At 42.7% G+C, this 269,652-nt stretch overlaps 3 protein-coding genes and 2 pseudogenes across 6 annotated transcripts; 1 reads left to right on the top strand and 4 right to left on the bottom strand.

Moving 5' to 3' along the window:
- Positions 1 to 11,986: 11,986 nt before the first annotated feature.
- CLEC18C (C-type lectin domain family 18 member C) lies at positions 11,987 to 26,253 on the bottom strand (the record flags this gene model as incomplete). Its single annotated transcript, XM_082863223.1, has 12 exons — positions 11,987 to 12,024; positions 12,493 to 12,584; positions 13,492 to 13,588; positions 13,956 to 14,085; positions 14,676 to 14,782; positions 15,170 to 15,262; positions 15,736 to 15,843; positions 16,019 to 16,140; positions 16,557 to 16,654; positions 22,913 to 23,152; positions 25,390 to 25,481; positions 26,115 to 26,253. The coding sequence occupies 12 exons, from the start codon at positions 26,251 to 26,253 to the stop codon at positions 11,987 to 11,989; spliced, it is 1,356 nt and encodes a 451-aa protein (XP_082719349.1).
- A 24,923-nt stretch (positions 26,254 to 51,176) lies between these two features.
- On the bottom strand, positions 51,177 to 89,593 carry PDPR (pyruvate dehydrogenase phosphatase regulatory subunit). The gene is made up of 18 exons (XM_082862881.1): positions 89,499 to 89,593; positions 81,329 to 81,616; positions 80,020 to 80,153; positions 76,056 to 76,137; positions 75,797 to 75,960; positions 74,872 to 74,993; positions 73,936 to 74,053; positions 73,035 to 73,184; positions 70,688 to 70,880; positions 69,028 to 69,152; positions 67,015 to 67,170; positions 66,677 to 66,810; positions 66,157 to 66,305; positions 65,574 to 65,686; positions 64,115 to 64,209; positions 62,607 to 62,696; positions 57,046 to 57,228; positions 51,177 to 55,989 (listed from the first exon to the last, which is right to left on the bottom strand). The coding sequence occupies exons 2-18, from the start codon at positions 81,550 to 81,552 to the stop codon at positions 55,585 to 55,587; spliced, it is 2,637 nt and encodes an 878-aa protein (XP_082719007.1). The 5' UTR covers positions 81,553 to 81,616; positions 89,499 to 89,593; the 3' UTR covers positions 51,177 to 55,584.
- A 17,922-nt stretch (positions 89,594 to 107,515) lies between these two features.
- On the bottom strand, positions 107,516 to 257,423 carry GLG1 (golgi glycoprotein 1; the record flags this gene model as incomplete). Of its 2 annotated transcripts, XM_082863214.1 has the most annotated exons (27): positions 107,516 to 111,387; positions 112,392 to 112,555; positions 113,679 to 113,785; positions 114,417 to 114,537; positions 116,288 to 116,395; positions 117,323 to 117,424; positions 117,616 to 117,758; positions 118,601 to 118,724; positions 120,330 to 120,467; positions 126,842 to 126,934; positions 128,122 to 128,239; positions 129,203 to 129,291; positions 130,129 to 130,242; positions 131,011 to 131,073; positions 133,800 to 133,886; positions 136,090 to 136,227; positions 138,017 to 138,170; positions 140,141 to 140,242; positions 141,742 to 141,863; positions 145,646 to 145,860; positions 148,175 to 148,358; positions 149,307 to 149,378; positions 150,279 to 150,482; positions 155,723 to 155,938; positions 159,813 to 159,899; positions 173,130 to 173,162; positions 256,983 to 257,423. In XM_082863214.1, the coding sequence occupies 27 exons, from the start codon at positions 257,421 to 257,423 to the stop codon at positions 111,312 to 111,314; spliced, it is 3,615 nt and encodes a 1,204-aa protein (XP_082719340.1). In that variant the 3' UTR covers positions 107,516 to 111,311. The 2 variants fall into 2 exon arrangements, with proteins under 2 accessions (XP_082719340.1, XP_082719339.1); XM_082863213.1 differs by having other exon boundaries at positions 107,516 to 112,555.
- Positions 189,175 to 190,049, bottom strand: LOC309976411 (STING ER exit protein-like; annotated as a pseudogene). The gene has a single exon. The product of its transcript is annotated as an STING ER exit protein-like (transcript).
- LOC309977183 (large ribosomal subunit protein eL36-like) lies at positions 222,070 to 223,947 on the top strand (annotated as a pseudogene). The gene has a single exon. The product of its transcript is annotated as a large ribosomal subunit protein eL36-like (transcript).
- Positions 257,424 to 269,652: the final 12,229 nt, after the last annotated feature.

The following is a 269,652-nucleotide window of genomic DNA, read 5'->3' as shown; positions in this document are numbered from 1 at the left end:
GTATACCCAGAAAAAGCGCCCGAGCACCCCACAGGTGAGGCTCCCCTTGGAGGACTCACACCCCTGGGTCCAGGCAAGAGGAGAGGGCATCACCAGCAGGAGGGTGGCTGGGTTGTGTCAGCTAGAAGGGGCCTTGGAATGAGCTGGGTTGACCCCCCTCCACACACACCCCCCCCACACACAGTTTACAGACAAAACCTGTGGCCAAGGGAGACCGGACCTCCTCTGGTACCACAGAGAGTAAGACGAGCAGCCTGGCCGGCTGGGCAGGCAGCACACTGAGCAAGCCTCCTGGGGTTCTCATTGTGTCTCAGGGGAGCCCAGAGTCCCAAACAAGCTGGTGATCAGACTCCCTCCCCGGTAGGCAACCCCAGGCAGACTCACCAGGAGATGGCTCTGCCCCATGGCCTCTTCTGGCCTGGCCGGGAAGGGCCGGGCTTGGGCTCCCGAGCCATGTCTCAATCTGAAAAGAGAGCCAAAGAGTGGGACAGAGCAGGAGAGAGAGAGGGAGGGGTGCAGGAAAATGGGGCCAAGTGCACATAGGCCCTGCTTGCCTCCTGGCTGGCCCTTCCCTGCTCCTCTGCTCTGAGGCGGTGGGCAGTGCCCCCTGAGAGGCAGTGCAGTGGAGCGCCCATCCCCAGTCAGTGGGCAGCCCGACCTGGCCTCCAGACCCTGGGCCCACCTATTCAGAGCTGGGCTCCAGCTCCAGAGGGCTCATCTCCATCCTCAGGGGACCATGGTTCTGAGACAAACAGTCCCTTTGGCTAACTTCAAAACGAAAAACCCCCGAGGATGGGGAGGCTGCTCTACTGTTTCCCCCAAATTACCACAGGAATCAACCCCATCGCCCAGGCCTTGGAAGTTGGGGATGGTACCGTCAAAGGGCAGGAGAGGGGATGTCTGTGATCCTCTGAGGAGACACCCGTCCCTGGTTGGGTTAATTCTTGAATGTTCTCCTGCTGCCTGTCTGCCCGCCCACAGGCCTGCCTGCTGCCAGGCCCACGCCCCACAGCTGCCTCTGGTCTAAGCTCCTGGGCTGGCTGCGTCTGAAACAGCCAGGGTGGCTCTGAGAAACAAAGCAAGCAGCCTGCCTGGTCTGGGGTGGGGACACCCCGCTGCCCTCTCTCTTGGTGGCAGGGGAGTCAAGAGTCAGCTGAACCCGATTTAGAGGAGGACTGAGAAGCAAGGCAGCCGTCTGTGCACCAGTCACGGGCAGACTGTCTCCTTTCTGGGCTCCTTCAGTGTTCACCACTTGAGCACGTAGCTCTATGCTCGTGGGAGACAGAGGAGAATCTGCTTCTTGCCATATTCCCGCAGCTCACTTGGGGCCTGGCCACTTAGTAGGTGCTCAGTTGCTATCTGCTGAATAAATGAATGGAACTCCATTAAATAAATTCCAGCTTTTGCCTCTGGGTTTGGATCAGACCCCAGAGTTTCACCTGTGACCTTGAGGCCCCTCCCTGAGCCCCCCGCCCCGCTTTCTTCCTGAATCTATGATCATCATCCGTGGCCCACTTTTAACTGCCAAGACAGCAACAAATGCGAGCCTTCTCCTTTTCCTGTTCACAAGACTTCCTGCAACACAATCACCAAGAGCAGTTATCCAGCATCTGCTTGCTCATGGTGAGGAACAAGGAGACCAGCAACGATGTCCCTGAGGCATTGACAATCCAGATCAAGTGTTCATTTGGGAGGAAGCTGGCAATTCTGTACCCGCACCCTCAGCCCTTCTCTTCCATTCATGATCCTGCCTTATCCAATTATGCACTCAAGAACACATTAAACAGATATCCATGCACAAAGAAAACAGCTGTAGTTCCATGTTGTCTGGCTTTCTATGTCTGTTTCTTTGACTTTTGTATTTGCAGTGTCCGGAGAGGACAGAAAAACACACCCATGTCCACTGTGTAGGGCAACAGTGCATGAGCACTATGAAAATATATAAAGAAAATCTCATTTATAACGGACTTGGGAAGCTCTGAAGAGGGAACTCGCACACATGTACCATTCATTGCAGTCTGTATAACCAGCAGGAAGAGGGAAGATAAGAATTATTTTGACGGAGGAGGACATTAATCACATGGGGATTTTATCTTCTGCCTTTTTTTATTTTTAATATTTATTTAGGACTTCCCTGGTGGCGCAGTGGTTAAGAATCCGCCTGCCAATGCAGGGGACACAGGCTTGAGCCCTGGTCCAGGAAGATCCCACATGCCGCAGAGCAACTAAGCCCGTGCACCACAACTACTGAGCCTGCACTCTAGAGCATGCGAGACACAACCACTGAGCCTGCATGCCACAACTACTCAAGCCCGTGTGCCTAGAACCCGTGCTCTGCAACAAGAGAAGCCACCACGATGAGAAGCCCACACACCAACCAAGAGTAGCCCCTGCTCGCCGCAACTAGAAAAAGCCTGTGTGCAGCAACAAAGACCCAAAGCAGCCAAAAATAAAATAAAAAATAAATAACTTTAAATATATATATTTATTTGGCTGCACCGGGTCTTAGTTGTGGCACACAGGATCTTCATTGCCTCATGCGGCATGCAGGATCTAGTTCCCTGACCAGGGATCGAACCCGGGCCCCCTGCATTGGGAGCATGGAGTCTTAACCACCAGGGAAGTCCGGCTTGTGGGATCTTAGGGATTAAACCCAGGCCCTCAGCAGTGAAAGCATGGAGTCCTAACCAGTGCCAGCGAATTCCCTCTCCTGCTTTAAAAAAAAAAAAGAAGGAAATTTCCTCCCTGCCCCAGCAACAGCTCTCTTACCACCACTTGCAGCCAATGAGAAACTGCCACAGCCTTGAATGCTTGTTCTTTTCCAATGAGGTTTTGTTCAAAACAGCTCTCCCCAATTTCCCCCTAAAACTTAATAAAAGCAAGTGCCTCTCCTTTGTTCTCCAGGCTTGCCTATGATACATCATAACATGCTTGTCCCAAATTGCAATTCTCTGTTATTTCTGAGTAAACCTATTTTGCCAGTAAAATAACTGGATGTTTTATTTTAAAGGTTGACATTACATGGTGTCAGAAGTGGGATCCAGAGATGCCCTCTAATGACCTGGAGGCTGGTGAGCAAGCAGGTGTTGGTACCCATGAAGTTCACTGAGCTCACTGCTTTCTTGTCAACCCTGGAGTTTGAAGCTAAGTTTTTTCCTGAATCCAAGCTCTGCTCTCTTTGCATTTTGAACTCTCCAGCTTTACTGGAATCTGTTTTCATGAAGCTTTCTGGTAAGTCACCCTTCCTGTTCAAAGTGGGGAAAACATGTGATTCCTAGTATTTTTTGTTTGTTTTTTAAAAAATCTATTTTATTTATTTATTGGCTGCATTGGGTCTTCGTTGCTGTGCATGGGCTTTCTCTAGTTGCAGCAAGCGGGTGCTACTCTTCGTTGTGGTTCACGGGCTTCTCATTGAGATGGCTTCTCTTGTTGCGGAGCACGGGCTCTAGGTGCGCGGGCTTCAGTAGTTCCAGCATGCGGGCTCAGTAGTTGTGGCTCGCGGGCTTAGTTGCTCTGCGGCATGTGGGATCTTCCTGGACCAGGGCTTGATCCAGTGTCCCCTGCATTGGCAGGTGGATTCTTAACCACTGTGCCACCAGGGAAGCCCCAGTGCTTATTGTAACTTCTTGTTTTTCAAATTGTGATCACAGACCATTGGTGAATTTGATTAACGTTTAATTAAATAGAACATATATTGTCTGTATTTACATAGATAAATTAATAATATATATCTTCAATTTTATCTATATAGATAAATTTATTGTAGATTTGTTTATTATCTATATATAAATAGAAGAGAATAGTTTCATAACATGCAAAATAGAGTGCATGCATGACATACACTGAAAATAGGAAATACAGTTTATTTAACTTTTATTTCAGTTACTTATATGTTTTTATATACGTAAGTATATGCTGGGCCATAATATTTCTTACTGTGGAATGATCCAACACATTTGAAAGCAACTGCTCTTATAGCACAGTAAATGGAGCAACAAAAGGGTCTTACAGCCAGCTGAAAAGGCCAATACAAGAACAACCACCCTTTCTGCCCTGGACACACTCAGTGATAACTTCTCAGTGCCAGGCTATAATCACTTGTTGATAGGCTCATACTTTGTTGCCTTGTCTTTTCAAATTTACAGCCAAGTAGCAATCCTTATTTAAAAGAACATACCCCATTTCTCTTTTTCTATTCTATTTTTTAATTGAAGTATAGTTGATATACACATCCCCCATTTCTTTTTTTTACTTCAAGTATAGTTGATTTACAATATTGTGTTAGTTTCAGGTGTACAGCAAAGTGGTTCTTTTTTTATATATATACGTATTCTTTTTTGTTTTTTTCCATTATATGTTATTACAAGATATTGAATATAGTTTCTTGTGCTATACAGTAAATCCTTGTTGTTTCTCTATTTCATATATGGTAGTGTGTATCTGCTAATTCCATACTCCTAACTTATCCCTTCCCCCTTCCCCTTTGGTAAACGTAAGTTTGTTTTCTATGTTTGTGAGTCTGTTTCTCTTTCGTAAATAAGTTCATTTGTGTCATATTTTATTTTATTTTATTTTATTTTATTTTTTGCGGTACGCGGGCCTCTCACTGTTGTGGCCTCTCCCGTTGCGGAGCATAGGCTCCAGACGCGCAGGCTCAGCAGCCATGGCTCATGGGCCCAGTGGCTCCGCAGCACGCGGGATCCTCCCAGACCGGGGCACGAACTCGTGTCCCCTGCATCGGCAGGCGGACTCTCAACCACTGCACCACCAGGGAAGCCCCAGCAAAGTAATCTTAAAAAGGGCTTATAGGAGGGAATTCCCTGGCAGTCCAGTGGTTAGGACTCTGTGCTTTCACTGCCAGTGGCCCAGGTTCAATCCCTGCTTGGGGAACTAAGATCCCTCAAGCTGCATGGCCAAAAAAAAAAAAAAGCACTATTCTTGCTGTATTTTTGTAAATAATCAAGCCAAATTTACTACAAACAAATTAGTTTTACTATGATTATCTTTGATAAAAAGGGTAATAATTATTGAGAGAGAAATTGTGTTTGCAACTTTGTAGATATTAGATTCTTGTCCTGTTAATGATAAAGTTTCAAGGTTTTTTTATACAGCTGTAAGCTGAACTGGATTCTAAACTCTTCTAGTTTCCTCAAATATCTGACTATAAATCTCCAAACTGTTTCCAATTTTCTCCCACCCTTCTGATTTGAAATCAGTAAGAACAAAGACTGCCCTTAAATGTCCTTGGAAGGGACTATACCAGGTCCTCCTCATTACCCAGATGGCAGCCAAACTTGAGACTCAAGCCTTGGGTGTACATCTCACAGTTAAAGAAGGCTCCAACTGACATCCAGTCCGATATAATCAAGCGCTGGAGACCTCTGGATCAAATTTCACCAGGAATTGAAGCAGACAGCAACTGAAGGAGACAGCTTTCCCAAGATGACCAGAACAGGACTGTATACTCTTTCCTGCTGTTACTTCTTCCCTTATCCTCTCCCTCTTCTTCTTGGAAAGACCAAATGCTCTTGTCCGCATCACTCAATCTATTACAAAAGGAGGAAACTTATCAGTCCACTGATTCAAATGTTAATCTCATCCAAAAACACCCTCACAGACTCACCCAGTATAATATTTGGCCAAGTGTCTGGGTACCCCATGGCCCAATTAAGTTGACACATAAAATTAACCATCATAGGGACCAAGAATCAGGAAATGGGGTGGAGGTCTTTGCTCCATCTTCACCTCTCACAAAGATTCCCAGACAGATTTCCTAAGGGACACCCTCCTGTATTCCCCCAGGTTGTGAGTGCTTGACTGCACAGAACATGGGTAGGACAGTTAATGAATGGGAGTCATAATGAGTGACAGCAAATGATGCAAGGATGGGGAGGTTGGCAGTCCGGTGGGAAGACAGAAGAAGGCTGAAACAGAGAGGCCAAGCTGACGGAAGGACAAGAATAAGGAAAGAGGAGAGGAGCAGAAGGGGGTGGACATATTGAACAACTGGTCCCCAGAGTTCCCTGAGTTGACTCCCAGACACATCCACCCTGAATTCATGAGATGGATACAAAATAGTTCACTTATTTGCAAAGAGCTCCCAGAAAGAAAGAAAAGGGTAATTGTATCATCCCCAGTATTAAAATTGCAGTCGGCAGCTAACAGTGATTGAATTCCAGCTATTTGCCAGGCATTGTGCTACAAACTTACATCCATCGTGTCATTTAATCCTCACAACAACCTTGCAGGGTAGCTGCTCCCCATCTTATAGAAAGGCTACCGAATGTGCCCAGGGTCACATGGAGAGCCACTTGAGAGGAGTGATGAGATCTCAGTCGCCTGCCTGGCAATCACTACGTGTTCCAAGAAGTTAGAGGACTTACTGAAAGACACTTACTGGTAGGCTCGGCTACAAGCATAGCCTGATTCTGTCAGGACCTCCAGGCCACACTGCCTTTGTACGGGATGTTCCATTACCCACCTTACCCTGCACAGACTCCAAAGGCTGGCGAGGCCCCTGGTTAGAGCGTGGGACGACAGGGCCAGTGCTGCAGGCCAGGGGCCCAGGTGTACCCAGTGGCTTCTTGCAGTGGACCTGAGTCATTCTCTTGGCCGTCCCACATCGGAGTCCCATTCCTGTGTTAGAGGTATCCCCCAGCTTGAAGACAGAGGCTCCCTCCCTGAAAGAAGCTGAAAATGCCCCTTTCTGCCTCCTTTTTCCAACCTCCCTTGAAGCAAGGTCCTGGGCACGTGACGTGGCTCCTCCAATTAGAGCTGCGTGCCCAACTTCAAGGTAAAGCTGCCGGTGGGAGAAGCTCATCTCAGCAATTGATGGCGGCAGTGGCAGCAGCTATATCCGGCTTTCAAAGGTGATGGCACCTCCATCCCTCGTTGGTGATGCCCGTTGTGGCATCTGTGCCCAGCAGAGGCAGTAGTGTCTCTTCCAGATCTGATCCTCCGACCTTCCAGAACTCCTGGGAGCTAACCAGTAACTTGGACAAGTTCCTTTACTGCTTAGAGTCACCAGACTCTGTTGCTTACAGTTAAGAACCTTGATGGATACAAAAACAGGACTAGAGGTGGATGGAACAAGAAGCCCTGTGGGAAATGGGGGTGATGGAAGCCTGGCAAGTGGCCAGAGGACAGTGAAAGTCCAGCTAGTATTAAGGGACAGGATACCAGTAGCCCACAGCATGCCATGGCGAGACAGTTAATCCTGTGGTCCTCAGAACAAAGCGCCCATCAAGGGCAAGGCTTTCGGGACCTGGTGGCTCTTGCCATAGAAGAATATAAAGATTACCCTGAAGTCAAGGGCTGTTAGGCAGGCTGTGTGCTAACAGCACCAACAGCATAAAGGAAAGACAAGATCAAAGTCCAAATATGCGGCTCAAGACATGGTTAGAAAATCAGGGAATTTTTATATCTTGTGGCTGCAAGGCTGAGAGAGTTACAACCCAAACTTAAGGCTTAATCAGTGGTTATAAAATGACACCATGAGGTGGCTTCACACCCTCTCTGGGTCTCTAGTTGGGAAAGAGTGGAGAGTGGGAAGCAGAGAGAGTGGAGGGCTTTGCGGGAAGCTGTGGAAGACTCAGGACCCCCACTGCTACAGAGGTTCCCTTGCCAGCCAAAGGGACTCTTCTTAGTCATTCTGAAGGTACTGGTAGCAGAAATTCACTAGCTCTTTGCCAAACCCAGATCCCTTTCCTCCTGGGTGCACATCTAGGTGGAGTTGCCCACCCTCCCTCGCAGTTAGTGTGCTGCATGGCTGAGGTGTGGCCAGTGGCAATGGGAGGGCGGGATGTGCACCGCTTTCATGCCTGACCCATAGCATCCTCCAAGTGGCCATCAGCCCTCCTGCTTCCCAAGTTGGCCACCTGAATGCCAGTGCCCTGGGTGAGCTGGGAAGCCATGTGCTGTTGGTGGAAGGGCCTTGCTCAGCCTGGGTTCCCCCGCTCCATGGCACATGTGCAACCAGGCCAGCAGATAGCATTTCCTTAAAAAATATACTCTGTAATGACCTTGCCCTGAAGGAGACCCCTTGTGTGTCCTACCCCATCACCCCTCATTTTCTCCAGACTTAAATAACAAGTCATATCGCAGCAGACCCCAGGGGGCTGATGACTTCAAATCTGGGAGGAAGATATTGAAACACCAGAAGAACCATGAGATTTTGCTAATTTATATTGACAAAACCTGCACAATGATTCTGGGAATGGATTCTGAGGGTGGAAAGTGGGGAAGGAAGAAAATGTTAAATGGGGTTGAATGTTTTTTTTTTTTTTAATTTGGCTGTGCCGGTTCTTAGTTGTGGCACGTGGGATCTTTAGCTGTGGCATGTGGGCTCTAGTTCCCTGACCAGGAATTGAGCCCAGGCCCCCTGCACTGGGAGCACGGAGTCTAAACCACTGGATCACCAGGGAAGTCTGGTTGAACATACCGATATTTAGGATTCTATGGGGCTACCGTGAGTGGCTGGGATGGTTCCAATTGTTTGCTCTGATGTTTGCTTAAACCCTGGACTCAATTGTGGCCGAATAATATTAGCTAAAAGCTAATAGATAATAATAATAATACGAATAAGAACTGGGCTTCCCTGGTGGCGCAGTGGTTGAGAGTCCGCCTGCCGATGCAGGGGACACGGGTTCGTGCCCCGGTCCGGGAAGATCCCACATGCCGCGGAGCGGCTGGGCCCGTGAGCCATGGCCGCTGAGCCTGCGCGTCCGGAGCCTGTGCTCCGCAACGGGAAAGGCCACAACAGTGAGAGGCCCGCGTACCGCCAAAAAAAAAAAAAAAAAAAAAGTATAGCTAAAACTTACTGAGCATTTACTATCCTGCCAGGGACAGTTTTAAGCACTTCATTTATTTAACAAATTTACTGAGTTAACGAATTAAGTTTAGATAGTCTAATGTTGATGGAGGAATTGAGAAATGAGGGCACTGGCTCAGCCCAGCTGATATTCATCAGTGTTTACTCTCCCCAGGCTTTGTTTCAAACACTTTAATGTATTAACTCATTTTATTATCTTCATTTTACAGAAGAGGATCATGATACAGAGAGATGTTTTAGGGTGACCAGCTGTCCTGGTGTGTCTAGGATGGAGAGGTTTCCCAGCATGTGGGACTTTGAGTGCTAAAACCAGGACAGTTCCAGGCAAACTGGAACAGTGGGTCCACCTAGGTGTTAATAACTTGACCAAAGTCACACAGTTAGTAAGTGGCAGAGCCTGTCCTCCAATTCAGGTAGCCTGACTTTAGACCCGAACTCTGCTTCTGCCAGCGGTTCACACACCTGAGCCTGCATCTGAAGTGGCTGGAGATCTTGTTAAAACTCAGATTAGGTTTGGGGCAGCTGAAAATCTGCTCGTCTAACAAGTTCCCAGGTGATGCCGATGCTGCTGGCCCGTGGACCAACATGGAGAACTGCGGCGTTCGGCTACCTCGCCTCCAGATGAGAATGTTGGAATGGACTTTTCAGGTAGGACCTGCTCACTGACACCCCAACCTAGAAACCCTGGGACGGCCCCAGGCGCGTCCTTTGCCGAGGCACTGAGAAATATATTGGTGAGGGAAGCACTGTAGCGCCAGGAGTGCTGATGGGAGAGGCTGCAGCTGAATGGGAATCTGGCGTCTGGGGTGTTAGAGGCTCAGAAGGGCATTGGATTGCCAACCTTAGTTGCCATAAAGGTGGCTCCTGTGTCACTGCTGTCAGAGCAGGCTCTGCATTTCCTGTGCCTGGCAGCAGTGGCATGGGAGTCTACCCAGATGGGCTTTGCAGCAGAATTTGGAGCACTATTTCTGGGCTACAGAGGCCCCAGCATGTCTCTCTCACTCTCCCTAGGATCCTGTGACCAGCCATTATACTTAAAAAAAAAAAAAAAGTGAAATTTACGTAACGCAAAATTAACCAATTCAGTGGCATTTAATATATTTACAGTGTTGTACAACCACCACCTCTATCTAAATTCCAAAACATTTTTATCATTTCAAAATAAAACCCATACCCTCATTTTCCTGTTTCCCTTGGCAACCACCCGTCTCTGCATCTATGGATTTACCTTTTCTGAGTAGTTCAGATAAGTGGAATCATGCAATATGTGACCTTTTGTGACTAGCTTCTTTCACTTAAAATGTTTTCAAGGTTCGTCCACCTGGTAGCATGTATCAGTACTTCATCCCTTTTAATGGTTGATTTAATATTGCATTGCATGTATACACCACGATTTGTTAGCTACTCATCTATTGATGGACTTTTGGGTTGTTTCTACCTCTTGGCTATTGGCTATTGTGAATAATGCTGCTATGAACTTTGTGTTTTAAGGATTTATTTGAGCACTTGTTTTCGTTTCTCTTGGGTACATACCTAGGAGTGGAATTGTTGGGTCATATGGTAGTTGTGTTTAATTTTTTAAAATTAATTAAGTTATTTATTTTTGGCTGCGTTGGGTCCTCGTTGCTGCGTGCAGGCTTTCTCTAGTTGTGGTGAGCAGGGGTTACTCTTTGTTGCGGTGCGTGGGCTTCTCATTGCGGTGGCTTCTCTTGTTGTGGAGCACAGGCTCTAGGTGCGCGGGCTTCAGTAGTTGTGGCATGCAGCCCCTAGAGCGCAAGCTCAGTAGTTGTGGTGCACAGGCTTAGTTGCTCCGCGGCATGTGGGATCTTCCCGGACAAGGGATCGAACCTGCATCCCCTGCATCGGCAGGTGGATTCTTAACCACTGTGCCACCAGGGAAGTCCTGTTTAACTTTTTGAACAATCGCCGAACTATTTTTCACCATGGCTGCACCGTTTTACATTCCCCAGCAATGTATGAGGGTTCCAATGGGTCCCCACCCTCATCAACACTTGTTATTGTCTGTTTCGTTGCTAACAGCCATCCTAATGGGTGTGAAGTGGTGTCTCACTGTGGTTTCTATTTGGATTTCCTAATGACTAGTGATGTTGAACATCTTTTCATGTGCTTATTGGCCATTTGTATATCTTCTTTGGAGAACTGTCTATTCAAGTCCTTTGCCCATTTAAAAATCATTGCCCTTTTGATAAATTCCTTTTCTGCCATGACTAGCCAGGGCTGTTTCTATGTTTCTATTGGCTGCAACCAAGAACCGTGACTGATCTGCTTCTCCCGGTTCCATGGGCCCAGGCCACACTTGTACTGATACTTCCAACCAGCAAAGCAACTCGATGTTCGCACATAACAGTGTGCATTCTGGACGCTAATGGTAGTACCTCCCAGTCTTGCACCTGCCTGGACTCACCCTCTCACCACTATAGGGAGAGGGAGGAGATGGGGCCATAACAGACCCCAGTTCAGATTATCACAAAGAAAGAAGAGACAAGTAGAAGCAAGCATAATTAATAAAGGAGGAGGTGTGAACAGAAACACAAAGCTGATAGAGGCGGTGGTGAGAGGAGCTGGAAATTAGGGATGCAGACAAACAAGGCTTCTAAATCTGTGCATTATTCAGGACTAAGAGTCTGAAAACCTCCAGAGGGTGGCCTGGGTCATGTGGGCGAGCAGGGATGGGACTGAGGTGGCTGGGAGGAAACCAGTCTTCCTGGGATCATTCTGGGTTGTCTGAATTCCCCTTCACAATGAGCGTTCACAAGTCCATCTGATCCATAACTTAGTTTAATCCTTTGTGGGGTGCATCCTGGGCAGCAAGGAACCTCTGTCTGCCCCAGAGGGTCCAGCCCAGATGGAGGACAGTGGTCTCTTCTGACCACTGCCCCGAACTCCTGTTTCAGTGCCTAATTAAGACCCATCTTCCCACTCAAAAGCAGGCTGGGGGACCCCAGGCTCCCCTCCTCCTATACCGGGCTCTCCATCGGCCTCACTTGTACCCCCTGCCCCACTTCCTGCAAGGTCTGAGGCCCCTTTGGCTGTTGGGCCTGCAGTCCTAGCCCGACCCTTGTTCTAAACAGGTGGGCAGAAGGGCAGGTAGGGCTGTGCATCCAGGTGCTGGCAGGGGAGAGGCATGGGTGAGCCTCAGGGCCCTGGGTCCCACCGGGAAATGTGCTCCTGAGCTGGAAAGGAAGAGAACAGAACAAGGGTCAGTGACAGCCCAGGCGGTCCTGGGATGGGGACCCTGATACACTAGGTCCAGAAATAGCCATGATCCCACTTGCAGCTCTAGATCCTTCTAGCAGGTGCTGCTGGGGGCTGATTCTGGGCTAGGTCTCACCTCTGTCCCCACCATAGTTCACTGTGCTCTAGGGAATCAGGGAACGCTGAAGAACCCGATGGGTCCCCATGTGGCAGCTTTAGTGACAGGAGGAAAGGGACCTTGGTGAAATTCCCAGCCAGGCTGTAGTTCTGGTCTTGCCCCTGCGTGGCTGAGCCCAGGCCAATCTCTCTCTCTGTGCTTCAGGGGCCTACAGGTCCAGCGAGGCCCTGAGCAGGATGGCCCTGTGTGCTCAGACACTCTAGACTGTTCATCTGGATATCCCCAGGGGACAGGGACCAGAGGAGCGGAGCCGTGGGAAGGCCCTCACCAAACTGGCAGATGTAACGGTTTCGGGTTTTACAGCGCTGGTCGTTCCAATTGAAGGCGGCCGATGCCTGCAGTTCCACACAGTTGCCAAACCTGCCAAGATTGTCGAGTGCTCAGGGTGGAGGAATGAAATTATGAGTCCTTAAATCCTCCCCCACAGTGGGCCACCTGCACCTAGGGAGGTGCCTCTTGGGTGCCCCCTCCCACATATGGGGCTTCTGGGAGCCAGCCCCAAGCCCATGCCTTCACTTCAGAGCACTGCAGCTCCTCTCTTCTCGGGGTGCAGTGGGGACAGCTCCACCCACCGCTGCAGCCCTCAGCCATGCCGGCCACTGCAGGTGGGGGCAGTGGGGTTGGAACAGACAGGCCCACATCTTTCCTCCCAGCAGGAGAAGGTATGCCTGGGGGCCCACCAAGCCGGCTTCCTCTAGGGATGGGCCAGTGGCCTGGGCATGGCTGCCATCAAGGAGGTCAAAGGAGAACTGGGAGGGGTATCTGGAGCCTTGGTGGCCACACAGCCTGACCACCTCCCCCCTGCCTTGGGCATTCCTGGGCTTTGAAGACCAGGGCTGGGCCTCAGTGCAGGCGGGCCAGTGGGCAGATGTGTGCAGGAGTGGACGCAGGTGGGTGGCCAGCTAAGGAGGGCAGAGTCAGTGTATTGATACAGGCAGAGGAGGCACGGTGGGGGGAAGGGATGGATAGATAATAGAGACGGAGAGACAGCTGGAGGGATGATGGGGACTGTGGATGGATGAAGCCTTCTTGGGTTCCCTCTCTTTTATTTGAGCCCCTGGAGGTCAGGGATGTACCTCATCTCAGCACTGGGCCCACACCCAGCTGTGCCCAGACTTCCTGGCACCTGGGCACCAGGTAAGGCCCAGACCCTCAGGGCGCTCAGCCAAGCAGCAGGCAGGGTGGAGGTGGTTCAGCGGTGTCTGAAGGCCCAGCAAGCAGGCCCAGGTGAGAAGTGGGCACGGGAGGGGGAGCACCCCAGACTCACCCCTGGTTGTCAGGCTGCCCAAAGGCGAAACTGGTGAAGGACTGGTGCTCCCCGGTGGTCCAGCGGAAGGAGTCCTTAGCGGTCTTGTAGGTGAGCCCTGAGCCACAGCAGCCAAGGCTGGCCTCACACCCGAGATCCCTGGGCCCCGCTGGCAGCCCAGGCTCCCTGCGATGAGGGCCTGAGCCCAGAGCCTGCTGCCCAATGCCTGTCGACCCCCAGCCCTTAAGCCCCCTTCCCAGCACTTCCAGCCCCTCTGGTGGCTCTCCCTCCCTTCGGCTCTCTCTGAAAGGAGTCACCAGCTTGACTACTGGCCCCATTCTGGGCCCCAAGCCCTCACCACACCCTTACTGCCCACTGGTAGGTGCTCTGGGTTTCCACGGCCCAGATTCCTGGAGCAGTGTGAGGCATCCCAGCCCCACACTCACTGCATCCCTTCCCGCTCCACCAGTCAGCCAGGCACTCACCGATCCAGAAGTTCCTGGTCTCAAAGTCATTGTTGGTCACCTCGTTGGTGGTCTCCAGGCGGCCCAGGTAGAAGGCGAGGATGTCCTGCACTTTCTGGCTCTCAATCTGGGCTAGCACCCCGCCCTTTCCCTGTAACCCCCACTCCGGGTCATTCTGGCCCCAGAGCTCAGGCCAGCCCTTCCTTTCCATCCTGCCACCCATCGTGGCCATGGATGTCCAATCTGTGTGCTGGCCGGGCTGTCGTCAGCCCCCCAAAGCCTCCTGCCTCTTAGAGCAGAGTCCGCCTTCTCTTCTCTGCCCACGGCTCCTCTGTCAGGGTCCCACACTTGGAAGGGTTTTGTTTCACCTGCTCAGTGTCTTTAATACATTTGGATTGGTTGCCAACATTAATAAATTGAGAGCTCAGTGAAAATCTGCATTTCTGGTTCTCTTGAGAAATTCCAGGTCCTGGCCTCCCTGAACTTGCATTCCTGCCCGGCAGCCAGCAGCTCGAGCTGAGTCAAGATGGCCCCTTAGATGGGGGTTGAGTGGGGCCTTGTCCCTGGGTCCCTCAGCTCATTAAGTGACCTCCTGGCTTCCATGGGCCTCTGAGTTGTAACCCCTGCTTTATACTAAAGATGAGAGTCAGGAGAAGTCAAAGGAATTCATCTCTTAGCCCAGGGTCCCTCTGTTAAGAACCTGGGGGGACGGTCCCTGGGAAGGCAGGGGCCAACCATTACCTGGCATTTCATCTTGGCTCCGTAATAGGTGTCTGCCTCTGAAGACACCATGAAGCAGTCTCCATCGATCCTCAGGTCACAGGTGTGGAAGGGAAAGTGCACCTTGGCTGGGAGGAGGGAAGCCTGATTTTGTGTGTGGGCACCTCAGAATCATTACCCTTCCGGTCCTGCCAGGATGTTAAGCTCAAGGTACCCCTTCCTCTGGCCACCAAGCAGGAGAAGGGGTTGGGGTCAGTGGTGTGCTGGTAAATGTGTAACAACCAGCTCTCCCTCAAAAAAAAAAAGTCTATGATTTTAGCATTGCCATTTCTGTGGTGGTATAAAGACCCCCACCATGGCCAGGTTCAAGCTACCACTGTGACGTCACTGATCGGGGAATGGGGGAGAGGTGCATACGATGGGCTCCTGTGAGCTGGTCCGAGCCAGACCCAGCACCAGCTGAGGGCGTCCTGGGAGGGGCTCGTCTTGTCAGGGGGCTTTGCGGCAGGACTCACTGGCACACTGGGCTCCCCCATAGCCAACATCACAGACGCAGGAGCACTCCTCTTCCCGGAACCGGCCATGCACGCACTGCACGCTGCACCGCACTGCCAGGATGGGGCAGGGGAGGGGACGGCACTCAGCTGGCAGCCACTGGGCCGCAGGCTGCCCCTCACAGGCCACGGATGTGCGCAGAATGGCCAACCACAGCAAGAACAACCCCTGCGCCCCAGAGATGGAAACCATCTGGGCTCCCAACCGCTGCCACATTTGGCATCTTTGGTTTGATCTTGTAGAGAGAAGCAAATCGGGGTTTGGGAGTGGACCTGCTCATGGTCACAGAGCTGGGGGGTGGGGGACAGTGGGAAAGGAATCCACTTCTGGATCCTAATACTGTCCTCCTCCCACCATCCCAGGGCCTGAGGGGCCGATCTGATTTCACTTTGAATTCCCTGCACAGCGCAGGGTCTGGCAGACCGTCGGTGCTCAGTGAATGCTTATTGGATGGGGATAGGCTGTGCGAGGATCACTCCCTGGGTCCCCCGGGTGGTCACAGTCCAGAACTCCAGGTGCCCCTCACCTTGGCAGTATCTGCCTGTGTAACCCGGGGGACAGTGGCAGTGGCAGGTGCTGAGGTTGAGATGTCCGTGGTTCCGGCAGCTCATGCGACATGGGTTCCTGGGGACCTCTGGTCGGATGAGAAGGAAACGCTGTGAGGGCGCCTCTCCCCGGCAGGCCAGGCAGGTGCCTCCCCGAGTGCTGAGGGCCAGGGCTTCTGGGACAGTCCCTCAGGATGCTGCCTGCCTCCTCCAGGCACCAGATCAAGCCGCCCCAGCCAGAGGCAGGCAGGGTGGGGCACTTACCACACAGCCCCCCTGCGTGGTCCCAGGCTTTGAAGCAGCCCGAGACGCTGGCTGTGCAGAGCGAACACCAGGCGCCCTTCTTGTAGGGGACGATGGTCTTCCCGTTGACCTCCCAGTTGCCTCTGTGAGAGCAAGCAGCAGAGGCTAGAAGGACCTGGCCTTGGGCCTTGCTGCCTGCCCCACCAGCCCCTTCAGCTCTTTCCGGCCCAGCCAGGAAGGCAGGGAGCTGGGAGAGACAGGGAGATTTCCTAGGAAAGAAGAGATGACCTCCAAACTAATACTGGGCAGATGCCCTGAACGCTGGGTGTTGCCTCCGGCAAGGGGCGTCTGAGAAGAAGCCACATTCTGCGTGGCCAGAATCTTGGGTGCTGCCCACTTCTGCACCCTCCCCCTTTCCTCCTTCTTCCCTCTCCCAGCAGGGGTGCAGACCAAGGGGTAAAGGCCTGTGGGTGGGTGAGTGTCTCACCCTGGGTGACAGCATCCCCTACCCCGCAGCCCAGCAGGGGATGGCAGGGCAGCTGCCATGGAGGAGGCTTACCCGGGAGAGTAGGCACAGACAAAGGCTTCCATCTCAGCCTGGGCCCCAGAGCAGGGATGCCGCCCACAACCCAGCTGGCTCGAGGTGGCCCACACGAGCTGCAGGAGACACAGTGGCTCAGAAACCCTCTCATGGGCCCCCTCCACTCCTAGTCTGGGGACCAACAGCCTAGATGATGCTCCCCTGGGAAGGGTGGACACAGCTCTTGCCCCAGGCCAAGCAGATAAACAGTTTTGTCACCTCCCTGGGGACCCCAGGAGCAGTAGCTGTGCTGGGCAGGGATATAAGGATAGGTGGGAATAGTCTAGAAAGGCCTTCTGGGTCAGGAGGTGAGGGTCAGCAGATACCTGAAGGGAAGGGAGATTGTGGATAGTGGAGGAGAGTGGGAAAAGAGACTTGGACATCAAAGGCCTTGTGATGACTGAAAAAATGGCCACAACGCTTCACTTCTCCCTACAGCCCCCTCTTTATATAAAATGTGGCTTTGCAGTTCTTTGCATCAACAGGAGGAATCTCTTTCCCACACCTTGACTCTGGCTGGCCCTGTGGCTTCTGTTGGCCAACAGGATGTAGGAGAAATGATATTGAACCATTTTAAACCTAGGCCTCAGGAGACCCTACAATTTCCACTCATTCTCATAGAACTCTCATGCTCAGCCACCACGTGAACAAGGCTGCTGGAGGTTGAAGAACCTTATAGGGCAGAGATGAACCAGTTGAGGCCACTCTAGACAGCCAGCTCCCAGCCAACGCAGCAGCTGACTGCAGTTGCAGGAGTGGGCCCAGCGAAGACCAGAAGAAACTGTCAGCTGAGCCCAACCCAAACTGCCAAGCTGCAGAATCGTAAGATGCTATATTTGGGAGTAGTGCGTCATGCAGCAACAGATACAGGTCTTTAATAGTATTCAAAACTAAGATTTAGAGTTTTAGAATCAGTGACAACTTGGAAATAGCACAAATGGTCAATACACAGGAATAGCCAAGCAAACTCTGGTAGCCACTAAAAATGACCAGCATGAGGCAGGGAGAAATGCACATGTAGTCATACCTATGTATCCAACAATTAGAGAATATGCATTCTTTTTAGGAGTGCGTGGAACTTTTGCAGACACTGACCCCTCAGTAAGCCACAAAGCAAGATTCAATAAACACTCAATAACCAACATCCTACAGGACACATTCTATGAATTCAATGCAGTAGAATGTAAAGGAAATAATTTACTATTATTATTAATTAAATTAAATAATTTAAAAATTTAATTATTCTTAATAATTAAATTAAAAAAAATTTTTTTTGGCTGCGTGGCTTATGGGATCTTAGTTCCCTGACCACGGACTGAACCCAGGCCCTGGCAGTGAAGGCGTGAAGTCCTAACCACTGGACCACCAGGGAATTCCCAAGGAAATAATTTAGAAGTAAGTAAAGGAGAAAACATAGTTTGGAAATTTAAATATACACTTCAAAATCAAAGACAGCATCATAATGGAAAATAGGAAACTCATAGACCTAAGTGACAATGAAATCACTAAATTCCAAAACTTATGGGATGTAGCTAACAGAGTTTAGAGGGAAATTGATAGCTTTAAAAGGCATATACCAGAAAAGAAAAAGGAGTTAAAATTAATGAGTTAAGAAAGTAGATGAAAGAAAATAATAAAAACAAGGGCAGAAGGACTTCCCTGGTGGCGCAGTGATTAAAAATCCGCCTGTCAATGCAGGGGACATGGGTTTGATCCCTGCTACGGGAAGATCCCACATGCTGCGGAGCAGCTAAGCCCATGTGCCACAACTACTGAGTCTGTGCCCTAGAGCCTGCGAGCCACAACTACTGAGCCCGCGTGCCACAACTACGGAAGCCCGTGCGCCACAACTACGGAAGCCCGTGCACCTAGAGCCTGTGCTCCGCAACAAGAGAAGCCACTGCAATGAGAAGCCCGCACACTGCAACGAAGAGTAGCCCCCATTCTCCTCAACTAGAGAAAGCCCGCGCACAGCAACGAGGACCCAATGCAGCCAAAAATAAATAAATAAATAATAAATAAATTTATTTTTTTAAAAAAGAGCAGAAATTAATAAAAAGAAGAATAAGGTTGTGGATGGGTGGAAAAAAGAGAGAAGGAAAACAAACAAAAAGCTGATTCGTTAGAATAGGCAAACCTATGGGAAGACTGGTAAAGAACAAAAGAGAGAAGGCACAAATAAATACAATCGAGAATTTTAAAAGGACATAGCTGCAGACACAGGAAACATTAAAAAAATCTGTTTAATTCTAGTTTAAAATCTCTGTTAAATGACAGCACCAACAAACTGGAAAATATAAAATGGATAGTTTCCTAGAAAACAGAACTTGGCAAAACTGTCTCAAGAAGAAATAGAAAATCTGAAATGATCTACGACCATTTCTAAAAGTTGAATCAGTAATTAAAAATCCATGGATACATACACATGCACACAAAACAAACAATCAAAAAATAGAACAAGGCCCAAATAGTTTTACAGAACAGTTACAGCAAATATTATAGAACCTATTCCAGGAAACAGAAAATGAGGCAAAACCTCCAACTCATTTTATGAGGTTAATATAAACCAGGTGACGGCAGAACGAGAAAAGAAAATCAGAGGTCGATTTCACTATCAAATAGTATTTAGGAAACCAAATATAGCAATTAATTAAAAACAACAATAACACACACACACACACACACCCTACATCGCTTTATTTCGCATCACATCATATACACAATGGAATACTACTCAGCCATAAAAGAATGAAATTTTGCCATTTGCAGCAACAAGGATGGACTTGGAGGGTATTATGCTAAGTGAAATAAGTCAGACAGAGAAAGACAAATACTGTATGATCTCACTTATATGTGAAATCTAAAAAATACAACAAACTAGTGAATATAACAAAAAAAAGAAGCAGGCTCACAGATATAGAGAACAAACTAGTGATTACCAGTGGGGAGAGGGAAGGGGGGAGGGCAGTATAAGGGTAGGGGAGTAAGAGCTACAAACTATTAGGTATAAAATAAACTACAAGGATACATTGTACAACATGGGGAATATGGCCGGTATTTTTTTTTTTTTTTTTTTTTTGGCTGTATGCGGGCCTCTCACTGTTGTGGCCTCTCCCGTTGTGGAGCACAGGCTCTGGACGCGCAGGCTCAGCGGCCATGGCTCACGGGCCCAGCCGCTCCATGGCATGTGGGATCTTCCCGGACTGGGGCATGAACCCGTGTGCCCTGCATCGGCAGGCAGACTCTCAACCACTGCGCCACCAGGGAAGCCCAAGGCCAGTATTTTATAATAACTATAAATGGAGTATATAACCTTTAAAATTTGTGAATCACTATATTGTGTACCTGTAGCTTATACAGTACTGTACAACAACTGTACTTCAATATAGATAAATAAATAAATATGAGTCATGAAACCGTGAGCTGATAATTGTTGAAGCTGGATGATAGGTAGATGGGGTTCATTATATCACTTTGACTGCTTTGTATATATTTGAAATTTTCTATAATAAAATGTTTAAAATATGTGACCAGGAAGATGTAGTGTCATGTAACAGCTTTGTACACACACAAAAAAATTATTCATGTATTTCATCACTGTAAATAGTTAAGGAAAAACCTTATAATTATTTCAATAGATGCACAAAAGGCATTTGATAAAACACAAAACCTTTTCATGACTTTAAAAATCCTTAACAAACTTAGATTAGAAAGAAATGTCTGGGGCTTCCCTGGTGGCACAGTGGTTGAGAGTCCGCCTGCCGATGCAGGGGACACGGGTTCGTGCTCCGGTCCAGGTAGATCCCACGTGCCGCGGAGCGGCTAGGCCTGTCTATAACCTGATAAAGGCTACTTATTAAATTCATATGAAAGAATCAGGAGAAAGAATCAAGAATAGCCAAGAAATTTTTGAATGATAATAATAACATGGGGGATTTTCCTGTCAAAACTTTTTATAAAGCCATAATAATTAAAGCACATATATGCAGGAGTAAACAAAAAAAGCAACAAAATAGAAGAGAGAACTCAGCAACAGACCCATGTGGATATGTGAGCTTGGTATATGGCTGAGGTGGCATTAGAGTCTGTGGGGGAAAGATTCAGTGCTTAATACAAGAAGTAAAAATAAAAGATAAAATTGGGCTTCCCTGGTGGCACAGTGGTTGAGAATCTGCCTGCTAATGCAGGGGACACGGTTTCGAGCCCTGGTCTGGGAGGATCCCACATGCCGCGGAGCAACTAGCCCCGTGAGCCACAGTTACTGAGCCTGCGCATCTGGAGCCTGTGCTCTGCAACAAGAGAGGCCGCGATAGTGAGAGGCCCGCGCACCGCGTTGAGGAGTGGCCCCCACTTGCACGCAACTGGAGAAAGCCCTCGCACAGAAACGAAGAGCCAACACAGCCATAAATAAATAAATAAAATTAAATTTAAAAAAAGGCAAAATTCCTTTAAAATAAAAAGATAAAATTAACTCCAATATCACTAGATGGCTTAATGACTTCAATATGAAAAAAAGGAAAACATTTGAACTTTGGAAGAAAATACAGGAAGAATATCTAGCTGATGTCAGAGTTGAAAAGGATTTATTTCTTAAACATGATACAACAAATGGATGAACTATAATGAAAAACAAGAGAAAATTGATTACATTAATATTAAAATCTTCTGAAAGATTTATCTTATAAAAGATAACATAAACAAAGAGAAAATACAAGCCATATATTAGAAAAAAAGTATCTGCAACCAATATGACCAACAAAAAGTACAAAGCATATGGCAAAGATGCTTACAAATTAATAAGGGAAAGATGAAATTAAAAGGCAATGAAAAGAACAGAAAAGAGGCTCAGTCCCACATGTAATCAGGGAAATGCAAATTAAAAACAGAATGAGGTAGCATTTCACAGCCTTGAGTTGGCGAAAATGAAGGAGCTGACAATACTTAATGAATAGAGTAAGAATGGGGAGTGAGAACTGGTTTGTGGGCAGGAGTAGAGTTGGCGACATCACTTTGGCAATAGCTACTAAGGTTGTAGGTGCGTGCTCCCTCTGACCCAGCCATTCCCCTTCCAAGTGTGTCCTAGAAAAAATGTGGACACATATGTACAAGAGGACCGGAACTAGGATTTATGCATTTCGGTATGACTTGGGATAGTAAAAAAAAAAAAAACGTGGAAGTAACCCAGATGCCTGTAAATTGCAGTTTATTCATAGTGAATCACACATGCATGCTCAGATCAACGGAAACAAATCTTACAAATGTGGTCTGAAGTGATAAACACAAATTGCAAAAGGAGACGTACAGAGAGAGCACTTAGGTAGGATTTAATAACACACAACCCACTTGCACAAGTAGAAAAGGTATCAAAACCCTTCCACGTGTAGTAAAGGTATTAAAACATGCTTGGGGAAATTCCCTGAGGGACCAGTGGTTAGGACTTGGTGCTTTTACTGCTGGGGCCCTGGTTCCATACATGGTCGGGGAACTACCCTCGGCCCCCCCCCCCAAAAAAAAGAAAAGAAAAACAAGGAATTCCCTGGTGGTGCAGTGGTTAAGAATCTGCCTACCAATGCAGGGGACATGGGTTTGATCCCTAGTCCGGGAGGATCCCACATGCCGCGGAGCAAATAAGCCCATGCACCGCAACTACTGAAGCCCACGCTCCTAGAGCCCGTGCTCCGTAACAACACAAGCCACCGCAATGAGAAGCCCACGCAACTCAACGAAGAGCAGCCCTCACTCGCCGCAGCTAGAGAAAGCCGGCACGCAGCAACGAGGACCCAACGCAGCCAAAAATAAATAAATTAATTAATTAATATAAAAAATGTTAGTGTCATGCAAAACAACAACAATAACAACCCTCTACCCTGCAAGTTGACACATAAAAGTAACCATAAAAAAAAAAAAGAGAAAAGCATGCTTGGGATTTTGCCTGTGTTTTCCAGTGCTGGATCCTAGTACATAAACGATGCCAGTTACAGAGAAGACATTCAACAAATTTTGTTGAGGGGGAAGAAAAGGAAACATGGGGTGTTTCACCTGGACTTCAGCAAGGTTACCTCTGGGGAGGGACAGAGGAAAGGGCAGAAGGAGGGCTTACGCTTAGTTTTGTTTTTTTAAGAGATGAGAAACAAATATAGTTAACATTTTCTAATGCTAGGTAGTGGATAAGGAGTCCATTATTTGATTTAGCTTTGAAATATTTCATATTTAAAGCTGAAAAAAGTAAAACTAAACAAATGGGAGGAAGAGCAACCACCAATTTTAGGACAAACTGCAGACCTCTGAACTAGCCCAGCAGGGCAGGGGCCTCAGAGCCGGTACCCGGGCCTCACCTGAGTGTAGTGGGTGCAGGTGGCATTGGGGGCACACTCGGCCGCTGCCTGGCTGTACTGCTGCCCCTCTGAGAACCACAGGCCCACCACGTGGATGAAGGACGCCGAGCTCACGGGCAGCAGCTGCACATTCCAGCCCACTTGCGGGGTAGCCCGGGGGACAGAGGCTGGGCTTGGGGCTGGGGCGCCACAGAGGGCTGCCCTGGTCTGGGCCTGTTGGGCCAGGCTCTCGCTCCAGTCCTGGGGGAAAGGAGCGCAAACAGCAACATCAGCAGGGGACCCTGGGCCAGGCCTTAGTGATCCAGTCCCCCCACCGGCACATCCAGAGGTGCTGGTCCTACAGGGAAGAGACCCCAGCCCAAACAGGGGTCCTGCTTGGCGGCTTGAGTGCTCTGAGCTGCTTTCACCGCCTTCACTGGGGCCAGGGAAGGTCAGACAGGACCTGCAAGGGGCGCTCCAAGGTGGTGTTGGAAAAGCACCTGCCCTGTCTGGACCCCCCACCCAGAGCCCGGCTCCACCCAGGACTGACGGCTTCCGTCCTTCTGACTCCAGCGGCGTGTACCCTCAGGCCCCGCCCACTAAGGGGGATGGGTGTTCCTGGGCGCCAGGTGCCAGCCCACGTGATAGGCTGGGCCTCGCCGTAATTTTTCCCGTCTGGTAATGGGAGCCCTGGATAGTGCCCAAGCCTTTCAAACTGGTTCCGTGTTAGGTAAAACTGACCCTGGCCATTGTCAGAAAGGCTCCCTCTTGGCTTCCCTTCTGTGATGCAAAAAGTCGCAGCAGCCATACCGCTGTGTCTTATTCCCTAGATCTGGTTTTGGAGTACACGGGGGCACCAGCTGGGAGTCAGGACCAGAGAGGGTGTAAAAGGTCTCCAGGGCCTCAGCGCTTTGGTCTCAGCAAGCAGAGTTCTCTGGAGTGGGCCTAATCTGCTTTTCCCACCACGTACCAGCTGCCCTTTTCCCTACCCCCATCCAACAGCTCCCCGTCCTCTGAAACGGGGGGCTTAGCAACCAGGATGACATGTGTCACCCGATCGTCATGACCTGGTCCAGCCCAGCCACCTCATTCCAGCTCTGTGACCTCCAGCAGTCTCCTAATCTCCATGAGACTCAACATACGCTTCTGTAAAATGGAATAATAGCTTCTGTAAAATGAAATAAGGTGGGTGTTCCCTGGTGACCTAGTGGTTAGGATTCTGGGCTTTCATTGCCATGGCCCAGGTTCAGTCCCTGGCCAGGGAACTGAGATCCTGCAAGCCCTGCCGTGTGGCCAAAAAACAAAACAAAACAAACAGATAATAAGGTACCCATAGGGTAAGATTGTGTGAAGATTAAATGGATGCAGAGAGAAAAGTGCTGCACTTAGGGCCTGACCTGCAGCAGCCCGGGCAGATGGTGGTTGTGATTTTACTGCTGACGGGAACTGGAGCTGGGAGCAGCGGGGACTGCGTGGGGCGCCTCAGCAGCCCGGACCACCCCCAAGGGCCTCGGCCTCCACTGGGGTGCCCAGGGCCAAAGCTGTGGGTGTGACAGAGGCTGAGTGGTGGGGCTCCAGTTGCATTTTTTATGAAATGCTGTTTTCTAAGACTTTGGCAACAGGGCCATGGGAAGTGTAGAAGCTGACCGGAGCAGCCTCACACCGGGCACTAGGGCTGGGAGTGTGGGGATGAGAGCCAGGCCCTGGGCCTGAGGAGGGGCAGAGCCGCCGCGAGCAGGGAAAGGGGGAGAGGCGACCCCCCTCCTGCCCACCCCACCCCCACCTCCTGGGAACCTGACCCTGGAGCTCTCAAGGTCGCCACTGCTGCGCCAGCCTCAGAGGAGTTTATGGGAAGCAGTCATGGGGAACCCTGCCTGCCCCACACTGCCCCTCCCTCGCTCCCTTGACTGTTACCATGGGAGGGCGCAGCTGGGGTCCCATACTACGGGGCAGTGTTTCTGGGCCCCAGGATGACACCTTCAACCCTGAAGCCCCGAGGGAGTGGTGGGAAACCCTATACCCCGCTCCCTGGCCCCCAGTGAATGGGCTGGGAATTGGGGAGGGGGCCCCTCCTAGTTGCCTAGACAAACTGCTGAAGAAGCAGTGGGTCTGGTCACACACAAGCCTCACCCCTCCCACCCCCAGCAGGATGCTTCTCCCTCCCTGACTAGCCTCCAGTCCTGCTGGGACTCTTTTGTGATGCTCCTGTTTCTTGGAGGAGGGGACCTCAGCTCTTTCCATGTCTTCTGGTCTCCGGGGCAACGGGAAGGGATGCAAGGAAAAGCCCAAGGGCTGCCTTTCTGGGGGAGGGGAAAGCAACGCCCCCCCCCCCCCCCCCGCCCCGGGCAACCAGGCATGGTCCCAGAGCGGGAAGTTGGCTGGCCGCTGCCCCACTCTGCCAGGTGAAAGGGCACCTGGCACTGGCATGGCCTCCTCAGTCCTCTTCAGGGTTGCCCTTCCAGGTGCCCCCTTGGCCAGCCCGGGTTGGGGGTACTCACCATTCTCTGCATGTTGGCTGCAGGGGGGTGGACCCGGCTGCGCAGGCGGTTGTGCAGGGAGAGGAGCAGGAAGCTCTCCTTCTTGCTCAGGGCTGGGGCGGGAGACACGGTCAGGCCACCTGAGCGGTGGGACCTGGGCCCGGCCCCTGGCGATGGGGCGGGCGTCACCACGGCAAGACGAGAATGCAACCCTGCACTTATGGAACAAGTGATGGGACAGGACGATGGTGGGTGTGTATGGGAGGACCCGGGGCAGAGGCATGGGGGCATAGGGAGATGTGGAGAATGCAGTGGGGCTGAGACAGAGAGACAGGTGTAGGCGTAAAGGAGCCTTAGGCTGAGAGCTGGGGGTGGGGTGATAGAAGGGAATGGGGGCTTGGGGGCTAGGTGTGAAGAGGGGTCCAGCCCTTGGCTCGCAGCGGGCCCTCTGGCTGGGGCTCCTCTCAGCCACTGAGTCTCTTCTGGGGTCCCTGCTGCGGGGTCCCTGCTGCAGGGTCCCAGTGTTCTTCCTTCACCCCCAAGCCTGGGCCCACTCTCCTTCATCCTTCTGCCCCAGTCCCAGCCTCCTCCATCCATCTCCGGCCCCTGGACTGTTCGAGGGTGGCTCTTTAAATCACACCAGCCTGCCCAGGGCTCAGGCCTGGGAACTGGCTTCCAGAAGCCCCCTGGGACCCTCTGCAGAGCTCATAGCCCCTCCACTTTTTCCTCACCCCGCGGCCCCTTACCTCCAGGCACTGGAACCTGCTTCTCCTGTAGCTGGAGTGGGCGCACCTCTGCCCAGGTCATGCCAAGGAGAGCCAGGAGTACGGGCAGGAGGCCAGGCCGGTGGCCCCCCAGCCCAGGGGAAGGCTCCAGCCTCAACATGGGCCTGCTGGGTTCTCTGGGCTCTGCCCGGCTCAGCTGTCCAGCTCGCTTCCCAGACTGGATGGAGCTATTCACAATCTCTAAGAGTCAGGCTGGGCTGGCAGACAAAAGGGGGAGGCTGGTGAGTAATCGGTGAGTCCAAACAGCCTCCCTTCCTTGGCGCTGGCATGAAAGGAGACAGACAGCTCCAGTCCCGGGACTCCCTCCCTCCCTCCCTCCTCCGGCTGCTGGCCTGGTCAGCCCACCCGCCCGCCCGCGGACAGCCAACCGACCAACCCACCGAGTGGTTCGCAGCGACCCCGTGGCCCCTGCTAATCATTGCAGGATTATCAGAGCCCTCGGGGAGCCCTCGGAGACCCTGCTGATTGGCCCGCAGACATTCCAGGGCTGCAGATTAACGAATAATGGCTGTGCCCACGCTGGAACAGTGTCCTCCAGGCCCATTGGCAGCTTCTCCTCCCAGCCCCAGGCCCAGGGAGGCTGCGGCCATGTGCCCTGCGGGTGGGCAAGAACTGGGCAAGACCCCAGGGGAGTTCTTTCCTTTCTTGGGAAGCCCCGTCCCAACCCCCAGCCATGAATTAAACATAGGCGGATGGTAACCGCACACCAGTCAAGCGCCACCGGTGGGTGGGGGCACTGGGGCAGTGGGTTTGTAGGGGAGTGGGCAGGGGCTGCCCCAGGGGGAGGAAATGGGTGCCTTAGGACAGTCTGTCTGGGTCGCGTGCGGGGCTGGGTCCCAGCCCTGCTGCCCCCCCAGGCCCACCCACGTGACTGCAGGCCAGGAGAGGGCAAAAGTGAGAAGAGAGCACGTGATGCCCTTGGCTGACTTGAGTCCTGCTGGGAACAAGTCGGCCTCCAGGCAAACAGGCAGGAGGGCAGCCAGTTGCCATGATGCTCCAGGGCCTGGCTGCAGCCAGCGCAGTCCCACTGGAATAAGCTGAAGAAGATCTGCACCATGGCCCACATTTCCTAAAAAATAAAATTTGTCCCACAGGCCACAGCCAAATGCCCACATTCCCCTCAGGGCAGATCAGAGGTTATTCAGCCATCCCAAATGACAGCCCTGAAAGCCAGGTACTTCTTCCTTCTGGAGTTTGAGTGACCCCTGACCCCTGGGCCAGCACTCTCTCAGAACCAGGTGTCAGTTCCCTGGAAGCTCTGCTGAGAGGCAAGTGGGCTTGGCTTTTGAGGGGGAAACACGGATGGAACGTGGATACCTTTGTGGATGTTGGGGAGTGGAGACAGGGCCAGGCACAAGGACCCCTAAGCCAGTCTGGGGTTGGGGATCCCCCTGTAATACCCAGGGCCTGAGGAGTTTCTTCTCCCTCAAACGGATGACCAGACAGCCTCAAATTCACCCTGTCTGGGTCCCAGCAGTGCTTAATAAAACGGAGTTTACAAAGCAGCTTCGAATATGTGAATTCAGTTAATTGTTGCAACAACCCCGGGCAATAGAAGATGAGGAGCCCTTGTTTTAGATGCGGAAGCTGGGCTCAGCGTGCCTGAGGGACTTGCCCCAGGTCACCCGGCAGGCACATGGTGCATCCCAGCTAATCCGGGGGCTCTGTCTTCACATTCATTCCCAGACCCTGGTGCAGATCTGCTTTAGTTCACATCACGGCCCTTTGAATTCAATTCCCACAGCCCTGCTCTGCACCAGGTAACAAAAGACCCAATTCCTGCTCCTGGGCTTTGAAGATAAATGTGGCTAGTTTTCCTGTAGTACAATGCTGGGCACATGACACAGGTGGGAGGAAAATATATTTTGGGGCCTGGGGTGGAACAACTTTTGAGCGGCCCTGGCTCACCGTAAGAGGAGGCCGGGGCGAGCCCGGCTTTCAGGAGCCAGAAGAGGAGAAGCTGAGCAGAGAAAATACCAGACCAGACATCTGAGGGCCTAGCTTCTATCTGAGGTGCTGTCTGTGACCCTGGAATTGTCACTTCCACCCTGGGTCTCAGTGTCCAATTGTGTAAAGCAGGGGTGACAATCTCGCTGGACTCCCTAACTAGGGCATTGCACTTTGGTGTATGTAATATTTCCTCCTGGGTCCAAACTTTTTACAGGAACCTGCTGAGTGGTTGTAGTGGGGTTTGAGAATGGGCATCCAATTTCTTGCAAGACAAATTTCCCCAATAAGCAACTTCTATTCTGATTTCTATCACCATAGGTTAGTTTTATTTGTTCTGAATTTCATATAAACAGACTCATAGAATATACACGCTTTGAGGCCTGGTCTCCTTTGCTCCATGAAATGTCTGTGAGATTCATCCATGTTGTTGTTTAGTATTAGTAGGTTGTTTTTGCTTTTGTCATTGTTGTTGCTGTAATTGATGGTAGTGTTTCATTGTATTTTCATTCTCCTACAGATGGTTATTTGGCTTGTTTTAAGCTTTTGTTTATTATGAATAAAGTTGCTATAAACATGATTGAACAATTTTAAATTTTCGTTTAATAAACATGTATAAAAGAAAGAGAAGACAAAATTACCCAAATCCTGAAGGAAAGAGGGAACATCATCACAACTGATCCTACAGAAATCAGAAGGGTTGTAAGGGAATATTAAGAGCAACTTTATGTCAACAAAATAGACAACATAAGAACAATGGACAAATTCCTAGAAAGACAAATTATCAAAAGTGACTCAAGAAGAAATAGAAAATCTAAAAAAAAAAAGAAGAAGAAATAGAAAATCTAAGTAGATCTATCACAACAAAAGAAACTGAATGAAAAAGACTTCCCACAAAGAAAAGCTTAAGTGCAAATGGCTTCACTGGTGAATTCTGTCAATATTTAAGGGAGAAGTAATACCAAACATACATAAACATTTTCAGAAAGCAGAAGAGGAGGAGGATTTTCCAACTCATCTTACAAGATCAGTATTATCCTGCTACCAAAGCCAGACAAATATAGCTCAAGAAAAGAAAACTATAGATCAATATCACTCATGAATACAGACACAAAAATCCTCAGTGAGGGACTTCCCTGGTGGTTCAGTGGTTAAGAATCCACCTTCCAATGCAAGGGACGTGGGTTCGATCCCTGGTCAGGGAGCTAAGATCCCACGTGCCGCAGGGCAACTAAGCCTGCATGCCACAACTACTGAGCCCGCATGCCACAACTACTGAGCCCGCATGCCACAACTAGAGAGAAGCCTGTGCACCACTACAAAAGATCACGTGTGCTGCAACTAAGACCCGATGCAGCCAAAAATAAATATTTAAACAAATAAGCAAAAAATAAATTTAAAGAAATCCTCAATGAAATATTATAAAAACGAATCTAGCACCATAAAAAATGATTAACACCATGACCAGGTAGGATTTATTCTAGGAATGCAAGGTTGGTTTAGCATGTAAAAGTCAATGTAATGCACTGTATTAATAGAACAAAGGACAAAACCCATATGATCCTCTCAAAGACACAGAAAGAGCATTTGATAAAATCCCAAACCTATTCCATATGATGATTCTCAACAAACAGAAACAAATAGAAAGGAAATTCCTCATCCTGTTAAAGGGTCCCTGTTATGGACTAATACAATCTGCATCCCCCCAAATTCGTATGTTGAAATACTAATCCCAGTACCTCAGAATGTAACTACATTTGGATATAGTTTCTTTGGTTTTTTTTTTTTTTTTTCTGTTTTTTTTTTTGCTGCATTGGGTCTTTGTTGCTGAGCACGGGCTTTCTCTAGTTGGGGTGAATGGGGGCTTCTCTTGTTGCAGAGCACGGGCTCTAGGTGTGTGAGCTTCAGTAGTTGTGGCACGTGGGCTTCAGTAGTTGTGGCACGCAGGCTTAGTTGCTCTGCGGCATGTGGGATCTTCCTGGACCAAGAATCGAACCCATGACCCCTGCGTTGGCAGGCGGATTCTTAACCACTGCTCCACCAGGGAAGTCCTGGACATAGACCCGTGCTCTTATAAAAAGAGGAGGTTAGGATACACATACACACAGAGGGAAGACCATGTAAAGACACAGAAGATGGCCATCTGTAAGTCTAGGAGAGACCCTCAAAATAAACCAACCCTCTTGACACCTTGATCTTGGCTTTCTAGCCTCCAGAATGTGAGTAAATAAATTTCTGTCGTTTAAGCCACTCAGTCTGTGGTACCTTGTTATGGCAACCTAGCAAACACATACAGCCCCTATGGAAACCCTACAGCTAACATTGTACTTAGTGGTGAAAGACTAAATGCTTTCCCCACTAAGATCGGAAACAAGGCAAGGATGTCTACTCTCACCACTTCCATTCAACACTGTACTGCTGAATGTGCAATTAGTGCAATAAGGCAAGAAAAACAAATTAAAGTCATCTAGATTGGAAAGGAAGAAGTAAAACAGTCTTTATTTGCAAATGATATGATCCTGTATTTAGAAAATCCTAAGCAATGTTTAAAAAAAAAAACCTACTAGAACAAAGGTCTCAGGATACAAAATAAATATACAAAAATCAAGTGTATTTGTGTAAACTAGCAATAAACAATCCAAAAATGAAATTGAGAAATATTTCCTTTCACAATGGCATAAAAAAGCACAAGACCTAAGTGCATAAGACTATAAAACATTGCTGAGAGAAATGGAAAAATATCTAAATAGATGGAGAGACATTTCATATTTATGGATTAGAAGACTCAATATTGTTAAGATGCCAGTTATTCCCAGATTCATCTACTGATTCAATGCAATTCCTATCAAAATCCCACAACCTTTTTTTTAAAAAAAATATTTATTTATTTTTGGCTGCGTTGGGTCTTCATTGCTGCACGTGGGCTTTATCTAATTGTGGTGAGCGGGGGCTACTCTTTGTTGCAGTGCGTGGGCTTCTCATTGCGGTGGCTTCTCTTGTTGTGGAGCATGGGCTCTAGGCGCGCGGGCTTCAGTAGTTGTGGCTCGCGGGCTTAGTTGCTCCGCAGCATGTGGGATTTTCCCGGACCAGGGCTCAAACCCATCCTGCATTGGCAGGCGGATTCTTAACCACTGCACCACCAGGGAAGCCCGCCTTTTTTTTTTTTTTTTTTTTTTAAAGAAAGTGAGAACTGGATCCTAAAATGTATGTGGAAAGGCAAAGGAATTGGAATAACCAAAACAAATCTGAAAAAGGATAAGATGGGAGAACTTATACTACCTGATTTCAAAACTTGCTATGAAACTATAATAAACACAACTATGTGGTATGGATAAAAGATAGATATATAGATAAAGGGAAGAGAATGGACACTCCAGAAATAGTTAAATTTATGGTTAATTGGTTTTTTAAAACTTTTGTTGGAGTATAGTTGATTTATAATATTGTGTTCAATTTCAGATGTACAGCAAAGTTATTTGGTTACACATATACATATATCCATTCTTTTTCATATTCTTTTCTCATATAGGTTATCACAGAATATTGAATAGAGTTCCCTGTGCTATACTATAGGTCCTTGTTGGTTATCTGTCTTATATATAGTAGTGTGTGCATGTTAATCCCAAGCTCCTGATTTATGCATCCCCCAACATTTCATCTTTGGTAACCATAAGTTTGTTTCGATATCGTAAGTCTGTTTCTGTTTTGTAAATAAGTTCATTTGTATCATTTTTTAAAAATTAGATCCCATATATGAGTGATATCATATGATATTTGTCTCTGTCTGACTTACTTCACTTAGTACGGTATCTCTAGGTCCATCCATGTTGCTGCAAATGGCATTATTTTGTTATCTTTTGTTCTTTATATATATATATATACACACACACACACACACACACAATGGAATATATATACCATGAAATATATGCCAATGGATGCCAGTGGAATATATATACATCTTCTTTATCCATTCATCTGTCGATGGACACTTAGGTTGCTTCCATGTCTTGGCTACTGTAAATAGTGCTGCAATGACCATTGTGGTACATGGCTCTTTTTGAATTATGGTTTTCTCTGGATATGTGCCCAGGAGTAGGATTGCTGGATCATATGGTAGTTCTATTTTTAGTTTTTTAAGAAACCTCCAGACTGTTCTCCATAGTGGCTGTATCAATTTACTTTCCCACCAACAGTGTAGGAGGGTTCCCTTTTCTCCACACCTTCTCCAGCATTTATTGTTTGTAGATTTTTTGATGATGGCCATTCTGACCGGTGTGAGGTGATACCTCATTGTAGTTTTGATTTGCATTTCTCTGATAATTAGCGATGCTGAGCATCTCTTCATGTGCTTTTTGGCCATCTGTATGTCTTCTTTGGAGAAATATCTATTTAGATCTTCTGCCCATTTTTTGATTGGGTTGTTTGTTTTTTTGACATAGAGCTGCATGTTTGTATATTTTGTATATATGCATTTGTATATATTTGGAGATTAATTCCTTGTTGGTTGCTTCATTTGCAAATATACATTTTCTCCTATGGTTAATTGATTTTTGACAAAGATGCCAAGACAATTCAGTGGGGGAAAGGATGATCTTTTTAACAAGTGGTGCTGGGACAGTTGGATATGCTAAATCATGAGATTACACAGCTACTTCACATCATACACAAAATGAATTTCAAGTGGGTCATAGACCTGAGTATAAGAGCTAGAACTATAAAACATCTAGAGAAAAAATTGGAGAAAATCTTTGTGACCTTGGGTTAGGCAAAGAATTCTTAGTTATAATACCCAAAACACAACTCATAAAATGAAAAATTGTTGAAATGGATTTCATAAAAATTTAAAACTTTTGGCTTTGAGAAGTCACCATTATGAAAATGAAAAGACAAGCCACATAGAATATTTACAAATCATATGTCTGATAAAGGATTTATATGCAGTACACAAAGAACTCTCACAGTTAAACAAAGAGAAGACAAACAACCAATTAAAAATTGGGCAAAGATTTTAATAGACGTTTCACAAAAAAGATATATGAATGGAGACCAAGCACATGAAAAGATGCTAAACATCATTAGTCACTAAGGAAATGAAAATTAAAACCACAGTGAGGTACCACCACATATCCAGTAGATTGACTACAGTCCAAAAGACTGATGATACCAAGTTTTAATGAGATGTGGTCGAATTGGAACCTGCATGTATTGCTAGTGTAAATTTTACAGCCACTTTGGAAAACAGTTTGGCAGTTTCTTAAAAAGTTAAATATATACTTATCCCCAAACCCAGAAATTCCACTTCTAGTTATCTGCCCAAGAGAAATAGACACACATGTCCACACAAAGACTTATACACAAATGATCATAGCATCATTCGTAATAGCTCAAAGCTGGAAAAACCCAGATTTCCATCAAAAAGGTGAGCTGATAAACTGTGGTATATCTATATAATAGAATATCATTCATCAATAAAAGGGAACAAACTTTCCCCCCAGCTTTATTGACATATAATTATCATATAAAGGAACAAATTTTGACACATGTCACAACATGGAGGAACTTCAAATGCCTTTAGCTAAGTGAATGAAGTCAGACACAAAAGATGATATATTGTATGAGTCCATTTATAGGAAATTTCTAGAAAGGGACATCTCTAGAGGAGAAAGGTCAGTGATTGGGGATGAAGATGGGAGTAGGGACTGACTATAAATATTTATGAGAGAACTTTTGGGGATGATAAAAGTATTCTAAACCTGGATTGTGGTGAAGGTTGTACAGATGTATAAATTGACAAAAAGTCATTCAAATGTACATATACAGTGGGTGAATTTCACAGAAGATAAATTATATCCTAATAAAGCTGTTTAAAAAGCAAACAAACAGTAGGAAACACTTACCAAATCGTTTTATGAGTCCAGCCTTACACTGATACGAAAACCAGACAAAGATATTACAAGAAAAGTATGTAGGGTGAAGTGGACTAATGTCCACAATTTACTTTGAAATGCACCAAAACCAGGTTAAATTAGTGAATTGATATCGGGATGAATAGATGAATAAAGATCTGATAAAGGATGTTTAGAAAAATGGTAGAATCTAGCATTAAGTATTTTTATATTCATTGTAAAATGCTTTTAACTTTACAGTACATTTGAAATCTTTAAAAATAAAATGCAAAAAAGGAAATGAATTCATATGGCTCAGCTGAGAATAATTTTTATAAAGACAAAAAATGTAAATAATATGGATTTAATCCAAAAGGAAAATAAAAACAAAGCTTATAAAATTGGTGGCAAGTGGAAGGAACGAGTGTGTGTATACAACGTGGGAGCTAAATCATCTTCCAAGTCAGCAGAGAATATCTGAAAACTGGAAAACCAATAAAATAGCAGGATAAGCATGAATTAAGAAAAAAAGAGTTAATCACCAGAAGAAAGACCTGTAAGAGTCAGACGATTACCCCTGGGGATTGAGAATCACTTGTAGTATTACTTGACTTAAAATTTGTGTTGGTATTACTTTGATGAAAGTCAAAATTAAACTTAAAAATCAGTCATAAAAAGCTGATACTTAAGTCATAAGGAAAGTAATAAGCAGGTCCTATGTGAGTCAGCAGCCCAAGACCTTTGCCTGGTTGGGTTGCATGGTTGAGCTGGAGACCAGAGTCACCCAAGGCTGGTTCCCTGAGGTCAGGACTGCTCCTTCGTGGAGGGTTCCTGGCTGCTGAGGGTGCTGGACTGGCCCCGAGCCCTCTCGAGTCTCCAGAACCTGCCCCTGCCTCAGGTGGTGCAGTGGGGTTAGAGGTTGCAGGAGCCTGGAGGTGGCATCCCCACCTGCCTCTCTTGTTCTCTGTTCTTAGCTCCTGACTGGCTGGGCATCTGCAGGTGGAGATGTTGGAGGGCTGCCTGGAGGAGGAAAGCATGGCCTGGCTAGGCAAAGAGAATTTTACATGTGGGATGGGGTGTGTCACCAGGTCATATGGAGAGAGTCTGTGCCTAACCTTTAATGAGAAGGGTATGTGGACCAGACATTTAGAAAGCATTTGGAGGAGGAAAGGTGGAGCCCAGAACAAGCAAGCGTGTTGTAGGCCCAGAGCTCTGGCACTGAGCGCGAGTGGAGAGGAGAGTGGGATCCTGCTTTTTCAGGCCCAAGTCCTCCGTGCTTGTTGCCACTGGTGTGTCTTCCTCCCGTGATTCTGCTGAGCTTCGGTTTAAAAAGCTGCCAGGATAAGGGGAATGAGTCACAAGTGGGGGCCCTCTGCTTGGGTGAGACTCTGGCCAGGCTCCCCTGAATCCACACTCTCCTCTGTGGCCAAGGGTCCTGGCTGCCTTTGCTCCTCAAGGAGCAAGGCCAGCAGGGGCTTGTGGCAAGGGGCTGAGAGACAGGACACAAGTTTCCTGGGAGGCTGCTGTGATGTTCCAACCTAGAGCCTGTGGGAACAGAGGTTGGGTGTCCAAACTGGTCACCCAGGGGAGGAGGTGTAGCCAGCAGAGGGGGGCCAGCTGGTCCAAGTGGGAATGAAGCACAAACGTCTAGCGCTACTCAGACCCCCGGAAAAGGTGGAAAGCACAGAGGCTAAGTCAGCCAAGATCACCGGAGGCCAGAGTAGAGCTGCTCACAGGTCATCCACACACATGCATCCCTGGGCCTGGAAAGAGCTCACTCAGCTCAGACAAGCCCACTGGATTCCCAGGCTGCCTCCTGAGTGAGTGAGTCTCCACCAAGCCCAAGTAGCTCGTAAATAAGTCATAATGAGCGCAAAGCATCAGCCCCAGGGGCACCTGGGGACTCCCGCCCAGCTCCCGCCACAAGCGTCAGGCTCACAGGCCTGGGCACAGGTCTCTGCTCTTCAGCTGCGTGTCACCAGCCTCCGTGGTCATTCAGTTTGGCTCATCACCCACACCTCCCACAGTCTGGAGTCTCAGGTGCCAGGCCGTGCAGCTCACTTTGCAAGAATAATAATAAAAGTAGCTGTTGTGTAAAATTTTCCACAAATTTTGGGCCAAGTATTTTATACGCATTATTTGAGTCTGCAAAAACAAAAACCAAAACGTATAATTGCCCGTTTTACAAGCAAGTAATCGGAGGCTGTGATGATTAATTTTATGTATCAACCTGGCTAGGATATGGCGACCAGTTGTTTGGTCAAACACCAGTCTAGATATTGTTGTAAAGGTATTTTCTGGATGTGAATAACAGTAAAATCAGTAGGCTTTCAGGAAAGCAGATTACCCTCCATAATGTGGCGGGGCCTCATCCGTTCAGTTGAAGGTCTTAAGAGAAAAGACAGAGATCCTGTGGAGGAAGAAGGAATTGGGCCTCCACACTGCCTACAAACTCAAGACCCCCAACATCAGCTGTTCCCTGGGTCTCCAGCCTGCCCGCCTGCCCTGTGCATTTCAGACCTGACAGCCCCACAATCCCATGAGTCACTTCGGGATAAATCTCTCCTTCTACATATATACACATCTTACTGGTTCTCTCTGTCTCTCTTTTTGCCTATTAAAAAAAATTTTTTTTTTAATTATTTATTTTATATTTGGCTGTGTTGGTCTTCGTTGCTGTGTGCAGGCTTCTCACTGTGGTGGCTTCTCTTGTTGCGGAGCATGGGCTCTAGGCACCCGGGCTTCAGTAATTGTGGCACGTGGGCTCAGTAGTTGTGGCTTGTGGGCTCTAGAGCGCTGGCTCAGTAGTTGGGGCGCACGGGCTTAGCTGCCCCGCGGCATGTGGAATCTTCCCAGACCAGGGCTCGAACCCGTGAACCCTGCATTGGCAGGAGGATTCTTAACCACTGTGCCACCAGGGAAGCCCTTTTTGACTATTTTTGAAATTTCAGGTAAATAAACATATATCAGCATGTATTCTTTGGGGTTTTGTTAGACATAACAATATTATGTCCACGAGACTTACCCATGTAGTTAGGTTTGGCAGTAGTTCTTTTCCATTGCCGTGAATATACCACAACTTATGCATCCATTCTACTTAAGTGAAAGACCTGTTAATTAACAAGACATGTCTTCTGCCCTGTTCTGCCTTTCCTCCTCTGCCATCCAGCAAACAGGACAGGATCACCACAGTCAACATTCCCATTGGGAAAAGGAGAAGATGGGACGCACACAGCACTCTTTGTTTCAGAGTAATTTTGAAATCTTGGGGTGCAAATGTTACAAGAGCCCTCTATTCTCCAGGTGGAAAATATTCTATGGTTAGATTTTCATTCTGGCTTTGGGGAGCAGGCCCCTAGCACATTGTTTTCTGTAGCTCCTTACTCTGTCCTCTGGGCTCTTCATTCTACCCCCTTCCTTTTCCTCCTTGGCCACATCTGAATAGGCCACATCTCTGAGGGCTAAGCAGTTTTCTCATCCTGCTTTGATCCCAGAGAAGATTGGGGGCCCAAGTTGGTTTCAAGCTCAAACAGTCACTGCCAATGTTTGTCCAAGGTGATATTCCTTGGCAGTAAAACTTTTTCAAATACATAGCGTTTTTTTTTTAATAAGTTTATTTATTTTATGTTATTTTTTAATTTTTGGCTGCGTTGAGTCTTCATTGCTGCATGCAGGCTTTCTCTAGTTGCGGTGAGCGGGGGCTACTCTTTGTTGTGGTGCATGGGCTTCTCATTGCAGTGGCTTCTCGTCACAGAGCATGGGCTCTAGGCATGCAGGCTTCAGTAGTTGTGGCATGCGGGCTCAGTAGTTGTGGCTAGCGGGCTCTAGAGCGCAGGCTCAGTAGTTGTGGTGCACGGGCTTAGTTGCTCCGCGGCATGTGGGATCTTCCCGGACAAGGGCTCAAACCCATGTCCCCTGCATTGTCAGGCGGATTCTTAACCACTGCGCCACGAGGGAAGTCCCAGTTTTTTGTTTTTCTTTTCCATTATGGTTTATTACAGGATATTGAATATAGTTCCCTGTGTTATACAGTAGGACCTTGTTGTTTATCCATTCTACATATAATAGTTTGCATCTGCTAATACCAAACTTCCAATCCTTCCCTCCCCCACCCCACCTCCCCCTTGGCAACACAAGTCTGTTCTCTATGTTTGTGAGTCTGTTTCTGTTTCATAAATAAGTTCATTTGTGTCATATTTTAGATTCCACATGTAAGTGATATCATATGGTATTTGTCTTTCTCTTTCTGACTTACTTCACTTAGTATGATAATCTCTAGGTCCATCCATGTTGCTGCAAATGGCATTATTTCATTCTTTTTTATGGCTGAGTAGTATTCCATTGTATATACATACACCACATCTTTATCCATTCATCTGTCAATGGACATTTAGGTTACTTCCATGTCTTAGCTATTGTAAATAGTGCTGCTACGAATGTTGGGGTGCATTTATCTTTTAGAATTCGAGTTTTGTCTCGATATATGCCCAGGAATGGGATTGTGGGATCATATGGCGACTCTGTTTTTCTGAGGAACCACCATACTGTTTTCCATAGTGGCTGCACCAATTTACATTTCCACCAACAGTGTAGGAAGGTCCCTTTTCTCCACACCCTTTTCAACATTTATCATTTGTAGACTTTTTGATGATGGCCATTCTGACTGGTGTGAGATGATACCTCACTGTAGTTTTGATTTGCTTTTCTCTAATAATTAGCAATGTTGAGCATCTTTTCTTGTGCCTATTGGCTATCTGGATGTCTTCTTTGAAGAAATGTCTATTTAGGTCTTCTGCCCATTTTTTTGTTTGTCTTTTTGTTATTGAGTTGTATGAGCTGTTTGTATATTTTGGAAATTAAGCTCTGTGGGTTGCATTGTTTGCAAATGTTTTCTCACAGTCTGTAGGTTGTCTTTTCATTTTGTTTATGGTTTCCTTTGCTGTGCAAAAGTTTATAAGTTTGATTAGGTCCCATTTGTTTAGTTTTGCTTTTATTTCTGTTGCCTTGCGATACGGACCTAAAAAACATTGCTACGATTATGTCAGAGAATATCTTGCCTATGTGGTCTTCTAGGAGTTTTACAGTGCCATGTCTTATGTTTAAGTCTTTAAGCCATTTTGAGTTTATTTTTGTGTATGGTGTGAGGGAGTGTTCTAACTTCATTGATTTACATGTGGTTGTCCAGCTTTCCTAGCACCACTTGCTGAAGAGACTGTCTATTCTCCATTGTATATTCTTGCCTCCTTTGTCAAAGATTAATTGACTGTAGGTGTGTGGATTTATTTCTGGGCTCTCTTTTCTGTTCCATTGATCCATATGTCTGTTTTTGTGCCAATACTATGCTGTTTTAATTGCTATAGCTTTGTAGTATTGTCTGAAGTCTGGGAGGGTTATGCCTCCTCCTTTGTTCTTTTTCCTCAGAATTGCTTTGGCAATTCTGGGTCTTTTATGTTTCCATGTAAATTTTAGGATTATTTATTCTAGTTCTGTGAAAAATGTCATGGGTAATTTAATAGGGATTGCATTAAATCTGTAGATTGCTTTGGGTAGTATGCCATTTTAATAATATTAATTCTTCCCATCCAAGAGGATGGGCTATCTTTCCATTTCTTTAAATCATCTTCAGTTTCATCAATTTTTTTTTTTTTTTGCGGTACGCGGGCCTCTCACTGTTGTGGCCTCTCCCGTTGTGGAGCACAGGCTCCGGACGTGCAGGCTCAGAGACCATGGCTCACGGGTCCAGCCGCTCCATGGCATGTGGGATCTTCCCGGACCGGGGCACGAACCCGTGTCCCCTGCATTGGCAGGAGGACTGTCAACCACTGTGCCACCAGGGAAGCCCCTATCAATATTTTTATAGTTTTCAGCACATAAGTCTTTCACTTCCTCGTTCAGGTTTATTCCTAAGTATTTTTATTTTTCTGATGCAATTTTATTTATTTTTAAATTTATTTTATTTTATCTTTATCTGTGCTGCATTGCTTGTGAGATCCTAGTTCCCCTACCAAGGATCGAACCTGGGCCCTCAGCAGTGAAAGTGCAGAGTCCTAACCACTGGATTGCCAGGGAATTCCCTTGATGCAATTTTAAAAGGGATTTTCCTTTTTTACTTTCCTTTTCTCATATTTCATTATTAATGTAAAGAAATGCGACAGGTTTCTGTATTTTAATCTTGTATCCTTTTACCTTGCTGAGCTCGTTTATCAGTTCTAGTAGTTTTTGTTTGGAGTCTTTAGGGTTTTCTATGTATAGCATCATGTCATCTGCATATCATGACAGTTTTACCTCTTCCAACTTGGATACCTTTTATTTCTTTTACTTGTCTGATTGCTATGGCTAGGACTTCCAATACTGTATTTAATAGAAGTAGTGAGAGTTTTTATCATGAATGGATATTGAATTTTATCAAATGCTTTTTTGCATCCATTGAGATGATCATGTGGCTTTTGTGCTTTCTTTTGTTGATGTGGTGTATCACATTGATTGATTTGTGTATGTTGAACCATCCTTGTGAGACATTTTGCCCAAGTGAAAGTATTAACTGGTTACTATCATAATCAATTTTTAAAAATTAATTTTATTTATTTATTTTTGGCTGCATTAGGTCTTCGCTGCTGTGCGTGGGCTTTCTCTAGTTGCGGCAAGCAGGGGCTACTCTTCATTGTGGCTCGTGGGCTTCTCATTGCGGTGGCTTCACTTGTTGCAGAGCACGGGCCCTAGGCACGCGGGCTAAGTAGTTATGGCTCATGGGCTCTAGAGCGCAGGCTCAGTAGTTGTGGCGCACGGGCTTAGTTGCTTCGCAGCATGTGGCATCTTCCTGGACCAGCGTTCGAACCCGTGTCCCCTGCATTGGCAGGTGGATTCCTACCACTGCACCACCAGGGAAGCCCTATCATAATCAATTTGAAAATTGATTTAAATCAATTTAAAAATTGCTCTTTCTCTTTAGATTTAGTCTTTGTTGGTGACTGCTACAGAGGTCCCAGAAAGGTAACCACCTCCCTGGGTGGCTACCTGGGTCATACACTAAGGAAGAGGCAGTGCTGGCCAGCTCTAAAGTTGTACTCTTAACCAACCACCACAACAACCCTTTCAGCTTGGACTCTGAGAGGCTCCAGTCAAATGATGCCGCAGATCCAAGTGTCTGAGGGTCCCTAACTCTACAGAGCCTCTCATGTGAAAGACAGCAGAGGGATGGGCACACCCCTCTTTGGGAGGCTACACCAAAGGAGCCTCATTCGCTCCTGTGTCACAGGGACCATGCTGGGTTATCAGTTATCATCTCTCCGGGGAGATATTAGTCTGACTTGGGTTTCTAACTAATCGCCACAGTGTGTCCTCCATATGAGGGGCTTTCTGAACCCAGGAAACCCCATTTCATAGGCCACAGCGCCACCTAATGCTGGTTTATATGAACAAAGAGAGTGACTGAATCATGCTGATCTGAGACCACTCCAGCATTAGCCCCATTTTACAGTTTGGCAAACAGAGGTTCTTTAAGAACCAGCTCAAGTCCTGCCTCATCCACAAAGCTTTACACAACTACTGTTTCTCCTCCATACTCTTCAAGAGTTGGCACCCAGTGGATTCCGGATACAAGGGGAGTTCCTGGAAAGCTATTTAGAAGAACAGATGTGTCTCTCAGCCTTGCTGATTCCAGTTCCTGTGGAGGATATGGGTTTAGATTCCCCAGGTGATTCTAATGCACCACCACTGTCTCTACCACATGTCTTAGCACTGACTTGAATAGTTCACTACTTCATAGAGACTTAGATGTAGGCCTGGTTTTTATTATCTGCAACTTGAGAACGTGCTTCTCTAGGCCTCACTTTCCTCACAGGTCAAGCAGGGATACTCTGCTCTAATTCACACAGTTGTGGTGAAGTTTCAACAAGGCAAGGCAGTTAGGGCACAGGAGCCATTTATAAAATTACTCTGTCTTATAGGGACTCTGAAATAGCACCCTGCACCCTGCACAGCACTGAGTCCATAGCAGGTGTTTTACTGCAAAACTGCACCATGATTTGTGGGTGCAGGTTGGTGTGGTGAGCGCACTGGCTGCTTCTCTCAGACAGTGAGCATTTTCCCCACAGGTGTGAAAAAGAGTGTAGGCACAGCCCTGGTTTCCACACAGACATGGGCTCACAGGTACGTGGGGGATACGCCCTGTGCCAGGTTCTTACCATGAAGTCAGTGTAAGGCTGGATGTCAAGTCCAGCGACAGCGATAGTAACTTCAGGGGGAGGAATGGGGTTTCTCCCCCAGCCATGCTGCCACTGCATGGAGAGTAATACTTGTAAACGTTTGTGTCGTCGCTATGTCAGTTCTCAAATTCTCTTTTACAGTTCGGTAACAGAACCATGGTTTTATGTGCAATGTTTATCCCATCACCCAGCAGGATGCCCCGCCACAAGAGGCCATCCATTGAACGAAATCGGCTTGTATGGTGAGATGGGCTTGAATCCAAAGAATGGGAACTAGCGAGTTGGCCCAACACGCAGGGGAGGCTGTACCATTAGATCGCTATCCACTCAAAGAATATGTACTTTGTGCCATGCTCTAAGTGCTGAGAACATGGCCCTGCACGAGATTTAGGTTCTGTCATCACAGGGCAGAGCTTGCAACTAGTGGGAAAGGCAGTCAACAAACACTGATCTACTTCAGTGCCAAGTTCTATAAAGGAAAGAAAACAGGGCGATGTGATAGTAAGCAAGGTGATGGGGAGCTTCTCTGAAGACGGAGTGAATGATTCCTCTTCCTCTGGTCCAGACACGCGGAGAAGGCTCAAAGAGTAAGGTCCGGCCCGGAGCTCAGGTCTTCTTATCCTGCCTCCGAGGTCTGCCCGGGCCAACAGACAGGATTTCCCATCTGCTCTGCTAGCGATTCGCCCAAGAAGACCCGGGCGACTTCCAAAAAACAAAGCGGCTGTCAGTCCAAGAATCTTCTTTACGCCCTGACTAGTGTGTTTGGGCGGTGGACCTCGTGGGACCAGGCCTGGGGACTCGCATAGAAGGAAGAGAGAACCCCCGCCCTCCCCACACTGCAGCGGGGCTGCCGCCATCATGGCGATCCCGGCTGCACCTGGACAATTTAACAGGGCCCGAGGCTAGAGTCCTAAAGCGGCCCTGAAACACCAGGCCTGCAGCTCACCGCCATCTTGGCAGAGGCGCTTCCCCGCTACACACACCCAGGGGCGGGGCCTCGCGAGACCCAAACAGGCCCCACGTGTCAGGGGCGGAGCCCTACCGTGACGTCACGGCGCGCGTCGGATGGAGGGAGGACTAGAGCTGGCAAACCCTAGCTGGCTTCTCGCGTTACGGGAACGTTTTCCTCCCTCCTGTCCCGACCCCTTCCCTGTCCTTGTCCCACCTTCCGGCCCCCGGGAACCCTGGCAACGGTTGTGGCTGCTGCCCCGCTTCAGGCGGGGTGTTGCTGAGCGCGGAGCCCGAGGGCGCCCGTGAGGTAAGGAGAAGCTGCGGAGCCGCTCTGGCGTCCCCGTCCACGCGGACCTTGGCGGCCCGGGACCCTCAGCGCCCCCCCTTTCCTCTGTGGTCTCGGTCTGGGGGCTTCGGCGTCCCTCGTTTCCCGTCGGTTCTGCCTGGCCCTCGGAAGGCGCTTCCCGGCGCCGGGACGTCGCCCGCTCTCCCTCAGCCTCTCTGCGGCGGTGGCGTCTCGCGGACCCGTGCCCGGCTGCCCGGGGCCAGCGCACCGGCTCTGGCAGGCGCCTGCAGCCCAGCCCGGATGCCCAGGGCGGCCGGGGTAACCTCGCTCCTGAGGCCCGCCTCGGGCAGGCAGCCCCCACCCCCACCTCCCAGCGTGGGTCGGGCTTGCCCAGCTGGGTCGTCTCTGCAGGCGTAATTGTTTTCCCGCGTGGCAACGTGCGGTCCGCTTGTGGTTAACTAACTAGTAAAAGTACTGCAGAGTCAGCGGTGAGGTTAGGTGGAAACGTCCATGCCGGGGCGGTGAGCTCTCTTCCCAACGTTTGACCCTTTGGGCCTGATGTGTATGACACCGAGATTTGATTCAGGCATCTTCACGTCCGTTTCGCCCGTGCTGGGGGGCGGCGAGGTAGCCGGGCTGAAGGGGACACGTTCCTAGGGCTAGAGATTTGTGTTAAGTTCTCAAACTTGGCTGATCACCTGGTGCACTTGTTGAAAAATATAGCACCCTGGACCGCAGGATCAGAATCTCCAGAGAGGGAGCCTGTGTGTGTTTTAAAATGTGTCCCAGGTGGCTCTCATTTGGAGGCAGATGTGGGAAATGTTGTGTTAATCCGTCTCTTCTCACCCAGTCTCCCTTGTGACCAGCAGCCAATTTGTACAAGGTGTTGTGACCATGCAGAGGAACAGCTCAGAAGGAGTTGGAGCTGTTCTCTTGCTCTTGTTGGTGTAAGCAGATCTGAGCATAACCAGCGTCAGTATTGAGATTGTTTAGCAGGAATTCTTCTCCTTAGCAGAAATTAAACACGTAATTTACTTTCAACCAGGTGTGTGTTTTACTTTGTTGTCTTTGACATCTTCCGTTTCTTCTCTACTGGCTTTATCTCCTCTGATCTCACTCCTTTGCTATCGCTGCCAAACCTACTGGAATAGACTCTGATGCCATTGTTTCCTATACTGTTTTTTGTTTGTTTGTTTGTTTTTTGGTGTTCTTTTTTGGATGCGTCCTCGGCATGTGGGATCTTAGTTCCCTGACCAGGGATCGAACCTGCGCCCCCTGTAGTGGAAGCGTGGAGTCTTATCCACTGCGCCACCAGGGAGGTCCCTAGAATCTTCATTTCAGAGATGTGCTCAGGCCTCTGTGTGAAGGCTGTGGGGCGTGGGGAGAATGGTGTGCAGATTAGAGGCGGAAAGCCCAGTTGGGAACCTTTTGCAGTAAACAGAGAGGATGGCGGGCTGTGCTCAGTTCAGGGCAGTGGAGATGGAGAGTAGATCCACTGGAGGGAGATTTACGATGTAGGGTTGTTGGTTAGGTCTTGATGATTGACTGGAGAGAGGAGATGAGAGAAAGGGAGGAATGTGGGATGACACCCAGGATTCTAGTGTATGGTGTTCCTGGGGGACACAGGAAGTGGAGCAGAGTTGGAGATTGGGGAAGATGGCTTTACCTTTTGGATGTGCTCAGTTTGACCTGTGGGAGTCCAAGTGGAGGTGGCCCTTCTTCCACTAGACGTGCGGGTCTAAGGCTCAGGAGTGCCATGGGTTAGGCCATCAGTCATGGCAGGAAAGGGAATCACCCTGAACAGTGGTGGATGGGGAAGCGAAGCTGGCCTCAGGGAGCCCTGGGGGACGTCAACACAGAGGGAAGGGCAGAGGAGAGAGGCCAGTGATCGGGGCAGAAGGTGCCACAGAAAACAAGGAAAGAGTGTGTGGATAGGAGGGAGAGCCCAGAAAGTGCCCTTGAAAAGGAGCAACATTTGCGTTCCTGGTAAGAGGAGTGCAGTGGCCTGGTGGGGCAGAAGCCTGACCACTTTTGGTTCAGAAGAGAGTAGGACGGGAAATAAAAAAGACAAGTTGTGAAATACATGTGAGGAAACTTTTGCTTAAAAAGTCCACAGGCCAACTATGCCACCACCAAGGTAATAAAAGAAGGACTTAAGGGCTTCCCTGGTGGTGCAGTGGTTGAGAGTCCGCCTTCTGTACTACTTCAGTCATAACAAATGTTGGTCCTTTGAATATGTATTTGAGCTTAGAAATAGCCAAGTGTGGTGAGTGAAGTAGAAGATCATGCTGATCACACAGGTTTTTATTTTCAAATTTGGTACTTATAAAAATTAAGCGAGGGGGCTTCCCTGGTGGCACAGTGGTTGAGAGTCCGCCTGCAGATGCAGGGGACACGGGTTCGTGCCCCTGTCCGGGAAGATCCCACATGCCACGGAGCGGCTGGGCCCGTGAGCCATGGCCGCTGAGCCTGCGCGTCCAGAGCCTGTTCTCCGCAACGGGAGAGGCCACAACAGTGAGAGGCCCGCGTACCGCAAAAAAAAAAAAAAAAAAAAAAGAAGGACTTAAGACAAAGGTGGTGGCAAACATGAGGGCAGCTCATTGCTGCAATAATAACATTCTGGGAAAATATAATTGATACTGGTATTGGTGACCTTTGAGTGGAGGGAAATCTTCCTTCTGTTTTTGATGTTTCGCAAAGACCATCATTTTATAATTTAGAATTTTAAAAATTAAAAATTGCTAATTGAGTGTTTTGGAGCTTTGTTTTATTTCTGAAATCGCCTGGGCGGGGGGAGGGGGTACTTGAGCACATCTAAATGCCGAGGAGAAGGAGGTAAATGTGAGGGTATGTGAAAGAGGGAGGACAGCTGATGGAGCTCGGTTCAGGGGAAGGGGGCAGGAAGGGGGATGCAGGCCCTTGTAAGGGACTAATTTCTGACCCTGTGAAGGAAGGCAGGGATGGTTTGCTGATGCAGGGAGGTATACAGGTGGCGTTTTGGGGAACAAGATGAGACAGGTTATCTGCTTCGATGAAGGAAGAGAGGAGGTGGTGTTAAAGGTTGGGAGAAGAGCCATGTTATGGGTTCAGAACCCGGATGTAGAGAGAGCTGTGCCTGTGGCTTAATAGGAAGTAGCCCGGAGCCAAGTAGGGGTGCCTGCTAACTTAAGGCACAAAGGAACAGGGTCTTTCCCAAGTGTGACTGAGTGGTAATGGTTCCGAAGCAAGGAGGATGCCAACAGTGCCTCTTGATGGTGAGGTCAGTGCAACAGGGCTGGCTGTGTGACAGCGACAGTTCCCTCAGGAGAGCTGCATTTCCATTAAGACAGAGGGTGGAGAGAACATTCGTGAAGTGTTACCAACCAGGGATCGTGGCCTCCTTAATCAATAGAAATTGATAAGAGGCCAGACAGAGAATTCAGGCAGGGCTTTATTGGGCTCCTGCTGCAGCAGGCGGGAGTGAAAACAAGTAACAGTTTCCCTTGATTGCTCCGAGGCCGGCAGCGAGCTGGTTCCTTATGTGGGGTGAGGGCAGGGGCGGGTCCAGGAGTCAGGCCAGAGGGGTGGCTTGGGTGGTCTGCCCCCCGCTCTGGTGGTGGTGAGTGCAGGGGGCATGCACAGGACCCTGCTTCTGCTCCTGACCCCTGCTTTTGCTACCAGCTCTTCAGAAGTGGCAGTTGGCTTTGTTTTTGGTCTTTTTGTATCTTGTCTATAATTTCCCCCAGCTGTGCATGCATGCATATAGTTATTTTTAGTCCCTTATAGTTTCTTTGTATTTTGTTTGTATTTCATTTGTTCAGGTGTAAGCACTGCAGCAAAGGGTCCCAGGTCCTAGTCTGTCCCATTATCCCCTGAGGGATTCTACACCTTTTATTCTTAAGGGGTAAAGGGCCAAGGGTCTCATCTTCTGGAACTTCTTCCTGCCAGACAGGGGCTGCAGACCCTAGCTTACCCTAGAGGTGTAGAAGTGCCTCTCTGACTGTTCCAAGGACCTGTAGGGACCTGGGCCACCCTCTGCTGGAATGGGTTGAATTCCTTGAGCCATCATGAGTCTTACTTGAAACTCTTAGAGCCTAGAAGACACAAACTTGCCCAGAAGGCTAAACAAACAAGGGCCAAAAAGAAGAACACCAGTAGCCACTAAAGGGCCTAGAAAGGGAAGGAACCAGCGTAACTTTAGGAGGGCTTCCTTAACTGTTGACCAGGCAGTGGAGGCGATATTGCCGCTTCTAAAATTATGAAGCCAGTCTGCCTGGGCATATATTTCCTTAATGTTAACTTCCACCTGTCCTATCACACTAATTCAGGTGCAGTAGGAAGTATTATCGCACAGACTCCACCTTGTTCTTCCAGAAGGTTATCAAGAGCTAGACGACTGTCAAGAACTAAATTCGCCAAAGAAACGAGAGGTCTTAAGTCCCATTAAGGCTTGTCTTGTCTGTTCCATCATATAACCAAGCTGTCTGATCTCAGTGTTGCTTCATGATAGGTAAAGCCTCCCCATGGAGCTGCCAGTCCTGTGGCCAGCTCTGCCCTTGCTAAGATCATTCCTAGGGGACTTCCCTGGTGGTCCAGTGGTTAAGACTCTGTGCTTCCAATGCAGGGGGCCTGGGTTCGATCCCTGGTCAGGGAACTAGATCCCACACGCGTGCCGCAACTAAAAGATCCTGCGTTTCGCAACTAAAGATCCTGTGTGCCGCAAATAAGACTCCGCGTAGCCAAACAAACAAACATATATAGAGAAAAAAGATCATTCCTAGTGCTTTCTGGGTTTGGTGGTGAGCCTGACTGGTTCTGTTACAGATAAAAATCCCTCTTAACCCTGTAGTGCTTATAGCACACTGTCCTATGAAGTGAACATTGTCAGTGCATTTATACGCTATGGCTTGGTTGGAAAAGACAGGGTCTGTCGATAATTGCGTAACATATGATGGTTTGGGTGTCCGCAGAGGAAAACAAACCCTTCCGGGGGTGCAGACCTGAATGTCTGTCTCACAGCTGTTAAGACCGGATAGCCCTTGAAGGACATAACTGTTGTTAGTACTTAAACAGTTAGGGGACAGCAGACTATTATGTTGATGATTAAGCATATAAAGCTCTACAGCATTTCTAACAAGATGTTCACGTATGATCCGCTGAGTACAATAGCAAGAATGGCAAACAGGAGTCCAACCCACTACATCATTTTACTTATCTGTCGATGGTGCCTGTCTTTTGAATAGGTATCTCAGACCTTCCACTGGCTTACAGGTGTATTGCTCTTCTGTTGTAACCTGCGGGGTTTCTGGAGGTAAAAGCTTTAGTCTGGAAAAATGTACCCAACTAGATATCCCTTGCACTTTGACAGCAGTGGGAGTGGTTGAGATTACTTTATAGGGGCCCTTCCATTTTGGCAATAGTTGGTCTTCGGGGGACCCCTTTCCAGGTTTTAAGAAGAACTTGGTCCCTGGGATTTGTGAAGGAGCAGCTCCTTCCTCTGTATTTTTAGTGGGAGCTTGCAGTGCCTTGTGGGTATAGTTCAGGATTGTCTTTTGAACTTGTCCTAGATTAATAATGTATCTCAGGGCCTGGTTCACTTCTTCATCCAGTAGAATGTCAGTAGTAAGAAAAGGTCTCCCATAGGTCCTTTTATTGTTTTACTTGTTTATTTTTTAGGGAGTTTTTTCTTGTTAATTTATTTTTGGCTGCATTGGGTCTTCGTTGCTGCGCACGGGCTTTCTCTAAGTTGCGGCAAGCGGGGGCTAGCTACTCTGTTGTGGTGCGCGGGCTTCTCATTGCAATGGCTTCTCTTGTTGCGGAGCACGGGCTCTTAGGTGCACAGGCTTCAGCAGTTGTGGCAGGCGGGCTCAGTAGTTGTGGTGCACGGGCTTAGTTGCTCTGCGGCATATGGATCTTCCCAGACCAGTGCTCAAACCCGTGTCCCCTGCATTGGTAGGCAGATTCTTAACCACTGCGCCACCAGGGAAGTCCTGAAGACATTTTTTAGAAAGCAGAATTGTGTTAATACAGTCTTTTATTCAATTTTAACATAATTTTATTTATTGAATAGTTAAGACAGTCACATTCCAAATTCAAAATATATGAAAGGGTCTATAATGAAGAGTTTTCCTCTTTCTACTTGGACTTAATTTCTGGGAAATTTCAATCTTTTAAAAGTGGAGAGAATGTATAAAGAACCCATGTACCCACCAGCCAGCTTCAGTCTGGCTTCATCTATTGCCACTGTTCCACTGGATTATTCCCTGGTGTTGGCCTTATTTTAAAACAAGCTGAGACTCTGTCTTATGCAGTAAAAGGCAAGGATTTCCTAAGTTGAAATTGCTGCAAATCTCCTTGGGGGCCATTTAAGAGCTCTTTTACTACCACTGATCACTTTAAGATTTTATTTTGGGGCCACATATAGTATTTGCTTTTCCAGAGCTCCTTTCCTTTCTAAAGAGTATCTTTTTTCTCCATCTTTATGCCAAGAACTCCGTAGGAATGCCCCATACTTCCCCAAGGCTTCTGCTTCTGATAGATGGCCCAGTTGGCTCATCTTAGAAAACCTCCACAAGACGTTTTCCGAAAGGAGAGGGAATAGAAAAGTGTAAGGGGTAGGGAGTTTTGAATCCCCTAAAGCTGACGACTGTGTTTGGGTCTGTTTTTGTTGCTCAGAGCCCCTGTTGAGTTCCCTGCTGCGTAGGATGCCAGAACTGGAGACTGTGGAGATCATGAAGTTGGTGAATTGCCCCGAGACCTTCACGCCGGACATGAGGTGCATCATGGGCGAGTCCCCTTCAGTGCGGGGCTACTTCGTCCTGGCGGGAATGAACTCTGCTGGCCTTTCGTTTGGTGGAGGAGCTGGAAGGTAAGTCTTTCGCACTCAGGTTCGGCTTGCGAGGCTTCTTCCTTTCTGGAATTACTTCTGGTTCATAGGGTTTGTGATATACCTAATCCAGTATGTTCATAATAAGAGGAAGACACATGTCATGAGAGAGTTGTCCCCTTCAAAGTACTTGCCATGGAGGCACTCCCCGTGTTCCAGACACGTCATTGTACAGAATGTTTTTGGAACTCCTCTTTTGGAGTTAGCCTTGGAGCCAGTGGGATGTTTTTTTGGAACTACTTCAGTCATAACAAATGTTGCTCATTCATGAAACTGGAAATAGAAAGAGCAGGTTTGGACGATAAGATGATGAAATTTTTGTTAGACATGTTAGCCTACCTATGGATTCCCAGATGTGGTGAGTCACAGAACAGTTGGGTAAAGAGAATAGAAGTCCAGTGACTAAATTTCTGGATGGAAGCTAAGTATAGTAAAGGATCACTGGCTGCTTCTGTTTTTCTCTTCTACTGCTGTAAGCAAGAATACACTCACAGCTCGTTTTCTACACAGACACGGGCTCATGTTACGTAACATCCTACAGAAAGACCCGAATGAACTTTTTGGCCAACCCAATACTTGAGTGATGAGTCAAGTACCAGGTTCTTACTACTAAGTCAAGTGTAAGGCAGGATGTCAAGTCCAGTGACAGTGATAGAGACTTCAGGAGGAGGAATGGGGCTTTTCCCCCACAGCCATGCTGCCCATTGCATGGAGGGAAGGGATCTTATTTACCTGTTTTCAAGTTCTCTTGTACACTTTGGGAACAGGTACAAATGGTTTTATGTACAACGTTTATTCTTAGTGATGGCAAAAACATATCTGGTTACCACAGATGCAGGACATTTCTCAGGCAGACACAGCAAGAGTAGTGAAAATGTCCATTTATTCATTTACAAACTTAGTAACATAAAATTGAAATCTGACTTGATAGAAATACAGTGCACAACGTTAATACCACATTCGCAGAGGGCAGAAATGCTCTGTCACCCTGTGTGCCTGTCATCACCAGGGCTCGTGAGAAACATCCCATTTACTAAAGTGCCTCGCACGTCTTCAGGACCACATGCTGATGCTACACATGGGATAGAAAAGGGCTGAGTTGAACTGCACGTTTACAAATGCAAAGAACGAGTTGTAGCCTTTACAGTAATTACAATGGCATTTTCTTATATCCCAAGAGTTGACCAGAGAGTAAAGTGTTAGCTGTGCTGCTGGAAGACCCTTCACTGAAATGAGCTGCAGAAGCTTTCAACCCTACACCCATCTGTTGAAGGTACTTTTTTCCGTCTCCACCCACCATGTGACACTCTGGAGTGTAAGGCACTAGAACCTGGCTTGGAGGAGGAAAGAGGTGCCCCAAGCTCCAGTTCTTGGTGTGCAAAGGAAATCCTGGCATAGATCCATAGAAACAGATGCTAAAAGTATCCTCTCCACTTCTTAAAATTTCTGTCCTTGAGAGACAGAAAAATGAGAAGGTAGAAAGTCTGCAAAGGATGAAAATAGGTGTATCTAAATATCATGAGAAAAATGGCCCATGAAGAAACGTGTAATTCCCCAAGGGTTCTGCTCAGAGAAGTCACGAATCATACACAAGGAACTCTGGTGTTTAATGGATAAAGAGAAGGCAAAGACATACAAAAATACTCAGTCCTTTTGAAAAATAGTGTATTTGTCATGGTAAGGGACTGCATATGCCAGCCCCGTGATGACAGTGAAGGAGCCTTACAACTAACGGAGCACCTTAATGTGGAGGGCGGTGGCGGTGGGTGTGGGGAGCAGCTCTGATACGTGGCTCCCTAGCTCCCTCACGACTCACTGCAGGACGCGGCTACTGCCTGTTATTTCATCTGCCGTCTCTTCCACTCAACTGTGCTGCTCCTGAGTCCATGTGCCTGCACATGACATGTGCCAGATGAAAATTCCTTACTCGTGAGAAACTTTTCTCTACCTCCTGTTGATAAAATGCTGCTTATATCAAAGTTTGTGAGGGATGGGGGGGGGTGTGTACAGAAAGAAAATGAACACAGTAGGTTATACTTCAGGATTGAGCACTGTTGACCAAATCTCTATCTTAGATACTAAAGATACTTAGATCCTTGCTGCCTACACTGGCCAAGAGGCAACAAAGATATAAAAAGGAACTTGTAATGCCTGAAAGCCAGCCAATGCAGTTGTTTTACAGAGGCAGAAATCAAGGCGGAGGGGTCATCCCTCCAGTGAAGCAAAATCACTTTAGGAAGCTCCTATCATTCCTGCCACATACATGGTGGCAGTGGGGAGGGGTTAATGTCGCAAATGCATGCAAAGGCAGGATAAAGGAGAAAGCTGAAGAGTTAGTTTCACGTTGAGTTACTTTCTTGGAAACAACAGCCTAGGAAAGAAGAGATACAGCTAAAACTCTGTACAAGGACGTAGAATCCAGGGACAGCACACCTCCTGATGAGAATCAAACAAGTGACTTGGTGCAGAAATGGGAACTTTGGGGCCAAAGTTGAGACTGGGGTTAATCACTGGGCTAAATGGCATCTCTTGCATTTGGGGGTACAGGGACTTCTCAGAAAAGCACTAGAATGGAGTGGGAACTGTTCAGTTTTCTCTCCTGGAGCTTGTCCTGTCCATGCAGTGCTACGTGACCAAAACACAAGTTAAAGGACATCACATTGTGCTATCCAAGCAGGTAGGTCTTGTCTGTCCCTTTTTGCTCTAAAAACTTTCTGAATTAGAGCTTTTATCACAGACAAGAAATCTTCAATGTCAGTCACATGACCATGGGATTTACATGTGGCACAAGTAGCTAGGGGCTTATCTCAAGAGAGGAGAAGGCTCACAGGAGACTTGCAACCTTGATTCTCCATCTGTTTGAAGCCAACACACTTTGTGTTTCTAGGTGCAAAATGATTCTTCAATTGCATATGCTGAGAAGATTGTGGAGCCCCTCTCCCAAGACAGCACAAGTGGTGATAACATCATTTCAGAGAGAAGAAAAAAGTACCAACCACCTAAAACGAGTCCAGCTACTCCTTGAACAATCCCTGCAACCTCCAGGGAGAGGTGAGTTGTCACAGAAAGCAAACACATGCGGTCCCAGTGCCCATCGGGGATGACACAGAAATGAAGATGTTTTGATTGTCAGCTATGCTTGAGGCAGGAAAGAGTCACCCCATTCCCTTTAGGACCAAATAGAGAAACCTACCAGATTCATATTGCCTATATTTGAATGAACCAAAGGAGACTTGAAAGATGAATTGTAAAGTGCTGGAAGATAAATATGTAAGTTTCAGGGTACTCAATAAACAAGTGATTTCCCCCCAGAATCTTAACATCTTGTCAGTCTTAGAAGTGTGACCCCTATTTATGGACAAGATGTGATTTATGCATAAATCTAGATTTTCTTTTGGATTCAGTCCCAAATAACTTTCCATTTATAAAGACTTTGCAGTGGTGTGCATGGGATACCTTTAGTTCTACATCTGTTTCCATCTTCTTGGGTCAGTCGGCTCCCTGCTGGTAACACCTGCATTGTCCGGTGCCAGTTTCCTGCTCTCCCAAGTTGTTCACTGCTCTCCAGCTGGGCAGCACCTCTCTTCTTTGCCTAGAAGCAGTATCTCTCAGCTAGTTAAATTCACATTTGCACCAAAATACCAAGGCCCCCCGACAGAATTCTAATCACATACTCCCTCATTAAATCAATGAAGACCTCGTAAGAAGGTGGACAGTAAAGTCAGTGATCAAGTGGGTAAACAGAAATCCCAGAGAAATGCCAGAGCAGGCAGACACCTGAGAAGTGTAAGCTGCTCTAATAAAATGAAAGGATTGTCTGTAATATACTTACAGACCTATCAGAACTAATGCATGCAAGATACCAAGATAACAAAGGCTATGGTTAATTAAAATCTCTAGCAGCCATTTGTTTGCAAGGGGAAATTAAGTGTGGGGATGGATACCACAGTCTGTGCGATCCAAGTTCCACCCTTAGAAAATAGAGACACTGCTTAAAAGTGCGCAGGGCGCTCTTACCCCAAGTTACCTTCTATTCCAGAAAATGTGGAGAGATGTCTGGAAAAAGAAGACGGAAAGCAGACCTTGGGCTCAGGTAACATACGCTCTCCACACTGGGAACTCTCAAGGGACCCAAGTGGGTCATCTCTGTGTGGATCTGTGTCTGTTGTGCGGGGGAAGCAACCCTGGGGTCCCAGTAGCTCTCTTCAACTCAGTGTGCCCACAAGGTTTAGTTACTCAGCCAGGATGCTTGTCCTGTCTCCCCCGTCCTAAGGGAGAGAGCGTGCACTGAGCCAGTGGGCCTCCTGTGGAAGGGACACATGAGGCTGAACTGAAAGTCACATGTGCTCGGAGAAGAGGAACATCAAGGTGGGGTGACTGAACTGTGAGTAGCTGAAAGAAAAGCAGCACTGTTTCATAGAAAACTCAGCATCGCTGGAGCTTAGTTTGAGGTTAGACCCTTTCAGCTAGGAAAAGCAACACTAAAGGCAACATGGTCTTTCCCTTTCAAACACTGTGGCTTATTTGTTTAGTCGGTTAAATAAACCACAACCCCCCTCATAATAGAGATTAGCAAGAGATGAAGAAAATTATAGGCAGGTGGCCCTAGCCCAACAGTCTGATAACTGGGTCACAGTCTGATAACTGGGTCAGTAGGGAGGCCCAGGATGAACTAATCTGTGCTAAACCCCAGGTAACGCCCACATGATGCCTCTCATCAGCGAGGTAGATGGTCATCCTCCTGCTAGAGGTATCAGGGTGCCGACCCACAGCACAAAGGGATGGGAGAAGGACCTGCCTGGCTAAAAGGCATAAGCTATTCCACACGGCTGTATCACACAGACAGCAGCTAGCCAGAATTCACAGGTTACTCGAGAAAATTTAGCCCCACAGAGAGGGACTCTTACCCTGAGGCCTGCACACCACAAGCCTCCCTTGCTTCAAGACCCAGCATTAAGTGAGGCTGTCACTGTAACCCACTTCCACAAGTGGAGTCTGCCTCTGTCCTGCCTTCCTGTCCCCACAGGAACCTGAGATGGGGGGAGGGATGACCAGCCCAGAGTGAGTATCAGGAGATGGGAAACTGCAGAAGGAGGAAGGAGAAGATGGAGGGACAAGAGAGGGTGCAAAGGAAAAGTTTTAAACGCTTAGAATTATATCAAGGGAAAAAAAAATTATGTCAAGGAGATAAGAGGTGGGAGGCAAAGGTTAAATCAAGAAGAGAGATGGGATCAGGAAGAGGAGCTCGTAAGATGACTAGAAGGTGGGAAGGTGGCGGGACTGCCTGGCATTACTTCCCGTGCAAGTCACTGAGCTCCACGTCATCCTTTCGGCGCTTATGGGTGAAGAGGGAGGTGACCGGGTAGAGCTTGGCCTTGGCCTGGAACCGGTGTCCTGCGATGTCAATCTCATATTCTCCCCGGTTGATGAAATCTGCTGTCACCACCTGCTCTTCTCCGGTGTCCTCGGAAAAATTGTGCACGAAGCCCAGGCACACGTGGCGCTCCAGGGTGTAACCATATGCGCTGCTGGTGGTCTTGCCCACGTACTGCCCGTTTCGGTAAATGGGCTCCCCCCACCAAGGCCAGAGGTCCAGGTCTGTGTCGTGGTCGTCCAGGATGAACATAGTGAAGCGTTTGTACACCCCGTTCTGCTTCTGCTGCAGCAGGGCATCTCGCCCAATGAAATCCATCCCCTAGGAAAGAGCACAGAGACAGCATCACTGCTTGGGACCCAGTGTCACTGCAGTGGGCTGCCCACTCCCCACCACACCCCTGCAAGCTCTGGAGAACGTGTGCTTCCCCCATGCGGAAAACTGCATTCACAGTACGAAAGACACCTGCAGAGAATTCTTGTAACAACACAGGTAAGCATCACTCTCTTTTCTATTTTATAAACACATTTCAATCACAAGACCACACAGAACAAAAATGGGAAGAAAAATCAACACTTGAAAATGCTTGCTAGAATTATTGTAGAAAAACAATGTTTTTATATAATCTCAACCAGCAGTCCATGCATATATATCCGTATTCTATGCATAAATATTTACATATGCATATGTCCAAAAAAGAGCAGGATAAAATAAACTCTTAATGCGTGTCGCTGAAAAAATAGTCTTTATGTTTTTCCCTATTTTCCAAATCGAGTATTCTTTACTTTTATATCAGAGAAAAATACTTACCTAATTGCTCAAAAAGAACATCAGAGATCTACTATACTGATATGGAACGACTGTTAAGATATTTTAAGTGAAAAAGGCAAGGTGCAATATACCAAGTATACAGTATCCAACCACCAAGGTTAAGAACGTGGTGAGGGGAAATTACTCATCTGTTTGCACTGCATGGAAGCTCTCTACAAGGAGAGGCAGGACACTGCTGCTTCTGGCAGTGGGACTGGGTGGGCTCAGAGGTGGGAAAGAGCCTTTTCATCCTCTTGAATGGTGATTACGAATAAATTAGGCAGTTGAATGTAAAGTGACTCATTTGTACATGTGGCATATTAATGAATTACCACAATCAACTCAGAAAAACTGCCCAGAAAGCACTCAGTCTAAAAGAGAACAAAGTGCCCCAAACAAGTGTTGTCTATTTATGATGTTTCCATATTAAGTGTTTTATCCCATAGATACATTTGGAGGTCTCAACACCTATACACTTTTTTGCTCCCACCTCAGCTCTTCCTGTTCTCATGCAGGCTCCCTGCTCAGGAAGCTGAGGGCAGAGTGGAGTGTGCACAGGTACAATACCTTGTCTAGCTTCACCCGAGACTCTCGTCCGCATTCCAGGGGTGTGGTGAGGGTGTTTAAATCCTGACCCCAGAAGGCAAAAAACTTTTCAATTCGGAGACTACGAAGAGCATAATACCCAGCATTCCGGATTCCATATTTCTGTCCAACACTCATCACTTCGTTGTATACGTGCAGGGCGTACTAGAGGGAGAGACAAAAGGTCAGTAACCAGCAGACCTTCAGAATTAAACACGGAATCTGTCTGGCAGTGCCTGACAGCTGACACTGTTACCTGGACAAGGGAGAAGGTTGTCTACAATCCTCAGGAACCAAAGTGCTGCAGCCCAGGCTTAAGCTCCACGAAAGCAGCACCTTTATCTTTTTACTTCTCTAAAATGTCTAGGATCTCAGTATATAGCACTTATTAAATAATAACTCACAGAAGCTCTCTTACCACTCAGTAAACGACCAGTCTCGTAACTGCCTCTCCAACAGCCATGCATCCTCCACTGGCTTTGGCTTTGTTTTTTTGCGCCAGTTCCCTGAACTTGGTCCTTCCCTTATGCAATGGCCTATGCTGTGAAACTAGAGTTACACGTAACTCTAGACATGCACGCACAACTCTGATTTGTCACACTGATTATGGCGTATCTTAAGAGACCTAGAGTGAGTCACAGAGGACCCCAAAAATCAGAGCTCTCCTACCCGTGTCCCACAATATCCAGTCTCTCATGTTGTTTTGTTCTTGGTTCCAGACACGTTTAAGTATCACATAACTTAAATGAACAGAAGTTTTCCAAATTGAAAGCAAATACTCAAATACTCTGTTAAGTCGAAAGCCCAACAACAAACTACACTGTTTACTTTAAAAACTGTAAAAGTAAAACAGAAAACAAGACAGAGGAATGAGGAAGACAGATACTGTATAACCTCACTTATATGTGGAATCTTAAAAAAAAAAACAACTATTAAACAACAATAAACCAAAATAGCAACTAAACTCATAGACCAAGAGATCAATTTGTGGTTACAGTTGGGGATTGGAGGAAGATGGTCAAAAGGTACAAACTTCCAGTTATAAGGTAAGTACTAGGGATATAATGCACAACATGATGACTAGGTGACACTGCTGTGTGATAACATGAAAATTAAGAGTAAATCCTGAGAGTTCTTCTCATCACAAGGAAAAAAAAATTTTTTTCTTTTTATTGTGTCTATATGAGATGATGGATGCTAGTGACTTAACACTGTGGTAATCATTTCACAGTCTATGTAAGTCAATCCATTATCCTGTCCACCTTAATCTTATACAATGATGTATGTAAATTACATCTCAATAAAACGGGGGAAAAGTCAAAAACAAAAATCTGCTTCATTGGTATCGCAATTCTTTATCCTGGCAATGTATGTTGCTCTATAAACTGCACTACTGCAGCCGAACAGGCACTGACTAAGAAGACTGCTGTGATCAAGGCAACTTTAGATGTGGAAAAGGGAGTCTGAGCTATTGGGTACAACACAGCCTGTGGTATGTGTGTAAGTGAAACACTGCAAATAGCAAAGGTGGGTGGAGGAGACCATTGGAGACTGGCTGGGAAACGAGAGTAAGAATGAGCTGTATCTCGGGCGGGTTCAGTGTCTCAAGCTGAATGCTCCGTACTTGAATTAAGAAGACAAAGGTTTAAAGCAGGTGAGTAGTCTTGGGCTAGAGAAGAGCAAAGCGAAAAGTGGGTCCCCACTACTTACTCATTTTCTCACCAGATGCCAGGGATTGAGTGTGAACAAACCAATCTGCTATCTGCCACCATGCTTTGGAAGGCAGCTCCTCAGAGACAAGTATAAGCTTCTTGACAAAAGCCAGCTTGAAAAGAACCCAAGCAGTGCACAGATTACCTCTTGGACTCACAGAAAACCATAAAAATGGGACCAGCCCACGAAAATTGGGTAGAAAACAGGGCTTCTCCCTCCTGATGGGCTTGGCTGATTAATGACCCAGGAGCAAGTGGTAACACCTGAATGACCATATGGCACTTCAGTACAGGCAAAACATATCAGCTACATGCATACTAACTCTTCTCAAACCATGAATAATCCCTTCACCTTAATATTGTTATAATACTCTTGAGTGTGGAAAAGCAGATAAAATTTCATGGGCTGGTAAATCCGTGCTTCATTTAATAATTAAAAGGAAACCTAACACCATGAGTAGTATGACTATGTCAAGAACATGACGAGGTTGAAGATTACTGCTACTTGTCACAACTGGACAAGGGAAAGAAAATGCAGGAATAAAAATTGTTAAGAAACAAAAACTATTATTGTTTGTGTATGGAAACCCTGGAAATTCCAGAAATCAACTAAAAAACAGCTATAAACAGTAAGATAGTTTAGGAGGGAAACAGGTTAAAGCATTAATATACAGGGAAAAAACCTTTCATAAATCAGAAGACACCAGAATAAAGACACCCTTCCCATTCACAATAGCAACACCACCAAAATATTCATATAAATTTAAGAAATGTATACCATCTACATGAAGAAAACTTCAAAATGCCTCTGAAGGTCACCAAAAAAAAAAAACCCCGCATAAAGAAAGGTATATTTTGATTGTAAGATTCAACACATATAAAAATGTCAATTCTTCCTAATTTACAAACGTAACAATCCAACAACTCAGGGTGTTTTTGTTTTAACTAGATGATTATAGAAGTTTATAAGGAGATCAGCTCGGTGCTTTGTGACCACCTAGACGGTTGGGACAGGGAGGGTGGGAGGGAGGAAGACGCAAGAGGGAGGAGATACGGGAACATATGTATATGTATAACTGATTCACTTTGTTATAAAGCAGAAACTAACACACCATTGTAAAGCAATTATACTCCAATGAAGATGTTAAAAAAAAAAGTTTATAAGGGAAAATAAGGAAACAGGAATTCGTCTTTTCCAGAGTTTTCCAAGCTATGAGGGAGGATAAGCATTACCAAGTATTAAAATATACAATAAAGACTCAGTAATTAAAACAATGTGATACTGGATACACAAATAGAATAAAAGTCCAGAAATAAATCTAAATATATATAGAAACTTAGTATGTGATAAAGGTAGAATCTCATATCAACTGGTCATCCATGTTAGAAAAAACAGTTTGATCCATAGCTCATAAAGTACCAAGAGACAGTGCAAAAGGTTGGAGCATTTAAATATGAAAAAACAAAACACACAAACCCATAAATAGCAACAACACAAACTATAAAAGCACCAGAAGTGGAAAAATTTTTTATCTCTGGAGTGGGGAAGCCCCTTCTATTTATTAAACTCTAGAAGCCACAAAAGATTCATCAATTCACCTACAAAAAAAATTTTTTGCAACATATGAAACATTTCCATAATAAAAAGTAAAATTTAGAAAACCCTTCTGGGACTTCCCTGCTGGCAGAGTGGTTAAGAATTCACCTGCCAGGGGACATGGGTTCCATCCCTGGTCCTGGAAGATCCCACATGCCACAGAGCAACTAAGACCGTGTGCCACAACTACTGAGCCTATGCTCTAGAGCCCGCGAGCCACAACTACTGAGCCCACATGCCACAATTACTGAAGCCTACGTGCCTAGAGCCCGTGCTCCACAACAAGAGAAGCCACCACAATGAGAAGCCCACGCACTGCAATGAAGAGTAGCCCCCGCTCACCACAAATAGAGAAAGCCTGCGCCCAGCAACAAAGACCCAACACAGCCAAAAAATACATATATAACAACCCCCCCCCCCAAAAAAACCCTTCTATGTGGCAAAAAAAAACAAATCAAGACAAATGATAAACTGGAAAAAATTTTACAACTTAATAGTAAGGACTGGCTGGCTGATTCAGAGAATGCCTAGAAATTGGGGGAAAAGACCAATAATTCAATACAAAAATGGACAAAAGATACTGCCAGGACATTCATTCATGCAACATTTATTAAGCGTTTACTATGTGCCAAGTATTTCTCTAACTGCTGGGGATACAGAAGTTAAACAAATATCCCTGCCTTTAGCAAACCTACATTTAAATGGGTAATGTGATGAACGAGATAAAGAAAATATACATTCTATGAGACAGTGGTAAGCACTCTTGAGAAAAATAAAACAGGGAAGGAGGCTAGGGAGGAGGGGGCCAGAGACTGCAACTTTAAATGGTCTCTTCAAGAAGGTGAGGTGGGACTTCCCTGGTGGCGCAGTGGTTAAGAATCCGCCTGCCAATGCAGGGGACATGGGTTCGAGCCCTGGTCCAGGAAGATCCCACATGCTGTGGAGCAACTGTGGAGCCCGTGCACCACAACTACTAAGCCTGCACTCTAGAGCCTGTCACTCTAGAACCCGTGAGCCACAACTACTGAAGCCTGCACGCCTAGAGCCCGTGCTCTGCAACAAGAGAAGCCACCATAATGAGAAGCCCGCTCACCACAATGAAGAGTAGCCCCTGCTCGCCGAAACCAGAGAAAGCCCGCGGGCAGCAATGAAGACCCAACGCAACCAAAAATAATAAACTAAAAAAATAAAAAATAAAAAGGGGGAGGTGTGGGGACCTCCCTGGTGGTCCAGTGGTTAAGACTCCGTGCTTCCACTGCAGGGGGCGTGGGTTCAATCCCTGGTTGGGGAACTAGGATCCCACAGGCCATGCAGCGTGGCCAAAATGTTTTTTTTTTTTTTTAATTAAATAGAAAAAAAGGTGAGGTGTGAATAAGACCTGAAGCATGTGTAGCTGTGAGCTTGGGAGGCTCTACAGGGGGGAGGGATATGCCAAAGAAAGGGGAAGGGCAAGTGGAAAGGCCCTGAGGCAGAAACATGTCCAGCAAGGAGAGGCAAGAAGACAGGGTGAGATGAGGAGCAGCAGTGTGGAGGAAGGTCAGCAGAGCTGTGTGCGCCCTGCAGATGGGCTTTTACTCGGAGTGAGATGGGTTTTGACAAGTAGCTTGATCTCTTGCATGGAACTGCACCCATCAGCCCAAAGTCTGACAACTCTGTGTGCTGGTACAAGCAATAAAGAAAAAGACACTCTTGTACACTGCAGAAGTTTTTATAACAGCAAAGGACTAGAAACCCTATAAATGGCTATTAGTACCAGACTGGTTAAATAAATTACGATTCAACTATATAATGGCATACTATATCGTTTTCATTAAAAAATAAAGAAAAAAGAAAAAGGAAGCTCTTTCTCTTTAGGTACTGGTAGGGAAAAATCTCTAAATTGCTAAGTAAAAAAAATCAAGATGAAGAACAGCAGTAAGCCTCCATTTGTGTTTCTAAAAAAGAGGGTTATGTATACGTCTTTGAACTTGCTTCCATATGCACAAAAATCTCTGACGTGATATAAACTAACAATTACATCACTGGTGGTGGCTGGTGGGAACTGGTCGGGTGGCACTGAATACTTTTTAGAGGTTTTTAGTTTTAGACCATGTAAATATATTACCTACACAAAAAAAGTACATAACTTAGCTAAAAACGTTAAAATCTCTTTAACGCAGCCTACCTCAGTGACCAAGGCCCGGTCAGACATGGCGCTCTAACCCTGCCAGCACCCACCCTCTAGTGGTTCTCACCTCTATAGGAATGTAAAGCATGAATCCTGGCTCTCCCGTGTGAGTCATGCTCATCACCCGGATCCCATTTGCGTAGCCCACACTCATCTCCTGTGGAAACAAAGGGAGAAGGTCATCGTGGAAACTCGTTAGGGGAAGTGGGCCCCTCCATGTTTGTTAGAGGAATGAATGCCTGAGGCAACCCCTCTCATTAGCTCTGTACCCTGTGTTGGACCCTAATGGAGATACATGTGAATGAAAATTTCTTCCTCAAGACAGTCTGTTTCCAGGCATTGGGGTCATTAGGAACAGAGCACAGCCTTTCCAATGCTCTTCTCATGAACAGCCCCAGTTCAGGAGTGCCAGCCAAGCCAGTGGAGGGAAGTGGAGGCAAAGTCTTTGAAAAGCATGAAATACTTCTTTTTACAAAGTCATGCTAAAGATTTGTTTTAGTCAGAGACGCCGGGAATGAAGACCAGGCAAATGTGTTCTCTGGCGGACCTGGCAGACAAGTCCTGGGTACCTGCCCCACAGAAGATGATGCCGGATGACCAAAGAACACCGTTCACCTGCTACCCTGGGGGAAGAGACTGGGCTTCTCATGTTCAAAACGTGTTTCCAGCAGCTCAGTTACCCAAAAGGGGCCCCTGACTCAATCACCGTTCCTGCAGTGGGAAGTGGTAAGCCCCAGACGGCCCTAAAGCAGACTGTTTCCATGAGGAGCAGGCATTGCAGCACAGTACGCTGTAGGCGCACGCATGTGGGTTACTTCCTCAAGGAGCAAAGAATGTACTGTGACAGGGTCTGCTGCCAGCTAACAGAGTTTCCTGTTGCTTTAACTGTGCCATGGAGAAAAAGGAGAGCTGTAAAATCACTTAAGAGGTGGATCCTAACTTCGGTTTGAACTTCAAAGAGCATCCCATCAGTAACGGTCCCGAAGCTGCTTGTTACAGGCTGCCAAAACATGTCTGTCTGGACCTCTCTAATCAACCACTTCCCAGAGGGTATGTTCAGTTATCATTCCTTTTATTCAGTTACAATTTGTTTCACTCAGCTCTAGTTGCCAAGTATAAGAAAGAAAATTTATAAGAAAGAAAGAAAATTAAGTAAGTTGTTTAGGGATTCACCTAAACCATTTCTTACCTGAAGGTGCCACATACACAGAAGTTACTTTGTGTATGGAAAAGAGGAAGCACTGCATGGAGAGAAGGGACCTGACCTTGACTGGCATTTTTTGGCATCCGCATCATAATACTATAACTTAAAAATTTAATCCACCTCTACAGAAATCAATAAATATATAGAACTGATATTCAGAGAAATTAGGTCTTCAAAGATATCAATGTTTATTAAACAAGAAGAACATGAAGACTGAAAAATAAATGGATTTACTCAGTCATTCTGTTTGCTTAATAAAAGTCAGAACATGCTTTGTGGGTATTAACACCATAGTGAGAACATGTAATTGCCATCTCTATAAAAGAAATATTCCCTGCTTATTTAAAAACTACAACTCTACTAGTACCCACCTTGCAAAACAGACTTGGGAAATGGTCTGGAGTCATAGGGGCATAGGACAACTCAGACAGCACATCCACAGCTCGAGGACCAATCAGATTGAGGGCTAAACGGAAAAGAACAAGAGATGTCTGGCCGCTCCAGGTGAATAGGTGAACCAATGGGAAAGGTCTGCTCTGACTTGCTCACCTATGGCCAGGTGTGGGTGGCAAGACCATGAAAATGTCCATTTGCTTAGGCAATCCTAGGGTGGACCTTGATTCTGGCAAATACACTTCTCCTGACAGGGCTGCTTAGTGCTGCTACTGACTCCTGGCATCTGACAGCCTGGCTAGTGTGTTGCCTCTTCCTGAACAAAGGAAGACAAAACTCCACAGCCTCCTTTGCAACTAGACTGGGATCATGAGGCTAGGGGATAGGAGCCCACTCCCAGGGCTGGCCAAACCACCCCCTGCACAATTCCTGTTCCCTGGGACTTCCCTGATAGTCCAGTGGCTAAGACTCCATGCTCCCAATGCAGGGGGCCCAGGTTCGATCCCTGGTCAGAGAACTAGACCCCAGATGCCGCAACCAAGAAGTCCACATGCCGCAACTAAAGATCCCATGTGCCGCAATGAAAATCCTGCATGCCTCAACTAAGACCCGGCACAGCCAAATAAAAAATATTTTAAAACAAGACAAAACAAAAACAATTCCCATTCCCCTCCTCTTCCCAGTGTGGCTACATGATGGAAAAAGCCCCAAACCCAAATCAGTACCAGGAGAGCCCTGAGGAGAGCTGCCCACCCAGCCTGGATTCTGTCACATTTACGACAGCACCTAAGCTAATTACACATCAAATACCCTTAAATGGACTAGAAAATAAGCTTGCTTCAATAAGCTGCTATAGTTTTCTAATCTGGTAGCGAGAAAGTAATCATATTTGCTACCATGATGAACTGAGGATGAGGGCCTGGTGGAGGCGAGGGGCAGGGGTCCATTGAGGGTAGGGAGGGGTTAAAGCTGGAATCAGGTGGCAGAAGAGGAGGGGTTGCTCCCTAAGAAGACTGCTGAGGAAGAGATAATAAGGAAATTAAGTTATCTACCTTAAAAAGTATTTACTCATTAAAGAAAAAATAAAAACTAAGGGGAAATTTTGAAGAAAATAATATTTAGGTAATAAATATAAAAATACTTTAATAATGAGTCACTCATTCAACAAATATTTGCACTCTGATATGCTGGCTGTAGGGGACACAGCAGTAAATAAAACACAAAGAAACTGAAGCACTAACTCATTCACACTTCACTTATAAAAACACGGGGAAGCATTAGAGATCAATTTTCTATGACCAGGAGCCTCTTCCAAGATTCTAATTCTGACACTCATTTTTGAATATCAGATATAGAGAAGGCAAATGAAGACAGATCTGGATCAACTTCGATCAGCTGGCTTTTCCTTGCTCAGCTGACTGCAGAGGGCCCCCTTACCAGTGTATTTCCAGGTGACATCCTCCAGAATCAGGTTGCTGTCTTCTGGCATGTATTTCTTAAGCCAGGCCCAACAGTGGACCTGTTGGTCGGTTGGAGAAATCATGAAGAAACTGAAAGTGAGACCCAAAAGTAATCAAAACCGGGCAGGAGAATGATCAGGAAGCAGTAAGTTCTCAGCTAGTTTCCAAGCAACGAACAGAACACTGGTGAATGATCTCTTAGCTTTTAGGGAAGGCCAACTGCACATACTTCTAGGATATACCACATAATGACAAAACAGAAGATTCTGGCTTTCTGCTAGTGCCAAGAAATTATACAGACCTACTAACATAAGATAAGGCATTTTTCCTCAATAGAGTAATTTTTCCACACCAAGTTTTACATAATCTGGTGGGTTTCTTTTTTTTTTTTTTCCTCCTGGTGCTTTTTGTGTGTGTGTGTGCTGGGCTGCTAATGAACTGGCCATGACTTTGAAATGTTTTATTGTCCTCAGTGTTATTACAGTTTCCTGGAGAGGTGAGCTGAGTGCTCAGCTCCGCCACAGCCATTAGGCGGAGGGAGCAGAGTGGCAGCCGCTCACCTGCGCTTGCTCAGCCGTGCTATGCTGCAGTCATTTTCGTACCCTCCGCCCTCGTTGAGCATGCCGGTATGCACGATGTGGCCCACGGGCACGTCAAGGTCATTGGAGAAGAGGTGTTGGAGAATTTCTAATGCCTGATCCCCGGTGGACTGTAGGGTTAGGGAACGAAGCAGAGAGAACAAACATGAAAACCTCTGGCCGGTAACGCAGCCTGACAAACAAAGTCACTTGCGGAGAAAATTCAATTAGCCGGTACTCGTGCAACAGTATTTGCAGATTTGCTCCACTGCAACGAGCTCCAGAGAAAGCTAGCTATTGATTCTAGTGTCAAATGAGCCTCTGCAAGCAGATAAAGAACCAGAAACAAAGCGCTAAAAATTCCAGAAAATGTTATAATACAGGTGAAACGCTAAAATATATCAGAGTTCTTAGTCTGCTTTGAAGTGACAGATGAAAAACAAGAGGCATTCAATAAATACGCAAGTTTCCAAATCTGTTCTTTTGGTTCCCAAATACTTACTGTTATTTCAAACTTTGTGAAAGAGGACATGTCAATGACACACACGGCCTCCTTACAGCACTTGACTTCGGACTCCACAATCTCAAACCAGTCTGGCTTGTAAAAAGTCTTGCTCTGCTCCAAGGCCAACAGGTCTACAGGACAGAGAAAACCAAAGGAAGACAGAAAAGGAGGGGACTTGTACTGGTGAGTCTCCTTGATAGATCAGTAGAGTACAGTAGGTTTTTATTATTTATTCTCCTAGGAAGACAAACTAGCTATGCACATTTAAAAACAAGGTTTACTATTCTTAAGACAAAAAAACCCCAAAAAACAAAAATGAGAACGTGCCTTCTTACCCTTGTCTGGTGGCACAAAGTACTTTGGCCTCTCAAATCCATGTTTCTCCATCCACCTGGCTCCTTGTGCATCCAGCCGGTCATACAGAGGAGATGTGCGTAACTGCCTTCCTGTCTGGAAGTCCCAGCGGGGAACCTTCAGATCGTACAGCAGAGCTAGGAGAGAGAAGAGCAGTCTATGAAAGCCCAAGGCACAGAGCTGAGCACCAATATCCATGGGCCTCTGGAGCTGCTCCTATTCAAAAAAGCATGCTTTCAGGCTGCTGTAGCCTAATTTGCCAAACAGTACCCAGTGTGACACGAATGTTCCAGAAGAAAGGATCACATTGCAAGAGCTGGTAACACCCCTCCACAGACTTATATAGCTGTGAGTCACATAACAACTCTAGATCTTTGTTTATAATTACTGTTCCAAATTAGTAGGTAGAAACAATGGCAGAAAAGTCAGAGTTCTAAACCTTGTTAAGCTCCCAGCAGAGATGAAGGTTATGTCTACACGGGACACAGGTGGTTACAAAGTGTGAAAAACTGGCACCTGATTCTTTCCAGTGCCTGTGTTGTTGGAGTCTCAGACCTGTTACACACTTTTCCTAATATTTAGCCATTTCTGAAGCAAAAGGGCACACAGCATACCTTGATTTGGTGGTTCTGAAATCTGACAGGTTGCAAAGTATTGTCCCAGTGACATTATTTACATAACAAAGGGAGGGTCAGAATTCATTTCTCCTAATGTCCAATCTGCAACAGTGAATAAGTAAAATACCCAGAAAGAGTGTGGTCTCTAGTCTCTTGCAGAGAGAAGACCGGACTTCACACCAGGCCAAACAAGAGGTACGTCAGCGTGGGGGGAGACTGGGAGATCACAGAGAAGGAAACCAAGCTGGCGTCCTTATACTGTGACAGTCTCCTCTGGGCTTTAGGTTCTACTTTCCCTTTCCCCGTTTTCTATCATGCCTGCAACTTCCAGCTCATGAGAATCAGAGGCGGCCACCAAAAGGACTGCATCATCAAGAAGCTCCAGCTCATTTACAGTTTGCACAGCTTCCAAAGTAACGATGGATGTAGAAACCTAGACTCTTAACAGTTCAACACTGTAACCAAAATAGTCACTAAATAACCTTAGCAGTTACACATACTGCTTCCAGGTCCTTTAACTCCCATGGATGTGAATTCTCTGCCCCAGACCAAAAGTGAGCACACAGGTGTGACAGGTCATCCAAAGGCCTCATTGCTAATGGAACCTCCAGCTACTAAACCAGCAGTCCGTCCTTAAACAAGAATGCTGGTCACAGCCAGTGCAGAATCTTAGTCCTGAGGATAACTATTCCCCAAACAGATATATTTGGTCAAGTCTGAAAACAGTTCCTCAGTATACAAAAATGAAATTACAATCTGATTTGGTTCAATTCCTGATTCAAAAGCTATCTCTAAAGGGCACACTGGAAAATAAAGCCAAGACAAAGTAGTAACAAGTTAAAAGCGTCCTTCAAAGTCAGAGAAGCAAAAACAAGGAGAAAGAGCAGGAATGTATGTTTGGTATTTACATGAGAAATGGTTTCCTATCTTGCTAGCATAGGATGGGTTAATGACGAGAGTCACTCAAAGGAGCCTGAAGCTTTGAGACTAACTTGGCAAATTCTCTGCCTTGGAAAGCAAACCATGATCTCAAAGACCAAGTGGGGAGTGAGAGCATTCATTCTGACACAGCAAAGTGGAAAGGAGGCAATGCTGGGAATGTTCAAGAAGCTGCTGCCAGGAGTCTGACAGGAATCACCACCTGTACGTCCTAGTCCACTTTCCTGGTCCCCGAGGTAACTAAGATACAATACACTAAAGAAAATGTTCCATAAATGTCATGTGGGCATAATGCCCCCAACACAGGCCTGAAACAGCCAAACTCAGACGCCCAACTTGAAGCAATTACTAAAGAACCAAGGAAGAATCTGCCCCTCTGGATGACAGAACCAGTCAGATGCCTGCAACGATGGGCAACGGGGATAAAGCTTCACTTACGCATGACTTCCATGACACGGTGGCGCAGGAAGGTTCGGCTGCTCTGGAGGGCTCCAAAACGCTTCAGGTCCAGTTCCCAGACACTTTCTGAGGGATAGCCATGCACCATCCACTCAGCGAGGTACCTGCGTAGATGGGGGAAGTTGCTGGGCCTCTCAGCACCGTGATACTCTCAGCGCTGTACTAGGAATCAAGCACCAACAGAATCGAAAGACTCTATCTTGTCAAGAGTGGTTGAGCAATTCTGGGCAATTTCCTTAACTTCTGGAAGAAACAAATTATATCCATCTACTGCTCTCACAAGACCACTATGAGGATATGAGCTCTAATGATAAGATTCCCTAGAAAGTATAGAGATAAGCCACATTCCATACAAATGTACTCCATATATCCAATGGGTTTTTTGTTTGTTTGTTTTTTCCTGTAAAAAGTCACCTCAGGAGGTTATACAGTTATCTGGCCATATAGCCTTTGCTCCAAACATTTTTGGTAACTTCTACTCCATAACTGTCTTCAGAGCCATTCTACAATTCACTCAAAAACACTGGTCAATTAAAAAATGTTTTTAAATTGTGGTAAAAAACACACAACGTAAAATTTACCATCTTAACCATTTACAAGTGTATACTTCAGTGGTATTAAGCACTTTCACATTATCTGTAACTATCACCACCATCCACCTCCAGAATTCTTTTCATCAAACAAACTCTATATCCACTAAGCAGCCCCTCCCTACTCCCTCCTTACCCTAGCCCCTGGCAAGCACCATTCTACATCTGTCTCTATGAATTAGACTACTGTAAGTATTCACATGGGTGGAATTATACAGTATTTGTCCTTTCAACACCGGCTTAATTTTTAATTTATTTATTTTTGGCTGTGTTGGGTCTTCCTTGCTGCGTGCAGGCTTTTCTCTAGTTGCAGTGAGTGGGGGCTACTCTTTGTTGTGGTGCACATGCTTCTCATTGCAGTGGCTTCTTGTTGCGGAGCACAGGCTCTAGGCATGCGGGCTTCAGTAGTTGTGGCACGTGGGCTCAGTAGTTGTGGCACGTGGGCTCTAGAGTGCAGGCTCAGTAGTTGTGGCGCATGGGCTTAGTTGCTCCGCGGCATGTGGCATCTTCCCGGACTAGACGCGCAGGCTCGGCGGCCATGCCTCACGGGCCTAGCCGCTCCGTGGCATGTGGGATATTCCCAGACAGGGGCACAAACCCGTGTCCCCTGCATCTGCAGGCGGACTCTCAACCACTGTGCCACCAGGGAAGCCCCCTCGCTTAATTTTTATAAGTACCAAATTTGAAAATAAAAACCTGTGTGATCAGCATGATCTTCTACTTCACTCACCACACTTGGCTATTTCCAAACTCAAATACATATTCAAAGGACCAACATTTGTTATGACTGAAGTAGTACAGAAGAACATCCCACGGGCTCCAAGGCTAACTCCAAAAGAGGAGTTCCAAAAACATTCTGTACAATGACATGTCTGGAACACGGGAAGTGCCTCCCATGGCAAATACTTTGAAGGGGACAACTCTCTCATGACATGTGTCTTCCTCTTATTTGAACATACTGGATTAGGTATTTCACAAACCCTATGAACCAGAAGTAATTCCAGAAAGGAAGAAGCCTCGCAAGCCGAACCTGAGTGCAAAAGACTTACCTTCCAGCTCCTCCACCAAACGAAAGGCCAGCAGAGTTCATTCCCGCCAGGACGAAGTAGCCCCGCACTGAAGGGGACTCGCCCATGATGCACCTCATGTCCGGGGTGAAGGTCTCGGGGCAATTCACCAACTTCATGATCTCCATAGTCTCCAGTTCTGGCATCCTACGCAGCAGGGAACTCAACAGGGGCTCTGAGCAACAAAAACAGACCCAAACACAGTCGTCAGCTTTAGGGGATTCAAAACTCCCTACCCCTTACACTCTTCTATTCCCTCTCCTTTCGGAAAATGTCTTGTGGAGGTTTTCTGAGATGAGCCAACTGGGCCATCTATCAGAAGCAGAAGCCTTGGGGAAGTATGGGGCATTCCTACAGAGTTCTTGGCATAAAGACGGAGAAATAAAGATACTCTTTAGAGGGAAAGGAGCTATGGAAGAGTAAATACTACATCTGGCTACAGAATCTCAAAGGAATCAGGACTCACGGAAAAGCTCTTAAATGACCCCCAAAGAGATGTGCAATAAAAGGCAATGTTTTCCTAAGTTGGAACAGCTGCAAAAGACAGATCCTCAACCTGTTTTAAGGTAAGTCCATCGTCAGGGAATGATCCAGGGGGACAGTGGTAAAGATGAAGCCAGACTGAAGCTGGCTGGTAGGTACATGGGATTTCTTTATATTATTCTCTTCATTTTTAAAAGTTTGAAATTTCCTAAATTTAAAGAAAAGAAATTTTAAGTCCAAGTGGAAGGAAGGACACTCTTCACTACAGACCCTTTCATATCTTTTGAATTTGGAACCATGTGACTGTATTACCTATTCGATAAATTAAAATTATTTAAAAATTGAGTAAAAGAACATATTAATGAAACTGTTTTGCTTCTTAAAATTCTCTTCAATTTTAAATGAAGTCCTATCAAAAGAAGGTTTCCTCCCAGCCTAAAATTTCAGCAATGATTTTAGGCGAATAAGTGATAAGCCAAAAGTCCCTTAAACCAAGATTTTAATTTTAGGTCCCTGAATCTGCTCACCAATAACTGTATCCTTAGATCAGACAAATTCTGTGGACTACCCTCTGTAACCACCAAAAGGGGTTGTTACAAAGATCAAATAAGGAACTACGGGTATATCTCGGTTCAGTTCTAGACCACCGCAATAAAGTGAGTATCGCAATGTAGTGAGTCACGTGAACTTTTTGGTTTCTCAGTACATATAAAAATTTTGTTCACACTATACTATAGTGTACTGTATGTACAATAGCATTATGTCTAAAAAACAATGTACATAACCAAAAACAATGTAAATTAAAAACTACTTGGCTAGATATGCAAGCAACCTAAGTGTTCATCAACAGATGGCTAAAGAAGATGTGTGTGTGTGTGTGTATATATATACACACACAATGGAATACTACTCAGCTCTTAAAAAAACTTTTACCATTTGCAATAACATGGATGGACTTGAAGGGTATTATGCTTAGTGAAATGAGTCAGAGAAAGACAAACACTGTATGTTATTACTTCTATGTGGACTCTAAAAAAGAAAAACTAGTGAATGTAAACAAAAAAGAAACAGACTCACAGATAGAGAACAAACTAGTGGTTATTGTTGGGGAGAAGGAAAAGGGGAGGGACAAGATAGGGGCAGGGAGTCAAGAAGTACAAACTACTATGTATAAAAAAAATAAGCTACAAGGATGTACTGTACAACACAGAACGTAGTCAATATTTTATAATAACTATTAGTGGAACATAACCTTTAAAAATTGTGAATCGCTATATTGTTTGTACGCGTGAAACTTGTATACTGTACATCAATTGGACCTCAAAAAAAGATCATTTAAAAAAATTTTCTACTTAGACTTCAGTGTATTATTAAAAACTTCTAAAAAAAGTAAAAAACAAAAACAAACCAAAAAAAACCTTTACTGCTAAAACATGCTAATCATCATCAGCCTTCAGCAAATCATATCTTTTGCAACAGTAACAACAAAAAGCACTGATCACAGATCCCCATAACAACCATAACAATTAAAAAGCTTGAAATATTGTTAGAATTACCAAAATGTGCCAGAGACACAAAGTGAGAAAATGCTGTTGGAAAATAGTCCCAACAGACTTGTTCAACACAAACTTCAATCTATAAAAAACTCAGTATCATACAGCAGAATTTGACATGACACTAAATCAACTATACTTCAAAAAAAAAAAAAACTGAAAAACGAAACCAAGAAAAAACTCAGCATGTGCGAAGCACGATAAAATGAGGTATGCCTGTGTTCCTGAAAAGGCTTTAAAGTGTAACATCTTAGACAATATAAGGCAATCTTGTTAGAATCTAGTTCACACACCAAAGTGATCCCAGTCTTCCTGCAGATTCTGAATCTCCAGCTGGTTCTTGCCCTCAGTGAAAATTGGCTTTGGGTTCTTCTCAAAGCCCCCAGACAGGATGCCACCCTGCCAGTTCCGAATATAAATTCTTCCATCGGCATCCACAATAGCTGAGGAAGAGAAATGACAAGGGGGTGGGGGGTAGAGGAGAAGACAGGGTTGAGCAACAAGCCAGCTGTCTAAATGGACAGAAAAAGCAGCAAAACAAAAACACCCAAAATTGGACTTATTAACCAAACAGCATTCAGTGAACACAGGCGTTCATTAGCTTTAAAATACTGTTCCCGGTCATGGAGGAGGATCCTCCCTCTCAGATTTACAGTGGAGACTGTTTCTCAGATTATCCCTAACCAGATCACTTACCTAGAAGCTTTGACTAGTTCTCAGAATCAAACTGCTTAACTGCCACTGTGCCACGTGAAAGCCAGAGAGAAGGGGGGACTGTGGAGCCCACTCCAGGGATGAAGGCCTCCAAGTGGCATCAACCCCTCCCTACAGCGCTGGGAGTCTCTGAACAGCCCGAGTTTATAGCTCACCTGTGACATCTCCACAACGTGTAGCATTAAGTCAAGAACTCTAGGTTACATTCCAAACACTCTCAGTTTAGACCTGTTTGAGACTACCCGTTAGCTTGCAAACAAACAAAACTGCTTAAGTGCAATGCCCACTTTGGCCATCCTTTCATAAAGAGTTATTAAAGTCAAGTTACAATGGGGTCCACCTCCCTGTACCATGCTCCAGAAAAGAAACAAAAAGAAAAGACTCTTCCGGGCGCAGTCTGTCCTTAGCAGAAAGCCTTCCTTTGCAGAGGACAGAACAGGGGCAAGGAAACAAGATTAAAAACAAAGTGCAAGTCCTCACTTGGTGTGTTGCTCTGCAGAGGGGTCTCCCAGGGGCGAGTCAGAAGGTAGAAGTGTTCGCAGGCATGTAACGGGATACTAACCGGCTCCTCGTTGGACAGACCCAGCTCGTATGCCCACTACAAACGGACAGATTGATTTGTGGGTGGAAGAGGAACAGAAAGACAAATGAGCAAGTGCAGCCTCTTGAAAAGAGTTTAATTTCAAGTGGCTTCTGTGCGCTCTTGCCTCCACGTCAGCTGTGGGAAGCCAAGTTCCAGCCTGCTTTAGTTCAGTTATTGGACGGGGAGCAACACTACGCCCTTTAAACCACAAAGTCTGCTTTTCTAGCAGAGGAAGACAGATTTACCAGCTCGTGAAAGGAGCTCGTGGGGAGCAAGTGAGGCCCTTCTAACAAAACGCCTGGCCTCAACCACAAACCCCAAATACCAATCATAAAGAACTGCACATGGCAGCAAGTACTCCTAGGTCCCCTTAAGACTGTGGAGTGGGAGGCAAGGGACCAATCTGCCTTCAAAGCAGCAGCAGTTTAGTGTCCTGGAAACTGAATCCACACTCCTGACACAATAAAACAGCCTAATACTCATCTGCTGGGTGGTAGGATGAAACGAAACACCACAGACAGACCCGACGCCAAGGACTGATTGCTGTCAATGCCCAACTCTCCTGGCCTTCCTGACCAGGACAGCGCCAATTAGCCAGGGGGGAGGAAGGAAAAGGTCACCCAGGCTTCTATTTGAGGAAAAAGAACAGGCTTCCGATTTGGAGTGAGAGATTCTGAGTTTTCCTGTCCAAACAAGAAACAGTGTGGTCCCTGACATCTGCTTAGTCCACCACAATATTAACTGTACATCTGTACCGCCCCGCCACCCCAAAAAAATCCTGGAGACAAAAGTTAAATAAGAAAAGCAGTGACCCAGTACTGTCGCTAACCTACCTGACCCGCACAGTTGACAAAATAGTGGCACTGGATCTGTCCTTTATCAGTCTCCACACCAGTGACTTGACCTTTCCTCACCATAACATGAAGAATACTTGTCCGGTCATAGATCTGAACACCTGTTCCAATGTAAACAAAGAGTTGGGGCATCATCATCTGATGTTTCAGAATTAGGCATGTGCAGCAGACTCACAACAAACACGGAAGAGGCCAGGTCGATGCTGGCCTTTAATTTTAAAAACCAAAAAACTCCTGGAACCGCATCCTGAGACTGTGTAAATGGACCTTTCCCAAGACTGAAAATACCAGGCCAACTGAAAAAACTGACTTTAGTATGTAATCAAATTCCAGGAATCATGGGAATTCCCTGGCGGTCCAGTGTTTAGGGCTCTGCGCTTCCACTGCAGGGGGCACAGGTTCGATCCCTGGTCAGGGACATAAGGTCCCACATGCCACGCAGCATGGCCAAAAAAATTCCAGGGATCATAAAAGGGGTAGGAGAGAAAAAGTGCCATTGGGCATCCTTAAATCCTAATCTACGTACATCATGAATCAGTTCATCCAAAGTATATAACACCATAGACGCTGATTAGTCTTCCCCCCATTCATTCCAAGATCAGGATATGATCCAAGCTGTGGATTAAATCCCCAAGGTGTGTTTCAACCTTAGAGCTTCTCAAGTCCTGTGGGGGAGAAAATGCCCTTACATCTGAAGTGCTTTAAGCAGGACTAAAAGCAGTTCCTTGGACCTTAATAAGAAAAATGTGGCCCTGAAGAAAAATATTAACAGATACTATATTAAGACAAAAATTCTAGGAGCCAGAAGCCAGTGTCCCAATATGGAAGTTGGTTGGTATTCCTGCCCTACTGAGAGATGCTTTCTTAGACGACCTCTTCCTTCCTAACCCCAAAACGTGCTTACCATTTTGGGAGGCAGCACTTGCCAGGGCAAGAGCCACATCAGCAGAGGACACCACTGCATCCTCGGGGACATGCATGGCCCCCACCAGGTCGTGCACATTGAGGAGAGGGTGAAGTTCGGCCACTTTCTTGGGGGAGATGATCTCGGAGGGGATGCCTATAACACTGCCACAGAACACAGGGGGACAATGACATTCACTGCCCTCCGGCAGAGGTCAGGTGACAGTAAAGTCAGGACAGGCTTCTAGCCTCATACGTACTTCAGCCTTGAATTGATGCGCTTCAGGGAGATCAGCCGGTCCTGAGTTTGGGCCAGAAAGATCGAGCCTGTCCTTATGTAACCTGGAAGAAAAAACAGCCCAAACTGAGACAGAGCAGGCCAAATGCAGGGGGGCGGAGGAGCAAGCCCACTAGACTGTAAAGTGGAAGACCTGTGATGAGTCCTGGGCTGCCACCTCCCAATCATTCTCAGCTCACAGTTTTGTGAGGATCAAATGAGTCTAACGTACATAAAATCACTCTTACACTAGAAATGAAGGACACCAATGCTGAACAAACCTTTGGTTTTTTTTTGGGGGGGGGGGCCGAGAAGTAACTGTGACCCATCAATTCTTCACTCCTTTATGCAATTATAATTAGACCCTTTCTCCTCCTATTGTTGGTGGGAGAGTAACCCTTGGTGAAGGCCACTCAGCACATCTTCCGCCTCAGTACAGTCAGCAGGCCTGTGACCTAAGCTCAGCCAATCTGATCCTCCTGGAATACTGAGTCTTGAGCAAGGAGGGGAATGGCTGGACGTCCCTCATCTCGGGAGCAGCAGCGTCCTGGCCACATGATTCCTGTTCCAGCTGAGGGACTGGCTGCTGTTGGGTCCCTACAACCTGGCCTCCACCCTGCCTCCAGCTGGCAGCCTCCTGTCAACTCTACAGGCCCCAGTGGCCTTCCAACAAACTCCTTTTGCCCAAGTTAGCCATGGTCAATTCCTGTTGTTTGCAATCAATGTACTGGATATGACCACTATTACACAATGACAATCCTCCCAGAATGCAATGAGTCTTAGCTTTTATGAAGAAACACTCGCATCAATCAAGTGTCTTTTTAAAAAGGAAATACAGTCACGATATTTAAGTATTTTATTGTTCCTTCTGAAATCATCAGATAAATATGCCCTTCGCAGACATGACAAGATTGCCAAGTTCGGAAAACTGAAATTTCATAGCCTGATTTTATAAGTGGTAAATTTATCCTCAATATATTTACTCCTTTGCTCAATCCTGGGGTACACAGAAAGCAGAACTGTCCATACCACTGTGAAACATAAACTTGCTAATTATGGCTCAATGTTTGTTCACATTTCCTTTTGTCTTGACTGAAGGTGGAGTCTAAATACTGTGATCAGAAGTCCCTGGGTTTGTTCTTTTTCCCCCTATAGTAAAGCTGTTATTCACATGAAATGCAACTAGATTATTTCGGATAGTGTTCCACTGAACGTTCCCCCCTTTTCCTGATGGTTTTATTCTATATTTGAATATGCAAAATGTTTACATTGTTCTAAAAGTCAAAACTATACAAAGTCAGGCCAGAAATACCACTACCCCCCAGGCCCCCACCCTGCACCCTGTTTCCCACCTACCCTGGGAGGTAACCAACCTCAGTACTTTCCGGTTTATCCTTCCTATGTTTCTTTCTTTGCAAAATTAAGTATATATTTGCATATTTTCTTATTTCTTCTTACACAAAAGCAGCACATTTTATATACTTTTTAACACCTTGTTTTTCTCATTTAACAATTATCACAGAGATCACTCCATAGCAATTCACAGACATCTTCCTCCTTCTTTTTACATCTACCTAATAATCCTTTGTGGGGATGTTCCATTTTATTTTACCAATCTCATGCACGTATATTTTTGTACAAGATGTTCTTAAGTGGAAAAAACAAAGTACATAATATGCTTAATACAATCTCATTTGGGTTAAAAAAAGAAGTAGACCTGTATATACATACAAACTAACCACAGACTAGTAACCTTCTGGTGGGTATTCAGTGGGGAGGATCACTTTTTATTTTCAGATTTCTGTATTGTTCACATTTATTATAATGAGTATATAACTTATTACATATGTTTAAAACTTTTTAAAAGTTCCTTCTAACCCACAAAGTAATTTTTTAAAATTGATTTGGCACCGACTTAGTAAATTAATGGTTTAATCTATCTGCATCTAGGTTTTTCATCTGTAAAAGAATGATCTGAACTTCCCTGGTGGTGCAGTGGTTAAGAATCCGCCTGCCAATGCAGGGGACATGGGTTCAAGCCCTGGTCTGGGAAGATCCCACATGCCACGGAGCAACTAAGCCCGTGTGCCACAACTACCGAGCCTGTGCTCTAGAGCCTGTGAGCCACAACTACTGAGCCCCCATGCCACAACTACTGAAGCCCGCGCACCTAGAGCCCGTGCTCTGCAACAAGAGAAGCCACCATAATGAGAAGCCCGTGCACTGCGACGAAGAGTAGCCCCTGCTTGCTGCAATAGAGAAAGCCCACGCGCAGCAACGAAGACCCAATGAAGCCAAAAATAAATAAGTAAAATAAATTAAAAAAAAAAGAATGATCCTTCCTTATTATAAGATCAAATAATATGTGGAATACTTTCAAAGATTATTAAAACTTTTAGATTATCATGTTCAATCACTTGACAAAAATTACATCATGTGCAAAAGAAGCACTGCAGAAAACTAGTAACTGCATAATGAGGACCCTTGGAGTGACCCAGTAATTCAGAATAGAAAGCAGTTAACATACACCTCACATGAATGAACTATTTTCAGAGGATTAGCTTATTGTATGTTATCATCAAATCTATGTTGTACACATGTCACCTATTTAATATCTCAAAGCAGTCCACTGAATGACAGCAGTCATTGGAATGCACACCTGTATATTCTGCTGGACAACAGAATTCTCCAGCAGGGAAGTCCCTACATCATCTTTCACTGCATCACTGGTGAACTACAATGGGGGTGACAGATTGAGGGGGATGCCCTTACTCTCTGTTGCCTGACTTCCTCACTGCCCCACAAACATCAAAGAGAGATCAGGCCCAATAAAGGATTCCAGCCAGTGACCTCAAACAAAAGCTAGACTAACTTACCTTACAGAAGCCTGCAGCCCTGATTCCTCTGGAATCTAACTAGCTGAGCCATGCAAGGCTCAACAAAGCACGAGTAACTGGACTCAGCAGTTCCATTTCTGGGCTCATTATGTGGACCCTCTTCTGACTCAAATACTGGTTAGTATCTGATTCAAGTACCTTGTTGTCATTAAATTAAATCCAACCAAAAAGGACTGAAATACAGTTAGGTCCATGTCTATCATATTCAAGTTATTAGAAAATCAGTCTTAAGTTACAATTTACAAGTAAGGTTACACTTCGGTTGGCAAAAAGAAAAGCTACCATTTTTTGTCCGTATTAATCTTGAAGTATCTGTGATCTGAATTATGCAAGGTCTGCCTCATACAGGCATTGTCCTGAATTTCATCACGGGGCCTCACTACCCGCTCATGATTATACTGTGGTCACCAAACTGCTTAATCAGCCACGAGACTGGGTTTGACTCTGGGCTTCTAGCTAATCCATCACCTTATAACAAAGCGCTGGACTTTCTTTCTACCTTGTTACCACATGGGACCATAGCGTGGCTTTGTCTCCCTCTTCTTGGGACAGTTCCTACTTACTCCAGTATTATTTAACTTACAATTCTGTGTCCTTACCCCCTTGATTACACAGGTAAGGAGAAATACATGTTTATGCTTTCTAGGTAGAAATATCCTTAATATCAATTTTTGAAGTGCAGTGGGTCAAACTATGATTTAACTACCAAGGACCTAAAGTTGAGTTGTTTCTCCTCCTCTTCATTCAGGAGCCAAGTGTTGCCACTTACTAGACTTCAATGAGTGAAATATATAGGAAACGGCCCAGGAAAACTTCCACTCTATAAGAATTATAGAATCTGAAAAGGAGCTAGGATACTGACTGAAGGCCCTCGATTTACAGATAAGGAAAGTGAAGACAGCTCAACAAACTAAGTGACTTGCCCAAGGTCATACCCTGACAAGTGGCAAAACCTGTATTAAAACTCAAGTCTGAATTACCAAATCACAAGCTGACTTGGTATAGGACCAAATACAGTACTGAGTAAAAGAGTCTAGATTACCTGCTTACCTGTATGGATCCCTGTTTCTTGCTCTAACTGATGGTAGAGTTTGTTTGAGTAGTCTGCCATCTTTTGCTCAATGGTCAAGTGCCTGGCGGTGCTTAGGATGCCAGCACAGAACCTCGTAGAGCCAGCAGCCAGCCTGCAGGATAGATGCAAATGCTATTAGGTAGACGCATATATCGGTGAATACAAGAAGTTCAAGGTTCCTCATTATACCACTGTTGTAACATCCAAAGATGGAAACAACCGCAATGTCCATCAACAGGAGAATGATTTAAAATTTTGGAGTTCACCTATACAACAGAATACTTTACGGCCGTAAAAAATAAATGAACACTTTTATGCACCAATCCTAATGGAACAACCCTAATGAAAAAAGCCAGGTGAGGAACACTGTTTAAGGTACGCTACTACTTGTATGAAAAAGGGAAAAGAAATAAATGAATATGTATATACCCACATACATACCTACCAATACATATCTGATTATACATGGAGAAGAGTATCTGAAATGGTACCTAAGGAACTTAACTGGCTTCCAGTGAGGGAAACTTGTAGCTAGAGGTCAGCGAGCAGAAGGAGACTTTCCCCCGTACACTCTTTTACACATTTTCAAGTTTGAACTATGTAAATGTATCACCTATTCAGAAATAACCACACTTTAAATTTTTAAAATGTTGTCCAATTTGCGGTAGGCAACAGAACATAAACAGCATGGAACAGAAAAAGGACACTAGGTGAAAAGTGAATAAATTCGAATAAAGCAGCAATGTTAGTTTAAAATAATGTATCACAATTGTGTCATTAATTGAAACATTAATCCTAATATAAGATGTTAATAGTAGGTAAACCTGGATGCAAGGTATATGGTAACTCTGCACTATTGTTCCAATTGTTCTATAAATCTAAACTGTTCTAAAGTAAGTTAATCAACTGAAAAGGAACAGAAATAGGAAATAATGTAGCCAATTTCATTTTGGCTCAAAGAGGAAGCACCTGAGTCACAGGATTTATTGCTGTATTATTACAACAAAGAGAGCAAGATGATAAGATGTGCTTTGAACCGGAAATAAACACATCTTTTAGCTACTTGTTATGTCCCAATCTGCCATCTCCATGAAAACCAGAAAACAGGAGTATTAGGCATCGCAAAGCAAAGTACCAAAGATTTCACTTTTCTGTAATTCTACTTATGCTACTTAGTGACACTTACATTAGCTATTGCTGAGTCAGTATTACTGAAATGAGAGGGATGAGGGAAGCCCATATAATCAGTGCAGCACAGCCCCAAGCCATGTCCAGCTTGATCCCTACCTGCCCTGCTCCAAAAGGACGATATCCTTCCACCCCATCTTGGAGAGATGATAGGCCACAGATGTGCCCATGATTCCACCACCACAGATGACCACCTGTGCCTGGGCAGGCAGGGCCACAGAATGCGCTTTGGCAGCTGACGCACCGCTTCTGGCTGAGGACCACTTCTGCCATCCTCGGCTGCTTCTTGGTCTTCGGACCACCGATAGCAACTGGTAAAGCATCACGTCTGTCAGCAACTGGGAGACGTGCTCTCACTCAGCAAGAAGCGGATCCCAAGAATTCAAACTAGACAGAGAAAACCAAGAGCATAAGATTAACGAGAAAGTGTTGAAACACAGAACAATAATTGTACATTCAGCAAATGTCTGAGGACTTACTGAGTTCCAGACACATTGCTAGGTATAGATACAGCAATGAAGACAAATGAGGAGGTCCCTGCCTTTACACAACTTACATTTGAGACAGAGAGACAAGCAGCCAATATACAAATAAAACAAGTAACAAAGCTAGTACGACGGAGTCACTAGGGGCACACCAAAATATCATGGTCAGAAAGAAGGTGACATTTGAAAAGACCTGATGGATGAAAAAGAACCCGCTATGTGAGAGTGTTCGGACAGAAGAACCAGCATGTGCAAAGGCCCTGAAGTGAGAGAGCTTGAGGAGTCCAAGCACAGAGAACAGGCCAGTGTGTCCACAGCACGTGAGGGAGAGGAGGTGACCTGAGATCGAGCTGGAGGTGGCAGAGACCAATCGTACACAGCTCTTGGATGCCACCACGAGGAGTGGGATTTATTCTACATGCAAAGGAAAACACTAAAGCAGGGGAATGACATAATCTGGCCTGTTTTTCCAAGATCAGGCTGGCTCCATGGAAGGCTCCCAGAAGGACAGGGAAAGCAGGGGTGAGTCAGGAAGCTATGGCAGTTCTCCAGGGGGGACACCATGGTGGCTCAGACGAGGATGGTGGCAGCAGAGTCAGAGAAATGACTGGATTGTTTGGGAAGTAGAAAACACAGAACTTACTTGCCAACAAACTGGATGTTAAAACAGGAAAAACGGAGAAATAAGGATGATGGCTAAGTTTGTGGGGTAAGCAACTGGGGCCACGGACTATGTGAGATGGATCAGACATAGGGAGGGAGGCTGTGAGGGTGTGCATGCGTGTGAACAGTGAAAAGTTCCAGTCTTAGATGTCAACAGCCAGAGACCCAGCAGGCAGTAGGTGAAAACAGGGAGCAGCAGCTGGGTTCCCAAGCCTGAAACCTGGGGGTGTGGTCCGGGAGTCATTAGCGTATGTACAATATTTGAAGCCCTAGCATCTGGAGGAACAAGACTCCCAAGGCTCCCGGCATTTACACACAAGGAAGAGAAGGAAAGGACTACAAACAGGACTGAACGCTGTAGATGCACAGAGCGTCCTGAAAAAGAAAAGTGGCTGAAGAGATAGAGACGGAGTGGCCAGTGAGGTAGAAAGAAAACCAGGCAGAGGGCACAGAAGCCAACAGAGGAACGTGTGTGAAGAAGTGGTAACTACAGAGGGTGCTGAGGGGGGAGCAGGACGGCCACGTGTCCACCAGATGTGACAGCACAGAGCCCCAGGTGTCCTCAAAAAGAACATTCTCAGGGGAATGGCAGGGATAGAACAGAGACTAGAGCAAACTAAAGAGTAAGCGAGATGAGGGAGTGAGGCAACCGCTACCCCGTGCTCTGAGGGGAGCAGAGGAACTCGGAGCCGAGCAAGGCGGTCTGTGTTTAGGGCCGGGAGCTATTAAGCATGTTTCACTGCTTGGGGGATGAGCCAGTAAAAAGGAAAGAGACGGCAGAGAAAGGAGAGGCAAGAACAAAGGATGAGGCCCAGGAGAAGGAGAGAGAGAGACGGGATTCAAAGCTGCAGGGAAGGACAGCTGGCCTCATGCTTCCACGGCGATGGGGGGAGTTGAAGGTACCAGGTGTGCGCTCCTGAGAGCAGAGGATGATGAGTCCCGTCAGGCTGATCACTTACACACCAGTCACAGGCTGTAACCAAGACATTTCTACAAGACAATAAATATCCTACGTTAGACAAGGAAAAGCGTGGAGGCCAGGTCCACGGGGATGAGGATCGAGTACAGAGTAAGACCTAAGCTGAGCCTGGGAGGGGCGAAATCGGGACAGAGACGGGAAGCACACACCATCAAGCTGCAGAACAAGCCTGACCCTAACTGCTTGTGAGACAGGCTGGGACCTGGGACCCTTTGTTGCAGTGCCTGCACCAAGACAAACATCTCCTGGAGCAACAAAACACAGAGAAACAGTAAGGGACTAAAAATAACTGCATGCAGGGCAATGGGGGCAAAGAGAACAAAGATACAAAAAGGCCAAAACCCACCTGCCATTTCTGAGGTGCCAGAAGCAAAAGCAGGCTCCTGGCATGATCCCCGCGCACAGCACCACCATGGGGGTGGGCAGACCACCCAAGCCACCCCCTGGCCCCACCCACCGATCTGCCCCCACCCCAGGGGAGTGAGCAAGGGAACCTGCCGCTTGCTTTTGCTCCCTCGAGTCCCGATAAAGCCTTGCCTCAATTTCTACTGATTAAAGAGTCCAAGAACCCACTGGTGGATGACAGCAAAGGACGTGGCTCAGAGGCCGCAGCTTCTATGAACGCTGGGTAATAGCAGAAACTGAAGTACGGTGAAGCCAGACCATGGAAGCCTCTGATACTTGGTCCAGTACCACAGGCTGAATATGACAAAGGCAGGCTTTTAACAAAATTAATCTAACAGCAAAACAGGGGACTGTTCAAGTTTCAAGAAACTGAAGAAAAACCTGTTCGCAGACTATGCGGTCACAGACGTACAGGAAGACGAGGCCTGAAGACCAGAGTGGGGGTGACAAGCAGACATGAGGGTGGCTAGCAAGTCACCAACAGCACGTCCACCAGCAGCCTCAGGACCCAGCACGCTCCTCCATCAGCCTGAATCACCTAAGGCCACGTATCAACACCCATCTGTCAGAGGACTCTCAGATCTGTGACGAGGGCAGGCACAGACTGCATCCCAAGAGAAATCCCAACCAACTAGGGACTAACTTTTCTGGCCACCTTGAGGTCCCACCACGCCTCATGTCCCTGTCAAACTCTGTCTCAAGATGGAAGCTTCTCCACACAGCTAGTCTTGCTGTAAGCTCATCTCCACATGACCAATTTCTCTCCCCAGTTCCAAACCATCTGTTTTCCTCCCCTAAAACCTCTATGGGAGCTCTAGAACACCCTTACCAAAGTGACGCACCCACCCCTTCACGAATGTTATCTCCACCCTCTGTCTTAATGGAAATGCAGCTCTCCTGAGGGAACTGTCGCTGTCACACAGCCAGCCCTGTTCCACTGACCTCACCATCAAGAGGCACAGTCGGCATCCTCCTTGCTTCGGAACCATTACCACTCAGTCACACTTGGAAAAGACCCTGTTCCTTTGTGCCTTAAGTTAGCAGGCACCCCTACTTAGCTCCGGGCTACTTCCTATTAAGCCACAGGCACAGCTCTCTCTACATCCGGGTTCTGAACCCATAACATGGCTCTTCTCCCAACCTTTAACACCACCTCCTCTCTTCCTTCATCGAAGCAGATAACCTGTCTCATCTTGTTCCCCAAAACCCCACCTGTAAACCTCCCTGCATCAGCAAACCATCTCTGCCTTCCTTCACAGGGTTAGAAGTTAATCCGTTACAGTGGCCTGGATCCCCCTTCCTGCCCCCTTCCCCTGAACCGAGCTCCATCAGCTATCCTCCCTCTTTCACATACCTTCACATTTACCTCCTTCTCCTCAGCATTTACATGTGCTTAAGTACCCCCTCCCCCTGCCCAGGGGATTTAAGAAATAAAACAAAGCTCCAAAACACTCTTCAATTAGCAATTTTAAAAACTCTAAGTTATAAAATGATGGTCTGCAAAAAATCAAAAACAGAGGTAAAGGGCTTCCCTGGTGGTGCAGTGGTTAAGAATCTGCCTGCCAATGCAGGGGACACGGGTTCGAGCCCTGGTCCGGGAAGATCCCACATGCAGCAGAGCAACTAAGCCCGTGCACCACAACTACTGAACCTGCGCTCTAGAGGCCACAAGCCACAACTACTGAGCCCACGTGCTGCAACTACTAAAGCCCATGTGCCTAGAGCCCATGCTCCGCAACGAGAAGCCACTGCAATGAGAAGCCCGCGCACTGCAACAAAGAGGAGCTCCTACTTGCCTCAACTAGAGAAAGCCCGCGCACAGCAACAAAGACCCAATGTAGCCAAAAATAAAAATAAATAAATAAAATTTATCTAAAAAAAAAGAAAAACATGAGGAAGTTAAGATTTCCCTCCACTCAAAGGTCACCAGTACCAGTGTCAATTGTATTTTCCCAGAATGTTATTTTTGCAGCAATGAGCTGCCCTGACGTCCACTTGTTTGCCACCACCTTTGCCTTAAGTCCTTCTTTTATTACCTTGGTGATGGCACAGTCAGCCAGGGGACTTTTTAAGCAAAAATTTCTTAACATGTATTTCACAACCTGTCTTTTTTATTTCCCGTCCTACTCTCTTCTGAACCAAAAGTGGTCGGGCTTCTGCCCCACCAGGCCACTGCACTCCTCTCACCAGGAACACAAATGTTGCTCCTTTCCAAGGGCACTTTCTGGGCTCCCCCTCCTATCCACACTTTTTCCTTGTTTTCTGTGGCACCTTCTGCCCCGATCACTGGCCTCTCTCCTCTGCCCTTCCCTCTGTGTTGACGTCCCCCAGGGCTCCCTGAGGCCAGCTTCGCTTCCCCATCCACCACTGTTCAGGGTGATTCCCTTTCCTGCCATGACCGATGGCCTAACCCATAGCACGCCTGAGCCTTAGACCCGCACGTCTAGTGGAAGAAGGGCCACCTCCACTTGGACTCCCACAGGTCAAACTGAGCACATCCAAAAGGTAAAGCCATCTTCCCCAATCTCCAACTCTGCTCCACTTCCTGTGTCCCCCAGGAACACCATACACTAGAATCCTGGGTGTCATCCCACATTCCTCCCTTTCTCTCATCTCCTCTCTCCAGTCAATCATCAAGACCTAACCAACAACCCTGCATCGTAAATCTCCCTCCAGTGGATCTACTCTCCATCTCCACTGCCCTGAACTGAGCACAGCCCGCCATCCTCTCTGTTTACTGCAGAAGGTTCCCAACTGGGCTTCCCGCCTCTAATCTGCACACCATTCTCCCCACGCCCCACAGCCTTCACACAGAGGCCTGAGCACATCTCTGAAATGAAGATTCTATTTCGTGCCCCTGCTCAAACCCTTCAATGACTATCTGGCGCCCTCAGAAAAAGTCAAATTCCTTAATAGGAAGTGCAAGACCCTGCTCACTTCTTATCCCTGATCTAATTTCTCTTCTCTCTCTCCTCTCACACTCGCATCAAACCTAAACTACTCTAATTCCTCACATGTGTCAGGCATGAACTTTCTCTTTCACCTCTGGGATTTGTGCAGACTGTTCCTTCTCAGTGGCATAGTTCCTGCCACCCCTCCCCCCAAATAAAGATAATCCCCGCAGCTCTCAGCCTGTCTGACATCTTATTTGTTCCCACTCTCCCCCCAACACTCAGGTAACTGTTCTGTATTTCCCCAAACACCCTGCACAAGCCCCAGCTCAGAGCCAACCACACTCTGTAACGGTCTGTCTGCCAATCAGGGAAGCAAAACAGCAAGCTGCGTGAGGAGGAAGCAGACTTCAGAAGCAGACAGATCTGGGTCTGATAATCTCCCCTACCACTCATTAGCTGTATGACTTTGAGCAAGTTGTTCAATCTCTGTGGTTCAGGCTGCTCGTCTGTTACATGGGCTAGGAATACCTACCTCACGTGGCTGCTGCAAGACTAAAGCAGAAATGCAGGAAGAACATGGCAAGTGGCGCCTCAGAAGCACTTGGAAAGTGGTAGCCTTTAGCCCCCTGGGATAATGGAGCTCTCTGAGAGCAGGGACCACTTATAACTTGATCAGGGTTGTCACAGTAGGCACCTTGGAAATACAACCTGACAATTAAATGAGAACAGAGAACAAAGGAGATGGGGAAAAAATTCAGTGATGACTCAGATCTCAAGGCTAGGCCCCCAGATGTGAGGAGATCTCTAAATAACCTGATATAATTTTTTTAAAAAAGGTTATATTCTTATAGGTAGTTATGATGTGCCGGGCACTGCTTTATGTATACAACTAATTTAACCCTCACAAATCTAGAAGATGTTACAATTTTTATTCTACACTTGAGGTAAAGGAGGCACAGAGACGTGAAGTGACTGATCCAAGATCCTACGATACTGGTGAGTGGCAGAGCCTCAATTCAAAGCCCGCCAGTTCAGCATTAGAGTCTGCCATTGAATCATTACTTCTTGCTACCTGTAAGTTAGGATTAGATGATTAAAAAAGGGTAGCTGAGAGGCCAGAACCACAAGGCACTTCCCCGAATAGAAAAAAGGAATTGCAAAGGTAGCATTAAAAACATAACAACAGGGACTTCTCTGGTGGCGCAGTGGTTAAGAATCCGCCTGCCAATGCAGGGGACACAGGTTCGAGCCCTGGTCCGGGAAGCTCCCACATGCCACAGAGCAGCTAAGCCCGTATGCCACAACTACTGAGCCTGTGCTCTAGGGCCTGTGAGCCAGAACTACAGAAGTCCACGCACCGCAACGAAGACTAGACCCCACTCACCACAACTAGAGAAAGCCTGCGCGCAGCAATGAAGACCCAACACAGCCAAAAATAAATAATAAAAAAACCCCAAAAACATAACAACAGATGAGTTTCAAGATGGAAGAAATAATACTAAAAGGCCAGGGTGATAAGAACCAAGAAAAGGATTTTTGACCTTGTGCTCACCATGACCTTCAAGAGTCAGTGAAGTGGTGAGGACAAAAAAAGAAGGACTTACAGTGGATGCAAACAGTGAAGGTACAGAAGGCATCACAGTCTATTCAGGTAGGTTTGGCAGCTAAAGCAAAATAAAACTTGAGAGCAAAGGAGATAAAGCCAGTAGAGAAGAAACGGAAGATGTCAAAGACAACAAAGTAAAACACACACCTGGTTGAAAGTAAATTACGTGTTTAATTTCTGCTAAGGAGAAGAATTCCTGCTAAACAATCTCAATACTGACGCTGGTTATGCTCAGATCTGCTTACACCAACAAGAGCAAGAGGACAGCTCCAACTCCTTCTGAGCTGTTCCGCTGCATGGTCACAACACCTTGTACAAATTGGCTGCTGGTCACAAGGGAGACTGGGTGAGAAGAGACGGATTAACACATTTCCCACACCTGCCTCCAAATGAGAGACACCTGGGACACGTTTTAAAACACACACACACACACACACACACTCACACTCACTCACACTCACACACTCACAGGCTCCCTCTCTGGAGATTCTGATCCTGCGGTCCAGGGTGCTATATTTTTCAACAAGTGCACCAGGTGATCAGCCAAGTTTGAGAACTTAACACAAATCTCTAGCCCTAGGAACGTGTCCCCTTCAGCCCGGCTACCTCGCCGCCCCCCAGCACGGGCGAAACGGACGTGAAGATGCCTGAATCAAATCTCGGTGTCATACACATCAGGCCCAAAGGGTCAAACGTTGGGAAGAGAGCTCACCGCCCCGGCATGGACGTTTCCACCTAACCTCACCGCTGACTCTGCAGCACTTTTACTAGTTAGTTAAGCACAAGCGGACCGCACGTTGCCACGCGGGAAAACAATTACGCCTGCAGAGACGACCCAGCTGGGCAAGCCCGACCCACGCTGGGAGGTGGGGGTGGGGGCTGCCTGCCCGAGGCGGGCCTCAGGAGCGAGGTTACCCCGGCCGCCCTGGGCATCCGGGCTGGGCTGCAGGCGCCTGCCAGAGCCGGTGCGCTGGCCCCGGGCAGCCGGGCACGGGTCCGCGAGACGCCACCGCCGCAGAGAGGCTGAGGGAGAGCGGGGGACGCGCTGTCGGCCCCGGCGGGCGGAGTCCCGGCGCCGGGACGCGCCTTTCGAGGGCCAGGTAGAACCGACGGGAAACGAGGGACGCCGGAAGCCCCCTGACCAAGACCACAGCGGAAAGGGGAGGCGCTGGGGGTCCCGGGCCGCCACGGTCCGCGCGGACGGGGACGCCAGAGCGGCTCCGCAGCTTCTCCTTACCTCACGGGCGCCCTCGGGCTCCGCGCTCAGCAACACTCCGGCTGAAGCGGGGCAGCAGCCACAACCCTTGCCGGGGTTCCCGGGGGCCGGAAGGTGGTACACGGATTGGGAAGGGGGCGGGACAGGAGGGAGGAAAAAGTTCCGGCGAAGCTTGATACGGCGACCTTCCGCGCTTTACGGTGCCTACCAAGGGTACGCCGGCACGTGACCTCACTCGCGCACGCGCACCGTGACGTTAGGTGGTAGGGCTCCGCCCCTGACACGTGGGGCTTGTTTGGGTCTCTGGAGGCCCGTCCCCTAAATGGGGGCCGCCTCCGCCAAGATGGCGGCGGGTTGTGGGTCTGCTCTTTGAGGCTCGCTTTAGGACTCTAGCCTCGGAGCCTGCTATTTCTGCAGGTGCAGTCCTGCCGGCCGAGTTGGTGGCAACCCCGCTGCCGTGTGGGGAGAGAGCGGGGGTTCTTTCTTCCCTTGAGGCGAGTTCCCCAGGTCTTGTCCCACGTCGTCCGCTGCCCAAAAACACTCTAGTCCAGGGCGTAAAGAAGATTCTTGGACAGCCGCTTCGTTTTTTGTAAGTCGCCCGGGTCTTCTTGGGCGAATCGCTATCAGAGCAGATGGGAAATCCTGTCTGCTGGCCCGGCCAGACCTCGGAGGCAGGATAAGAAGACCTGAGCTCTGGGCCGGATCTTACTCTTTGCGCCTTCTCTGCTTGTCTGGACCAGAGGAAGAGGAATCATTCACTACATCCTCTGAGAAGCTCCCCATCACCTGGCTTACTATCACATCGCCCTGTTTTCTTTCCTTTATAGAACTTGTCATTGAAGTAGATCAGTGTTTGTTGATTGCCTTTCCCACTAGTTGCAAGCTCTAACCTCTGACGACAGAACCTAAATCTCGTGCAGGGCTATGTTCTCATTTGTGCTTGGCACAAAGTCCAGTACATATTCTTTGAATGGACAGTGATCTAATGGTATAGCCTCCCCAGCGTGTTGGGCCACCTCTCTAGTTCCCATTCTTTGGATTCAAGCCCGTCTCACCACACAAGCCAATTTTGTTTAATGGATGGCCTCTTGTGGCTGGGCGTCCTGCTGGGTGACGGGTTTCAGCAGTGCACAAGAAAGAAAGGGCTTCTGCTATTAAGCAGTGGCAGTAAAGCTCCAGGGACCTCTGTGTTACCACGCTAGCCCACAGCCTTATATGTTCTCACTTGCCAGTTAACTCACACAAGACAGCCCACATGAGGTCTGGTTTCCTGAGAACAGACACTGCCTTTTGCTACTCTTACATGAAAGTTCAAGGCATTCTGGGCCTCCATGCTAGCTACATACGTTAATATTTTAGCTCTGGGCTTAAAGCTTAGGGTCACCAGCTGCCCCCCAAAAGAAGAGGGAATAGACTAACAGATATGAGGTATATTCTTGGGGAAGTCTTTCTGATACCTGGATGTGGCAATTTCGAGGGAAAATAGTCACAATTTTTTAAAAAATATTTTTTAAAATTTATTTATTTAGGCTGCATTGGGTCTTCGTTGCTGTACGTGGGCTTTTCTGTAGTTGCGACCAGCGGGGGCTACTCTTCATTGCAGTGCACGGGCTTCTCATCGCAGTGGCTTCTCTTGTTACGGAGCACAGGCTCTAGGTGCACGGGTTTCAGTAGTTGTGGCACGCGGGCTCTAGACCTCAGGCTCAGTAGTTGTGGCACATGGGCTTAGTTGCTCCACAGCATGTGGGATCTTCCCACACCAGGGCTCGAACCCGTGTCCCCTGTATTGGCAGGCAGGTTCTCAACCACTGTGCCACCAGGGAAGCCCCTAGGTGCATCTGTTTTATCCTTTGCAAACCTTCTGCCTTCCCATTTTTCATTCTCTCAAGGACAGGAATTACAAGAGGTGGGGAGGATACTTTTAGCGCCTGTTTCAAAAGATCAATGCCAGGATTTACTTTGCACACCAAGAACTGAAGCTTGGGGGACCTCTTTCTTCCAAGCTATATTCTAATGCCTCATACTGTAGAGTGTCACATGGTGGGTGGAGACGTGAAGGAGGAAGAAAAAGTACCTTAATTTCTGTCTGAGCGTAACCATTCACTCTACACAGCTTCTCTTTTCCCAGAACAAGAGGGTGTGGGGTCAAAACCGCAGCTCATTTCAGTGAAGGGTTTTCTAACAGCACAGCTAACGCTCTACTCTCTGGTCAGCTCTTGGGATGTATGATAAACGCCACTATAATTATTGTAAAGGCTACAACTTATTCTTTGCATTTGTAAATGTCCAGCTCAGCTCAGCCTTTTCTGTCCCTGTGTTGCATCAGCATGTGGTCCTGAGGGTGTTTGAGGCACTTTATTATTATTATAATTTTTTTTTTTGTCCGTGCCTCGTGTTTTGCAGGACCTTAGTTCCCCACCAGGGATTGAACCCAGGCCCTCGTTAGTGGAAGCCGGAGTCCTAACCTCTGGACCGCCAGGGAATTCCCTGAGGCACTTCAGTAAATGGGATGTTTCTCATGAGCCCTGGCGATGACAGGCACACAGGGTGACCGAGCATTTCTGCCCTCTGCAAATGTGGTATTAACATTGTGCACAGTTTCTATCAAGCCGGATTTCAATGAAGATTTTCTTTTCATGTCACTAGGTTTGTAAATGAATGAACAGACGTTTCACTACTCTTGCCATGTCTGCTTGAGAAATGTTCTATATCTGTAGCTACCAGGCATATGTATTTACCATCACTAAGGATAAACATTGCACATAAAATGGTTATCCTGTTACGTTACCAAAGTGCAGATCTGAAATCCAGTCTTCTGGCCTGGCCCAACCTCAGAGGCAGGATAAGAAGACCTGAGCTCTGGGCTGGATCTTACTCTTTGCACCTTCCCTGCTAGTCTGAACCAGAGGAAGAGGAATCATTCACTCCATCCTCTCAGAAGCTCCCCATCCACTCCATCACCCCGCTTACTATCACATCACCCTGTTTTCTTTCCTTTATAGAACTTGTCACTAAATTAGATCAGTGTTGACTGCCTTTCCCACTAGTTGCAAGCTTTGCCCTCTGACAACAGAACCTAAATCTCATGCACGACTATGTTCTCAGCACTTGGAACTGTGTTTGGCACATTGTCCAGTAAATATGTCTTTGAATGGATAATAATCAAATGGGCACAGCTTATGCTCCATTTGGGGCCACACTCACCAGTTCCCATTCTTTGGATTCAAGCCCATCTCACCACACAAGCCAATCTTGTTTAATGGATGGCCTCTTGTGGCCGGGCATTGTGTTAGACGATGGAATAAACATTGCAGAAAAACCCATTGTCCTGGGCTTCCCTGGAGGCGCAGTGGTTGAGAATCTGCCTGCTAATGCAGGGGACACGGTTCGAGCCCTGGTCTGGAAGGATCCCACATGCCGCGGAGCAACTGGGCCCGTGAGCCACAACTGCTGAGCCTGCGCGTCTGGAGCCTGTGCTCCGCAACAAGAGAGGCCGTGATAGTGAGAGGCCCGTGCACCGCGATGAAGAGTGGCCCCCGCTTGCCACAACTGAAGGCCCTCGCACAGAAACAAAGACCCAATACAGCAAAAATAAATAAATAAATGAATAAACTCCTATCCCCAACATATTAAAAAAAAACAAAACCCAAAAAAACCATTGTCCTGTTACCGAAGTGTAAAAGAGAATTTGAGAACTGACATAATGAAGACACAAACATTTACAAATGTTACTCTCCATGCAGTAGGGGCATGGCTGGGGGAGAAACCCCATTCCTCCCCCTGAAGTTACTATCGCTGTCACTGGACTTGACATCCAGCCTTACACGGACTCCACGGTAAGCACCTGGCACAGGGCGTATCCTCCATGTACCTGTGAGCCCATATCTGTGTGGAAACCAGGGCTGTGCCCATTCCTGTTCACACCTGTGGGAAGACAAGCTCATTGTCTAAGAGAAGCAGCCAGTGTGCTCACCACACCAACCCGCACCCACAAATCATGGAGCAGTTTTGCAGTAAAACACCTGCTATGGACTCAGTGCTGTGCAGGGTGCAGGACGCTATTTCACAGAGTCCCTGTAAGACAGAGTAATTTTATAAGTGGCTCCTGTGCCCTAACTGCCTTGCCTTGTTGAAACTTCACCACAACTGTGTGAATTAGAGCAGAGTATCCCTGCTTGACCTGTGAGGAAAGTGAGGCCTAGAGAAGCACGTTCTCAAGTTGCAGATAATAAAAACCAGGCCTCACATCTAAGTATTTATGAAGTAGTGAACTATTCAAGTCAGTGCTAAGATATGTGGTAGAGACAGTGGTGGTGCATTTTGTGGTGGTGCACCTGGGGAATCTAAACCCATATCCTCCACAGGAACTGGAATCAGCAAGGCTGAGAGACATGTCCGTCCTTCTAAAGAGCTCTCCGAACTCCTCTTGTATCTGGAATCCCCTGGGTGCCAACTCTTGAAAAGTCTGGAGGAGAAATGGTAGTTGTGTAAAGCTTTGTGGATGAGGCAGGACTTGAGCTGGTTCTTAAAGAACCTCTGTTTGCCAAACTGTAAAATGGGGCTAATGCTGGAGTGGTCTCAGATCAGCGTGGTTCAGTCACTCTCTTTGTTCATATAAACCAGCAGTAGGTGGTGCTGCGGCCTATGAAATGCTGTGTTCTTCGTTCACACAGCCCCTCATCTGGAGCGCACCACGTGGAGATTAGTTAGAAACCCAAGTCAGACTAATAAAATCTCCCCCGAGGGGTGATAACCCAGCGTGGTCCCTGTGACACAGGAGCCACTGAGGAGCAGCTCCTTTGGTGCAGCCTCCCAAAGAGAGGTGTGTGCCCATCCCTTAGCTGTCCTTCCCATGAGATGTTCTGTAGAGTTAGGGACCCTCAGACACTTGGATCTGGGGCATCAGCTGACTGGAGCCTCTCATAGTCCAGGCTGAAAGGGTTGTTGTGCATTTGGTTAAGAGTACAACTTTGGAGCTGGCCAGCACTGCCTCTTCCTTAGTGTATGACCCTGGGAGGTGGTTACCTTTCCTGGGCCTCTGTAGTAATCACCAATAGAGACTATATATAAAGAGAAAGAACCAATAGGATGTATATATAGAGAGAGGGAGAGATTTATCTCGAAGTGACTCATGGGATTGTGGGGCTGGCAGGTCTGAAATGCACAGGGCAGGCGGGCAGGCTGGAGACCCAGGGAACAGCTGATGTTGGGGGTCTTGAGTTCGTAGTAGTGTGGAGGCCCAATTCCTTCTTCCTCCACACGATCTCTGTCTTTTCTCTTAAGACCTTCAACTGAACGGATGAGGCCCCGCCACATTATGGAGGGTAATCTGCTTTCCTGAAAGCCTACTGATTTTACTGTTATTCACATCCAGAAAATACCTTTACAACAATATCTAGACTGGTGTTTGACCAAACATCTGGTCGCCATATCCTAGCCAGGTTGATACATAAAATTAATCATCACAGCCTCCGATTACTTGCTTGTAAAACGGGCAATTATACGTTTTGGTTTTTGTTTTTGCAGACTCAAATAATGCGTATAAAATACTTGGCCCAAAATTTGTGAAAATTTTTGCACAACAGCTACTTTCATTATTATTCTTGCAAAGTGAGCTGCACGGCCTGGCACCTGAGACTCCAGACTGTGGGAGGTGTGGGTGATGAGCCAAACTGAATGACCACGGAGGCTGGTGACACGCAGCTGAAGAGCAGAGACCTGTGCCCAGGCCTGTGAGCCTGACGCTTGTGGCGGGAGCTGGGCGGGAGTCCCCAGGTGCCCCTGGGGCTGATGCTTTGCGCTCATTATGACTGGTTTACGAGCTGCTTGGGCTTGGTGGAGACTCACTCACTCAGGAGGCAGCCTGGGAATCCAGTGGGCTTGTCTGAGCTGAGTGAGCTCTTTCCAGGCCCAGGGATGCATGTGTGTGGATGACCTGTGAGCAGCTCTACCCTGGCCTCCGGTGATCTTGGCTGACTTGGCCTCTGTGCTTTCCAGCTTTTTCGGGGGCCTGTGTGGTGCTTGTTGTTCACACCTAATGTTGGTCACTTCTCAGAATCTTTTCCCTTCAAAAGTGTAACTGAACCATTTCAGGGCTGTTCTGTGAACCCACTGGGACACTTGCAGAGTTATGTTAATGGTGTTTAACTGAGCAAAACTTGTTTTGCCTCCACTTTGAAGACACCTGCCTTCACCAGATAACTGGGTGCCCCACCCTGATAAGCTCCTACATCACAATTAGAGGGGGATTCTTTCCTTAGCTGTTTCCCGCGTCTCTTACCAGGAATGGCTGAATGACAATACCCAACCTTTTGAGGAAGAATCAAACACCCCCAGAACTCTCTCCCTCCCTCACTCCACCTGCTCACCAATGCCCAGCAGATTCTCGAGTTGCCTCTTCATCCTATGAACCCCAGGACATCTGCCCGCTGGCCGATTTCTGCTCAGTGATTTGTTCTTCTGTCAGGAGACTTGACATGTGTTTTCTTTCCTCAAGTTGCAACTAGAGTTGAGTGAAACACACTGAATTAAAAAAAGGATAGCTGAATACTCTCTAGGAAGCAGCTAATAAGAGAGGCCCAACCATTTCGACACCTTGACTGTGCAACTAGGAGACAATTATTGATGGAGACTCTTTGAAGTTCAAACCAACATTGGGATCCACCTACAAACTATTTTTAGTTTTCCTTTTTCTCCATGGCAGAGTGAGAGCTATAGAAAATTCGCCACTGTTAGCCCTCAGCTGCCCCCTTCCCAGCACTCTCTTTGCTGCTTAGAGGAGCACCTAGAGGGGCCCCTCACGTCAGGCTGCTTCTGAATGGGATTTACCACTTTCCCTTAAAGGAACAGCAACTGAGGCAGTGGTTCCTATTAGATAACTGAGCTGCTGTAAATAGGTTTTGAAAATTCGGTGCCAAAAACTTGCACATGAATGTTCATAGCGGCATTATTCAGAATAGTCAAAAAGTGGAAACAACCTAGATGCCCATCCACAGACGAGTGGATAAATAAAATAGAGTATATCCGTACAATGGAATATTATCCAACAATAAAAAGGAATGAAGTGTGGGTACAGCTGCAACATGGATGAACTTTGAAAACATTAAGCTAAGTGACAGAAGCCAGACAGAAAGGCCACATATTATATGATTCCATTTATAGACAGTGGCCAGAATAGGCAAATCTATAAAGACAGAAAGTAGATTTCTGGCTGCAACAGGCTGGGATGCGAAGCTGGGGAGAAATAGGGGTGACTGCTGACAGGTATGGGGTTTCTTTTTGGGGTGATGTAAATGTTCTAAAATTTATTGTGGCGATAGTTACACAACACTGTGAATGTACTAAATACCATTGACTTCTACACCTAAAATGGGTTAATTGAATGGTATGTGAGTTAAATCTCAAAAAAGCTGTTTCAAAAGCACATTGGATGCCAGTCTCTGCCCCCAGGGGAGCCGGTGAATTGTGTTCTGTGGATATCAGGTGTGGTCTTTTGCAGGGCAGGTGCCTAGGATACGTCTGCAGAGCCTGTGACCATGGGACTCTGTGAGAGATGCAGGACTTTGTTACCGGATGGCCTTTGGTTCCCTGATTGTTTTGACATGAATCCAGGGCTCCGCCCCTCAATCTATCTTCTCCTGTCCAGCAGGGACATTCAGAAGTGCTCAAAGGCAATGATTTTGTTTTGTTTGTTGTTGGTCCTCTAACTCCCTGCAAAGGGCCGGTGCTCAGGAAGATCTTTAGGGAGAAGGGCATCGGTGGGCACTCAGAAGGCCTGGAGAGCCCGTGCCACGGCTGACTCGACATGTGTCAGTGCCCCACTCCCCACCCACGTTCCTCAAGTGCAAAATGGTGGGGCCAGGCCCCGTGACACCGGCCCTCCCCTGCCCCACAGCTGTGTACTTTTCTAGACTTTTGTTGCTCCCTGTAACATTTGGGCTGAATTTCTACTGGGCCAGAAGGAGGAAGCCTGTGGCACAGCCACAGTCAGGAAGCAGTCTGAGAGCAGCCACTGGTCACGTATGGAATGTCTGCATAATAATTAATGAGGGGCATCGAGAAGTGGGGATTTAAGGACTTGCCTTGAAACTGTTTCATTATTTTGGCAGAAGGAGTTGATGGGAATTATGGAGGTGCCAAAGCCCTCCCAAACTGCCCCCCACCCCATGGGAATGGGACCGCTCCCCACGAGAGACCATGAGTTAGCGGAACTGGGAGTGAGGGGTCTGCACCTCCGAAGGAACCTGCTCAGTCCTAGACACAGCTGCCATCCGAGATGTGGGGACCTGCCCGCTGGAGCAAATGTGGGAGGGTCAGGAGGCCCCGACACCCAGCCGGAAGATTTCCGGAGGAGACTAAGGAGGCATGGGGATGGACCAGCTTCTCACTGGGAAGCTGATTTCAGGAAGCTACTCCCATCCATTAGGCCGCCTGACCACCCCATGGTGCTTACCCAGAAACCAGAGAGCAAGCGCAGGGAAAGGCCCCGGGCCCTGGAGTCAGGCAGACCTGGGTTCTAATCCCAGCTCAGGCTCTGGCTGGCTGCTTGATCCTGGGCAAGTTATTCCACTCTGAGACTCAGTTTCTCCATCTATAAAATAGGGCAAAAATAGTTATCTGGAACATAGTATATTGTAAATTTTATTTGTTCATAATCTGAATTTATCAATTTTATTCATTTCTTAAAATTTATATTTAATTTTAAAACAACATAGATAATATAAATATTTTAAAGCTCCAAACAATATACATTGAAAAAGCTTCCCCCATCCTTGTTCTCTTTCCTCAGTAACTATTACCTGCTGCATCACAGAGTGAATGTTATTCGTGTTAAAAGCTACCATTCATCAGGGGCTCACTTTGTGTCAGGACAGTGCATTGTAATGTCACTGCATTCACCCCTGTTTGGCAGACAGCATTACCCCTGTTCTGGGTGCAGGAAGTAGGCTCAGAAGGAGGGAATATTTTGCCTGGAAATATAAGACCTGTAAGAGAGAAGCCAGGATTTAAAAATGCAAGTGAGGGACTTCCCTCGTGGTTCAGTGGTTAAGAATCCGCCTGCCAATGCAGGGGAAATGGGCTCGAGCCCTGGTCCAGGAAGATCCCACATGCTGAGAAGCAACTAAGCCCGTGCACCACAACTACTGAGCCTGAGTTCTAGAGCCTGTGAGCCACAACTACTGAGCCCGCATGCCACAACTACTGAAGCCCACACACTGCAACAGAGTAGCCCCCGCTTGCCACAACTAAAGAAAGCCTGCACGCAGCAACGAAGACCCAATACAGCCAAAAATAAATAAATAAATTTATAAAAAAGAAAAAAGAATGCAAGTTATTTCATGTTTGTAAATCTCCTAGGACAACAGATGTTAGCTCTTCCCACCCAGACACCTTTCCATCAGGAGCTGGGCAGACGAGCTCCCTGAGAGAGAATGAGAGAGGGTGTTTTTATATCCATACAGGCATCAGACAACACCATAGTGAAAGTAACAGTAGTGGCGCCAGCCCAAGTCTAAGTTCTTTACATGCATCATCTCACTGAAGCCTCATCACCACCCTCTGCGGTAGGTGCTACTGTTTTCGTTTTATAGAAGGTAAAATTGAAGCTCGGAGAGGTTAAAGAATTTGGTCAATTTCTTACAGCTTAGAAAAGAAGGAGCAGAGACAGGATTCAAATCCAGGCAGTCCAACAGGAGAGCCTAAGCTCTTCAACACTCTACTCTGTCCCCTGGGGAGGTGGCTAAGAGAAGGCAAAGGGTCAGAGGGAGCTGATGTAACAGACGAGAGAATGTGGTAGGACTGGAGGAGGGAGTCGCAGGGAGAAGGGGGCAGGACAGTCAGGAGCAAGGTTCTGGGGCTGGCATTCCAGAAATGAAAGAAACGATGTCTGTCTGCTAGGAACTGAGGGTTTATTGAGAAGACAAATATAAACCACATGTGGAGGAAAAGAACTAGGTCAGTAGTAATAACACGTCACAGCTATCAGACTCACTGTTTCAGTTAGCCACCGCTGCACACGCCACCCCAAACAGAGAGGCTTATGACACCCATCATCTACTTTGCCCACGAATCTGCAGCTGGGGCAGGGCTTAGTGGGGTCAGCTTGTTTCTGCCCCATGTGGCACCAGCAGGGGTGGCTGGAAGGCTGGAAGCTGGGATCATCTGAGGGTTTGCTCGCTTGCAAGCTGAGGCTGGTCGTCAGCAGCACACCTACATGTGGGCTTCTCCCTGCCGACGCTCGGCTTCTTCCCAGCTTGGTGACCCCAGGTAACATCATTAGTCACTGGGGAATGCAAATTAAAACCACAATGAGATACCACTACACACCTAGTAGAATGTTTGAATAAAAATGACCTGCCACGCCCAGGTCTGTCAAGGATGCTCTCATACAACTGCTTTGGAAAATCCTTGGCAGTTTCTTGGGAAGTTAAACATACACTTACCATATGACCCAGCCACGCAATTCCAAGCTATTTACCTGAGAGCAATGAAAGCAGATGTCCGTACAAAGATTTACACATGAATGTTCATAGCAGCTTTATCTGAAGTAAACAAAAATGAGAAACAACCCAAATGTCCATCAATAGGTGAATGGATAAGTAAATTATGGTATAGCTATACAGAGAAATACAATTCAGCAGTAAAAATGAATTCACTGTCGGGCTTCCCTGGTGGCGTGGTGGTTAAGAATCCACCTGCCAGTGCAGGGGACACGGGTTCGAGCCCTGGTCCAGGAAGATCCCACATGCCACAGAGCAACTAAGCCCGTGTGCCACAACTACTGAAGCCCGTGTGCCTAGAGTCGCAACAAGAGAAGCCACCACGGTGAGAAGCCCGCTCACTGCAAGGAAGGGTAGCCCCCACTCGCTGCAACCACAGAAAGCCCGAGCACAGCAATGAAGACTCAATGCAGCCAAAAAATGAAAAAAAAATTTTAATTAAAAAAATTTTTGAATTAAAAAAATGAATTCACTGTTGATCCATGCAACAACATGGATGGCTCTCAAAATTATTATGCTGAGTGGAAGAAGCCAGACAAAAAAAGTGTATGCACAGTATTATTCAATTCATATAAAAGTCTAGAAAACGCAAATGCAATTAACCTGTAGTGACAAGAAAGCACACCAGTGGTTACATGGAGATGCTAGGGGTGGGGTAGAGGGAGGGATGATAAAGGGGCATGAGAAAACTTAGGGTTGATGGATATGCTCAGTACCCTGATAGTGGTGACGGCTTCACAGGTGTATACATGTTAGATTGTCCCAAATTGTACACTTTAGATATGTGCAGTTTACCGTGGGCCAATTTTAAAAATAAAAAATATTAGGTTGGAAAAAGAAAGAAGGGCATGTGCAGCTCAATATCAAAAAACAAACAACCCAATCAAAAAATGGGTGGAAGATCTAAATAGACATTTCTCCAAAGAAGACACACAGATGGCCGAAAAGCACATGAAGAGATGCTCAGCATCACTAACTATTAGAGAAATGCAAATCAGAACTATGATGAGGTATCACCTCACACTGGTCAGAATGGCCATCGTCAAAAAATCTACAAACAATAAATGCTGGAGAGGGTGTGGAGAAAAGGGAACCCTCCTATACTGCTGGTGGGAATGTAAATTGGTACAGTCACTATGGAGAACAGTATGGAGGTTCCTAAAAAAACTAAAAATAGAGCTACGATATGACCCAGCAATCCCACTCCTAGGCATATACCCAGAAAAAACTATAATTTGAAAAGATAAATGCCCTCAATGTTCATTGCAGCACTATTTACAATAGCCAAGACATGGAAACAACCTAAATGTCCAACAACAGAGGAATGAATAAAGAAGCTGTGGTACGTATATACAATGGCATATTACTCAGCCACAAAAAAAGAACAAAATAATGCCATTTGCTGCAACATGGATAGACCTAGAGATTTTCATACTGAGTGAAGTAAGTCAGACACAGAAAGACAAATATCATGTGATATTGCTTATGTGTGGAATCTAAAAAAAAGGGTGCAAATGAACTTATTTTCAAAACAGAAATAGAGTCACAGATGTAGAAAACAAACTTATGGCTACCAGGGGTTAAGGGGGGAGGGATAAATTGGGAGATTGGGATTGACATACACATACTACTATATATAAAATAGATAACTAATAAGGACCTACTGTATAGCACAGGGAACTCTATTCAATACTCTGTAATGGCCTATATGGGAAAAGAATCTAAAAAAAGAGTGGACCGGGGGAAACTGATTCACTTTGCTGTACACCTGAAACTAATACAACATTGTAAATCAAGCATACTCCAATAAAAATTAAAAGAAAAGAAAAAAAAAAAGAAAGAAGGCACATGGGAGGTGATAGGCTGTGGTGGCCATCTTGGAAAACACAAAACTACCTCGTTCACCAAGTATTTCCAACAGGCAAGGCACTGTCCTTGAGTCCTCCCAACAACCCAACCCAAGGGGGAGATGAGGTGGCCAGTTATCTTCTGTGATGATGATGATGATGATGTTCTGTCATCATAGAACCATGAGGTCTTGGTCCCTGGGAGGAAAGGGTGTCTCAGGTCTCTGATGACCGAACCTTGGGGCTTTTTACCACTGAGCTGTAAGAGAAACTGCTGCCCACTTCTTCGGACCCATCAGGAAGCAGAGGCGCCCTTTAGAGAGCGACACGGAGAGGCAGGAGGAGGCGGCTCTGTGGGCAGAGGCTGGGGCACAGCTGCTGAACTGAGAGGCACCTGTGTCTGTCCCCTACCCTCCCTACCTAGGGAGGAAGAAGATACCACGTCCCCGAAAAGGAGGGCTCAGTTCGAGAAGCGCTGCGCCTTCTGTCCCGGGGCAGATATGGAGATGGCAACCCAAGGAAAGCTTCTGAGAGGAGCCACGGTCTCCCAGCTTGGCTGGACCCTGGGGCTTCGGCTGCTCTTCTCTGCCTCTGGCGAGGTCCTTGTTTCCCAGCCCCCCACCCCCAGATCCTTAGCCTCTTTCTCCTTTTTAATGGGGGGGGGGTAGGTGGGGGGGTTGCCCAAGAGACAAATCCTGGTTTAGGAGCCAATAAAGAAGGGGCCTCCTAGGTTGGGGAGGGTATCAGAGGCCATGGGCTGGAGGGCAGAATCCTGGTGCACAACCCTGTGGGCCCTTCACTGCCACCCCCCATGAAGAACACAGGCCTGAGGGATGGGAGCGCAGCAGGCAGGGGAGAGGTCACCAGGGCTGGACCTGGATGGACGGGCTGGGGGAGGCCTGGAAGGGCAGTTGAAGGGTGGAGGAACAGCAGCAGGCACAGAGAGGCAGTACTCCGGGGGGGCAGTGGGGGACACCTTGTTGCAATGCTGTCCACTGAAGCTTAAAAGAAATGGCAGAAGTGGGCCACACTGATTAGACAGCCACCTCGCACTAGACGTTCTCTCCTTTAACCTTTCTGACAAGTCTGTGATGTAGGTTCTACACCCCCCACTGCATAGGTGAGACGGGGTTATCCACAGTCACACAGCTAGCAGGTTGGGGAGCCGACCTGGGGAGGGGCGGCGGCCAGCAGGCACAGGAGCCACTGCAGGTCTGGGCGGGTGGGCCTGGCGCACGTGGTGGAGTTCTGGTGGAGGATGGGCTGGAGCAGGGGTGGGGGCAGCGGGAGCAGCAGGGAGGCTGGGCGCCACCCAGGCGGCATGCAAAGCAGACCTGGGCTCCGCAGGCTTCGGTGGAGGGAGGCTGGGTGGGAGAAGAACCTGCAGGACCGGAGACAGAGGGCGCGTGCCGGTAGAGCCCGGCTACGAAGGGGCAGGGGGCGGGGTCTGTTCCTCGTTCTCCTTCGGGAACTGAGACCGGGGGAAACTGAGCCGCCCTCAGCAAAGACGGACCCTGACCCTGATGGGAGAGAGGGTGAGGGAGAGAGAGGCCAAGGACTAAGACGGAGGGCCCTGGAGGGGTGACGGAGTGGGTAGGGAGAGGAGGGTGGGGAGGATTGGCGAGGTTCTGAGCCGGCGGCATCAGGGATGAGCGTGGCTGGAAGGCCGGGAGAGATGAAGGTGAGACGTCCTTAGGTCCCGGGCCTTGGTGTTTGTGTGTGGTGCGGAAGGGGTTTGTTCTTTTCAAAATGTGAAACTTGAACATTTTTGTCTGATTAAAGCATGAAAAATACAATTAAAACAGGAGGAGAAATATTAAAAGTTAAAAGACCTCCCATAATCGTAAACCCACACTCTGCTACTATTAATGGTTTCAAGTATTTCCTTCTGATTTTGGAATATGAACAAAAACAGATAAAATACCTTTGTACGAGGATTCCAGTGGTTTCACATCTCTGCCAAAACGAAACATTCTGTCTTTTCATTTTAACCATTCAGGTGTGTGTGCAGCTGATCTCACTGTAGTCTGCATTTCAGTTTCCATGATATATATGATTCTTTTCCATTATAGGTTATTTCAAGATATTGAGTATACTTCCATGTGCTATACAATAGGTTCGCTGGTTATCTATTCTATATAGTGTGGATATTTTAACCCCAAACTCCTAATTTACACCCCCACCACACCAAAGCATTTGACTTAATAGTCTAATACATTACTTTGATCACTTGTCCAGTAAGGCTAGAACTTTAGAGCACTTCAACTTCACTTGCCTCCTACCAACGTTTGTGGGCTTTTTTTTTTTTTTTTTTTGCGGTACGCGGGCCTCTCACTGTTGGGGCCTCTCCCGTTGCGGAGCACAGGCTCCGGACGCACAGGCTCAGCGGCCATGGCTCACGGGCCCAGCCGCTCTGCGGCATATGGGATCTTCCCAGACCGGGGCACGAACCCGTGTCCCCTGCATCGGCAGGCGGACTCTCAACCACTGCACCACCAGGGAACCCCTGTGTGTTTTTTTTAAGACATTTTAAGTCAACATATATGTTAAAGACATTTCTATTGCTTTGTACAATATTTATATATTTTTTAATTTAAAAAATTTAGGCCTTTCTCGCCTTCTGAGATGGCCTACACTCTGTCTGTGGAGTGTGTTTCTCTCTAAATAAATCCACTTCTTACATATCAAAAAAAAATAAAATTTATTTTTAATCTTAAATTTATTTCACTAAAATTCATATATATTTTAATTTCACTTTTTGCTAATATTTAAGCACATATTTACCTTTTCTAGTGCTCCTCCTTCATGCATTTCCGTGTTTCCATCTAGGATCATTCTCTTCTGCTTGAAGATTTTCCTTTCGGATTCCTTTTGTGCAAGTCTCACAGTGACAAATTCTCTAAGCTTTTATCTGAGAACACCTTTATTTTAAGGGTTATGTTCATTAGGTAAAAAAAATTCTACATTGGCATTTTTTATCACCCCAGGACTTTAAATATGTCTTTTCACTGTCTTCTGACTTCCATCATCTCTGATTCGAAGTCAGCCATCAGTCTTAGTGTAACACAATACAATGGTCAAAAAAAGTGTTTTTTTTTCATGTTCAAGGCTTCTTTATTGGTTGCATCAAATTATTACAAAGTAAGAACTGCTGTTGGCCCCCTGGTCTCCGTAGTGGAGAGGCAGCCTTAAAAACCTAGTGACCCAATTCTCCAAAAAGGTTACCTCAGATGTGTGTTAGGTAACAAAACTTTTTTTTTCTGGTCCAGATCACACACTGAATTTAGTTATTATGTCCTTCTTCAGCCACCTTTAATCTGGAACAATTCCTTAGTCGTTATCTCTCATGATTGATAAGTGTTGAGTGCAGGGCAGTTATTTTGTACAATGTTGCTCAGTTTGGGTTTGTCCGATGTTTCCTTATGATTGGATTCAGGCTCTGCTCTATTGACAGGGAGAGGAAAGGATGTTGTGTCCTCAGTACATTGTATCAGGAGGCATGTGATGTCTGTTCATTCTGCTCCTCTTGATGTTAACGTGGATCACGTGGTTTAGCTGTGTTTTCTCCACTGTAAATCACTATTTTCTCTCTGTAGATAACAAGTAATTTGAGAAGACACTGCTGTGCTGAGGGTTATTGTTTTGAGCAGGGGAGGTGGGAACCCAGGACCAAGGTCAAGAGCTGCCAAGGGAGGCCTGTCCAGGGTCTGCAGGCTCTGGGGTCAGGTCAGCAGCCTCTGCCCAGAGCTGGATGAGGGCTGGAGTTTCAGTTTGGTCACACAGGTCCCAAAGCCAATCTGGTTAGTCAGAGAAAAAGCATATGGCAAGGGCAAACACTCTCATTCTGCAGCTAATCAGCTGTATGTGAAAACAAGTCCCTCCCCGCCTCCGCACCTCACTTTTTCTTTTTTTTTTTTTTTTTCAGTACGCGGGCCTCTTACTGTCGTGGCCTCTCCCATTGCGGAGCACAGGCTCCGGACACGCAGGCTCAGCGGCCATGGCTCACGGGTCCAGCCGCTCCGTGGCATGTGGGATCTTCCCGGACGGGGGCACGAACCCATGTCCCCTGCATCGGCAGGCAGACTCTCAACCACTGCGCCACCAGGGAAGCTCTCTTTTTTTTTTAAATTTATTTTTGGCTGCGTTGGGTCTTCATTGCTGCGCGCAGGTTTTCTCTAGTTGCGGTGAGCTGGGGCTACTCTTCGTCGCGGTGCACGGGCTTCTCTCATTGCGGTGGCTTCTCTTGTTGTGGAGCATGGGCTCTAGGACCATGGGCTTTAGTAGTGCAGCACATGAGCTCAGTAGTTGTGGCTCATGGGCTCTAGGGCACAGGCCCAGTAGTTGTGGTGCACGGGCTTAGTTGCTCCGCGGCATGTGGGATCTTCCTGGACCGGGGCTCGAACCCGTAGTTCCCTGCATTGGCAGGCAGATTCTTAACCACTGCACCATCAGGGGAAGTTCCTGCACCTCACTTTTTCATCTAAGTGAGAAACTTGGACAGTCTAAGCTTCTCCCCTTTTCGGCTAAAACTCTTTCGTTCTTAGTCCCTTTGGAAAACAGAGGCCAAACGCCTCTGAGGATTGAAGTTGGCCAAGGATCTTTTACCAGAAAAATCACACACAGAATTTGGGAGTGGGGCAATTCATTCAGAGACTGCTAAGGTGTCAGCCAGGCAACACGTAAGCCATTCACTGCTGCGGTGTCCCCTCGGGGGGCTGAGGGCAGCTTGGCCGGCGAGCCACTTCTCCCTTGTGGAGATACAGGTGACGAGGAGCCTGAACCCACAGCTCATGTCCTACACTTACACCAAAGCAAGGTAGCCTCCCCAGGGCATGCATTCAGGGCTGACGGCTGCCCTGAGCCTCCTAGATAAAGCAATATTCACATTGGGACTCAAAATGCCCCTCAACCGCTCCCTCCTTTCTTCTTCTACTCTTCACCTTCTCCCATGTCCACTGTACACATAGGCCTACTATCTCCTAAGTGACAGCTGCTGAAAATGGATTTGAGGAGTTCTGAGGAGAAACCCTGGGTTCCAGGTTAACCCTCCTTTCTCACTGAACATCCCATTTCATTACTTGAATATTAGTACAGCCATTACTACTTAAAGAAATCCTTGCTACCATGCAATTCCTTAAGCTGTTACTTTTTAACAGCCGGATGCACACTGGCTTTGCTGAGAGTACAGGAGGTAGAAGACAAGGTTCGGGAAGGGTGTCATGAGGTCACTGACCTCAGGGGTGGGTTGTTGGAAGGGGGAGGCAAGCACTGACTAAACGCGGACATAGCAGGGCCCAGAAAATAAATGTGGCCTAGTTCTGGGCCTGAATGGGAAGGCGGCCATCAGAGACCAGGTGCCATCCATGTGTCACATCTGTAAGGAGAAGTTCCAGGTATGTGTTCCCCCCAGGAAGGAGCCTCATCACATGGCTTAAACACATCAGTAGAATGAACAAGTCTGGACACATGAGCTTGAGAGTCAGAAAACCCCAGATCTGGCTTCCAGCTCTCCTGTAAAGGCCTATGGTCCTACTCTGTTTCACCTAATTAGCCAAGAACACGGACATTCTAACAGTAAGTTTCTGAGCGTCAGTGGCAAGTTTACAGTCAGTACTCACAGCTCCGGAGACTTCTTCCAGCAGAGCATGTGGTTGGAGGAGAGTCCTCCCAGTCACCACAGAGAAAATTTAACAAGTAAAAACCTGCAAACTCTTTATTAAATTCTCCCATTTCATCTGTACAGAAAAAAATGCACATTATGTTCAGAATCTCAGTAACATCTCAAAATTACACAGCATGAACATGTAAAAACAAGAAACTTCCAGGATTTTATACATAGAAAGGAAAACCATTTACAAAAGAGGCTTGTTAGTTTTACTTTTCTTTTTTTCCTTCTTAAAAAAAAAAAGTTAAAGGCCTAAGATCTCACACAGCATTTGCTGTACAGTCTGTTTTCCTGCTTCGATTGACCTGGGAACATGGTGTTGGGAGAAGCCGCTCAGGAAGCCTTGGGCTGCCAGCCCCTCCCGTCGGTCACTCACTCTAGTGCCCCTCAGTCTGACAGGGACCTGTTCAAACCATCTAGCGTGTGTGGTACAGGGCCTGCTGGGCTCTGGGGTCCAGTTGTCAATTCTATGTTGGGGGGAAGGCGAAACAGAATATAGAGGCACTATCTGAATTTTCTCCTTGCCCAAGGAGATTCCTCCACTGCATGTATCCCAACACCCCTACCTGTGCGTTGTGGCAGCTCTTGGGAAGGGAGAAGGAGAGGAAGCCACCATCAGGATCCTGTCACTACCAGCCCGAGCAGACAGTCCCACCTTTGTGCTCCAGATGACAAACAGTCCCTGGGTCTCCACAGTGATCTCACTAGATGGCCTGGATGAACCTGTCACTCTGAAGAGTCAGTCCTGGTTTGCTAATGACTGATCTTTTGTCTGGGGTCTGGGCGGGAAGGGGGATTCGGCTTCAAACTTGATTGCCCTGACATGTGACCCTGGTCCTAGGGGAGAGGAGGACCAAGAGGAGTGTAGTGGGAGAGATGACCAACCAAGACACGTGAGAGAGAGACGGAGACCAGAACATCAGCTCTGGCCCCAGGCCCTTTGGGAATTGAAGACCAGTGCGGAAGAGGGGACTTAGGAGTGGAGTATCCCTAAAGGCCTGGGGGAAACTCAGGGCACTGGAATGCTGCATTTTATAAAATTACTTAGGTGCTGTCCAAATGGTGAGAATAAATAAAAGGAGTCTTTGAGGTTTTTCAAATTTCCTAAGAATCAGAAATATAAGTAAACATACCAAAATGCACGATTCAAAAAGCCACGTTCTTCTTTTTGTTCTACGGCCCAATTTAGTTTGAATGTGTCAGGCTGTGCTGGCTGGCTTCTAAGGGTCCCTGCTCCAGGTTCCTTCTCCGTATCTGCTTGCTTAGAGTAAGTTATATGCAGAAGACGTTTACTTTTTGGTGGGGGAGGGGAAGAAATGGGATGGGGAGGCCTTTTCTCAGAGGAACTTGAGACCAGGTAAGGAGGTCCCACAAAGCAACCTACCCCTCCCTGGGTGACTCACACTAGTGGGGTTCTTTAGGATAGAAGTGGTACCACAAGCCTGGAGGTGGCACAGAAGTCAGGCTGATATAGGAGAGTGAATCTTCCTTTGGGAAGGTGGAGGGAGGTCAGCGCTCTGTCTGATAGAACGGAAACGATGCTACGACTCTTTACGACTGGCTTCTCTTGTTACTTGACCTCAGGAAACAGGAAGAAATGAAATCTGATGGTAATTTCCTGTCACACCTAGGAAAGCAGAATCTCCCTCCTTCCCAGCGTCCCCAAGAAGAATACGTGCAGGATGTGAGATGGTCAAAGGCCTGCAATGAATACAAGTCAACACCTGCTCACTCAGTATTAGAATTCCCCTCGCTTCTCAGGATGCACTGGCTCAGAACAAGCTGATGGGATCCACAGCACTGGGCCTGGTAGTGGTACCAGAATTTTAGGGAACGCTAAGAAGGAGGGCTTTCCTGCTGGAGTGAACCCAAGCCCGAGCGATGGCTCCCACCTCAGAGCATCTTGCTAGCAGACTTCTCTTGGGACAGCAGCAATAGCAGAGGAAGGCCAGGGATGCACCAGGGTCAAGGTCTCACTCCCACAGCCACCCTTCTGTGTGAGAAACTCCGATGCAGGGAGAAGACAGCCTTGTTCTTGACGTTCTGCCCAGATTTCTGATCTCCTGCACTGCAGGGCCTCCAGCCCAGAGACTGACCTCCTGGCACCTCTGGGGTGTTGTAGAGACACCAAGTCTGAGTCTCTGAGACACTGGTGTGAGCTGACAAGGCCTGATGAGTTCTCTGGCTACTGGAATCTTCAGCAAGTGCTTGGAGCCTTGGCCTTGGACAAAAACCCTACCTGCTGCTTATGTTATTGTTCATGGGCTAGACATCAGAAGAGAAAAAGGACACAGGTCTGTCATCAGCTCCACTAGGGCCATGGCTTCTTCTTGACTAATTCTTGACTAGCTGATTTACCCAAGAGTGACCTATGAGCCCAGTAACCGGAGGTGTCCCAGAACCTGTTTTGTTACACCAATGAGGTACAGAAATGGATATAGTTGGGCCGTAGTTTCAGATGGTGCTGGGCCCCTTGGATGCAGGAAACTGCTCAGTCATATGAAACTATTCTAAAAACCAGTCACTGAAACTACTCCAAGTCGGATGGTGAAATGTTTTCTGACAACGAGCAATCAAAGATACCGGCCGCGTTATCCCTTCTATCGATCCGGATCATTTCTAAAGATGACAAATGTTTCAAGAATCAAACTCCTTTTCAAACTTCCAGATCTGCTGCAGACAACTGAGATCACCTCTCAGTTCAGAAAGAACAAAAGTATCTAGACACATTAAACCATGGAGATGTTTTACATACACTGGGAGGGAGACTGCAGAGACGGAGAATGGTACTCCCACTCTCATCAAACAGGGAACAGTCATTCTATCCTGTAAACCACATCAGACATGTCAGTGGGGGCCTGTGTACAGATATATCCCCGGTCCTCGATCCCAGACCTCACCACCCAGGGGGGAGCCCCTGGAGGTGGACTATCTAGATCAGCTCAGTTCAGTCCAAAAGTGGTGGTAGGAGGGGGCGCTGCTCGGACTCCAAGAGTTTCAAGTTTTATGAGGCTGAAGAACCCCAGGACAGTTGCTAAGAATCAGGAAGACCCTAAGAGCAGGACTTGGGGGACCAAGCAGCTTGGAAGCTCCCCTTCATGACTTGGAGTACCCTAGGCAGGGGGGATATGCAGCTTCTAGAACCCACTGCCTCCAGGAAGGGTAGTAAAAAGGAAAAAGAAAGAAAAAGAAGAAAACCACAGTATTCAAATATATGTCAGTCAGGTTAGACAAGGAGTCATTTGGATCAACCAAGCCACAAACTGACCCACTTTGTACTGAACACATTCCAGGGAAGACAGATGTGGGGAGGTCCCTCAGCACGTGTGCACAGCGGCAAAGAGGCGCAGGGCAAGGGATGGAGCATGGTCTACGTGGACAGTTTTAGGCACGTGATTTATAATACTTTGTGGAGTCTAACAGGTTAATAAAATATATATTATATAAATATATCTTCTACTGTACACGCCGCCCTCTTGTGCAGCCACTGGATTCCATGCCCCAAACTCAAGTCCAGGTGCACCAGGTTGAACTGTGATGCCTGCACTCCTCCCTTTTTATACTCCAAGCCTGTCATCTCTACACTGGAGGGACGAGGGATGGTCAGGAATATTGCTTCCATAAAGCTCAGATTCAGGAAAGACTGATGAATCATCAAAGTACATTTAGCCAATGCCTACTGTAGTGGGTGTATGCAGCAAACGGACAGAAAGAAAAAACGGAGAAACGCCTCCATCTTTTAATGTAGTAATTTTCCACACCCTCTCCATGTAGAGGCCTAAAGGAGCTTGTCTGGGAAGGTGGCCTTGAACCTGCAGAAAGGTCAGGTTGGACTGCCAGTCACACCCTGAGACCAGGCTAAGTCTTTATAAGCCATTGTCTCACCTGGGAAGTAAAGCAAAGTCAATCAATCCCCCGCTCCTCCTTCCTGCCCTGAGCTCCGGCCCCCAGAGTCACGGCCTCCCGGTGAAGCGGAGGGCTTCTGGAGGAACTGCCACCCCAGCAGGACCAATCCGAACGCAGCTTGAGTCCTGCACTGCCCTGGAGGAGGAAGGTCACTGGGGCACTCTGCCTTGGGCCTCAGGGTCCAGCCTCTCCATGCAGATCAGTGGACAGATCAGCTGCACACACTTCTGATCCCCTCTCCAACCCACCTGCCCTCGGCCTAGGGAAGCTCATGCTCTACTCCACTGAGGTGAGGAGATCACACAAATATCCACGGCTGTGGGGTCCTGACCAGCAGTGGCTCTACTAGGGTAGGAACTGGAAGGCATCACTGTTTCGGCAGAAGAAAACAAGACCCAAAGCGGGCTGGTTAGTCGTTTCCCACTACTCGGTGAAGTCCATGGCCCTGACATGGGCCAAAGGTGCTGCTGAGAAGTAAGCAAGACATCCCAGTTATAGCATGTTGGGTGGTGTGTTTCCCCTCTAAAGTCCTGCCTTCATTTCACACTGTCACACAGAAGAAATAGCCCCATTGCTCAAATCAAGCCTGGAGGAGATGTGTTACTATATACATTTTTTTCTTTAAAAATTTCTTTTTTTTTTTTTTTGGTGTTTTTAAAAAAAAAAAATCATTTGAGTTGCAGGTCAGGTGAGTTGGTTCTGGAAGTACTGGTAGTTCCATCGGTATGAGAGACTTGTCTATGGGCAGGTAAACCCGAGTTTGCCAACAAAGGCAATACCCAAAGCGGCCAGCTGCTGCACAAATGGTCGAGGAGGAGGATACCATGGACACGGGTGAAGTCTGAGACGGGACAGTGCGGTGGATACCTGCTGCTGCTCTAACATGGGTGTTGGTGTCACCTCGCAGAAGGACGAGGTGAGTGGGTACGCTATACAGGAGGGCTGTACAAACTGGGCACTGGACAGGTAGTTCCTCTGGTGCTCAAGGTGGCTCTACCTGTCCTTGAGCTCTCGTGTCACTCGTTTGGTGATACGTCCACACATCAGGCCAATCAGGAACAGTATGCAGATGCTCCCACTGATCACAGAGAGAATGTAGTTCTTTGAAGGGGATGTCATCACTTGCATGGCGAGGTCAGAGAAGCCATCCGCAGGGGCCACCTGGAAAACACACAGGGGCATCATCCTCGGAGAGAAGTGGGCTGGGACAATGCTTGCTCTAACTTGCCCCCCAGGACTGCTACTGTAACGTAGGTCATTTCTTTTGGGGAGAGAGGAGGGCAACGGGCAAGAAAATCAAACACCGAGCTACAACTGTTTTTCCCGATCATACAATTCATCACAGTGATCACTGCCGCCCACGTGGTAACAGCTCTCACAGAGGACCTGATGGTGTGCTGGCAAAGGGCTCAGCATGTTTCAATCGTTTAGTCCTCACATTAGTCCTGGGACATACATTTTACTACTCCCACACTACAGATGAAGACCCGGAGGCCCAAGGGGTGGGAAGTGGTCAAGTGACTTGCACAAAGTCACAGGTTCTTACATATTTTGATTTATTTTCTTCATGTTGCTGTCTTTTTAAAAACAAAGAGAAAAGCTGAGATTCTGTCGGGTGCTAATTCTCTGTCGTGACTTGTTTTCACTCACCATCATATCATCAGCATCCCCCCCCCCCACCAAAAACAACTTGCAAACATGACTTATGCTGACTGAATATACTTAATCACTCCCCCAATCGTGGACACTCAGAGTCTAGCCAGTTTTCATCCTCAGTTTTCCTCAGTGCTTTCTCCAGTGGACCTCTGTGGTAGGCTATAGCAGAATCAGGACCAAAAGGCTCCCCAGGTGCACCCGGACCTGTTCTGTTGAGTCTCAACTTAGCCTGGGTGCTGAAAAGGGTCCAGCCCAGAGAGGTCTGGGCTGCTTCTATGCTCATCCATGTACTCAGAACAGAGCAAGGAGGCTCCAGATTAATCTGATTTAAGCGCCAACATCTGCCAACAGAAAACTAGCAGTGGAGTCACTGTGAAGCAACGCTTGGCGGCTCAAAGGCGGAAACCAATGACGAAAGAAGGGACTAATTAATGTCTCTGCTGTGCTACCTGGAGATGATGGCTCCAGGCTCACAGAGCCCAGGCGTCTTATGGTGCACTGAGAGATTTTTTCAAATAAACCTACTGCCAGTCTCACAACAAGGACAAGGAGGCCAGTGAAGTATCTCAAAGAGACCTGGGAAACTGACAGAGGAGACGCCACATCAGGTGATTCTCGTGGTCATTACCTTTGCTGCGTAACTCCACATTTCAATCCGGTCATTGAGGCGTTTTTTGCACTCAGGTTGTAATCTCACCCGCTTATCCTCCAGGGCCTCCATAAGGCAGGACATTTCTGTGCAACGGAAAGGGATAAGAAGCGTCTGAAGCTGTACAGAACAGAAATTTCGGTAAGGATGGGGAGAAGGGTACCTAACCACCAGAGAATTCAGATCTGGAGGCTATACAAAGTTAAATCCCTTCAAGGACACTTAAGCCAAGATCTACCATGGAGAAGAATATTTAAGGTTGGCTGTCCAGAGTCTCTCTTAAAACCTCTCTCATTTTATTCATTGGACACACATGGCTCAGAAACAACCATATACCTGCCCAGGTTCCACCTCACACTTAGAACCTGTCTGCTGAGCCCACTGTGGCCACCGGGGAAGCTGATGAAGCTGTTCAAGGTTGGACAAGGCAGGGAAGAGGGCCATGATGATAGCTTAACTTTTGCCTCCCTGATAAATAACTCAACTTCCTCTTGTCATCAAATCTTTACCTCGGGTCATGGCTCTATCAGTTCAAACCTGCAGCAGGATTACTCCTAAACTCACTTTGCCACAAAGGCATCAACCAGGCCCCCAGTGGATGCTGTCTACGGTTGAGCTGCAGCTACAGAACAGAGTAGCTGGAACTGATGTCTCAGAGGGAGTCTTTGCTCCTCCCAAGATAGTTCAGACAGGGTCAGAGTGAACACCGCGACTTACGACGCCCTCGGCCAGGGGTGATGGCTGCACAGTGGTGTTTAATGTCCAGGGCACAAGCTGTATGAAGAACTGGGTCCACAAAGATGTCTGCTTTGCTTTCCTTCAGCATGTTTAACACTTCCTAAGAAAGGAAGATCATAGAGAGAGCTTTTATAGAGGAAATACATCAGATCTGTTGTCTGTAAATACTTTACATACAAACAAAAAAGTCAAGGAGGGACGATTAAGCCAACAGAGGCTACTCTGAGATAGGTGGCAACGTGGTGATGATGCAAAGAACGCAGACAGTTAGCATCCAATTTAATTCAATAAATACAATTTGGGGACCTAGTGTATGCAGAGCTGTTTGCTAATAAGCAAAGCGAGGCAAGTTTAAGATCAGAATTGGGTTTTGGGCACTCTGGTATGCTATATTATTAAATACTAAGTGTTAGTGTTTATATTGATTTAATGCAGTTATTTTGTTACTTTATATGTCTGAAAATGTGAAAATTGAAAATCAGAGTAATAAGCTATATTAAAATTCCCAAACAGAAAGGTGCATTTCAAAATGTTTCACTTTACTTCCATTATCCTCAAAAGGAAAGAAAGAACTGACAGACCATAACTTCTACTGCAAGAATAATTCTTATTTGAGTTTAAAGATGTTCTGAACAACAGGAATATAAACATGATAGAACTGAAATCAACTCTGCAGACTCTCCATTTATACATGATGAAATTATATCAGGTAAAGACAGTCAAAAATTGCTTTCTTAAGTAAAAATTACTTTGTGCTTCACAGACTGTAAAACAACAATAAAACAAACAAACAAAAACAAAAAAGAAACTGAAATGTTGTTCAAAAAGTCCTCCTTGAAGTTAAATGGGATAATTTGATGAAAAAGTATTCAAAGGAAAATATCTGGATTTAGCCTTTAGCCAACTTCTGCCACTCCTCAGACCATGTGGAATTAGAAACATTTTTAGCAGATGAAAATATGTGCACACAATATTCACAGTGACTCAGTAATATCATTGAAACACTTTTCCAAAAAGAGATTAAGTTTTTTTAAAAAGATCAAATACATTATTTCACTTTCAATTTTGTAAGATAATGCACGTTTAGCTATCTTTTTTTTTAAAATTAATTTATTTTTGGCTGCGTTGGGTCTTTGTTGCTGCACATGGGCTTTCTCTAGTTGTGGTGAGTGGGGGCTACTCTTTGTTGCGGTGTGTGGGCTTCTCATTGTGGTGGCTTCTCTCGTTGCAGAGCATGGGCTCTAGGCGTGTGGGCTTCAGTAGTTGTGGCACACAGGCTCAGCAGTTGTGGCTTGTGGGCTCTAGAGGGCAGGCTCAGTAGTTGTGGCTCACGGGCTCTAGAGCGCAGGCTCAGTAGTTGTGGCACACAGGCTTAGTTGCTCCACAGCATGTGGGATCTTCCCGGACCAGGGCTCGAACCTGTGTCCCCTGCACTGGCAGGAGGATTCTTAACCACTGCGTCACCAGAGAAGTCCAGCTATCATATTTTGATAAATTTGTTTTTATGTGATGTTTCTGAAATGAACTGAATTTGTAGTTTCATTGACTTTTACAAATGCAGTACGCTTACTGATACATTGGAATTGACATTTTACTTTGGCATAGCACTTAAACAATGACCTTAAACAATGGTCTAGTCATGGGGATGAGACATATTCACAAGTAATTAGTACATGTTAAGTTACAGACAATTAATGGTCAAAAGGCAAATTAGTTTGGTAAGAGGGAACAAGATAGAATTCTGGGAAGGAAGGTTTAGATTCGATCACTAAGATGTACAGACTATAGCTTTAAGAGGAAGAAGAGCAGAGAAAAGCAAGGGAGAGAAAATGGTGACTGACGGTAGTTACCTTTTTACACATTTCTGTTTTGATTTTGAGCAGGTTAACTTTGAGGCACTCCTCTACTTGACCTGTCTGCTCCTGGGCTGCTGCTTCTTCAGCACATAGACTGGCAATCTGTTCAGGACACACACAAAAAACAAGGGAACCCCTACTCTCACGAGACACCTTGGTCTCTGAAGCATGTCGATTGGAGATCCTCCCACACATGTGCCCGGGGCTCTTCTCAAACGGATTCCTGGTGGATTTCACTCCCCTCCCTCCCATATGGGATGCCAGGCTCTGTTCTCCTTCACAAGGACGGGCACAGAATTGAAAAACAGTCAATACATGTATCTTCACGCTGTCAACCCCAAGACCTGAGTCAGACTGTCCCAGGGCTGGTCACAAAGAAGGCTACTCTCTGATTCCTCAAGAGGAAGGTCGTACAGCCAAGTAAAATCCTAAAAGCAAATGCTTGACATTGACAGAGGTTCAGAGTCAACCCAGCTACACAACTTGGAAACACACACACACACACACACAAAGGGGTCCTGACACATAGCCTGCAGTACAGTTAAAAATTTAACCTTCTTTGGACAGCTTTGTGAGTAAGCTTTTTTGAAATATCTTTAGCCATGTTCCCATAAAATGGACATATGTTGAACAAGGTTCACTACATGACCTTTTGTAGCTAGAAAGTCAAGTAATATCCAAGAACTGGCACTTCGGTAGAGGCATTACAGGAGCACTTTTATCCTTCTGGCAAGTGTTGGGAGTATTCTGCGTTGAACATCAGAATAAGGAGAGGGAAGGACAAACTAGACGTAGACAGATATAATAAACAAAAATGCTGTTCAATAGAGAAATGTGGAATCAAAACTGAATAGTGATAGGACTAAGGACAAACCAAATTCAGTGTTACACAGAACCAGGAACTCAGACAGTGGAGAGCCTAGAAGAGCCCTGGATTCAGGGCTGAAGGGAAACAGAGTAAAGAACTTTTCTCCAGTAAAACTTCTCTGACCAGCTCTGTTCACAACCAGTTTTGTCCCCAGATCCTACCTCATCCGAGCAGTGTAGCTGGAGCTGAGGATCGAGTCGGTAATCTAGAGCAGACTCCTGGATAATAATCCGGATCTGGTCTTCACAGTCTGAAGAGAGGCGCTGCATGTGACAAGGGAGAGTACGTCAGCCTATTAGAACATGTCAGCTTTTTATCTGGGCCCTGGCTTGGGGAAGGTGTGCAAAAAGGTCTTGGGGAAAGTAGCAGCAAGCTACGGACCTCCAAAGAAAAAACTGCCAGGACTAGTGGAGGTTCCATAAGTACACTCTGTGGAAAGCCCAGGGCAGTTTACCTGGTCAGCATATCTCAACTTGAGGCAAGAGATGACTTGACCTTCTAACTCCGAATCGTCCTTGGCCTTAGTCAGGATACCGTGACAGAATTTAGGAATGTCAGCTTTACAGGCTTTCCTTAGCACAGGGTTTAAGCGGTAATCTAGAGCAGAAAGGAATAAGCACAGGATAAAACACTCCACCTGGATTCACAAATGTTTTGAGAGCCAGTTACCCAAAGGGGGCATATTAGGTCAACGACCACTAATAAACCACTGATTTGTTTATTTGGTAAATGTTTACTGAGCTCTCACTACACTGTTTTATTTTATTTTTGGCCATGTCCTGCGGCTTGTGGGATTGAACCCGGGCCACGGCAGTGAAAGCCCAGAATCCTAACTAGGCCACCAGGGAACTCCCTCAACACGCTGTTTTAAATCAGCAATATACTGTGGTGGAAGAGCAGACGTGGAAACCCCCAGGAAACGTACTCCGCAGCAGCTCTGCAGGATCTATTGAGGCCAACATTCTAAGCAGTCCTCACAAAAATCTAGCAGACATCAGCAACCTTCCCCATGATACATATTTTTGAAAATTCTGAGAACAGAATATCCAACTCAACTTGACCACTAAGTTACAAGGTCTTGCAACTCAGAGCTTAAATTTCTCTGTTCTAAAACAGATTACCCACATATTCTCCTGCCACATGCGTGAAGTTTTACTAAATTTCTAGACTTTTCAATGAACTTTAGCCCTAATTCGTTTTGTACACCCTTCAAAGGCAAGTTTCCTATGTTTTCAGCCTCCTCTTTCCCATGACTTTCATTCTGTTCTTCTAGATGCTCTTCAAGGAAGAAGTAAGTCACTTTGCTCATCACATCCAGACTCTTCCCTTAACATTCAGGAGCAACAAAGCACCTTTAGTTTAATTAGGCAAGTATATGCCCACTCAATTCCTTTCAAGCCATACCCAGCAGGACCAGGAAAGCCACGCCAAAATGTTACCAGTGTTCTGGGTGATCTGGCGCTTGGTTATCATCTGTTTGCATTTGGGATCCATCAATTCACTGTTCTTATTTTGCTTCAAGCATTGCAACATCGTTTTGGAATCCGCTTCTGGACAGAATCTCTGCAAAGAAACAAAGTTTTATAGAAGTAGTTACCCAAACATGGCAATTAACACCATATTTATCACTCTTACATATTTTGGGGAGCTTATGACAGAACCTAAAGGCATCACTTGGGACGAGAAATGGTAAGCCTGAATAATCACCCAGCCTCAAGTTCCCCTTTACCTATTCTCTACTATATTTCTCAATTTCGTTCTACGACCTGTTTCCTATTTTGGATAGGATGCGTTCCCTACTTACATGGCTATGCTACATTACACGGCCTCTCATAAGCTTACATACTGTTTTTGCATGAACGTAACATTGTACCAGGTGACCACCTAGCCCTCAAGCCACATCTACCCAATCCCAATGGGAAATTTAGGAATTACCCAGCAACCAGTGTGAACAGGGATGTGGGGGAAGGACCTATCTGGTTCACCCCTTTAACCAGAGGGGCTATAATCCTACCAAATCCTGCGGAGCCAGCCGCCGTACACTTGTTAGTGTCCTTGAAGTCAGAGATTCATTTTGGACTAGTGATAAACTCTATCTATATCTGCTAATCCACAGTATATTATAGTCCACTGTTATCTTAATATGGGGACATGGAGTGCTGACTGTTTTTTTTTTTTTTTTTTTTTTTTGCGGTATGCGGGCCTCTCACTGCTGTGGCCTCTCCCGTTGTGGAGCACAGGCTTCGGACGCGCAGGCTCAGCGGCCATGGCTCACGGGCCCAGCCGCTCCGCGGCATGTGGGATCCTCCCAGACCGGGGCACGAACCCGTGTCCCCTGCATCGGCAGGCGGACTCTCAACCACTGCGCCACCAGGGAAGCCCCTGCTGACTGATTTTTATAGAAGTCATCAAAATCTTACAAACCTCCTTCAAATCAGAGCCTGACATTTCCACTTTTACAGAGGACTCAACTCTTCCAGACCCAGCTAAAGAGACTTCTAACTTTCACAGTTCTCTTTGGAGTTTATTGATAGGGTGAGGAGTATCATTTTATTTTAAAGGGAAGCTGAAATAAGGGGTTAGCACCTTATTTAGTAAGGTGTAAGTTTAATCTCTTTGTACGTGTGGACAAATAAAGGAACTGACATCCAGGTTCTCCAGTCAGCCCTGCTGCAGGGGGCATTTATTGAAGAAGTAAATGAAGCAAAACAACCTGTAGAACAAAAAAAGCCTTTGATGGTGACAGATGGATGATCAGGACATTTGATGGTGGCCTCCTCAGTATACCTACCACCAACCGCGCTCAAAACCAATCACATATTTAATGGACATCTATTTACTTCTTCCTCAGGTCAAAGTGAGGTTAGCTATCTTAGCTTAGTGGTTCTGAAACTTGAGCTTCATTGGAACCCCCGGGGGCTTGTGAAAACAGAGAGCGCCACTCCCAGAGCTTGACTCAGAGATCGAGGTGGGGCCTGAGACTTTGTAAGTTCCCAGGTGGTGCTGACGCTGCAGGCCTAGGGACCAGACTTCGAGAACCACAGCCGTAGCTGTATAAAACAGGTTGACATTGAGAGATTATATGAATTTTCTCTGAAATTTAAAGAAGTTTGTGTTTTTGTTATGTTGACTTACCCTGTGCTCAACCCTTGGTTTTGGGTCCCTTACCTTTATCATCTGCTTGCAGACTCTCATGAGTGTATAGTCTAGTTCTGGGTCCATCATCTCTGTCTCCTGCAGCTTAAAGACTTTCTGGTGGCAACGGGTGCTCAGCTGCTTCTTGTTTTCTTTCAGACATTCAATAATCTAGGGCGTAACAGTTACGGGCAAGTTAAGACGTGGATCAGGTATTGATAATGCATGTTTTCTGACTGAAGCATTAAGTTCTTAGTACATTCCTCACTTTTCTATACAGGTACCTTTCATTTCTAATTCCTAGGTAATAGGAATCAGGATTTCCTCACAAAGAAGAATTATAATAAATTTACAACCCCAGGGCTAATAGCAAACCAAATGTATAAAAATTATGGATAAAGAGCAGGTTGTACTGGAGTCTAAGGGGAAGGAAACCCTCTCAAGATTCCTGGTTTCTTCTTCCTTCCAGGGCTATTCCTTGTCAAGATCCCTTCTGGAGCATACATCAGGCTCTCTGCCTTTCCCTGGAGCAATAACCCTGACTCGACAGCAAGCACAAGCCAGGAAGTTCAGTTCAACTCACCATTTACCACATGAGAACAGAGCATTAGGTGCCAGCTACGAATGAGACTCAGTCCTTACCTTTGAAGACTATACAGTCTCACAGGGCAAAGTTATATAAACAAACAACTACAATAAAAAAGATGAGTGACTTAACATAAAAGAATAAAGTGCCATGGGATAGATTTTAAGAGAGTGAATTAGGTGTATCCTAAAACCTCCCCTTCCCTACAACAAACTTTTAGCTACTATAAAAAAAAGATAAAGAAAGAAAGCAGATGGGAAGCTGCAGTAGCTAGGGCTGTAGCATGTAGTCATGAGACTTCTATGAAATCCTCAAGGCACAACCAAGAATCACTAAATACAGTTGACCCTTCAATGACAAGGGTTTGAACTACGCAGGCCCACTTATATGAGAATTTTTTTCAATAGTAAACACTACAGTTCTACATGATCTGTGACTGGTTGAGTCTGTGGATGTGGAACTTAGATAGGGAGGGCCCAACATATATGGAGGGCTGACACTATACACAGGTTTTTAACTATGTGGACGTGCAGCACTCCTAACCCCATGCTGTTCAAGGGTCAACTGCAGTTAAGGGACACTAATACCGTAAGAAAGATGCTAAACAAAATAAATCAAGGCCTCAGAACTGAGGGGGAAAGGCAACAGAGCAATCAAATGTATATTGAATATCTTCAGAACAACAGAGAAGAAAACAGTAAATAAGAATCAAGAACAGGTAGTTATGAGAAGAACCAATTAGAGATGTTACAAATGAAAAATAAGTGAAGGGGACAAGACGGTGGAGTAGCAGGACCTGAGCTCACCTCCACTCGCAAAAACACCAAAATCACAACTAACTGCTGAACAACCATCAAAAAAGACTGGAACCTACCAAAAAAGATATTCTACTTCCAAAGACAGGCCACAGTGAGATGGTAGGAGGGGCGCATTAATGATACAATCAAATCCTATACCCACTGGGTGGGCAACCCACAAACTAGAAAATAAGTATATCGCAGAGGTTCTCCCATAGCAGTAAGAGTTCTGAGCCCCACTTCAGGCTCCGCAGACTGGGGGTCTGGCATCAGGAGGAGGCGCACGCAGAGCATTCGGCTTTGAAGGCCAGCAGGGCTTGATCGCAGGAATGCCACGGGACTGGGGGAAACAGAAACTCCACTCTTGGAGGGCTCACGCAAGGTCTTGTGTGTACTAGGGCCCAGGGGGAAAAGCAGTGACTTCATTGCTGGACTTGGAGGGTCTCCTAGAGAGGCAGGGGGTAGCTGTGGCTCGCTGCAGGGACAAGGACATTGGTGGCAGAGGTACTGAGGAGTACTCATTGGCATGAGCTGTCCCGGAGGCCACCATTTTGACACCAAGACATGGCCCCCACCCAACAGCCCTTAGGCTCCGGTGCTGGGACGCCTCAGGCCAAACAACCAATGGGGCAGGAACACAGCCCCACCCATCAACAGACAGGCTGCTTAAAGTCTTCCTGAGCCCACAGCCGCCTCTAAACACACCCCACTGACACGGCCCTGCTCACCAGGAAACCTGCACAAGCCTCTTAGCCCAGCCTCACCCACCAGGAGGCAGAAGCCAGAAGCAAGAGGAACTACAATCCTGAAGCCAGTGGGACCACAAACACAGAAAGTCTGACAAAATGAGATGGCAGAGGAATATGTTCCAGATGAAGGAAAAAAGATAAGACCCCAGAAGAACGACTAAGTAACGTGGAGCTAGGCAATCTACCTGAAAAGAACATTCAGAGTAATGATAGTAAAGATGATCCAAGATCTCGGAAAAACAATGGAGTTACAGACTGAGGAGATACAAGACATGTTTAACAAAGAGCTAGAAGATATAAAGAAGAAACAAGCAGAGATGAACAATATAATAACTGGAATGAAAATACACCAGAAGGAATCAATAGCAGAATAAATGAGGCAGAAGAATGGATAAGTGAGCTGGAAGACAGAATGGTGGAAATCACTGCTGCAGAACAGAATTAAAAAAATAAAAAAGAATGAAAAGTGAGGAGAGTTTAAGAGACCTCTGGGACAACGTGAAATGTAACAACATTTGCATTATAGGGGTCCCAGAAGGAGAAGAGAGAAAGGGCCTGAGAAAATATTTGAAGAGATGATAGCTGAAAACTTCCCTAACACCCAAGTCCAAGAAATGCAGAGAATTCCAGGCAGGATAAACCCAAGGAGGAACACACTGAGACACATATTAATCAAACTGACAAAAATTAAAGACAAGCAGGAAATATTAAAAGCAAGAAGGGAAAAGCAACAAATAACATACAAAGGAACTCCCATAAGGTTATCAGCTGATTTTTCAGCAGAAACTCTACAGGCCAGAAGAGACTGGCATGATATATTTAAAGTGATGAAAAGGAAAAACATACAACCAAGAATACTCTATCCAACAAGGCTCTCGTTCAGATTTGATGGAGAAATCAAAAGCTTTCTGGATAAGCAAAAGCTAAGAGAATTCACCACCAAACCAGTTTTACAACAAATGCTAAAGGAACTTCTCTAGACAGAAAAGAAAAGGTCACAACTAGAAACAAGGAAAATATGAATGGGAAAGCTCACCAGGAAAGGCAAACATACAGTAAAGGTAGGAAATCATCCACAAATATGGTATGAAAACCAGCAGTCGTGAGAAGAGAAGAGTACAAATGCAGGATATTGGAAATGCATTGGAAATTAAGACAACAGCAACTTAAAACAATCTTGTGTATATATATAGACTGCTATATCAAAACCTCATGGTAACCACAAACCAAAAATCTACAGTAGATATACACACAAAGAAGAAAAAGGAATCCAAACACAACACTAAAGACAGTCATCAAATCACGAGAACAAAAGAGGAAGGGAAGCAAAAAGACCTATAAAAACTAATCCAAAACAATTAACAAAATGGCAATAAGAACATACATATAGGTAATTACCTTAAATGTAAATGGATTAAATGCTCCAACCAAAAGACACAGACTTGCTGAATGGATACAAAAACAAGACCCATATATATGCTGTGTACAAGAGACCCACTTCAGATCTAGGGACACATACAGACTGAAAGTGAGGGTATGGAAAAAGGTACTCCATGCAAATGGAAATCAAAAGAAAGCTGGAGTAGCAATACTCATATGAGACAATATAGACTTTAAAAAGACTATTACAAGAGACAAAGAAGGACACTACGTGATGATCAAGGGGTCACTACAATAAGATATAACAATTGTAAATATATATGCACCCAACATAGGAGTACCTCAATCTATAAGGCAAATGCTAACAGCCTTAAGAGAACAAATCATCAGTAACACAATAATAGTGGGGGACTTTAACACTGCACTTAACGTCAACGGACAGACAGAAAATCAATAAAGAAACATAGGCCTTAAGTGACACATCAGATGGACTTAACTTTTATTTATAGAGCATTCCATCCAAAAGGAGCAGAATGCACATTCTTTTCAAGTGCACATGGAACATTCTTCAGGATAGACCACATGCTGGGCAAGCCTCAGTAAATTTAAAAAAACTGAAATCATATCAAGCATCTTTTCCGACCACAACACTGTGAGATTAGAAATCAACTACAAGATAAAATAGCATCAGAAAATATAAAGTACATGGGGATAAATCTGACAAAAGATGTAGAAAAACTGTACACCAGAAACTAAAAATCATTGCAGATATAAACCAATAAGAAAACCTAAATAAATGATAATATGAGGGGAAAACCACCTCATCTATAGAGAAAGAGATTTTAGTAGCTTGAATTTTGGTTCCCCAAAAGATATGTATAAGTCCTAAACCCGCAGTTGTGAATGTGAATATTTGAGACAAAAATTCTTTGCAAAAGTAATTAAGCGAGGAATCTCAAAATGAGATCATCCTGAGTTATCTGGATGGGCCCTAAATCTAATGTAAATGTCTTTATAAGTTTATAAGAATAAGAAAATATACATAATACACAAAGGAGAGACATGGAGGAGAAGGTCATGAGAAGATGGAGGCAGAGACTGGAATCATGCATCCCCAAGTCAAGGACTGGAACCACCAGAAGATGGAAAAAGCAAGGAAGCATTCCGCCCTAGAGCCTTAGGGAAGAAAGCAGTCTTGCCAACACCTTGATTTCAGACTTCAGGCCTCCAGAACTGTGAAATAATAAATTTGTTTTAAGGCACCCAGTATGTGGTAATTTGGCAGCTCTATGAAACTCGTATACAGATGCAAGAATTACAGTGGACCTCTCATCAGAAACTATGCAGAAAACTGTGTGAAGTGAAATATTTAAAGTATTGAAAGAAAAAAAAAATCCAGCAACCCAGAATTCTATATCCAGCAACCTAGAATTCTATATCCAGCAAAACTGTTCAAAAATGAAGAAAAGAGGGGCTTCCCTGGTGGCGCAGTGGTTGAGAGTCCACCTGCCGATGCAGGGGACACGGGTTCGTGCCCCGGTCCAGGAAGATCCCACATGCCACAGAGAGGCTAGACCTGTGAGCCATGGCCGCTAAGCCTGCGCATCCGGAGCCTGTGCTCCGCAACAGGAGGGGCCACAACAGTGAGAGGCCCGCGTATGGCAAAAAAAAAGAAAAAAAAAAATGAAGAGAAGATAGACTTTCTCACACAAATAAAAACAGGGAATTCATTGCCCATACACGCACCTTGTAAAAACAATGTTAAAAAGTTCTTTGGGCAGAAGGGAAAATATATAGGTCAAAACCTTGGATCTACATAAAGCAAGGAAGAGCATTAGAGAAGGAAAAGAAGTGGAAAAAATGATTTATTTTTCTTATTCTTAATTGATCTGATAACTGCCTAATAACAATGTACTGGGTGATCATAGCATATGCATAAAAAATGAATAATAGCAATGTCACAAGGGATGGGTGGAAGGAATTGCGAATGCTCTCTAATAAAATACATATACACTATATGAGAAAAAAAAAAAAGAAATGAAAAATAAAACCCAACTGGTAGTCTCTCTAAAGAGCAGGATGGAAAGTGCTAAAGGATAAATTATGAAGCTGGGAAACAGAACTGAAAAATTACCTCAGTGTAGTACAGAGAGATGAAGAAATGAAAAGCATAAAAGAAACATTGAGAGACATGGAGGACAGATTCACATGCTCCAAGTGTCTAACAGGAGTTCCAGAAGGAAGGAAAAGGAAGGCAATATTTGAAAGGTTTGAGAATTTCCTAGAACTGAAGTAAGACATGAATTCTGAGACTGAATGAGCCAACTAGGATAATGAAAACAAAAACCATATCTAACTATATCACAGTGAAATTACAGATCATTAAAGATAAAGAGAAAACTCAGAGGTAAATTAACTACACAGAAATAAGAATCAGATTGACATCAGACTTTGCATCACCAACAGCAGATACTAGAAGACAATGAAGCCACTATCTCAAAGGCTAAAGTACCTGGCAATGCCCTGAACTAGAAGAGGTAGATGAGTCAATGGAAGAATATTAAAAACAAAAACAAAAAACCACTTGATTGCATTTCATTCCTGATGATTCTGGGTAGGGCCCTGTTCTGTGAATTAGGGTAAGAAAACCTCCCATGATGGTTCTTACGTGACCTCTAGTTAAGAACTTCTGTGCAATGGGATCATATGAGGGAATAATTAATTTTGGAGGTGCAGAGTGTTGGGAAAGCTATAGAGAGGAGGAGGCATTTGAAGGATAATTAGGAGTTTACTAGGCAGACAAGGTGGAGGAGGACAAGGTAACCTGAAAGAGGGAAGAGAATGAATAGGTGACAAAGAGGAATGAAGGTGAGCAAAAGTAGTCTGTTTGGGAAAAGCAGCCTGGCGTACCTTAAGAAGGGATGATCAGGCTGGATAGGATGTGATGGGGCCTATCTCACCAGCACAGAATTAATTATTAAAAAGGTTCCTTCACGTTACCTTCACAATTAAAAAATAAAAACAAAAAGTTACCTGAGCATTGCCATATTGCACAGTGGAACAGTGGTTCTTGATGTCACTCTTGCAGGCTTCATACAGATCTGGTTCCAGACGGATGTCCTCTGTCTGTATGAGGGGGAACCGGCATGGAAAAGTGAGCTTACTCTAAGCTGGAGAGATCAAATGTTCTACATATTTATTTGTTGATTGGTTTTGTCTGGTGGCCATAACTTCTACACAGCTAAGTGGCAGCAGTGTGGTCACTGCAGTAAATGGAGAAGTAGGATTGAGTTTCAGTTCTGCCACTACCTAGCTACAAGGCCTTGGCCTTTGTTTGCAAAATGAAATGCTACCATCTACTCTGACCCCTTCACAGGACTGCTGTGCGATGAAATAAGATAGTATGATGTGGAAACCACTTTGAAAGCTAAAACCATTATACAGATGTAGGACTCTACTTTTATTATTATTATCATGTTACTGAAAGAGCCAGGTTCAAATCTGAGGACCCAACGTTCCTATTATAGAAGTATGTTTAGGCCAGTTCCACTTAAACATAATTACCACAGAATCACTACCACTGTATGTGAAAATCTCGTACTGCAACTTTGGGGATATTAATAATACCTGGTGTCCATTACTAGTTTGTGGTGTACAAAACATATTAAAATATATTTTTAGCCGTCTTATGTGGCTTAGGCTTATCCTCAAAAGTAAAGTGAACAGTAGTGTCCCCTCACAGTGCACACTGTGGGTGGCTTCCCAACATCCACCTCCCCTTGATTATCAGTAAGCTCATCAGTGAGTGCATCCCCTGATGGGGGACGGGGCACAGATCTCAAACTGATACAATCAAATTGAGGAGAAGGACCTTTATTTCATGCTGGGGGCAGTTTTCTCTTGTTTCTATTTTCCTGCTGGAGATGAATATTGCAACAGGTGGCCCAGGTGTTGCAGGCAGCCATTGTGCGGCCATGAGGGAAACCAGCCTTAACAATGAAGCTGGTGTCCAAGGCAGCAGACTAGAGAGGGAGAGACCCTCGATCCTCGAGGACATTACTGATGCAATGACTACATCACATGCTTACAGCCTGTCTTACAGCTGGACTTCCAGTTATGTGTGGTAAAAAATACTTTATCATTGAAAAAAAGGGAAACAAGAAGCTGTGCTATGGTAAAATTTTAGCACGCAGCTCCAAGTCTTAACCATCACGCTTGTGGCTGAAATCTTTCAGTTTGCCCTCACCCTTCACCTAACTCTCTAAGCCCTGCCCTGTGGTTTCTGGACCAGAGGTTGTGCTCTGCAGCGTTACCATCTCCAGCTCCTCCACCCGCAGCTGCTTGCGGCACTTCAGGGACACCCTGTGTTCCTTGGCTTCCTGGAGAGTGTCGTTGCGCACGGTGGTGCTTAGGCAGATCACCACGTCCACCCTGCCAAGGAAAGAAGAGGCCTGAGACTGGCTGGAGCCACACAAAGGCAGATGGCTGAGAACTGGGCTGGGGCAGGGGCCACACCATCCCCCCAGAACCCAGGAACCCCTTTACCATGTTTTTGAATGCCTTTCCTGTAAGTCTCACTGTGTTTTCAGAGAGCTAAAAGCAGCAATTTGTCTGTATATGTCATAAAAGTTGGGCCACAGCTCAAATGCTGACAACATTCCTGGCTGGCGGGGAGGCCAGAGAGGGAACATGTGTGCAAGGACAGTTTAACACTTGTTTTGATGAAAACATGTGACCAGAGAGGAATGCTACTCTACTCTTAACTCTGGACAGTGTCTTTGATATACTGAGAAAATCATTCCTGAAAAGTACAGAAATCTAAGCAAACATGGGAACTTGGTTTCTATGCGGGGAACTGTGTTCTAGCAATGCACCTTTGCAAAGAGCAGCATGGAAGAATCTGGGCCGCCATGCTATAAAAGCTCATCACTCTCCTCATTAACACCTAATTCTTAAATGAATACAGCTTTTGTTTCTTTACTACATCTCTAACTCAGGGAAAGCCTCTGCTGCTTCCCTGAAGAGATGACACAATGGAATGAGTTCGGAGGAAATCAGTTAATGTCTTATTCACACTGCAACGTGTTCCTCTAAGTACACAATCTGTATATGCTTCATCAGTTAGATAGCCTGAACCTGGAAAAATTAAAAATGCTCCTTTAGGACACAGGCTCTCCATATCAGAACTACTACCACCAGGTGTGGCTCCAGGCTGCTATAAAGAGGATATGTCTAGACAATCCAAGTGTTTGGCCATACTACCAAAGGAGGGTGTAGGAGGCCTGCAGGGCTAATCCTGTCAGAGAGCAGCAGGCCATCTGACATCCTGGATACTCATTCAGTAGCTAAGAGGGACTTTAGGGAAGCAGAACGAATCAATTAAAAGCTACATACTTCTTCTTTATGTTGGGACAAAGTTTCAACACGTCCTCCTTGCAGGCCATTTTAAACTTGTAAGAGAACCTAAAATCCTTCATCTGCACCTAAAAAAGATGATGAAAAAGAAAATCAGAAGCTCTGTGACGAGGTCTAATCAGCAGCGCTGGGTGTAAGTGTATTCATATACTGTTTGCAGCAGCTAGCTTTTCAGGCCTGCACAACTCTGTCTCTTCAGACTTCATGACCTGCTAAGCTGCCCACGGCATCTTTTGCTCTGCGTACACCAGCTTCCAGTCACACACAGGCTGTGACTCTTCCCCCAGATCTTCCCATGGTTTGCTCCCTCACTTTTCTTGACGGTTCTATTCAAACACCTCCTTCTCAAGTCCCTTTTTCTCCATCACCCTGCAGGCCTTACACTGCTTTATTTTTCCTCACAGGCTCACCTGAAACTATATATTTGTACATGTACTTTTGCATCTTTCTTTCACAAGAATGTAAACAAGTCAACAAGGGCAGGGTTTGTCTGTTCTCCCCTGTCTCCCAGTGCCCACAGTCCAGAGGCCCTCAGTACCATTTGGGGATGGCAGTCAGGGAGGCTAGGTGCCCCAAGAAGAGGTCAATTTTACATAGATGACTGGATTTCACCCTTCTAGGAAGGAAGTGCTTGCTTTATCAGAAATACTTCCTTTAGACATGTGGTAACTATGAAGACTATGGTTTAACCTTCTTATTCAAATGCCAGACCTGGGTAGTATGATTTAAAAGAAAAAAAAAGCTTAGATTCTAGTGTACTGATATACATTTGGGCTGCTGCACTGAACAGATATTTGGAAAAAATGATTTTTCACAGAAGAGGTGCTCTGATGTTCTGAAAGAGGAAGGGATTCAGTAACCATCCAAGCAGTCAAGACGAGAAGGATGTGCCAGGTGTTACTGACCAGCTGGAAGTGGGTGACTCCAATGGCGCACTTCTCATTCATATCCTTCTGGTGTTTGTTCTGTATCAGACACTCCATCAAGTCTCCAGAGTCTATCTGGTTATCTGCTACATCCTGGGGAAGGCAGTGCACATTTACCCTTCATTTGTAACTATTAATGAACAAAGCCTGCACCCCAGCCCATACAAAAAATGCAAACGAGATGGATTCTAGAGCCTTTACAAATAAGACACATCACAAATTATGTCAAAGTAAGTCTGAGACATTACGAAGGATCAACACTTAGGGGAATAAAATTTACGCAGCAAGTTGCCCTCCCTGCGTGAAGCTCCAACAAGAACATGTACTATGCAGGTCTCTTAACTCTTCTCCTTATATGATGCCGGCAGCTGGCTTTAGGGATAACATCTAACATTGTCTGCTGATTGTCAGATCCTTAGGGTTACTGGGTGTGCTTCACTCCCACAATTTAGGTAGTTCAGTAAGTGACTAAAAGTAATAAAGTAACGGAATTCCCTTAACATCAGGTACAAGGAAAGAGCTGGAAGGGGAAGCCACATTATTGTTAACAAATCCCGGCTGTACGTATCAGAAGCAATTCAGCCCTACAAATGGGGCTTCCCCCTCCCCTCTTTCCTTACAGACGGCATCTCAGCAAGTGCTGTTAACCAACGATCTGGTTACCTATGAGGGGTAAGCAAATAGTTTCCCAGGATGGTGGCCCCTCTTGATGTTTACATTTTCAACTTTAACTGGTGAAAGTTGGTTATCACTTAGGGGCAATGTGAGCTGAAGACAGAGATGAGTTCAATACACGTGGGGGCCAGAGCCCCAGTGAAACTGGTTCTGTTTCTAACCCTTGTTCCTCTAGACAACACTTACGTGGCAAAAGTTCTGAATTATGGGCTCGCAGGCTCTCATCAGCAAGGCTTCTATTTGAATGTCCTGCAGAAGATTAAAAGATCAGTAATTCTTTTAACATCTTTATTGGAGTATAATTGCTTTACAATGGTGTGTTAGTTTCTGCTTTATAACAAAGTGAATCAGTTATACATATACACATGTTCCCGTATCTCTTCCCTCTTGCGTCTCCCTCCCTCCCACCCTCCCTATCCCACCCCTCTAGGTGGTCACAAAGCACTGAGCTGATCTCCCTGTGCTATGCGGCTGCTTCCCACTAGCTATCTATTTTACATTTGGTAGTGTATATATATCCATGCCACTCTCTCACTTTGTCACAGCTTACCCTTCCCCCCCCCATATCCTCAAGTCCATTCTCTAGTAGGTCTGTGTCTTTATTCCCGTCTTGCCCCTAGGTTCTTCGTGACCCTTTTTTTTCCCCTTAGATTCTATATATATGTGTTAGCATACGGTATTTGTTTTTCTCTTTCTGACTTATTTCACTCTGTATGACAGACTCTAGGTCCAACCACCTCACTACAAGTAACTCAATTTCATTTCTTTTTATGGCTCAGTAATATTCCATTGTATACATGTGCCACATCTTCTTTATCCATTCATCTGTCGATGGACACTTAGGTTGCTTCCATGTCCTGGCTATTGTAAATAGAGCCGCAATGAACATTTTGGTACATGACTCTTTTTGAATTATGGTTTTCTCAGGGTATATGCCCAGTGGTGGGATTGCTGGGTCGTATGGTAGTTCTATTTTTAGTTTTTTAAGGAACCTCCATAGTGGCTGTATCAATTTACATTCCCACCAACAGTGCAAAAGGGTTCCCTTTTCTCCACACCCTCTCCAGCTAAAATATCAGTAATTCTGCTTTAGAAAGAGCCAGGGGTGGGGGAGGAGCAGTTTCTTTCTCTGAATCAGTATCATCTGATTGGTAAATAGTCCAATATGTACATTTGGAAACTATTCCAGTATTTCGGTTAGATAGCCCCAGCACAGACAGAACAGCAGTTCTACGCTACTCCTCTAACGCTCCTTCATTATACTTTGAAAGGCAAGTTTTCTAGAGGCAGATTCCCCTCGTGCTTGAGCAAGAGAGAAGACAGAAGTAAGAACTGTGGGTAGAAAAAAACATTCAAAAATAATATTAGAGTATAAACAACTCTACCCCAATAAAAAATAAAATAAAAAATAAAAATAATATTAGAGTATGTAAAGCCTTTGGAATTTTTCTCCAAAGCTAAGCAGTTCAAAATGAAAACAGGAGTAACTGACATCTATCATTCTGTCCTCGAACCAGATGACAAACTACTACCTCTCGGGAACACACGCTAACTGCCTTCAAGCAGAGTAACTGCTGTGCATTAGCTGCTGACATAACATCTTCCTTTAAAGAGTTACACACCACAGGGGCTTCCCTGGTGGCGCAGTGGTTGAGAGGCCGCCTGCCGATGCGGGGGACACGGGTTTGTGCCCGGGCCCAGGAAGATCCCACATGCCACGGAGTGGCTGGGCCCGTGAGCCACGGCCGCTGGGCCTGCGCGTCCGGAGCCTGTGCTCCGCGGTGGGAGAGGCCACGACAGTGAGAGGCCCGCGCACCACAAAAAAAAAAAAAAAAAAAAAGAGTTACACACCCCAGAACATCCTCATCAGCCCACAAGGACAATGAGAATGAGACAGGAGATGACACAAGATAAAAGAAGGCAATGCATTTTTGAAAAACAGAAAGAAAATAAAGACCCTAAGGAATGTAATTTTATGTATTGCCAATTTTGACAACTTAAATAGTTCTAAAAGGCTTACATAAAAAAAAAATAGCCATTCACTGTTTCCCTGATTTCTGGCCCTACAAGGCAATTTTCACATTTTAACTGCCATCCCCCCCAATACTCTCTATATTTCAAATAGTATGCCTATGTTTATGAGGTTTCTTTTTAATCTCATTTTTTGTAGTTTAGTGAGTTTTAGGATGGAACAGGGATAAACATGGAATAATATTCAATCTTCCATGTTTAACTGCAAATCTCAGGCTTTTATTTTATTTCAGTGGACACACAAACATTACCAAATGGGGACTTCCCTGGTGGCACAGTGGTTAAGAATCCGCCTGCCAATGGGGGGGAACACAGATTCGATCCATGGTCGGGGAAGATCCCACATGCCGTGGAGCAACTAAGCCCGTGTGCCACAACTACTGAGCCCGCACGCCTAGAGCCCGTGGCTCCACAACAAGAGAAGCCACCACAATGTGAAGCCTGCGCGACACAACCAAGAGTAGCCCCTGCTTGCCTCAACTAGAGAAAGCCCACATGCAGCAAAGAAGACTCAATGCAGCCAAAAATAAATAAATAAATAAGTTAAAAAAACAAAACAAAAAGATATTACCAAATGACCTAACTGAAAGAGCTAAGGATGACAGAATAGGAATGCTTGGACTCTTCTTGAATGTGATTAAGGGATTTGAAGTATAGCTGTTATCTTTTTTTAAAGGGGGAAAAAAGATTGGTCTTGTCACTGTGATAATTCTAATTTATGAAGAAAACCGAAGGGCTAAATGCAGTGTTTAGCTACAGAAATGAGGAAAGGGGTTCAAGAAGCATCATGATATTCATCTTTAAAAAGCAAACAGAGAATCTGACAAGGTTTCTTTTGTTCTACAGGGAATCTGAACTCTCAAGAGTCTTGAAACAAAAGAACTAAGAAGAAAAGAAAGGCTGCTGACAGGGCACTCTCCTTCCATGAGCTGCAAACTGCTTACCTCGGATTCTAACTCGGTGAGGTTGCCGACTATATCTCTGCACTCTACAGCCAAGTCATCAAGATGATCCTGGAGGCATTCAAGCTCCTGCAAATGAAAAGGCACTCTCTTAGCACCTGTCAGTTATATAAATAGTCAAGGGTAGATGAGACACCAGTGTCCACTTCCTTTTCAGTGGTCTTGCTTTTCTTTTCTTTTAAACAACTTCACTGAACAGAATGCTAGAGCTTTATTTGAGTCCCCAAACTGGGATTTTTGAAAAGATGATTATTTGATGTATCAGGGTGGTTAAGAGGGTCAAGGGGGTACAACAGCCATGCAAATCCTCCAGAAGGCCAAACTGATAAATCCAACAAGAATCAATGTTCAGGTGTCCTCAGAGTCTAAAAGTCTTATCAGGCCTTTACTCCATTCCGTCAACACCTTGCTAATCTGCATTTTGATAATTATCATTGGACAAAATATTCACAGTGAAAGACACGGCACGTTCTACGACTCTTCGTGGGCAAGTAAGTTGGGACCCAGTTTCAGGGTCTGAAACACAGTAGAGAGCTGATAGCTCCTGCAAATCAAATCTGGGATTCTAACCCTAACCCACATAAAAGGATCCTCTGAGGGTAACTGTAAAACAAGTGAGCACACTAGGGTTTGAGTATCTAAAAGCTATCTTACCTGGGCTTTGGAAACTGAGCTGGAGTTACCTTGTAACATCAGTCTATTGCTATTCCTTTTAGGGACTTAGAGGTTTTAAGTTTTACATTAGCTTACTTTCCCAAAGAACATGAACAGCTATTTCTCAGCAAAGGGCTCTGTTAAAGGATCAAGTTTAACTTACTGACTATTCTGCAAGAATCTCTGTTTCAGAATTAGAATGGGAAGCGAGGAGAAGGATTGTGGGAATTATACAAGAGCCAGAAAGGGAGTGGGGGGGTGGGGACCCTAAAGGAAAATGCATACAACTTTTGGGAGGAGATAAATAGCTAAGGGAAACATTCCACTCATGGACTCCTTTCCTAAGTTTAGCTTCACAGGGATGGGCTGTAATGTAGTGCAGCTTTCTCACTGTTACTTTACAGGGCGTATGAAAGGAAACTGTTTCATGGGATTCCATATGACTATATCCCTTGTTTCATTAGACAGAGGCAACAGCAAGCTAAACTATATGGCATTTCCTAACAATAAACTCGACAGAACTGTAGCAGGCCCAGGAAACAGACTGCTGAAAATGATATTCCCAGGCCCAACAGATCTGAGTAGGCATCATGTTGCTTTTAAAAAATGTCCAATTCCTGCACATGTGACTTTCATTAGTTTAATCCCAGAGGGTGTTTGGAGTGGTACAAATGGAACCGTTCATGCCTCCTTCTAGTATTAATGGGCCTTTAAATAAGTAGCTATTCCTCACTGCATGGTTCCTCTGCCTTGATCTAAAAGACAAGATCCCTTCCCACCTAATTTGCCAGAATGCAACAACGTATCTTTTTTTTTTTTTTTTAACTAGGCATAAAATCCTAAGAAACCATTTATAGCATGCACATTAATTCTTGGGGCTGCTCCTTTTCTACACTTTCCTGTACGGAGAGGTTATAATAAAATGAAACAAATGCCTGGCTAGGATTAGACCTGAGCTCAAGGTAAGTTAAGTCAATACCCTTCATTTCTCTGAGCCTCAAGTGTATCAATTACTAAATGGAAAAAATAATTCCATTTCTACATCTCTTCTAGGACTGTCATAGGGCAAGCGTACTATTCATGCATATCAGTGTTCACATATCGATGTATATATTTATACTCTGCCTTCCCTCAAAAGGACCTAATGTAGCTTACAAAAATGAGAAAAGAAAAAAAAAGAAGGGCAAGATAAAATCAATTAAAAATGAGTAAAAAAGGGAAAGGAAAAAGAAAATATGTTAAGGAAAGTGGAATGAAGCCAGTAGTAAGTTAGTACACAAAATGCCTACCACAAAATCTAATACACCTGCTAGAGGCACGCCATATCTTTGGCTCGAGGCTTTTTAAGAGGCAGCACAAAGAGGGAAAACAATCAATTACAAACCATAATAACCATAACATTCAAACAAACTAACTGCTTAGGAAAAGTACAGTTACAGAGACCAAAGAGAACATTTTCCTCAGGATTTCTTATAGGAAGAACAGTGACTAATATAACAAATCACACACCTGTGAAGCTGATGGAGATGGATTTTACGGTGTTTGTAGTCGACATAAAATGTTCATCATGAACATCGTTATTATTACTGCACCATAAATAGGTAGCTTTGTCACCTACCTGTCCAGTCTCTGTTTTTTCACTGCACCATTTCCCCAGATCAATCAGGCACTTATCCTGAAGGGCAGGATCCAGCTTAACGTCCATGGCACGCTGGTGTAGGATCCTCTGGACTTCAGCTCGGCATTCCCGTGAGAGCTACATGAGAAATAATAAGCAAAATACTTCAAAGGTACCAAAACCAAAAGACACCAGATAGAACAAATCCATTGTCAGGAAAACAACAAATAAGTTGACAGTTATTTGAACCAAACTTTAAGCCTCGAATCTCTTCCAGAATAAAAATTCTAAACATCTTTATCTCTAGGAATGTGATTATAAATACATTAGGCATTTTCTAATATATATACTGTATGAAACAATATTCTTTTCTCAGAGTATCCTGATAAAAGTGAATTAGGACTGAATCACTATGTTGTACACCTGAAACTAATATAATATTGTAAGTCAACTATACTTCAATTAAAAAATGAACTGGATTTGTTCAGATGAGGTAGAGAGGTTTTTGTTCAGGAAAATTAATTTGCCACTACTCTATGAATGTAGAGTGGAATACTGGGTCTGATTCAAGAGAGAATAAACACTTGGGTGAGGAGAACTGAGTTCAAATTTACCTAAACTCGGAACAAGCAGGTGAGAGTTACTTCAGGTCAGAACCCGACTCTTCTAGATAAGTTAATGAGAATTAAGCAGAGGGTCAAACATATTAAAACTAATATTTTGGGGAGAGTTGTGAGAAAGCTGTCATTGACAGGTACAGTCAGCCTCTCCTCCTAAAAGAGCCAACACATCTGGAGGGAGGTACGGTGGGCATAGAGAGTAACTGCTTAATCGGCATAGGAGTTTCCTTTCAGAGACATGGAAATATTTTGGAAGTAGACAGAGGTGGTGGTTGTACAACTTTGTGAATGTACTAAATGCCACTGAATTCTTCCTTCTAAAATGATTAACTTTATGTTATGTGACTTTAACCTCGATTTTTAAAAGAAGCCTATTTTTTAAAAGGACAGCATACCAGATTCCAACTCTTTCTTTATTTACAAAGACAAGGAACCTCCTACTATAGTGACTACCAAGACGCTAGGATTTAGGAGCTCCTGTGATTAATGACAGGCTCATTATACGAAGAAAAAAGTAACAACAAATTTCCATATTTTCTTACGTAGCAATATAAAAACTGGGTTAATACTGCAGTAACTAAAGTATGACATTTCTTTCTGTCTGAGTCTCCTCATTCTGAATCCTAAACAGTCAGACTTTTGCATTAAGCTCAGAAGGGGTATTTGCAAACATGCCTGTGAAATAATACCATCTATATTTTCTGTAACAAATGCAGGGCTGAAATGCAATAGAGTATCTCAGAAGGCTTAAAAAGGCCACCCTGGAGAGCAAGCAGCATGTCAGTACGGGACCAGAAGGCAACAAATGTCACCTGAGAGCCAAGCAGACACGAACATCCCAACAAGAGGCAGTACTCAAGGCAGACAAATACCAAGAGAGTGGGGCGTGGAGGGTGTAGCTCCAACGCGTGTGCTGTCTGAGGGGCCTCACCAATACACGCACTATGGGCTCTGCTGCCAAGGGCAGAAGCCTAAAAACCATTTACACCTTGGCTAAGAGCTTCTAATGGATCTTTAACGCTAAATACAGTTAGGGTAGCGGCATTTGTCTACTTGTGATTTAGATTTTGGTAATTTTAAGAAAAACTGGAAATGTCCCCTCATTTTGTTAAAAACATAAAATCAGATGGAAGGAAGCTGGTAGAACAATTCTATGTACGCTCACTGAAGAAGCTTCTAGTAGTGCAGCAACCCCTCCTCGCCAGATATGCTAACAAAGTTTTCCTAGGATGATAGGAATCACAACAATTCACAGCAAATGAATTAAATGACGACAGGAAGAAATGAAGTCAATATTGAGCGCATACCCTCCTGCCCTGTTCCTCAGTGCGGTAGGCATGTCGGTATAAGCATGAGAACACAGCTCCAGGAGGCATAAGTTCACTGGTTTCATTCCAACCGTGGGTGTGGCAAAGACGAGATGCATCTCCCTGGCATTTGCGGTATAAGACGGGGTCCAGCCTATAAGGTTAAGAGTTGAGAGATAACCACTCTTACTATACCTTTCCTCCCAAGACATGCTAAGGGTTTCTGCAAGGTGCTTGTTTGTGTACCCGTTGACAATCACTTCTAGGGGAATGGAGACGGCAGGTGAGCACAAGTACATTCCTGAATTTTGTTCTTCATGAACACACAGTGGTTAATCTGTAGAAGTTTGTTAATCCTTAATATAGAAGATTTAAGTTCTGCCTCAAAGATGGTATCTTCGCGGGCTTCCCTGGTGGCACAGTGGTTGAGAGTCCGCCTGCCGACACAGGGGACACGGGTTCGTGCCCCGGTCCGGGAAGATCCCACATGCCGCGGAGCGGCTGGGCCCGTGAGCCATGGCCGCTGAGCCTGCGCATCCGGAGCCTGTGCTCCGCGACGGGAGAGGCCACAACAGTGAGAGGCCCGCGTAGTGCAAAAAAAAAAAAAAAAAGATGGTATCTTCCCAATGTAAGGCACACAACATTACAATAATAGACTCAGCATTAACATGCCCTAGCTGAAATGAGACAAGGGTTGTAGCAATCACCAGGCAATTCACAACTTTTACTCAGTACTTTTTCTGTGAGTAAAAGTCAATCTTACCTGATATACTAGGTTCATTAAGATCAGGAAAGGACAACATAAACCGTCTCCTCCTCAAGTTCTTTTCTAGTAAAACTGTTCCAGTTCTTTTTCCCATGCAAGGTAAGGCAGTTATATTTTTAGTTTACCTGAACATGCTTATCAATTAAAAAAACTTGACATTTAACTTTGACTCTGGAGACAGTGGATTAGGTGATGAGCCTGCTGCCTCTCCAAATCAGACCAATGGATGCTTCACTCTGTCTATATTATACTATCAACCTTGGGGGAGGGCTACTTAATGGGAGGAAAAAGGCTAATATTTAAGTAGCTTTAAAGATTGGAAAGCATCCTTTGATCATGGATGAAGGAATTACAGAAGAGGAAAAAACATACTTTTTTAAGGTAATAAACTCAGTAAACACTCTGTTATTTCGGTTTAGATAGCTAGAGTAAGCACAGGGAAATTCCCACCCAAGTTTCTGAAGTCCTTTCAAGAGTTAACTTGAGGAAACAGAAATAGACACACTGAGTCTTCAAGTAATCTCTTTCCAGTAAAGTATGGGGGTAAAACATATATTAATCACCAGAAAAATAATTAATGACCAAAGTACAGTGGCTTAAAACAATCAGGAAGCAGCTGAACTTGGGAGGCAGGAGGAACAGCCTGGTCTGGAGGTGGGAAGAGAAAATAAGACATGGAAAGAGGGAGGGATTGCAGCCAATAAACAGTTATTCTGACTATAAGAGATATACTTCTATTTCATCTACCTCCTCCCTTTTTTCTGGCCACCAGGATGAGAAGAGAATCAAGTTGTCATTTACCGAGAAGAGCTTCTTAAGACAGAATAAATTCAATAACTTTGAATAGTAAAAGAAATAAAGCAAACTCCCATACCCAGGACAAATCAATAAAAATAAAAATCACTATAAGAGACATATCTGAAGATGCTTCTGCTGCCCCACCGCTGCCCAAGTTCTTTCTAGATAGACGTTTGTGGTATCAGAAACACTGGACCCTGACTTTCAATGTAGTAGTTAATGGGGAGACTTGGGAATAGACCTGCAGGGGCTGTCTCTGCTTTTAGATACTGTTCTGAAAGCAAGAAAGAGATTTTTCTGGAGATCAGAGTGTCAGCTGTCCCACAACTTAACAAAAACAAATTACTACTGATTATTTTTTAAAAATACAAGGGATAGTGACTACACAGGAGAACAGGCTGAGGCTTACCTTACTATGGCTTCAAAATACTCACTTCCAGGGCTTAAGACTCTGTGCTTCCAATGCAGGGGGCACAGGTTCGATCCCTGGTCAGGGAACTAGGATCTCACATGCTGCGTGGCCAGAAAAACCCCCAAACCAAACAAAACAAAATACTCACTTCCAATCACGGGAGATGAAATATTGCAGCTCTAAGAGACGGTGTTCACAATCTTCCACCATTTTTTCTGTGTATAAATGTTCCATCAGGCACGAGAGGATCCTGGGCATAAAACAGGGGTGAAGTTGTAACTAGAGAAAGTTCTGACAATGGATTCAGAACTCTCACACCAGTATTGCTTGGTCTGTAGAAAAAGCCATTTAGCTAGTTTCCTAGGGCAATCAGGGACTTACTTTCCTGAGAATCACTCAAATTAACTCAACCTAACAGTGCTTATGCCTTCTATCAACTTTAGAGCCACTTCGCACTTAGGACTCTGCTTACACAAGAGCTGTGTGCAGCTGCTTTATATTTAACTGTTTATTATGAGAAACTTCCAACCATACAAAAGTAGAGAATCATATAATATCCATCTTCCCTTCCCATAGCTTTAAGACAAAGTTTGTTTTAACCCTATACCGTCCTTGCTAATATTTTGAAATAAATCCCAGATACCCTATCATTTCATTTGTAAATATTATACTTCAGCATGTTTCTCTATAATATGAAAACATAATACCATTATCCACCAAAGAAGTAAATCTAAAAATCCTTAATATCATGAAATATCCTGTCAGCTTTCAAATTTTTCCAATTATCTCATGCCTTTTCACGTTTGTTCAAAACAGGACCCAGAAAAGGTCCATAACCTGCATTTAACTGACAGTATCTCAAATCTATTTCATCTGTAGCAGTTCCCTCCTTCCTCCCTCTCCCCTGCCCCCTTAATAGTTGACCCAGTTATTTTCATATTGGTAAATAGTCTTAATCAGTCTTAAGAGTGTTTGTCTACCTCCACCAACCATACAAAGAGCTTCAAGGAAGAAGATCTTTTTTTTAACCTCCTACCACAGCATGAACATCTGGAGTATATGCACAGGAGAATGATGAGAAACATGGACTGCATTTGTTTCACACAGTTGGGTACGGTCAGCTGCAGGCTATAAAGATTTTTGCAGAATGGAAAACCTGTTCTTACTTGCAACCTGGTTTTAAGAGCTGTTTGCACATCATATGGAAAAAAACCAATACATGAGACTCAAATGCTTTATTACAGCATTTTACAGCTTTCCTAGATCTTGGATATAACTTCAGAGTTCATTTTGTCCATGATTACCCCCTCCAACCACCACATTTTGTGCTTTATTTCAATTATAATTAATTACTCTCTAATAATTATCAAGTTGCCAATGCATATGAGATAATATACACATAGGATGAAAAGTATAGAGCCAAAGCATGTTTCATTTTATCCTGTGAGTTTTTCTCTCTGATTTTTATTTGCCCATTAAGTAGGATTATTCAGTGACCTAATGTCTAGGGCTGTATATGCTCAGTCACTGTCAACACACATCATCACAATGCTGGGTCCAGGTTCTCTACATCATGGATGAGGCAGAGCCCAAGTCTCCATCCCAATACTAGTTTTAACAAAAGCTGGTATGTGTTCCTGCTTAACAAAATTTCAGTTAAGTTGCTAAACCGTCTGAAAGTCATTTGGGGATATAGTCCCCATGCTGCACTGCCAAATACAATACAATACCACAAGTAAGATAACCTACATTGGGTCTCCGGATCTTATGTGTTTGCAGGCTGTCTGTATTACAGATTCACAAGCTTCATTCAAAGCTCTATCAATGCGGTAATCTGCACCAGGGTCAGTCTCCTGAATCAGTGTTTGAAGCTGGATTAAGAAAAATTAAGAAGGAAGAAAGAAAGTCACTTATACATCTAGGATGAGCAACGTCATGTCTTCAATCAGTTCTCAGTCTGGTATATCACAATGTACTCTTAACAAGGTACTACAATTGTCACTGGCTGAGCTCAACGGCTCTTGTCAAATACTTTCCAACTAGTTCCTCTACTTTGCAAGTTTTTCTGTTTAACTCATTGTAGGTATAGCTTGCCTACCTGTCTGAACCATCCCTGGATGTGTGCAAAACAAGAGGACCTTACAATATAAAAGCTGCCTCTTTCCTCACATCTGTTAATCAAATTACTAAATCTGACGCTCAGTGCCAAGGCAGAGTTGAGTGGAGAAGAGTAAACAGAAGACATTTCCAGTTAGAGACCTAATTTGGTCTTAAAAATCTAGAATTTGAATTTTGCTGCAAAGACAATGGCATAAAACAAGTATACTCTGCTTTATTAAAAAGAAATGTGAGATTTCAGTTGCAAGAAATACCAATTACAAAAAACAAGAATATTACTTATAATTTCCTATTTTTCCTCAACTAATTTTTATATAACCAAGAGATGAACCAGAGCTTGTTCATTACAAGTAATACAGAAAAATACTTGTCACTATGCAGTTGAAAATGAGGATATATTCTTTAACATTTACTTTTGCTTGGTCCACACTCTGTCATAGAATAAAGTGAAAGCATGATAAGATGTGCCTCAGATTCTTTTTTCCTGTCTGAGGAGAAAGCAGTCAGGGCACAGATGAAAAAGCTCTAAATTAAGGATGAGAAAACCTGAGTTCCATTAATAGTTCTGTCTCTGCCAGATACTAGCTTTGAGAACAAAGGCAAGTTGATTAACCTCTAAGTTCCAGTTTCTTTAACTGCAAAGAATTATAAGGAAGAACAATATATAGAAGGTTGTGTAAGCTGCAAAGCATTTTACAGATGTAAAAGATCATTATTACTACAGATGGGTAGCAGATGGTGTTTGGGGTGGGGATCTTAAATAACACAAAGCAAATCTGAAAACTACGGTGCTTCTGGTTGGGGTTCCTTTTGTTCCAAGTTAAAGAATTGGAGCCCTTTTTGTGTCACTGATTTAGCCTCTGTAGGAGCCTTGTCTGATCCTCATACATTTGACCTACAATCCTATAGAGGCTCATATGAAAGCACTGACCCCATCACACACTTGATCAGAGAACAAAGATCAAAAGAAAAACCCAATTTTGTCTCTCCTAAAAGAAGTCAACAATCAAGATGAGAGAAGTATGAAAGATATCTAATATTCTGGGATGGAACTTATTTATACCAATTCTTGGTGCAATTTGGAGAAGCTTCAAAATGCAGTGGTTAGTTAGTAGGAAGATTACTACTACTGTCAAATGACTACCAATTTTAATTTGCTGACAAAGACCAAAATATTTACTTCTTTTTCTGAGGGACATTATAAGCATCATGGGAGTCTGGAAGTTTCTCTAAGAACTTAGTTAAATATCCATGATTGACAGGCAAACTTTGAGAATTCTCCGTGCATGTACCAGACTGCAGGTTCTAAAAGAAGACAGTGAATGCCCTACAGACTCTAGGAGGTCAAAGGCTCAAGGGATCACTGCTACTCTGGAATCCAGTGACAGCGGTGTGGGAAATAAACACTACGTACGTGAAATATTACATGATGATACATCTATTCCTGCCCTGATTGCTTAGGAAAACGTGAGAAAATGCTTCCAAAAAATTAGTCTAGAGAATAGACAGCAGTCTCCTCAGCCTAGGTGGGACTGGGCCCAGATTTGTTCAGCCATAACTGAAAAGAATTTAAGTTCATGATCACAGTGTATTTGGAAGAGTATATACTCATTAAGATAATAATTATTCTTATGCTTCACTATTTATTTGCTTTACTATTTACTGAGAGATCACTAAATCAAAGCACCACCAAGCAGAGAACAAGGGAAAATTAATGGTCAACCACAGACCAATATGGAAGTCTACTGTATCAAGGAAAGAAACTTTGAAAAGCAAATTATTACAAAACATTCCTCCATGTGACTGAGGATGGATAATGAAGTAGATGACTAAGGAAAACTTTCTCCCTTTGGATCACCTATCTTCAATTTTTGTGAGCAAAGGCTAAAGACCACAGGTCCATAAAAAACAAAATGAAGTGTTTCTTGCCCACTTAGCCAAACTTAATGTGGTCAGAGCCACGTATTTTACCTTTTGAGGCTAACCTCTAGCTTTGGAAGCACTTTTCTTTTGGGCACAAAGCATGAGGTGGGTGCTATTTATTTCTCTCTCAACAAGCTAAATTTCAAAAAGCCCTGGAGGTAAACTAGATGCTTCCAAATAAAATCAAACTAATTTCTTTTTTCTGTACACCTTAGTACAAAGTGTAGCCTCAGGAAAAATATAAGTTTAGTCCTGACCACCACCCTCCCCTTTGCATGCTGCATTAAGGATGAAATGTCTTGATTCGTTCTTGGTCTGGGGCCCAGGCACACACATTGTCACAGAAGTTTCCCAGGACAATCACCAGCAAAGACTGCTCCTGAGGAACTACATCCAGAAGCCTTCCTTCTAGCTAGGCTTGGTATTCTGGATAAGAGGCGACATTTGTCTATTTTCCCCACTATGGGATGTGTAAGTTACTGTCCACTCTGGGTCAGGGTGAGTAATAGAAGCTAAGATGAAATTTTACTCCACGTCAAAATTCTATGGAAATTTTGTGTTTCAGACTGTAAAATTATGATTTTACCTGATTAGCAGGAAAATCAAATTCAATTAATATTCTGTTTTTAATAAAAAATGCCAACAACAAAAAGAAGAGACTAATGAATTGCAGTTTTCTGAAGTTTCACTTAGGAGAGAATCTCAACCTTCTAATTTAGAGTATAAGGCTAAACTCTATCTTCTGTGCTTCCTAAAGGAAGGTATAGGAAACCACAGAATTCATTGTATAGGATGCCACTGTTACATTTCGTATTGTAAATTTCTCAAAGACTCTTATTCGGTAAAAAGCAATAAACATGGATAATGGTAATGAAACAGATGCACTGTATCTATTATAATACTTTGTTAAATTATAATATGTACCTGATCTATAGTTACTCAACTGTTTATAAACCTTGAATCAAGAACAACTTTATCTTCTCAAGCAAAGCACACTAATTTTTTCCAACTATGTTTACAGAACTGACTGTAGAGTTTGGCGGTAGAGAAAGACAGACCCTCCCATGCACAGCTGCCCTTGTTGAACAAGAAAAGATGGTGGGATTTTGAAAACGACATGTTTTCTTGATCCTTCAGGCCAGGAATTCATGCCATGCTGCATATCAGTAACACGAAGAGAATCTTAGAAAGTTTCAATTCATTTCAGCTCTCTTTCAGCCTCAACTCAATCAAAAGTGGTGGGAGAGGCACATTCTCTTTTGCTGGAAGACCTTTTCTGATTTACCAGAACCCGGTTTGCCTTAGTAAATACAATCTAGCCAGATATCTCTTCTTTAAACACTCCAGTAAACAATGCATTTAATCTATTTCTTTAAGTTTACTGTATAGCTCTTTTTATTTATTATGAGCTCAAACTTCTGCTCTGCAGCAAATTCCACGTTTTTACTCTGATATGCCTGAAGAAACAGTATTTTGTGTCTAGTTCTTAATAACTAAGGTTCACTGTGATGTCACAAATGATCCAGATAAATGAGCTGGGACAGCGTCAGGAAGAGGCTCCTCGGCTGATAAACTGTAACATTAACAACGGCAGTGGAAAATCTGTCCTTACCGCTTGCTGGCAGTTCATTCCAAGGTTCCCTTTCTCCCCCCGAACTACTTTCATCAGACAATGCAGGGTTCGCCCTTTTCGATGCAATCCAGAACAGTGGTGTTCAATCTCCCCCCGACAGCTCAGGATGATCTCAGGGCTCAAAGAAAAGTCTTCCATCAACATGCGGCGGTAATCTAACATCTCGCCCTGGCACTCACTGCTCACTTGCCGCCCTGTTAGGATTTAAGTCACAACATTATGGACGGTGAGCTACAGGATTGGATATTACCACATATTAAACGTACAAGTTTTTCCTAGAATATGCCAGTCATACTATTATCTAGACTGAAAAGCAGAGAACTTAGCAAAAGCTTTATCAGCATAAAATGAGTTTAATACTCCAAAGACTAGGGTTTATCCTGTCAGTGTTCTGCCTTATACAGAATTTTATACTACTGAACTAGTAATGCGTATGTTTTGCCAACAGAAGTCTTATCAATAAGATAACTACTGGGGTAAAAATCAAAGCCAGGAAAATCCCTACTGGCTTACACCCTTTAAGCGTGTGGAAAAATCTTCACTTCAAATACTCACTACAGCTCCCCAACTCTTCTTTGAGCTGTCAATGCCATCTGGGAAAACTTATGAAATTTAACCAAAAAAAAACAGCTTTGCTGAGGTATAACTGACATATAATAAACTACGCTTTTAAAACATACAATTGGATAAGTCTGACATATGTACGCATCAATGAAACCATCACCACAATCAAGATATCGAACATATGACCATCAACTCCAAAAGCTTCCACATGTTCGTTTAGAATCCCTCCCTTCCTTTCCTCTCTACCCACCTACCCCATGCCCAGTCAACCAATGATCTGCTTTCTGTGACTACACATTATTTTACTAGTTTGCAGTTTTCAGAAGTTTATGTAAATAAAGTTCATATAAATGGAATGATATGCTATGGATTCTTTTTTTTTTTGTCTGACTTCTTTCAGATTTTTTGAGATTCAGCCACAAATCAACAGTGCGTTGCTTTTTACTGCTAAGTAATATGATTCCATTATGTGGCTATACTACAATTCGTTTATCCCTTAAACTGCTGATGAACATTTGGGTTATTTGCAGTTTTGGGCTATTACAAATATGCTGTTATGAGCATTCATACACAAGAGTATATATGGATATATGCTTTCATATATCTTGGGTAACCTAGGATTTACACAGCTGGGTCATAAGTTAGATGTATGAGGAACTTCTTAAGAAACTGGCCAACTATTTTCCGAAGTAGAAATTTAAAATACCCATCAATAGTGTAGTTCCAGTTCTTTCACATCCTACTAACACTCACATGGTCAGACTTTTTAGTATTAAAAATCTGTATAACTTCTATGAATTATCTGTTCATATCCTTTGACCATTTATTTGCTGAGTCTTTTTGTATTTCCTGTTAATTTGCAGTTTAAGGAGATAAACTCTCTATTTTTTAAATACCAAAATTAGATGTTTTGCATTCTGCTTTATAATATGCTTTTAGTAGTCAACAATCTCCACCTTTACGTTTCAAGAAAATTTCATCAAACACCCAGACCATAATCAAAATTCTCCAATTTCCTCCAAAATGTCCTTCGTTTGCATGAATACCAAACATGCATGGTCTCTGGTTGCTATTCCATTGCTTTTAAGCTTAGGAGTCTTTCACTACCCAGATATGAGAAAAAAATTCAACAAAAAGTTCTGAGTTTTATTTAACAACTGATCTTTTTCCACTTAACTTTTTAATCACTAGGCAATTGTCCTAGCATCATTCATTCGACAGCTAGAAATTTCATTTTTACATCCTATAGTCCATGTTAAGAAATGTTCTTTCTGAATGACCCTGACCTTTTATACATCCTTCTTAGTTCCTTTATCAGGGATTGACTTTTGGACTGAACAGACCCCGAGTCTGACCTTATAAGGTAATCCTTCCTTCTTTCACTGCTTAATTTCTTTATATCAACACTGTTAGAATAATAACAGTACTTATCACTTACCGTATGTTACGTGCTATACCAAAAAACCTCATTCGATCCTCACAAGAACTCCTCAACACAGGTAATATATTTTTGTTTTATAGATAAGAAAAATGAGGTTTGGAGAGATTAAGAAACATAAATAATGGTCCCCAGGCAGTTAGTATGGTGATAGAGCCATCATTTGAAGTCACGTCTCTCTGACCCAAAGCTCATATGCTAAATCATTACGCTTCCCTGACTCTCCTAAAATTGCTGTGTGACATGCATTTTAAAAATTTTAAATTGGATTTGAGAAATATACCTTACTTTAAAAAGGCTGGGATGTAAAGAAAAACAAAATTTAGGGCTGTTGAGTTAAGAGGAAGAGGCTTCAATAAGACTTAGGGATACCAAGCCTTCAGCCTAGAGTTTTGCTTACAAAGAAAGGCTCCTGAGTCACAAGGTACAAGTGTACTCAAAAGAGCCCACATAGCAGGAGACGATCCAAAAAGGAGCGAAAAGGATAAAAAGAAATTAACTCTTACCTCTATGCACAGCTGACTCCAGACACATCAGAAGGTAGGAGAGCCTGGCTTCCCGGGACCGAGGAAGGTTTTCCACGTTGCACCGGTATTTCTTCAAGTCACTCTTACAGGATTTGGCCAATGAATAACTGACTTTATAATCCTGGGCAATCAGCTTTTGGCGGGTTGTTAGTGCTTCTCGACACTGAGAAAAGAGGGCACCAAGGGAGCTGTGAGACCGCTCAGGAGGCTGAGCCGTTCACATGTACCTCTAAGACAAGCAGAGGCTCATGGCCGAGTACAGTAAACAACTGCAGTAGTTACCAAAATGTCTATGTTTAGGTTTGGTTAAAATTGAGCACAAGTGTGCTGAACTAGTGTAGCAAGAAGTAGGGGTGTATGAGCAGGAAAGCCTGGAATTCTATGGTGAATTGCTGATTGTTGCAACAATAGCAACTGTCCAAAATACATAAATATTTGGTAGATTCTAATACATTAACTTGACAAAGTATTCTTTTCCTCTTCAACAATAACCCTAAAGTAAATTTCACCAGAATGAAAGTGGCAACTGACATAACACTCTGGAAGCTCCATTCTACTATACTTTTTAAATATAATTATTCAATACTAAATGATATAAGGAAGTGAAATGAAAAACATTTCTTCAGCTGCACAGGAAAGTAAGTGACAGGATAGCAAAGCCAAAAATAACGACTTTCAAAAGTCATGAAAGATTCTTGCATTCATGCAGGGACAAAGAACTAACAGTAATGAGAAAGCTTAATGACTCAGTTGCTGAAAAATTAAATTGCTAATTATCTATGAAGCATATTGGTTTGGTTAGTCTAAACTTCTTGAGTACATAGGGATGGCTTCAGTGTAATTCTGACATAAAATTCTCTGATTTTACTCCCCAAATTGATTCCCCATTGGCGTCCCAAAGTCCAGATATCAGGAGAAGCTTAATTTTTTTGGTTTAGGTGAAATATGCTTTGGTTTCCTACTAAAAGCCAAGTATCTTACCCCTGAAAAGGACAAGCTGTATCAGTATTTTATATTTTGGTATGAGTTTATAAGAATATTGTTTGAGAGGATTTGAGAAAGCTTTTAAGAAAATGAATAAAATGCTGGTTTGTTTCAAAGTAATACTTACTTTTTCACTCATGGATTCTTCAAATTTATGGTTAAAGAGGCACTTATATACTCTGCCTTCACCAGCTTGTGTCTGTAAGATGGAATATAACATCATCATCATCACTAGCTAAGTAGTTACGCTGGGCAATATCCACAATCTTATAAAGAACTTTCTGTTAAATTATTATAATGATGACTACCTTTGAACATATGGCTCAGCCATTTATAAAATTTAGTAGCCTTTGAAAGAAAGTAAAGATTGCAGTAAAGATGAAAAAAAATTTCCCATGGTATTTGAATACACTGTCATGTGTTCCCAGACATACTGTTAATTAGGAAACCAAGAGAAGCGTCAATGAGTCTCTCTTCTTACAACTTTATGCTAGAGTCAATAAAACTCTAGCATTGGCTCTGATCAGTGGTTCTGGTAGTTAAAGCTATTAATTCAAAACCGCAGGCAGAGTGGGAGTGTACACAAGTCACGCTCAGTCCTTTGCGGTAAAGGTGGAGATTATTTCTGCCTAAAGGGTTGGAAAGTTCTTCTATAGGGTACGCAGGTAGTAACCAAGGATTTGGTTTTAAAAGTTAGCCACCTGTGGCTTCCTTCGTCTTAGCCAAAAGTAGTTAAATATAAATACGTAATATGGCCAATTTTTAGCCACGGAATATATGTGAATGGGATTCCCTGGTAAGATAGGATTCCTATATATAAAACAGACTTCCAAGAACTGAAATTGAGAAGTGAGATAGAGTAGAAAAAACAACGTATGGAGACTGTTCGAAGCCAAGTGTTAACTAGATGTTACCTCAAGGCTGAGCAGCCGTATCCAGTACCCAGATAACTTTCTGTTATCCTGGGACCAACTCCACCTTCCATTTCAGTGACTTTTCTACATGTGACAGCTTGTGTTGGTTTAATTTTGGAATCAAGTATAAAAAAATATTTAGGAAGAAAAGGAAGCAAAGAAGAACAGTTTCTGAGCTGACTCACATTTTCACAAAAACGTTCCCGATCATCTCGGCAGGCAAAATATAAATGCCGGTCTAAGTGAAAGTCATCTGAGGACAGCTCAGCCACCCGGAGAATGGCTTTCTTGCAGAGTTCAGAGACTTGAATCTTAGGATCTCTTTCTTCTGCTTCCTTCACCAGGCCTTTCTCCAAGCATGATACCACCTCACCCTGTGAATGTGCATCCTAAAACAGCAAGGATACTAACAGTTGAAAACTCTCACCACCATGAGCATCAAATAAACATCATTTGGTTAAAAACAAAAAACCAAAAAAACCAACTCAACACACAATTGTTTATCAATGTTCTATTGAGAAATAGGGTGAGAACCAACCACATTGTGAAAGTTACAGAAAATGCCCTCGATAATCTTTGGTAAGAATGTAATAGTTGCAAGCTATAAATGAAAATACAGATCCTGGGAAATTTAAGTCAGTTTAGTTTGCACTAGAAACAAGAACCTGACTTTTCAGAGTTTAAAATGTCAGAAAATTTTAAAGAAATTACATCAGCCCAATGTAGTGATCACAGTTCATTGTCAATACTGATAGAACACTGCAGAAATATCTGTTCATTTACCTCTAAGGGCTAGGTATTTCTCAAATAATAGTGCTTTAGTCAAGTTTAAAAAATAACAACAAACCTCAAAATTCATTGAGAAAATATGTTATAGAGACCCTCTTTCTCTTTTTTCTATTTTATACTGTCCGCAAAGACCCCAATCTTTAGTGTAATGTTGTTCACTTTGATGTTCTGGATTTATCTTAATATGATTTAACAAGATTACCACCATTTATACAAACTGCTTTTGAGAGCTTTCCTAAAACCATCCAATTATCTTTAATTGTACATTGCATCTACCCCATAGCAACCACAAGCACTCAATCGTTCAAAATATGAAAAATTTCCCCTAAACACTTTCTATTCAAGAGTCCTAATTTCCTATACTCAGAAGATATGCTTCAAAAACTTGAGAGGTATATCCATAAATATACCAAACCAAAGCAGCAGAAAATTCAGTGTTATCATTTTACTGACACACACACACACACACACACACACACACACACACACACACACACACACACACGTATATAAAATCTCATTATAGTAAAATACCATGTTTATGAAATCATCTGTATATAAGACTCCTAAAACTAGGTAGGGAAACATCTATTTTACTAAAATTTCAATTCAACAAAAAATGTATACAGTTTTTTTCCATTTTGTTGTAATAGGGTTTGTTCCACAGCACATTTATTTCCAAGTATTTTCATGAAAATTTTCATGTTCTCTCCTAATATACCTGTGAGAAGGGGCTACGAGCTGTGATACCTATTGTGCAGTTGAGTAAACAGAGGCCTAAAGGAGTTTATCAACTCGTCCAAGTTGCAGAACATAAGGCACCTAGCTAACAGTCCACCATTTATTTTTTAGATCTTGGAGTGCTATGAAACTCCTACAATTTGTATGTGGGTTTTGTATATTTTTCCTGAGGAGAGTTCATAGCTTTCATTAAATTTCAAAAGGTTTTCTGATCCAAAAAAGATCAGGAAGCACACTATACTAGCAGATTCTCGTGCCTTCCTATTTTCTATCTGTACCTCAAACTTTCTCACTAGCTTTATGATTCCATCCAATGCTTAGAAACCTGAGATGAGCAAAAGGCTTTTTTAGAGAGTAATTCTGAAGGGAGAAAAAACTCTGAAGGACAAGTGACAAAAAGATAAGGACAGAGAGAAAAGTGGACACAACCCCAGAAATTCAGAGTAAGGCTTATTTTTTCTTCCTAATTTATGAGTGACACTAAAATGTGTCTGACTTTGGCCCACTTAGAAGAGCCCTACCCATTTCCACTTCCCAAAGGAAAAACAAACCTGTGCTAACAAAGATTTGGAAACATATCAGTCACTTACTATTTACAGTTTACAAGAGATTATTATAAACATGATTTTGTGTTAATGAAATAATGTCCTATACCAAATTTTAGTAGCTCATAACAACTTACTGAGAGGTTGCTAGCAATTAGGTCACAATCATATAAAAGAGGTTGAAAATAATAGCATGACAGTCAACTCACGATTTAGACTTACCCTTTAGTTCTGACATCATAGGGTAAAGACATGATTTCCCTGTAATGAGTCTAAGTGTTTCCCTGTATACTTAGGGTTTACAACTGTTTAAATGCACCAGCACCATGGTTTGGTTTGAAATCCTCTAAGGAATGTGAGACGTAATTTTAATTATAGCAATTGTAGCACCACATATTAGTATTGTGCCATAACATCACCTCCATTAGATATTTTCATTCATCATAACTTTAGATAATTTTTTCTAATAAAGATATTTCAGGAATTCTTCTCAGTTTCCCAGAGTCTCTGAGCTTTTCAGTTCAGCCCATTTGAGTTATACAACTGAAATGTATGCAAATATTTGACAAAGAAGACTGTAGGGTTATTACTGAATATGAATGAAAGCAAGGAACTGTACAGCAGCACATTACCTACAAGAAAATGAAATTACTTAGGGTTAGGTTTTAAAAAGTTATTAATATGCAGGCTTGACATATGAATAACAAGTGATATTGTAAATGGACGTAAAATGAATTTTTTAAATTCTTATTGTGGTGAGACAAATGTCTGTCTTAAAACTATTACTGGGCTTCCCTGGTGGCGCAGTGGTTGAGAGTCCGCCTGCCGATGCAGGGGACACGGGTTCGTGCCCCGGTCCGGGAAGATGCCACATGCCGCAGAGCAGCTGGGCCCGTGAGCCATGGCCGCTGAGCCTGCGTGTCCAGAGCCTGTGCTCCACAACGGGAGAGGCCACAACAGTGAGAGGCCCGCGTACCGCAAAAAAAAAAAACAAAAAACAAACAAACAAAAAACAACAACAAGAAAAACAACAAACTATTACTAGGGTCCCGATCAGTTTTTAGCAGTTCAATAGGTAATATTTTTTCTTCTCCATACACCTTGCCTTATTAAAAAAATTTTTTGAAAGACCAGAGAAGGATAACACTAATCACAAAAAGGTGGGCAAGAACTCAGTTTTCATCTCTGCTATTAACCATTCTCCATTTCAACATCTGTAATGTCTTCTGTGATCTACCTCCATAGGTAAAGAGAGAAAAAGAATGTCTGAGCTATTCAAAGTAGTTGGTTAAAAGCAGAAAAGGATAAAATGATAAAACTAGTGTGTGAAAAGTATAAAAGTAGTAATAATATGGGGCACTTGTCTGCAATTAAGTTCCTGTACTGGATGCCACATTCTACTTTCTCTGCAAATGATATAAATTATTTACATTTACTTTTGGAGATCTGCCTTTTCATTTTAAAAATATTTATTTAGAAAATTCTAAATGTTTTATTAAATATATAGTCTTTGTTCTAAAAATTTACATATATTAACATTCTGAAAAAATCATTATAGTTTTCAAATTATGACATTTATATGTTCATACAGAGGCAGGGTATAAACAGATTAACCGTGACCCCTCTCCTCTGGCCTTTGGAGGTGAGTTCAAAGCTAGTCACAGAGGAGTTTGCAACCTTCAGGGCAACAAATTTAAAACTGATGAGTGTATTCTCTTCTGTGGTCAGAAGCTGACTTTATAAATTTTCAGGATAATTTTCAAAACTAAATAACTTGGCTTCAGAGAAGTAAACTATAGTTAGAAAAAGGCAAAGAAGGGCTGAGGACAGACTGCTATCATTTTTAAACTTGGCTGTAGCAATAGGGTGGATTACATAGAAAGGAACATGCTTTTTCAGAAGTGCAGGCATGAGTCATTCTAGGGTGCTAGGGTGGGGGTCTGGAGTAAAAAGAAATTCATCTAACTGGCAGGTAGAGCCAAAGATGAAAATGACAAAAATGTGCATTTGGATGGTCCATGGAAACATTTTTTGTTATTTTAACTAAGCTGAAAAATCAATCCTCACTGCCACATCTTTGGGCTCTGGCACTGTTATATTCTACCATGGTTCAAGTCAGTGCAGACTTAGTAACTTGTACACGCAGCTGAAAGCAGGTTTTGCACTAACAATTCAGATTGCTAGTGGGAAGCTAACCAGCGATTATCTTGGTGGGCAATAGGGAAGAACTACTACAAAGAGAGGTGAATTGTAATGGTCTGCTCTACAGCATGGATCACTAACCACAAAAATGAAAATGTGTCATCACTGATTCCTGAAAAGTGTGTCTGTTACACTTATATGAAGATTTTTAAGAGCGAGGTTTGGAACTGGATATAACCCTCAACACCCTAAATAAAGTCAGAGGCGCTTCCTGAACTATCAGGGTGACTTAAATGCTTTTGTTCCATTTCTACAGTGTGCTGGGAAAGTGAAGAATCACCCTTCTTTATTAAAACTGGCCTTTCATTAGCTGCCTGAAAGCTAAATGCCAGTTCACAGCGCTCTCAAGACTGACTCAGAGGTTCCCTGTGAAAGGGCGAGCCCTGTGCTGGTATGAAGCAAAGGGTATTTGGTGACAGCCAGACAATAACCAGCGCTCAAACCTTCATTTGAACTGGTGTGTGCAGTTCCAGAATTCTAACACCACGCCCCCCAGTCAGGGATGGAAGCCTGCAAGTCACAGTGCTCTGAACAGAGGGCAAAGGCACAAATGGATTTTGCTTTCTCTCGTACTTCCTGAACAGCAGATTAATGAGCAGCAGCAATTAACAGCTGATGCCATACATCGGTCTCAGACTACCTCTCCCACCGGCATCTGCTACTTTTCAGGAGTTCTTTCATTTTTGCTAAGCAAACAAATTCAGCATTAACCTGGCTGAACCTCCATTGTGACCCTCTGGACAACAGACTAACAAGGACAAAAATAAGATCAGATATAATTAAGGAAGAAGAATCTAGGTAGTTATTTTCTTTCCTGTCTTTACTAAAACTAGTTCTCCTGAGATGAACATAACATATATAACATTTACAGAGTAGCTTTCTTCTGAGAAGCTAAAAGTACCTTCCATATTTTAAAATTTTCTAATTTTTAAATACATTATCTTCTTTTATACTGGTGTGCTTACTAAGTAATTTTTTTTTATGGCAACAGTGAGGTATATGCAAAGAAAGGTTAGAGAACTTGAGTCTCTCCTAATCCAACTACTTTTCCCAAAGGACTACTGAATACTTTTCCAGAGGAACGTTATAGGTAACCAGCAGCTGGTTTTGCATTTTGAAGCTAACACTAATCTTAGCAGATATTAATTCCTCTACTCCCCCATACAATATTGAAACATTTTGTTACAAACAGATGAAGTGTACCCACAGGCCAACTAGCCTTAGATATTGGGGCTGTCTGGACCTCAACTTTAAGTCTACCTCTAGCCCTAAATTTTTCCATGCCAGTCATACAAAGCTTTTCATCCATCGAGTCTGTAAGACCCCTTTGGTGAAGGCAGTGTAGTAGATACCTTTTCTCCAAGCCGAATGCTCCCACATTTCAGAATGTTGATGTCATTTTTACAGTCATCCATGAAGCCACAGATCAGACGGTAATCACTGAAAATGATGGCTGTCATCTTGGTGATGTACTGGTGACACTGGTACTCAGTGATGTTGCCTCGGTGATCCACCAAGCAGGAAACCAAGTAACCTTTTCCAACTGGTTCATCAGCACACTCTTTGATCTGCTCAAAGGAAAGTGGCTGTTTTACACAATTATACTATTCTCTTACCAAACAACTTTTACAAAAGAGAGAATGATATTTTCTTGTTTCTTCTTCCGGGGAAGAAAAAGGAAAACACTTAGAAATGCTTGTGTTTTAAAGAAAATCGTGTGCCATGCCTACTCAGATCGTTGCACCTTCTAGGAAATACCTGATTAATATGCTCTGCAAGAAAATACATACATATACAAATGCTTAGGTAGAACTCATGTTTAAATGGAGTAAAAAGAGCTTTTTAAAAATTTTCAGCTTTGTTGAGAAAGTTGCTTAAAATGTATTTATTGAAAAGAGCTTTTGACAGCTCTTTTTATAATGATTCTACTGAGAAGTCCCTTTATCCATGCAAAGAACACAATGGACAGTGAGAAGATTAGTCTAAGGAATAGGTCTGAAAAACAGGTGCAGAACTAAAGTCTAGTTGCATATCCCAAGCCAAGCTACACAGCAAACTATTAATGTTAGGTAAACCTAATGACCAAGGGGAGGGAGGGAGGAAGGCGTACTATTACCTCTTGACATGACATTAATGTGTTCTGAATTAACTATGGATTTGGACATGTTTTTGAACCTAGTAGAATCCCAGCTTCAACACTGTGGTCTAGAACAGAAATATGTTTAAATATGATGTTTAGGGACTTCCCTTCCCTGGTGGCGCAGTGGTTAAGAATCTGCCTGCCAATGCAGGGAACACGCGTTCCAGCCCTGGTCCGGGAAGATCCCACATGCTGCGGAGCAACTAAGCCCGTTCGCCACAACTACTGAGCCTGCGCTCCAGAGCCCGCAAACCACAACTACTGAAGCCCACGCACCTAGAGCTCGTGCTCCGCAACAAGAGAAGCCACTGCAGTGAGAAGCCTGCGCACCGCAACAAAGAGTAGTTCCCACTCACCACAACTAGAGAAAGCCCGCACGTAGCAACAAAGACCCAATGCAGCCAAAAATAAATAATAAATAAATAAATTTATTTAAAAAAAATGATGTTCAGTGCAGTCTGGCTAGAAGTTTGGGAAGGGGAAGGCCACTGCAAGTCTAATTTGGGTGGTTTAGACATATGATCTAGTGGATCAAGCACAGCGTGACTCCACATGGGTAGTGTTCCTGCAAAGTACACAAAATCCCAAGCGCTAATGAAGGAAAATAGCCCCAAAATGTTGAAATTCAGGCATAAAAAAGTGAAATCTACTTACACGGTTTTAAGCTTGAATTATAAAGCAGAGAAGGTTGTTTAGAAAAAGCCTGTTGCATTTGGAGCAATTAAAAAAAAAAAGGCAGTTTTGACAAGAGGAAGGAGCCAAATGTAAATGTCTGTTTCCAATATAAATGAGAAGGAAAAAAAAATGAGAAGGGAATATTTTACCGGTTTTTTGAAACCAATAGAGACCATTCTCTACTATTACACCACCTATGGTAAACATGTACACTTGATAAGATAAATACAATCTCCTTTTCCAAAAGGTGCTAGGTGAAGGATATACCACGTACTAATTGTCCTATGGGCCGATGGGTCTCTTCATGTCTAACCCCAGGATTAAATCCAGAGCAAGTCAAAGACTCAGTTCAAGAGAGGAAATCGTGTTTACTTTTAAAGAAGCAAACCTGGAAATTTAAATAGCCTCACACTGGCTTCAAGAGGCAGCAGAGATCTTCAACAGTCAACAAGCTGAATGTAATGTTTTCAGTTTAACATTGAGCTCTTTTCTTTGGGTGATGCCTAAAGACAGGGCCGTGAATGTATTTCCAAGAAAAGGGTTTTTTGTTTGTTTGTTTGTGATTTTTTTAAAGCAAAACAGAGGTAAGTTTCAAAAGTGAAAGGAGAAATAGCTGCTTGAAAATCTCAGCATTTGTAACTCAACCACTGGAAAAACCCTGCATGAAAAACACAGGACTAGTGGCAGACACCTGGGTTTTAAAACAATGAAGTAGAAGTATTCGTATAGGCTCTAATACTGGGCAATCAATGGTTTAAAACTCTGAAGAAAGACCAAGAGACATTTTGAATTGGAGCCTCAATAAGAAATTAAATGTATATTTAGCTTCAATCACCTGAGATTTTACTGAAACACCTATTTGTTCACCACCAATTACAACCAGATGTAGTGTCTGAATTAAAAGTGTATGCTTTTCTTCAACCACTCTATTGGAGAGAAGTCTAATAAAAGAAATTTCTAAGATTAACAGCAAAAAACAGCATTAAATCGTCAACATATTTATGAATGGAAGTAAACTCTGAAGTGGCTGGGGAGCAGATTCTTCAGGTGCCATTAAAAAATGCTATAGTCACTCTATTTTTGACATGAGGCAGGAGAAAAGCAGGCAATATTTGACTCAATCATGGAGAGTAAATAAAAAGTTTGGTTGGCAGTCTCCAGTATTCTTATGATGTTGTTTTCCTCCTTGGAAGGATTCCAAAATTAAGAAAGAAGATAAGAGGGAGATGTAGAATAAAATGTTTTGTTGGCAACTATGTTCTTCCTGATATTTAATTTTCTTGACTCCAGTATAATCTCCCTCTAGGGAGGGAGAAGTGTCCCTGTTACATTAATCTTTTATAAAACCACAACACCCCAAAAGGTTACAAGAGGGCCATAACATAACATGTACATTACAAGGAAGCCAGTTTCATTTTACAAATATAGATGGATAAAACCAGCAAAGGGGGAGATTATTCTGATGAATCTGCATAGTCTATGAGCTAAATTTCCACATGGCACTCAAACTGGTATGTACACGAGTCACATAGGGAGTTTGAGGTGCATAATACTGAACCTAGAAGCTGAAGATCAATGTTTTAAAATAAGCTATTCTATTCTGAAGCCCCAACGCATATGAAGAAAGGTCACTGCTTTAAAAGAATAAATATTATCTGATTCAGTAGTAGAAAGTTTGAGGAAGAAAACATATTATCTGATTCAGTAGTAGAAAGTTTGAGGAAGAAAACAGGTTCCACAAGATCCCATAATGACAAAAGTTAGGAACACAAGCTGAGGACTTATCTGGTTGGAGTAGAGTCTTCCTTAAGACCTCAGGAGAAAATGGTCCTGAATTAAGTCATCAATAGGGTAGTTTGGGGACAAATCTATATGATGCAAGATCTGTGATTATTAACTTTGAGGTAAAAAAATAGCAACTATTTTCTCTGTGATTCTTTCAATATGAAGAAATCCCCAGCTTCATGGAATTTCTATCACTAATTCTAAAAAATAAAATAAATTAAAATAAAAACTTCAATACCACAATTTTCACTAATGTTATTTGATATTTACACTGAGCCAAGAGAAATGATTGAAAAATATCACCATATTAGCATCCATATAATGTTATACATTTTTAGTAATTATTTTTATTTTTATACTCAATATCCATTTATAACAATATATACAATCTTTTTACAAACCTTTTTAATGCTAACTCCTATTATTTGAAGCATATGCCCTGTGGTTCAACTGGTCCAAGTGCATAGCCAAAACACTTAGGAATGTTTATCAGCCTCCTGGGGAAACCATTCTGATACGCCTCAGTCATAAGCAGATTGTACAATGTGTGAGAGCACAATGTGTGACAGAAGTGATTGTATTCTCCATTTGGGGACAAAAAGAGCCTGATTTCCAACTTGTCTGAATCAACAGTATCCTACTGTAAGTGTAGGTAAATGTTAAGAAAAAGAAGTCTAATTACACCTCTTTAGCCTATCTCTGAGCCAAGACATATGTTAATTCCAAGAAAAGTAAAGTAACTGAATCAGTCATTCCTCCCTTAATGACTGGTCTGGTCAACAGATGTAATTTTCGCTTCCAAGTCATTAAATATGCACAAAATTCTTTCTTTCACAACCTACCTCTGATATGGTAGACTTGCAAACCTCTCTGGCCACAGATTCAAATTTGGGATCTGTAGTTAGGTTCAGCTTATAATTCCATAACAACTAGGTATAAGAGAAAAACAAAACAAAAAAGCCAAAAAAACTCCAGTTAGAATAGTATGAAATTTAACATCAATGGTTACTATAAATGATAAAATTCCATTATACAGAGTCAGATAAAACATATTCACACTTCAGTTAACAAACAAAAAGATAAAATGTCACTGTATTTACAGATAAAAGGAAAAAATGTGCAGACAAAATAAAACACTACCATTCGGACATACATTTTTCTCTTTTTACTTAAGGACAAATTCTTTTTTAAGTCAGGAAAATAATGAAAATTCCTGAAATTCAGAGAAATTCAGAGAAAATATAAATAGGTTGTATACGCAAAATTCTTAAATCAAAAAGTCTAACCCAGAAGCTCAAGAATTGGTAGGTTTAGTTGCAGATTTCACAATCAACAGTGCTTTTCACACATCATTTTTATGAAGGAGTGTTGTCCAGAGTCTAGTTTCCTGACACATCTTTCTTTATTCCTCTAAAACCCTCAACTTGACATATACACGATAAGGTCTATTTTACACAACTGTTTTAACATGTCTTAAGCTATGAAATCTCTAAATCCATTACTATTCATGGGCGAGGGCTGAATATTACTTTATTTTTGCAGCTTCAGTTAAAAAATTTCAATACATGATTCAATTCCTGAAAAGTAGTAAAAATGAGCTCTTAAATTCTGCTCGGATGGAGAGACAGAGCAGGGGCTTTGTATGACGTAGAACATGAAGAGGTTTGGGGGGTGGAGGGGCAGTTCACAAGCTTTTCTTTCAGATGGCTGCACTCCAAGACTAAAGAATACAATCACTCATTCACTGATTCATTCAAACATCTGCTTAGCACTTCTTATGATGTACCACACACAGTCTAATCTCAAGGGCTTCATAGGTTATTACAGGAAACAGAAGCAAATGTTTGAGCACATACTGTGTTAGGAACTGGGGGTTAAAACAGGAGGAGAAAGACAAACACTGTCCAGTGGTGGCTATGGTAATAGCAGGTAATGTGTATTTGGTTAATGGCATCACAAGGTGCCACAGCAGTACAGGGGAGGAGTACCCCACACTGCAGTAGGGGGTTTGGTCAGGGAAGGTTTACCAGAGAAAATGCTATCTACGATGAAATCTGAAAAATTAGTAGCAGTTAGCCATATTAAAAAGGGTAAAAAGACTGTTTTAAGTAAATAAAGCAGCATGCATGGAAGCTCATCGGAATGGGAAGCAGGGCATGTTAGACGAACTGAAAGTCCAATGGAGGATTGACTGTGGAGACACAGGCCAGGACCAGATCATAAAGCCCTTGTAAGTCATGTCTGAACTTTAACCCAAGAGTAATGGGGAGTCACTAAAAGGGAAATAAGGGAGTGACATGACCGGATTTGCTTTTTAGAAGTAGAACAGAAGCTAATATAAAGTGCATTAGGAACAACACAAAAACAGGCAGTAAATTCCGCATAAGAGTGCTGAGGAAGATTTTGTGGAGAAATAAAATATAAAGGATGAGTAGGATTTCTTCTCCTCCCTCCTCAAAACCAAAAAACAAAGAAAAGCAGTAAAAAACTCTAATCGCCCAACTATCATCAATAAGTGAGTTTTTAGAAAAAGGGTTAAGAATCTGGCTACTATCTATAATGAAAGTTTTAAGAGGATGGGACTTTTGCCTTGTTTACTACTAAATGCCCGGTGCCTAGAAGAGTGCATGCAACACATAGGCATTGATAAATATTTGTTGAATGGATCAACAAAATAACAAATCTATACCATGATAAGTTCAACCAATAGGACATATAAGGCCAAACTGAGAATAGATATAGGAGAAGCTTAGTTCTAACTGAAGGCATCTTAGGCCTCCTGGCTCCTCAGAAGTAGATCCCATGATTCAAAAGATGTGGTTAGAACTGGACAAATATATTTTACTATTTATCTATCTATTACCATCTATCTAAGTCAGTACTACATGGTAATTAAATGTTATATTTTAAAATTAAGGCAACACATTCTGATTATATATGTACATCAAACCAAAGACAGATTAAAAATGTCCTCCTTATTGAGTGACTTGCAGGTGACCCAATGGCATTTCTTCCATGTAAAAAAAAAAAAAAAAAGAAAGAAAGAAAGAAAAAAAGGGAAAATGCAAGAAAGAAAAAAGTTGTTTGGTACTTAGAGTTGGAGTGAACAGCAACAAATGTCTAAAAAAATAAATACAAACCACAAAGTATTTCCTTACTTTATCTAATACAAACTCAGATGTCCTATGATTGGGCTAGAAACAGATTTTCTGACAAAAACCATTCAGATAATCATTTACATCTTTTGAATGTCTTTAACTTTTAATTTGGAACCGTATTTGTTCTGATAATAGGTGTAAATTTCCTTACGAACAGGACTCCTCCCAGATAACTATGATACTATTGTCTAATGCTAAATATTCTACCTCTTGTCTTTTTTTCACTTTTTCAGTTATAATTCACATACCATAAAATTCACGATTTTAAAGTGTACAATTCCGTGTTTTTTTAGTATATGGTTGACATTTGAACAACGGCCACATTAGGGGCACCAACCCTCTGTGAAGTTGAAAATCTGAGTATAATTTATAGGGGGCCCTCTGCATCCACAGTTCCCCATGCTCAGATTCCTGCAGTACTGCAGTATTTACTACTGAAAAAAAACCTGTGTATAAGTGGACCCGTGCAGTTCAAACCTGTGTCGTTCGAGGGTCAACTGTATTCACAAGGGTGCATAACCATCACCACTTTCTAATTCAAGAACATTCTCATCACCCCAGCAGAAACCCCATGCCTGTTCTATCACTCGCCATCCTCCCTACTTCCATCCTTTACAACCATTAATCTACTTTCTGGTCTTTCACTTTTAATACGACTTATTAACGCTTTATTATTCTCTTTCAGGAATATAGGTTAAAAGGGAATTCAACATAGGTTGCCACAAGTACATTTTCCTCTAGAAAACAGATAAACACACATTACACTTGATTACTGAGAGGTGATTATTTACACCATATTTGATAAGTGTCCTTTCCTCTGAGTGGCTATAATCAACTAAGAAAAATAACTGCAATTTGACAATAAATACTACTGGTTAGCATGATGTATTTCAGCTTCAATTTCCTTAAATTTAAGAGTCTCATCTTTGAATCCATCTACACACCCAACTCCCTCCCCCAAATATGTACTGAGTAACTACTATAATCTGAGTATTGTGTTAGGCGACAAAGTTGAGACAGGTGGAAGTAAGAAAAAATAAAAAAAGCCACTGTCTTAGTACTCAAGAAGCTCAACCACAGGAAACAAAAGATGGAAGAGTTCGATTAGGAAGAAAATAAGCAATAAAAACACAGTGTGATAAATGTGGTAACAGAAGCATGCAGAAGATATTATGGGAACACAAGGAAAGAACATATCACAGTGATTGTAGAGGAGGGATAGGTGAGGCTGGTAGTGGTCAAGTTATACTGGGCCAGGAGTAAGAAGGAATTTTTTCAGATGAACTGAGGAAGACTGGGGTTCTAGGACTGCAAGCGTAGAAAGGACAGAAAGAATAATGATAACTTCTGGGAATCCCATAGTTCAGAATGGCTGGAGTTGAGGGTATGAAAGATCAGGGGAGAAGGGGTGTTAGATCACACTACTATAGCTGATATTAAAGAATCTGGATTTTACCTTAAAGGAAATGAGAGGCTAATGGATAATTTTAATCAGAGAACTCAAAAGATGAACTCTGGTTGTATAGAGAAGGGCTACACTGAGGGGGTTAGTAGGCCAGTTAAAAGGCAAGAGTTTTTGGATGGGAGAAGATGGGATATATTTGAGATATTTATTTAGAATAATGACAAGATTTGGGTGTGGGGAGTGAAGGAAAATTCTTTTTTTTAATTTTAATTTTTATTGGAGTATAGTTGACTTACAGTATTGTGTTAGTTTCAGGTGCAGAGCAAAGTGAATCTGTTATACATATACATATATCTACTCTTTTTTAGATTCTTTTCCCATATAGGCCATTACAGAGAATTGAGTAGAGTTCCCAGTGCTATACAGTAGGTCCTTAATAGTTATCTATTTTATATATAGTAGTGTGTATATGTCAATCCCAATATTCCAATTTATCCCTCTCCCCTGCCTTGCCCCCTGGTAACCAGAAGTTTGTTTTCTACGTCTGTAACTCTATTTCTTTCTTGTAGGTAAGTTCATTTGTATCCTTTTTTTTTTTAAGATTCCACATATAAGCAATATCATATGATATTTGTCTTTCTCTGTCTGACTTATGAAGGAAAATTCTTCCTTCACAGTCAAGCTCCTTTAAAGTATAGTCTAAGTTTATTTAATCTACTTACTCTTCCATTCATCCTTAAAATTTTTAAAATCAAAGCTGTCTGTTTAGTTAAATAGTCAAAGGTAGTCAATCTAAACAAACAAGCAGTCCCCCACAAAGTCCCTTTCTAAAGTCCTACCCATTACCCAGAGACAATTCTTTTACCTTTTTCTTATGGTAATTACCTCCATACTTTTAAGCTATTGAATTGCTTAAAATTGCCTGACCTGTTAGTTTTAGATACTGTATAATAGCTTTATACTATAGAGGGTAAGGAATGAACTCTTACACCCTCTTCCTGATCCCAATCCTCCCAATATAGTCAAATCATAATGTCATTAGATACTCAGTATTTACGTTATTGATTATGTAAAAATACTATATATAATGAGCCATAAAGAATATATTTCTTTCAATTTTTAGTTTGTCATATAGTTAACAGTCATTTATTTTTTTATTTTATTTTATTTTTTTTGCGGTACGCGGGCCTCTCACTGTTGTGGCCTCTCCCGTTGCGGACCACAGGCTCCGGACGCACAGGCTCAGTGGCCGTGGCTCACGGACCCAGCCGCTCCACGGCATGTGGGATCCTCCCGGACCGGGGCACGAACCCATGTCCCCTGCATTGGCAGGCGGACTCTCAATCACTGCGCCACCAGGGAAGCCCAACAGTCATTTATTTCATAAGCCTATTTTCGATATACCCATTACTAATTAATCCCCCATCTCTTCACTGGAAAAGCAAATCTCTCAAAATGTTCAAATGCTTCAAGTGATCTCTCAGGTGAGACATTCCTCTTGGAGTCTTCCGTCTTCCTGCTTCAGTCAGGACTGGTTGCCATCTAAGCCTCTGCACAGGTGTCATCCTTCACCATCATCCTTGGAATTCCTTTGCTTTTTCTTAGGCTGATGCACTAATTACTGGATTCTTTAGTTTTCTTTGTCTTGCTGTATTCCCTCATTTTGGTGAAGCACATCCTCTAGTAGCTTTATGAGAAAACATGGATGGGTAGTAAATGTCTTGAAAAATTTTATGTATGAAATGTCTATTTTGTATTATCTTGACTAAATATAATTTTTCCTCAGAATTTTAAAGGCACTGGTCTACTCTCTTCTAGTTTCCAGTAATGCTAATGAGAAGTATCATATTACTCAAACTCCCAGTACTTTAATTATTATTCTTTTCTCTGAAAGCTTTTGAGATCTTTTATTTACTCCCAGGGTTCTTTTCACAACGCTAAAATTGGTCTGGGTTATCTTTCCATCCATGGTGTGAGGCACTCATGGGCACTTTTAATCTAGAAACTCATCCTTCAGTTCTTGGAAATTTTCTCATATTTCTCATTCAGGTTTTTTCCTTTTTTTGGAGTGGCTAATATATACCAGGCGCCACTCAAGACAGGTGTGAGCAACGAAGGGCAAAGTCCCTGCTCTCAAGTAGTTTACACTGTATGAAGGAGAGAAAGATAATATGCAAATGATCAAATAAATAGATCAGGTATTGAGTGCTGTAAAGAAAATTAAGCTAGTATAAAAGAACCCAAGTGACGAGTGAGGGGGACAAGGAAAATGAACATCCTGAAAAGGTGACTGTTCCATGATGAACAGCAAATGCAAAAGACCTAAGTCAGGCACATTCTGTGAATATCTGAGGGATAGCGAGGAGGCTGCTTGTGGCCTAAGTAGAGTTATCAAGGCGGACAGTGGTAGAAGAGGCCAAGGAGCAGGTCTCTACTCTCTGCATGTGTTGTAGGCCACTGTTAAGGACCTGGGAGTTTAATAAGTGAGAAAAAAGCTTCTGGGGTTTTGGGCAGAGACGTAATATGACCTGACTGTTGGAGGAATCATTCAGGCTGTAGCATGGAGTACAGACTGTAGAGGGACAAGGGCAGAAGAAGGGAGACTACTTAGCAGGCTATTAAAGAAGCACAAAAGAGAACTGACGATGGCTTGAACCAGGGGGTACCAGTGAAAATGGTCAGATTCAGGACACATTTCAAGAGGAGCGCCAGACAGCAAGGCTGCTAACAGACTGAATGTGGGATATAAGAGGACAAGAGGACTCAAGGTTTTTGATTTGAGCAATGGGAAGAACTGAGATTGGGAAGACTGTAACAACAGAGGTTTAGAGGTAGAAAATCAAGAGTTCAGTTCTAGAAATGACTGTGAGACAGCATAGAAACATGTAATCAGCACTTGGAGTCTGGAGTTTGTGGAAAGGTCTGTTCTGGATAAAAGACAGGAACCACAAATTGTCAGTCAGCAGGGCAGCATCAATTGTTCCTCTCCAATGGGAGTCATGGCAACAGTCTATGTAGCCATCTGGCGGTATCTTCTCTCCAAATGACAGCTCAGGTGTGAGAAGACAACACTCTCAACAGGCACTGGAAGAGGTAGTTTTGGCTTAGAAACCTCAAGCCCCATGCGAGCCATTATCTGTTGAAACAGCCCTCTGGGCATAGTTTCCAGGATCCCTGCAAGGAACACACACACCCAGGTACAAGAGTCACCACATTCAGGGAAACCTATAGTATGGCACCCCCAATGAGTATTTATAATTCATCTATAGTTCTCCCCAATCCATATAGAATTTACCAATCAGGGTCATTTTTATCTTAAGTAATACTGCCTTGAACCTTAGTTGGTATTTTACCCTTACTAGGTCACCAGGGAACTGAGCTACATAGTTAACAGGATTGAAATTCTCCTGAAGGGGAAAGAAAGGTTTTGTTAACTGTTTACTCACAGGGCTATTATGAGCTGCTATAAATGTTCCTTACATGTATAGACAGATACATAAGCATTTCTGTGGGGTAAGTACCTGGAAGTGAAAAGGCCGCATTATATACTATGCCTAAATTCCGCTTTACTAAGTAATACCCAACAGCTTTCAAAGTAGTTACACTAATTTACATTATCACTATCAGTATTTGAAAACTCCGTTATTCTAGTATATGTGCTGCCGACACGATCACGAAAGCTCCCTTATTTTATATTCACAGTAATGCTTGGTATTAACACTGTCGGTCTTTTGAGTTTTAGCAATTCTAATGGTGAATGTAGATACTAGTATCTCACTCAGGTTTTAATTTCCATTTCCCTGATTATTAATGAGGATGAGCACCTTTCCATTTATTTGTAGATCATTCAAGTATCATCTTTAAGATATGGATGTTCAAGTATCTTACCCATTTTTCTTTTCTTTCTTTCTTTCTTTTTGTTTTTAATTAAGGGCTTATCCTAAATTTGTCCATCCAGTAGTTATATTGTATTTTAAGGAACAATTTCTATTTTTAAAAAATTCAGTTTATTTAAACTAAAACAACAACAACAAAAACCAGCTCACCCATTTCTCCCACCTCTGGCAGCCACCAATCTGTTCTCTGTATCTATGAGCTTGGTGTTTTTTTTGTTTTGTTTTTAAGATTCCACATAAAAGAAAGATCGTATAGTATAAGTCTTTGTCTGACTTATTTCAATAGCATAATGCCCTCGAGGTCCATACATGTTGTTTCAAGCGGCAAGATTTCCTTCCTTTTACGGCTGAATAATATTCCATTGTGTGTGTGTGTATGTATGTATATGTATACACACATTTTCTTAACCATTTAACACTTATATTGTTTCCATATCTTGGCTGTTGTAAATAATGCTGCAATGAACATGAGGGTGCACATATCTTTCTGAGTTAGTGTTTTCATTATCTTCAGATAAATACCCAGAAGTGGATCATATGGTAGTTCTATTTTTAACTTTTTGAGGAACCTCCACACTGCAGTGGCTGTATCAATTTGCATCCCCACCAATAGTACACAACGTTTCCCTTTTCTCCACCTCCTCACCAATACTTGTTATTTCTAGTCCTTTTGATGACAGCCATTCTAACGGGTTTGTGGTGACATCTCGTGATTTGGTTTCTCTGATGATTATCTTTTCATGTACTTATTGGCCATCTGTATGTCTTTTTTGGAAAAGTGTTTATACAGATCTTCTGTTCATTCTTTAATTGGGTTTTTTTGTTTGTTTGTATGAGTTGTATGAGTTCTTTATACATTTTGGATGTTAGCTCCTTATCTGATATTTGATTTGCAAATATTTTCTCGCATTCAGTAGGCTGCCTTTTAATTTTCTTGGTGGTTTCCTTTGCTGTGCAGAAGCTTTTTAGTCTGATATAGCCTCGCCTTATTTTTGCTTTTGGTGTCACATTCAAAAAACCATCACCAAGACCTATGAAAGAGCTTACCGCCTTTTTTTTTCTAAGAGTTTTATGGTCTCAGGTCTTGAGTTAATTTCTGTGTCTGGTATAAGGCAGTGGTCCACTTTTCTCAATACCATTTACTGAAGAGACTGTTCTTTTCCCCACTACATATTCTTGGCTCCTTTGTTGTAAACTGACATATATGCATGGGTTTATTTCTGGGATCTATATTCTGTTCCACTGATCTATGTGTCTATTTTTATGCCAATACCATATTGTTTTAATTACTATAGCTTTGTAATATAGTTTGAAATCAGGGCGTGTGATGCCTTCAGCTTCCTTCTTCTTTCTCACGATTGCTTTGGCTATCTGGGGTCTTTCATGGTTCCAAACAAATTTTAGGATTGTTTGTTCTATTTCTGTGAAAAATGTCATTGGAATTTTGATAGGAATTGCACAGAATCTGTATATTGCTTTGAGTAGTATGAACATTTTAACAATACTAATTCCACCAACCCATGAGCATGGAATATCTTTTCATTTATTTATGTCTTCTTCAATTTCTTTCAGTAATGTCTTGTAGTTTTCAATACACAGGTCGTCTTTCACCTCCTTGATTAAATTTATCTTCTCCATTTTTCTATTCTGTTGTCTTTTCTTTCTTTCTTTTTTTTTTTAAAATTTATTTTATCTATTTTATTTTTGGCTGCGTTGGGTCTTTGTTGTTGCGCACGGGCTTTCTCTAGTTGCGGTGAGCAGAGGCTACTCTTTGTTGCAGTGTGCGGTCTTCTCATGGCAGTGGCTTCTCTTGTTGCGGAGCACGGGCTCTAGGTGCGCGGACTTCAGTAGTTGTGGCTCGCAGGCTCTAGAGCACAGGCTCAGCGGTTGTGGCGCATGGGCTTAGTTGCTCCACAGCATGTGGGATCTTCCCAGACCAGGGCTCAAACCCGTGTCCCCTGCATTGGCAGGGGGATTCTTTTCTTTTTTTAATAGTTAAGACTTTTTAATATTTATTTTATTTATTATCTTGTATTTTTGGCTGCGTTTGGTCTTCATTACTGCATGCAGGCCTTCTCCAGTTGTGGTGAGCAGGGGCCACTCCTCACTGGGGTGCGCAGGCCTCTCACCGCGGTGGCCCCTCCTGCCATGGAGCACGGGCTCCAGACCTGCAGGCTCAGTAGTTGTGGCTCACGGGCTCTAGAAAGGCTCAGCAGTTGTGGCACACAGGCCCCGCTGCTCTGCAGCATGCGGGATCTTCCCGGACCAGGGCTCGAACCCATGTCCCCCTGCGCTGGCAGGCGGATTCTTAACCACCGCGCCACCAGGGAAGCCCTGTTGTCTTTTCTTTGTTGCTTTGTATGAATTCTTCATATATTCTGCACGTACTGTCAGATAAGGATTAAAATATTTTTTCCTTCTCTATGGCTTGTCTTTTCACACTCTTAATACTATATTTAATGAAACAAACTTTAATATAATCTGATTTATCAATCTTTTGCTTACTGCTTTTTGTTTCCCATTTATTAAATCTTTGCTTATCCCACATAGTCTCTTATGTTATCTTCTAGAAGTTTTATTATTATACTTTTCACCTTTAGATCTATAATGCATCTAGAATAGATTTCTGTGAATGGTGTGCAGTAAGGATTAAGATTTTTTTATTCGAGTGTCTATCTATATATGAGTCTGTTTTTGGACTCATTCTGTTTCACTGGTCTACTTGTTGACCCCTGTGCCTCTGCCACACTGCCTTAATTACTGCTACTTTAAGTCTTCAATCAGGTGGTGAAATTCTCTCTGCTTGGTTCTTTTCAAGACTTTTGGCTATTATTCGTCAAAACTGTGTTCCCATGTAAATTTTAGAATCAGCTTACTATTTTTTGAAACAACAAAAATGGGATCGTACAGAATCTATAATTTGGTAAGAGCTGACGCCTTTATAATATTGAGTCTTCCAACTCACTAGCATAGTATATATTAATATATCTCTTCATTTATTTAGGTGTTCAAATTTCTCTGAGTAATATTTTATAGTTATCTGTAGAGATATCTTACATACTTTTGTTGGATTTATTCTTATGTATTTGATGCTTTATATGCTATTTTAAATAGTTTTACTTTTAAATTCACTTGGCTTCCCTGGTGGCAGAGTGGTTAAGAATCCGCCTGCCAATGCAGGGGACACGGGTTTGAGCCCTGGTCCGGGAAGATCCCACATGCCGCGGACCAACTAAGCCTGTGTGCCACAACTACTGAGCCTGTGCTCTAGAGCCCGCGTGCCACAACTACTGAAGTCCACACACCTAGAGCCCGTGCTCCGCAACGAGAGGAGCCACGGCAATGAGAAACCCGCGTGCCGCAACGAAGAGTAGCTCCTGCTTGCTGCAACTACAGAAAGCCCACGCGCAGCAATGAAGACCCAACACAGTCAAAAATAAATAAATAAATAAATTTATAAAAATAAAAATAAAATAAAAACTTTAATGGGAAAAATTATAATGCATTCCATCCCAACCCAAGTGTATTAGTTTGGTAGGGCTGCTGTAACAAAATACCATAAACTGGGTGGCTTAAACAACAAAAATTTATTTGCTCACAAATCTGGAGGGTAGAAGTCTGAGATCAAGGTGTCAGTAGTACCAATTTCTTCTGAGGGCTCTCATCTTGACTTGTAGATGTCCGTCTTCTCCTGTGTCTGTGCCCTAATCTCTCTTTATTAGAACATCAATCTTTCCGTTTTCTGTGTACTATTTGTCCCCATTTTCAGCGGTGTAATATCCTTTGGAGATCAGCTTCTTTCTCCACCCCTCTGGAGCTTCTTTCTGGGCTTCCTCTCTGTCAGATTCAGTCTATTAATAGATTTTTGAGGATTTTTTCCTAATCTTTTGCTTAATAAATAATGCCATAATAATGCCATAACAAGTATCATTTTAAGTTGAATGCTTTATAAAGAAGTTTTTCTTATTTATATTCCTATCCATAGGCTAGAGCAGAGTTTAGCAAACTTTTCCCGCAAGGGCCAGAAAGTAAATTTTTTAGGCTTTCAGGAAACTACAGTCACTGTTGTGACTACTCAACCTTGCCATTATAACATGGTAAGCAGCTACAGTATGTAACTGAATGAGTGTGGCTGTGTTCCAATAAAACTTTATGCATAAAAACAGGCAGTGGTCTGGATTTGGCCAATGGGTAGCCATTGACTGGTGGGCTAGAGAATGCTTAAATCTTCATATGCTTGTCAATACTGTATATTTATCAAATTTTTAATATTTGTTAATCAGATGGATAAAAACAGTGCACTCATTTTTCTTTTAATTTTCACACTTTATGAAAGAATTGAAATTTTTGTTGTTTACTGGACATCTTTTTCTTTCCCTGTGAATAGTCTATTTATGTCTGTTTTCTATGTTTATTAACAGTACTTTCTATTAAAGAATGTAGTCCTTTTCATCTGCACTGCAAATATTTTTTCATAATTTACATAATATTTTTGAGGAAAAAACCCTCAAATCTCTTTTTTGAGTTTTTTTTTTAAAGATTTTTTTTTCTTTGATGTGGACCATTTTTAAAGTTGTTATTGAATTTGTTACAATATTGCTCTGTTTTATGTTTTATGCTTTGGTTTTTTGGCCACGAGGCATGTGGGATCTTAGCTCCCAACCAGGGATTGAACCTTCACCCCCTGCATTGGAAGGTGAAGTCTTTACCACCAGGGAAGTCCCCTTTTCTGAGGTTTTAATGCAATCAGATTTATAAATCTTTTTTTTTTCTTTAAATATTTTTTGAGGTTGTATCATGTTTTAAAAACCCTACCCTCTGTTCATGTTTTCTTCTACTACTCTTGTGGTTTTATTTTTACTTTAAATCTCTGACCTATCTAGACCTTCTTTAGAATAAGTAGTCAACTTAGGCAGCCAACCTGCTTCTCTATTCTTGCAGTCTCCCATTCAAACTATCAAATAATGTGGACACAGAATGATTTCAGATATATAACTACTCCTCTTTTGAGACACAACTCAAGTATCATCTCCACTATTAAGTGTTTCCTGACATCAACCCACCTGGGCAAAATTCACTCTTGTGTCCCCATTGTACTCTTACAAGTTTCTGCTGAAGCACCTGGTACTTTTTGCACAGATTTGATTTCACGTCACTCTCCTTTTAATGTCAGACTGTATGTAATATGGGGAGATATACAGACACTGAATGTATTACAAATATATATATGACACATATATATGACATTGAATGTATTAATCGTAGTTATCTCTGGAGTTCTTATCTGCTAACTCTAATATATGCCTCTATCTTCAAGGTGCTTATTTGTGTGTCTTTAATTTCTACCACAGTGTTTGGCACACAGTAGATGACTGTATGATGACTAAATGAAACCACTTTAAAATACAAAACTCTACAATTGTAAGCCTGACATGCAAAGAAACAATTTCATATGGTAGCTGTAACTGAAGAAAAATTTAAACTTAAGTATATTAATATTATTTGGCAGAGCCTACTGATTTCGACAATAGAGGAGTGAGTAGGTGTAGATTTACCATAAATGAGGTTAACCACCCTCTTGTTGAGATTAAGTGAATTTAAGAAAACATTATGCTTCCCAGAACAACAGGAAAAGCGTCCCAATATCTATCATCATATATATAAAGCATGTAAGGTGACTTATGGAAAATCCATACTTACATGATTGCAGTCTGAAGAAATTTCATTTTCAGGCTAAAAGGAAAAAAAAGAAGAGATGATATTAAAAAAAACATCCTCTCAAGTTTTCAAACACCACCAAAATAAACTCAAAACAAGAAATCTGAATATTCAACTGAATATACTACTTCAATATGAGGAGTAAAATGGGGCTTATACATCTTTTAGATTGCTGAGGAGAAATATACCAGAAAAGGATGAGACATAGTCCCTTCCCAATCAATGGTACAATCTGGAAATTGGGAAAATGGAGAAGGATGTACTAAAGACATGAAGCAAGAGTGACAGAAGGATCCTTACATAATACTTCATAATTCTGAAAGCTGAAGAGGATCAGGCACAATACAGGTGCCCTCGCTTTAAAGAAAGTTAGATATCTGGAAAAAAGAAGGCTTACTAAAGAGGGCAAAAAAGGTCTGACAATGATTTAAAAATTAGTCTCACATGTCACCATTAGGGGAAGTGAGGTGGTGGGTACATGGGACCTCTACGTCTATGTTTGTAACTTCTTATGAGTCTATAATCTTGCAGGTCTATGATTAAAAATACAAAGTTTAAAAAAACAGAAATTATTTATATATTCCCATGAATACATTTGCTCATAAAGCCAGGTACATATAACAGAGATAAAATGAACTTTCAATTCTGTGACAAAAAAGTAGACTAGGTTAGGCCTTATATTGAATACCTTTGCCATACACTTCTCCTTTAATTTCCTTGTTCATGCCGTTAAAGGAGATACAATTGTCATAATGTACGCCATAATAAAGCACTATTTCCTTTGAGATTCCATAGTACTCCAACCTGCTCAAACAAAGTAAATTGTGTCCCCTCTATGAAATATTCCTGACATAGGCTGTAAAAGATGCCACTTTCAAAATAAAAAGATTCTCCCTATTCAAGGATAGAAATAAGGCAATACAGAAAACAGTAAATATTAACAAATTAAGCAGACACACCTAGCATCACTTTAGGAAGAAAAAGGTCTCCAGGGAACTATTCATTCCACTACATTATTTAGCAGGCATTAATTCTAATGTACAAACTCATTTTTGTACTTTCTTATAAAATATTATATTAAAATTGACTTTAATTAGATTGCTAGGCCATCGTGCGATTATAACACACCACTTCTGAACTTTCTCCTTCCTTGTCTAAGTAAGAATAGATATTTTAATGTCTTTCTGAAGTGTCTTCCTAAATCTCAGAAGTCAGCCTCCATACTATGAGTTAATCTAGCTTAACTCTGTTCCCTTCACTGAAATTCCAAGTGCTTAACTTATAGCCCTTAACAGTTTATTTGCAAGAATACTTTATTTTGTACAGGCAGTTTTCTACCTTATCCCCTTTTAATCTATCCTTTCAATTTTTTCCAATCAATCAGTAATTCTAGCTCTTTCTCAAAGCACAGACGGCAATTAATACCATTAGCATCTCTACTTGTGTTCATTTCTATTAAATGATAACTTTGGATTAAAGGGGCATTCTTGAAAGAAATTCAGAGCATTGGAGAATCTTCAAAGTAAAGTAGTCAAAGAAGATTTAAGTTACCCATGGAAAAAAAGCATTGCCATGTTTTCAGTCCATAGGACTTAAATCAGCAAATTAATGAGTGTTTTAACGTCTTACTTTCCTACAGTGATAGAATGGATTATTTCCCCCAGTTTTCTACTTTTCTTTAATACAATTTGATATCCAGATCCTTCGCCCTGTAACTCTGCATAGTCTCCTGCTGTGGAATGAGTATATACCCTGCTCCACTGATGTTAGGTTAGGCCACTGACTTGCTTTGGCCAATGGGATTTTAGCAGGCATAATATGAGAAGAGGCTTTAAATGTGCTTGGGTGGTTTGGCTTGTACTCTCGCACTCCTGACATTCCTGATGCGAACAACACGTACAGAGAACTGCTAGTACAAGGAAAAGGAGAGACACGTGGAGCAGACCTAAACATAACCTGCAGCCCAGCGCACAGCCACCCCAACTGACCTGCGCAGCCATGAGCAAGAAGAATAAATATTTGCCATTATAAGCCCTTGAAATTTTGAGGGTGTTTGTAATGAAGAAAAAAATGACTAATAAGCCCATCAGGCAAATGAAATAAGAAAAATCTCAAAACCTTTAAGTTGTAATTGGTAACTGCAATGGTTTAATTTAGTGAATTATATTAGTAAGTACAGAATACTACACCTTCTATGAAGGAATGACACAGTCCACAGAGACATAAGTGAACTGCAAATGTGGAGGTCAGTGTTTGGTTTTCATCTCTCTCGCTGTATCAGTTTGCAATTGACAATAAACTGGCTTATTTTTTTTCTTTCTAGATTTAGTTTTTCTACCCACAGAGAGAAGACAATATAGGAGTGCCATAAGAACAAGGTTATGATGTTAAGCCACTGAGACTCACTGAACTGAACAGCTATAAATAATTTCTAAGTGTAATTATGAATAATTACTCTTATAAATTTAAAAGAGCCTTTAGAATCAAAGGACAAAGTAGTGGTTCAGAGGAACAGAAAAGAGACTTGCAGAATATAAAATAGAAAGTAGTATACCCAAACAGTGGGAACATGAATAATGCCAGCACAAACTAACTTTAGAGAAAGTATAAAGAGAAAATGCTATGGTTTGGCACTCAGCCATTTGATAAGAAACTAAAAGACAGAAATTTCAAGGAACAGAAACAAACATGGGTGCTGACACAGGTCTGGTTCTGAGCCTACACCATGGCCATGAGGTCCCAATCAAGTCACTTCATCAGACGTTATCTATTTCCGCAAATCTGTAAATACAGATAGGCTTGATGATCTTTAATCTTAGAATAAGAATAGTATGAGGACTAACACCAGAATTACTAAGGTGAAAAAAGGCTGAGGATTTTTTCCTTTTATTAACAATCAGTGAAATAATACTCTGAAATGATCCCAAGAAATCAATCAACAAGTAAAAACTGAATAATTATGAAGTACCCAAAACTGTGCTAGGCATTGTTGTGGGATACAGAAGAAAGGTAAGACACAAATTGTCCCTAACCTCAGGTAGTTTACAATCCAGTTATAGAAATAAAATGGTGAAGTCAAGCAAGTGAGCAAGAGCAGGGACTTGAGCTAGGCCTGAAGGTTTAGACAGAAGAATGATTTCCAAAGGGGATGCAAGTTAGATGATCCCCTGGGGATCAGGAAGAAAATAACGGACCTCTCTTTTTTGAAAAGCTCATGCTTTAATTTAGACTTTAATGTTTTTGTAATATATGTTAGAATAATTAATATTTTATGAATATATATCTACTAGAGTATGCTTAGTAATTTTTTCAAATGGTAAGAACATGATCAAGATAGAAAACTGAGAGTTGAAACCTTTCTTCTCACCAGTTTAGGAGTCCTATCCCCATCCCTACCCCTTCAAATCAGAGGCAAAGCGAAGGTTCCTAGCTGTGGAAGCAGTAAATTAGAAGCTAAGCTTTGCCACATTATTAGCTGCTCTCTATTACTCTGGAGATAGAAATCTGGACTTTGAAAAGACTCTTACATCAAGTGTTTCCTCTTTGGAATTAAAATAACTGTCCTCTTAACAACAGAAAACAGGGAGGAGAAAATTTTATGAGAAGCCTCACAAATAACTTTGTTAAATTAATGATCAAATTTTGGAAAAGAGACTGCTGAAGTTACCTATATTAATATCAAAAAAGAAATGATTATGAATAGAGGAAAGAGAAAAAAGAAGAAAATGTGAAGCATCCCCCCAACCAAACACAGCAGTGACTAAAATAGAGAAGGAACTCAGTTAATGCTGAATGAATGATGCAGCAATAGCACTGTAGGAGAGACAAGCCCTAAGTACTTGGAGACACCTGCCTGACTCCAATAAAGAATCTGATGGGGGATTCCCTGGTGGCCCAGTGGCTGAGAGTCCGCCTGCCGATGCAGGGGCCGTGGGTTCGTGCCCCGGTCTGGGAGGATCCCACGTGACGCGGAGTGGCTGGGCCCATGGGCCATGGCCGCTGGGCCTGTGCGTCCGGAGCCTGTGCTCCGCAACGGGGGAGGCCACAGCAGTGAGAGGCCTGCGTACCACAAAAAAAAAAACCAGGGGCAAAATCAAGAATGGTGTACTAGGAGGACGCAGAATTTGCGTCTCCTCACAACTAGGGCACCTACCAGGCACTGGTGGGGGACCACGGACACCTAAGGGGACGGGAGGAGGCCCTAGTGACTGGGTAGGACGTGGGGTGTGGGGGTAGTGAAGGGGGAGGAGAAGTGGAGGCAGGATGGGACTGGCGCCCCTGAGGGGTGGCTGTGGGAGGGGAAGGTATCCCATGCCCGAAAGGGGAAATTGGGGAACCACTGGGACGGCAGAGGATCAAAAGGGAGCATGGCCAGGTTTACCATGCCCACGTGGGCCCCTGGGAGACTGCTGAAGACCCAGGCCTGATCCTCTGCCCACAGAGGCCCCCTCCAGCTGTGCAGGTCCTGAGGGAGTAGGAGGAAGGCAAGGCGGAGTAAAAGTAAAGGCCAGACCTCCAGGACCGGCACCCCTGAGGGGCGGCTGGGGGAGGTGAGGAGCTCCTACACCAAGCGGTACCCACCCCCGTTATGGGGCGAGAACCTGGGAGAGAAGGTGGGGGAGGGGCGCAGAGAAACAGAAGGGAACGTGGCCAGTGCGTCCCCTGTCCACTTAGGCACCGGGAAGACTGTTGGGCTCCCGGGTCTAGTCCTCTGTCCTCGGAGCCTCCCTCCTGTGCACAGAGCCCAATCCCCGCCCCTACACCCCCACCCCGGGCCCCACCTCTACACTGGGAGACCCTGTCCAATGAGCTGGGCCTAAACCCCACCCACACACCCTCACTCAGGGCCCTACCTCCAAACTCCGGAACCCCACACTCCAGAGGCCCTCCTTTGGATGTGCTGCCTCTCCCCTTCCCCAGGTCCTAAGCAGAGGCCCCACTCCACGCTCAAACATCACCCCCACCCCCGACACCTGCCTAGGCCCTGCCCCACCCAAAACCCCACCCCTGCCTAAGTTCCTCCTGCTCCTAAACTCCACCCCCATAGCCAAGGCTTTTTTCTTTATTTTTTTCCTTTTCTTTTTTCCTCTTTTAGATTGGGGTTCTGTTTTACCTTGTTGATTCATTGTTGTTGATTCTTTTATATTTTTATTTTTCCTAATAAATCTTTTATTTTTCTAATTTTATTTTATTTTTTATACTTTGTTAGTGATCTCTCCTTTTGGCTTGTTGCCCTCCCCCCTCTTTCTTTTCTTTTTTCTGCTGTGGTTTAATTTTACCTTACTGCAGTTGTTTCAATTATAGTTTTATTTTTCCTAATATATTTTTTATCCTTCTAATTTTATTTTGTTTCTTATTCTTTGATATTGTACAGCTCTTTTTTTTTCTTTCTTTCTTCGTTTTTTTTTTTTTTTCTTTCACCACGCCACGAAACTTGCAGGATCTTGGTTCCCAGGCCGAAGGTTGGGTATGAGCTCCTGTGGTGGGAGCTCCGAGTCCAAACCACTGGACTAATAGAGAACCTCAGACCCCAGGGAATATCAACTGGAGTGAGGCCTCCCGGAGGTCCTCATCTCAGCACCAAGATCCAGCTCCATCTAACTGCCTGCAAACTAGAGTGCTAGATGTCTCAGGCCAAACAACCAGTAAGACAGGACTACAGTACCACCCATCAAACAAACAAAAAAAAAGAAATGACAAAAAAAATATGTTACAGACGAAGGAGCAAGGTAAAAACCTACAAGACCAAATAAATGAAGACGAACTAGGTAACCTACCTGAAAAAGAATGCAGAGTAATGATAGTAAAGATGATCCAAAATCTTGGAAACAGAATGGAGAAAATACAAGAAAAATTTAACAAGGATCTAGAAGAACTAAAGAGCAAACAAACAGTGATGAACAACACAGTTACTGAAATCAAAAATACTCTAGAAGGAATCAATAGCAGAATAACTGAGGCAGAAGGACAGATAAGTGAGCTGGAAGATAAAATGGTGGAAATAACTGCCAGGGAGCAGAATAAAGAAAAAAGAATGAAAAGAGTTGAGGACAATCTCAGAGACCTCTGGGACAACATTAAACGCACCAACATTTGAATTATAGGGGTCCCAGGAGAAGACAAGAAAAAGAAGGGGTCTGAGAAAGTATTTGAAGAGATTATAGCTGAAAACTTCCTTAACATGGGAAAGGAAATAGTGAATCAATCCAGGAAGCACAGGGACTACCATACAGGATAAACCCAAAGAGAAACACACAGAGATACATATTAATCAAACTGTCAAAAATTAAATACAACAGGCTTCCCTGGTGGCTCAGTGGTTAAGAATCTGCCTGCCAATGCAGGGGACACGGGTTCAAGCCCTGGTCTGGGAAGATCCCACATGACGCGAAGCAACTAAGCCCATACGCCACAACTACTGAGCCTGCGCTCTAGAGCCCACGGGCCACAACTACTGAAGCCCGCGTGCCTAGAGCCCGAGCTCGGAGGCAAGAGAGGCCACTACAATGAGAAGGCTGCACATTGCAACGAAGAGTAGCCCCCGCTCACCGCAACTAGAGAAAGCCCGTGTGCAGCAACGAAGACCCAATGCAGCCAAAAATAATAAATAAGATAAACTTATTAAAAAAATTAAATACAAAGAAAAAATATTAAAAGCAGCAAGGGAAAAGCAACAAATAACATACAAGGGAATCCCCATAAGGTTAACAGCTGATTTTTTTAGCAGAAACTCTGCAAGCCAGAAGGGAGTGGCAGGACATATTTAAAGTGATGAATGGGAAAAACCTACGACCATGATTACTCTACCCAGCAAGGATCTCATTCAGATTTGACAGAGAAATTAAAACCTTTACAGACAAGCAAAAGCTAAGAGAATTCAGCACCACCAAACCAGCTTTACAACAAATGCTAAAGGAACTGCTCTAGGCAGGAAACACAAGAGAATGAAAAGACCTACAATAACAAACCCAAAACAATTAAGAAAATGGTAATAGGAACATACATATTAATAATTACCTTAAATGTAAACGGATTAAATGCTCCAACCAAAAGACACAGACTGGCTGAATGGATACAAAAACAAGACCCATACATATGCTGTCTACAAGACACCACTTCAGACCCAGGGACACATACAGACTGAAAGTGAGGGGATGGAAAAAGATTCCATGCAAATGGAAATCAAAAGAAAGCTGGAGTAGCAATTCTCATATCTGACAAAATAGACCTTAAAATAAAGACTATTACAAGAGACAAAAAAGGACACTACATAATGATCAAGGGATCAATCCAACAAGAAGATATAACAACTGTAAATATTTATGCACCCAACATAGGAGCACCTCAATACATAATGCAAATGCTAATAACAGCCATAAAAGGCGAAATGGACAGTAACAAAATAATAGTAGGGGACTTTAAGTGGGGACACCCCACTTTCACCAATGGACAGATAATCCAAAATGAAAATAAATAAGGAAACACAAGCTTTAAATGACACATTAAACAAGATGGACTTAATTGATATTTATAGTACATTCCATCCAAAAACAACAGAATACACTTTCTTCTCAAGTGCTCATGGAACATTCTCCAGGATAGACCATATCTTGGGTCACAAATCAAGCCTTGGAAAATTTAAGAAAATTGAAATCGTATCAAGTATCTCTTCTGACCACAAAGCTATGAGACTAGATATGAATTACAGGAAAAAACTGTAAAAAATACAAACACATGGAGGCTAAAGAATACACTACTTAATAACCAAGAGATCACTGAAGAAACGAAAGAGGAAATCAAAAAATACCTAGAAACAAATGACAATGAAAACACGATGACCCAAAACCTATGGGATGCAGCAAAAGCAGTTCTAAGAGGCAAGTTTATAGCAATACAATCCTACCTCAAGAAACAAGAAGAATCTCAAATAAACAACCTAACCTTACACCTAAAGCAATTAGAGAAAGAACAACAACAACAAAAAACCCCAAAGTTAGCAGAAGGAAAGAAATCATAAAGATCAGTTCAGAAATAAAAGGAAACAACAGCAAAGATCAATGAAACTAAAACCTGGTTCTTTGAGAAGATAAACAAAATTGATAAACCTTTAGCCAGACTCTTCAAGAAAAAAGGAAGACTCAAATCAACAGAATTAGAAATGAAAAAGTAGAAGTAACAACTGACACTGCAGAAATACAAAGGATCCTGAGAGATTACTACAAGCAACTATATGCCAATAAAATGGACAACCTGGAAGAAATGGACAAATTCTTAGAAAAGCACAACATTCTGACACTGAAACAGCAAGAAATAGAAAATATAAACAGACCAATCACAAGGACCGAAATTGAAACTGTGATTAAAAATCTTCCAACAAGCAAAAGCCCAGGGCCAGATGGCTTCACAGGCAAATTCTATCAAACATATAGAGAAGAGCTAACACCTATCCTTCTCAAACTCTTCCAAAATATAGCAGAGGGAGGAACACTCCCAAACTCATTCTATGAGGCCACCGTCACCCTGATACCAAAACCAAAGATGTCACAAAAAAAGAAAACTACAGGCCAATATCTCTGATAAACATAGATGCAAAAATCCTCAACAAAATACTAGCAAACAGAATCCAACAGCACATTAAAAAGATCATACAGGGACTTCCCTGGTGGCTCAACGGTTAGGAATCTGCCTGCCAATGCAGGGGACACAGGTTCAATCCCTGGCTCGGGAGGATCCCACATGCCATGAAGCAACTGGCCCATGTGCCACAACTACTGGGCTTGCGCTCTGGAGCCCACGAGCCACAAGTGCTGAGCCCATGTGCGACGGCTGCTGAGGCCCGCACACCTGGAGCCCATGCTCTGCAACAGAAAAAGCCACTGTAGTGAGAGGCACGTGCACTGCAACAAAGAGTAGCCCCCGCTCACAGCAACTAGAGAGAGCCTGTGCACAGCAATAAAGACCCAACACAGACAAAAATAAATAAATAAAATATTAAAAAATAAATTTAAAAAAAAACTTAAAAAAAAAGGATCATACACCATGATCAAGTGGGGTTTATCCCAGGAATGCAAGGATTCTTCAATATACGCAAATCAATCAATGTGATACACCATATTAACAAACTGAAGGAGAAAAACCACATGATCATCTCAGTAGATGCAGAAAAAGCTTTTGACAAAATTCAACACCCATTTATGATAAAAACCCTCCAGAAAGTAGGCATAGAGGGAACTTACCTCAACATAATAAATGCCATATATGACAAACCCACAGCCAACATCGTTTTTAATGGTGAAAAACTGAAATCATTTCCACTAAGATCAGAAACAAGACAAGGTTGCCCACTCTCACCACTATTATTCAACATAGTTTTGGAAGTTTTAGCCACAGCAATCAGAGAAGAAAAAGAAATAAAAGGAATCTAAATCAGAAAAGAAGCAGTAAAGCTGTCTCTGTTTGCAGATGACATGATACTATACATAGAGAATCCTAAAGACTCTATCAGAAAACTTCTAGAGCTAATTAATGAATTCAGTAAAGTAGCAGGATACAAAATTAATGCACAGAAATTGCTTGCATTCCTATACACTAATGATGAAAAATCTGAAAAAGAAATTAAGGAAACACTCCCATTTACCACTGCAACAAAAAGAATAAAATACCTAGGAATAAACCTACCTAAGGAGACAAAAGACCTGTATGAAGAAAACTATAAGACACTGATGAAAGAAATTAAAGATGATACACACAGATAGAGAGATATACCATGTTCTTGGACTGGAAGAATCAACATTTTGAAAATGACTATACTGCCCAAAGCAATCTACAGATTCAATGCAATCCCTATCAAACTACCAATGGCATTTTTCACAGACCTAGAACAAAAAATTTCACAATTTGTATGGAAACACAAAAGACCCCGAACAGCCAAAGCAATCTTGAGAAAGAAAAATGGAGCTGGAGGAATCAGGCTTCCTGACTTCAGACTATACTACAAAGCTACAGTAATCAAGACAATATGGTACTGGCACAAAAAACAGAAATATAGATCAATGGAACAGGATAGAAAGCCCAGAGATAAACCCACACACATATAGTCACCTTATCTTTGATAAAGAAGGCAAGAGTATACAATGGAGAAAAGACAGCTTCTTCAATAAGTGATTGTGGGAAAACTGGACAGCTACATGTAAAAGAATGAAATTAGAACACTTCTTAACACCATACACAAAAAGAAACTCAAAATAGATTAAAGACCTAAATGTAAGGCCAGACACTATAAAACTCTTAGAAGAAAACTTAGGCAGAACACTCTATGACATAAATCACAACAAGATCCTTTTTGACTCACCTCCTAGAGAAATGGAAATAAAAACAAAAATAAACAAATGGGACCTAATGAAACTTAAAAGCTTTTGCACAGCAAAGGAAACCATAAAAAAGACGAAAAGACAACCCTCAGAATGGGAGAAAATATTTGCAAATGAAGCAACTGACAAAGGATTAATCTCCAAACTATACAAGCAGCTCATGTGGCTCAATATCAAAAAAACAAACAATCCAATCCAAAAATGGGCAGAAGAACTAAATAGACATTTCTCCAAAGAAGACATACAGATAGATGGCCAACAAACACAGAAAAAGATGCTTAATATCACTAATTATTACAGAAATGCAAATCAAAAGTACAGTGAGGTATCACCTCACACCAGTCAGAATGGCCATCATCAAAAAATCTACAAACAATAAATGCTGGAGAGGGTGTGGAGAAAAGGGAACCCTCTTGCACTGTTGGTGGGAATGTAAATTGATACAGCCACTATGGAAAACAGTATGGAGGTTCCTTAAAAAACTAAAACTAGAACTACCATATGGCCCAGCAAACCCACTACTGGGCATATACCCTGAGAAAACAATAATTGAAAAAGAATCATGTACCTCGATGTTCACTGCAGCACTATTTACAATAGCCAGGACATGGAAGCAACGTAAGTGTCCACTGACATATGAATGGATAAAGAAGATGTGGCACATATATACAATGGAATATTACTCAGCCATAAAAAGAAACAAAATTGAGTTATTTGTAGTGAGGTGGATGAACCTAGAGTCTGTCATACAGAGTGAAGTAAGTCAGAAAGAGAAAAACAAATACCGTTGCTAACACATATTTATGGAATCTCAAAAAAAAAAAATTGGTTCTGACGAACCTAGGGACAGGACAGGAACAAAGACACAGACATAGAGAATGGACTTGAGGACACAGGGAGGGGGAAGGGTAAGCTGGGACGAGTAGCAATGACATATATACACTACCAAATGTAAAATAGAGAGCTAGTGGGAAGCAGCCGCATAGCACAGGGAGATCAGCTCAGTGCTTTGTGACCACCTAGAGGGGTGGGATAGGGAGGGTGCGATAGGGAGGGTGGGAGGGAGATGCACGATGGAGGGGATATGGGAATATATGCATACATATAGCTGATTGTTACACAGCAGAAACTGACCCACACTGTAAAGCAATTATACTCCAATATACATGTTAAAAACAAACAAACAAAGCAACCAACCCCCCAAAAACCAAAGAAAGGTAGACAGGATGAATAAACAGAACTAGTGCTCTAGACTGATTTGTTTAATGAATTCAGATGCCCGCAGCTTGGGTAAGAAACTGGTAATTAGATCAACTAGGGATCTGGATTAGCTCTTTGAATAACCACAACAGATTATAAAAAGAAACTTTGCTTAGTTCATTTGGCTTTTCTAAATCAATGACTTAAATGTTTGGGGTATTACTGTACTTTAATCTCCTAACTGGGTAAATAAAGCTGAAACAGTTGATTTTAAGGCTTAATACCCCTAAGCCCTTCCTCTAGTTCTGTAAACTCAGTATGGGCTTTAAGGGATAGAACTGTGGAGAAAGAACAATAGACTAGCAGAAGTATTTAGCTATAGAAGCTCTGTGATTTTATTTATTTTTAATATTTATTTATTATTTTATTTATTTATTTTCTCCTTTATTTTTTTTGGCTGTGTCGGGTCTTAGTTGCGGCACATGGGCTTCTCCCTAGTCGTGGCTTGAGGGTTTTCGCTCTCTAGTTGTGGCGCGCAGGCTCCAGGGTGCGTGGAATCTGTAGTTTGCGGCACGTGGGCTGTCTAGTTGAGGCACGCAGGCTCAGTAGTTGCAGTGCACAGGCTTAGTTTCCCCATGGTATGTAGGATTTTAGTTCCCTGACCAGGGATTGAACCCGCATCCCCTGCATTGGAAGGTGGATTCTTTACCACTGGACCACCAGAGAAGTCCCTAGAAGCTCTGTGATTTTAGATGGGTCACTTCTCTAGACCCCCAAGGACAGGCTTTGGACTATAACAGGGATTTCACCACCTAGGATCCATGACAGACTTAGGAGTGAGACTGTCCTGAAACTGAATACAAACTTCTGTGTGCAAGTATATTTTCCTGAGAAGAGAATCCACAGCTGTCATCATAATCTCAAAAAGATCCATAAGTAAGTCAGAAAGACAGATATAGCATGATATTGCTTATATGCGTAATCTAAAAAAAAAGACACAAAACAGAGATACAAAACAGATACAGACTCACAAACTTAGAGAACAAATTTATGGTTACCGGGGGGGATAGGGAGAGGGATAGTTAGGGAGTTTGGGATTGACATGTACACACTGCTATATTTAAAATGGGTAACCAGGGACTTCCCTGGTGGTGCAGTGGTTAACAATCCACCTGCTAATGCAGGGGACACAGGTTCGAGCCCTGGTCCAGGAAGATCCCACATGTCACAGAGCAACTAAGCCCGTGCGCCACAACTCCTGAGCCTGTGTTCTAGAACCCGCAAGCCACAACTACTGAAGCCCGTGTGCTACAACTACCGAAGCCCGGACACCTAGAGCCCGTGCTCCGCAACAAGAGAAACCACCGCAATGAGAAGCCCGCACACAAGGAAGAGTAGCCCCCGCTCGCTGCAACTAGAGAAAGCCCGCATGCAGCAACAAATACCCATCCCAGCCATAAATAAATACATAAATAAATAAGTAAAAATAAAACTAAAAAAATGGATAACAAACAAGGACCTCTTGTATAGCACAGGGAACTCTGCTCAATATTACCTAACAACATAAATGGGAAAAGACTTTGAAAAAGCACAGATACATGTATATGTATAACTGAATCACTTTGCTGTACACCTAAAACTAACATAACATTGTTAATCAACTATACTCCAATATAAAATAAAAAGTTAAAAACAAAAGAACACTGGACAGGGCTTCCCTGGTGGCGCAGTGGTTGAGAGTCTGCCTGCCGATGCAGGGGACACAGGTTCGTGCCCTGGTCTGGGAAGATCCCACATGCCGCGGAGCAGCTGGGCCCGTGAGCCATGGCCGCTGAGCCTGCGCGTCTGGAGCCTGAGCTCCGCAACGGAAGAGGCCACAACAGTGAGAGGCCCGCATACGGCAAAAAAAAAAAAAAAAGAACACTGGACAGCCTTCAAGACAATACTATGGCAGTCTTCAGAATAATAATCAAAGCCAACAATGCACTGAAGTACAGTTGACCCTTGAACAACATGAGTTTGAACTATATGGGTCCACTTATATTTGGATTTTTTAAAATAAATGCACACTATGGTTAAAAAAAAAAAAGAAACACGGGTCTAAGATGGTCAAGATTCTTTCCAGCTTTCTGAGTCTATAAAAGCTGAGATGTGGAACACAAAAATAGAGTATTTGTTGAATTCCACACCTTGTAATGCAGGTAATTTTTGTATTATGATTATGGTTTCCTACTACTTCATCTTAATCATTCTATGCTGGTCAAAGTCACAACAAACAGGTTTCAGAATATACTGCTGAAAAGCTTGAGTCTCGATGTTCTCAATTAATTCAACCATCACAGTCACTTAAGAGGATGATTTTTACAAAGAGTAGAAGTCTGGAACTACGATTTCCCCAAAGGCAAACAGGCTGAGTTAATGAGTCTGGCAGGAGAAATTAAAGGATTCACAAAACTAACTTGGAAGTTGTCCCAGTTTCTGAAACAGAAATCTTGGGAATTAGACTGTGTCTAAAATATGAAACATTCTCTAGTCACATCCACTGAAGTTGAACTACCCACCAGATCACACCTGATACTAAATTAAGTGGCAAGAGACTCTGTTTATTAATCACTAAGAGAAAACAAAAGAACAACAAAACAAGAAATCAGTAGCATTGGTGCTTTCACGGCCTTGCAAAAATCTGAAGGCTGAGCAACAGCGCGATGCCTCCTTCTGATTAGAAACATTCTGCTACAGTAGTAAGTAAATTCCTCTTCTGGGAGTTACATTAAAAACCCCGTAAACTTCCAATCATATAAGCAATTCATTTATTAACTTGGCCCAAACCACTTCACTCTTGCCCACCAAAAAAGCACACTGAAAATAATATAGTTGGTAATGATTAGATAAACTCAGTTGTTTAGTCTGGGTAAACTTCCCCTGAGCAAGTGTAAACTGAATATTAACCCTCAGTCAGATTCATAACTAAGTTCCTTTAGTGCCTTATTCTGGCTGAGTCAGAATTAATTTTTTAATAAATTTATTTATTTATTTATTTTTGGCTGCATTGGGTCTTCATTGCTGCGTGCGGGCTTTCTCTAGTTGCGGCAAGCGGGGGCTACTCTTCATTCTGGTGCAGAGGCTTATTGCGGTGGCTTCTCTTGTTGCGGAGCATGGGCTCTAGGCGCGCAGGCTTCAGTAGCTGTGGCTCATGGGCTCTAGAGCATAGGCTCAGTAGCTGTGGTGCACGGGCTTAGTTGCTCCGCAGCATGTGGGATCTTCCCAGACCAGGCCTTGAATCCATGTTCCCTACATTGGCAGGCGGATTCTTAACCACTGCACCACCAGGGAAGTCCCCCAGAATTAATTTTTATTTGTACCCAGGATAGCTGCTAAGTATTGTTTTTCCAAAAGAACAGTGATAAACATAAGCTTCATGCCCTCCAACTGTGCTCTGATTCACTAAAGAGTTTTGCTTTTGTATGATTCTTTAATATTCATCCATCTTTTCAGAAAGGATTTACCTACAGGTTCAGTGCGAAATAAAAAGAAAAGGTATGAAACAGAGTTACAGATGCTGGCTCTCAAGTAAATTACCGTGGTAGAGGAGGTAAAACATGAGTCTGTACCTAACGATCACACAAAGTTGAATGTGGAGTTGAAGGAGCTGATATCTTAAAGAACGAAAGAAGTACCACCACCCCTCATGAGTTAGGATGATAGAATCAGAGAGTCTAATGGAGGAGGGAACAATTGAGTTCAGCCTTAAAAGGAGGTTGTGATTTGGTGATGTAATACTGTGTCTAGGTTGAGGCAGATGAGAGGGGGGCTGTGAACACTAGGTGTGGAGGAGTTTGAAAGGTATATTCTGTACAGAGGGCAGAGACCTGAGCAAGAAAGTGAGGAACTCTGTGGTGACCATTCTTAGGCTTACATATTTGGCATCTCCTAATACACAGTGAGATAACTACAAAATTTTAATAAAATCCCAACATTGGTCTAACAGTGGTTTGCCATCATCCACATTAATACGTTATGGTAAACTCAGTGCAGAGAGTGGTGCTTCAATTTACTGTTATTTACCTCTGTGCTCCCCCAATGGGTGGTGGGGTTAACAACAGGTAAATAACGTATAATTACTTTTTAATAATATTTAAACATATTATTAACTTTGAAGAAGGAATAAGAACAGCTACTTTAGAAACTGGAGACACTCAAGCACTGATCTATTCATAGAGTTTTTACACAGCTCAAGAAGTGTACATCATAGGGGCAAAAAATAGTACAGAAGATCTATATACAGAAAGATTCAGAAAAATCCATTTCTAGAAAGCAGATCATATGGACTCACAGACCTCACTGAATCTAGGAGAATCAAAGGGAAACAACATAAAGCCTTCTGCTGGGGCATAAAGGTAGGAACCAGTCCATGTAGTCTAAGAAAAGCTCTTTTTCCTCTTGATCTAAATGTTTGCTTCCAGCTGGGTTCAGAGAAAGGTCCTGATCATTTGAACTGATTGTTAGTCAAAGTCCCTTTCATGTTTGCTTTCTTGGCTTCTAGTTCAGCTAGCTCTTGCAACTGCCTGTTGCTCAGGACTTTGCGTTCCAACTGTTTTTCAATCACTTTGGCATTCTGTGCACACAAGTCAGCAACTTCCCTAGCCTCAGTCTTCTCTTCCTCTTCATCAATAGCAGACACAGTGACAGAGCTGAACGTGCCCATGTCTTTAGTCCATTTGGTCATTATCACCTTCTTAGGCGACTCTTGTTTCTGGATATATGTATTTCATTTTCCCAAAACCCTGGCCAAACTTGACTACTGCTCCATCCACAATGGAGGTCATGGGAGCATTCTTCAGCTGGGACTGGCAGAAGAGTGGCAGTCTACACTTCATACACTTCTTCCTGTGCTGTCCTTCCACACCTTCAGGCCTCCAAAGATACATAGTATCTTCAACTTGTGTTACAAAATTTGTGACTGTGTTTGGCAGCAACAATTACATAGACCAATCCTGGGGACTCATGGGTAATTTCTCTGACAGTCCAGTACCAGGACCATCTGGCAACATGAAGAATAACAGACATCAAGGGGCTTCTCACCATCATCATATTCCTCCCCAGGTCGAAGGTGTTGGAGCAGACGACTGACCAGGGCACTACTTTAGGTGTAGTTCAGAGAAACAGCCCAAAAACTCAACACCAAGAATGTTACTCAATGTTACTTCTATAGGAACATGATACAATTTAAAGGGATAAAAGATAAATAGGCAAGACCCCCCACACACAAATTAGGGCCCATTTAACCCTGGTTCTTGGACAGTCAGGGGACTATGATGAGGTCAAGACTTACTTGTCTTATACCTTTAAAATGAAAAATATCCTCAATGGCCTTTAATTCTAATTATATATATATATATATATCCATATCTATATCTATATTATAGTGGGAATTAGCAAACGGTTCTGCTCTGGTTCAGGTAACACACTTACTCATAGATAAAAAATACTGGCAAGACTTGCTGCTTTGTCAAGTACTAATTCATTCACCTTCAATGAGGCTTTAGCTCTATTTTAAAAATATTAAAGCACAACAACCTGGCTAATTACTGGACTTAACAGCTCACACACCAAGACCGAGCAACTCTTGACTCACTGACTGAATGATCCATATCCATGAAGATGCTATGCCCCAAAATTCACTTTGAGAAGTCAAATTACATCTTATTTTTGCCTAAGAAAACTCTAAAACGTGTTCAAATGACCAAATGGAAACACTCAAAATTAATAAAATTTATCATCTTCTGTGCCCAGAGCAGGGAATGACAAATAAGGATATAGTAATCTAGTTACTGAACAAAAACTGCATCATTACATTATGGCCCGAAGTATACACATTGGATTATCATTTTACAAATCTTAAAGTTTATTAAGAAATGTAAATTACAGGGCTTCCCTGGTGGCGCAGTGATTGAGAGTCCGCCTGCCGATGCAGGGGATGAGGGTTCGTGCCCCGGTCCGGGAAGATCCCACATGCCGCGGAGTGGCTAGGCCCGTGAGCCATGGCCGCTGAGCCTGCGTGTCCGGAGCCTGTGCTCCGCAACGGGAGAGGCCACAGCAGTGAGAGGCCCGCGTACCGCAAAAAAAAAAAGTAAATTACAAAACCAAGTAATTTTCTGTACTATAAGAAATATTGTGAAGTTTTTCCCCATCCCCCCCGTTTTTCTATTATGAATCAGAAATAAAGGTACCTATAAACTGTAGGAGACAGGTCATCCTCAAAAGAATGTTTAGAGATATTTCTTTCACATACAGAGCTCATTCAACCTTTTCATCAACCTTCCATTTGGGACTGCCTAATATTGAAGAAATACAGGGATGGTTTTGTAGTGACAAGTGCTTTAAAATCCAATTATGGCCTTGCAAGGACTCTGCCTCACTTCACCATCGTGAATGAATGAGTTTTTCTGGAACTAAATCATCCTCATGAGAGCCTACTATCAGCAAGGAGAAAAAAGTTACCTCCTACCAACTCTTTTTTTTCTCCCTGGGAGACAACTTAGAAATTCAGAATCCAATTTAGTCCTAATTTGGGGGGGCGGGGAAGAAAAAAGAGTCAGGCATTCTATCAAATGCTTGGCCAGATTCCCCTTTAACCTTCAAGGGAAAGAATCTTGGACAGGTCTGTCAACGTGGCTTCCAGCCATGACAGGCACACAGATGCAAAGAGATAAAAGACCTTGTTTTTCATTGCCTAGTTTCCTGGATAAAGTCAGTTTTGGTGCCCATGTTACAAGAGTGGCACCTAGAGCATTATCATTCAGTCTAAAGTGCCTAACGTTTATAAACTATTTTGCAGACAATTCATCAAAAAGGACATACTTCCTCTGAACTGTGAGGCTGCAATGACTACTACTACTATGCCAACACTACAAAAATACAGCACCAAAATTCTTCTGAAATAGCTACTCACAGTATTTTTCATACCTCATAAAAACAGACACCATATAATCCCCTCATTTCATCGTGTTTGAGAGGAAACATGGTAGAAAGAATTCTGGATTAGGAGCCAAAAAACTTAAGTTCTGATTGCAGTTCCATTGTATATTGATTGCATAACAAGCCTTGATCAAGTCACATAATTCTTCAGGCTTCAAATTTCATGTCTACAAAACAGATAAATCCTGCTTTACGTACTTCACAGGGCTGTTATGAGTAGAATTATTTAAAAGGCCTTTGAAAATTATACAGGGCCTTTCAAATATAAGATAATACTGGCCCTTCAGTCTCTGCACATAATCTAATCAAATAAACATCAAAAGCAACATTACTGCTTTCTAGTAGTCCATAATTCATGCAGGAGAAGCATAAGAATTCAAAATAAATGACATACATATTTGATTGTATTTGTATATACTATCTCTGAAAGGACACATAAAAATATTGACTTTCACTATATACCCTTCTGCACTTTTTGAATTATGTACCACATGCAAAAAAGAAGAAAAAAGAAGAAAAATCAAAGATAATTCCACTTTAAGACATAAACATAGACACCTTTGAAAATATCTGGAATCCATATTCATGGTTGGGGCACCGAGGAAATTTAATGATATACCCTCCTCAGTCCGTATTTTTCTCTTTTTTTCTCTTCCACTGTCTATTCCAAATAGGGTAGTGGTGGGGAGGAAATATGGAATATCAACATCTTCTGGGACAGGGCAAGTGGAAATCTGGCCCTTTTAAGAGTCCTACAGGGGACTTCCCTGGTGGGGCTGTGGTTAAGAATCTGCCTGCCAATGCAGGGGACATGGGTTCGAGCCCTGGTTCAGGAAGATCCCACATGCCATGGAGCAACTAAGCCCATGCGACACAACTACTGAGCCTGCGCTCTAGAGCCAGCAAGCCACAACTACTGAAGCCCACGTGCCCTAGAGCCCACGGGCCGCAACTACTGAGACCGTGTGCTGCAACTACTGAAGACTGCACACCTAGAGCCCACGCTCCACAACAAGAGAAGCCACCGCAATGAGAAGCCTGCGCACCACAACAAAGAGCAGCCCCTGCTCGCCGCAACTAGAGAAAGGCTGCGCACAGCAACGAAGACCCAGCACAGACAAAAATAAAATGAATGAATGAATGAAAGAGGAAATGTGTATTTAAAAAAAAAAAAAAGAGTCCTACATTGGTAGTTCTACTCTAAGAAAAGCACATTAACAATTTTTGGCCTAGTTTTCCCAGTGTGGTCAACTGTTACATGGGAGTTTTAAAATGAGAGATGAAAACAAAATTCTCTGAAGAACATTATAGGAATTATGAGAAGAATGTCATCCTCATACACTGTTGGTGGAATTGTAAACTGATGCAACAGCTATGGAAACAGTACAGAGATTCTTCAAAAATTTACAAATAGAACTACCATACGATTCAGCAATTCTCCTCCTGGGTATTTACCTGAGGAAAACAAAAACACTAATTTGAAAAGATATAAGCACCCCTATGCTCACTGCAGCATTATTTATAATAACAAAGATATGGAAGCAGCCTAAGTGCCCATCAACAGACGAATGGATAAAGAAGATATGGTACACACACATACACACACACACAATAGAATATTACTCAGACATAAAAAAGAATGAAATCTTGTCATTTGCAACAACATGGATGAACCCAGAGGGTATTATGCTAAGTGAAATAAATCAGACAGAGAAAGACAAACACTGTATGATATCACTTATATGTGGAATCTAAAAAAAAAAAACAAATAAACAAACATAACAAAACATAAACAGAGATACAGAAGAGAAACAGATGTCTGCCAGGGAGAAGGAGGGTAGGGGGAAGTAAGAAATAGGAGAGGGGTATTAAGAGATATAAACTTCCAATTGCAAAATAAATGTCATGGGTATGAAATGTACAGTGTGGGGGATAGAGTCACTAACCATGTAATATCTCTGTATGGTGACATATGCAACTGGACTTATCATGGTGATCATTTTGGAATGAGGAGAAACATTGAATCACCATGTTGTATAACAGCAGCTGACATAGTGTTGTAGGTCAATTATATTTCAAGAACAAACAAATAAACAAACTCATAGAAAAAGACATCAGTTTTTTTTTTTTTTTTGCGGTACGCGGGCCTCTCACTGTTGTGGCCTCTCCCGTTACGGAGCACAGGCTCCGGACGCGCAGGCTCAGCGGCCATGGCTCACGGGCCCAGCCACTCCGCGGCATGTGGGATCTTCCTGGACCGGGGCACGAACTCGTGTCCCCTGCATCGGCAGGCGGACTCTCAACCACTGCGCCACCAGGGAAGCCCAAGACATCAGATTTGTGGTTACCAGAGAAGAAGGGCAGGGGGTGGGGAGGGTAAGAGGAATTGGACAAAGGCAATCAAAAAGTACAAACTTTCAGTTATAAAATAAAAAGTACTAGGGATGTAATGTACAACATGATAAATATAATTAACACTGCTATATGTTATACATGAAAGTTGTTGAGAGTAAATCCTAAGATTATCATCACAAGAAAAAAATTTTTTTCTATTTATTTAATTTTGTACTTCTAAGAGATGATGGATATTCACTAAACTTTTGTGATAATCACTTCATGACGTATGTAAATCAAATCATTATGCTGTATACCTTAAACTTATACAATGCTGTATGTCAATTATACCTCAATAAAACTAGAAGGGAAAGAAAAGGAACAGAATGTCAATTTTAATACGGTACCTTTTATACTCTTTATTTGCCATCTCAGATGATTTGGAACAGCTGAATATAGGTACAAATGTGTCAAAACAGTGGCTACTACAGCCAAATGCAAAGTGGGAAAGGAGACTAAAATAGAGACAAAATTTCCAGACATCTGACAATACTATTAATGTTTATACCCAGTAAATCTGGAATGATTCTATCAATGTAGCTCATTACCTCCAATCCAACTATGCTACTTCTATAATTGTGAAAAGATAAAACCAAAAAATGGATATAAGATTACAGGATGCAAAAAAAGTCCTGAAATTAAATATAATTTCTCATGCTCCATACCCAAGTATCTAAAAATACCACATTTCTTCCATACTGACTAGTGGTGAGTGCACTGTTTACTTTTACTGGCCTGATGAGAAGAAGCCAATAGGGCTGAACTGCCAGACTGTACAGAACCCTTTCTGTATAACCCATTTCAGATGATTGGTGCTGCTTAAGAGAACAGCTGTGATTCAGGGACTGGCCTTCTATCTGAATTAAGTCTGCAACTACATTGCATAATTCTGAAGGATGTGCAAGTTTTGAAGCAGGAATGCACAGGAGATAAAAATTCAGTTAAATGAGAGAGATGAAGAACTTTAAAAAAAATATTTTACTTACTTACTTATTTATTTTGGCTGTACCGGGTCATAGTTGCGGCATGCAGGATCTTCATTGCAGCGTGAGGGATCTTTAGTTGCAGCATGCGGACTTCATAGTTGTGGTATGCGGACTCTTAGTTGCGGCACGCATGTGGGATCTAGTTCCCCGACCAGGGATTGAACCCGAGCCCCCTGCATCGGGAGCACGAAGTCTTGACCGCCAGGGAAGTCCCAATGAAGAACATTTGAGTAGGTCTTCCCTGGTGGCGCAGTCGTTAAGAATCCGCCTGCCAATGCAAGGGACACGGGTTCAAGCCCTGGTCCAGGAAGATCCCACATACCATGGAGCAACTAAGCGGGTGTGCCACAACAACTGAGCCTGAACTCTAGAGTCCGTGAGCCACAACTACTGAGGCTGCATGCCACAACTACTGAAGCCTGCGTGCCTAGAGCCCGTGCTCTGCAACGAGAGAAGCCACCGCAGTAAGAAGCCCGCGCACAGCAACAAAGAGTAGCCCCCGCTCGCCACAACTAGAGAAAGCCTGTGTGCAGCAACGAAGACCCAATGCAGCCAAAAAAAGAACAGTTGAGTATGGTAAGTTGGAATGGAGGAAGAAGAGTACCTGATACCTTAACACCAGTGGATGCTTAAATGGACTTGAAAAGTGGTAGAGGAACAGCAAAGAGTTATCACATAAATAGTCTCCTCTCAAAAGAGAGTCACGTGGAGAAACTGAAAGGGCAAAAGAAATCACTATTGAACAGGGACTTCCCTGGTAGTCCAGTGGTTAAGAATTCACCTTCCAATGCAGGGGACCCATGGTTCAATCCCTGGTCGGGGAACTAAGATCCCACATGCTGCGGGGCAACTAAGCCCACATGCCGCAAATACTGAGCCTGTGTGTTGCAACGAACTGAGATCCTACAAGCCGCTCAGCACGGCCAAAAAAAAAAATCCCATTAAAGCCACTTGACCTCAGACCTCAAAGCCATTTAAATATCCCATTTTTTACTTCTTCCTGTCAAGGTGGTATTCTCCTTTACTGTAGTAAGTTCTAATAAATTCAGCTTTGCTTTATTAACAGATTGGTGAAATTTGGAGGAGTTCATCAGGTTCTATGCCAATAGATCCTTCAACATCCAGTTCAAAGGCATTTAGGGCTGAACAGGGAAAAAACTGATATATTTTAAAACCAATCTTCTGGGGTTAACAACATCAGTAATGTACATAAAATCTAGAGAAATCTTCAAAAGTTTTCCATATTTCTTCTTGCTTAGATAATATCATTCTATAGTCGGTAGAACAAAGGTACATTAATTGTATGTTAATAATTACCATTATATCAAACTATAAAGGCTGAAATGATAGAATTAAACACTTACTCTGGGAAATATTGAAAAATTAATATAAACATTAATAAAGATTCAATATTTAATAAGAATTATCCATAATCTCTAAATCACATCTTTGCCTTTTAAAGTGGTAATTTTCTATTATAAAACTGATTTGAAACGAAAGTGCAAAGAACAAAAAACCAGGAGGATCCTTTTGCTGGGAAGTTCAGTTGAGCCAATGATCACTATATGACCTAAATATATAATAATTCCCCACACTTCAGTTACAATAGGTAGGAAACTGAATAAAAAGCAAGACAGTTTGACTCCAATTGGCTAACTAATATGATTCTATAAAAACAGATAATTAGGGCTTCCCTGGTGGCGCAGTGGTTGAGAGTCCACCTGCTGATGCAGGGGACACGGGTTCGTGTCCCGGTCTGGGAAGATCTCACATGCCGCGGAGTGGCTGGGCCCGTGAGCCATGGCCGCTGAGCCTGCGCATCCGGAGCCTGTGCTCCGCAACGGGAGAGGCCACAACAGTGAGAGGCCCGCGTACCGCCAAAAAGAAAAACAGATAATTACCTTTTGAGGAAGGAGAAATACTGTTATAGAAATAACTGGGAGAGGTGAAAGGAGATAGGCAGAACAATCACAGATCCTTTTAGAATTATAATAATTATTATTTTTTTGCCGTACGCGGGCCTCACTGTTGTGGCCTCTCCCGTTGCGGAGCACAGCCTCCGGACGCGCAGGCTCAGCAACCATGGCTCACGGGCCCAGCCGCTCCGCGGCATGTGGGATCTTCCCGGACCGGGGCACGAACCCGTGTCCCCTGCATCGGCAGGCGGCCTCTCAACCACTGCGCCACCAGGGAAGCCCCCTTTTAGAATTATTGTTTTAAAACACTAAGTTTGTCAGTGGTTTAAATATGCATTACTTCTCCAATAAAAAAAATATTTACTTCCAATAATGGAAACAAAGGACATTTCCAGGTATTGTGGAGCTCTCATTACTGTATAGTCTGTAGAACTGGCTATGCAGCATAGACTTTGGAGAGACATACCTGGGATCAGATCAATTTGGGCTCTTCCAGGTACTAGCTGTGTAACCCTGGACAAATTATTTAACTTTTGTAAGCCTAAATTTCCTTACCTATAAATGAGGATAGTAAGAGTATTTATTACACATGTAGCGATAAGTAGAGCAAAACACATAAAGCACCTAGCACAGCGCTCATTGTAAATATACAATAAATATTATCTATAAAAATGACATTTATTATTATTATTATAGTATACTTCTAGAAGAGTTAATTTTGTACTGCCCCAACCCCAAAATAAACCAATTTCAAAAATAAGGAAAAAAAAAAGAGGTTTTCTTTTTAAATCTAAGATACATAGATTCTTAGCCGTAGGAAGGCAACTTCAGTTTACGTAGTTCAATTACATTAGGATAAACTAGAGTAAAGGAATACATTAATTTAGGAAATTAAGGTAGAAAAATCTTATCCTAATGGAAGGAAAAGTCTTTAAATCACTTCACCAAGCTTGCTCAGCACAAATGTGTGTGGAATTTGTCTTGCTCCTCACTCTAATCTCTCAATCTAATAACCATATACAAATCCAGGTTAGATATCTGTTTTGAACTTCATTTAGGTTTTTGTTTCTAAGTAAACATCAGAAGTTAAATAGTTTTGATTTTGTTCACTCAACTGTTTTAAGGCTCCAAACAACCTCTGTATTTGGTTGTATTTAAGTCCAACTGTTTAGATGCAAGTATCTTTAAATATGCAAACAAACCAAGGCTCTTAGTCATCTAAAATCGCTTTTCTAAATTTTACTTGGTAAATGTTTCTAGCCCAGTGCTGGCAATCAATGCACTTCTCTCATCACATCAAACTCCAGTTGATTCATTTTGTGAAAGTAAATGCTGCTTGTCAGCAACTGTCAATTTTAATAAGCAAGACTGATGCCTTTGACAATTCAGTCAATGCCATGCATCTGTCTGGGTTTGTTACTTTAAATCACCTGACAGCCACCTGTGAACAGATCGTACAAAGCAGTGTAAAAGTGGTCCGGGGTTACACTACCATAATTCTTTCAAATACACTCAGACCTTACAATAGTATCTTTAAAATTTTGATCATCACAGTTATTATTCTTCAGAAGAGTACTGGGAAATCTAATGTCTAAAATAGAAGCCTTTGATTTAGGGTCTCTGAATCTTTAGTCTACACCAGAAATATAGAAGATAAGGATCTATGACTGGAGGAAAGTTCACTATTTCAAAGATAATATTTTAAATTCTGACATGTGATACAAATGAAATGCCTCATGGACCACAGAAAGAGGACAGAACAAGTAACATAAGTGAGCCACAGAAAGCACACAAGCGTTTTCCCAACTGAAATCTTACTAAATAATCCACATCACAGAACTCGACTGGGGAAAGGCTCTCTGCATTAGGCAGGGCATAACTATACCTATTCAGAAGCAGGACTTAATATCTAATAACCCCAAACATATTTTTGTTTCAGTTTCAGAAGAAAGAAAAAAAAAGACTGGGGAGAGGGGAACAGTAGAAAGTCAATTTTGGATTGCTTTCTCTCTTGCTTTGGCGCCAAGGAATATTTTTAACCTTTTACCTAGACTCTCTATGATCCTTATTTTCACCTCAGTATGCAAGAAGAAAAGATTCAAGCATTTACCTGAGACTTCTCTCTGTAATATGGACTAAATAAAATCCATAAAATGCAACATTCTAAGACTTATTTAAAATACACACTTCGGGGACTTCCCTGGCTGTCCCGTGGTTAAGACTTCGCCTTCCAATGCAGGGAGTGCAGGTTCGGTCCCTGGTTGGGGAGCTAAGATCCCACATGCCTTGCGGCCAAAAAACCCAAAACATAAAACAGAAGCAGTATTATAACAAATTCAATAAAGACTTAAAAATTTTTTTTTTTAAAAATAAATACACACTTCAATTGTAAGCTGTACCGTACTCACCTTTGTGTCTACTCTGAGTCACCTGTCTGGTTAAGAATCTTACAACATTATGAATGTTGGTGGCTAACTATGCCACTAACATAAAGAATTCAGAAGCATATATATAAGCCAAAATATGTGATTCATGACCGATTTTAAAAGAAAAGTTTAGGACATAATTCATACGAGATATCTTATTATCATCTAATTAAGTAACTTACTAAAAACCTTTAGCCAAAATTTTAATTTTTAAACTTCATCTCAAAATTACCAAATACACATTGCTTTTTTCAGGTATAGAAGAGTTTATTTTACATCATAGTACATTGTGAATACCAAATACACATTTTAAAACATAAAATAATATGGGATAGTTTTGGTCTAACAGCCAGTTAATGAAGTTTGAAAAGAAAGATAAGTGAAGGTATTAATATTCCCTTTCCAAAAGGCTTGACACTGAATAAATGATCTCAACATCCATGACTTACCAAGTAATTTATTAGACTGGTTACTAAATTGTTCCTGCTTCCGAAACAAAGAAACAGTGCATAGGAATTGGAAACCGACTTCCCTGGTTTAAAAGAGTCTCTTATAAGTTCATTTTGGCGCCATTAAAAATTCCTAAGTTTTTCTGACAGCTCATACAACTCAATACAAAAAAAACAACCCAATCGAATAATGGGCAGAAGACCGAAACAGACATTTTTCCAAAGAAGACATAGAGATGGCCTATAGAGATGGCCAATAGGCACATGAAAAGATGCTCAACATCACTAATTATTAGTGAAATGCAAATCAAAACTACAGTGAGGTACCACCTCACACTGATCAAAATGGCCATTATTGGGCTTCCCTGGTGGCGCAGTGGTTGAGGGCCCGCCTGCCGATGCAGGGGACACGGGTTCGTGCCCCAGTCCCGGAAGATCCCACATGCTGCGAAGCGGCTGGGCCCGTGAGCCATGGCCGCTGGGCCTGCGCGTCCAGAGCCTGTGCTCCACAACGGGAGAGGCCACAACAGTGAGAGGCCCGTGTACCGCAAAAAAAAAAACCCAAAAAACAGTAACAAAGGGCTTCCCAGGTGGCGCAGTGGTTGAGAATCCACCTGCCAATGCAGGGGGCACGGGTTCAAGCCCTGGTCCGGGAAGATCTCACATGCCGCAGAGCAACTAAGCCTGTGCGCCACAACTACTGAGCCTGCGCTCTAGAGCCTGTGAGCCACAACTACTGGAGCCCATGGGCCCCAACTACTGAAGCCCACACGCCTAGAGCACATGCTCCACAACAAGAAAAGCCACCGCAATGAGAAGACCGTGCACCGCAATGAAGAGTAGCCCCCACTCGCCGCAACTAGAGAAAGCCCGTGGGCGGAACTAAGACCCAACACAGCCATAAATAAATAAAATGAATGAATGAATAAATAAATAAATAAATTTATTTAATAAAAAAGTAACATAAAAATTCCTAAAAATATAAGTTATCTCTGCAACCTTTTCCTTGTTTCACCAATAGCTTATTTAATATAATTATACATCCTCTCTAAAAATCTCAGGAAAAAAAAGAATAGAAATAATGAATAGCAGATTCTTTTTCCAAAGATGACTGATCACTTTTGCCTTAGAATTTAAGATTAAGTAGATCTAACTTACATAATTAATTGCATATATAGACATATATAATTAATTGCATATAAAGACATATATAATTATGTCTTATATCAGACATAATTAATTGCCACCAAAACAGATCAGACACAACAAAAGTGTCTTATATCAGACACAAAAGTGTCTTATATCAGACACAAAAGTGTCTTATATCAGACACAACAAAAGTGTATATTGGCTTAAGGCTACAGTTTCCATTAATGACAAAATTCAAGACTTTTTTTTCACATTTAGCTTTCTTTTTGTATGGTGAGGAAAGCAACTGACTAAGACTATGAAATTGTTAATTCCTATCCCTATTCTACCAGTTAACTCATACTATGACTTGGGAGGAGCTAATCATTAATCCCATCCTCTGCCGTTACAATGCTTTAAATTTTAAGTATGGTGAAAAGAGAAAAACACATTTTTTCAAACCTTTCTCCCATAAAAATTAGAGCCATACCCATCTAAAGCCATCTGACAATTCTGATAGTATAATCACCAACTCAATAGTTAACATCTGTGAAAAATATCCACTTCCTATTAATAGGGGGATCATTTAAGTTGTCTCTGATATCAAAAGTTGTATTCTTATTATATATATAAAAATTGATTTAATCCACTGATGACAGCTTAAACTTGCATTTCAGAACAGAAAAATAATTCAGAGTGAAAAATTCAAAGTTTTAAAGTCAATATCCCAACATCAGTTTCTGCATGAGAACCTGGGCCCTTCAGTTGATCCTCCATTCTAAAAATATCTGCTGCAGGATACCTTTATTCAATCTGAAACTGAGTAAGAATTTCAAATCTATGTTCTAATTCTTACTTGGTGCAACTATGACATCACAGAGCAAGCAATGAAACATAATTTTTGGTTCCAAGTTGTATCTATCCTGAAAATATTCTTAAAAATATTAAAATCCTAGTAAAATAAATTCTTGGTTGATCACAAACCCCCACAAGTCTCTGGCGAAAATTTTCTTCTTAAGATAACTTATATTTAAGGAAGTTCCTGGAAGGCAGTAATTACATCCTGTGCTACACAATACTAGGCACACACTGGCATTCTACAAATATTTGTTACTTGGTTGACAGAAATTCTATTTGATCTCTAAGCTTCCAAAGGCAGGCTGTCAATCACTGGGGTCACAATGAAATACACAGCTTCTCCTAAACTTCTTCCTTTTTGGTCTATTTTTCAGGCCTTTTATTTTAACATCAATTCCCTAAGATGTCCCCAAATTAAGACCAAAACTATGCAATGAATTTAAGCTGGACAGGACAACAAATTATTAAATAAGGATGTCAAAGAGCACTATTCTCAGAAAACTAAATCCACTGTTTTGGATTCCTGATGGAATAGTACTAGGATGGAGAAGGAAAGGATTATCAAGAATTACATTTCTGGAGTTCCTCTGCGCACCTGTAAAGGAATTCATCACCCTTATTCATTTAAATCCAATTCCCTCAGGAGAAACCGCTCATCCTTCAGGTAAAGCTTTTAGAAATGACTAAGGAAAAAATTTCATATGAATAAACACCAATGGATGAGATCTGGAGGAGAGACAGAGAGAGACAGAACTAAGAGCAAAAACTGATTATCTCCCTAGGACAACAAACAAAAATAATTCAAAAGGGAAGAGGAAGTAATGGGAAAGCCATCTCCTATATGGAAAGAAAAACCCCTTTCCTTAGCTTCTTAACAGCTGCTTAGAAAAGACATTCTTGCTAGCTTCTACTTAAGTCTAACAATTCATTTCTAATTCTATCCCATGTTCCACTATGTTCTTCACAAAGTCCACTCAGTCTTTGTGATGAGGACCCTGAAAATCTACGTCAACAAATATTTTACATAAAATTTAAAATGCTCTTTATCCAACTAAAACTTGCTGCTAATAAAATAGAAAGGAACTTTACTCTTTTGTAAAGTTATAAAACATTACTCTTTTATTTACTTACTGAACAGGAAACTGCCTCTACCTAATGGTGTCAAACCACTGCAAATAGACATTCAATTTGTTATGCGAGTACCAATTTTGTTTTGTGAGAAAACTGTAAATTATTCTTCTGTTCTACAGAAAATGGAAAACTTTACTTAGAGTATCTGGGAGTGGGGAGGTAAAAGCCAAAAGAATCTCTGTTTTAGCCTTAATTTAAAAAAAATTATAAGGGGAAATACAGATTGCTACATGCCTTAAGAAACATTGTAGGGACTTCCCTGGTGGTCCAGTGGCTAAGACTCCGCACCTCCAATGCAGTGGGCCTGGGTTTGATCCCTGGTCAGGGAACTAGATCCCGCATGCTGCAACTAAAGATCCCATGTGCCGCAACTAAAGATCCCACATGCTGCAACTAAGGAGCCCACATGCTGCAACTAAGGAGCCCACATGCTGCAACTAAGGAGCCCACATGTAGCAATGAAAAGCCCACACGCGGCAAGGAAGATCCCATGTGCCACAACTAAGACTGGGTGCAGCATAAATAAATAAATAATTTTCCCCCCCTAAAAAAGGGGGGACTTCCCTGGTGGTGCAGGGGTTAAGAATCCGCCTGCCAATGCAGGGGACACGGGTTTGATCCCTGGTGGGGGAAGATCCCACATGCCGCAGAGCAACTAAGCCCTTGCACCACTACTACTGAGCCTGCACTCTAGAGCCTGCAATCCACAACTACTGAAGCCCATGCTCCACAACAAGAGAAGCCAACCGCAATGAGAAGCCCGTGGACCGCAATGAAGAGTAGCCCCCATTCGCAGCAACTAGAGAAAGCCCGCGCATAGCAATAAAGACCCAACGCAGCCAAAATTAAATAAATAAATTTATTTAGGAAAAAAGAAACACTGTAGAATCCGTTGATTCTTTATGTGTAACTTTTATAAAAAAACTTAAAAAAAGAAAAATAAAATTATAATAAAATTAAAGAATTCTGAAACTTCTTAAAGATATCTTGTTACTAAGTGTGCTGAGTTTATTCTTGTGAATCTCAAAACTTAAAATGGGTGAAAATTTACTACACTTCCTGTGAAGGCCTGATCTTGCTTAGAATCTCTACAGATTCTTGACCCAAACCACATGGCATACTTATACTACCTAAACTCAGGTTGACTGTATTCAGTGTATATGGTATTTAAAGGGTAATTTCAGAGTTGGTAACTTATTGGATGTGGAAGTGAGGGAAAGAAGAATGAAGGATGATGGCTGCCCTACTTTACAAGTTAGTGAACAAAGTGGAAGGTGGTACCTTCCCTGAAAAGTGAAATTCAGGCCCATTAGGCTTGTATTAGCGGGTATTGAGCTCAGTTTCAGAGATGTTGAGACTGAGGTGCCTGTGGACATACCCTGCAGGTGTAGTTGGCAATATGTGTCTGGAGCTCAGGAAAGAGATTTAGGTTAGTGATAGAGATATGGTAATCATCACATTTAGGTCAGAATGAAATCACCTAGGCTGAGTGAGAACAGAACCCTCGACAGAACATTCAAGCCCCTGACTGAGGAGGTGAGTGAAAAACAACAGTCTGATAGGGAAGCCACAGAGAAGTGTTTTAAGAAGGGAATGGTCACATGTTGATGATTCCATTTATATAAAAGTAGATTAGTAGAGTCTAGGTAAAGGAATGAATGGGGATTAACTATAAATGGGCACGAGACATATTTCTGGGGTGATAAAAATGTTCTAAAACTGATTTATGGTGATGATTATACCATTCAGTAAAGTTGCTAAAAATCAATGTAAACTTGAAATTGGTGGATTCTGTGATATGTAAAATACACTTCAATAAAGCTGTTAAAAAAAAGATCAGGTTGAGTATTGCATCTTCCACAGTGTGATGTGGCTGCTGTCCCTAGTGTGAGAAAATGGTTGCTGAGATTTACAGTAAACAAAATTATACGCTCCTGCACCAAGCCAGCTGGAACCCCCTCCCATACATAGCTAAGCATGCATTCTAATTTTGAAAAGAGAGATGTCTTATTTATTAAAGTTCAGGGCAAATCTCTTAAGTTCAGAAAGTAAAATTTTGTACACATGTACAGAAAGCGAAAGTATTATGTAATAAGGAGATGGTCAACTCCCAACGAGGTACATTTGGAAATGTGAAGGGATATTTTTCTTTATCACACCAACGTGGGAGGGGGAGAAACACTAGCATTTAGAGGGCAATGTTTTAACTATCATTTACGGCTTTTAAAAACAGTAAATCAGAAATACATACTGGTCTTCATTTATACGTAATAAAAGCAGCCTCAATGTTATTGGGTCAAACAGTTGTAAGAAGGCATTCAACTTTTTATATGAATATAAAAAATATAAAAAGAGGCTGAGTATACTAAATGTCCTTCAATGTATAGGACAGTACTACACAAGGAGAAATGATTCCTCCAAAATGCCTAAAGTATTCCTGCTGAAAAACATTGATTTAAACCACGTTCCTATCTAGTAACACCTCAAAATGTAAAATTCTTATTCTAGAAATTTAAATATAAGGCATATACATTACTAACAAAACACTTCACCATATTCAAATTAAAAATATAATTTCCCAAAATTTTAACTTTGAAAAATCGCACATGACTATTAGATGTTCAAATTTTAGAAATACTGTAACATAAATTATTTAAAGATATTTAATTTTTCAGTTATTTGTCACTTAGCTTGAACCAGCCTTATAAATTTCTCTGAGCTTTAAGCACTTTTTTGACAGACCAGGCAATAACATTTATAAGCACTTTGCTGTAACACCAAAGTTTTATATTTTCCTTTGAGTCTTTAGAAACTTTAATTTCAGGAGCTGCCTCAAGATACAACCATAGTATACTGTATATCTTTTCAGTAAAGCATTATACTGTATTATAACCTGCTTATATGTTTCTGGAGGGTGGAATTTTGTCTATTCCATATACACATTGCCCAATACAATTAACACAGTAAATGCTCAATAATATATGTTTCAAGAATAACTAAATAAAGTTATTGAAAACTACAGACATAATCTATATGATGAACAAAACAGCTGTGTGCCTTTATTTTCAGAAGAATTAGATAATTTTATACTGGAAAGCCTTAATAGTAATTTTATAAGGTAGAGAAGTGTTTGGATGAAGGTTACAATGAACTAAATGGCTGCTCCAGCCATAACTAAATGGCTGCTCCAGCATAAAAGAGACAAAGAACAGGCAGCAGAGGGTGGTTATTTGGAAAACACTGCACACCTATCCAACAAAGGACAGAATACACAGAAGTGAGTAGAACAGCAATTATTCCCTCTTTCTTTCACATTCTAAACTCTTTCCATCACAGAGAACTACAACTTTCAGCCCATCTTCCTACACTTACACCAACACCTAAGATTAATATTTGCAAACCCTTTTCCTTCTGGGTGTTTGGTCAGGGGAGGGGGGTGAGCAAGAGAGGAGATAGCTGTGGAGGGGTACTAGCAGTTAAGGAGCACTGAAACACTTACTGACTGTATTCTAAAACGTACATATTTTCGTTTCTTGCAGTAGTCATTCAAAAGCTTCTTTCTGAGGCTGGGTAAGAGATTCCATAAAGTTTTGAGTATGTATTTTCATAATGTGGTCAAATGTTAAAGCTGGTAGGAAAGAGGGCTACAAGACTCAACTGATAGGATGTCCTGGAATCTTAATATATCTTGGTCAATATGTTGGCTTAAAAAGATAAGCATATGGGGAGCAGTGGCTCTGCTTCATGGCAGGCAACGTCTCCACAGGGTGTGGGTTTCCTAGTGGGACAGCAGTCACACCATATGGTGCTGCTTTTATTGGCATGGGCAGGACAGAAGCTGCCAAAAACGGAATGTGCTATTTTGGTCCATAAGACGTGATAAGTCCAAAATTTAAAACATAAGAATCTTTTAATTAAAAAAGATTTTTTAATTTTACGATTTCAAAAATATTGGACTTTCATAATTCAAGGCTCAATTGGGTAACAGCTCTCAGCCTTTGAAATTAGACAAAGATTCAAACAAAAGTCAAAAGATGGGGAATAAGCTTGGCAACAATTCTTTGAAAAATTTTTTTTAAAGATTTAAACAAAACTTCTCCATAGTTATACTATAAACATAAAGATGCTATGTATAGAAACAGCTTCTGGAATACTATGCTGTGATAACATCAAACACAGGCAGTAGATGTGAGAAGCTGAAAGACGGTTCACCAATGGGATGGATTCTATATTTCTCTCTAACTACTTCTCCAAGTTTCTGCATAGTAACACACCTCCAACTTCTCAAATAAGCTGATCTAACGTTTGGAGTTAGGACAACCTTGGAAATATTCATGCTGAATCCACAGACAAACTATTTAACCCTTACAAACTCAGCCCTAGATTTGAGTAACTAGGTCCAAGATTCTAAAAACAACAACTTCAAATGCTATATTGAGGCTGGTAACATTAATTTCAGAAAAGCAATTTTTGAGAGCTTCCACACTTGTTTCAATGCTGGCCATTCCCCCACACCTGCTCCTTTTCTGAGAATTAGGTTAATTATACGTAATAAAAATAGCTTCTAGTTTGGCCTGAGATGACAAGATAGGTTTTATGAACTGCTTTATATAAGGCAAGAAAAATTTTAAGATAAGGACTAGGTTAAATCTAAAATTATGAGAACTCCATTTTCCTGCCCATTCAATTCCTTGAACAACAATAAACACAGATTATCTAGATTAAGGTGAATTGTAAACTCAAATAACATTCACCTAAAGAGGGCTTTTGTCTGGGCAACCCAAATATGTAGGAATATTCATATAAGCTACTGTGATTCTCAAAGTGCATCAATATCAGCATCTGCAAATTCTTGGACCTACTGAATCTATGTTGTAACCAGGCTTCAAAGTGATCTGATGCATGCTCGAGTTTAAGAACCACTGAAGTAACAGTACTTGGACTCTTGATATGAGAAAGACAGAGTATGCCAAATACAGATCACACTGCTGAAAAGCAATTTAGCAACTTTGGTTTATTCTGTCATACTGGCTGTTGTAACTTCCTGAGAATATTAATGCCTAGAAGTCATAAATTAATCATAGGACTATGACAGAATTATCCGAGAAATGCTTTTAGGGTTTTACAGAATTGTATCTTCTCATCCCTTCAAATGCTATACCTTTTTTTTTTTTTAATAAAAGAAAATCCAACTTTAAAGAGTCGGTTGATTTGTGTGCACGTGTGTGTGTTCGGGGGCAGAGGGGCTCACCTTTAGGTGTCATGGCAAAGGCTATAATGATGTTAAACAGCTAATTTCAAATGAATGAGGTAAATCATGTACCAGGAGAATTATTGGGGAGAGAAAGGAGGAGGAAGAAGGGGAAGGCATCTTTTTAAAACTACTTATTTTCACCTGCAGGCTCTTAAAAATTTTACCCATTCCTCCAAGTAGGCACAACAGAAGCTAGCCTAGAACAGGAAGTTAATTACAACTAAAAGAAAATGGCAAACACCTTTCCAGTTTTTCTTTTCTTACCAGTCCTATACCTATCTTCCTGAGGAGTTAAGTTTTAACCAAAGAAGTTTGAAGTGTGTATAGCTTAAGACACTGCTATGACCTAGTTTGGAGGAGTAGAAAATAGACTATATTTTCCACCAAAGATCACCGTTTTTTCTTTCAAATGTCTTGACTTGGAAGATACGAACTCCGTTAAGTTATAGGTCCTTTTGTTTAAGCCAGTGTTCAACCTCTGCTTTGGTTCTAAGTTCCTTTACCAGGTTGTTTTTTTTTCTTAATATTTATTTACTTACTCATTCATTCATTTGGTTGTGCCAGGTCCTAGTTGTGGCAGGCAGGCTCCTTAGTTGCGGCTCGCCAGCTCCTTAGTTGCAGCAGGCAGGCTCCTTAGTTGTGGCATGAGAACTCTTAGTTGTGGCATGCATGTGGGACCTACTTCCCTGACCAGGGATCGAACCCAGGACCCCGCCATTGGGAGCACTGAGTCTTAACCACTGCACCACCAGGGAAGTCGCCCTTCACCAGTTTTGAAAACATTTTAGTGTAGTACAAACACTAACTTATACACTAAGGAATTAAACAAGGAGTGGAAGAAGACTTTGAAGAATAGTTGTCATTTGAGCTGGGCCTTGAAAGATGAGGGGGGAGTTACAATAGATGAGAAGGAAGAGAGATTTCAGGCTTAGGGAACAATGTTCACTCCTTCACAAAGCCCAGGTGACTGTGAGGTAGGTGATGGAGACACAGTGCTGTACAAGACAGACAAGGGCACTACCTTGTGGAGCTTTCATGCGAGAGGATGAGATAAACAATGAAAATATAGGCAGACAACTAAAATAATGGCTAATTTTGTCGTGAAAGAAACTGGGGAATAAAGAATAACAGTGGAAATTTTTACTTTAGGTAAGGAGGGCAGGAAAAATTTCTCTGTGGAGATGCCATTTAAGCCTAGATCTAAACGGAGAGGATATAGCTATGAACAAGTGGGTGGGGAAGGTGGGGGTGGATGGAGAGTATTCTAGGCAGAAGGAACATCATATTGGAAAGAGTCTGGCATGTTTTAGCAACTAAGGAGTGCAGGTATGGACAGAGCCTAGTGAAAAGTAAACTGGCAGAAAATACATTCCAAAAGAAGTCAGGAAAGAATTTGGATTTTACTTGAAATGCAGTGACAAAGTGTTAAAAGAGTTTAATCAGGGGATAGACGTGATCAAATTACTTTTGCAAAAGAGATGCTGTTTATTTATTCTTTTTCTTTTTCTTTATTTTTTTGGCTGTGCCATGTGGCTTGCAGGATCTTAGTTCCCCGACCAGAGATTGAACCCAGGCTGACGGCAGTGAAAGTGCAGAGTCCTAACCACTGGACTGCCAGGGAATTCCCTATTTATTATTTTTCAATAAAATTCTTTTTAAAAATCAACTTCGAGGTATACTTTGGGTAAATATCTAAGGCTGGAATTTCTGGATCATATGTTAAGTGTATGTTGAAATATAAGAAAATTTGCACTATGTATAAAATAAATAAGCTACAAGGATATATTGTACAGCTCAGGGGATACAGCCAATATTTTACAATAATTTTAAATGGAATATAACCTATATAAATTGTGAATCAGTATGTTTTACACCTGAAACTAATATAATATTGTAAATCAACTGTATCTCAATAAAAAAAATTTTTTTTAAATTCAGTTTTCCAAAGTGGTTACACCAATTTACAACCCACCCACTAGCAATGCATGAGACTTGTAGTTGCTCCACCTCTTTGCCAACAATTGCTCATGTGTTTTTTTTTTCCATGTTTTTAATTTTAGCCATTCTAGTGGATAGTAAGTGGTATCTCATGGTTTTAATTTGCATTTCCTTGATGACTAATGATATACAGAGTTTTTCTAAGTGATAAGTGGCCACTAGTATCATTTTTTTGTAAAGCACTGTTCAAATCTTTTTCTTATTTTAAAAAATTGAGTTTACTATTATTGAATTTTAAGACTTCTTGATTTATTCTAGACACATCATATGATGGATATATGTTTTACAAATATTTTCTCCTAGTCTGTGGTTGCCATTTCGTTTTCTGATAGTGCTTTTTATTTTTTTTATTTTTTTCAATTTTATTTATTTTTGGCTGTGTTGGGTCTTTGTTGCCGCGCACAGGCTTTCTCTAGTTGCGGCGAGCAGGGGCTACTCTTTGTCACGATGTGTGGGCTTCTCATTGCAGTGGCTTCTCTTGTTGCAGAGTATGGGCTCTAGGCGCATGGGCTTCAGCAGTTGCAGCACACAGGCTCAGCAGCTGTGTCTCGCAGGCTCTAGAGTGCAGGCTCAGTAGTTGTGGCACACGGGCTTAGTTGCTCCGCGGCATGTGGGATCGTCCCGGACCAGGGCTCAAACCCGTGTCCCCTTCATTGGCAGGTGGATTCCTAACCACTGCACCACCAGGGGAGTCCCGATAGTGCTTTTTAAAGAGCAGAAATTTTAATTTTTATGTAATCAAATTGATCCATTTTTTCTTTTTATAGTTAGTGCTTTTATGTCTTAAGAAATCTTTGCTTACTCCAAGTTGATGAATATTCTGTATCTTTTCTAGAATTTTTATTTTTAGCTTGTTAAAAAAAAAGAGAGAACAGGCCCAAAATGGCCCCACATCAGCAAATCAAGACAATACCTAACCTAACTGCAGTTTCAGTCTTTACCAGGAATGTAACCTTTAACCAGTCAATCTGGTTAATTACTGGTCAGCACTAGTGAGGTAATCTGCCTGAGACCCCTTCTGTCCCCCAAAGGAAGGTGACCTTGCCTGAAACAACACACTCTTTGCTAGAAATTTCCTTTTTCTGTCCCCTTTCACCTATAAAAGCCACTCATTTTGTATAGCTCTTCCGAGCTCCTTTCTATTTGCTAGATGGGATGCTGTCCTATTCATGAATCACTGAATAAGGCCAGTAAGATCTTTACATTTTTACTCAGTCGAATTTTGTTTAAAAAGCTTTTAAATTTATATCTATGATCCATTTCAAGTTATTTTTGGTGAAGGTGTGATGTAAGGCTGAAGTTAATTTTCTTCCCATATAAACACAACAGATTCCTCAACAAATTGTGCTTGAACAACTATCCTTTCCTTTTTGATTGGCATCTTTGTTGAAAATCATTTGATCATGTAGGCAGATAGGTTATAGGATCCCCGGAGGAAAAGAAGCAGATACAGCCTTTTTTGACATAAAAGAAGCCATTTTAGGCCTAAGCCATTTTGTAATCTAAGCCAGGCCACAATGCTTGCCCTTAACAGGTCTCAGCAATTAATGATCCTAAGTGAACAAAGGAATGCAGGAACAGAGGAAAAGCAGTCAAGAAACAATAGTTCAGGGACTTCCTTGGTGGCGTAGTGGTTAAGACTGTGCACTCCCAATGCAGGGGGCCTGGGCTCCATCCCTCGACAGGGAACTAGATCCCACGTGCATACCGAAACTAAGAGTTTGCATGCCACAAATAAGGAGCCTGCGTGCAGCAACTAAGAAGCCCACGAGCCGCAACTAAGGAGCCTACCTGCCACGACTAAGACCCGGCACAACCAAATAAATAAATATTAAAAAAAATAAAGAAACAATAGTTCAGCGATAGAACAGAGTCCTAGTTCCTTCTCAAGGGATATAAATGACAATCTGATACATATCTTTGAGCTGTTCAACAGGAACTAAGGCCCCATCCAGGTGGAGAATGGCAACTACATGCTAAGAACCCCAGACTGGTCAGAATCTAAGGAATTATAATGGTGACCTTTTCTGACCCTCATGACTTTAATCAGCTAAAGCTTGGACTCAACCTCTGCCTCAGTTCTATGCTGAATTCTCCTCTGTTCAAGCCCCTTCATGAATATGCATGTACCCTTAGCTTAAAACTTCCCCAGTTTTGCTGTTCAGGGAGACACTGCTTTGGGAAAGATCTCCCGTGTTCTCCTCCTTACTTGCTGCAAGTAACAAATCCTTCCTTCTCCCAGTCTTTGGCTTGGTTGTATCTTTTGGCTCAACACCCACCAAGAGGTGAAATCAGTTTTCAGGTAACAATCAGGCATATGTGGACCTATTTGTCAACTTTCGATTCTGAACCACTGAATAGACAGTATTTTAGGCTTGGGGCCATATATAGTCTCTGTTATACTCAATTTGGTAACTGTAGATCAAAAGCAGCCCTAGGGAATACATAAACAAATAGGTTTAGCTTTGTTTCACTAAAATTTTACTTACAAAACACGCAGCCATTTTGTCAACCCCAGGTTTATAAGTTTATCTTTCTGACAATACCATACTGTCTTTTTTTTTTGGCTGTGTTGGGTCTTCGTTGCTGTATGCGGGCTTTCTCTAGTTGTGGTGAGCAGGGGCTACTCTTCATTGCGGTGCGCGGGCTTCTCATTGTGGTGGCTTCTCTTGTTGCAGAGCATGGGCTCTAGGTGCGTGGGCTCAGTAGTTGTGGCAAACAGGCTTAGTTGCTCCGTGGCATGTGGGATCTTCCTGGACCAGGGCTCAAACCCGTGTCCCCTGCATTGGCAGGCGGATTCTTAACCACTGCGCCACAAGGGAAGCCCCACCATACTGTCTTGATTACTTTATAGTAAATCTTTATAAGTGCTGAAATACAAGTAATGCAAGTCATCCAATTTTATTCTTTTTCAGCTGTTTCAGCTATTCAAGCTCACTTGCATTTCTATATAAATGTAAGACTCAGCTTGTCAGTTTCTATTACTTAGCCCCCCAAAAAAGCCTGCTGGGATTCTGACTGCGATTGCATTGAACTGATCTGCAGGTCTTCCAAATCTAGGAAGAATATTATCTCTTTCTGTTAAGTTGGATCTTTACTTTTGTGGACAAAGGATGTTGCCTGCCATTCCAGTAAACAAACAATGTTGCCCGTCATTCCAGTAAACAGCAAATGTGGCCACCACCAAGCCACCAGCCACTGCAGCCCCCGCCCTGCCACAGTGCCACAATGTGCTATAAGGGGAATTCAGGATGGAGAAAAAACAGGATACTGGCCCTAAATAGTTAAGATGCGTATCTAAGAAATAATTCCAATGAGCCCAGACTCTAGCTTCTTCCCATACACAGAAAAGCAATAAAATCATTAACTTGAAATGTCTGGGGTTTTTTTTGTGATTGGCAGTAATCTTTTGATGTTCAACCACATGATTCTTTTTCAGTAAAAATTCCTATATATCCTAGCTCCTCCCTTACCTCTTTGGAACAGTTCCTCAGAGCTATCTGAGAGGCTGTCTCCTGGGCTATAGTCCTCAGCAAGGTCCCGAAATAAAACATAACTTGCAATTTTTAGGTTATGCATTTTTCTTCAGTTGACACTTTCTTTGAGCAAATTTATTCTTATGTATTTTTTAATGCAAATGTTAATATCTACTAAGCACATAAAAACAAAGCAGAGGGCTTCCCTGGTGGCACAGTGGTTGAGAATCCGCCTGCCAATGCAGGGGACATGGGTTTGAGCCCTGGTCTGGGAAGATCCCACATGCCGCAGAGCAACTAGGCCCGTGAGCCACAATTACTGAGCCTGCGCGTCTGGAGCCTGTGCTCCGCAACAAGAGAGGCCGCGATAGTGAGAGGCCCGCGCACTGCGATGAAGAGTGGCCCCCCGCTTGCCGCAATTAGAGAAAGCCCTCCCACAGAAAAGAAGACATAACACAGCCAAAAAAAAATTAATTAATTTAAAAAACAAAACATAACAAAAAAACAAAGCAGAATTTATGCTTTTTTTTTTTTTTTGGCTACGCTGAGTCTTTGTTGCAGCACACGAACTTAGTTTCCCCGCGGCATGTGGGATCTTAGTTCCCCGACAAGGGATCGAACCTGTGTCCCCTGCATTGGAAGGTGCACCACCAGGGAAGTCCCAAGCAGAGCTTACTCTTTGTGATACCAGCTCTCAGATTCTCCTACGTTAACTGGGTGTCAATTTAGTTCTGACACTGTGAAATAAAATTCATATTCTATGGCAAAACAAGAAAAATTTAAACATAAAAAATTTTCTCTGCCCTCTGGCCTCCTCTCTCCCCACCTACTGTGTATCTGCTTTATGCATCAACCAAACCTCCCCCATCAGAAGAAATACCTGCTCAAGTGAAGCAAAGAGCAACATTCTCCTAAAATCAATAAGAAAACTCCTTAAAAGATAACATTCCTTCTTGATCTTGTAAGGGCCATGCTTAGATCTGGATTGTGTAAACTGTCAATAATACGTCATTTAATGTACAGCCCTCTGTCTAAAAAAACTTATGTAACTGTGTTTTGACTTCCAATGGGAGGAACGTTCTGGGAGCTTTCTGAGATGCTCTTCCCAAGTTATAATCCTCAAATTTGGCTCAAATAAAATTTTCCACTACTTTCATATACTGACTACTGATTAATTTTCATCGTCACACTAACTACCCAGAGTTAGGGCAGACCCCACAAATTGAGGGCTCGGTTTCACAAGACTGCCCTTACTTCAGATGCCAGTCGTGAATCTCAGGTCCCAAGGACACTTGTAATTCTTCTGACTTGGCTACAAGTTTGAGGGTCCCCATGACGCCCTCCTCAAGTTTAATAACTCTCTAGACCAAATCACAGAACTTAGGAAAACTTTTACTTACATTTACCAGTTTATTATAAAAGATACAACTCAGGAACAGTCAAATGGAAGAGATGCCTAGGGCAAAGTGAGGGAAGGCACAACAGAGCTTCAGGCCCACACAGGGCACGTCACCTCCTGGCACCTTGATCTGTTCACCAACACAGAAGCTCCCCAGGTCTTCTAGTTTGAGTTTTTATAACGCTCAGTCTCCAGAGAGCCATCCCACCCCATCCTTGGAGGCTGGTGGGTGGGACTGAACGTTCCAACCTTCTAATCACTCCTGATGACCGGCCCATTCTCAGGCTATCCTGGGGCCCCTTTGTAAATCACTTCATTAGCATAAACTCAAGTGTAATGAAAGGGGCGTGTTATGAAGTGACAAATCCTATTACTCAGGAAATTCCAAGGGTTTTCGGAGCTCTGTGCCAGGAACTGGAGACAAAGATCAAATATATATTTTATTACACCACTCTTTTAAAAAATGAGGAGGTGAAAAAAAATTAATTACATGGGACTGAGTGAACTGATGAGGATGATTATAATTTTTGTGACTTTCTGCTTGAATAAAAAAAAAAAAATCCCACAAGGACTCAAGGCAAAAAATATACAAATCAATTTTCCCTGCAAAGTAAAGGAGCTGTTACAGTGGAGGATTACTGGACTGAATGTCAATATCATGACATAGTATGAGTGTGTTTCGTGTTTGGTAACTGCAATCATTGTTGCTTTTGTGTGGTCATCCAGTTACAATGCTTGGTGTCAGTTTATTTATCTCTTGTAAAAATAAAATACAGTATGTGTGTGTGGGGAAAAAAAAAAAAAAAAAGAGGAGGGAAACCTGGTTTCTTGTAAATACACTGCTAATTCACCAGTGTGGAAGTGCAGCGGTGGTGTACATGAGGTAGACCGCTCAGTCTCCTCTACAACTGCCTTTAAAAAAATATCAAAACTAGGCCGGGTCACTTCAAGCACAAGGGCCAGAAGAATGTGAGCAGTGTCCCGTGGGGTATGCCTTTACAGTGTCGCTTCAGCCACACCTCAGAAGAGTCGGGTGCGGGCAAAGATTCAGGGAGAGTTCTCCATTCTCCCTTTCTTAAGAGAAATCTTCCCTCTTAATTTGTACTTAAGTCTATGGTTGAGTCACAGGACCTTGTTTTATCTTTGCTCAAAATTTGATTGTTTTGACAGATTCTAGCTTAACAGTGTTAGTTAGACAAATGGCAATTTTCTGGAACATTCTTTCTTTTTTGGCCCGGTGTAGAAGCATGGAATCCTAACCACTGGACTGCCAAGGAATCCCCTGGAACATTCTTTAAAATATGGACTCCATAGCAGTTTCCATTCTAGTTCCTATTACACTTTTCCATTATTTTGGTCTTCTTGTAGCTGTTAAAAGCTGAGTTTTCACTGTATATCCAAATTCCATAATTTGGTATAATAAACAGCTCTTTTATAGAAGTAGCCATCTGATAATAGCAGGACTCATATATACAAAGATACAAATTATCCATCTAGATTTCTCATGGGATTATTAAAAATCCTCAACCATGGGAATTCCCTGATAGTTAGAACTCTGCACTTTCACAGCTGTGGGCCCAGGTTCGATCCCAGGGAACGAAGATCCCGCAAGCGGCATGGCGCAGCAAAAACAAAAGACAAACCAAAAAAACCCTTCAACCCAAAGCATATGCATCCAACATTCTTAACCACGGCAACATAGTTTACAACCATGCTAAACCTCAGTAACATAAGTCTTTAAGAACCAGGTACAACACAAAATGATCTTTAAAGAGATACTTGGGAATTACTATGCTCACAAAAACAGTCCTGGGGAATAAAAACCAATTTGTACAATTCCTCAGTACTATTATTTAAACCCTATTTTGTTTGAAAATATTTAAGACAGAATTTTTTCAATAAATGGGTTGAGATTCCTACACTCTTCTGAATATATTACTGCTAAATATCAGTTGGTCACTGAAAAGTCAGATGGGACATCATTAAATCAGGATGAAAATGACTAGTCAGGGAAAGAACTAAGTTATACCCAAGAACTTTGGCAAAGTGCATGAATAAAATTATTTTCTAATGGGATGGATCTTATTACTATTCATTTCCTCAACTTGCAAATTCAATGACATCATTGCTTTGTCACTTTAATTAGCTCTCTGCTTAACAGTGGACCTACTGACAGATACCCCAATAAAGATGAGATGCTAATATAAAAAGATGTAATTTCCTTCAGTTTATTTTATAGGATTTTGTGGTAAAATGGAAAAAAAATAAGTTAAAAAACAGTTATAGCTGTGCTTGGAGATATTAACTAAATGGACTATTCTTACATACTGATCAAATGATCACTGTGGTAGTTTAAAAGTTCACAAATTACAATTTTTCCTTCTTTGAAAACTGAATCAGGTCACCAAATTCCAAATCATAATCTTGTCTTGTTTAGTGGCTTTGTTTCAGACAACGAAACATAAAATAGGTCAGTTATTCATGTTGTGAAGGGACTTGCCATACAGAACAAAAACAAAAAACTTAGCACAAATTTCCTTTAAATCACTAACTCCATTAATACATTTAAAATGTGATTCTATTCTTCAAAGAATGATTTGCCACTATTTTTACACTTCTGTATAAAATAACCATGCATAACATCAAGATAACTGTTAATGTGTGTTAACCAGATTCTTAGTATTCTTAATTCACATACTGCAGAAGATGGCAAAGAAGAAAGTCTCCTGCTAGCTCCTTTTTGTACAGCAAGAACTAGGATCATGCCTGGGCTTTCTATCACTTACTTATGCTAAGGAACTCGCTTTGGAACACATAAACTCATATTTGTATTTTGCTTTGGAATTTCATATGGTTTTACTTAGCAATAGATTAACTTTATTAATTATGTTTTTCTTGAGCTAATTATTAATAAAATGTGATCCCATTCTGAAAACAAGTTGAGCAATGGCTCAGAAACACTTAGCCTAGGATAGAAACAATTTCTGTGGAAAAACAGTCACTAATTCATACAGGGACAAATATAAGCTGGTGAGTTAACTCTAAATTCCTAAATCACAAACACACACACAAATACCCTTTTGCTTTTACTACAAGAAAGTGAAACAGTCCTATAGGAGAAAAGCAAGATGATGGAAACGGTCAACAATATTGAATATTTTTATCACATTATAAACCTTGGTTTTAAATACCATAAGTTCTTTTACAAGAAAGTTTAAAGTTTTTTTTACTAGGAGAAATGGACTTCTCTCCACAAAACGTATGTTTTTGTTTGAGGCTAACTCAAGCACGTTATTTAACCAATTTTTTTTTCTTTTTTCTTTTTTTTTGCGGTACGCAGGCCTCTCACTGTTGTGGCCTCTCCCGCTGCAGAGCACAGGCTCTGGACACGCAGGCTCAGTGGCCATGGCTCACGGGCCCAGCCACTCCACGGCACGTGGGATCTTCCCGGACCGGGGCACGAACCTGTGTCCCCTGCATCAGCAGGCGGACTCTCAATCACTGCACCACCAGGGAAGCCCCTATTTAACCAACTTTTGTATGGAGCACCCTGTAAGGCAGGTTATATGGAAAATAACCTAAAGTCTGGAGCCAAGGGGTAAAAACAGAGCTAAAACTAACAGTCTAACTGTATGTAGGTTGTTTACATTATGTAGGCAGATAGGAACAACTTATAAGAACAACCCTAATAATATGTCTTTAATTAACTTAATCACATTCTCATAAAGAAAATGTATTCAGATTGTCACTGTTCAGAACAGTGAAGTACTTTATTTAGTAGGAGGAAGATTTACCCTCCACACTTGAATCAGTAGGGTGAGTCTCTACTTTTCCTACTGACCAATTTCTCCCTCAATCCCCCATAAAATTGGCATAGTTAGCAAAACTAGAAGGAACCCAGGGTCTCTGATTTAATAGCTTTGTAAATTCTTATCTCAAACATCGCAAACTTTTCTATAACTACATAATATTTGAGTTGTGAGTTTCACTTTATTTTTAGGGATCTTTATTCACTGGATAGTTATCTATTTTATTTTATAGTAAGTTAGATGAAGTAAAGCAGTAAGAATCTCAGTTGAGAGAAATTTTAATCATAGAGAGTTTTAGGTACTAAAATAGGCAGGAAGCTCTATGAGGGTCTAAGAAGCAACGGAGTATAGGCTACTCTAAGAGCATGTGATTGAGTGATGGTGAACACAATTTGCAGACACTGCTAGATCAAAGCCCAGGAGAACATTTTAAAATGTTAGACACACACACTAAAGAAAGTAGTAAAACAATGAAACTCTGGGTAATTAAGAATTCAAAATATTTGCATTTTTATTTACAGATGGTCCTCAACTCTCATAATCTGATTTTCATACATTATATACTCACATACCTAGGAGAATTTTAAATGTTGATTTTAAATATTGTGTTTACCAGCTGGCAAATTTTTAAGCTACTGAGTGGAGGTACTACTTGCCCAGCAATATTTCACCTTTGGCAGTATCACCTCTTAAGGCGTATCATTGTGAAATTATTAGGATATTTTACTGGGCTTAGAGGGAAAAAACGGGAAGAAAAATGCAAGTGCTAAATACTAGCAGAAAGAAGCATTTCAAATTTAATTTACTGCTTTCTGGCCTAAAGCCAGTCTTCCATGAATTCAATTATAAAGGATGAATAATAAAATGAAAGAGTGTGCATAAATGTTTGAATTATATTACTGAAGACTGTACCTAAAAGGTTAAGAGTAAGTTAGGATTTTATAATATTTGTTAACTCGCCAAGCACCTGCTTTATAACATGTAAGTTTAGCTTTAACCTATATGACTTTTATCCTTGTATCCATGGATACACATTCATAAATTTGAGTACTTGAGAACCTCAAGACATTTTTAGTGGATGTGAAGAATCTGTTTTCTTTCTTGGGCCAGGGGGGTGGGGGGGAACACTTGTTTTTCCCCCCAAAGTTAGTTACTTTGGCCCTACTTTGGGACTGGAGTAGTTAGAAGAAAAGGGATATCCCAAGAGAGAGGGGCAGATAAAATACAGTTGACTCTTGAACAACTAGGGGGAGTTAAGGGTGCAGACCCTCCTCACAGTCAATAATCCGAGGATAGCTTTAGAGTTGGCCCTCTGTATCTGTGGCTCCACATCTGCGTATTCAACCAACTTCTGATCATGTAGTACTGTAGTATTTATTTACTGAAAAAAAAAATCTGCGTATGAGTGGACCTGTGCAGTTCAAATCCGTACGTTCAAAGGTCAACTGTAAAATGAAAATTTAACTTACTTCTATTATCCATTCTGTCACTGACTGTGCATCTTCCTTTCACTTTTTAAATGAGGAGTCAGACCACATTTCCTGATTTCCTGCTTCATGTGATTTTTATCATTAAGAGTCATCTCCTCTATCCCATTTTTTAGCTTTCTGCTGTTTTCGATGTTTAAAAAACAACTCTCTCCTCCTTAACCCTTTATCTTCTTTAACCCTCCATCCTCTCTTAGTTTTGGACAGTGACACAAGATTATGTGTCAACTTGACTGGGCCAACAGGTGCCCAGATATTTGGTCAAACATTTTTCCCATCCAGGATTTAGTCTGATCTCCTTAGCTTCAGTGTTTCTAATGACCTGACAGTTTTTGAGGAAGCCTGGTCAGGTATTTTGTAGAATGTCCTTCAACTTCAGTTAGTGTGATGTTTTTCTCATAGGATATAGGTTTGGGGGAAGAACTGCCATTCTCAACACATCATATCAAGGGCATACATGCTGATGATGCCAACTTTGATCACCTGGACAAGGGAGTGTTTGCCAGGTTTCTCCACTATAAAATGACTCCCTTCTACCTTTCCACATTCTACTCTTTGGAAGCAATTCACTGAGTCCAGCCCATACTCAAGAGGGGAATGGGGAGTTAAGCTCTACCTCTTGGAAGAAGAAGTATCTACATAAATTATTTTTAATTCTTTTTCTACCATGGCATCATCATTCCCCCAGTAAGTAATGCCCATATACCCAATGGAACTTTGGGTTTACTTTTGATTCCTTTTTCTCCTGCAAGTCCCCTATCTTAGTCCTTTAACAAGCTCTCCTTAGTCATCTTTTTTCAGTATTAGATTTAGTCAATCTCCTTTCTTTCTATCATTGCTTTAATCCAAATCCTCATTTTCTAGACTACAATCTCTGAGCAGGTCTCTTTTTTTTTTCTTTTTTGTGGCCTCCATGCCTTGTTCTGTTCCAATCTGCCTTTCATCTATCATACAGTCATACTGTATGAGACAGAAATTTCCGGAAAGACAGAAAGAGTATCCCTGATTTGTACCTAGAATGTAGAAAGTACATAATAAATAACTGTTGGGGAAGTAGAAGATACAACAAAATTTTCCTTTACCGTAGTTTAGTCTCCATGCTAGGAAAATAAAAACAGCTTGCAGAAAATTAAAGAAACAATAGAAATATTTAAATGTTAATTATTTTAAACAACACATATTGCTGAGGTGTGGATGAAAAGTATTTATAATACAGGAAGAGTGTAAACGTCAGAGGAGAAAATGTTTAAGGTGCTGCAAAACTAACTACAACTAACTAAGAAGCTAAGAAAAGGAAAATGTCCTTGCCCAGGAAAATAATCTAAGGAAATCTTTCAGACTCCTCAATGGTCTCTTCAAATCTGGTGTTTTGAATTTTTTATAGGAGAACATCTTGACTAAAATGACATAACCTATTCCACAGGGATCCAATCTTGTCTCTTGACCTATGAGCTGGAGATAATGTGGTATAGCTTTTCCAACTATTTAACATATAAAATAAAAAATGGTAACAGTGGCAAAAAAGTGTGTGTGTGGGGGTTACAAAGGGGACACATTTTTGTTGAGAAAGTAAAGTGTAAGTTACCCAAATGTCATTTACTTTTTTTTGCTTTTATAGAATGCTCACAACATTTCTGACTAGAAAAGGTTTAAAATTATATTTAAAATAGGGAAATATGATTGCATAGAGGTTGAAAACTTTAAATCAGAAAAACACCAAAACTTTACTATGAAGTTCTCAAAGTTATTGCTGAGGACTAACAGCTGGGATCTACAATTTGGGTCATGGAACATGAGCACTGGCCTCTGGGACTTGCCTTTCTTTAAAAGAGACAGAGAGAGGGCTTCCCTGGTGGCTCAGTGGTTGAGAGTCCGCCTGCCGATGCAGGGGACACGGGTTCGTGCCCTGGTCTGGGAAGATCCCACATGCCGCGGAGCGGCTGGGCCCGAGAGCCATGGCTGCTGAGCCTGCGCGTCCGGAGCTTGTGCTCCACGATGGGAGAGGCCACAGCGGGGAGAGGCCTGCGTACCGCAAAAAAAAAAAAAGCAGATTGTAAGTAGAACACTCTAACAATTTGTAAAAGAAAGTTGGAATACTACCTCATTTTAAGACTTACAGTAGAGCAACAGTAATTAAGAGTGTGCTATTGGCAAAAGCACCAGATAAAAGGAATGAATATTAAATCTTGTAGATTGCAGGGATGTCCCTGGTGGTACAGTGGTTAGGTTAAGACTCAGCGCTCCCAACGCAGGGAGCCTGGGTTCGATTCCTGGTCAGAGAACTAGATCCCACATGCATGCCGCAACTAAGAGTTCGCATGCCACAACTAAGAAGCTCATGTGCCGCAACTAAGGAGCTGCAAGCTGCAACTAAGGGGCCCACTTGCTGCAACTAAGGAGGCCACCTGCCACAACTAAGGAGCTCACATGCCACAACTAAGGAGCCCACCTGCCGCAACTAAGGAGCCTGCGAGCTGCAACTAAGGAGCCCGCCTGCCGCAACACAACCAAATAAATACAACCAAATAAATACAACCAAATAAATAAATAAATAAATAATAAAAGTACAATATAAATAGAAAAAACACCCTGTAGATTGCAAACCAAAAAAAAGAAAGCAAATTTTACTACATGTAAATTATACCTTAATTTTTTTAAAAGGAAAAAATGATGAACTATGGTAAATTTAATTTTTTTAAAAAGTAGAAGAGTTAAGCAGCTGGGTAAAACTGTAGAGAAAATTAGCACACTGAAAGGTAAGTCAACAGAAATTATCCAGAATGTAGCATGAAGACAAAAAGTTAATAAACATGAAGACTCTGCCTCAGAAGCCATTAAGGAACAAAGCCACAGCTCTGTACTACCCCATGGCCATGGGCCTCAACAAGGGCCACAAAGTGACCAAGAACATAAGCAAGCTGAGGCACAGCCACTGCCATGGACGCCTCACCAAGCACACCAAGTCCCTAAGGGACATGATCTGAGAAGTATGAGGCTTTGCCTCATAAAGGCAGAGCATTTGGGACATGCTCAAGTTCTCCAAGGACACACAGGCCCTCAAGTTCATCAAGAAAAGAGTGGGGACACACAGCCATGCCAAGAGGCAGGAGAACCTGAGTGATGCCCTGGTTGCCAAGAGGAAAGCAGCCGCCAAGGACTGAGCCCCCTCCCCTCTCTGTGCATAATAAAACCTTTATAGTAAAAAATAAACAAACATGAAAAAATAGCAAGAAATCTAACTTAACTGAAGTTCAAGAAGAAGAGAAAGAGTGGGGCAGAGGCAGATAATGGGTGAGAATTTTGCATAAAGAATGAAAGACACCAAATCAAAAGAAACTCAATAAAGCTCAAGTCGAGAAATAAAAGGAAAGTCACACCAAGACAAATCATAGTGGTCAAGAGAACACAGACAGCAAATCTGAAAAGAAGCCATAGGAACTAACTGCTTAACAGTGACAGTGAAAGCCAAAGACAGTGGAAAGAAAATGTGCTGAAAAAAAATACTCCAACCTAAAATTCTACACTGTTACTGATTTTTTATTTTTCGGTACGCAGGCCTCTCACTGTTGTGGCCTCTCCCGTTGCAGAGCACAGGCTCCAGATGCGCAGGCTCAGCGGCCATGGCTCACGGGCCTAGCCGCTCCGCGGCATGTGGGATCTTCCCGGACCGGGGCACGAACCCGTGTCCCATGCATCGGCAGGCGGACTCTCAACCACTGCGCCACCAGGGAAGCCCCTGTTATTGATTTTTTAAGGCCACAAATCCCTCCCATTCCTTAATGCACATCCCTTTGAATGTGACATTGTCCCTCTACCCATAAAGAAATGAAATCTAATTTCTCCACCCTTTGGAATGTGGGCTTGGCCATCTGACTTGCTCTGGTCAATGAGACACTTTTCAAGAAGCTTGAAAAGTACTTGTTCATTGGATCTTGCCATTGCTTTTTTTTTTTTAAATAAATTTATTTATTTATTTTTGGCTGCACTGGGTCTTAGTTACTGCACGTGGGCTTTCTCTAGTTGCGGCGAGCAGGGGACGCTCTTTGTTGCGGTGTGTGGGCTTCTCATTGCGGTGGCTTCTCCTGTTGCAGAGCATGGGCTCTAGGCGCACAGGCTTCAGTAGTTGTGGCATTTGGGCTCAGTAGTTGTGGCTTGTGGGCTTAGAGTGCAGGCTCAGTAGTTGTGGCACACGGGCTTAGTTGCTCCACAGCATGTGGGATCTTCCTGGCCCAGGGCTCGAACCCGTGTCCCCTGCGTTGGCAGGCAGATTCTTAACCACGGTACCACCAGGGAAGTCTCTATACTGCTTTATGAACCCAGCTACCACATGAAGGCATTTAGCCTAGCCAGCTGAGAGATATGTTGCCCAGTTCCTTTCTCACCTTACCAAACCACCAGACATATAAGTGAGGTCATCTGGACTGTCCAGCTCCCAGCTGATGTGACATGTGACTACAAGCAGATGAATGAGATACCAGGTAGATCAGAGACAAGCCATCCCCTTGAGCCCTGATCAAACTGCTGACCCACAGATTCATGAGGAAATAGTTGTTGTTTTTGAGTCATTAAGTTTGGGATGGTTTGTTAGTCAGAAATAGATAACTGATACCTAGACCCAGCAAAAAATATCCTTTAAGAGTAAGGTAGAATAAAGACATTTCCAGACAAACAAAACCTGACAGCTGGCCAGCAAGAGACCCTCACTAAAAGATATTCTAAAAAATGTATTGTAGGCAGAAGGAAAGTGGTCCTAGATGGAAGCTTAGAGAAGCAAGAAGGTATGAGGAGCAAAGAAAGTACTAACTAATGGGTAAATCTACAAAAATATTGCCTTTGTAGCACAATAATGATAGTATCTTAACATTTTTTAAATTCAATGCCAGCAACCAATTCCAGGCATTGTAATTTAATTTACCTGAGACCTCCGGGTACTGATATTTTAAAAATCGCCCGAGGTACAACTAGAGTTTAGAATCACTGAATGAAATATGCCTGTATATTTAATGTTGGCATCAGTGCCCACCTTCCTCCCGCTTTTATTTGCCTTGCCTTTTTTGAAGTTACTGACTTGTGATTCTGCATTAAAATAAGCTTTAAAAAATGTATTGTCTCCGTAATACAAAGTGGCTTACTTTCAGAGATACTAAAGGCCTAAAAAACAATTATTATTTAATTTCTAATTATTTCCCATCAACAGGATACTACTATAAAATCACAGGGCGTTTCAGTTGCAAACACCCAAGAAAATTGCAGGTAAGGCTAAAGCTAAACTGGTTTTCTGGTTAATGTTCTTCTACAGTATATTCAGCAAAATAGTAACTAACACAAAAGACCAGGCTGCAGGCCATCTGTTAACTAACAGTAACAGATCAGGATATTGTGCTACTCAAAACACTATGCTAACTGTGGATTTTCCTAAATTGCTCTGATGACCAGATATGGATGATGATGCTTATTATCTAATTCAAATTACAAATCTCAGAATTAAAATAATTCCCCAAACAAATCCTTTAATGATTAAAGATTTCCAAAATAATGAATTTTGGCTGCAATATCCAAGTAAGTAAAAAGGGGTGGAATCAATATAAGGAAAAAGAGGGACTTCCCTGGTGGTCCAGTGGGTAAGACTCTATCCACACTCCCAATGCAGGGGGCCCAAGTTCCACCCCTGGTTAGGGAACTAGATCCTGCATGCATGCTGCAACTAAGAAGCCCACATGCAGCAACTAAGAAGTCCGCATGTCGCAACGAAAGAAACCCATCCCACGTGCTGCAAGGAAGATCCCATGTGCCGCAACTAAGACCCAGCACGGCCTAAATAAATAAATAAATAATTTTTTAAAAACCTATTAAAAATTTATATAAGGAACAAGAAAACAATGCACGTAACAGTTAATATAAGTGAGTAGAATATATGAACCATGCTTATTGATTTTAAGATGAACCATTATTTTATGCACCAAGGGGGGGGGAACTGCCAATTGTAATTATGTCATAAAATTTAAGATACATCCTGATTTCCAAAATGTTAAGGTGGGGCTTCCCTGGTGGTGCAGTGGTTAAGAATCCTCCTGCCAATGCAGGGGACACGGGTTCGAGCCCTGGTCTGGGAAGATCCCACATGCCGCGGAGCAACTAAGTCTGTGCACCACAACTACTAAGCCTGCATTCTAGAGCCCGCGAGCCACAACTACTGAGCCCATATGCCACAACTACCGAAGCCCGCGTGCCTAGAGCCCATGCTCCACAACAAGAGAAGCCACCACAAAGAGAATCCTGCACACCACAAAGACCCAACACAGCCAAAAATAAATAAATTTATTTAAAAAAAAAACCTCTCAGCCAAATCAACCACACCACCCAATTTAACATCAAAATATAGCCTCGGGGCTTCCCTGGTGGCGCAGTGGTTGACAGTCCGCCTGCCGAGGCAGGGGACACGGGTTTGTGCCCCGGTCCAGGAGGATCCCACATGCCGCAGAGCGGCTGGGCCCATGAGCCATAGCCGCTGAGCCTGCACGTCCGGAGCCTGTGCTCTGCAACGGGAGAGGCCACAACAGTGAGAGGCCCGCGTACCACGAAATACAGCCACAAAGAAATAACACACTCTATGCAGTAGGCAAATGTATCAATGAGAAAATGTTGCATCTCTGAAGAAATGGCAATATTCAAATTCATTACCATTCCTAAAGCAGCATCACAAAAATGCACGCACCGAAGAGCAAGCACAAAAGTAAGCACAAGTACCTGCGGGGTGCTGTCCTTCTGTCTCAAACCCCAAGCTAGTTTAATTAAAGTCCACAGTGTCATGTATACAGATTCTGATTAACAGAAGTCCACACCAGATGCAACTAGAGACTATCACACTAAGTGAAGTCAGAAAGAGAAAGACAAATACCATATGATTTCACTTATATGTGGAATCTAAAATATGACACAAATGAACCTATCTATGAAACAGAAGTAGAATCATGGACATAGAGAACAGACTGGTGGTTGCCAAGAGGGAGGGTGTTGTGGGAGGGATGGATTGGGTGGTTGGGGTGAGCAGATGTAAGCTATTGTATATAGAATGGATAAACAACAAGGTCCTACTGTATAGCACAGAGAACTATATATCCTATGATAAACTATAATGGAACAGAATATTAAAAAAGAATGTTGGGAATTCCCTGGCGGTCCAGTGGTTAGGACTCCGGGCTCTCACTGTCAAGGGCGCAGGTTCAATCCCTGGTCGGGGAACTAAGATCCCACAAGCCGCATGGTGTGGTCAAAGAAAAAAAGAAAAAAAAAAGAATGTGTGTGTGTGTATATATATATATATAACTGAATCACTTTACTGTACAGTAGTAATTAACACAGCATTGTAAATCAACTATACTTCAATCAAAAAATTAAAAAAATTTCAAGTCCATATCAATTATAAAAACTAACAAATTTGGTGAATTCCTATAAAAATGAAGGATATGTAATGAGATACAGCAAGACATTTTTCTTACTGAAGGTGACGGTAATTCAGATGGATTATAAACCATTTAAAAAGAGTTGCACGGGCTTCCCTGGTGGTGCAGTGGTTGAGAGTCCACCTGCCGATGCAGGGGACATGGGTTCGTGGCCCGGTCCAGGAAGATCCCACATGCCGTGGAGCGGCTGGGCCCGTGAGCCATGGCCGCTGAGCCTGCGCATCTGGAGCCTGTGCTCCGCAACGGGAGAGGCCACGGCAGTGACAGGACCGTGTACCGAAAAAAAAAAAAAAAAAAGAAGAGTTGCACAAAATAAATAAATACAAATAGAGAGTTGCACATACATTATATATTATAGCCTAAAACAAATTTGTTTCTGTAAAGGGACATAGAGTAATTATTTTAGGCTTTGTGGGCTACAATCTCTACAGTCTTGTGGTATCTTCTTTTAACCTTTTAAAAACTGTAAAAACAACTCTTACCTCCAGAGACATACAAAAAGCAGGTTGTGGTCTGGATTTGGCCCATGGACTGTAGTTTGCCAATTTCTAGTCTAAGATACAAATGGGCATAGAGGAGTGCTTGATAAAACAAGGTTGTGAAGAAATTAGAGAACTGATCTATTCTAGATTTCAATTTAAAAGCTATTTAGTAATGCTTTAACAAGAACTGCTAAGCCAAAAAACAATGAAGCTTACTGAAGATAAAGTTTATTTTTTATTCTTTTCACTTTAAAATATAACTGACAACATTCTGTTTACTCATGATCCTGAATGAGTACCTGAAGAAATATTTTATTTTTATTTCTTGGAAGAAATCATGTACCAATTCTGATTTAGAAAAATAGATGTCAAGATGTTATTGAGGGCAAATTTCTAATGACTCCTATCATACTTTATACATGGGACCCCACCCTCCAAAAACCTGGGCTTCAAATATAAATACACAAAAAATAACTTTTAAAGGATCATCCTATTCACTTTTGCTAATAGCAAAGCCTACCCAGGCTCTGATAACCATCAAGGAGAAGTAAGTCTCTAGGACTAGCGAAAAGCCAAGCCAAGGCAAGAGTTTTTTTATTTGTGCTGCCTAGTATGTACCTGTTTATAGAAGAGAAAATAAATTTACTACTGAGTTTTATATAAATGGCATTTTCAGTAGTTATTAAGAGAAACTTAAAAACTGAATGCCCATTCAGGAGGGTCTCAAATTAACCAGACATATACCCTTAGCTGTTCCCATGGAGAGTAAAACTTTTCCAAATTTAAAAACCAGATTCAGGGACTTCACTGGTGGTGCAGTGGTTAAGAATCCGCCTGCCAGCGCAGGGGTCACGGGTTCGAGCCCTGGTCCGGGAAGATCCCACATGCCGCGGAGCAACTAAGCCCGTGCGCCACAACTACTGAGCCCGAGTGCCACAACTACTGAAGCCCGCGCGGCTAGAGCCCGTGCTCTGCAACAAGAGAAGCCACCGCAATGAGAAGCCCGGGAACCGAAACGAAGAATAGCCCGCGTTCAGCAACAAAGACCCCAGGCAGCCAAAAATAAAAATAAATAAATAAATATTAAAAAATAAAATAAAATAAAAACCAGATTCACACAAGTTCTAAGTAAATCTATTTTGACACTGTTTGAATCACAAAGGAAATCATCACCAAAAAGTAGACTCTAGAAATGTTTTCTAACGAAAGAACTCTGCAGAGTTAATATGCATCATGACTGTGGATCCAGAAATGCAAAAGAAACATAGCTAGAAGACTGTAATCTATAACAGAAATATAAAAATGAAAATCATAAAACACAAAGGGGTGATCGATAGTTGCTTGAAGTATTCTGACTTCACATTGAAACATTCTTACAGCAATGACTTAGACTTGCTTCCCATTCTGTTAAAACTAAAAAAATGAGTAAGACACAACCTTGTGGATTTTTGTAGGTTTTTTCATTTGTTTGCTTTTATTTTTTTTAACTAATCAGACCTAAGTAGCAATGAATTTGATCTCTTTTTTAAGAAACTGTTTAGTATATGAGTATGCTGATTACTCATGACTGATAAATGAGACTGAGACAAGAATGAAATGGACCAAAATTGATCTCATTAGAGTAGGTCAAAGCTTTCTGTAGAACCTGGCCAATTAATGCCACATTCTAAAGCCAGTGACTTGTATGAAACCTGTCTGTGGTGTAGCACAGTCTATTTTACCCCTTAGCTTTGTAGGATTTCTTGCTCTATAAAGTTCAATTTCAGAGTAAATACTGTTATGTGTGTTTTATAAGGACAAAATGTAGATAGTTTGTAAGAAATCGATAATGTCTAATAAAAAAAAGAGAACAATGTAAGTATTCTACTTAAAAATTAGATAAATACAAAAATAAAGAACTGGGGCTTCCCTGGTGGCACAGTGGTTGAGAGTCCGCCTGCCGATGCAGGGGACACGGGTTCGTGCCCCGGTCTGAGAGGATCCCACATGCCGCGGAGCAACTAGGCCCATGAGCCATGGCCACTGAGCCTGCGCATCCGGAGCCTGTGCTCCGCAACGGGAGAAGCCACAACAGTGAGAGGCCCGCGTATCGCAAAACTAACTAACTAAATAAATAAAGAGGGCTTCCCTGGTGGCACAGTGGTTGAGAGTCCGCCTGCCGATGCAGGGGACGCGGGTTCGTGTCCCTGTCCGGGAGGGTCCCACATGCCGCGGGGCGGCTGGGCCCGTGAGCCATGGCCGCTGAGCCTGCGCGTCCGGAGCCTGTGCTCCGCAACGGGAGAGGCCACAGCAATAAGAGGCTCGCGTACCGCAAAAAAAAAATAAAAATAAAAAAAATAAAGAACTAAGAGTTGAAAGTAGGGAAAGCTAAAATAGGATATTACACTTTTCCATTATATACCTGGTTGTGCTCTGACTTTAATTTTTATGTATTAAAACTATATATGCACTACTGAATAAAAAACGGAGGGGAAGAAACAAAATCCATATGCCTGCCAGGACAAATGGAATCCATGCGAATATGGGAGCATTTTCTTAAGATGTACTCCTAATTCTACTCTGCTGTGTTTCAGTACACAAAGAAAGTTATCTGGTTTTGTTTTGTTTTAATTCCCCCAAAATACCATTTGCATAGGTTATCTTGAATCAACCAACCAAAACAAGATTTAAGAAAAGACCTTTGAAACAATGTTTTTCCAAGATAACATGGTCTAAGAAGGCATTTCAGTAATCTTTAACTAGCTGAAAACAGGTAGATGTCTCCTGAAAGTTCTACATTTATTAAGAGCCAGTTCTTAATAATCCACATAAATGAGTTGGAATCCAGAATCAGAGGGTTCAAGGCTGCCCCAGGAATGCTGAATAGCAATACTGTACCAGGATTTGAGATATTAAATGCATAAACTGTTTTAAAAACTCAAGAGATCGTCATTTAAGGATATTAGCAAAACTTTTCCAGAATAGTTGAATCTCATGCTGCACCAGTGTCCAAAACACGTACCTAAATCCTAACGGCTATCACATTTTAAAGATGCTAAATCAAAAAACTAAATTGAAAATGTTGCTCTAAATGGGGTTAAGAACAAACACCAGTTAGGCTTTTCTGGGCCTATCAGGAAAATGGGATATCCAAGGGCTGGGTAAGAGAAAAGCAACAGTGCATCATAGGAAGTACTTAAGAAGCAAAACCACACTAATAATAAATACAACGAAGTTTTTGTTTTTTAATCAGGCCCCATTTTTTAAAATTATAAGTATTGTTGGGCTTCCCTGGTGGCGCAGTGGTTTGAGAGTCCGCCTGCCGATGCAGAGGACACGGGTTTGTGCCCCAGTCCAGGAGGATCCCACATGCCGCGGAGCGGCTGGGCCCGTGAGCCATGGCCACTGAGAGTGCACGTCCGGAGCCTGTGCTCCACAACGGGAGAGGCCACAGCAGTGAGACGCCCACGTACCGCAAAAAATAAATAAATAAAAAATTATAAGTATTGTTAATATATGTTTAGCTTTTTTTTCCTAACGAGTGACAGGCTTGTACTTCATATTATTTGCAGAGATGTACACAATATAATCTTTTCACAAAAATTCCAACTAAGAATTAGTAATTAAGAAAAATCATTATGAAATATATACAATGTTTTGTGACTTAGAAGTGAGCAGTTAACCAACCTGAGATAAGGAGATGCTTCCCGTTCCACTTTACCATGTTCACTTTTAGAGCAATTCAGTTAGGTGGGATTTTTCTGTCTGGTTACATCACCCAGTAGCAGTAACTGGGGAGTCCTTTATTAAGAGGTTTTTGAAAATATCAACTAATGCTTGTGAACAATAAAATGTAAAAAACTTCAAAAATTTTTTGTTTGCTTTTGAACTGATATGCTGTTGGTGCAATAACAAAAGCCAACAAAACTGCACTTCCAGGAATATTATCTACAACAATATGAAACTACATAAAAGCAAGGCTATTCACTGCAGCATTGCTCATAACCGCAAAATACAGGAAATAAACACTCATGCACAGGACAGTGGCTGAATAAACTAAGGAAGATCTCTATGAATTGATATAAAGTGATTTCCAAGACATAAGGTTAAATGAAAAAAGGCAAAGTACAAAAGAGTATCAAGTATGCTATCTTCTGGGTAAGAAATAAGGGGAAAGAAAAAAATATACATATAGTATCTGCTCATTGTACCTAAAGAAAGAGAAAGTATAAACTTTCTGAGACTGGCTACCCTGCAAATGGGAAGAAAAGGGTGGAAGGATGGGAATGGGGTAAAAGGTGTAGCAGGGAGGCAATTCTGGAACCATGTTATTTTTAGTGACTCAAAATTTTATTTACTTTTTAAAAATATTTATTTATTCATTCATTCATTCATTTATTTATGGCTGTGCCGGGTATTAGTTGCAGCATGCAGGATCTCTTAGTTGCAACATGCAACTCTTAGTTGCGGCATGCATGTGGGATCTATCTAGTTCTCCGACCAGCGATCAAACCCGGGCCCCCTGCATTGGGAGCACGGAGTCTTACCCATCGGACCACCAGGGAAGTCCCCAAAATTTTAAAAATAAGAATGAGGGAAGGCAAAAATGCAATTCAAAGAAAAACAAATGAACCTAACTGTATTTCAACTGAATACCATAACCATAGGGGAGAGAGGGGAAGGAAGAGGGAGACTCACTCCAGTGGCTTATAAAGACAGTATTTTGACTTTATATCCTCAGGGCAATGACAAAAAGAGCTATAAACAAATACTGAAGCCTAGTTAGTAGGTTTGCTTTCTCACAGTGACATAGTTTAGCATTCTGAAACCATTTTAAGTGCATTATATGATTCAGCAATCAAATAAATAATTTGTGGATAGTAAGAACCAAGTTTTTCACCGTCATGGAAGGGAATTATAAACATGGAAAGGGAGAAAGCTAGAATGAACCTTGTGGTATTGGAGACATCAATATGAATAAAAATCAGCTTTTAACATGTTTGTCTATATATATACACACAGGTAAGAATAGATGTCTGTGTATATACACATATGTGCATGTGTGTGCATATGTCTATATTAATGCATGTATGTAGATGCAAGGACACTATACATTTTCTAGCTCTGTCTGCTGAAGCAATGACACATGAGTAGCAATGAGCACACCTAGCACCCAGACCTTGGCTTCTAAAGACCACTCTCCACTAAAAGGAAACAGAGTTCCTTAGAGAAGTGGTTGATTCCAGGTCTGGGACTGGAAAAGTACAAGATGAGCCAGGAAAACTTCTAGTCTCTGGTCCGACATGTAAAGAGCTTGGAAATCATCACTCCCATCCTCACAATGAGAAAAAAGCTGAACAAACTGAAAATCAACAACTCTTCTGAAATCCATCAGACCTGAAGTCACTTGGCAAACTGTTGCCCCAAAATCGGAGACAGGTGAATACAGGGAATCACAGTTTACTGGAAGCTGAAGCCCAGAAGAAGCCCACTACTGGAGCCAGCAACACTTAAACTGTTACTGACAATCGCTCCAGTGTGGACAGAAATAAACTTTAGCATATATAGTCAAATGACTTTCAACAAGGGTACCAAGACCATTCAATGGGGAAAGGACAGTCTTTTCAACAAATGGTGTTGGAAAAATTTAACATCCTCATGCAAAAGACTGAAGTTGGATCCTTATCCTACAGCATGTACAGAATTAACTCAAAATGGATGAGACCTAAATGTAAGAGCTAAAACTCTAAAATTCTTAAAAGAAAGCATAAGGGGAAAACTTCATGACATGGAATTTGGCAATGATTTCTTGGATATGATGGCAAAAGAAATAGATAAACTGGACTACATCAAAATAAAAAACTTCTGTGCATCAAAGGACACAATCGACAGTGAAAAGGCAACCCATGGGATAGGAGAAAATATCTGCAAATGATTTACCTGATAAGAGTTTAATATTGAGAATATATAAAGAACTCCTACAACTCAACAACAACAAGAAGTAACCCGACTAAAAACTAGGCAAAGGACTTGAATAGACTTTCCTCCAAAGAAGGCATACAAATGGCCAATAAGCACATGAAGATGCTCAAATCAGTAATAATTAGGGAAATGTAAATCAAAACCACAATGAGATATCACTTCACATCCATTAGAATATTATTTAAAAAATTAAAAAATAGGGAATTCCCAGGCAGTCCAGTGGTTAGGACTCAGTGCTTTCACTGCCATGGCCCAGGTTCAATCCGTGGTTGGGGAACTAAGATCCCGCAAGCCGTGGGGCATGGCCAAAAATAAATTAATTTAATTAAATTTTTAAAAACTTAAAAATAACAAGTGTTGGAGAGGATGTGAAGAAACTGGAACTTTGTGCACTGCTGGTGGGAATGTAAAATGGTGCAACCACTGCAGAAAACAGTATGGTCATACAGTCAAAAAATTAAAAACAATTATGATATTATCCAGCAATTCTATTGATACTTCTAAGTATATGTATATCCAAAAGAATTGAAAGCAGGGTCTCAGATATTTGTATACCTATGCTCATAGCAGCATTATTCACAACAGCTGAAAGGTGCAAGCAACCCAAGCTGCTTGATGGCTGAATGGATAAATAAAATGTAGTCTACACATACAACAGAATATTATTCAGCTTTAAAAAGGAAGGAGGGGCTTCCCTGGTGGCGCAGTGGTTGAGAATCTGCCTGCCAATGCAGGGGACACGGGTTCGAGCCCTGGTCCAGGAGGATCCCACATGCTGTGGAGCGGCTGGGCCCGTAAGCCACAACTACTGAGCCTGCGCATCTGGTACCTGTGCTCCGCAACAAGAGAGGCCGCAATAGTGAGTGGCCCCCGCTTGCCGCAACTAGAGAAAGCCCTCGCACAGAAACGAAGACCCAACACAGCCAAAAATAAATATAAAAAAAAAAAAAAACTTTAAAAAAAAAAAAAAAGGAAGGAGGTTCTGACACATGCTACAACATGGATGAAACTTGAAGACACTAAGTGAAATAAGCCAGACATAAAAGGACAAATATTGTACAATTCCACTATTATATGAGGTACTAGAGTAGTCAGATTCAGAGACAGAAAACAGAATGGTGATTGCCAGGGGCTAGGGAGAGGGAGGATGGGTAGTTATTGTTTAATGGCTATGGTTTCAGTTGGGATGATGAAAAGTTCTGGAGATGGATGGTGGTGATGGTTTCACAACAATGTGAATATACTTAATTCATTTTGAACTGTAGACCTAAAAAATGTTTAATAATGGTAAATTCTGTGTTACGTATATTTTACCACAATAAAAAAAATGGATGACACAGTTTTGGGTTCTTTTTGAACTTGTATGTTGCTGGTACGATAATAAAACAAGCAGTTGGGTAGATGCCAAGTATGAAAACAAACTATACATGGGACTTCCCTGGTGGTCCAGTGGGTAAGACTCTGTGCTTCCAATGCAGGGGGCCCGGGTTTGCTCTCTGGTCGGGGAACTAGCTCCCACATGCATGCCACAACTAAGAGTCTGCATGCCACAACTAAAAGATCCCACAACTAAGACCCGGCAGAGCCAAAATAAATAAATATTTTTTTAAAAAAAGAAAACAAACTATACAAAAGCCAGACACTCCTTGTTTGCATTAGTGGCAGAGAAACTTAAAATAATTTAAGTTTCTAATTACTCATAGCCAATAAAAAGTTACTTTCTTTTTTCATTCAGGATTTATTGAGCATATAAGATGCACTCAGCTAGGAAATGGGAATACAACAGTTGTGTTGCTGTGAGCATGCACATACACCCAGAGCCTAAGAGGCCAGGTGGTACTAGTCAGACACAAAATCAGGTGACACACTGATAAAGTTTAGGCATTTTACGATGTATTGAAAAACTTCTAGCTGGAGAGAGAAGGTTCACTCTTGCAGTCCTGACATTTTGCATTCCTAAAGCTGTAATTCTTCTTTACAGAAGCTACTATGGTGCTTTTCCCAACTGTTCTGCATCTATTCCAGAATGGCATTTAAACCATTGTTTTGTCTACTTTCCTATAGGCAACCAGGTTTACTAAATATTATTTGTGGGGCACAAAGCCCCAAGTGTTTGGCTCCACCCCCAAACTACCTTGCAATACTAAACAACATGGTGACAATTTAGTAAATGACTATACAATTACTTTGAACAATAGGGATAAACATCTCTATTTACTTTCACTGAAATTTAATTTAGGAATGAAACAGTTCTGAGGAAGGAAAAAAAGAAGAAAAGCAGAATAATCTTTACTCTCTGGGTTTTAAGTTGAACCTAAGATAGCAACTCTCTTGAGAACTGGTAAGGTCTGTGAAATTCAAAAGGGCTATAGTCTTTAAGTTCTCCCAAAAAATTACAAATCATGTTTTCTGACACCAAACTGATCTGAATCTCCTCCTCCTTTCTTTCTTTATGAGCATTTATATTTACCTTCTTACTCACCAGCATCTCCTATCTTTTACCTTCTACTTGTTCCTTTCTCTCTGCCTTTAAACTAAAATGAATTTCCTTAATCTTGAAATATCTTTATTTAACTGAGATGGCCTCCCTTCCAGATATTCTCACCTCTTGTCACTATCACACTTCTGAAATAGACTAATATAGTTTCAAATAGTCCAAATCTGGGTTCTACAGAACCTGTTCTATCTCTGTTTTACAAAAACCCATGCCCTTTTCTCAGTCATTAATCTTAACTGTGTTATTTACCCTAGTGATTACTACTACCTCCTTTCAAATGTCCCTTTCCTTGGTTCCCACAACTAAAATTTTCCTCCTTGGCCTCCACAATTAAAAACTCTTCCAAATCTTCTTTTAACTCTCAACCATTCCTTCTGTTCCCTGTAATTCCCTCAACAAGCTTCTTTCCAACCTTCAATTGTGAGCATTCCCCAGGGCTCAGTCCTTGGAATCATACTCTTCTATTTATACACTCTTTAAGAGGGCTCAACCATTTTCATACCTCCAACTACAGCCTTTTAAGCTGAATGACTAAAATTTAGATTCAGTTCAAGATCTAGTTCCAAATTTACACCCTCTTACTGGAAATTGCTTGACATGCCTGGCTGTCACTTCAAATTCAACACAAGCTAAGAATTATATATTTTTGGAGGGAACCTAACAGTTAAACTTTAACCTCTCTTCACTTGGTTAAATTCTACTGTTCCTTCAGCTCAGCCAACGTCTTCTCAGGAAAATATTTCCTGACTCTGATTAGCCAAATGTCCACATAGATCTCTTTCAAAGCATTTATTGTAGCTATAATTTTCCATTTATTTTGCGATTCTTTAATGGCTATCTCCTCCACTAGATGGAAAGCCCCATGAGAACAAGGATCATGCCTTTTAGGAGGAGGAGATGAGTGGTATGATAATCTCCATACTCCCAATACCTACCATTAATTTTCAGACATGTAGTAAATAACAGTTATCCAAAATGTGGCAAATGAATGAACAAAAGCACTCAATTTTTCCTAAGTAATGAGTCTCCCTTCAATCCCATTGCCATCTCTATTGCTACTAGTCCACTGTGGTCCACAGTTCAATTACAAAAGCAGCTTATTCAGTGAGTTCGTTCAGATCTTCCTTACTTCAATCCACACTGCTACAAAAATAATTTCCCCCTCCCCCAAAATAATAATAATTTCCCTAACTAATTTGCCATGCCATTCTCCTACCCAATAATATTCAGTGACTTCCCATTTCCCTCAAAAACGAATCTAAGCTAATGCAGACATTTCACTAAAGAGCTCAATTTGCCAAGAACAACTAATGTCAGCTGCTCAGGGCAGTTCTCCCATTGGCCATGGCACTGAAAAACAATGACTAATTCTTCTCTTTGACTCTCCTTTATTTTAAGTTCCTTGCAGACTTCCACCAGCATTATTACCTTGAAAATGTTACTATTAATTGCATCACAAAGGCCTAACATTAAGTAACCAAGTTTTGCTAGCAAAACATTTACAAACTATCTCTTAGGGTGTTTCTTACAAGTATGATTAATATTATTATTTACAACACTGTTAGCAAGTAGAGTTTCAGACAGCTGCATTTTCTAAATTTGTCCTTAAATTCCAATGCTCACAGATTCAAAATTCTAAATAAAATTACGGAAAATTAATTTAGCTATCTAAAATAACAGATGAACTCTGGTTCAACATTAGGAAAAAAATCTGTTAAAAAATATAGCCCATTAAGAAACTTCAAGTTTCTTTTTCAAGGGACAGTTTCTGTACAAAATAAAATTTACAAAATATATACCTAAAAAATAAGAAAAAAATTCAACTATAATGTGTTATCATGCTATGATACTAAAATCTTTATGAAATAATAGTATGTAATACAATCAAGTGGCTTAGTTTTTCTTATTTAAGTCCAATCATTTAAACTGGGTTTTCTAAAGGTAAGTATAAGACAGATTATTCACATCATTTATAGTAAGAGCCACACAGAACAAAATATTAACAAGCTTTCAAAAGATTCTTTATTTTCAAAACACATATAACACTTTTAAGTGATTTAATCCCATGTCTGCAGAGTTTTATGCATGCTTCAATACAAAGAACTTCCTGAACTGAAAAACTGCATTATTAAAGTTAGAGTACCTCTGAATTAGAAAAAGCATAGACAGAACAAGATGGTGGACGACAGAGACAAGGAAGGCACAGAGAGATCAGAACAATTATCAGGTCACTAGGATGCTGCCCTAGTGAAGGAGAGCTACATGATCTCATTGCAGAGGTAGAGGAAGAAGAATCCACTGGATACAGTGAATTTGAAAAATTTCTTCCTGATGACTGAAGTACTACTGGAAAGAAGATACAGACCAATTCCGGAAGATCTCCTTCTTCAAGCTTTTGAGGTATTAGATCCAGTTAAACATGGGTTTCTTTCTAAGGAAGAACTGATTAACTATATGACTGAAGAAGGTCAGCCTTTTTCTCAGGAGGAAATGGAAGAAATGTCTGCTGCAATTGATCCAGAATCAAATTCAATTCATTACAAGGACTATGTAACAATGACGGTGATAGATGAAAATTAAACACTCTAAAGACTTCATTTCTTTCTTTCTTTCTTTTTTTTTTTTAATATTTATCTATTTATTTTTGGCTGCACCGGGTCTTAGTTGCAGCATGCGGGATCTAGTTTCCCAACCAGGGGTCGAACCCAAGCCCCCTGCACTGGGAGCGCAGAGTCTTACCCACTGGACCACCAGGGAAGTCTCTCTAAAGACTTCATTTCTAACTGAAAGGATAATTTTGAGAATTGCTTGTCCTTATACATATTCCTGTAAGCACAGCTTTAGTCACATCCAAGTTTTGGTATGTAATATTTTTATTATCATTCAGTTCAAATTATTTTCTAACTCCAATTGTGATTTGTTTTTGGGGGGGTTACTTAGAAGTAGTGTATTTCATAACTTCTAGTTACTTTTTTGTTACTGATTTGTAGCTTAACTACAAGTCAAGAAACACACTTTGTTTAATTTTAAAACTTTGAAATTTGTTAAAATTTGCCTAATAGCACAATATGGTCAGTTTTAAAAATGTTCCAAGTGTGCTTGAAAATAATTTATAATTTAAAGTTTTGGAGTATAATGACTATATATCTGCTTGTTGAATCAAATTTGCTGCTCATGTTATTTAAATTTTTTATATCCTTACTAATTTTTTTGGGTGGGTGTCTCCTGGTTCTGAAAGCAGTATCCTCTATCAGTGAATGACAGCAGTATGTTAAATCTCCTATTATGATAGTGAATTTCTCTATTTTTTCCTTGTAGCTCTGTTGCTCTATATAAGTTGAAGTTAAGTACATACAAATTTAAAACTTACTGGTAAATTGGACTTGTTGATATGAAGTGCCCTTGTTTATTTCTAGTAACACTTTTGCTTTCAAGTCTACTATATCTGTTATTATATAATTTCCTTTTGGTTTATATTTGCACAGTATATCTTTTCCAATTCTTCTACTTTCAACCTTTTTGTACCATTATGTTTTATTTTTTTAATAAATTCTTTAAAATTAAAGAAAAACAATCTTTTAACCTTATATTTATATAGGAATATATTAACAGAAGTGTTCCAAAATTGTATGAAATTCCTGAAATTCTAAGATGCCCTGATACAATGTTATCAGTCCTACTTTAACAATTTATGTCACAGAAATAAGCAGATCTGTTTGCTAATCCCATTATAATGATCTCTCATTAGGTCTTTAATAATAAACATTTTCAGGAGGGAGGGACAAACTGGGAGATTGGGATTCACATATACACATTACTATACAGAAAACATAACTAATAAGAACCTGCGGTATAGCACAGGGAACTCTACTCAATACTCTGTAATGGCCCATATGGGAAAAGAATCTTAAAAAAAAAAAAAAAAAGGTGGATATATGTATATATGTAACTGATTCACTTTGCTGTACACCTGAAATGAACCCATTCTGTAAATCAAGTATACTCCAATAAAAATTAAAAAAAAAGTATTGCTTGTCCTTAATTTCACACTTTATCTTATAATTCCTACATATGCTAATTAATGCCTTGTGACAACAATTTCAAGATACTTTGTTTTTTAAAGGTGATCATAACAGTTTAAAACAAATTTATTTAGTATGTCTAGCCTTATGGAGTGACAAATTGCTAATTATTTTTAAACTATTCTTAAAATATTTAAAAAAAAAAAGAAAAGAAAAAGCATGGGGCTTCCTTGGTGGCACAGTGGTTAAGAGTCTGCCTGCCAATACAGGGGACATGGGTTCGAGCCCTGGTCTGGGAGGATCCCACATGCCACGGAGCAACTGGGCCCGTGGCGCCACAACTACTGAGCCTGCGCTCTAGGGTCTGCAAGCCACAACTATAGAAGCCCGTGCACCCTAGAGCCCGTGCTCCACAACAAGAGAAGCCACCACAATGAGAAGCCCGCGCACTGCAACAAAGAGTGGCTCCCACTCACGGCAACTAGAGAAAGCCCGCGCGCAACAGACCCAACACAGCCAAAAAAAAAAAAAAAAACTTAAATGCCCTCTTGGCAAAAAGCAGTCATTACATATACCAACAACATTTTAACATATAGCCAATCATATTAAATTGACTCTTAGAAAGCTCCAGCTGACAGCCATCTTCTGAATCCAGGAAATATAGTCGCTGCACAGCAAGAATAAACCTATGTCCAGACTTCAGCATGCCAATGGAAGTGATTTATCATCACAAAAGACTGAGCTCTAAATCATCCAATGGAGAACAAAAGTAATGGAATTTTTTAAAAAGCACACTAAACATACACATCAAAAGGTTGACAACATCCTATACAGGTTATTATTATAACTAAATTATTAAACAACTATCTTGGATGACGGAGGATACTAGCTCAGAGGAACAAATACTCTGCGCTTTTGCTACACTCTACTTGCTATATTCTAATTAATCTAAAAAATGAATCTATTATTATCTCAATATAATCTATAAATCACCATTGCATGGCATCGTTAAACTCAGCAAAAGTTCCAACATGTATCAGTTTGAAATGCCATGCCATGTTGCAGGGTCAGCCATTCAGAAGACGGCTCAATTTCCCAAGCTTGGTATATCTTGAATCATCTGGAATTCCTTTTAGGTTACATAAACTTATAATAATGGAAAGGCCAGATCTAGAAAAAGATGACCGTGAAAATAAACATATTCAGAAACTGAGGAAAAAAGCAAAGTCTAAGGATTTTGGCTCATCATAGCAGAATGAGCAGACCTGCTTCAGAAAAAGACACTGGTTTTCCCAACAACCTTGAGGAGGAGAAAAAAAAGATTAACACAAAATAAATGCAGTTGTTTTTGACTAAGATACAATTTCTCTTTTCTTTCTTTTTTTTTTAAAGTTCTGGCAGTAGGAGAGTGTTTTGTTTTTATTAAGCACAAGAAAAGCTATGAACTAAAACTGACTTGGAATACAATTTTTTCATATAGCTTACAGTAAATGTTTAAAACGTATTTATGTGATAAAGCAAGTAGAGCAAAATGTTAATGGTAAAATTTTAGTGGTCGGGGTATATGGGTGATCAATGTATGATTTTTTAAAACTGTTCTGTACCTTTGAAATTTTCCATAATAAAATGAGGGCTAAAACTAAATCTACCTCTTAGAGTAACAGTGGTGATTAAATAAGATTATGTATACAAGCACATAGCAGTTGCCCAATAAATGTTAATCTACTTCCTCATCTCTTTTGAACAAAGTCACTTATCCAAAGAATGAGCTGCCACAGAACTCAAAAACTTCAGGTTCTAGCAATATATATGTTCAGAACTTGAAAAGTCTTCAACAATAAACATGAAGTTCTCTCAAAGGCATAGATGAACTCAGGAGAAAGAGGAATCCCCTAGGTGCCAGGAAAAGGAGGGAGGGAGGATTAAAAACCATGACACCAGAAGCAGAGGAAGGAAGAAGGGGGACTGTTCCATTAACCTAGGGCTTGGGGCTTAATGCCAGGCATAGGACACAAGGTCTTGACCCTTAGCAAGTATAAAACTGGAACTGAGATCACTACACAAGGCTGAAACTGCTTCCATACTTTAAATCAAAGAGATCATAACACTGAAAACTGATCACATGGAAGTATTTCCACACGTTTAGAGCAAAGAAAAATCTGATTGCTTATAAACAACTGTCATCTTCCTAGAGAAAATGTGAAGGAACATAACTGCTTGATATGACAAATAAAAGGCTGGCACATGAACTTGATCTGACTTGCCCAGATAACTTGGATACAACTTGCTAGTTGTCTTGCTAGCATTTTGTGCTCCCCTTTTCACAGTGGGAAGCTGTCACTAGGAGCGCATTACCCAGTCCCGTGTATCTAGGTGCTGCATGTGAAGAGTTCTCACCTGTGGAATGTGAACAAAAGAGTTGATCACCTCGAGGCCAGGGCTTTTAAGAACTTGTGCTTGGGGGACTTCCCTGCTGGTGCAGTGGTTAAGAATCCTCCTGCCAATGCAGGCAACACGGGTTCGAGCCCTGGTCCAGGAAGATCCCACATGCCGCGAAGCAGCTAAGCCCATGAGCCACAACTACTGAAGCCCACGTGCCTAGAGCCCGTGCTCCACTACAAGAGAAGCCACCGCAATGAGAAATGAAAAGCCCGAGCACCGCAGTGAAGAGTAGCCCCCGCTCGCCACAACTAGAGAAAGCTCACGTGCACCATCGAAGACCCAACACAGCCAAAAATAAAAAAAAAAAGTACTTGTGGTTGAATTTTATGGTATGTGAATTATATGGAAGGAAGGGTAATAAGGACCTAAAAAAAAAAAAAAAAGCAGCAGGCAGGGTTTCTAATTCTCTTGTCTGCCTGAAAGCGGAAGACTCTAAAGCCCTAGGAAATAGGACCACAAGCTGGGAGGAACCAGGGTCTCCCGATCACTAGATGGCTGGCAGTCTTCCACAACTTCTCTTGCGCTAAGCCACTGGTAGTTTTGGGTTTGGTATGGCAGTTAGTTTTGCCCTAAATAATACATTAAGGAAATCTTTTATCTTCTAAGTTCGTGAAAGGCTTGGCTCAACCCAGTTACAAACAAGCCGACCTTGGCACAAAATGAAATTATACCTGTGGAACTCTCATACTAAGATAGTTTAGTCAACATGAGCAATGGGAAAAAAAAGCTCTTTATCTTAATTTAAAAAAAAAAGTTAAACGGGTAACACATACATACACCTCAAATACTTTTTTAAAAAATCAAAAATATAGGGAATTCCCTGGTGGTCAGTGGTTAGGACTCGCCACTTCCACTGCCGTGGGCCTGGGTTCAATCCCTGGCTGGGGAACTATGATCCCACAAGCAGCACGGTGCAGCCAAAAAGAAAAAAAAATCAAAAATATTAAGAATAGAGTGGAAAGTTTCCCACCCATTTTTATCCTCCATTAGCCTTAATTTCTTCTGTACCCTTCTGGAGCATTCTAATGCAAATACAAGCAAATATTAATAAATATTATTGTTATTTTTCCCCTTTGATTGTAAAAAAGGTAGTATACTATACAAAGTGGTAACTTTACTTTCTTAATTTAGTCACAGATCTTGGAGCTCTTTCCATACCTGACATAAAGAGTTTCTTCTCCACAGTAATACAATAGTTCATTGCATTGATGCACAATAAATTTATTTAATCACTTCCTTATTGAAGGGTGTTAGGTTGCTTCCAATTGTTTGCTATTACCAAAAAAAAAAAAAAAAACAACTTCAATTAAATACCTCCTACACACTGATCATACTGTTATGTATAAATTTTCAGAAGTAGGATTGTTACCTCAAAAGATAGATATATACATTTGCAATTTTAATAAATAATGCTTAATCTCCTTTTCTAACAAATTCTTCTATTCATTTCCATTTGATAGGTCAGAAGTTAAACTTCAAGGGATAGTGATTTCTACTTCTGCTCACAAAGGATTAATCACCACAGAAACTGCCCCCGTAGTAATTAACAACTAGACAAAATATATGAAATAATTTTCAGTCACTGGACAACAGGCAGCATAAGCCTATGATCCCTGAGAGAAGTGAAACAATGTGAGCCTGACGATCACCCCATCTTACTGCCAGGAGGTGGTTTCTAGGCTGCAGCACAGGGAGGAGGAACCCAAACAGACTCTAGCGTACTTGCTGAGTAGAGGAGAGAAATCAAAGTTCAGGGGATCCAAGGCGGCCAGAATTTGCAAGACAGAGAGAGTAATGGAAAGGAGAGCTGTACAAAGAACACAGGAGATCTTCAGAGGAATCGCCCTGAGTCAAGTCCTATCCTATGTGTATGCAGTGGGAAACGAAACACTGAAAAGCAAATACGCCAAATAATTCTTGAAGCTCACAAGGCAGGGAGTAGTTCATTCCCACCAACCAGAAAGGAGAGACCTCACATAACTTGGGACATTGGGTAGAGTCCCAGAAGAGTCACATCTCAGCAGTAGAATCAAAGTAGACATAGACTAAAGGCTGCTCTGGACTTGCCCTAACAAAGTTTAAAAGCAAGCCTCAAAAGGATCAAACTGATCTCCATGTAACCTGTGTGCCAGACAAAATCTAACACTCTTTAAGGGAATTCGACCAAATTCAGCAAAGACGTAAAATGCACAATGACCAACACCCAATAAAAAAAATCACCACACGTGCAAAGAAGTAGGAATGTGACCACCAGAAGAAAAATTAATCAGTGGAAAAAGACCAAGAAATGACAGATGATGGAATTAGCAGATGAGGACCTTTTTAAAACAGCTATTACAAATGCATTCAAGGTTGTAAAGGAAAATATGAACATAACGAAGAGAGAAATGGAATATATATGTAAGATCCAAATCAAACTTCTACAGATGAAAAATAGAGTATCTAAAACAAAAGATATACTGGACAGATGGCACTAACAGCAGACTGGAAACCACAGAAGAAAAGACCTATGAACCTAAAAATACAGCAATAGTAATAATCCAAAATGAAACAGAGGGGAAAAAAAAAAACCCAACCCCACTGTTGGTGGGGAGAGGAGGGTGAAGAAAAGAGCCTCATGATTGTGAGACGATAGCAAGCAATTTAACCTGTGTAAGATTAGCGCCCAGGAGAGGAGAACAGAAAAATTAGTTTAAGAAATAGGGGCACACAGTATGTGTTCAAATATTTCTTGGCAGATTTAAATAAAAATGGGCTATAAAAATACATTTAAAAATATGAAAATATATCATTTATGTAAATGTGAAAATTTCAGAGAAGCAATGTGGTAACACGGAAAAACAGAGGCTCTAAATTTAAAAAGGCTTGAGTTGGCGTCTAAGCTCTGTTTCTTAATACTTACAAGACTTGGCCAAATCACAATCCATCTGATTCTTGTGGTTTTTCTGTCTGTAAAATACGGCTGATATCTGTCCTATCTACCACATACCATTATCAAGAACTGCAAATGAGATTTAAAGGGTTCCATAAACTAAATGTTAGCCAGCCAACTTAGAGTAACTAAATATTTAGGGAGAAGGTTGTTAGGTCAATACTCAAGTTTTAAAAAGCAAATATATTTGGTGAGTTCTTCCCTGACATTTATACCTGGTTCCACATTTCCCCTATTGTAAGAGAGGTAAGAAAAGTTTTTCAGAATACATTATTTTTTAAGAAACAAAACTCTCATGTCACCTTTTTTTAATGCCAAATAATCATCTTGCTTATTAATTAACCCCTACAGTGAGTGCTCAGTAAATATTTCACAAATGAATGAGTAAAAATATAAAACAATCTACAATGGTTCTCTTCTTTTGGTCCTAGGGGCAGATAAGCCAAATGAGAAGCTGGGGAAAAAATTTCAGGAAGACTCCCAAGGTGAAAGCCCTACACTACAATGACTAAATTTCTCCTGTCTCTAGAGTTTAAGATGATACAAAAGGAAACAATGATATTGCTACAGAAGCATATACTGCTTACTCAAAATCTGAGCAAGATGAACAACAGTCTGAACCATGTGAAACTGCTTTTTATAAATCAAATATGATCAAATATTAGTAATTCTTATGGTTCCGTCTGCTAGTAAAAACAAGCCAGAAAACAATGCTTAAAGGAGAACTGGTAGGGGGTAGGGGCAGCGGACTGTGCAAAGGGAAAGGTAATGACCAACAGTCTGGGGCAGAAACTTCTCAAATCACTGAATATAAAATCTTTGCCAACAAAATATTTACATAAAAACTCAACAGCTGTAACTGGCACTCTCTGGAAGCCAATACCATTAAACGACTTGGGGGAAAGGTAGTGATCAGTAGGATATCATGTAGGGAGCTAGTGGGAAGCAGAGCTGGAGAATGGAGAAGCAGCCCAAGACCATGGGCTAAAGAATGTGAATTTGTTTCCAAAAGAGGAAGGGAACCATACCAATCTCATCTGACTTCTGCTTTCACTGCTCTAATTTCTCCTGTTTCAGATGATACTTTCAAGTTGAAAATCAATATACAATCGTATAAATTCTTGAAACTTCTTATAATGATTTAAAAGAAAACCAACAACTCTACACACTAAAAGCTTTTATCTATACACACGTCAGTCAGGTACTAACCTAGCAAATCAGAGTTTAAATAAGAGATTGTGGATTTTTTTTTGCTACACCATGTGGCATGTGGGATCTTAGTTCGACCAGGGATTGAACCCATGCCCCCTGCATTGGGAGTGCGAAGTCTTAACCACTGGACCCCAGGGAAGTCCCGAGATTGTGGAATTTTGCCTATTTCAAAACTATTCAAAACTAACTCTACTACCTAATTACCTCAGAAAGAAGGCTTACATACTGAGAATATTTTGTGCTGTCCTTAATGTATGATTAATTTATATATTTATACCTCAATACAGACTGTTTCATAGGCCAGAAAATGTTCCCACCTTAGCAACATAAAAGTCCTTACATATTACTTTCCCTCTGAAAAGTTGCCAACTTTCAGGAAAGTTTAAGTGATTTTTATATTTATCTGGTTTTACAAAGGGCAAAAAGATAACAATCAATGCCTTCTGTTTCTCAGCTGATAAAAGTTACTTAGTCATTCCATTCTACAGAGGGAGGATGTTTTAAGCAACAGTCTTCAGAAATAGAAGAACTAATTTTTTCCCTCTTATATCAAAGAACAGAGATTTCCTTTGTCTGATAGGCAGTATATTCCAAATTTAGGCATCATTTAGGCCAAGAGAATGAAAGAACATTTGGTAGAACTGAATTCCTTTACCCAGAGAATTCAGTCCTTTGCACTCCACAACCTCAAAGTGTACACATTTTAAATCCTGGTAAAGACTCTATAAAAAGTTTTTTTTTAAATACTACCTTCATTATTTGTTTTTTAATAAATTTTTATTTATTTATTTATTTTTATTTTTGGCTGCCTTGGGTCTTTGTTGCTGCGCTCGGGCTTTTCTCTAGTTGCGGTGAGCGGGGGCTACTCTTCGTTGCAGTTCCCGGGCTTCTCATTGGGTGGCTTCTCTTGTTGCAGAGCACGGGCTCTAGGCACGCGGACTTCAGTAGTTGTGGCACTCGGGCTCAGTAGTTGTGGCTCGCAGGCTCTAGAGCGCAGGCTCAGTAGTTGTGGTGCGTGGGCTTAGTTGCTCCGCAACATGTGGGACCTTTCCGGACCAGGGCTCGAACCCGTGTCCCCTGCACTGGCACGCGGATTCTTAACCCCTGCGCCACCAGGGAAGTCCTATAAAAAGTTTTTGACCTTACTACTCTTCAAGTTCAACTACAGCTTTCTTGAAGAAGCCTTGGAAGGATTATAATAAAAGGTGTGGCACATTACAATTTACTTCAGATTTCTCTTAAGACAGTGAACATAAAGCCATATCTTGAAGGACGTCATCTGCAACAACAAAGGGCAGAAAGACCACTGATGGGCAACTGCAGTTTGACGGATGCTCTATATATTTAAATTTTTTTCATCCTCTTCATAACCCTGTGGGAGTGGTTTCATACCTCAGTTTTGCACGTAAGAAAAGTGAAGGCTGAAGAGATAAATCTGTCCAAGGTCACAGTAAGTGGTAAGTGAGCTAGGATCTGAATCCAGGACTGCAGTTCCAGAGCCCACTCTTTACCACTCACCACACTGCTCCTCCTATGATGAGCTCCACATGACTACAGGACCTTATCTCTGCTGATTATTTCATGTGCAACAAGTATGCGCAGTAGATGGCATTAATTAACAAATGGCAGACTTTGTGCATGATTAAAACTCTCCATTACATTCCCTTCTCCCTCCTTGAAGTTTTTGTTCACTTTATGGTGTTTATCACATTACGGAGCTGATATGGCCAGCAGAGGAACTTTGGAAATTCTGTTAAGTGACTTGCAGTCTGTCTTTCTATGTTAACTTAAATTACAAATGAAACCTTCCTAGACATCAGAGCATTTTCTTTAAACATGATTTTTTTCTTTCATTTTTTTTTTGGTAACTCTGCATTTGAATTGATTTATAACATACACACATTCTCCTGGTTAATTTCTCTCACATATCATTTCACTTCACTGTTTATCTTCCTTATGATTTTAACTATACATCACATTTGTTATTTTTTTTTTAAAGGAACACAAAAATGTTTTAAGAGTTTGTTCTTTGTTCTGTTTTACAAGGATACAGATCGAGGAATTCAACCAAGTACCCATTTTCACTATGACTCCCCCTGTATAGAGTTATAATGTTATTCAAGGCTTCAATAGGAGAATTTATAGGTACTGTAAACACCATGCAGTCGATCTAACATAATATTCTAATTTCAGTAAAATTATTAAAACTGAATAAAAATAAATGTCTGTTTCTCTTAATTCATTGTTTTTAGATTCCAGTCCACACTCTTGTTCCTCCACACTCTATTTTAATGCAGATACAAGGGTTAGTACTGGCACAGTTCTGAGGGCCATCACTTGACATTCTTTCTTAAGTTTTAAATATATCTAACTCAATCAAATAAAGATGAGTCACTTACTGGCTTCCAGTTTTATGAGTTCAGCTCCTCTTAATCTGAAGGAGCTACTGTACCCCTTTACAACTCATAAAGTCGGCATGAGGAAAATGACATCCATCTATTAACCAGGCATTTTAAGGTGGCTAAATTAAGAATTTCATGATATGAACATCAATTTAAGACTGAAAAGCAGTGAAGAGTTTTTTTCTGATTCTCCCAACCATTTCCTCTACCATATGTGCATAGCATTTAATTTCTCCTTCTCTTATGGTACTTACTACTTTATAACTTGTATTATAGTTTTAATAAAGATACCTTTTTCTTCTTCCAGATCAGTGCTGTCCAACAGAAATATAATGGAAGCCACATATATTATTTTATGTCTTCTAGTAGTCACATTAAAAAATAAAAAGTAAAACTGGCTTTAATAATGTTTTTAACCCAATATATCCAAAATATTATCCTTCAAACATGTAATCAATATAAAAACTGAGACGGGAATTCCATGGCAGTACAGTGGTTGGGACTCTGTGCTTTCACTGTTGAGGTCCCGGTTTCGATTGCTGGTGGGGGAACTAGGATCCTGCAAGCTGTGCAGCGCACCCCTACCCCCCCCCCAAAAATTGAGATAGTTTACTTTCCTGTGTGTTCTAAGTCTTTAAAATCAAGTGTGCATTTCACACTTACAGCACATCTCAACTCAGACTACTCATATTTCAACTGCTCAGTAGCAACATATATAGCTGGTGACTACCACAGGCACAGGGGGAGGGGGAAAGAGTCATTTTACAGTTGGACAGACTTGCTTTCAAATATCAATTCCACTACTTACTGGCCCTGAGGGAGTTCCCTCATTTAAAAAATAGTAATAATTAAAATAATACTAATGATATATCTCTCATAGGATTAAATGAGATATAACACCTAGAGAACATCTGGTCCCTTAGGGCAGGACACACAAAAAGCCCTCGATAAATGCTAGCTATAATCAATATTTGTAACCTTTAACACTAAGCACAGTGTCTTGTACACAGTATTTATTCAATAAATGTTTGCTGAAGGAAGAAAAATTAATTTGCATGACATCCTACAAGCCATTTTAACTGCTTCTTTTTAAAATACTACATACATTTCTCATATAAGCAGGAGAAGTTTTTTGGGAGGATTGTTGCTGACGAAATTTGTTTTGAATACATTAGGAGAAACGTATCATCTTATCTCTTGGACTGATCGAGTATTTTATTTTCTTCCAAAGAGCAATGAAATTATTCAGCAACTATATACTGTAAAGCAGTCTTATCAAGAGGCTTCTTAAAAAGTTCCTTCCATAAGTGACAGTGCTATTTTACAGGTAACTCACTTATCTGGGGGAATATTTTTATCTCGGGGATAAAAACACATCCCATTTCTGGGCTTTAGTTGGAGAACAAGACAGTGGCATATGCAAGACCCTTTATAATCTGGACTCTGAAAAAATTCTCAAACTCTCTACTTCAGTACAGTCAGTACAGCCCCCTTAATTTCTCAAAGCATCTTCCCTTTTCACTTGTGCTTATGATTCCCTTGCAATGTTTTGTATTTCTACAGATGACAGAATCACAAAGTACCAGAGCTGGAAGGATCTTAAGCGATAATCCAGTCTTAGAATTTTCCAAAGCATGTACCATAGGTGATAAGCAAGATGATTTCTGGTGGTATGTGTTAGTACTGCCTACTTTAATGGTAACATATTTTGTTTAACATAACAAAGAAAAATACAACTAGTACATCAAACTCAAGGACTCATGTGTATCTTCACTTACAACAGGGCTAAACTGTCCCTACTTAAGGGTAAAAAAAAGTGATAAGATTTTTAAGCCAAGAGTAGCAGAGCGGAGTTCCATCCAAGTCTAAATCCTAATTTTGTGCTCTTTTCATTGCCCTAAAGAATTTACTTGTCTGTGTGACACCAAGTGATGAACACTCTCTTATATAACTGTTTCTTGATCACAATCCCATTTATCAAACCAACTGTAAGCAATGGTAGTGTCTTAAAGTACTAGTGTTCTTCCACAATGATAAGTGCATAATAGGGGATCAATAATGCCTTGAGGGGCTTCCCCGGTGGTGCAGTGGTTGAGAGTCCGCCTGCGGATGCAGGGGACACGGGTTCGTGCCCCGGTCCGGGAAGATCCCACATGCCGCAAGGCGGCTGGGCTCGTGAGCCATGGCCGCTGAGCCTGCGTGTCTGGAGCCTGTGCTCCGCAACGGGAGAGGCCACAGCAGTGAGAGGCCCGCGTACCGCAAAAAATAAAAAATAAAAAATAAAATAATGCCTTGATTATGTGGTTAGACTGCTTCTAACCACTGAGAGTCAGCATAGGAGGAAATTCCATATTGGCTCAAACAAAACAATCATAATGTATCCTAAAGCCAAACGATGTTTGGATTAACTGCTGTTTGCATTATCCATTTCACTATTTCACCCGTGAATGAATAAGGAACCAGGAGATGTCACATATATAAATCCTAGAAACTATAAAATACATACATACAGAGAATATATACAGGAAACAACTCATAAAGGTTAAATAATAGGAATCTTAGAAATTGTAAATTGTACTATTTCCCAAGCCTCTCATTTAACACGTGAGGAAACTGAGACTCGAGTGGTAAACTGACTTGCTCACAGTCATAGAATTAGTTAATGGCAGTGCCAGCTCTAGTCCTAGTTTACTCTTTGTGGTGTTCCATCGATTCAATACAAATAGTAGGGGAATATATCTAAATTCTTCCATTATACCAGTACAAATTCTGCTTAAGGTGAAATGGGATCTGAAAATCTTTTCATGAAGCAGAAACTCTACTTGTAATGGACTCAGACTAGTAATTAAATTAGCTTTGTCTAATAATGCCAGTCTGTCCACCTGAGAAATCGAAAATACTCCAATGCAAAGATGCTGCTCCTACCCAGTTGTTCTTGGTAGTGAAGAAAAGAAGATTCTAATTCCAGGTGACTCTTCTCCCTTTGTGTGCACTTATGAACCCCTGGTGTTCTCAACAGCCACATACTAATTTCCCTAGCTGCAACCATCCATGGCAGATTAGAAAGAATACAATCTTTGAAGTCAAAGAGAACTTGCTGAATACCACCCCTACAACTTAGGATATAACACTGGACAAATTACTTCATCTCTCTGAGCCTGTTTCGCAACTAAGATAATAACACTATTCACCTCACAGGATAAATGAGATAATACGGACATTATGGCATACTATCTTAGGATATGTACAGTTAAGAGAAAGGCTAAGAATAGAATAAGAAAATGTTCACCTATGAGTTTGAAAGTAAGTTTACAGTTTGTAATGTTGAAATATTAATTCCTGTTCAATATGTAAAATAGGCCATCTACAATAAATATTTACAAAGCATTCACTCTGTGCATAGTTTAGAGACAGTGGTCACAAATTTATAACCTGAAACTGATATATCAAGACAAAGTACCAAGAAGTATCAGAAAAAATACTCACAATGCTTTCAAATACTAAAAAATAACAATTAGATTCTGGTTTTTTTTTTTAAGTCCTTATCAGAGACTCACATTGAAGTATTTATAACAGAAATGACAATGTTTGGAACTTGCTTTAAAATATCCATTCTCCTAACCCCTGTGATTAAAAAAAAAAAGTGAGGATAGCTGAAGCTGTGTGATGCGTATGTGGGGAGTCATCATACCATTCTATTTGTGTTTATGTTTGAAATTTTCCATATTAGAAAGTTTTTTGTTTCTTTTTTTAAATCAAACAAAAAAAAACAACCTAAGAAAAACTATGCACATCACTAATAAACTTCTAAAGAACCAACATCTCCATCTGCAACTTCTAAACACAAGATACTATTGGTCAGGACTTCCCTGGTGGCACAGTGGTTAAGAATCTGCCTGCCAATGCAGGGGACACAGGTTTGAGCCCTGGTCCAGGAAGATCCCACATGCCGCGGAGCAACTAAGCCCGTGCGCCACAACTACTGAGCATGTGCGCCACAACTACTGAAGACCGTGCGCCTAAAGCCCGTGCTCTGCAACAACATAAGCCACCACAATGAGATGTCCGTGCAATGCAACGAAGAGTAGCTCCCGCTCGCCGCAACTAGAGAAAGCCCACACGAAGCAACGAACACCCAACACAGCCAAAAATAAATAAATAAATCTATTTAAAAAAAAAAGAAAAAGATACTGTTGGTCATTTCAGCCAAAAATATGTAAACTATTTTAAAATTACTCTCAACATAAAGCATGTCTTATCTCTTTATCAAATACTAGACAGTAATACTTTTGGTATTACTTCTCCACCTGGTAGAACAGCCCAGGATGTATTTTTCCTTTTTACCCTTATACCTTCTAGTTATATATTCTTATGACTAGAACTACTACTAACTACATATACATACACACACACGTAACCAAGACTACTATCCATCATTACTGCTAATATACCCACTATGTAACAGGGGACCCGCTGGGTATACTTGACCTTTTAAAAAGTATGACTCAGCTGACAGGGTTAAAAAAAGAATCCCCCACAACATATAACCTTAAAATAGTGGCCAAAAGGAGAAAAAGCTGTGAACTAATCTTAGTCTATGTGCAGTTTCAATACAGTTCACACATAAAATTTTAATTTGGTGGTATATGATGCATTAGACAAACAGAAAGTATCCACTGAAATTATTTAAAGGTAAGTATAAATACCTTCATATAGATTCTCTAAGTGAATTAGTACATAACTTTGAACACTAAAGAGAACCTTAAAATATCTGAACTTAAGACTTAACCTACTCACGTTGTTTCAAAATAAAAATGTGGTTTACTATACTACCATTTAAATACTCACATGCTTTGTCTTTTCATAATTCTAATAGCAAGAACACAGAGAACAATCTTCCCCAAATATGTATCCAAAGGGATAAAGAAGCACAAATGTCTACTTTCCTATCAAACTGTCCTACTTACCAAAAAGCACATACAAAACATATTCCACACTTTCACTTCAAATGTGCCTAGCTAGTTTACTTTTTTAATCGTTATGCTCTTTCAAACACATAATTGAGATTTAACTAATTCTCTGAGTGGAATAAAATTTCTTTTTGCTGTCTTTAAAGGAAAAAAAGAAGTAGTTTAAAAATAGCTCCACCTCCTAAAGAATATACACAGCTGTTCATGATACTATTCTTTCAATTTTTATGTATATAAAATTGGAGGAAAATTAATTAAATTGGAAATTTGGAAACCCCTGCCCCCCCCCCAAACTTCCTCTTCCAATTTACATACACCTTTTCTTTCTCTAGAGCATAAAACGGGCTCCATTAGCTTACTCACCTTCAATCAGTCAACACTATTCACTGAGTCTCAGCACTGAATTAGGTACTCTGAAAAGTTACAAAGGAAATACAGGACAACTACCTTCAAAGAGTTTAAATCCCTATAAAGGAAGAAAAATGTAGTTACCAAAAGAATACCCGTGCTGAGAATCTTACAGTCAAAGGTGGAGCAGGGACTACATTTTCAGGCCAGGATCTTTACACTAACTAATGCAAGAAAGATAGTACCTACCAAATTAAAAAGACTCCAAAAGTGGTCAAAGCTAAGTTATTTACAGATTATATATGCTGCTACACACTTCTACATGCATGACAAAGGAAGACTGCTCCTGTGAGTGACTGTTTCCAAATGTCCCTAATGCACGTAAGGAGACATGTATTCCTTAAATGGGCCACTTTTTGCCACTTTCCCTAATAACATCCTGTTTCTACCACAAACTGCTTAACCAAATGTTTGGCCTTCAATATTAGGATCCTAGTTTGAGAGAACAGCATCTATTATATATCCTCGAAGGCCAAATAGAAAATTTCAGGAAGCTTGACAGAATTAAGAATCATAGCTGTTACCGACTAGAGGAGTAGTTGCAGAATAAAGAATAACAAGGGATTATCTTCCTAGTTTTCAAACTGTAGATAAGTAATCTAAGGCCCCACATTTCTGGTGGCTCTAGAAATTTCCCTTCTCGCTGTCTCCTGAGCATGTATATCTTTTCCTCCTGTGAATTACTCTGCGTGGAATACCAGAGCAAATATCACAGGGGGATGAGGGGGAAAAAACCTGCCAAGACTAGCATTTTTCAACAAGCCAGTGGTTTTCCTATGACCATGAACACCTTAGAAAATTCTCTTAACAACTTCCCAAATAAAATTGTATCCAGCGGTGGCTTTATTCTACCTGTCAACCTTTGGGCCTAATTCTATACACCTAAACCTTACAAAAAAAGTATCCCTACCAGATTTGCTCCCAAACTTTGGTAACTGTCAAAAATGCACTTACGTCTGCAGCATTAAATCCAGAGAAGAAATTCTCTGTTACTTAACTGAATCACATCAAACAACATCAAACCTAGACTGCATTAAAAGGTACTGTTAAAATCATATTCAGACGTCAGAAAGGCAAAGACCCCACAATCCATCTTCAAATACTGCCCCAACTTTTCAAGTTCTGGGACTCTAAATCACTTGGAGTAACAGCTTACCCTTGAGATTCATTACAAATTGACCAAAAGAAATGAAGAAGAAAAAGAAGGAAAAAAAAAAAGCATATATTACTTTCAGCAGCTGGTAAATAATAGGAATTTTTGAATTACAAAAGAATAGGGTAAAGACAGTAAATTCGGTTGCTGTCTACAATACATATCAGAATAGAACCAGTTACCTAAACAAACATTATCTACTGCCAATAAACAGCAGGGCATTCTTTAACAGCTGAAGTACGCCAACCATTTTTCATGTTTAAAAGGGTTGCTACAAATTATCCAAGTCGAAACGGATGGCAAAATCCTAAACAGGTTTTCACCGAGGAGCCACCGCGCTTACAGCATCACACAAAAGACCGGAGCAAATATAAACACGCTCTGGGCCTTCGCCGACTGCAGCCGGGAGCTAGGGTCTGCCTCCCAGACCCCCGCACCCAGAGGTAATGAAAGGTGGGGGTGGGGTCCCCTTCTTGGAATGCGCCGGGGAGCGAGGGGCAGAGAGGGAAGGAGCGAGCGCAGCTCCGAGGAAGAGAGAGAAGCAGCAGACCGTCGTCAGCGGCTTCCAAGGCCGGCGACACCCTCGGGCCCGCAGCAGGCCTGGACCTCCCGGCCCCGTCCTGCCTCCTCACCTCCCTCACGTCCTGCAAGCACTCCAGCACCGCCAGGTTGTTGCTCCAGGTATGCTTGGGACACACACGGGTCACGTCCTCCCTGCAGGACTCTTCCTCCGCCAGCTTCCAGCCCCCGCCAGCCCCGCCAGGCCCTGATCCGCCCCGCCGGGCCGGAGACCCACCCGCCGGGAAAGGCGGCTGCGGCTGCTGAGGCGGTTGTTGCTGCTGCTGCTGCTGCTGCTGCTGCTGCAACTGAGATGACTGAGGCAGCTGGAGCTGACCCCCTAGAGCGCCGCCTCCAGGTTGCCCTCCGAGGGGCAGAAGGTTGGCCCCCGGGCCCTGGCCTGGGCTGTGGCCTCCCTGGCCCTGGAGTTTGTCGGCCCCGGCCGCCGCGAGCAGCAGTAGCTGCAGCGCCGCCGACAAGCGGAACATCCTCCGTACACGTCCACACGCCGCCATCTTGAGTCCGCGGCGAGCTCGACGCACCCGCCGGCGCAGCGTATTTAAATGAGGGGGCGGGGAGTCGGGCGGGGCCCGGCGGGGTCCATCCGATCCCTTCTCCTGCCGGCGCAGACCCGCCAGCTGGGAGCAAAGCCCGGGAGTGGCCGAGCTCCGAATGGCACACGCCCCGGACCTCGGCGGGCGGGAAAGCTGCGCTCTTTGCCGGGGGCGTTCCTGGTGCTCCTTAAGATACCTGGGTAGGGCAGCTTTGCCTAATTCCCTTGGTTGTCGTCACAGAAAAATAAAAAAAGATTGGGATTGCCACAACCAAGATGGCCGGTAGAGTATGTCATCCGTTCAATGACTTGAAAAAAAAACTTTATGTGTAGAGGTGAACTTTACACGATCAGGTGTATTCCGGCATCTAAGAACCTCTTCTTGCATTTCTCCTTGCTTCCTTCCACCAGCCCCAAAAGCCTCTCTTACCCAGAAAAGGAGGCAGCATTGAATCAGGGTTAGGAGCACTGGTTCCAGAATAAGAAAAGAGCCTGTTATATTCCTTGCTCTTCGGCAGACTAGGCAAGTCCTTTAACTTCTCTGACCCTCATTTTTCTTGTCTGAGAAAGAAAAGGAGGAGCTCTAATGTATAATTGTGAAGTTAAGAAATAATAAAGTGCCTGGCCCACAATAGGGAATTCAAAAAGTTATAGCCAGTATTATGAATAAACTGGGAAGCCCTTTGCATGTGAGCCAGATTTTAAGCCAGAATTTAAACTCATGTTCAAGGAGGGAAAGAAAATAACAAAACATGTCTTTGAGGCCTCAGGTTAAGTCTGTGCCTCATAACTGTCTTGCTGACCTGCATGCAGCATCTTCAGCAAGCACTATAGGCAGGGATGGTTGTTTCACTTAACACCAGTGTCCCCTCCTTTTCCATAGGAGAGATGTTATCTTCCTAAAGCATCTTCGCATCTATTGTGTCATCTGAGCCATGCATCAGGCCTGAGTTGGGTTCTCACTCACCTGAAGAATGGCAGAGATGGTAACAGTTCTGCACAGCAGGGTTAAATGTCCTGCCCAGGATGAACTTTGCCAGCCTGGGACCAGAACCCCTGGCCTCTCAGTTGGCGTGGTGCACTTTTATCCCACTCTGCCAGTATACCATGTTGGGGAGTGAGGGCAGCTTGGGACATGTGATCCCCACTGGTCATCCGTGTTCAAAAATGCAGCTTCTGCTGTCCTGACCCACAAATGGGCAGTGAAGACCAGACATAGCTAGAACCTGAGAGGTCGGGTGGGGGCTCATGAGCCTCATAAGGAACCCCTGAGACTGAGAATATTTTAGGGGTACAAACTGCCCACTGTGGCTGACACAGGCCTCTATCTCTAGGAATGAGGACATGTTGACATCTCTACCAAAACTCACTCCTGCTACTGCCATAATGTGGTGCTAAGGCTGCTGCCAACCTTGAGCATTGACCAAGACAGCCCAGGGTAGAACAGATAAATGTACATGTTCCTTAACAGATATGTGGCATAGGTAAATCTCAGACCTGAAGTTCTTGAAAAGTCACTTAGGGTCATTAATTTTTTTAATTGTTTAATTAATTAATTTTTTTTGGCCATGCCATGTAGCTTGTGTGATCTTGGTTCTCCGACTAGGGATTGAACCCAGGCCCTCGGCAGTGAAAGCACAGAGTCCTAACCACTGGATAAGGGTCATTAATTTTCAATGATGGGTCTCTATGTGTGCAGACAACAAGTGGGAGTTTATTTTTTAAGCCAGTTTAAGGCCAGAAATTGACAATCCGCTAAGAGAAGCCAGCAGTTACCCATCTCACAGCCTGCAGTGAGGAAACCCTAGACCCGGCCACAGACTGCCTCTGGAGATAGGGACGAGTATATGTGCCTGTCTTGAAATCACAGTGACCAACAAGCAAGAAACTGAGAGAAATCTGGGAACCTGGCCAGCTCAGGCTGTGTCAGGGAAGTCAGACTTTACAGAAAGCACAAACCCACAGGCCAGTGAGAAGAGGGTTGACCTGACCTGGGTCGCCTGGACTCAGTGACTTTTCAATAAAAACAGAGTGTCTCTATCACAAACTAGGAATTCATTTTACCCTTTACTGTACCCTTTGTTTCTTGATCCTCACTTCCGTAACTCATCCAATAGATATGTGTTGAGCATTTTTTTTTAATATGTCACACATTGCTCAAGAACTGGCTTATATGAGAGATAAACAATAAGATAGTGAATAAAGAGCAACATAATTTCAGATAGTATAAGTACTATGAAGAAAATAAAAGACAGGGACTTCGCTGGTGGTCCAGTGGCTAAGACTCTGCACTCCCAATGCAGAGGGCCCGGGTTCGATCCCTGGTTAGGGATCTAGATCCCACATGCCACAACTAAGAGTCTGCATGCTGCAACTAAAGATCTCACATGCTGCAACGAAGATCCCATATGCCACAACTAAGACCCGGCACAGCCAAATAAATAAATAAATATTTTTTAAAATAAATAAAGAAAGAAAAGATAAATGGGATGACTGGGGTGGGGAGGAGATTTTATATAAAGGCAGCTAGTGATCATTGAGTTAAGAGTGAATTGGCATAAATTTGTAAAAAAAAAAAAAAAGGGAGGGGCAGATCTAAAGATACTTAGTCTGTTCAGACTTCTGTAACAAAATAGCACACACTGGGTGGCTTATAAACAACAGAAACTTATTTCTCACAGTTCTGGAGGCTAGAAGTCCAAGATTAGGGTGGTAGCATGGTCAGGTTTTGGCAAAGGCCCTCTTATGGGTTGCAGACAGCCAACTTCTAACTGTGTCCTCACAGGGCGGAAGGAGCTGGGAGCTTTGTGGGATCTCTTTTATAAGAACACTAATCTCATTCATGAGGGTTCTACTCTCATGATCTAAGCACCTCCAAAGGCCCCATCTCCTAATACCATCACAGTGGGCATTAGGATTTTAACATATGAATTTAGGGGGGACAAAAACATTTAGACCATAACAAAAGAGTTCCAAAAGCAAAGGTTAATGACAAGTGCAAGTTCAAGACAAGGGAATAAGCATTCAGAATGAAGGCCTATGTGGCTGCATTGAAATGAGGAAAGAGGGGACTAGAAGAAGGAGTCAGAGAACCCATCAAGGGCCAGATCATATAAGGCCCTGCAGGCCCTATATATACATGAAACTGGGGAGGATTCTGATCCCAAATACGAGTACAAATACAAATTTGTATTTACGCTGAAATAAAACCATAAAAACTAGATAAAATATATAAAATATCTTTTGAGGGGTTAGAAAGTACTAATACAGTGAGGAAATGGGGGGCTACAATCTTTGAGAAAAGAGAAGTACACAGGGAAGCTCCAGCCCAGATTTTTTTCTGAGGGGACTGTCCAAATTGTGGCCCAGAAGAATTGAGCCCTTGCAGAAAGCAGTAATCTTATTGGGCTGAAAATATACAGGTAGGAGTTCAGAATCCTCTAAGTGGCCGGGACTTAAGGGTCAAAATACTGGAGAGAAGGAAACCACCGAGAAAAAGCGAAAAATCTGTGAACAAATTTCTCTCAAGTGGCTGACTGACCCCTAAGCTGTGCATGCACAGAGTCAGACTCCAACAAATCCTGAAGAAAACAATAGCTGAGAGAGCAATAAATTGAGAGAGATTTCAGCTTGGAGCTTGGACCCTGCTGAGGTGTTGAGGCCTTGGTAAACACCCCTGGCTTTTTACTGAGGCCTCAGAAGTGTTACACCCTAGGAACAAAGGCCATATTGCAGGAGGAAGGACAACACCCCAGGGGTAAGGACCTTGCCCTAGAAGAAAAGACAAAACTACAATGGGCCAACCCTAATAAAGCTTAAAACATGCCTCAGTGGGGACAAGGTGAGCCTCCAGTACTCTGTCTATAAGAAGAAAAATTAACCTTTTTGGAGAAAGATTAATACCATCCAGAGCTTCTATAATTTTTAATCTGCATGGTCCAGCTTTGAATCAAACATTATGAGGCATGCTAAAAACAAAACAAAGCTGAACTAAGCTAAACTAAATAACCGAAAACAAAAAGTCAGCAAAAACTCCATATGATTCAGATATTGGACTCATCAGGTGGGGACTTTAAAATAACTGTGACTAGTATGCTATAGAAAATAAAAGATAGATAAAATAGGTGAAAATAGAGAATTTCAACAGAAAATTGGATTCTATACAAATAATCAAATGGACATTCTAGAACGGAACTAAAATTCATTAGATAACATAAACAGCAGTCTGGATATCTTAGTCTGTGTGGGTTGCTTTAACAGAATACTATAGGGAATTCCCTGGCGGTCCAGTGGTTAGGACTCCATGCTTCCACTGCAGGGGGCACGGTTTCAATCCCTGGTTGGGGAACTAAGATCCCGCAAGCCAGGTGGTACGGCCAAAAAAAAAATTAAAAAAACTAAAAAAAAAAACCCAAAACAGAATACCATAGATGGAATAGCTTATAAACAATGGAAATTTATTTCTCATAGTTCTAGAGGCTGGGAAGGCCAAGATCAAGGTGCTGGCAGATTCAGTGTCCAGTGAGAGCCCACGTCCTGGTTCATAGACAGCCTTGGCATGTCATTGTAAAACTGGTGACAATCAAAGAGAGAAAGAGAAAATCTTAAAAGCAGACAAAGATGCATTATCTTCAAAGGACCAATAACAGGCATATCTGATTTTTCATTAAGAAACTATGAAAACCAGAAAACAGTAGAATGACATAATTTAAATACCAAAAGAAAAAAAAATGTTGCTAACCTAGAATTCTACACCCAGGGAAATTGTACTTCAAAAATGAAGTACTAGGAAAAAAAAAAAAAAAAATGAAGTACTAGGGACTTCCCTGGTGGTCCAGTGGTTAAAGACTCTGTGCTTCCACTGCAGGGGGCACAGGTTCCATCCCTGGTTGGGGAACTAAGATCCCACATGCTGCGCGGCACGGCCAAAAAAGAAAAAAAAAGTAATGAAGTACTGATACACGCTACAACATGGATGAACCTTGAAAACATAATACTAAGTGAAAGAAACCAGAGACAAAAAGCCACCAGTTGTAGGATTACATTCATACGAAATATCCAGAAAAGGCAAATCCATAGAGACAGAAGTAGATTAATGGTTTCCAGGAGATGGGAGGAGGGAAGAACTGAGAAGTATGGGATTTCTTTGGGAATGATGGAAATATTCTGGAATCAGATAATGGTGATGAATCAGATAATCACAATCAAAACATTGTGATTATACTAAAAACCACTGAACTGTGCACTTAAAATTGTTAAAATAGTGGAGTTTATGTTACATGAATTTGATCTCAATAAGTTTTGTGTTTTTTGGTTTTTTTTTTTTGCGGTACACGGGCCTCTCACTGTTGCGGAGCACAGGCTCCGGATGCACAGGCTCAGCGGTCATGGCTCACGGGCCCAGCCGCTCCGCGGCATGTGGGATCTTCCCGAACTGGGGCACGAACCCATGTCCCCTGCATCGGCAGGCGGACTCTCAACCACTGCGCCACCAGGGAAGCCCTTCAATAAGTTTTAAGAAATGTAATTAGATCCATTCAAAAAAGGTGAAATAAAGACATTTGCAGGGACTTCTCTGGTGGCGCAGTGGTTAAGAATCCGCCTTCCAGTGCAGGGGCATGGGTTCAAGCTCTGGTCTGGGAAGATTCCACATGCCGCGGAGCAACTAAGCCTGTGTGCCACAACTACTGAGCCTGTGCTCTACAGCCCGCGAGCCACAACTACTGAGCCCGCATGCCACAACTACTGAAGCCCGCGTGCCTAGAGCCTGTGCTCTGCGACAAGAGAAGGCACTGCCATGAGAAGCCTGAACACTGCGGCGAAGAGTAGCCCCCGCTCACCACAACTAGAGAAAGCCCGCGTGCAGCAACGAAGACCCAATGCAGCCAAAGATAAATAAACAAATAAATTTAAATAAATAAATTAAATAGTTAAAAAAGGCATTTGCAGACAAACTAAAGCTGAGAGGGTGAGGTAATTCATTGCTAGATGGTCTGCACTACTCTAGGCTGAAGGAAAATGATCCCAGATGGAAGCATAGGACTGCAGGAAGGAATAAAGAGCACTGAAAGGGTAAATATGTGGACAATTAATATTGTTTCAAATAACGATAATGAGAGATTTTTAACATATGTGACAGTGAAATATATGACTCCCATAGCATATAAAGAAGGATGCAGATTGTAACTGCTAGGCCCTGGAGTCTAGGATAAACACTGAAAGAATACTACAAGAATGTGTAAGTGTAAAGCATTTGATTAATCCAAAAGAAGGCAAAAAGGTGGGAATAAAGTAACAAAGAACACGTAGGATAAACAGAAAACAACTGCACTAGGTTTAAGTCTACTTACATCTAAGTGCATGGGGAAGCTGTTGCAGAGGTATCAGCCGGGGTGTGGTTTAATCGCCAAGCAAGAGCTAATAGAGTCTTTAACCACCACACAAGTACCCTCAGTGCTCAGCATGATGTTGGGCACATAGAGGGCAATCAATGAAGGCTTACTGAGCTGGCCAAGCTTCTCCTCCCACCGCTGAGTGGCTGAAGTGACTTCCCTGAAGCCCTCTAATTGTTCTTCTCATTGTTTGGGCAAGCAAGGTAAAAAGAAGTGATGGGGCAGAGGACTTTCCTCCCTTGACTTCTTACCATCTTCCCCATTTGAGGACTATGGCAGCTTCCAAAATACAGGAATGCTTTCCCAAACTTGACTGTGCAGCTGAATCACCTGGAGCAATTTTCAAATGTTTCTGATTATGGAATCCAGGAATATGCTTTCCTGACAACTAAGGCAGCACTGGTCCCTGCCAGTCCTCGGCAACTATTGCTCTAGTGCAGGACTGCATCAGTGGTCTCTTTCCTCAAGCGCCTCCTGACCTTTGCCATATCCAAAATTTCAAGATCATGTAGATGTGACATTGACCCATGAAGTTCTAACACTTTCTTCCTAAAATTTTTGTTTTCTTCTCCTTTCATGCTCAGCTCAGAAGTCTCAATATTTCTGAAGCCTTCCTAGGAAAATTAACCCCTTTTCAACATGCCAATTTTAGATTTATTCATTTATAATTCAGCAGTTCTTTTCTGAGCACCTCCTATGTACTTCCTGCCTTGGGGATAGCATGTAGTTAGAAGAACCAGCCTGGACTGTCTGGGTTTATCTAATCCACCATTTGCCTCCTGGTGGGTTATTCTGGGTTCTGTGAGAAGCAATCTCCAGACAGGATTCGCTGTGGAAGAAACTTATTAGGATTAAAGCCTCACAGGAATAGGCCTGCTTTAGCATCTCTTGCCATGCTCAGTCACTGGCTGGAAGAACCCTTGGGGAGTGTGGCCTCAGAGTGAACCCAGCGATGGATTTCAGAACACAGCAGCTGGCCAATTACATACAGTCCCCACAATTGGACATATGAGAGGCAAATTTTCATGACCATCATATTCCATCCCTTGTGCCCCACAGATTTATTTCTCTACACAAATTTGATGAACAGCTACTCTATAGTTTCCATGGATCTCTTTTTCAGAGGGAAAAACTCAGAAGACGGAGGTTAGTGAGATAAACTAATGTCCATCATTGCTGGTGATCTCAGGGCTGCAAGTGGTACTCATCCTCTTTTTCCTCCATTCTGAATTTCCTTTACCCTCAGCTAGCACCTCAGAAGTCTTGGTGGCTTACCTGGTGATGTGACCCAAGCCTTCATTTCAGGTGTGGTGTTGGTAGTGGGCATAATAACCTTTTCATCCTGGTGTGGTATTGTTGCATGTCTGTCCACAGTTAGAGAGAGGCAACGGAGCACCAGAAGGCATCCAAGTGGACCACTTGGATATTTCTCTTTGCTCCCATTATGTACAAGCAGCCCTACTTGCTCCTGTTGATCAGGGTGTTACCACTGCCAATATGGTGATTCCTCTTCTCACCTATTGGTCCCTGGGCACAAGGTCCCAAAGTGCTCTGGTAGCAGCCATAATTTATAGTTCGGTGGGACCCTTGCTGTGTCCTCTGGCAAAGTGCACCCCTGTAGGAACCCAGGACCTTCAATGATGTGGAGCCCAGGTTGCTGGGATGGGAAGTACAAAATCACCCAGGTCATTGGGAGTGACAGTAAATGAAGCCACTCCTGTTTCCTCATGTTGGTTCCTGGACCCATGTATGCTGCCTACTGGGGAAACAGCACCAATAGAGGTCTCTTAACATTGCATCCTGAAGAATGACACCCTATTCTCTCAGAGTGTTGCTTCTTAGCTAGTGCTTCAGCTATGTCTTTAGAAGGTCATTATCAGTAGGCTATTAGCTGGCTGTTTCTGGATGGGATAGTGTATGACAAGACCAACAGATCCCATGGTCATGGATCCACTTCTGCAATCCCTTCACTGTACAGTGGGTCCCCTGGGTCAGATGCTATGTTGTGTAGCAATCTGTGCCTCAATCTGGCATTCTGCTGGCAGAGGCCCTGAGAGCAAGAAAGTTAAATCCACACGCAGAATAGATATCTATCCCTATAAGGGAGAACTGCTGGCCTTTTCAAGAGGAAGAGGCCCATTGTATCTGACTTGCCACAAAGTAGCTACTTGATCTTCTCTAGGAAAAGGGCATATCAGAGACTCAGTGTTGGTTGGTCTCTGTTGCTGACAGGTTGGACATTAAAAGGCAGCCTTGGTAAGTGGCAGTCCATTCTCCCAGACAGACTTTGGGCCCATATGTAGCCTCCATCTCTGCCACCGCGGCCACTCCATTCGTGGGCCCAACATATCAGGTCTACAGTGGCTGAAGGATGGCTGTCAATTGGTTGAGTCATTTTGCCTACTTGGTTGTTCAATGCCTCTTCCATTGTAGAGGTTCTGGTGTGCATTGTCCTGTAATAAAAAGTCTTTACACATTGTGCCTTCTCCATATAGTCCAACCACATGCCACTATCCCAGACCAGGCTGCTGGACCCTGCCCAGGAATCTGTTTATATTCTCACCTTAAACCACTTCTTCCATACAAAGTGGAAAGATTAGGGCACAGCTTGCAGCTCCACCCACTGGAATATTTTTCACTCTCCACTGTCTTTCAGGGTCATACTTGCATCCTGTAGGTTTTAATGGGGGCACTAATCTCCACCAACCTCCATCCCCCAGTAAGACACTGCTTTTTTTTGTTTTTTTTGGTCACGCCACGCATCTTGCAGGATCTTAGTTCCCTGATCAGGGACTGAACCCAGACCATGGCAGTGAAAGTGCTGAGTTCTAACCACTGGACTGCTGGGGAATTCCCAACATTGCTTTTAATTTATTATCCTGGCCAGTGATTGCAGAGCAGTTTCCAAGGTTTACATTTGGCCTTTCCTGTAATGGTATTTTTTTAAATTAATTAATTTATTTTTGGCTGTGTTGGGTCTTCATTGCTGTGCACAGGATTTCTTTAGTTGCAACGAGCGGGGGCTACTCTTTGTTGCGGTGTGCAGGCTTCTCATTGCAGCAGCTTCTCTTGTTGTGGAGCACAGGCTCTAGGCGCACGGGCTCAGGAGTTGTGGCGCCTGGGCTCAGTAGTTGTGGCTCGCGGGCTCCAAGCACAGGCTCAGTAGTTGTGGTGCACGGGCTTAGCTGCTCCGTGGCACGTGGGATCTTCCCAGACCAGGTATCAAACCCATGTCCCCTGCATTGGCAGGCAGATTCTTAACCACTGCGCCACCAGGTAAGTCCCTGTAATGGTAATTCTTACCCCACAGGCCAGAGACACCTCATGTTTCCAGATCATTTTCACAATGATCTAGTGTTTCTAGATCTAGATTATTCTAGATCATTTCCAGTTATATACTTGGGGACTGGGGAAATGATCACTGGATGGGTCCACATAACCAGTGGGGCCACTGTGAGCCATAATCTAGCCAGGACCCCATTTATAGTACCAGGTCCCCAGGGGCCAGGGACCTATGATGATGCTTTTAGTCTGAGTATCAATGGCAACTTGGACCAAATGTCCAATAGTCCTCAAATAGTTGGTTATTTCTCTTTTGTCAGTGCATAGTCACCCAAGTAAATGGCCATTGAGTCTCTGTGGGGAAAGACTGAAGGAACCATATGCTTGGCATGGTGTTGTAGGGTCTTTGTTCCTAGGCTCCCAACTACTTATTCATCAATGGGCTCTGGATCTGAAAATTGGCTCAGGTCTAGAAACTGAGCAAAGGAGCATGACCTTTGGGGATGACCACCTTTAGCCTCCTGCCCCTCCTTTCTTATGGAATTTTTTGTTTATAGATGTTAAAAAGCACCCTCATTGGGCTTCCCTGGTGGTGCAGTGGTTGAGAGTCCGCCTGCTGATGCAGGGGACACGGGTTCGTGCCCCGGTCCGGGAAGATCCCACATGCCGCGGAGCGGCTAGGCCCGTGAGCCATGGCCACTGAGCCTGCGCGTCCGGAGCCTGTGCTCCGCAGTGGGAGAGGCCACAACAGTGAGAGGCCTGCGTACTGCAAAAAAAAAAAGCACCCTCATTGGCTGTGTCTATTTTGCCCCTAGGGATGCTGTCTTTTATTAACTCTCTCCCCAACTCCCTGCGGGTCAAGACCCCTTAGTCAGCTCTTCAATCTTGCTGGTAATAATGGAATTGTGGTCTCCTGGCTTCTGGAAGTTAAGCATTGCCACCTGGTCTTTATTATTCTTGGGCCTCAATCATCCCCATCTTACCAAATTTCCCGGAACACTCCTGGCATACCCGTGTTATCTAGGTCTAGCAGGAAGCAGAAAACAAAATGGGATTAGGCATCAACAAATAACCAAACAACCCAATTTAAGAGTGGGCAAGGCGGGTTTCCCTGGTGGCGTAGTGGTTAAGAATCTGCCTGCCAATGCAGGGGACATGGGGTCGAGCCCTGGTCCAAGAAGATCCCACATGCCGTGGAGCAACTAAGCCCGTGTGCCACAACTACTGAGCCTGCGCTCTAGAGCCCACGAGCCACAACTACTGAGCCCACGTGCCACAACTACTGAAGCCCACATACCTAGAGCCCATGCTCTGCAACAAGAGAAGCCACTGCAATGAGAAGCCCACACATCACAACAAAGAGTAGCCCTCGCTCACCGCAACTAGAGAAAGCCCACACGCAGCAACAAAGACCCAACACAGCCAAAAATAAATAAATAAAATAAATAAAAAAAATAAATAAATAAAGTGGGCAAGGGATTTGAATAAACATTTCTCTAAAGAAGGTATACAAATAGCCAATAAGCGCATGAAAAGATGCTCAACATCACTAATCATTAGGTAAATACAAATCAAAACTACAATAAGATGCCACCTCACACCATTCAGATGGCTACTGTCAAACAAACAACCCCCCCCCTCAAAAAAAAGAAAGTAACAAGAGTTGAAGAGGATGTGGAGAAACTGAAACTCTTATGCACTGTTAGTGGGAATGTAAAATGGCACAGCTGCTGTGGAAAAACAGTATGGCAGTTCCTCAAATAATTAAGAAGAGAATTACCATACGATTCAACAATTCCACTTCTGGGTATATACCCAAAAGAATTGAAAGCAGGGTCTCAAAGAGATATCTGTACACCCATGTTCATAGCAACATTGTTCATAATAGCTAAAATGTGGAAACAACTCAAGTGTCCACCGACAGATGAATGGATAAGCAAAATGTGGTCTATGCATGCAATGGAACATCACTGTCTTAAAAAAGAAGGAAATTCTGATACATGCTACAACATGGATGAACTTCGAAGACATTATGCTAAGTGAAATAAGCCAGTCACAACAAGACAAATACTGCATGATTCCACATAGATGAGGCAATTAGAGCAAATACACAGATCTCACCCATGTGAAGCAGAGATAGAGAGGGAGGAAGCAAGGATGGTTAGGTGGAAACAACTTAGACTGAAGTTCAAGTCTAAGAAAGTTTGGCCAACAACACTGGAGAGTCCTCAAGCTAAAGTTGCCTGTCAGGCATTCAGCGTCTCCCAGAAATGGGCCTGCCTTAGTATCCCTGCCATCCTCAGTCACTGGCTGGGAACAACCCTTGGAAAGTGCGGCCTTGCTGTGATGCAGCAGTGGATTTCAGAGCTCAGCAGCTGGAACAGCAGTCAATTATGCCCTCCTTGGTCGGAGATCTGAAAGGCTCATGTTCATGGCCACCACACCTGGGCAAATTCTTTCACTTCTCTGAGAGTTCCTTTCATATAAAAGGTATACCACAGCATTAGGTACATACTC

Source organism: Leucopleurus acutus (assembly GCF_964270905.1).
Source record: "Leucopleurus acutus genome assembly, chromosome: 20".
Taxonomy (NCBI): Eukaryota; Metazoa; Chordata; class Mammalia; order Artiodactyla; family Delphinidae; genus Leucopleurus; species Leucopleurus acutus.
This window is presented reverse-complemented; position numbering and strand designations above follow the sequence as displayed.

Excerpts from the sequence above, each read along its gene's own strand:
- PDPR (XM_082862881.1), bottom strand. The coding sequence starts at position 81,552 with ATGCTTTACCAGTTGCTATCGGTGGTCCGAAGACCAAGAAGCAGCCGA. Across the intron at positions 64,210-65,573 it reads TGTCACCTGGAAATACACTG|CCCTCAATCTGATTGGTCCT; the intron begins GTAAGGGGGCCC and ends TTTTCCGTTTAG. Across the intron at positions 55,990-57,045 it reads CTCGGGTGAAGCTAGACAAG|GGGATGGATTTCATTGGGCG; the intron begins GTATTGTACCTG and ends GCTCTTTCCTAG.